General features: G+C 51.8%; 1 protein-coding gene across 4 annotated transcripts; it reads left to right on the forward strand.

Annotated features, from left to right (window-relative positions):
• The first annotated feature begins 37948 nt into the window (after positions 1–37948).
• On the forward strand, positions 37949–173198 carry FRMD6 (FERM domain containing 6). 4 transcript variants are annotated; one of them, XM_090034365.1, is made up of 15 exons: positions 37949–38084; positions 38391–38463; positions 133767–134008; positions 138718–138808; positions 142856–142935; positions 144192–144268; positions 145847–146033; positions 152511–152666; positions 156616–156681; positions 158313–158381; positions 161108–161282; positions 163493–163828; positions 164780–164911; positions 168228–168319; positions 169403–173198. In XM_090034365.1, exons 3-15 carry the CDS (start codon positions 133910–133912, stop codon positions 169685–169687), a joined length of 1845 nt encoding a protein of 614 aa, XP_089890491.1. In that variant the 5' UTR covers positions 37949–38084; positions 38391–38463; positions 133767–133909; the 3' UTR covers positions 169688–173198. The 4 variants fall into 4 exon arrangements, with proteins under 4 accessions (XP_089890491.1, XP_089890490.1, XP_089890489.1 ...); XM_090034364.1 differs by lacking the exon at positions 37949–38084 and having other exon boundaries at positions 38221–38463; XM_090034363.1 differs by lacking the exons at positions 37949–38084; positions 38391–38463 and adding an exon at positions 103880–104016.
• Positions 173199–202306: the final 29108 nt, after the last annotated feature.

Consider the following 202306-nt stretch of genomic DNA (forward strand, 5'->3'; position numbering starts at 1 on the left):
AGAAATCACCTCTCCCCCCATACACACACACACACACACACACACACACACACACTTTGTTCTTTGAGACAATGCTCCCAGTCCGCGCAGATGGAATTTATTTTGCATTCAGTAATTGGATCCATTTGGTCTCAGGATGTGGCCAAGGAGACCGAGCCAAAAAATGCAAGTTTAAAGCAACTAAATGTTATGCTGAGTCTATAGTTAAGTTTTGGTTTGGCTGAGAGCAGCAGTTTCCATGGTTTCTCAAATTTTGTTGTAGCAACAAGCTCCTTATGCAATGGCCTCTAAAATACACGGTCTTCTTGCGAGATGTGCTGGGCGAGTAGAGCGTGAGCAGCTAAGATGGTGCGTTGAACCCGGCGGGGGCCAAGTTCAAGGTGGTTTAAGAGGCAGAGGAATGGGAGATGGTACGAGCCGTACTCACGCGGGCGAGAACTTCGGCCGACCCGCTCGCTGAAGACGAGGGGTCCTCTTGAACGAGCAAAGGCTTAGCAGCAGGAGTGTTGGCTGTAGTGATAAAAGCTGTAATTTAGAGATGCTCCCTAACAGGAGACTGGGAATTGGAAGATGGTTCTGCCAACAGGGAGCAGCTAGCTAGGAGTTAGACAAAGAGTCTGCAGAGGCTGCCTACAGCTCCGCTGCTCAAGTTGGTTGGCTAGGTCTTCCCATCCACATATCCTGGGTTTATCGAACCCAGCGATCACTACAAGAGCGTCACAGTCTGAGCCAATGTGCATTTGGGGTCTGTTGCCTGCACGCCCACCACGTGCCAAACCACGTGCTTCTCAGTCGTTCCTTAGCCGAGTGACGCTGCTACGCCCCGCGCATCCCGGGGCCTGATGGGGATGTGCTGGCTGAAGGCTTCGAGCTGCCCTCGTGGGACTGGGTCTGGCTCGTGGGGTCAGGGCGTCCATCTCATTCTCACCAGCGTCTTTCAAGCCCGCTTGGGTTTTCACAGGGAAATGACAAGAAACATTAAATCAAACCGTGCTCGAGCAGCTGGGCAGCAGATGTGCGAAGAATGCGGCTGAGCGTCGGTGTAGCCGAACAGGATCGTTTCACCAGCCTCTCCCCCGGCCCCTCCCATGCGTTACCTCTGCTTCACTCCTCTCATCACTTGCTTAGCTGCTAAATGCTTTCGGGCAGCGCCTTTCTTCTGCATATTTGCTCATACCGCCCCTTGCACCGTGGGCAGCAGCCCCTTATTCGGACCACGAGCTGCTCTTGCAGGGCCGCTCAGTGATGAAAGCTATAGCAACAGGCTGAGTTTTTTTCACAATGCTCTGCCTGTCCCTGTTTGAAGACCTCAGTCCCTCCGGATGGGCCTGGGGTGTCCGTGACAGGTATAATGTCACCATTTCTTTCCCAGCAGGAAAGACCAGTTTGCTTGCACCGAGCTCAGCTCTCCCGCCACAGCTGTACTAAACCCCCGGATCCCGCTGCATCAATAGGAGCTTTGTGCTCTGGCCAGACGGTGATATGCAGCCCGCGCACGGCGCAGAGGAAGTCCCGCTCGGCGCAGGAACGCCTGAGCACAGCTCAGGAATGCAGTGATTGTTTTTAAGGGAAGGTTTTCTTGTTAAGGAGAAAAATGTCTTGTGTCTGCCATCTCTTCTTGCAACACACCCAGCCTCCCGAGGCAGTGCCTAACGAGGTGGTTAAATCACAAGCGCCCTTCATCTCCAGCACCGCGTGCCCGATCCTTCTCTCCTGGACGCCGGCGGTGATTGCCGCCGGGTTAGCAAATGACACCGTTTCCAAACCTCTTCCGCACATCGCGGCTTTCCTTGTCCCCAGTGCTTCCCTGGCACGGGGCTCTTTTCCATGATGGGCTTACAGCTTGCATTGCAGGAGGCAGCGGGTGTTACATGAACTTCTCCCAACAAGGCTTGTAGGGAGAACAGCCCCCCTCCAAACACCTCCCGACAAGCAAAGCTGCCGCCGATGGGGATTCGCTTGACTTTGCAGACGGCTCTCGGTGCTCCCCTCTCCTCCCCTGTGGTTTCATGTCGGAACAGCGAGCCGGGACGGAGGGGAGCCATTTAACGTGCCCTAATGTCATCCTCCTGATTTATTTCCAGTACGAGCTGAGGCTGGGCGGGATGGCCCTCGGTTATGAAAGGCGTCTTGTTTATTATTACTCCTGGGGCCAGATTTTAGAAAGCCGGGAACGCCACCAAATGGGCCTTTCCCGGCACATGTCTGCAAGCAATCCGCAGCCAGAAACCGTCTCCTCTCCTGGGCTTTGTGGTTCGCAGCGAGCCATATTGATGGGATCTTGTGAGCTCTGCTTCCTCCCTTCTTGCTCTGCAGGCCGGAGCAGGGTGGAGCGTTCCCGTACTTGCAAATACCGGATTTCGGCTGTCACAGATGCGGCCTCCTCCGCCTACTCGGTGCCCAGGCCTTTTCCACTGAAGCCAAGAGGAGTTTGACTTCAGCTGGGCCTGTAGCCCGAGGAGTGTGAAACGGAGAGATGAAGGACAAACTCGCCTCTGGGGATTAAGAAGGAGGAGAAGTTAAAGGGGGAATCCTCATTCATGGTTTCTCATTAAATCATATCCCCTTTCCCCACGTGAAATTCAATGCATTCGGCTATTGCATATAGGGATTTCTTTGGTGAATCACTACTGCAGCCTCGCGTCCCAAAGGGATCCCTGGCAAATACGGTGCAGTGCAACTCTGCTGAGTTGCATCTGCTAATATTGCCCGAGTGAACAGGCCAGTAGGGATGTGATAATGAAAGCATCTTCCTCCACCTGAAGACCTACAACCCAGACAGCGGCACAGCCCACAGCCAGACAGTGCCAGGAGCGGAGCAGAAAATAATAGAGCCCCAGAAACGCACTCATAATTCTTAAGCCTGTGTCATTAATGATGGGAAAATCAATTAATGTTAATTCAAGGAACATTTTCACCATCTGGGTCCTGGACGTGAATGCATCCATTAAAAAGAAGAAAAAAAAGTAGTATTGCTAAGCTGTGCAGCTGTGTTATTTATCCACCAAAGCTCACCAGAGGCTTTGTACACAGGGTAATTGCATAATTAAAAAAACAAGTCCCGGGAGCGAGGTTGTGCTTAGGTGATTGGGGAGGAGGAAAGGAATGGTAGTTTCCTGTGGGTAGTCTCCGAACTAAGAATAAAACAACAGAGCCGCACCCCTCTTGTCTGGGTTCAGTGCTCTATCAATCCTTCCTCGACTTACGCTTTCATCCGTGCGGCGAGCACTAGATGCAGCTTTGAGTTACAAGGAAAACACGCGGCGCCTTGGAGAGGGAGGTGGGGCTTTGCCTGTGAAACCATGAAGAGCAGCTTCAAGCGGTGGCTCCAGTCGTCGTTACCAGGGGATGCAACTTGATCCCCATTCCTCGGCTGAGCGGAAGTTGCACTGATTTGCATCGGATATGGATTTGGCCCTTAGGATTTGACCCTTAGACACAGAATGGTGGCACTTGAGGGATTAGTGGTGTCTTTATAGTTTACCTGTTTTTATCAGGTGGGCAAAATGTGGCCCGGGGGCCAGATGCAACCTGCCAGGCCATTCTCTCCGGCCCGCAGGGCCCCTAAAAAATTTAGAAAATTAATACTGATCTGCCCCTGGCTGCCTGTCACGTGGCCCTCAATGGCTTGCCAAAACTCAGTAAGCAGCCCTCCGCCCGAAATAATTGCCCACCCCTGAGCTATCAGACCCAAAGCAGTCCCAAGTGTGCTGACACCCGCCTGGATTCTCCCGGGTACCCAGCGGCACGCATCACGATTGCAAAGGCGTTGACAGCATCAGCCCCTGTTTGGGCTACAAGTCATTGCCGTGTCTTTGCAGAGATGCACTAAAGAAATAGGCTTGATAGTTAACGTCCTTGGTGTCACAGCCATGGTAAAGCCACCCCACCGAGACGATTCAAGGAACCTCTCACGCAGATAAGGCCTCTGCACTCGCAGGAGAGCATGTGAAGTTTCCTGCAGCTTTTGAGACAAAATGATAGTGGGGCGCTCACTAACACAGCAAGAGCTTGGGGGGATGGAGCGTGTTAAGGCCCCCTTGGACGGTTTGGGCAGGGGTTTCTGCACATTGGGTGCACAAATGCAGGGTAGGGGCCACTCTGAAGACAGCTGAGGCTGTTGCGTTCAGTGCCGGGCCCTACCTCTGTGGGCAGAAGTCCGTGGGCACCGCGCCATCCTCATACCTGGGGTTTTCCGGCAGGTTGAAAAGGAGACGACGGGAAGGGCAGTGTAGAAAACCAAAGCCTCTGGCTTCTTTATTAATGTTTAAACCATCGCAAACTTGGAAAACATCGAATCAGCAGCAAACACGCATGGCTCTGTGTGTGTGTGTGTGTGTGCGCGCGCGTGTGCATGTGTGTGCGTGTGTGTGTGTGTGGCGGAGGGTGGGGGGCATTCAAAGGTGAGAAGTTTGGCTTCTTTTCTCCAAAATGCCCTCCAATGTTTTCACTCAGTGACCCATTTCAGGACCGCAAATCATCCGGTGCAGATAACCTTTTGCTCTCTGTTCTGTGACATAGTTTTGATTTATCTGGAGTTTAACTGGATTAGGTCAAGCAGAGATCAGGCTCAAGGTCATCTCACCCAGCCTTACGAACAGGTGAAGAAATTAATTGAAAGTGGGTAGAATCATAACAGCTGGGTTTTATGGCTTTTTTTTTTTTTGCTCGGCTATTGCCAGGGAAAGACCACACATAGCCGTGTAGACACGTATCTGCTGCTAGCCCCAGAGAGTCTAAGGGCTGAGCAGGCTTCATGGGTCACCAGCTGCCGTTGATAAGGAGGTCAAGGCTGCGTGATGCTACAGGTGCTTACCTGCCAAAATATGGCATGGGACGAGAAGAGTGCTCACGCCAGGTCCCCACAGTTACTCAGGGCGTTTGTGCACGTGACGACTGGACCTTGTACACGTGACTAAGAGTGATGAAAAATCACCATTTGTCTAGCATAACGGCATCACCATGTACACGTGCACGTTTTTTTCATGGCAGATTTTGTTTGATCGTGGCAACTTAGATGTATTTTAGTTTGATCGTTGCAAATTGTTGCAGGAAGCTTAATCTGATTGTGGCAATTCTGTCACACGTACATGTCTCAATCGCGTTCATCAAGGTGGAGGCTGGGCTGAGAAAAAGCTGATGACTCTGTTCCAGGGAAAAATGGGGGCAAGAACCGCCAAACAGTAAACAGGGACCCCCTGGGGTGGGGAGCACACGACAGAAGGGAAAAAGATATAAAAATAACTCAAAGGGATCACTTACCAGCGGCAACACGTCCCACGACGCAGCTGGAGGGAGAGAGGAAACCCGCACGGATCGTAAGCCACGCTTGTATCCAGGGCAGAGGGCTGCCTCTGAGCAGGAAGGGGCAGGGTGGCGGGGTTTTCCCTGCTTTAGGGACTTCAGGTGGAGGGGTGCAGTGGTGCAGTCGCTCCCCCTTTAATTCCTCTCCACCCAAACTTTAAAACCAACTGTCCAGGAGGAGCAGCGGCATTTCCATTCAGGTAGGGCTGAGGGAGTCAGTTGACTTCATGGCTCATTATCACCTCCCTGATTCCTCCTAATCTCTCTCCACTCCATAGGTGTTAGCAGCCCTCTCTCCTTTTTAATGGTCTTGATGTTCCACTACTCAAACTATCCTTTTTTCTGCAATGTTGCTGTCTGGTTGCTTTTCCTGGAAATGTCTCTCTTTGGTTTCACAGCCCTGCTGACAGTTTTTCAAATCCGGCTCAAAACCTTAATGCAGGTGTAGTAATACTGTTTCAGGTGCAGAAGTAACTAACATTGAAGTACTGGAAGTACTGTCAAGATGCTTAGAAAAGCCAGATTTTGTTTTATGCATCTGAATGAAAGAGGTATATTTAACTATACGGGCTGCAGGACTGATGCCATGAAAGCCTTTGACTATTTTGACTGTTTTTTGCCTGGTGTGTTGTGTTTTTTTTAAATTTAATATATAATCTAGCAAATGAGTGCACATTCCAATAGCCATATTGGTTTCTACTTTGATCTTAAATGGAATAATAGACTGCTAGGCCACAAGCATATTAGCAACTTCTCGTTTCTCTTTAACTTGAGAAAAATATGTGAAATACATGTGATGATGCACCACATCATCTGCACCCTGCTTTTCAAAATCCTAGACACACCCATTCATAGCATGATCGGTTCACGCTGCTGGGGGTGAAGAAGGCTGGGCACAGGGGTGAAGCTATCCCTGAGTGTAGGTTGTGGCTCCTGCATCCTCTTTGGTAAATCCTGGATCTTTCCCTGGCTGGGTCCAACTCCTATGGAAAGGAGCAGGGGCATCTGTGGTCCTGGACCCTCTGGGCCTGCCTCAGCTGGGTGCTGCTGTCACTGCAGCAAACAATGCGGTTGCCTGTGGTTTTATGAACTGCCATGGCAGTGGCACAGATGCAGCTTTCCTAATGAATGCTGCCCAGATACCATGTTCCTGGGTGTGTCCCTTCCTTGGTGATGTCCTCACCTCCCTCCTTGGCATGGGAAGCTCCTTTCTGCAATGGGGCCCTGGAGGTGCAGGGAGGGTGACCTCAGCAGGCTGCAGATCTCCTGGCCTGACTGTCCCTGGGAGGACACATAGTTCAGATGATGCAAGATGCTCTTCTATGGTATCAGCGAGCCCCACACCATGGGGGTCAGTGACCCACAAGTCCTGTCAGTGCCCCCAGGGACTCCTCAGCTCCCATGGGCCACTGCTGCTTGCTGTGCTTGCTTTGTAAGTCAGACCAGGGGTCTGGTCCAGGCTGCTATGGATGCTAATCCTTCCTGTCCTCCTCTCCTCTGTCACTCTTGGACCAGAGAGCTCTGCTTCATTCCACGCCCCCGCCCCCCGCACACACCCACCCACACGCACCCTCCTCTAGTGTCCTGCACTGATTGCCAGCAGCCGTGGCCACTCTGGAGACAGAAGGCAAAAGCATTTCCTGCCAGTCCAGCACCTGCACAGCTTGTTCCCAGCTCGTGGAAACAGCTTCCCACCTCTCTACCAGGCCTCTGAGGGCCGTGCAGGACACTGGCTGAGTGGATGTGGAAAATGAGGCTGTGGAGGATGAGGCTGGAGTTTTGTGTCCAGGTCAGGCAGGGAGACCTGTTCCCAGGTGCTTGGAGATGCTGCGCAGGTTGCGACGAGCTGTGCCCTCCCCCAGGTATTGTCGTATGCCTTTCTGATCCCAGCCTGAAGCCTTGCTCGGGGCAAGCAGTCTGTCATCTCCACCCAGGTCTCCCCACCCATGTAGGAGCTTGGCCCACAGCCCTTTGGGAGTCCTTGGGAGCCTTTCCATGGACTGCAGTCAGCTCTGTTTGAGGCCAGGAGTGGGGATTTAACTGGTTGGTTCCAGCTGTGCTTTAGTGGTGTGGAGAACCCTGGGCTTAAAGTGGGAGACAAGATAGGAAGAGCTAAGGATGAACAAAATCCCTCTGCTTTCAGCTACACAGGCCCCATGCCTGGTCTGCCATCATCCTGATCTGCAAGAAGATGGGACAGGCCAAAGGTAGTGTTTCCTTTCTCCATGTGGATCTATTCACATATATTGAGTCAGGTCACAGTAGACAGTAAAACCTGTACCTGGTAACACCGAGTATGGGTGATGGTTAAATAACTTTGCAGCCCCTATGTGCTTTGGGCAGAGGAGCACCTTAGAGACAGGTACTAGTCTTTCCCTGGCAGAGGAAATGCCATCAAAAGGTTGTGAAATTGAGGTCCGCTCCATGCTAGGGTGGACTGGGCTCTTCAGCGCTGGTTGGCAGCCAGCCAAGACTGAGTCCCATTCGGATGGGAGACAGATGATCTCCTTTGCTCCGGCAGCTCCTGCAGCCAATTTGGTTTGGCACCAGCACGCACCTTTCCTTTGCATTAAACCAGCAAAGCTGAGAAGTAGACGCTGGCACGTGGGCAACCCAGAATCTTCCTGCACACTTCCCTGACTTCTGCAGGAGAGATATGAAGACAATGAACATTGGGCCTCCCAATGAATGACTGGGGGAAGATAGCTGAGGATCAAAATGCTTGGTGACAGTCTGCAAAGGGTGGAAGGGAGGCCTTTGGGGCAAGAAGAGCCTGTCATGCAGAAGAAGGAAGAAGCCCGTACCACATCCAGGATGGTCACTCAGGAACTGGGCTCTGCAGATGTTCAATCAGCTGATGCTTCACTTGGTGCAAACCTACTGTCTTGCAACACAGACAGATGCCTACAGGGAGAGATCCAGGGTTTCCCAAAGGGGGTACAGGAGCAGCAACCTGCACTGCAGGGGCAGCTGTGCCCCTGCCCCCAGTGTCCTCTTCTCCTACCAATGTAGGCAGACTGCACTGCAGGAGACTCTGGGGAAGTTTTAAAGTCCCTAAAGCAGGTGAAAATCCCCCCACCTTCTCCTTCCTACTCAAAGAAAGCCCCCCTTCCCTCCTCTTCCCCCTGCCCCAACTCCCTTGCCTGCCGCGGCTGCTTTCTCTGCTGTTCCAGGGGTGCAGGGAAGGGGAACCTCTCTGCATCCCATGTCCCGATCCCAAGCTCATCCCAGCCCCCACACATCAGGAAGGAAGGGTCCTGATGGTTCCCCAGCCTGGGGGACAGTGAGGAAAGTCAGCTGGGGGGTGAAGGGCAAGGGGTGAAGCAGAGGTGGGTGCTCCATGCTCTCCTCCTTGCCCACATGTGACCAGCCCCAGTAGTCAGCCCCAGCGGCTCTCTTCCAGCTCCCTCGGCAGAACAGCTGCCTCTCTAGGGTGAGCCCTGGGCCATGTCTCTGAGGTGGGTCAAGTGCTGGCTCTTGTTGAGCAGGTCGATTCCTGGTAGCATCTGCAGTGATGTACCTTCTGCAGTCCTGCTTTGCCCCACTGCCACCCTCACCTACAGGGAGGCTTTAATTGCAGTACGATGGCACCTAGATGCCCAACGCAGCCCAGCTGTGCTGGGTGCTGCTTAGACACAGAAAGAGACTGTTTCTCACCCCATTCTCACAAAAAAACTAGGCAACTGCAGCACTGATGTCTACACAGTCAGATAGGTGGCAAATTGGCTCGATGGTCGTACCCAGAGAGTGGTGGTGGATGGGTCGTTTTTGACCTGGAGGGATGTAGGCAGTGGAGTGCCCCAGGGCTCGGTCCTTGGGCCTGCACTGTTCAACATCTTCATCAGCGACTTGGAGGTGGGCATGGAAAGCACGCTGTCCAAATTCACTGATGACACAAAGAAGTGGGGAGAAAGGGCACACTGGAGGGGAGGGACAGAATCCAGCTAGATCCAGCCAGGTTACAGAGTTGGGCAGATGAGGATAGGATGGAGTTCAACACAGAAAAGCGCAAGGTGCTGCATCTAGGGAGAAGGAACCAGCAACACACCTGTAGGCTGGGGAACTCCCTTCTCAACAACACAGTGACTGAAAGGGATCTTGGAGTCATTGCTGACTCCAGGATGGACATTAGCCGCCAATGCGAGGAAGCGGTCAGGATTCATAGAATCATAGAAGTAGGGTCGGAAGGGACCTTGTAGATCTTCAAGGAAGGCCAGCCACACCTTGTCCTGCATCCACAGATGCATCTTGAGCAGGTCCAGGGAGGTGATCCTCCCCCTCTAAGTGGCTCTGGTCAGGCCGCAGTGGGAGTACTGCGTCCAGTTCTGGGCGCCGCACTTCAGGAGGGATGTGGACAACATGGAGAGGGTCCAGAGGAGGCCACTCGCATGGTCAGGGGGCAGCAGGACAGGCCCTATGAAGATAGACTAAAGGGCCTGAATCTATCCAGCCTCCACAAGAGAAGACTGAGAGGGGATCTGGTGGCTGTCTATAAACTCACCGGGGGACCAGCGGAAAATAGGTGAGGCTCTGTTCTCCCGAGCACCACCTGGGATAACAAGGAATAACAGCCACAAATTGATTGAGAGCAGGTTCAGGCTTGATATCAGGAGGCATTACTTTATGGGTAGGGCTGCCAGGCTCTGGAACGGGCTCCCAAGGGAGGTGGTGCTCTTCCCTACCTTGGGGGTCTTCAAGAGAGGTTGGATAGATATCTGGCTGGGGTATTATGGTACCAGCACTCGTTCCTGCCCAGACTTGATGATCTGTTCAGGTCCCTTCTGACCCTAGAAATGACGACTCTGTGAAACTATGAGACAGCCCCTACCCCTGGACCAGCAGGTGCAGCACAAGAGGGCTCAGGGGCTTTAGGAATCTGCTCTTGAAAATGTCCAGGTGTGGAGAGACCACAGCTTGTCTGGGCAGCCTGCTTCAGTGCTTGACCACCCTTCGGGTCAGAAAGTTCCTCCTCATCTCCAACCTCAATTTTCCTTGCTGCAGCCCGAGGCCATTGCTGCTTTTCCTGTCTCCCTAAGATCACAGAGAAAAGCCCATCTCCTTCCTCTCTGTCATTGCCCTTCAGGTATGTGAAGACGGTGATCAAATCCCCCCTTGGCCTTCCATTTTCCACCCTAAATAACCTGAGCTCTTCCTGTAAGTCTTGCTTTCCAGGTCTCCAGCCATTGCTGTTGCCTTGCGCTGGACTCTTTCCTATCTGTCCATCCATAGCCACTCTGCTTGACAGCACTGCTTCTCCAAATGCCTCCTATCGCTTTGCCTCTGAACCCAAGCCCTTGACCCTGAGGGAGCCTAAGCTGGTAGAGCTTATCCTGGGGGGATCAGAGACATGCAGCACAAAAACCCTGTGTGTGCACGCGGCTGTGTGTAATTCATAGCAAACCACCCTCCCTTTCTCCTGCAAATGTTCCAGCCCGGCTTTGTCTCCTCTGTGCACACGTTATAGGTGCTTAGCTCCCCTTGCACTAATGCACACATCAGGCTGACTGTAACAGGGCCAGTTTTACCTCCCATTATATTTCCCCACCGAGGGTATTGTTACTCCATGGAAAACCCTGCCTGTGTCCACTGAAATGAACAGGCCTTTTGCCACCGCCTTTGCTGAGAACGAACTGGACCCTCAGTCTCCGGGAGCATTAGGAGTTGGATGAATGCGCATCTTTACTTGGGAAGCACAGAAATGCCTCGTGCTGATCGTGCCCTAATGCTGCCCTGGAGTTTGCCAAAGCATTGGCCTGGCCCTCAGGCTCAGTCTCAGTTCAGGGCCAAGATGATGAAGAGCAGAGGCCTTTTTCATTTTCTGAACTCAGAATCTGGTTGCTAGAGGGGTTAGGGGGCACGTTCGGGCTGGGAGGAGGTGGAGCAGGTGTTTTGTAGATGCTTGTGGACCCACAGTTACTTGTGACTACATGGGATTGCCCTCAATGACCCAGTTGTCCCCAAGCCCTGGGCTAGAAAGCACCACCCTGGGGGACACTCTTGTCCCGTACTGACCCCTCAGGCTCGCCCCTCGTTCTGTACTGACCCCTCAAACTTCACAGCACCATCGTTTGTGGAGCCAGGCCTCCTCAGGTCACACATAATGCAGCGCTCAATGGAGGGAAGGGGTCAGGCTGGTGTTGAATGAAATCAGAAGCAAATGTCCAATTCACCTGTATCTGGACCCAGCCTTGCCGAGACAGCTCGGGCTCATTGGCAAATCGTCCTTCTCTCAGCCCTGGAGCGATCTTTTAAATTGAAGTAGCTCTTTAGGAAACAGCCAAGGAGATGCCCAGCATTAGCACAGGCACTACAGGGAAAGGAAACGTGGATACAGGCCTCTTGACCTGATGATCTCAGGGTCCAGGTTATGGTGAGAAGCACTGGGACGAGACAGGTGAGGGCCAGGTAATGATAAAGTGTCAACGTATTATCAGCTGTGCCAAAGCAGGACTGGCACAGCAAATGCTGCAGCCAGGCACAAAAACTAGCAGCGTAAGTGAAGATCCCGGCTCTCTCCAATGGGTTGTTGCATCCTGTCCTCATTTTGGTGCTGTGCTTTAACTGGCAGGGATGTTCCCTTGCTTTCTGGAACATGTCTGCAGACAAATATGTGGATGCTTCGTGGTGAAGCCTTCTTCTCTTGTCTGTCTGAGTCTGCTCTTGTGCTTCTGCACTTGTTTGGAGCCACTGATTTCAGCTAGTTGCCATATCCGGACCCAGCAGCAGCTCAGGGATGCAGCCGACCCTGCCTGGGTGCTGCGTGCTCATGACTGCACTCCTGATGTGCTGGGATTCCTTGTCCTCCTGGTAGCGAACAGGTCCCGATGGTGCCAGCAGCTCAGGCAAGGTGAAAATTCACCTCCCCCAAATGGTAGGAAGAATCAATAATCTCTCTGGCCCTGATGCATCCAGTGCTGAGCATTTCCACTGTGCCGGTTCCCACTAGTTGCTCACAAAGCCCCCATAAAGTTTTGCAAAGGCCTCTCCCTGCCCACATCCAGAAGGGAATGGTAGCCTAAATGGACTCACAGCATCTGTCTGGAGGCTGCTTTTATCTGCCAGCAAGAGAGCATGCTCTCGCCAAATCCAGAGGAGACCACCCAACAAACGCGTCCTGTATCCTGTAACAAGCAAGTGCTTTTCTCCATGGCCGTAGGGGGCAGGAGTAGGAGCAATGGCCTCAAGAGGGGAAACTGAGGGTGGAGATGAGGAGGAACTTTCTGAGTAGGAGGAAGAGGCTGCCTGGAGAAATTGTGGGCTCTCCAACCCTGGAAGTTTTCAAGAGCAGGTTGGACAGACACCAGGCTGGGATGGTTTAGTCAGGGATGATCCTGCCTTGAGCAGGGGGCAGCCCTGTTTTCCTATGATCCTACGATTCCTATGATTCTGGAAGTCCAACTCTTCAGCTTCCACGTTGTGTCCGGAGAGGGTCAAATCTGGCAACTTGTTTGCTCTGAAATGTTGACAGAACATGGAATAAAACTCACAAAAATGTGCCGTGAAATCTTTGGCCGGTTTTCACTGCACCGGATGTCTCCGTTCTGTGCCCGTCTTGCTTTCATGGACTTTATATTCTGTGGGGAGTGCATTGCATCTTCCTCCGCAGTCTTTCCTGCCCAGAGCAGGGGGGCTGGACCAGATGAGCTCACGAGGTCTCTTCCAGGCCTAAACTTCTGTGAATCTGTGAAAGGACCTAGAACCGGTGGGTTAAATCCGTCTTTTAAATGCAGTCTGTGAATGATTTGCCTTCCCAAAGAGGGAGCCAGTGTCCTAACAAGCCTTGTTTGTGATCAACACTTAGCCCATCCTATTCCTCTGCCCTCCTGTAGGACAAAATTTACAAGATGCCTTTAAATGAAAAGTGAGTTTGCATATCCAGGGGTGTATCCGGGGGGCGGGGGTACACTGGTGCATTTGCACCCCCCTCTGATTCCTGCTAGCAGTGGCAGCGGCATTTCTATTTAGGCAGCGGTGAAGGGGGTCACTTGACTCCATGGCTCATTATCATCTACCTGATTCCTTCTAAACTCTTCATTCCAGAGGTGTTAATCACCCTCTCTCCTTTTCAAATGGTCTTTATGTTACACTAATCAAGCTGTTCTTCCTTCCGCAGTTCCGCTGTCTGGTAGCTGCTCCTGCTAATTAGCTCCTGTTTCACAGTCCTGCAAACTGTTTTTAACTCTAGCTAAAAACACAACCTCAGGTGTGGAAATAGCTTTCAGTGAAGCACTGGATGCACAGTGACGAAGCTCGAGAAGGCTGGGTTTTGTTTTATGAAGCTGAAAAAAAACGCACGTTGAATTCTAATAGCAGCAGGATTAAGGAAACAACAGCGTTTGATTATTTTTGCCTGGTTTGTTGCCTTTTTAATACATTATTATATATGATATAGCCAAGTAATGTAGATTCCAATAAAGTTATATTGGTTTCTTAAACTGCGTAACACAGCCTTAACCCTAGTATTATTAGCATATTAGTAAAGCTTCTAGTTTCTTTTTTACCTGGAGAAAAGATGCGTCGTGTGCTGTTGCATCACACAAGCTGCACCCCACTTTTCAAAATCCTAGGTCTGCCCATGGCTTCAGGTATAATTAAGAATAGGTTCTGCAGAACAGAGAGGAGTGGACGTGCAGACTATCCCAACTCCATTTCTAATGATGTTCATGGCCACACAGGGACCCTGGAACAAGGGCGGGCAATTATTTTGGGTGGAGGGTCCACTTACTGAGTTTTGGCAAGCCATCGAGGGACACAAGACAGGCCACCAGGGGTAGATAAATATTAATTTTCTAAATTTTTTTAGGGATCCCGCAGGCTGGATAGATTGGAAGTAGAAAGCCAGTGGCCCATCACTGCCGCTGGTATAATAATGGGCCGCTAAATTGCCATAGCTCTCTCCATTTTAGTGGGTGGCTGAAGGACCTGATCCGGCCCATGCAATGAGGGTTTTCATCGCGGTCTGCTCTGCTGCAGGCTGTAGGCTAGCGGAGCTGTCTGGGCCCTGTGGGTCTTCGAAGAGACATTCACTTTGCACGTACAGAACTGGAAGGGGCATTCAATTCGCTTTGCCTGCGCTGTGTGAGCAAGTAAATGGTGGCACAGAGATTTATCCAGGTTCACTGTGGGAATTGTTATCTGGAGGGAGGTGCCTTTCACCTTTCATTTGAATCTCCTTGCTGCCCCCAGCATGGTTTCATGTCATGCAGTGCTGCTGTCACGAGGAATACACGTGTGCAAACCTGGAGGGACAGCAAAGGCTGGGGAGGACAGAGAAGCTGCAGACACTGCCTTTCCCTGGCATTTGGGGAAAAGGGGCGCATTTCCTTCTCTGTGATGAGAATGACAGCTGAGAACGACTGTGTCCCTGCTGCTGGGAGAAGGGCTCATTCGCAGAACAGCTCGTGGGTTTTCTCCCATCCCTGCCTCCGTCTGCAAAGCCTCATAGCTAAGGCTCATCGTGCTCAAGGCGCCCGGGAAGCAGGTATAGAGACGGGCAAGGATGATGAGCGGTATGGAGGGCCTTCCATGTGAGCAGAGACTAAAGAGGCCTGGCCTGTCCGGTTTAGAAAAGAGATGCTTGAGGGGCGACATGAGAAGGATTTAGAAAATACTAAATGGCAAAGAGAAAATCAATAGGGATTTATTGTTTGCTGTCTTTCTCAAGACCAGAGCCAGGGGTCACAGCATGAAATAAGGACACAGGAAGTTTAAAACTAGCAAAGGCAGCCCGTTTTCACCCACGTGTCATTAAGGTGTCAGGTATCCAGGTCGTCGCCGTATTGGTCTAGAGGAAAAGGCAGTCGGGACTCGTAGTAGAGGTGATCTCTTTTATTAGACCGACAAGATTTTTGCAAATAAAAAATTCTTTCATTGCAAGCTTTGGGGCACAAACGACCTTCATCAAGCATCGGAGAACAGATTGTAAAAGTTCTCCTGGGTAGAAAGTTCGTATTTCATAGGATTTCACAGAGGAGTCAATAAACGGAAAACTCTGGGCAGTCAGTTCATAGCTGGTACGAAGCCTCTCGCCTCCTGTGAGGATCTGTGATGATGCAGATCACCTTGAAACAAAGGCAGGATCCCAGGTTTCAGGCGGTCACCGTTGCTTCCTGCTTGGGAAAGTACAAAGATTTCCTTTTAAAAAATCAGCTAAAATTCAGTATCTTCCATGTGTCAGGTGTCCAGGCTGTAGCTGTACCGGTCTAGAGGAAACGGCAATCAGGACTTGTAGTAGAGATGATCTCTTTTATTAGACCAACGAGATTTTTGCAAGGTGTGGAGGTGCATTAAGGTGTGGAAGTCGCGGCCACCAGACGCTGCGACAGCCGGCAGGTTCGAGAAGGGACGGCACATGTCGGAGGAAAGGAGCAGCAGTCACGCCAGCGTGAAGGGCACGGGCTCTGAATCGGACGTCTTAAGCCTTAAGCGCTGGAGGCTGCAAGGGAGAGAGGAACAGTGGAAAGCCCCTGCTCAGACCCAGGTCACTCTCCCTTTCAGCATCTGCCCTCTGCCCCTGCGTGACCCAGGCGACGGGGCAAGACGGACCTCGGTCTGACCCACTGAATGGCAGCTCTTGTGTCCTAGTGACCCCGGCAATGATCTCCAGGCCTTTCAGCCCGGACAAAATGAGGCTGCAGGCCAGGACCTCCTTTTTAAGTCAGCTGAAGATAAATCCCCGGGTTGCTGCAACGCTCCGGGCTCTGCCGGGCTTTGATCACGCGGCTTGCTTGACGAGCTGTTTATTCTACCTGGTGTTTCATGTGCGTCAGCGGGCAGGGCGCTGCTGCCTCCAGCCCTGCCATCAAAGCTCCAGGCTAATCTCCTCGGGGGTCTGCTTCTGGTCGGGCTGTCACGCCAGCCAGGGAAGGGGTGGGATGCCCCTGCCCTTTCCGCGGGGACGCACGGGCTCCAGGCTTGTCATGGACACCAGGGCTGGAAGGGGCCTTGTGAGATCATCGGGCCTGGCCCCCCCAACCCTCTCTTCAGATGAATCATAAGGGGTTAACTCGGACCCCCGGGTCCCATCGCTCTCCTGCTGCCCCAGCCTGGGGCAGTGCAACGTGGCCCATGTGGTCCCAGGAGCCAGGCTGGGACGGGTCTGGGTGGGCTCAGACCACGTTGGAGGTGCGCTAGCCGTGCGGGAGAGGAGGGGTCTGGACTGTGTGCTGTGGGGCCCAGGGGCCACATATCTCACACCACATGTGTCCATCAGGGCACGGCTCCCCGCCAGCCTCCCAGAAGCTGCACAGCCGTGGCTCGGAGGGCACCGTCATGGAAGAAGAAAACACATCGGAGTGAGGCATTCCCTGCCCCTGTGCAACGGTCCTTTCAGGAGGGGCTTTCTTCTTAATTATCACCATCACAGGTGGAACAACGTGTCTCAGACCACCCAGGACAAGAGCATCTCTGGGTTTCTTTGTCTTCTTAATTGTGTTTTTGCGGGAGGTTTGCAAATGCCTCGTTCCCTCCCTGCGTGGGGGTGGGAGAGGGTCACCCCCGTTGGAAACCAGGCTTCCCAGCCAACACCAAACGACACCTCCAGCTACCCATTGCTGAGCTCTCTTAAGCTGGGGGAAGTCAATGAAACAGTATGGCCCGTGAGCTCAGTTTGGCCCATGTGGGTCCTGGCAAGCCTGGGGATTTGGGGGCAGAGCTAGCAGGGGACAGAGCCAGCACGGCATCAATCCCTGCAGTGTGGCCGGCAGTGGCAGGGGGTGAGCAGGGTCTGTGCCGACACAGCCCCCTTCACTCCAGAGCCACCGTGTCTTACTGTTTGCACCACCGCCGGCCCCTCTGCAGCTGCGCGGTGTATTAACAACTTGTATAGAAGCAGGACACCGGGTGCCGTGGCCCCCTGGCTTTACCCGCGCCAGGCTCGGGCGCGATGTCGTGTGTCATGCCGGGGTTGATGGTAGTTTTCCTAAGAGTCTAGATGATAGATTTGTATGGGATGGTTTGGATAGGGATGATAGACAGGGGCTGCACTAGATGACCTCTGGATGTGCCTCCCAGCCTGATTTCTCTGGATTTCTATCATTCCTCTGAATTGTGCGGACATTCGTGGCTACTTCCAGTAACAACCTCTGTGCCTCTCTGTATCCGCTGTGCTTTATGCTTCCTGAAGAGTCATGCACGTGTTCATGGACAGAGCCAGTTCAGTGCAGTCTCACAGAGTGTCATAATAACCAACACCTTTGCATAACATTAGGACTTTGGATCTGTATTCGGGCGTCTCCGGTCAGGCTTGTAAGGGCGGTCACCAGTGACAGCCCCCCACAACACGGCACTTTGCTGTAGGGGCCAAGTTGAAGCACACTTGGCTTTGCAGTGGGTGCTATCTTCATCTCCCCAGGCCTGCACCCCCCAGTAACGCTACTGAAACCAGTGCGCTTGCTCACATGGTAAGATGCTGCACAGCCTCTCGCAGAGTCCGGCCCAATGCCACGACGGCGAGTGTTTGGGAGTGCACGTTGCCACTCTGAGGCCTCTTCAGCCAGGCTTTCTGCTCCCTGGAGTCCTTTAAACAGGCTGCCTTTCGCTTCCTAAAGTATCTCTCAGCACACAGCAGGCATATGCAGTGTCTGTTAACAAATGAACCAAGTAAATCAAATAACCCTTGTTATCCAGGACACTGGGAGGAGTCCCCCGTGGCTCCAGCCTTCCCACAGCAGGCATGCCCCCCTCGTAGCCCAGCAGTGTCCTCCGCACCCCTCTCCGGGTTTCTTCACTGGGGTTTTTTTACTTCTAACCAGCCATGTCCTCATTAGCCTTCTCACAGCTGCAGCTCCTCAGCCGGCTGGCTGTCTGCTTTCAGGGGACAGGCCACCCCATTGCAGCATCTCTGCTGGGGTCTGCAGCATTGCAACACCCCATTGCAGCATCGCTTCTGGGGTCTGCAGCATTGCAACACCCCATTGCAGCATCTCTGCTGGGGTCTGCAGCATTGCAACACCCCATTGCAGCATCGCTTCTGGGGTCTGCAGCATTGCAGCACCCCATTGCAGCATCCCTGCTGGGGTCTGCAGCATTGCAGCACCCCATTGCAGCATCCCTGCTGGGGTCTGTCGCTGTGAGTCCTCTTGGCACCCACTGCTCCCATCAGGGTGGCATAGTCGGCCCTTGTGCTGAGCAGGACATGGACTTCCCAGCCTGGGAAAGTGCAAAATTTCAGAAATGTTTCTTGACTGATTTCACACTGAAAAGTCCAGAAGCTTGGAGACATCCACTGATGTTTTGACACCATCCTCAACTTTTGAGGTATTTGGACTCTGTGTCACTCACATTTTGAAACAAGAAGTTGCTTCAACTCAAAGAAATGAGCAAATTTATTCGGAAAAACCCACCCAAATCGGATGTGCCAACATGTTCGAAACGTTTGTCTGGACGTGCTTTGAATGTGGAATTCAGCCAAACCAAACCCACTTCACGCACTGTACTGGTTTGGGATTCGCCAGCATTTTTTTCAGTAGAAAGACTGAAAAATTCCTGGCCAGCTCCACCCGGCTCCTCCCCGCTCAGGGTCCTTTGTCCTGCCAGCCTCACATGGTTGCACGCCGGTCGTCCTTTTCCAAAGCCTTTCCTGGATCTCAGGATATCGCCTGCTCTGTCCTGGTGGGTCTACTTTTGCACTGTAGTTTGGCCCTCTCCGTGGCTGGTTTCAGCAGGGTTGGAGGAGCCTTAAAAACTCAGCTCCCTAAGCCTGATCCATGAGAGCTGGGCGACCAGGAGCCAAGGAGTTGGCGTGGGAGTGCAAGTCAACAACGGGAAAGCTCTTGGGGATGATTTGCACAGTTGCTCCCTCCCTCCTACCTTTCACCCACCTTCCCCTCCAGCACCTGGACTCTCCTCTGTTCTTGGGATTTGAGAATTGCTCCACTTTGGCCTAATGCTGACCCCTGGTTAAACGCTAGCGCTGCTGACTCTGAGCATACGGGAATCCCTTGGTAGCTACACTGGGACAGCTGTTGTGAAGGGCCCAAAGGAGGCCTGTGGGGAAGGGAAGTCCAAGACCCCTCTGGAGACTGTTTGAATCCATGCTTGACTTTCCAAGGACCCGGCTGCCAATGCGAAGGAATGAGCCAGTCGTCAGGACTGAGTGTCTCTACCGACGTGTGTGAGTGCTTTGAAGTGCTGCTGAGCTCCTGGGCTCTGACATCCTGTGATAATGGGTAACATGGGCTTACATGTGTGTGTTGTGTGGGGCAAAATCATTGGATCCAATCCTAATTGGAGCTAGCTGGGGTTAATGCAGGGCCCTTGGCACGGCTTTACGAGCGCTCGTGGTGCTCGGGCCAGGTGCCGGATGACTGGAAGATCGCTAACGTGGTCCCCATCTTCAAAAAAGGGAAGAGAGGGGACCCGGGCAACTATAGGCCCGTCAGTCTTACCTCTATCCTCGGGAAACTCTTTGAGAAGATCCTCAAGGAGCACATCTGTGATGGGCCGGCTTCAAGGATGGTGCTCAAGGGCAACCAGCACGGTTTCATTAGGGACAGGTCATGTCAGACCAACCTGATTGCCTTTTATGATCAGGTCACAAAGGCAATGGATGCAGGTGTCATTGTGGACGTAGTCTTTCTGGACTTCAGCAAGGCCTTTGACACCATCTCCCACCCCATCCTCATTAAAAAATTGGGTGACTGTGGCATTGCTGCCTACACAGCCAGATGGATTGCAGATTGGCTCACGGGTCGCACTCAGAGGGTGGTGGTGGATGGGTCATATTCGGCCTGGGGGAAGTGGGCAGCGGAGTCCCCCAGGGCTCGGTCCTTGGGCCTGCGCTGTTCAATTTCTTCATCAGCGATTTGGATGATGGGGTGAAAAGTAACCTGTTTAAATTCGCTGATGATACCAAAATTTGGGGTGAGGTGAGCACGCTAGTAGGGAGGGAAAGACTGCAGCAAGACCTGGATGGGTTACAGGGGTGGGCTAGCAAAAACAGGATGCGCTTCAATACTGACAAGTGCAGGGTGCTGCACGTGGGCGGTAGTGACCAGCAGCACACTTGTAAGATGGGAAACTCCCTTCTTGAGAGCACGGAGGCAGAAAGGGATCTTGGAGTCATTACTGACCCCAAGATGAACATGGGCCGACAATGCGAGGTCACGGTTGGCAGGACTAACCGGACCTTGTCGTGAATCCACAGGTGCATCTCGAGCAGGGACAAGGAGGTGATCCTCCCCCTCTACGCAATGCTGGTCAGGCCGCAGCTGGAGTACTGCGTCCAGGTCTGGGCGCTGCACTTCAGGAGGGATGTGGACAGCATGGAGAGGGGCCAGAGGAGGCCACCCGCATGATCCGGGGGCAGCAGGACAGACCCTACAATGAGAGACTGCGGGACCTGAACCTGTTCAGCCTCCACAAGAGCAGGCTGAGGGGGACCTGGTGACTGTCTATAAACTCACTAGTGGGGACCAGAAAGGTTTGGGTGAAACCTTGTTTCCCCTCGCGCCCCCCGGCATGACAAGGAATAACGGCCATGAGTTGTTGGAGAGGAGGTTTAGATTAGACATCCGCAAGAATGACTTCACGGTCAGGGCGGCTGGGAGCTGGAGCCAACGTCCAAGGGAAGTGGTGCGGCTCCTACCCTGGGGGTCTTTAAGAAGAGGCTTGATGCCTACCTGGCTGGACTCACTTGAATCCAGTTTTTTCTCCTGCCCAGGCGGGGGGTCGGACTTGAAGATCTACAAGGTCCCTTCGACCCGACTTCTATGAACCTGTGATTCGGTGATAATTTGCTGCCTTGGCATAATATTGACTGTCCCCTGGTCCCTGAGAGGAGAAGGGAAGTTTGGGACTCACTTTCCTATTGCTCCTCCTCGCTGATTTGGTTCGCTTGTCTCTGAACCTACTCAAACATGGCTCTGCAAGTGTTTCATCCTAAAACCGAGTGGCAAGACCATCCCCTAAACCATAAGATCTTTCTTAGGGCTGAAATGTTCCCAGTTGTATCCCTATCGCCCCTGCCACATGTTACATATATAACTGGTGAACTGCACAATACATTTAGAGCAGCCACGTGTGCAAAGTAATTGTCACGCCATAAAAACGTCCATTCAGCTATGAAAAGAGCCAACCAGCTCCGAAGTGAATGCTTGAAAAGGTGTAACAACTCCAGAGCTGGTTTCATTTGAATGCATCGTGGGGCCCTACGAAGCAAAGACGTGCAGCGCTTCCTCTCTTCCACCAGCTTCTGCACCAAGACTGTCAAGGCAGGCGTGAGTCAAGCTTTTTACCTCTGCTGTCCTCAGTTCAACTCTGTGATCAGTAAAAAGATGCTATTCCCCTTTTGCCAGCAGCCCATTTATTTTTCAGCTAATTGGCTGCCATAATTATTCGCCGCTCCTGCTTTCACACATGAACGGCGGGCACATCTGCAGCCTGCTTTGCATCCTGGACAGCCTGCCCCTCTCGCATGCGACAGGTTTAGGAGACAGAGCGAGAGCCAGGCAGGCAGACTGAAAAAACACCACCCTTCACTTGATGGCTCCTTTTCTTCTTTGTGTCAGCTGCGAGCCACCAGATGCTCGTTTTCTCAGACACGTCTGTTATCAGAAAGGTTGTGCTAGGCACTTTCCATTCAGAAGCAGTTGGTTTGGGATTCATCGACGACCGCAGATCAAAGGTGCTTGGTTCAGGTATGCCCAATTCTTTGAAAGCAATGAATGGCTTTAGGTGGCCCAAATTGAGGGCTAGAAGTCCTAGGTTACCCATCCTATGAAGACCAGACCCCCACAAGCTGTCTTGGGATGAGGTCCCAAAAATGGAGACACTGAAAATTGCTGGGGATCTCTGAAAATGTAGGTTGTGGGATGCTTCAGTTCCCTGATGAGATGGAAAACACTTGCAAACTTCATCTGTGGAGCATGCGTGGGTCTATGTTGGACTTTGGGCATGTGGCTCTGCCTACTGATACCAGGAGGCTGATGCGATTTTCCTGGTACAACACGTGCAGGGTGCTGGAGGTGGGCTGGAGCAGACAGGCTTGCCAGGGTTTTATTTAGGATGAACAGTTTCATTCAAGGTTAATTAAAATACGAATGTGAATCACAGAAATCCTTATGACTCTAAGAGGAGGTTATAAAAGCGTTTATAAGAAGCATGTAGTTATTTAAGGCGTGACAGAGAGCGGACGAGCCCATGGCATATAAATGTCTTTTGCCCTGTGCATGAACAGGGTGTGAGGGGAGGGACGCACAGGGTCAGCCACGAATTCAGTGGTTCGGTGCCCAAACTAAAAAAACACGTGAGCATGGTTCAGGTTGATCTGAGAGCAAGACAGAGATACTGAAAAAGTTCATTTTGAGTCACTGACACCAAGCAAAACATCGTTCTTGCATTCTGGGGCGATTTAAATATTTTGTTTAACCTTTTTTTTTTCATCGAGAGCGTTTGGATCAAAACAGGCCCTTACAAGAGTCAAAACGGAACAGCTGACGTTTTTGCAAAGTCCGTCCACTGTTTGGGGCTGAAACACCGTTTTTGCACGAATGTACCGACATTCTGCAATGTGCTGAGTTGACTGAAATTTGATGAATTTACTGAAATGTACTGGGTCTTGCAGCGGGATCCTTCTCGTGCCCGTCACGCCAGACCTGCCGGCTGCCCTCAGAAGTCCGACTTCGCTAGACGGGAGAGAGGTTTCGTGCTGGACGCAGCAAGGACGCGGCTCAGCTGGCAGAAGGTATTTTTTCTTCTGACTAGTGTCAGGTTAAAGCCCAGGCTCCTGATCCTACTTGTACCCCGTGTCTTCTCTGACAATCGAGGAGTGTTGAATCGGTTGAGAGGTTGTGCAAGCATCCGCGGAGGTTTTTAAGCCCTGGGTAGACAATGCCTTGGCTGGGATGATGTACTCGGGGCTGGTCCTGCTTGTTGGACTCGACGTGACCCCCTGAGGTCCCTTCCAGCCCTCCTGCTCTCTGATTCTACAATCCTATGATACTCAACCTCGCGCGCTGCCTGGATACAGCCCTTATGCGATCCCTCACTTGTTGCCCACCGGCATCGCTCCTCCACGATCAGCGCCCTTCCACCCGTGTCCCGCAGCGATATTTGCGCTGGGCTCTGTCACCAATGGCATTAGCCAGGCAAAAGCACGAACGCGGGGGGTAGCGGTGAGAAAGCGAGCAAACACATATGGCCCAGGGGGCTGGATCGCAGCGTATCCTGTAACACTAGCCAGAAATCCAGCGTCTCCACAGATGTCACGGAGGGCAAGCGACTCCCAGCCCATCTGTTAGCTGGAATGAGATAAGAGCGCTGGGAGGTACATCGGGGGATCAGCTGGCCTGGCGGGCTAATGGCAGCACGCGATGTTATCGGGAAGGGAGTCCTTATCTGGGAATTCAGCTCTGCAGGAGCTGGGGACATCTCGGAGGGGGGTCTAAGGCCAGGTGCACGCTGCAAACTTTTGCTGGTAGCAATATAGGGTGGGTGGAGAGAAAGATCTCTGCGCTGCTGACAGCCGCAGCGGGCCTGGCCTTCGTCCCGGGTGCACGGCTAACGTGCCGAGGGGGATCCCCTTTTTTAGTCCTCCTCAGGCAACTGGGGGGTGGCCCAGGTAGACGGAGCGCCACTGCCCTGCAGGTCTTCCCAAAGGTCTGAGATGATCACAAGGGAGTTAGGAGCGTTGCGCTGGTTATTTTGCAGTCCCTAGGCTCCCAACGCTGCTGTCCGCGTGCAGGGTCGCGGAGTGACCTGCTGGATTGTGTGCTCGCCTGGGACTCGGGAGGCCAAGACAGTTGGTTGTGTGACAACAGCCAAGCGGGGACCATAACCCTGGCCTCCTTCCTGAAGCAGCCTGAGGTCTCCCGTTGCACGGTATCATATAAGCCGGTGTTTGTAGCAAGACTTGGACCCTTCGTGTTGTGTCAAGGGGTGGGAGCAATCCCCCCTGCCCTCCAACATGCCCCCCGTGAAGGAGGCCTTAATGACACCAGCGTTGCTTACCTCCCCTGGAAATTAGGCAGTGGAGCGAGAGGCACGCTTCTTCGGCTGCTGCCTAATTGCCTCGGCTCTGAAGCCACGGGGGTCAGGGGCTGCCATAGGAGGCCATGCAGGGACCTGTGTGCTGAGGCGTGGTGGCACGTGTGTGGCCACAGATCACGCGGACGGGGATCGAGCTGCATGCCTGAGCGTCGGTGGGCCCCAGAGACCCGCGTGCTCGTTGCAGGCAGCGCCCGGGAGCAGCTCCTCCGCTAGCCAGGAGCCGCGTGCTGGAAGAGCTGCAGCTCGCGGGCCCTGGAGCTCAGGGTCTGGTGGGCAAACGCAGTGACAGCTCCTGTGCCAGGCTGTGTGCCCCTTTCCCCCCCCCAGCCCAGTGAAACCAGTCTGAAGTCTCCCCGTGCCGCCTCCGGGCTCTGGGCTGGAACCACCAGCGGGGATGGGGAAAGTGCTGCTCCGCTCCCCCCGCCCCGAGCTCTTCTAGCAATGGCTTTTCAAGTACATCTCTGCTTTGGGCTGGGATGTGCCAGCAGCAGGGGGATGGAAGAAGGCGCCCCAGGAGAGACTGAGGAAGGGGTGCCGTCAGGTCTCGACGCAGGGAGAAGCATCGTGCGCCACGTGCCACAGGCAGCACCGAACGCAAGAAGTCTGCCCAGCTCTTCCCACCCCAGGAGCCTGCTTTTGGTTGCTGAGAGCTTGCCCAGGCTGTTTAGGCTGCGATCCTCTTTGCCCAGTGGCCTCACACTGATACCTTCATCTCCAAGGGGTCAATGGTTGCTCCGAGCAAGGGCAAAGGAAAACGTGGCAACTGGGTCAGAAAATCCTTCCACGCGTGTTGCTGAGATGTGAGAGCCAGTCCCAGCTTTAAAGCAGAGACCTGAAAGGTGGCAGGGGGAGGCCGGGCATCGGGCACAGGAAACGTATTCAAATCCCAGACCCCTGGGAAACACCTCGGTTCACTCCGGCTCAGTGGAGACTTATTAGGGCTCGGGACCTGACACGGCCACAGGTTCCCTGGGCATCAGGCACGTTCCAGCTGGGGCTGCGCAGGACTTCGTAGCAATGGCTGCTTCCATTGTGTAGGTCCCTTTGGGCACCAGAATGGCTGGGTGTCATCCTGCTGGCACCCAGGCACGGCGGGGGAGGAGGAAGGAGTCCCGTGGAAAAATGTGAGCGTGCAATGAAATACAGAAAATGCAGGTTGCACAGGCGCTTGGCAGTGTTTTGGCTGTTCTGTGCATTTAACTGAGGTGCCGACAGCTTTCTCAGTCCCCCAGCCGGCACCACGCAAACCCGAACCCGCTGAGTCGGAAGCTTTTGCGGCCTGCTCTGGGGAGCGGCGTTACACCTCGGGGGAGCCTCCCTGCTTCACGCTGTCCGAGGATTGGGGCTGGGGTGGCCAGGCCGCTGAGAGACACCCTGTGCTGCGGGGGGGGTTCGGCCTTTTTAGACTCTAGGTGCCCCTTGGAAAATGCCAGCTCTTAGCCGCCACTCGGCTTCTGACTTCAGAAAACTGAGAGCGCAATTGTTGCAAAGAGCTCAGAGAGGCCACAACACGCAGCGTGTTTTGGACACTGTGGATTCCCACTGGAAACCTCTGGGTTTGTCTCATGCGTCAGGTGAAGGTGTTCGCCCACCTCGCCGTGCCGGCGCTATGCCGCACGCTGCGGCACCCTTAACTGATGTCCCAACGCCGCATGGGGCCGTGGCACCCCGACGAGAATCGCCAGCCTCTGGCACACCCCCCGAGCCTCTCTCCCTTGCATGGCAACACGCAGTGATTAGAGCTAAGGTATGCCTGCCGCGTGACGCTGGAGATAAGCAAGGAGGCAGAAGCTTAAACAACAAGCTGATTATCAGCACGGCCGCCTGGATAAGTTGTGCACGTGGTTACTTCTGGACTCAGTCAACTTTTACCTGTGGCACCCTCCTGTCTCCAGGGATGCCGGGTCCACGGCCCGTAGCAAACCTCTGATACAAGCGCCTTCCTCCCTCCACCCATCACCTCCTTTCCTCCAGATAATCCCACCTGCATCCTTTCCGCTCAGCGCAACCGTCTTCTCCCTTCGAAGCGGGGCGCTTTGTCCTGTCTTGCATCTCTCAGCCTCCCTCTCATTCAGACAGGACATCTCTGGTGCCTTGCTGATGGGGAGAGGGCTGCCAAAACTCGAGGACTTTGTCATTTCTCTTAATTATTAAGAAAACAGCATTGTCAATGGTAGTTCCCAAACCATCACCCCTCCCTTGGCCTCGTGGTCATGATCACCTCCCCTTCCATTTCTGCTTCACCCATGACTTGCTCTTTCTAGCCAACAAAACAACAAGCCTTTTTTCATTTGTTTCTCCCCGTTGGGAAACGAGCAGACGCAGCCCATCACCTCCCAGTGAAGGTGGCTGCATGTTGTATCAGTGCCAGGTATCAGTATGGAGACTCGATCGACCAGTTTAGATCAAGTAAGTACAGCCCCTCGCTTTCTGCCAGAGCCCAAGGTGAACTCAGAAGAAGGTCCTTGGAAGCACCGAACATGTTGAGTTAACTTTAAACAACTTACCCCGTTTCTTTCCGAGCAGCTGGCAATGGGAGACAACGTAGAAAAATCCCATGGAAAATGCTCTTTTCGAACTAGGTCAGCCTGGAAATCGTGTGAGAAAACATAGACGTGCCGGGTTTTTGGTTCTGGCATGAAACGTGGGGCACCGCAGTGCCAATGCTCCCATGCAGTCAGAGAGATCAGACCTCGGTGGGCCTGATGGTCTCTGCCTAGCGCTCCTAAATCCGTGGGTGAAGTCCTGCCAGGACAGATGTGCTTCCTCTTGCCCAGCTGGCAGCATTGCCTCAGCAAACCCCTTAAAGGCCATGAAGAGAAGATGTAAATTGGATGCTTATCTTGCTGGGATCCTATGACCCCTGCTGACTTCCTGCCCTTTGGGCAGGGGGCTGGACTCGATGATCTCCCGAGGTCCCTTCCAGCCCTGATGTCTATGAAATCTATGAAATGTACTTGACTGCCTGGCTGAATCAGGCCTGTACTGTTGGCTGCACCTTGGAGACCGAGAGCTAGAACTACAGGCAGGGAAGGAGATGGGATGAAAGCAAAGCAACAAGCTGAAAGGGAAATGTTTCCTGCTTGATCTGTCAACTCTCTCCAACATGGAGCATTGGGCCGTAACAGCATCCAGATGCAGCCACAGCTGGCTCAGCCCTTGGACACCAGTGCATGGGTGTCCGGGGCTGTTGCTCGCCAGCCAGATTTTGGGACAATTGCTCAGGACTGGAGCACGCAGAAAGTGAGAGGCGTTCAGGTCACGGGCCCTAGCAAACGTCCCCTGCCATCGCTGCCCCGTACAGAGCCTGCCCTGCCATGCCCTGCCCCTTCCCCCAGCCCTGCAACCGCTCCAGCTCAGTAATTACAGTGGTAGCCTCAGGCCTTGTGTGATTTCAAGCATTGCCTGGCAATCTAAAAGTCACCCGGGGCTGGATCCTGCTCCAATCAATCCCGTGAATTGTACAGGGTTCAGCAAAAGCAGGCCTGTGTCCACAGAGCGGTAAGGGCGCCAGGCTGCGTGTCGGCATCTAATGCGCTGATGATAAAGCTGATGGCTACCCCCAAAAACTTCACATCTTTGCTTTCATGAGAAGCTGCATGTGGGATGAAGCAGGCGGCGCATGGACGGTGGGGCCGAGCGCGTACACTGCAGCCTTCACTGCAATGAAAGATGCCGTGCCCTCAAAAAGGGTCTTTAATGCTGTGCTCTTCTGGCGGCGAGGACACAACCACGCTGGTAAGGGGGGCCCTTTGCTGCCAGGAATGTGCTGATGATCACAGAGGCTGTTTGGAAATGCAGCCACAGCCCCAGCTTACAGCAAAGACCCAAAGGTTCATTGAAAGCAGAGAGAAGTCGGGCCAGAAGGGACCTCCAGAGGACACATCTAGTCCGACCCCTGCCTGGGGCAGGGTCATCCCTGTCCAAACCATCCCAGACAATCATAATATAAACTCTTAGTAAAATTACCACCAACCCTGATGCAGCACGAGGCGAACACCTCCCACAGGTAAAGCAGAGGAGCCACGACAGCCAACGTCCTGCTGCTGTGAAAGGATGACAATATACTCTCAAAGGATCCCCAGTTGAGGGCCATGCCGCCGGCTATGGAGGAAGGCAGCCCCCCCTGCCCCCCAGTCCATACCAGTCTGACCATGGGGTAAAGTTCCTTCCTGACCCCAAATACGGCACCTGTCTGACCCTGAGCAGAGGGACAAGACCCTCTAGCTGGGAGCCTCTGGCTTTGGTCCCAGCAGGAGCATCAGCACAGCCCAGTCACGTCCCCGGCCTGGGCTGCAGACGTCACCCAATGCCTCTGGGAGACATGTAGCAGACACACATAGCAGAAAAGGGCTGAGGTGCAACCAGCACAGCCCAGAAGCGCAGAAAAGCCCCATCGTAGGGCACAGGCATCGCTACACCTAGACCATCCCCGACCACTGGCTGTCCCACCTCTTCTTGAATACCGCCAGCAATGGCAAGTCCCCAGCTCCTCTAGGCATCTATCCCACTGCCTCGCTGCTGTAACATCTGAGGGGGTGAGGTCTGTGTTGTGTCATCTTGCATCGAGTTTAGATCATGGATTTGTATGGGATGACCCGGACTAGATGACCTCTGACGGTCCCTACCAGCCTGACTTCCCTGTGACTCTACAGTTCAGGGGTACATGAGAGCTAAGAAGCAGTTCAGGATTCACTGAGTCACCCTGAGCACTTTGAGGACCTTCCCTTGCGGTGCCTGCCGTGCAGCATGGCGCGACCGGGGGGAAGCCACTTGGGTTATTCAACCAGCCTTAAAAACAAAGGAGAGCTTCTTTGCAGTGAGCAGCACCCTTGTTTGGTCAGCAAGAGGAGGAAAGCCCAGCGCCCCTTCTTCCCACCACCAAACAGTGTCCCTGCGCCTTATGCACTCTTCCCCTTGGCCATCCGGTCACTCCATCCCGGCCCCAGGTGGCCATTTGTACAAGCAGGTGGCATTGGCTTTATGCCCTAGACTTGGGATCCAGTGCTCTTTACAGGTACTTCCTTGTTTGGTTCCCACTCATCGCATGTGTTTTACTTCCTGTGTACCTTGAACTCAGCTCCTTCCACTCTTGAGAGCTTGTAAAGTCTTTTATATATATATATTTATATATATATATATATATATATATATATATATATATTCCAGCATGCGTTTCTCAGATTGGCTTTCCCAAGATGCCCTCTCTCTCCAGAGCCCAGTGCCAATAGCTGGTCCCAGGTCTGGTAGCAACAGAAGCTAAATCGAACAGACTGAATACTAAAGAGTCATCAGAATATGAGTAACTGGATTATTTCCTTGCTAGCTTGGCTACAGGGAAGCTACATTTCAATAGCAAAGTCAAAATAACAAAACAAGGTATGGGCTCAGAAGATGGATATGATGATCAAGAAGATACTGCAGAAGCACTGCAGGGTAGCAGATGGTTTCTGTTGCACATCCCCCAGGTGTGCTATGGAAGAGCTTTACCCTGCCTCTACCTGTCGCTCCCTTACAAGGAATGGGGCCAGGGATGTTGCTGGCATTGAGATTAGTCATATCAGCAGCCACCAACCTGCAGTACGTGTGTCACAAGTAGCACGGGGAGCCTCCGTGTGTGGCAAACTAGGGAGCGGACAGGCAGCATAGCAGCAGATAGGGCAGGGAGCAGAAAGCAGAGCAGCAGATTAGGCAGTGAGCATGAGGCAGGAAGCTGGAAGCAGTGCAATAGATGGGGCAGGAAGCACAGGAGAAGAAGCAGAAAGCAGAGCAGCAGATGGGGCAGGAAGCAGAATGCAGAGCAGTAGATCAGGCAGGGGGAAAGGAGCATGGTGGCTCCTTGGAGAGGGTGAAGGACCAATTTGTGATGCACCTGCCAGAAAGAGTGGCCCCATAATGAATTACAGTGCAAGCAGCCCGCCCTGGGTTTGCAACTGTGCCGGCTTCTCGTTGATTAACTTGTGCCTCCAGAGCAGTCGTTAGGCGGGCAGCGGTGGAGCCTGTACGTGCTACGACAGGAGCTGAGGGCCCGAGGGCGTTTTAGGGGCTGGGAAAACTGCGATACCTGATGAGCTAAGTGCCAGTTTGGTGAATGCCAGTGGCAGGCCCCTGTTGGGCTCAGGCCCCTGAAAGGTAGCGAGTACTCCTCCTTCTGTATCTTTGAACTGAAGATATTGCTCTTTTTAAGGTCCTTGGGGGTTTGTTCTTGGATGTCATTTCAGAATAAAAGAACGTCACACAAACGCCCTTTGGGGCTGCAGAAGGCAGCAAGAAAATGCAAAACATCTCAAAAGTACCAGTCAACTGTCTTAGTTTATTTTTAATAGTCACTTAATTGTCTTCCAGGTCGGTGATGAGAAATGTCAAGAGAGAGCTGGGCCAGCCAGGCGCGAGGCAGGGATGGGGACTGTTCGGTCGGGAAAAGTTCCCCCTGATGTGAATGATCAGTGGTTGCCGTTGTGTTTCCAGGCTTCAACAACCTGCTAAGGCCATTGTGGTGGGATGGAGCCCTCTCCACGCACGAGGGACTTAATTAAACATGTGCGTGCCAATTGCCCGTTCACCCAGGAGGAAGGCCTGCTCTGAGCTGCAGGCATGGCTGTGTCGAAGGACGGGGTGTGTTTGTAGACTGCTGGGGAGAAGGATCCACACTTGTCATAGCGCCAGGTGAAGGTGAAGTCTCCTGGTGAGACAGGACCCATCTGTCTTTCAACCTGTAAACTATGTAGGCACCAGGCACCATGCTCTGCTGGAGGAGGACCCAGCCTCAACGATTTGGAATAGCTGATGGTGCCATATATAAATGTAGGACACAGTGACCCACACATGATGGGTCAATTAAGACCGACCACCCAATTATCCCTGTATCAAACCTGAAAACTTGTGTTGGAGTAAAACATCACATTCAAACGGACATCCGGTCTTGTGCCGAGAGATGGAAAAGCCACCCTTCCCTCGGTAGCTCGTTGCTGTGGTTAAACATCCTCCCCGCCAAGTCTCCGAGTGCAATGCACTGTTTGAATTTCTCTGGCCTTTACTTCCAGACCCTGGGTCTTATTATACCTGTCTGTGCTAGATTAAAGAGACTGTTGGGGCTGGCTTGGTATTTTATCTCCATGAAGGTACTGGTACGCTGTAATCAAGCCACCCCTCAGCCCTGTTGATAAGGTAAACAGCTTGAGGTCTTTAAGCCTCTAACTAGGGAGGTGTCTGCTCCGCTGAGGCTGCAGTTGGGCTCGACATACCAATGCTAGCGTTAGAGACCAGTTGGCTTGGGGATTGCAAGCAGAGGAGTGGCAGAAGCACAGACCCTAGTGTGGGCTGACTGCCCGGGATTTACCAGCGTTCCCAGGTGGGTTTTATAGCCTGCTTGAGCTTCTGGCTCATGGGGCTGCTCTGCTAGTGGTACCTGAGCTGGCCTGGGGAAAGCAATTCAGGTGTGTGCACAAGTGACAGTCCTGGCAGCAATGGCAATGTTCATATGTCCGATGAAGCATTTTCTCTCCTTCTCAACTCATTTGCAGCAGCTCTTCCCTGCACTCTCTCCAGGTTTTCCACCAAAATGTGGGCACCAGAATGGGGCACGGTATTTTACTATTCACCTTAGCAATGTGGTAGGCAATGGCAAAGCTGCCCCTGTCCCTCATCCCTGTTCCCATCTGAGGACTGTGGGGAGCTTGTACTAAGTTCCTTCCCTACCAACCCCCAGATCCTTCCCAGACTCACTGCTTGCTGGGCTTCAGTCCTGTAGGCATGGTCTGCATTTGCCGTTCCTTGCATTTGGCCCATTTCATGGGTGGAGGCAGAGTTTTGAACAAGCGGGTGCAGACAGTTTGGTGTCTCATCATATATAACACAACTCATATTTTTCTCCACTTAAATATGGACTAGAAGCTTTAATAATACGCCAGGGGACTAGAGCTGTATTATGTGGGTTCTTCTTCAGCAATCCCCCGCAGTCAAGGATGATTGTCTTCCACGATTGTCTTACCTGTGGGTCCAAAGATGGCTGACAAGGCAGATCCAGGATCGACAGACTCTGTTGCAACTTGGGCATGTGTTTCCATGCGGTCTTGATTTGGTCCATGACATGCTGTTTCTGCCACAGCGACTCCTGCGTTTGTCGCCCATTGTTGTGAGGTTTCAAAGTGCTGAGATCCTTACAGCAAATTCTTCCTCCATTTGGGGCAGTCCTGGGCGACGGTCTCCCATGAGTTGATATCAATGTTGCATTTTTTCAACTTGGCCTTGGGGACTTCTTTCAAGTACTTTCTCTGTCCTCTTCTTGAGCGTCCACCTTGACTGAGCTGGGAGAACAAACCTTTCTTTTGGAGTCTGGAGTCGAACATCCGGGTGAAGTGGCCAGGCCAGCGAAGCTGATGTCAGATGATCATTGCCTCGATGCTTGTGGCATTTGCTTGTAAGAGGGTGCTAATGTTGGTGCATCTGTCTGCCCACTGGATTCAGAGAACAATTTGCAGGCCTGTGATATTGGAGCTGCATTGCCAGGAGCAGCAAGCAGACAGCCGAATGGCAGAACAAAGGTTAACTCGGCTGGTGGAGCATCAAGACCATTAAAAAGAAGAGAGGGTCATTAACACCTGTGGAGTGAAGAGTTCAGCAGGAATCAGGTAGATGATAATGAGCCATGAAGTCCAGTGACTCCCTCAGCACTGCCTGAATAGAAATGCCCTCAGCACTGCCTGAATAGAAATGCTGCTGCCGCTGCCACTGCCAGGCAGTTCGCTTTAACTATGGGTGGAGCAGGAATCAAAGCAGGGTGCAACTGCACCAGTGCCCCCCTCCTGCATCCACCCCTAGCCATATTAAGATGCATTTGGCAAAACCAGTCTTGTCTGACTGTCCCGTCTTCACCATCATTTGCATTCAACTGATCTCCGTGTCATCGGCAAATGATATCAGTGATGATTTCCTGTTCATTTCCAGATCCCCCGTGAAAACACTCGATAGCTCTGGGCCTGTTGCCATTCCACAGAGATTCACCCCCCATTCACTGCTGATTCAGTTGTTAATCCACTTAGCAGCTGCTTTATTGACACTTTGCACTGGTTACTTCTTTGAGGTGGAGTCAGGAACATACGCGCAGGTGCAGATGTTGCCTTTACTCCTTGCAGAGGGCTGCACAGGTAAGCCACCACAATGATGGCCACTGCCTTGAGGTGGTACTGGGGATGTAGCAGTACACTCCCTGGTACTCGGCTGTACCAGTAAACTGCTGAGGGCCAAAGCCCAGTGGGAGGTGGGCAATATTGCATTAACATGGCTTGGCTGCTCCTGCGTCAGGGTGGGCATGGTGTCTCAGTCCACAACTGCTGCACCAGGCTGGTTACTCAGTGGGGAAACGTGTTTTTGCCTTTCTGCAATGAAACATTTTCAGCCAGGCCGCAGTCATGAACTGACAAGGGCCTTTCTGAAGGTCTCACAGAGGGAAGGCTTGGAGGCAAGGTTTGGGGAAAAAGAGGCGGGGAAAGGGCAGGTTTTTTGAGGGTGGGGGGGCTGGGTTAGCTCCTGCACCATCCAAGCCCAGAAGAAGCTGGATTACATGAGGACTAGTTAGGTGATTAGTCTAGATGACCTCTGGAGGTCTCTTCCAACCCATCTTCTCTTTGACTAGCGTGAAACTGGGGCCGGGGAAGTGTGTCGGGCTTGTTATCTGTCTATCTAGGTCTGTGGATGTCACATGCTGCCTAGGAATGAGCAACGGTGTTTTAGAGCCCCGTGCAAAATCTCTGCAGGCTGTGTGCTGCACCAAACGTGCCCTGAATGACTTAAGCTGTAGTCCTAGAGCATGCATGCTGCAAGAGAGGGCATGGTTTGGGTCCGGGAGGTGCCTGGGCAGGTCAGCCCTGTTCATGGCAGTTGGGCTACAGAGCTTCTTCTTGATGCAAGGTAAGAGGCAGAGCAAGGAAACATGGCAGAGAAGCCAAGAGAAGAGAGTTGCATGGTCTCCTGAGATCAGGGGAACTTGGGGTGCAAGGACCCACTCCACTTTGGGACTGGTTCCCCTTGGGCATTAAACTGAACATGTGGCTTATAGGGCCTGTTCAGCACGTGGCTGGAGGGAGGTCTTCCATACAGGTGTTTCATCACATCCCCTACCCCGTCTACATGCTTACATTAATCTGTTAATATTGACTCCTGACAGTAACTGTGTTTTGGGGGTGAATCAGCCCCTTGGCTCTGAACCCCACCAGCTCCCTGGAGAGGCAGGACAGAGCTCTTGACGTGAGCAGGCTCCACCACTTCTGTGTGCCAGAGACGGCCATAGAGACTGTACCAGCCACCATCCTTCTGGAGTCATATTTGGGGTCAGGAAGGAATTACACCCCATGGTCAGATCGGTACCAACTGTGGGGGTTTTGCGTTCCTCTGCAGTGGGGGGCATGGCCCTTTGCCCAGGACCCCTTGGGCATACATTGGCATCATTTTAGAGAAGGGTTTTCTAGAAGCAGGACATTAGCTGCCGCAATCCTCCAGGTTTGCCTTTGACAGGTTAGGGTCTGCGCTGTGGCAGGGTGGAAGGTCATCTTACGTAGAGTTTAGGTGATAGATTTGTCTGGGATGGTTTGGATAGGGCTGATCCTGCCTCAGGCACTAGGTTGGACTAGATGACCTCTGGAGGTCCCTTCCAGCCCGACTTCTTTATGACTGAGCCCCCCATTTATCCCTGGAGGAGCCTAACAAGCCATGCGATGGCCTGCCTCTGATTTCAAAGCAGCTCAGTGCTTGCTGCCTCAGCCCAGCTGAGAGCCAGACACGAGGCAATGCCCCACTCACATCCCCTAAGAGAGCCTGTGGTGTGAGGTGTGACCCCGCAGGTCCCCCCTGGGCATGCATTGACAGGACCAACTCTTCGCCGGGTGCAGGATGGCCACTGCTGCCTTGTGAAAGATGGCACTGCCACCGCACCACGGCCCCATGCATTCAGCAGCAAAGTGGTTGCAGTGCTTGCCTGAGAAGCAAAAGCCAGCCCAGAGAAAGACTAACTGGCCCTCAGCATGCACCTCTAGGATTAAACAGCTGCATCTCATGCCTCAGGGGTGCTCCAGAGTTATGAGACTGCCAGCAAGCATGCATCCTCCATGGGACAAGCACTTCTGGACAGGGACCCTATCCTCCTCTGCGTGCAGCGCCCTGCACAGCCAAGCTGGAGACTCGGGGCATCAAGTGTCATAGAAACCAGTGCTCCCACAACCCTGGGGATTCAACCCCTCTCCTGGGGGATCTTTGATCTAGCCCCACAAGAACATCCCAGTCTGGGATCGTCGGAAGCAGTGGAGGGCAATATTTTGGGCAGGCATGCAGCAAATTAGCCCTGCACCTTTCCTGAGCGCCCTTCCCCGGCCTGATCTGCTCCTCTGCTTTCTGGTCCCCTACCTGGTGCTCCCTGTCCACTCCTCTGCTCAGCTTTCTGCTTCATGCCCTCTCTACTGCTGTGATGCCTGTCTCTTCCCTGGCCCGCTGCGTGCCACATGCAGATGCTGCCCGTGCCACTTGTGGCATGCACACCGCAGGTTGGCCACCCCAGTCTGAAGCATTGTACTGTAGGGACTGCTTCCAGCATGGAGACTGGCCCTTTTAAATGTAAGGGGCGGGCAGTCACAGTGTTGAGGAGGCCGATTTTTGCCCAGTTGCACTTCTATCCCTAAGCGTGCACGGCTGCTGCCCCATTCTCTGGAGGAGGAGATGGTGCCTTGCAAGGAGTCTGGCTGGAAAGGGAATCCAGCAGCCGTCCACGGGGAGGTTTGCTGGAGTGGCCCCGGCTCTGCTCAGCCACACACTCCCCCACAAACTGGAGTCAAACGCACTGCTTGATGCGTGCTCTGCCCTGCTTCCAGGGCACAGGTGCATGCCACCCCCCGGGTTGCGACAGCTTCTCTGTTGCTGCCTTCTGTGCCTGCAGGGGACTGGCTTGGAGGCCCTTGACTTCCCAGGTGGTCTCTTCTAATAGCAGAGGGGCATAACAGTAGCAAATAGGCCTTATGGCCTGCTGTCCCAAGGAGCAGCTGCTGGTCTCATCCTGCCCCATTCTGTACCCCGAGCACTGGTCCTGCATCCCTTGGCTCAGAAGGAGAGCCAGCCCCTGCTGATTCCCATGACTCAAGTTAGGTGTGAGCTGAAGCGGTTGCAAGGTCAGAGCCCCAGGGAACACATCTGGCTCCAGCTGGAGAGCCCGGGCCACAGGAGGGTGAGAAATCACGTGCTTCCAGAGTCGGCAGCAAAGCAGATCCTGGCCGCTTTCCTACTGCCGGTAGAGGAACGGAGGGTGTCCGGTCTTTCCGGGTAAGAATTGCCTATCTGCTTGGGCGCTTGTACACGACGCGCGTTGCCAGGACCAAAGCTCTTCCCATTAGCAGAGTGGGCTGAGGGTCTAGGGCCAGGCGAGACCCCCCAGAGGAAGCGCTGGGGTCCCAGTGAGCAGAGGCAGTTTCCTCTTGGCCCAGAGGAGTCTGTTCAGCTCAAGCAAAGCAGCAGTTGAAAAGGATTATGCGAGCACCCCTTTAAATAGTCTGCAAACCACTGGGCCTCTGCTTTACAAGCTAGGAACCCGCACCCAGGAGAGCGAGACAGGCCTTGCATGTTGTACGTGGTCAGCGGGAGGCCTGTCCTAGCCCCTCCGGGGCTGCCCGCCAAATGCTGTCACGTGGGCTCAGCCTTCAGACCGGCTGGGGAATGGCAGAAAACGGCCCTGCTCCTCTGGCCACCCCAGAGAGCTTAGCTCAGCGATTCCTAACTATGGTTCTGCAACGTCCTAGTAGGGCCGCCACGCCATATTGGCACGGTGAGGTGCACCAACACCTACGTACAACTCACAAGACAAACCCAAAACTTTCAAATAGGAATCCGCGGTCTCCAGCCCGTCCTGCTCTGTCGTGGTCTTCCTGTGCTGTTTGCAACGGGAGAATTGCTCTAGTGTTTTTCCGTAGCCAAAAACCGAGCGAGAGTTAAAAGCTGGCGTTTCTGTGAGGCCCTTGAGCCTGATGAGCGGGGTCTGGAGTCTCGCACGGTTGAGGACCACTGCATTCGCTGAACCAGGATGCTAATTTCTGGCACAGTTTCTCTCTTGAGCGTGCGACGGGCACCTTGCATGTCACAATGAATTCAAAGTAGGAGCGTAGGTGGCATTCAGAGCCCTCGGATCCTGTTAGCAGAGCTGTTTGCTTTCAAAAGCACCCTCCCTTCCCCAAAACACGCCTTCAGATCCCACGCGAGGAGGAATCCGCCCCACCGCACGCTTGAGCCAGGCATGTTCAGAGGCTCTGGAGAGGGATTGCTTAATGCCAGAGAAATTAGCATCCCAATTAGTTCTTAGCAAGGCTGCTCCTCTCCTTGATCTCAAGGGAAGGGAAAAAAAAGTTGCATTTCAATCCTCTGTCTGGTGGTATTAGACTTAAAGGAAACGCGACGATGCATCTGTCATCATTCGGCTCCTTCGTGTTGACTGCCCGTGTTAAGCAAGCCACATTCCTTCGCTGCTTAGTAATCTCTGATGTTCCCTTCCTCCTTGGGGAGACAAGTCCTAGCTTGACATAGATGTACCTGTTGATCTACATGGGAGAAGCCAAGCTGCAAAGCAGCTGACAGCACCTGTTTAGGTGCTGAAGCGGTGGCGCGTTTCGCATGGTGTTTCTTCTCCCGAGGTTTCGTGCCGGTGTGATCTTCCCATCCACCGTGCTGGGTTGTGCGGCAAGGCGGCCCAATGAGAGGGACCCTTGCCATTGACCTTGGTTTCCAAAGGGTTGTTGAGCCCGCCCGTGTCTTCCTGCGAGCAGGTAAGCACACGCAGGGGAGAAGTTGGAAGCCAGTCAAGAAAGGGCAGGTCTCTTCCCAGCAGGGCCGTCCTTCCCGGTGAGTAATGCAGTGTCTGCTGCTTCGCCGGAGAGCAGGGAGGAAAATGAGCCCTTTACCCTTCTCCCGGGAAAAGGCGCCGTGAGGAGGAGCCCTCACATCCCTCCCCTCTTGGGCTGCCCCCGACTCCTGGAGACATGAGCCTTCTCGGACAGCCACGGAGGATCGTGTCCTGAAGTACTGAGCGCTCGCAAAGACTGAGGTTTTCTCTTGACGGTTTTATCTTCCAGCTCCATCGCATTGTCCTGGAGTTTACCATGGATCAGCTGCAAGAGCCCAGCTCATTGGCGTCCCCGGCACCAGGTAAGGAAAGGATCCCGCAGCTGGGGAAGAACTTGTGTTTAGAAGGAAAATGAAAGGCAACAAGGGGGTTTCTACTCCCAGCAGGTGACGGTGATTTGAGCGGGGTCGCATGATTCTTTCAGTGCTCCCTAAGGCATCCGCTCATGGGGGATAACCCCTTATACTGCTTTGTTCTTGGGTCTGGACCCTCACAGAGGGTCCAGCCAGCACTGGAAGCACGGCATGGGTGTGTTGGGGGATCCTGTATGCTCCTAGCTTGTTCCTAAGGAAAGGTGTTAAATGCTTTTAAACACCTAGGGGTGTAGGCTGCTCCAAGCATAGACCAGGGAGTCTTATCAGGCTTTTTCTGCGTGCTTCAGTGAGACACTGTAGACAAAGTATAGGCACAGTCTGCAAGAGCCAACTCCCTGCGGCGTGCATCAGAGCTAGCGATCTGGACCGGGAAAGTGTTTCACGACATTTTGGGGGAGACATTGGCCTCCTTAGCATCGGGACGTGTTGGCTCAGAGCATGTGCTGTGCACATTTCTCTGGAGGGGCCCATCAGCTGTGACTCACAAGTGTGCTGTTGGAGGAGCGCGCTGACACTCGAGACAGGGTTTTCTTGTGCAACCTCATTTGGCTGAGCTGGAGTCTGTGGGGGAGACAAGTGCGAACATCTCCAGCAGGAACTTATCAGCAATCTCCACAACGCGGTCACTTAGTCTGATAAATGCGGTGCTGCTGGGAAATTTGGGCTCAGCTCCAGGGTGGGTGAATCCACTGAGAGGAAGGATCAGACTGTCTCGCGCGCTGCTCTGTGGGATTTTCGTGCGGTTTGTGTCTGGTATCGATGGGCAAATAAATTAATCAAACTTCAAGGCAACTAAGGGCAAAAACCTTTATCACGAGAAGTGGACGTTGATGTGGAAAGGACGCAGCGTGGAAGAGGGTCCTGTTGATACTCCCCTCGCTTCCTGGGAGTTTCACCGGGGGAGAGGTGAGGATCTGGCTCGCCGCCCTGCTTTCAGACAGGTAGGGCCAGGCTGTGATCGCTCAGGGTCAGAAGAGTTTAGACCATGATCTCAAGTCTTTCCTAAACCAGCTAAAAGCCAAGGGGCCAAACTTTGCTTCGGGCCACGGTCTCAAAGACCTCCTTGGCTTTTAGCACTCGCACTTCCCCTGTTCTCGGTGAGCTGGTCGAGTCTCTCCCCGCTGCAGCCACGTCTCTTCTGAGCTGGCCTGGTCCTCTTTCTATGGCTGGCCGCTGGCTGCTTCTTCCTAGCCCCATGGCTAAGGTCCCTTTTGCTTTTCAATCGCTAATTAGGGCTGAGGAAAACTCTTTTCCGAGGGATGTGACATTTTCTGCTAAAAGCTGCAGATTTGGGTTGAGCAAAACATTTTGCAAATTCAGGATGAATTTTGCTAAACTGTTTCAGATGATAACATAATGCATGTAAAAAAAGATCTGGAAAAAGTCCAAGCGCAGCATCTTGACACATCGAAGCTGCATGCTGTGGTCTGAAGCAGTGCTTCAATTCTAAATCTGCCTGTGTTTGGTTCCGGAAAAACACATTTTAATTCCCCCTCCTACATGCAACAAGCCGTCTTTCAAGCTGAAACACTGACGATCTGCTTTCCCAGCAAACTGAAAAGAAAAGTCACTTATTTGCCCAGCCACATAGCAAACTGCCATGAAAAATCTGCTTTACTCTTTGATCTGCAGCCGGTGACATGTGCAAACTTTGAGGTTTTCAAAGCTGTCGAGAGGCCGTCCCTGCATAATTCCCTTTTGTTCCATTTGCTAAATGTCCCAAAAGCTTTGAAAATCTTGGCCTTGATCTGCGCGAAGAAGCCCCTGCGGTTGCATCATGACCAACGAAGCAGCCTATCTATCACCTTAGCACCCCTGTATCCGCTGCAGGCAATGAACCGCAGGAAAAAGCCAATTCTGAGGACAGCACGCATGACAAAATGCAGGTCTTATTGCTGCCTTGGCTTGATGGAAGTGGAAAGCCAGAAAACCGGTTTTCCCAGCTCTACCCAGGGAATGCAAGAGTCAAACTTGAAGGAAGCACTGAACGTGTCCCCGACTCCTCCTAGATTAGTCAAGTTGGGCAGAAGTCGGCATTTCTGGACAGGAAGGCCTCTGCCACGTGCATCAGCTGCATCTGTCGGTGTATCACAGACTCTCGTCCTTCCCAAAGCACAATCCACTGGAGTCTGGTGGCTTCTTCAGCTATAGCATAGATAAAGGAAAGAGCTCACGGGGGGCTTGGCAACCGTTGTGCATTTTGTGGCTCGTGGGAAATAGCCTCAGGGCACAGGAGCTCCTTGGAAAGTCCAGCATGCTGCTGTCCTTCATAGCTCCTGCAGGACCTGCTCTTCGAAACAAGTGTGTGAGATCGGTGCTACAAGCGCTCCGGCACTCCACCGGAGACGAATGGTTAGCATCTCCGCTCCTTTCCTGCAGGCCTCCAAGGCGGACCTCAAGGACCCAGCTGCACGCGCAACACAGCCCTGAAGCCGCGGCTGTGAAGTGTGCAAATAGTTTTCCTTAATTCCCAGTGCTTCCTGCTGACATCTGCCATTCGTTTGCACCTTTGGATGGAGCAGTGTTTGCTGCTGAACCTTCTTATGGTCCTGATCTGAAGCCACTGGTCACTTGATTGAACCAGTCTGAGCTACATTGCACCCAGGTGAATCAGCCTTAAGATGCTGAAGTGGTCTAGAGCCCACCACGCCATGCTCGTATAAAAGCTGCCGTCTCAGGGAAACTGGTCTAGAGACCGCTTGCGACAGACTAGAAGGCAGGAGACTTTTGCACAGAAAGGTCTCTCTGATGTGAGGCAGTTGCACCTGCAAAAAGGTCTGAGTTGCCCAGATCCAGCCAGGACCCCTGTTGACACATCCCTAGGGGCTGGACTAGATGACCTCCTGAGGTCCCTTCCAACCCTAACTTTCTATGATCCAGTAACCCTTGACTCTGCTAATGCACGTGGCCCTTCCATTAGGAACGGCACCAATGGTCGGCCACCAAGCCTGTTAATGCATTAGGGATGCCACCAAATCTCTATCCTCAGTCTAGCGTGCTGCTGCGGTTAGGATTGGTCCAGGAACTCATTGCAGACCCAACCTTGCTTCTGCCGAAAAGCGGGTCATGCCCGTGGCTTCGGGACAGGTAAGGCCCTGTCTGACGCAATGCGTGTGTCTGAGCAGCAGCCCCCTCCAAACTGGTGCTGGGTTTCGGGATGGACCTGGCGTGCCGTCTCCGCAGGCGTCCACCGAGAGTAAGGTGGCACGGATGGGTTGTGAAGGCACGTTTCCATAAATCAGTAAGGCGAACTCTGCAAATGGTACGTGCATAAGCGGGCCCTCTTTGCCTGAATGGTCTAGTAAGGCTAATGGTGCTCACTCATTGCACTCACCCTACTCACCTGGGCAAGGGTTACTTGGTCAGGAAGGCTTCAAAGATCAGGTCCTAAGATGGCACCAAATGGCCCTTAAAAAAGGATACGTGATTAACTCCTGGAGGCTGGGCTCTGTCTGGGTAGTACCTGAGTCTGCACTGAAGCTGATGGGTTTGATTATGAAGTGGGGGGAAGGCGCCTGGCTCTGGCTCCCAGCACAGAGATGTAGAGAGCCGTGCTAGTCTGAAGTCAAGCAGAAGGCAGGGTAGACGTGCACCTTAGAGACTAACCAAAGTAGATCACGGTATGTCCCCACCCCAGGTCACCTGACAGGACATGCATTCAACTGATGGCATGATAGAAACCAGCCACCAATTATTATTCATTTCTCGTGGAATAATTTAGTGGCTTATTCCACCTTTTACCACACCATAAACCGATTTAATGTGTGGCTGGGTCACGGCTTAAGACATAATTAACTGGTTAATCACATCTTAAGTATCGCAAATGGCAGAGGCGGTAGGCGCACATCCACCCTACCTTCTCTCGGGATAGAGTCGTGGCTCTCATTGCCGGTTGGACCTCTCTGGCCCCGTTCCCTTCACTGTTACCCCAGCGTGGTGATGGCGGTGCACCGTCATACAGACCATGGGAGGCTTCCGGTCCAGTTCAAGAGAAATGAAACATCGTATCTGAAACCGATGAAAGTGTGTGTGGGGGTGGGTGGGTGGGTGTGTGAAATTTGCAGTAAACATTACTGAAATACTATTTTGGATTAGAAAAAAATATTTTTTTTTAATTCCAAAGAGGAACATTTTGACTTGGAATATTTCAGGGTTTCATTTCATTTTATTTTTGTCTGAGTCAATTTGGCCATGTTGGTTAAAGACCAGAAAAAGCGCAATGTTTATCTTCAGATAGGGCAAAATATTTTGGTCATTAAACAAAATAATAATAATCACTCAGCTTATAGTCCTTTCTGATGTTGGAGTCCTCGCTCCACTTCTGTGTTAAACACAGCGACTGTCATTCGGGCCGGTGCACTGGAAGTAGGATCAGTTAGGATCTGTATGGCTGAGGTTCTCCTGTGGCCAGCAGTGATTTCACTTTTCCAAGCCCATGGGCGAGGTAGAAGTGGTTGCAGATTTTGCAAACGCCCACAGGAGCAGGAATGCGGGTCATGTTGGGCCTTTTCCTTTTCAGTGCTGCAAAGCCTTCAGTACTGGTTTCTTACAGAATTAAAAGTTGCCTCTGCATCCTCATTTCTTTGTGCATCCTAGCAAAGGAAATCGATTTAATTGGGAAATTTAGTGAACAATTAATTTTCTTAATTTGTTTCATTTGAAAGCAGAAGGGCAGGAAAAGGCCTCGGAGAAGTAGCTGCAAGAGGGGAAGTGTTTTGCTTCTGCTGGTGGGCTGTCCTGGTGCCTCCATTGTGATGGCACGTCGCAGGGGCATCATAAGACACCCCCACTTTAGAGCAGTATCAGGCCTTGAGCCGTGGCCCCTATGAGAGGCATGGTGCAGAGGGCATGCGTGTTGGTGAACTGCCCCACAGTCCTACTACTCTAGGTCTGCGGAGGGACCACAGATCTCAGAAACCCCTTACACCGTCCTACCGCTGTCTCCCCTTCCGGGCTGGCCTGGCTGCATGGGCCAATGCAGTGAAGTATAGCAAGCCAGGGCATCACCCTTGCCCTGTGCCTTCTCCATCTGGCACCGCTCCTGCTCCCAACTCCATCCTCAGATGCTGGGCATACAAGACTAGGAGTATGCCCGTGCCCTGCCCAGCTTTAGGGAGGAGTAGAAGGAGCCTGTGCCACACGGTGACAAATGTGCCGCAACCCCTTGCCCCCGCTCCACACCCACCATCGGTCTTGCAGTCCTTTGAGCAGGGGGCTCTTGGCTTGGGTGGGTACAGTTTGCTTCCAAGGGACGGTCTCTTAGTCGCCTGTGGGAAATTGGTTTCCTGCTAAGTGAAAGGCTTATCTCACACGCTGGCTTTTGACCTTCGGGGATGCGGATCGGGGGGTAACCATGCAGGACAAGGAGTCAGAAGGCCTGAGCTGTACTCCTGGCCTCCCGCGGCCAAATCTGTATGACCGTGGGCGCGTTCGGGCTTGCCTCGCTTTCCCCATCTCTCAAGCAGAGGAGGAGATGCTTTACCTGCCATGCAGACTCGTCCTGAGGCTTTAATTAGTGCTTGGTTTCCTCCTCTCACCCGGGGATCTCAAACCACTTCACAAGCCACATTCCCGCTCCGAGCCTCTGACCTGCCACTTTGCTGTCTTGCAACCATTGCTTTGCTCCTGCACGGGAAGGGTCTGTTGCAATAGTCTGAGGCTGGCCCTGGGCTAGCAGCCTACCCAGCCCAGGCTTTCAGCCTTTTCTGCCTGGCTCACGTGCTACCGAGCTGTGCTTGGCTTGGCCCCCACACGTGCTACCACCCTCCCCAGAAGTCCCGAGCTCCCTGCAGCACTGTAGCCTCGGGGACAACGGTTGCTGTCTTTCCCAGCCAGGCCAGGCCATTTTGGCAGGACCCGCAGCATAAGGATGGAGAGTCAGTAGATTCATGTGGGCCTGTTTCAGGCTCCACATTTCTCCTTCTAGGGGTGGAAAACAAAACCAGGCATAGCTGGCACAGAAGACTATGGGCTGAGGCATCCCTGTGCCTCCTACTGCCCGTTTTTTACTGTATAGGAGGGCCTGATCCTGGGAGGCTGAGTGCTTTGGAGTCTCAGTGCTTCCTTGCTCAGCACCCCCAGGCAGCATCTTCCCAGATCCTCTGCAGCAGGAGGAGGGTGGCCCACAGCCTGTTTCCCTAAAGCGGTGACTTCCAGTGCTGTGACAAGGGCTGCCCATTGTTCTGTCTCCCAGTCAGTTTGGTTTTCCCGGGGCATGGACATCTGCTGGCATATCAGATGCCGCTGGGTATACTGTGGCTGCATCTCTTCCCTCTCCCCTCTCTGAGCAGTGAGGATGAGGCGTCATTCAGATGAGCTTGGGGGACTGCCCTTGGGACGTGTCATCTCCTCCCCTGTCATAGGGCACGGGCTGAATTGTTGTGTCACTGCTACAAGCTGCTGTGTCCATCACTGCTCAGGAGAGTCTGTCCATCCATCCATCCATGTGTCCATCCATGAATCTATGCATCTATCCATACATCCATGTACCCTTCCATGCATCTACGCATCCATCCATGCATGCATCCATCCATCCATGTATCCTTCCATGCATCTATGCATCCATCCATGCATGCATCCATCCATGTATCCTTCCATGCATCTATGCATCCATCCATGCATGCATCCATCCATGTATCCTTCCATGCATCTATGCATCCATCCATGCATGCATCCATCCATCCATCAGTTACTTTGCCCACATAGATGTTGATGCCTCAGCTGTTCTGCAAATGTAAACCTGACCCAAGAGACAGGAAGCCATCATCTCTCAGGCGGCATATGGGCATTTCTTTGGTGCTCAGACTCCTTAAGTGCCTCCTTCCAGGCTTCTCAGTCCCACACAGCCAGTGTTGGGTGCCATCCCAAGCGATCAGATCCTGAAGACTACACAGCATGAGGGTCAATTAATATCCGTGCCTTTGTTTTAGCAGCTGCCCAAATTCTGCTGCTCCCATTGAAGACATTTGGAGCCGTTGGCAGTCAGTACCTCAGAAAATCTAACCCACGCCGACTGTTTTGGGGGTGACTGCCAACTGAGGGGAAGGCAAGGCAGATTCCAGCTTGCATATCTGGAAAAGTAGTGATAGTTGTTTGTTATCTTTATTGCAGGATGGTGGCGTCTTTAAAAAGAGGGGCAAGGTTTGTTAGGTTATGAAATCGGAGATGCTCATATCAAAGACCCCAGGTGCCTTGAAAACTGGGACTCTGCCTGGTCCCTGGAAGGATGTCCTGTCCCTCCTGGCCGTGACCATCTTTCCAGTCTGCTAGTCTCGGATATCCATGGCCATAGAGTAGCCAGCTGGGTCCCTGCAGGACTTTCTGACCCTCCCTTCCAAACCGCCACCACGTGGCACTTCTGGGGTGGGTAAAACCACTTGGTCATTGGCCTTCCTTCTTTCTACCACTGCTCAGGGGGCTCGTGGCCTTATGGACCATATTGCAGTGAAACGGTCAGTCACTCGGACATTGGTCATCCACACTAGTCTGTTGACTGGCAGGCTGGCGCCGGTGTCAGTCGGTGGAACAGCAGCTCCAAAGCCGTCTGACTGATGGTACCTCCAGCTACCAGCACGCAGGAGCTGAGCAGGAGCTACAGAAGAGCTGGGGGAGGCATTGTGGCAGGAAGCCTTTGTGCAGAAAGATGTGAATAGGGAGAACACGCTGCTCAGAGGAGCTAACGGGCACGGTCTTTCAAGCAGGTTGGTGCTAGATGAGATGAGCCAGGCCAGCGTGCTTGGCTTTGCCCCCTCTCGAGTTTTGGGAAGCGTCTGGGTTTCAGGAGTATCTGCTCCCCACTCCCATGCCAAGGGAATGCCTGTTGGGATGGGCAGATTTTGGTACCAGCCATCTCTTTGGCACCCGTGGGAGTGCTACTACTAATTTCCTACGCTGAAAAAGCTGCTCTGCCTGCTAAAGCTTCAGTCAAGCCGCGGTTGCAGACGACCGGGTTTCTAGGAAGTGGGGAATAAGGCAGATGTCCTATTTAACAGCACGGAGAGAAACGAACACAAAATCTGTATCATGCAAGATCTCCCGGTGCCAAGGGATGTTGCAAGGGAGAGCTCAGGCGAGACCAGAGGCGCAAAACACGACGTGCTTAACCCGATTTCCAAGTGGATTCCTGTTCCCATGCCACGCGGGACAGCAGTTCAGACAGAGACCACTGCTGCTCCAGGCAGGGAGCGTTCAAAAGCGAGGCCCGACTGTCAGTCGCGCCGTGGAGCTGCTTTCCTGCCTGCTTCCGACCTGCCCGGAGGGAGGGAGCAAGCCCGTTCCCGGGTCTGTTGGTTTTCTTTTCCTCCGGAGGGTCTTGTGTTGTCAAGCCTGCGTGATGAGCTTTCACGGAGGCTTTGGTTATGGCTTCAATTATGAAAAACATGTCAAACTGGAGTGGGGGAAATAAGCAGGGTTATGAAAGCAAAAAAGCAACTGTAATTGATGCTCCCCTCCCTCCCAATCGCATTTTCCCCCCATCTGTTTGTAAAGGGCTGGCCAATCCTGCTCCATCCGTGTGATGCAATATCTCTCCCTGGGGGAACCCACTGGCAGGGAGATCTGTGTCGGACTAATGAGTTTTCCAATCTGAACCAACCAGAGTTTCAGCTTTCCTCGTTCCAGATACGACGATTGCCATAAAACCAGAAACGCAACGTTAATAAAGGGCAGTATCTTGCTTCCCACCGTGTTCGTGCTTCATGTAGCCATTACTGGACTCGGCAAATGCAAAATGCTGCACCGGGTATGGCTCTAACTGGGTTTTGGTTGCACTGCGTCTCGTTTGGTAGGATAGCATTGTCAGCCGTGGGTATAATGCTGAATAAGCCAGGCTCCTCTACTGAGAGCGTTCACTAAATACCTGCTTCGTCATGACCTGCAGTTCTTGGGACAGTTTCTCCTCCTGGAACTATATTCTGAAACAGGGCCTGCAAGGGAGAGTATAATGGCCGGACCAGGCTTTGTTTTAAAGCAGCAGTTAGGAGGTGGCAAAAGACTCTCATGTCCCTGTTGCAATGACATGAAGGGGGCTCGGGCTGAAGATGTAATACAATGAAACGGCCCCTGAGTGCAGCTAGAAAGTGCTTTGGCTCCATCCTGACTTAGCCTCTGCTGTCCAGTCATTAAATGTGTGTGTGCAGGTCGGGGGGGGGGGGTGTCAAAATGCTGGGAAAGAAAAGTGGGGTTCTTTGGGTAAAACTGGCTGGGTTTTTTTTTACTTCAGTGAATATTTTCATAATAAATTAAAACTGTGCGTGTGTAATATACATAGTATAAATAGTACATAATATAGACTAGTACTATATATACTACTGATATATATACATTGATATATATACACACACACACACACACACATACACATTAATTGAACCCAGCTTCACTGCGGAAGATTAATTTGATTTTTTTGATTTTTTTTATAACCTTTTGTCATAATCATCATCATCTTCACTTTATGGGTTATGCATCATTGCCTGTTCCAACTTCAAAAGCTTTGAGACTATCATTTCCATCTGCTTTCTTCTCTTGTCGACTGTAATTGAAATTTTTGACATGGGTGAGCTACCAATGCCCACAATCTGGCCTCTGGATCTGACCTCCGGAATAGAAGATTTAATTTTTTTATATATATATATATATAGAGAGAGAGAGAGAGAGAGAAAGATACACACACACACACACACACATAAAAATTAAGTTACATATTAAGAATTTAAAATTATACATATGGCCATATATGTGTGTGCATATAACTGAAATATTTAATATACCATATAATATATATATACACACCATATATAATATATATATGGTAAATATATATCTATATATTTTATATATATAGATATATATTTACCATATATATGGTAAATTAAATATTTCAGTTATGTTTTTTATTACATTTCCCCCCCAGGTTTTTTAAATGAATATTAGCAAAAAAATGAGTCTGTTCCAACTCCAAATCCCCACTTGGACATTTCAGGTTTTGGGGCTAAAACAGGTTTCCACCTGGGAGCCAGCACCCGGTGTGTCTCAGCTGCAGGGCCCAGTCCTGGGAGGGGCTGAACCTCAGCATTGCCCTTTGACTCTGCTGGGGGTTGTGGTGGCTTGTAAAGCTTTGCTTCTGCAGTCTCTATATGACCGGGGGCGTTGATGAAGCCAGGAGCTCTCTCGTCTCCTGTCGGGTCCTGACCCGAATGGTAGCTGTCCTAAAGAGCAGAGACCTCCCTTACAGTCACCCTTCCTGGCAAATCCCTGCTGTCCAGTCCTTCCCACCTCTGCGCTTCTGTACTGGCCGTGCCCAGCTTTCACAGAAGGTCGTGTGCTCTGGGGTGGGCTGTGCTGCATAATAGGATTGCGATGGTCTAGTTTATCCATTTTTCATCCTCCCCTCCACTTGACTTAAAGAGCCGGGGGGACAGAGCTGGCGGAAGGCAATTGCCTTTACAATGGCCCTGCTAATAGGCTTGCAGTGTGGGAGGGGAGGGTTTAAAGATTTAGCTAACCCCAGGGAGAAGGGCCCTTTGCTGCCCACTCTGCATCAGCATCTCGGGCTGGCCTTGGCCCAGCTGTACACATGCGTTTATGGGAGCACACTGCCCTCCCCACCACGGCAGTAGCTGCCGAGCAAATCGCTCCTCAGCTTTCCCAAGGATGGCACAAGGTTGCACAACAGCACGACGTTGCGTTGAGCAAGGAAACCACGATGCCCACGACTGCAGGGACTTCCAGTGGCTTTTCCCACGGCCTCTTCTCCCAAGACCAAAGCAGGTGGTTGAACCACCCCAAGTCCTAGCTTCTCTCATTCTCTTCCAGAGCTGAGGCTACAGCATTTCCTATGAAACCAGTAACACCTTAATGAAACATTAAGAAAGGGAAATATTAGCTTTGGTTGTCATTAGCAATCCCTCAGCTGGAGGATGATTTCCACCTTGGCTCATAGATGGGTCCTGAGATGACTTAGGAGACTTGAGGTCTGCCTTCGGCGCGTCCTTGTAGCGTTTCCTCTGCCCACGGTGAGATCTCAGGCTGTCACTAAGCTGGGAGTAGAGCGCTCGTTTTGGGAGCCGGGCACACACATACAATGTCCAGCCTTGCAAAGTTGGTGCTTGAGGATCACCAGTTCAGTGCTGGTAACATTGGCTGCAGCTGGCATTGGTGCAGTGATCTTCCCGTGTGATGCAATGGGTTTTCCAGGGGCTTCGATGGTGATACCTTCCCAGCCGATCTACCGTGGCGGTGCTCTGCAATGCCTTCCAAGAAACTCGGTGGGAGGGAATATCACCAGCCTGGCAATATTCTTGCCCAGTGCTGCTCAAGGCTGTGAATCCCCTGTAGGAAGTGAGCAGATCCCCGTCCCCATAGGGGGTCGAAGTGATGGTGCTCAGCCAGCCCCAGACCCCTCTGTCAGCCGGAGCACACACAGCTCTTGGCCAGGTCCTGTCTTGAGGATGCGCTACCGCGAGGAGAAGGACACCTTGATGTGCAGCAGAGAGCAGCCCCCTCCTGCAGCCCACCCTGCCTAGCTGGGACCTGTGGGACCAGCCAGAGTTGCATGGTGGGCCTGATACGCTGCCCAAGCCCAGCTGGTGTGCCCTGACCTCACACTGCCCGTGCCACCCTTGCCCTGGCAGACCTCAGTCCCTCAAGGGACTAAGCCAAGCTGAGAGCGCAGCCTCCTGCTGCTTCGCTTCCCATCCCAGAGCAGCGATTATGTTACAGCTGGTAAAGGACCGTAGACTCCTGCTCCCGAAGCCCAAGACCCACCTCTTACAAAGTGCGTTTGCCCTGGCAGCACTGCAGGCTGAGCAGCAGCAGCGCCAGCCCGCAGCCTGCCCTTGGGACACACCTAGCCAGGTGAGCCCGACGGAGACCCCTCCATCCCGGGCTTCTGTTAGCCCTGTGCTGGGAGATCCTGATTTACTTTCCAGCTCTGCCACAGACTCTCTTGGACAAACTTATGTAATGCCCCAGGCCTCAGTTTCCCCTGTATGACACTAGCATGTTGCTTCCTTTGCCGGGCTGCTCTATTTAGATTGTAAGGTCCGTGGATATGTACAGCACCTAGCACAGTTGGGCTGTAGTCTTAACTGGAGACTGTTGGGGTGGCTGTGATGGAGGGAATTACCCCAGGAATGGGTAACCACTACCTAACTAACGACAGTGCTGTCTGACGTATATAAAACCCCGGTGCCCCCATCAAAGCCAGGGGGGTCGTTCTGCATTTACGCAGCTGGAACAGAAAGAAACACTTGGCCCAAGCCTTGTAAACCCCTTTGTAGCACGTTCAGGCATGTGTCAGCCTTTGAAACCAAATCCCATTGCAGGATCACTGATGCGTTCCTCTGTCTGGGTGCTGAAAGCGCCAGCCGTGGCCAACGGGCCTGTTCAGCATGCAAAGGCTCCTGCTGCCACTTGTATTAATTGTGGTTAATTGTAGGCATGCCAGGAAATACCAGGGTAGAGCTATGCCAGGCCTCAACACCAGCTGAGCCAGGAGAGTCAAGGGTGAGCCCTGGGGAAAGGACAAGGTTGGGCTTGGGATCGGGCAAGTGCAAAGGATGGCAAAGGAGTAGCCCTGGAAAGTGCACGGAGGCATATCACGAGGGCACAGGAATGGAGGAAAGAGAAAGAAACACCATCTTAGTTCATTGCGCTTCAGCAAAGTGAGGGCAGTTGAGTTTTGCAAAAGTCTAGCTTGCTAGGAAGCCTTGGAGCCGGGCTGCGCACCTCTGAGCTACAGGAGCCGCTCGGTCAGACAAGCATCTCGTGACCCCGAATACCAGATCCCCGGGTGTTCTGCAAAGCCCTGCCCAAAATCCCTGTGGGTGCAATGCACCTAGGTCCCTAAGGAGTGCTCTGACATGTCCTATGACTGGGACCGAGCGGGCAGCAAAAGCCACTGCCCTTCCCAGCCTGCTAAAGGGGGAAGTTGGCTGCATATGATGGGGCTGACTACAATGCCTAGCCTTGCCTTGAGGGGGGCTCCATGCAGTGCTAGGTGATTGCTTGTGACGGTCCCTCCTGCTCTGCAAGCCCTTGGGGAAAGATGTTACAGGTCCTCACAACCCAGGGAACAGGGCGGCAATTTTCTTTGCCCAAAGGATTGGGCTATTTGGCCAGAGCTGTAAATAGGGATGCCTTTGGACAGCTGAAATTATGTCTTCAGTGATCATCAGGACCCAAACCAAACTCCTTATCTACCAGGCTGTTGACCTCTCTGTCCCGTTGCATGGGTGTGAAACTTGGATGACATATCAGAAATACCTGAAAGCTTGGAGCGATAGCACCAGTGATGTCTTTGGAAAATCCTCCACATCAGCTGGAAGGACAGAAGCATGAAAGCCAGCGTTTTGACTCAAACAAATGCCACCAGCTTCGGAGCCAGATTTATATGGCACCAGCTACAAGACATAGCATCAGGATGCCTGACAACTGGCTCCCAAAACAGGTCCTGTCCTCCCCACTTACCACTGGTCACTGCTTTAGAGGTGGGAAAAGAGGAGAGGCAAGGACGCCTCGAAGGCCCATCTGAAGAGCGACAATATTAACATTGGCACCCAGGAGACTCGAGCACTGAGCGGTGCCCAGCAGCGCCATGATGTACAACAAGGCATCGATCATTTTGAGCCCATTCACCTCATCTGAGACCTTAGTCCCCAGGCTATGCAGGAAAGCCAAAAAAAAAGCCACTTTTCCTAAAAAGTCAAACATAGGTGATGATACTTGACACACCATCAAATCTACCGGGGCTGCCTTTGGATACCTCTGAAATCGCGTCTTCAACGATCATGACATCGAAGTTCTCACCGACCAGAGCAGTGATGGCCCTGTCTTGTGGTCTGGGATTGCCCCGCTGATCTGCCCGAGGGGGGATTCCTGCCTGACCCCAACTCTAGCTTCGCTCAAGGTGATGAAGGTTATCTCGTCGTGGGGGGGCTGCACCCAGCGCAGATGTCGGGAGGCTCCATCAGGTCAAGGTCCAGCTGGGTGGGGATGGGGTGTAAAATCTGCCCTCGAGATGGGGTCAGGAAGGACATTTGACCCCAGGGTCATTTTTGTATGGACTGGGAGGGATGGTGACGGGGGCACGGCCTTTACCTGGGTTCTCTTGGGCATATATTGACAGCCTTTTACAGCTACCATGGTCCCCCTGCTTTACCTATGGCAGGTTCAGTGCTATGTCTTGCGCGGTGTCCGCACTGAGTGTGCAGGTTTGCTACGAGGTTAGGCTGATCTGTATAGGACGTTTGGATAGGGCGGATCCTGCCGCAGGTAGGGGCTTGGACCGGATGACCTCTGGAGGTCCCTTCCAGCCTGACTGCTCCAGGATTCGACGCCTCTCGGTGAATCGGGCCATCTTGCCTCCGGGATTCAGCCCTCCCCGTGTGCCCGCAGCCTGAGCGGGCTGGGGAGAGCTTTGCCCCGTGGCCACAGTCTCAACATGGCTCTTGGGTGAAGCAATCGAAGCAACTCACCGTGCAGGAATGAGACGGCCCTGTGCAAGCTGCGGGGCGGGGAGGCTCCGTGCACAGCAGCCGAGCCTGCCAGGACTCGCCTGCCCGCTCAGGTTCCTGCCCCCTGGCCCCTTGCTCGAGCCCTGGGTAGAGATCCTGCCCTGCTGCGTGAGACTTGGGGACTGGTTTTCACCGTGGGCATCACCACAGTTGTGTTTCCCAGCTGGGGGGAGACGCAGGGTTTCCCTGCCTTGCTCTGGCTGCAGGAGGGCTTGTGACAAGCGACTGAGCTACTCCGCAGTTGCATCCTCAGGGAAGGAGGTGATGCACGGCTGCCCTTGCAGCGAGCGGGGCGCGAGGCCACCAGGCTGATGCATGGGGGGAGTAGCTAAAGGGTCGCATCCTAGCCAGAAATGGGGTCTTGTGCTTGCAATTCCAGCAGGCACTCGCCCCATGATGGGCCCACTGAAAAGCCCTGCAGCTGCCAGTTTTCAGACACCCCTAGCGCAGAGGACCAGGTCCCCTCTGAGCCCGACGAGGAGGAGGCTTGTCACTGACTTTGGCCCTCCGTTGCTGCGAAGTTGGCCGGCTGGTACTTTCCTGGGCTGCCTATTCTCGGCGTTTTGAGGGGATGGTGCATCATCTGAGAGGGAGATTGCCGCTCTCCGGAGGAAGAACCAGCTTTCCTCCTTCCCGCGCTTGCAGAGCTGGAGGAAGGTCGTCCTGCTGTGTGACGTACCACCTGTAGAGATCAAGCACGGCCGGAGTGAGATGTTCTTAGGCCAAAAGGAGCGGCTCAGCCCTTCCAGCAAATATTCCCCTAACAGCTAAGCTGGGAAGCAGACCCATCACCCTCCTCCTGGGTGTGGGCCCAACCTGCGAGCTCTTCTGCAGCCTCCCCAGAGCAGGCAATACAGTGAATACTTGTGAAATACAGGATTTCCTGAGCTCCAGGGCTTACACCGGCTTCTAACGCAGCATGAGCACCATTGCCTCCCCGCGTGCTCCCTTTGCACGGGGTCTGGAGCAGCCGGGCTCCCAACCCTACCCCGACAGGGTCGGTGTCCCTCCGGCTGTGGAGATGAGCTGGATCCCAGCGGACACTAAGCCAAACAGAAGTAGGGGTTGGCATTTGGGGTCCCATCTTTGCCGGCGGTGTTGCCTGGAGTTTTTCAGGCCACTTTGTGCTGGGGGGGGGTGGGGGACGCTTGCTCTGGTTTTCTCATTCAGCAAGGCCACTTCTTCATGCTACTTGCATTGCCTGTTCCCGGCTGCATTCGCCTTGCTTCCCATTGGAAATGCTCGGCCACCCCGACGGGGAGTTCCCCCCGGTACGTGCAGTCAAGCAGCTTTAAGGTGAAAGTATGTACTTGCTTTTCACCTTGAGTCAACAGCAGCACGATTAGAGGAGGGGGGTCACTGAGTCAAAAGCAAACCGAGGCGGGTGAACTGTATTACAAGCCCGGTCCCGGCGGCGCTGTGTCGGGGGCGCTCAGCTCCGGGCCCTGGGGGAAAGCACCTGCGTGCTCACAGCTTCCTCCCCGAGGGGACGGCACTGCTCCCAGGAGGGGGCTGGGATTGTCTTCCTCTGATCTGTCTTGCAGGCTTCCCAATGTTAAAAAAAAATGTATTAGGTTGCCGAAGCACAGCCTGTATGGTCAAGGGTATGTAGGACTGGAAGGGGCCACGGGGGACAGCAAGGCCAGGCCCCCGTGATCTCAGGTCGAGTTGAGGCTTAGCCCAGAAAGCATCTAGGAGAGCATCTGCTCCGGCTCCACCTCCCAGCCCCAAATCATTCCTCCGGCCTCTGGCTTTTTGCTCAGCCCTGATCACTTTGGATGAAGCTTAACGCATCTCAGGCACCCGGTTTGTTTCCCCCAGCGCCTCCGGGTCTCATTGCACCGGAGAGGAGAAATGGCCCAGGCCCCTGCACCGAGTCAGCCGTTGTTTCTGCTGCCTGGGAGCAGGGCAGCAAGGAGTCTCCTACCCGGCGCTGGGGTCAGGGCAGCGCGGCGCGGCGCGGCGCTGGGGACATGCTCTGCCTCTGCAGGCACGAGGTCAGGCTTGCTTTGGGATCGCCCTCACCGGTACCTCCTCACACAGGCCGAGAAGTCGGAGGCAGGTCAAGGCGCTCCTGGCCACGTCCCTCCCTTGTGCGCTGCAGGTTTCGGTGGGTTTACCACGGAGAGGCTGAGAAGCAATTTGGTGCCCCTGGAGATGGCTGGTGCCTCCGTTGCATTGGTGGGTGCAGCGGAGAGGCAGTGACCCCTCAGAGGCGGAGGGCCGTGGTCGTGGCTCTCCACTCCCACCCCTACACCCAGAACACTGGCCCTGTCCCCTGCTCCCAACTCTCCCCTGCCACTGCCACGGAGGAGGGAGCTGTTGTGGCCCTGCGCTCTCGGGGCTGGGGGTGGGGAGGAGGTGCCATTTTGCTCATCCCTTGGTAGCATGAGCAGAAGGGACCTGGGGAGGATGCTCAAATCTCCATTGAAAACCCCAAACAACCCGTCGAGCTGAGGCTAGGGCACGCCAGTGGCATGCAAGGGAGGGACGTGGCCCGCAGCACGCCTCAGCCGGGTCATAGGCAGGGCACACCACTGCACCACCCTGTCCTGCCCTGGGGCAAGGCTGGCGGAGGGGCGCCCCGGCAGAGCTCGGCGCTCCCCTGGGAGCTGTGGGGAGCGCGCCTTTCTGCTTCTCACGCTCGCGCTCAGCGCTGTCCCCCAGGTCGCCGGGGGCTGGTCAGGGCTGGCTGCCGTGCAGAGGTCACAGGCTCCTTGTCCACTTCTCTCCCACTAAGACCTGCCTTTGGCACCGTGGGTTTTCACCAGGTTTTCAGTGCCGCTTCTTTCCAGGGCCGACGGCACTGTGGCTTGTGGGTGTCGAGTCAAGGCAGTGGCCTAAGCCGCGGTGCCACTGTGTCCTTCAGCCACGGAGGGGGCACCTGGCACAGTGACGAGAGAGATGGAGAAGTTACAGACTTTCCAGGAGCTGCTCAAAGGTGGGTTTTATTCAGCCCCATGTATGTCCTTGCTTGCTTTCCGCCAAAGTTTGTGTGAATCTTCACGCGCCTACCCAAGGAAAGCCTGTTCCCCGAGCATTTCCGTCACACCCTTCAGGTTATTTGGGGCAGAAGTGGGTGAACATTTTATAGTGGGTGCATCGTAGAGAAGTCAAGCTGGAAGGGACCTCCAGAGTTCACATCTAGTTGGATCAGCCCTCCCCTACCCAAACCTCTTCATAAAACTACCATCAACCCCGAAACAACAAAAGACACCCCCCGGACCGACGAGGGGACCAGTAGGCTCTCCACATAGTGCAGATGTTGGCTACTCCCAATTCTTGAGGTTTGCTCACAACAGACTGCTCCCAGGATCATTCAAGACGAGCTCTGATTTTTGCTAAGGTTGGGTAGAAATCCTGCTCTTGGGAAAGCCACCGGCCAAACTCTCGTCTTCAACAGGGAAAAGCTCTCACCCCTTGAATTCAAAGCTCTGCTTGACTTCCACGGAGCGAGTTTGCAAATGTGGCTGTCTATTTGCAGGTGGTTTGCTAATGGGAAACTGGGTGACATTCCCCAAAAGAAATGCTTCTCCCAGCTCTGCTACCTCACCCCGGAGGCGTACAGTCTGCAGCACACAGGACGGATTAGCAAGGGGAACTGGAGCACGCCTGTCAAAACCAGATTCTCCAGACCAAATGTGAATGGGTGGCAACCTTCCCACCCAGCGTGTGTGGGCTGTGTGAGCAATCATGTGTGCTCAGTCATCCTGTGCATCTAATAAGTAGGTTGGCTGGAGTCGGGGCCTAGCCACTTGGGTGGAGAATATTTTCACAGGAGCAAGAGCTTAATAAATGTGACCGAGAAGACAGATAATTGGGAAGGCAGGTTCCCTGGCTGGCTTATCAGCTTCATGGTTTTGGAGTCATTTCTAACTGATTGAGCAAATTGTGGAGATCTCCAAGGCTGCTTGCTCTCCTCATAGCCACCACCACCTTCACGCCCCTCTGCCTTTTCATGGAAACGGAGGCTGCCTCCTTTCCCCCTTTCTGCTCTGTAATGCTCCTGTCCTAAAAGAGGTGCATGCCCTGCCGCTGGGCTGGGACGTTCTAGTATGCCGTAGCATTCATCCAAGGGGGGAATGAATCTGGCCTGGTGTTTTGCGGTAGGTAGCCATGCTGCACTTGTTTGGCAGAGATTAGCCAGGCTTCTTCGTCCCTGCTTTGCCAAGCTGGGGAAACGTAAGCCGGCCGGTGCCCACGAGGCAGAGCCTCCACGCTCTGGTTTTGTGACTGTCCACGTTCCTGCATAAAAGCCTCCGTGTGTTTATACAGCTGCTGGGAAAGTAGCCACCATTTCAGGGCAGGGGCTGTGCTGGCAAACAGATGGTGCTGCCGCTGTCCCAGCCATCCATGCCAGTGACACACACGAGAAACCCCCAAATGGTGCCTAAAATGGTGACGTGGTCCCTGCCGGTTGGCAGTCTAGCAAGGTGTCAGCAGACAGTGCTTAGTGATCACTGGGTCCGACCAAAGCAGGCATGCGTGAACGAAGAGAGCAAAATACTTTACTGTGGAACAGCAGGCAACCTCTGGAGGCCCTTTGTCTGTCTCGCTCACCCGCTAGCTACTTAACTGAGGGACCATCTCCCCGTTATCAGCTTTCTAACTAAGGGAGCATCTTTAAATTACAGTTCCGTCTCTACACATAGTACGTAACCAGTCTCGGTTGTGCGGGGACGTTGCCTGGACCGTGGCTGAAGGACAGGCTACTGCTCCAGCTAAACTGACTTGGAGGCAAGTGGTCTCATGCCCGAGAGACCACAGCATGTCCGAGCACAGCCCACAGAGCCCCCGAGGCTGGGTGATAGCACAGTGGGGCACACCTGTCCCATGGGCGGACGGGGTTGGATGAGCTGCTTCTGCTGCTTTCCCTTCCCACTCGCACGTGCCCCTGGCTGTCCTAAAACCTACCTAAATATTAACTGTGAGACAGGGAGGGGGTGGTTTCTCTTGATTATGCCTAATTTTGGCCTCATCCACTTCCTTGGAGCAAGGTGTGGATGAAGAGGTGTCGCCGTCCTCACCTCCATCCAGTTGCGTCCTATGTCTATGCTAGTGGGGCGGGGGCAGTGTGATAGCTCTGCTACTTCTGGGTATATACCCCATCTCTTTCTGCTAAGCTGTACCATTTGCCCCTAGCATGTGCAGGAATGAGGAGCTATTCAGACTGCACCCACTTAAAAGCAGGATCTGCCTGACAGACCGGCTGTCTCTGATGGGACGGGAGGTAAAGGAAGAGGAGGAGATTGCTATAGGATCTGGCCATGCAATACTCTGGATTTGCAGTCATGTTGCAATGCGTTCACGGCCATTCGGGTCTCTGAATTGGACTCGAAACAGGTCAGAGATGTAAAGCAATGATCTAGATGCAAAGCTTGCTAGGAATTACACTGCAATAGAAGAGCTTCTTCTATGAGGCTGTACTACAAAGCAGCGACGGCAAGAGACACTGTGACCTGAAGATGCTACTAAGGGGGAAGCGGTCAGTTTTCTTGGTTGATGGTCAGGGTCTTGGTCCTGTGCTTGATGAATCAAAAGAGTCTTTTGTCTACAAGAAACACCTACTCATGGTACCTGGAAGAGATGGGGGAATGGGGAGTGCTTCATTCAGTAAAACTTTCAGATTCCAATTCTTCTTGAATGACTTTGTGTCTCGGGGCCCTTCATTTCCATAGCTGAGCCCTGTGATCATTTCCTCACCCATCCTACGAGCTGGTCAGTGGGCACACGACACCCAGGTCACCATCCAGGGCCCGGCTTCACTTGCCCCCGTTCTTTGGCTGGGACTTGTGTCTGGCAAGAGGCGAGAGAAGCTTTTTCAAGGAAATCTGATTGGCAGAAAAGACTCAGGGGAACCACGAGGCCGTTGTTTTAATGGAAACTTGGAAGCAATTTTTTCTTTAAAATGGATTTGATTTTGAGTTTGCTTGTCTAAAGCACTGATTCTCAACCAGGGTGCTGGGGGATCCTTTTAAGGATGTTGCAGGGTACTTTGCAATATTCGTGCCGTTAGGTGTGAAAATACCGACACAAAATAAGCCCAGAGATTTCAAGTAGGAATCCATCGTGTCACAAGCATCCTGCCCTGCTGAGGGTGTTCTGGGGTCGATGCAGCAGAAGAATTGCTCTAGTATGTTTGGTAGTCAAAAAACAAGTGAAAGCGAAGAGGTGGCATTTTCTAAGAGGTGCCCTGAACAGAAAGGGTGGTCTAGATCATGGGCAACTGGTGCCTCCCGAGTCTGGGGGTCCCCCAGCAGCCGATCGCCAACCAGGGGGTGCATGGCCAATCTCGGGGTGCGCGTGCACCCCCTGTGCATCACTGATGGTCTAGGTTTACAGAGCTAGCGGCCTTTCCTCTTCATACTGAGCCAGCTTTGTCATGTTGCAATAGGAATTACTGGCAGTGGCGACAAAACGCCTCTCCTAAAAACCAAGTATAACACGGAAGGGAGAGAGAGAGCAAGGGCCTGATTTTCATCTGGAGTCGGTCAGCGGAGCTCTGCTGCTCGGCCCCGCTCCTGTGGAGCTACCTCGGGCCCATGGCTTTAAAGCAGCCAAAAGTCTGAAAATTACAGGCTGCCCTTCATCACCCCTCGGGATTTCTCCCACACGCCTGGGCTGCTTCCCGAGGTCATGTTGCAGGCGGGACGGCTAGAAACAGCAGCCTAAATTGATCCCAGTGTTCACGTACCCAACAGGGGATGATAGAGAGATGGGCTTTCCTCCGGGGCTGTAGCGGACAGGCCTAGGAGCGATGGCCTCAAGCTGCAGCGGGGGAATTGAGGCTGGAGATGAGGAGGATCTTTGTGATTGTGAGGATGGGCAAACATTAGGCCAGGCTGTCCGGAGGAGATGTGGAGCCTCCTCCCTGGGGAGTTTTCCAGAGTCGGTGGGCCAGACGCTTGGCTGGAAAGGTTTAGTCAGGGACGGTCCTGCCTCGAACAAGGGGACGGACTCGATGTAACCTCGTGAGATCCCTTCCTGCCCTTTAGTAAGTATGTACGGTGCCTGGCACAAGCCCATGTCTCTGGGCTTTGCTGGTTGCCCCCTCCCACCCTCCTGCTGCACGCGCGGCTCTACGATGCCTGCTGTTCGCTGCAGGCAGAGCTGGCTTGTCCCTGCTGCACTGCCAGGCATCGTAAAAGGGCTGTGCTAGAGCTGCTGAGTTTGCTCCAACCAAGCCCAGAGCTCTGGAAATCACTCTGGCAGCCAGGGGTCAAGACCGCCTGGGTCCGTGCCGCTTGGGCCCCTAGCACGCAGCACTTTGCTGCTGCCCCTCGGACCAGATGCGCTTCGTGGGGCCCAGGGGGTGGGTGCTCCATCATTTATGGCATGCATCTTCTACAAGGCTTTTGCAAGCTCGGCTCACCTAGGCCGACAGGATCTGCTGGAGGGTTTCTGCCAGGGAACAGTGCCTTTCTCCCCTGCTTCCGGATGCATTACAGCAGGCTCCTCCGCGCAGCGTGCAGCCGAGCTGCGCCGGCGTCTCCGCGCTCGTCCCCTGGGCTGTGGTTTATAACCCAGCCGGAAAACATCGCTCTGGGCTGCTGCTTTTTCTACACCGGCATCTCAGAAATGGCTTTGCTTTATTTCAAGCCTTCACGGGCAACACTGTGCAAGTCCGCAGTGGGCACCTCGTGACGTGAGGTCATTTGTTTAGCAAAGCCACTTCCAGAGAGGCAGAACCAGAATGACGGTGGTATAAAACCCTGGCTGGATACAGGGCTGTGGGCACACGGTCCAGTTTACAGACACCGCGTACAGAGCGAGTTATCGGGCATTGCTTTGCAAGAGGCCTTAAGCATCCACTGATGGGCTGAGCTGCTGGGGGCTCCTGGGGTCGGGTGTGGGCCGTGGTATCCAGAAGACCTCACATGTTTTAAGCAGCCCGTTGCTCAGGGTAGCCCGGATCCCTCCTTTACCCGTCCGTTCTCTTCCCGATCTGTTTGTTGCATTGGGGTAATCAAATGCCTGAAAGCAACGGCAAAAACCAAGAGCATCAGCCAGCCAGAAGCATCTCGGCCTTCCTGATGCTGATGCTGAGGGATCCCAATCCCAGGTGAGGGGTGGTTTCCTCTCTGCAAAGCGGTTTGCTTTAGGGGGCATGCGCTGCTACGGTGGACACAGGTGGGCAGGGAGAATGATTGCAGAGCTGGCCTCGACCCCAGCTGCCACTAGCGTGCTGTGGGGCTTTGGTCAAATCCCTTAGCCCCCCCTCCATAAGGAAAGCAGGGAGCGTGGGTTGGGTTGCTCTCACCGGCTGGGACAGACGGCCTAGGGTCACTTGGCTCGTGTGTGCCCACGTTCACTGCAGCTCCTGGGCTCCAGCGGTCCTGGAACGGGCCGGCGGGTGCCAGCCGCAGAAGGGAAAGCAACCATGGGAAGACTCCCACTGGTGCCCAGAGCTGGGCGCTGGCCTGGGGAAGAAGCAAGGTGGCATCGAGCTGCCTTTGTTTCCCACTGCACCCGCCGGTGGCTGCACCCAGTGCTGCCGGACCAGAGCCGGACGTTTGGAGACAGCGGGATTCAGCTCCCTTTGATGTGGTGCACGGGTGACAAGGTCAGCTCCAGGGAGCTGCGATTGATTATGCATCAGGTGATACAATCGCCCATTAATCCCCAGTGGCCAGTGATCCAGAAACGGCGCTTTAGGAGCCTGACCGCAATGTGTAAATCACACGAGCAGCTGCCGGTGGGAACGGATCCGCGCCCTGCCACCGCGGGCCGGCTTGCGAGCCCTGCTGCCTGCGTCCACTGGAGTTTGATATCCGAGCTGGCAGGGCTGGGCCTAAACCCCTGCGCCTCCCCAGAGAAATGAATCCCAGCCTCTCTCCACCTCCTCCGTCTACTCAGTTTAGGGTGCGTGCTGTTGCCCGCATCCTGATTTGGCCCCACATCCAAAACCAGCAGTGACCCAGCAGTGCAAGAAACCCCGTGGGTGCTCCACACCGCAGCCAGGATGCAACACAATGGCCAGTTGCTCACAAGCTGATATCGTACCTAAGCTGGCCCAGAGATAGGCTTCCTGTCTGGAAACGATTTCAGACAGAGGTTCAGGCCAGTTGACGAGTTACTCATCCAGGGTGTTTGGTTGGGAAGCCGAGACCAGAGACGGGTGAGCAGGGGGCTGGCGAGGATCTATAGACACAGCTGATGTTTAAAATGGGAAGGGACTTAGGTGCCAGAGGCGAGCGAGTGCCTCACCTCCCTCGTCACCGTGGAGCTCCCAGTCTCGTGCGCTCACCCGGTGTCCCCTGAAATTGCTGGCAGTGCTCTCAGTGACTTGAATAGGTGCAAACCCTGAAACACGGCAGTCCTGAGATAGCATCTCCATGGCCATGGCTTGGTACCCCTCCCACGTGGGCGGTGGGTAAGCCCTGGGGTATGTCCGACCTCATCCAGTTCTCTCCCTGGATCCCGGTGCAATTAGACAGAAGCCCCCAGAGACTTCAGCAGGTAGCTGGCGGGGACGTGAGCGGCCCAGACGCTGCCAGACGAGTCTCTCAAAGTCTTTTTGAGTGCACCTCTGCTCACCCCCTTGCCAGCCCTTTCCCCACGCCTTGGCTGCCTTTCTCTGGCTCACCCAGCAGGCAGCAGCAGGCATTGCCACCCGCCCCAGTAGAGATGAGCAAGGCGTGGAAGATGACAGGCCTCCTGACTCACCCGCTGTTGCTTTTCTCTTCCACAGCTGCTGAAGTCAAAGCCAGGATTTACGTGCTCCCTGGGGGAACGCATTATCCCGTGAATAACACCCTCTCGGCAGCTGTGAAGGCATAGCCTGGCAAAGGGAGGCAGTAAAAGGGGCTATCCTTCATGGCATTCCTTATGGAGGGATAAGAGTAGTCATTTGTGATATAAAGAGAGAAACTGAGGCACGGGAAGGCTAGGGGGCACGACTGCGGTCGCACAGTGAGATGGGCACAAGGCCAGGACTATCTGGTATCTGCTCACCCTGCTGTAGGTTTAACCCAGGGGTGTCACATGCCCCACTGCCGACCCCAGAAGATGGGTGTGTGTTACAGTCCTGGCTTTGCAAGTTAGTTTTTTAGCTCAAGCTGTGAAGCTGCTCTTACAGCTCCGCGTGCGTCAGCCGCGGTGGTCCGGAGACGTTGGCCACGGTGGTCTGGGTGTGTCAGCTACGGTGGTCTGCAGATGCTGGCTGTGATGGGCATCGTGCCCTGGCACAAGTCAGGAGGCCCTGCCTCTGATGGGCGCGTGCAGCCCCCGGCGCCACGTGCTGCCAGGACGCAGCGCAGCCGCTTCCCCTCCCTGGGTGGTGCATTGCCCCGATAGCTCCAGCTCAGCCAAAAGTCCTCCAGGACGCAGAGCAAAGCTCTGTGCTGCGAGTTGCCAAGAGCAGCTGCGAAGGAGGGGGAAAAAAAAAAGAAACCCTACTGGCTTTTTCCACTGGTGTCAGGCTGGGGCGGGAAGGCCGTGCCAGGGACGCCAGCTGTTGCGTGTTGTTTTTGCGAGGCTAGCACCACGGCGCAGACCCCACCCAGCCGTGTCCCCCGCCGGCTCTTCGCTCCCTGTATCCCTGCCAGCCTCTCCCTGCTCAGCCGCAGCCTCCGGGCCTCTTTTCTTCCCGGCTCTGCGTCTGGAAGAAACCGCCCAGGAAGAAGTGGGGGTGCCGTGGGGCTGAGCGGCCTGCCCGCAGCTCGCCCGGGCGGGGGGACCAGGAGCGTTGATGTCTCTAACGAGCACTGACGTCTAAATTGAGAGCGATGGTGCTCAGCCTCTGGCTCGCAGGCCAAATTCAGCCATGTCAACAGAAAGTTGGTGGCAGGGAGCGGTGACAGCATTCGTTGCCAAATTTGTGAAGCTGGATGACGTGGGTCTGTGCATTCGACTGTGCCAGTGGGCAGGGGTAGAAGGCACCCAGTCCCGCACGGAGTCAGGATTTGCTGATCTTAAGGGCCATATTTTGTGTCTATTTAATCCTAAAGGTCCATTTTGCCTCCTTGCTGAGCCCAGGACTCACTGAGAACAAGCCCTGCCTCCCAGCTGCTGCTTCACCCACCCGCTGCTTGCAGCTAAGGCAGCATTTGCTCCAGGGTGCTGTCTACATTACGGCCCCTCTGCAGCTGGGCATGGGCCAGAGCCCCCGACTGGAGATGCATCCTGTGCTGCCAACAGGGGGTTTCTGTCCTCTGAGCCATAGACACTGGGCGCTGGGAGGTCCCTATCTCTCCTGCTTGCACCTCTGGCTGGTGAGAGCATGTAGGTGTTTGGGTCCCTGTGCCTTGTAGCTGCATGTAAGGGTTGACGTGGCAATTTGGAGGATGCACCAGGCCAAGGGTGGCATGAGGACTTGACCTGCTGGCCTTCCAGCAGCGCTGTGCCATTGAAGGAAGTGGAAAGCGGAAGAAGGAGCATCGCTGGCCTTGAAGAGTGCCCTCCCTCCCCCCAGCTCCCAGAGCACCGTGTTGGGTCCAGGGAAGTGATGCGCTGGCCCTGCCCATGCCCAGAGAGCAAGGCTGCGGGCACAGGAGGAATTTCTGCCGGCTCTGCCAAGAGAAGCAGCAGACATCCCTTTGGTGAGCGCAAGCCCGGCCCCCCTCTTGCCAGTCCACCTCCCCTGGCTGCACCCGCCAAGGCCGAGGCTGCCACAGGGACTCTCTCAGCCCTTGAACTTCGGCCTTGACTCAACCCGGGGCAGCTCTACAAGCCGCTCTCTTCCCAGACTTGCTGCCTCCATTGCTCAGGTCTCCGCCACTGGAAGCCGAGCCCCAGTGGGACATTTCTTCCACAGGTAACACCGGTGCCTGCGGCGCTGCGCCGCAAGATGATTCAGGGGGAGCGCGAATGTGCGCTCACCCAGGGAGCGAGGAGCGGAGCAGGGAGCTGAATGTGCCTCAGTCACAAGACCTCTATGGACAAACCGGGGCGCAGGAGAGTACCTTGGTTTCCGGCTCTGGCACAGATGGCGCCTGTGGCCTTGGTTGTATCCCTTAGCTGTCCTTCCTTGCTGATATAACACAACGCTCCCCAACCTCATGGTGAGAGTGGCCAGGTAAAGATGCTCAAGGTATGGGAAACCATACCTATATCATAGACAGAATATCAAAGCCTGGCTTCCTCAGTGGGATTTCCCGGGGGTGGTATGATTTGGTCCCGTCACAACCCTTGACAGACCAGAAGTTGGTGCCCTCCACTGGCTGAAACCCCCCTGGATATCCAACCAGATAGGGTCTTCTGGGCCACAGGTCCTGCGTTGCGTTTCCATCGATCGCTGCTCTGAACTGCAGAGGTGGCTGCATTTCCTCGGCAGCCCCCGCCTGCTGCGCTTGCAGGACATGCCGCCGGGGGAGAGCTGGGGGCACGGGGTGAAAAGTGTAGGGTCCAAGTGCTGAGGAAGTTACTCATTACTGTTAATAGAGAGCAAACGTGAGGAAATAGAGAGCTTTTCCACCCTACGCTCCACCTCAGGCTTTCCTTCTGCAGCAGATGCAAGCTGAATTTGCCTGGAGTCGGGTTCATGTTTGCTTTGGGGAGACGCTATCAGAGTGCGAAGGTTGTTGAAGGGAAAAATTAGAAACACCTGGATTTTTTTCGGGGCTTTCTGGCCCCCATCCCAGTCTCAGTGCTCTTTGCTCTGTGGATTTCTTTGTAAAACTCACTGGAAATAAACACTCGCAGCAGCCTGCCTTGGTTTGTGATCAGACCCCAGCTCGGAGGGCCTCGAAAGGTGCCTGGGCCTGAAAACAGGCACTTCTGATCAGCCATGTATTGCTTCAGCCACCGCAGCCAGCTGCTATATTATTCATCTTAAAAGTACAGCCAAAACAAATATAACTTTACTGAAATGTGCACTGATTTGCTAGACGGTGTATTAGGTTTAAAAAACACAAACGAGGCAACAAATATTCAAACGATATGGTTTCATCAGCCCTGCAGCTCTCCTAGTTTAATGAACATCTCTTATTCAGATGCAGAAAGCAAAATATAGTCTTCTCGGCTGTCTTAGTGCCTCCAATACTTCACTACCCGTCATTTCTACACCTGAGTGAATATCCTCACACCTGAGTTAAAGTTTGTGGTGAGAGCTACAAATAGACTGCAGGGCCATGAAGCAGAAGAAAGACATGACCAGGATGGGCTAACAGACAGCAATGCTGCAGGAAAAAAAGATAGTTGAATAGTGGAAAAGGAAGAACATTAAAAGGGAGGGAGGGTCATTAACACCTGTGAAAGGACGAGAGATTAGCAGGAATCAGCTGGATTACAATGAGCCATGAAGTCAATGGACTCCGTCACTGCTGCCTGAATAGAAATGCCACTGCCTCTCCTAGACACTTGGTTTGAAAGTTTGGATGGAGCCAGATTCAGATGGAGCATGGGGGTGACTGCACCGCTGCACTCCCTCCCCCTGGATCCGCACTGGATGCTGGCTATGTCCTTACTTCATAACCGGAGATGAGACTCTGGGCTGGGATTTGGCTCAGGATGTTTGCCTCCCTGGATTAGAAGGAAGTTCATCTTGGTTGTACTGTTGCCGATTCCCCAGCTTCATGGCACAAGGAGGTTTCTGGATACACTGTCCATTTTCTCTCTTATGGTATCAGGTGTATCACTACCAGCTAGCATTAGCGTGGGACTGGTGTTAATATGAGTGGAGAACAGAATAGTTAGGCAGGGAAATGCAGGTCTTCTGCAATGAATGTCCCCATCACTCTTGCTTTTTGTGCAAGGCAACCCTGAAGTGACTCTACAAGCTCATGGCAGTGCTAGGCAGATCTGCCCACGCGGAAGCAGAATAGTTGCATTCGTGCAATGCTGTAGGGTGGTTAATTAGCTCTGCTGAGAAGCAGAGTGCAGCGCTATGCTAACACATCGACACGGCACCCCGGGCAGGGAGAGCGCATGTGGGGATCTCTGCAAGGTGCTGTCTTGTACCATGTTGCGACAGCCTGAAGTGCCCGTTATGGAGAGGCCCAGCAGAATTTAATAAGGATGAAACCAATTAGGAGCTACGTAAATATTCGCAGATGGCCTGGAACATCACTCCAACACTACTGCTATCCTGGCATGGACTTTAATAGAGAAAAGGAGTCTTTCCACAGAATTTAGGAAATGCCAGGGAGCAGCCAGAGACTTCGCCCTGCTCTTAGCAGCAAACCTGCATACATGGACATACACACACACAGGCACAACCACTGCACATTTCATCCCCTCCCTGGGGTTTGTCTTTATTGGGGGAATTACATAAGAGCTCAGGCTGAGATTTCTCTGGGTCTTTGGCCCATTTCTCCCAAGACTACATTGCTTTGCTCCTGCCCTCGGCAGCCTTAGCTTTCTGGATGGGCACTCCCTGCCACCAAATTTTTGTTGACATGGCTGAATTGGGCCTGTGAGCCAGAGGTTGAGCACCATCGCTCTAGCGTTCTAGATTTAGATGTCGGTGCTCATCTAGCCCCGAAACCCACTGTCTTTAATCTCTGAGTTGGCGATCCTAGGGCTCACATGGTCTGTGGCATCACCAGAAAGAGCTCTGCATCTCCAGGAAGAATGATGGAAATCGGGTCTCTATCAAACCAGCACAGGGGACTGAACTGTGGATCCCCGGATGGCTTTAATCTGTCACCAGCTTCTATTGAATTTGGTAGGATTTTTCTATAACGACGTGATCTAATGAGCAGCAAAACATTAAACTAACCCAACTCACCAACCCAGCCCCCACAACGGAGGTATTTCCTCTATTGTCTTAATTCCTTTCTAACTTTCGTTGACTAGCATTTACCCACTAAATCATTTCAAGGGGTGCCTCTCAGCATCAGACTTCCTGCCTGAGAGTTTTATGTGACAGTCTGTTCCACAGTAAGGAATATATGTGTGTGTGTGTGTGTGTGTGGGGGTGTGTGTGTGTATGTATTTATGTATGTATGTATATATATGTATGTATGTATATATATAGATATAGATATACACACCTACATACATACATACATATATGTGTGTGTGTGTGTATTCCTTACTGTGGATATATATACTGTGGGTATGTGTATATTCCCATAGTAAAATTGTAAAGGCATTTTGCTTTAAATTTCTTTCTTGGCTTTGATGGGAGCGGTACAGACCCAACTTTTCCCGATGACCTCATAAAACGGCTCGGTTGCTGAAGCCACACAGAGAGAATAAGAGGCCCAGACAGTGAAACGATGACGGATGCTGCCTTTCTGTGTGGCACAGATCCCGTTTCATCCTTGCTTGGCCTGAGACAGCACGGCTGAGAGCTTGCTCCTCGCCAGCCTTTTTGAGACCTAATTAACTCTGTCATGGAGCGCGTTTCAGTGCATGCCAGCTTAATTTGGGATGGAGACGGATGCCTCCCAGCGATTTACAGGTGGGTTTACCTGGATACTCAATTAGCGTCAACTAAGAATAGAAAACAGGGCTCTGGAAAGGAACGATGGCACCTAGTTTGCCAAATAGGCCTGGGCAGTGCCAGGCCCCCTAAAGCAAATAACAAACAAGCAATTAAAAACTGTTGTTCCATCAGGCCAGATTGTGCTACACCACTTTGCTCTGCTTGCAGGAAGTATTTGATGCAACTGTTGCATGAAACAAAACCAAGACCACCCCAGGACTGTCCTGCATGTCAAAGGACTCAAAGTCATTACCGCATTCAGGCAGTGCTTCATGGACACACGGTTTTTTGGGCAGGGAGTGTGGTGGCTGTGTGGTTAAGGCATTTCTCCCTGGCTCCAGAGGCAGAAGTCAAAGGCAGCTGGAGAAGACACTGGCTACATCACTACCTTGCAGGCCGTTTGCTATAAACACTGATATACCTTAATCGCGCTAGCCCAAACGGCTGGTCACGCTAAGGCTGTATAACCAATATGAAGGGTGGACCTTTCCCGCTGCTAGTACTTCCCATTCACAACTCTTTGGTCTCACTCAATATTATGTCTTCTCCTCGGCTTGCTGTAAAAACCTAGAGAAAGACCCGCCACGAGATGCTTAAAGGGGCTGTTTTCCAGGGATGTAGCAACTTGGTCTGCTCACTGAAATCACTGGGATTTCATTGACAATCCCTGGTAGATCTTCCCCATGCAGTCTTCTCCCAGACTGGCCCAAAAGGGGTCTCAGCATTTTATTTGCAAATGTATTTAGCTGTCTTTCTGCATTCTTAGCACATACTCAGGTCTCCCATCCTTTGGCCTGTCTCAGTAGTTGTTTGGAGCTGAAACTTCTCCGCCGAGAGGAGTCATGGGACATCCTGTAACAGACCCTGGGCTTAGGTCCCCTCTCCCCAAATTGGGCTTGGGAATGTGAAATGGAGGTGAACAGTGGAATCAGACCGCCCCCAGGCATTTCTCAGCAGCTGTTCTCCTGGTTGCAGTTCCTACCGCGGTTTTGTACGGCACAAGGTAGCCTTTGAATGGAGGTTAGTTATTAAAAGGTGATGGGGAACCTTGGCCCATGGTTTGCAAAGGAGAAATCCAGAGTGCTGTGCTTGCTTCCTGTCTGGCGCGGACCCAGAGGGGAGTGGAGTAAAGGAAACGGAGGTCCCAGATGTTTGCCCTTGGTACGTTTGCCAGGACTCGTTGTGCCGAGCTGGGGTCCTCATGGTAACCTACTACATGGTGGAGTGCCGTCAGGCCTTCCCAGCTTCCGCGCTTTGCAGTTGTTATTTCCCCTGCTTCACCACCACGACATCTCTGAGGATAAACTGCCCCGACAGGAGACGAGCTAGCAGATGGTCTGTGCATCGCTTTCCTAGGCTTCCTAGCAGGATGAGACCTAGAGGGAGCATGGACCAACAAGCTCTCATAGGGTGATAAAAGGTGGGGGGGGTCCTTTGCATCAGCTGCTCTACTGCCGCTCTCCATGCGTACCTCTCACCCCACGGCAAGTGGAAGTTACAGTGCAGAAATGTACCCCTTTTCCATGGAGGGGTAGGGCATTATCGTGCAATAGCTGACAAGCAGTAAAGCTCTGCCTCATCTCTCTCCCTGGTAAATACCACATTTCTTCATGTACAACATGCTTTTTTCCAAAAGTCAGCTCCTGGAAACTGTGCATTATACTCAGGGAAATACGGTAACAGCTGTTTCTGCCATCTCCAAGTGAAAGAAAATCTGCACAAAGGGCTTCCTACCTGCTGGCTTCAGAGACTGTCCTTGTTCTCCACGAGGAGAGGCTCTCAGGGGAAGAGGGTTGTGTGTATATATATATATATATATATATATATATATATATATATATATTCTGCCTTTCAAAAACAAGGTGCGTGTTTTTTTGGGGGCTTGTTGTTTATGAGAAAATACGGTAGTTCATATGTCCATGCACAAAGTGTTGCTGTGGGCTTGCACACGGCGGGTGTGTGAGGGTGGCTCTCACCTTTGCTTGTCTGGCCCAGTATCGACAAGCTCCAGCAACAGGCGGGCACCGAGGAGTGAAGAGCTGCCAGAGCTGATGGCCTAGAAACTCTGTCACCGTTAAGCAGGTACTCAGCCATGGAGAAAAACAGCTGCTTCCATCAGCTCCCATTGATTTCATCAGTTCATCTTGTGCGAATTAGAGGGATGGTGTCTGTACGTTGCATTAAACATATGAGGGCGAGGGGTGATTTTCAGCTGAGCCTAGAGGAATTAGGAGCCTCCTAACAGACCTGCAGGAGCACCATCCTGCTTAGCTTCTGCCTAAAATGTCCACACTAATAATACAGCCAAAATGCTCAGAGGATTTAGCTCTGAATTGCTGGTTCCTAATGGCATTTGTGCTCATAAGACCCTCAGATACCTTTTGCAAATTTTGCTATTGATATTCCATTTAAAACCCCAGACAGTATAGGGCTAGGCCCCCAACCCCCTGATGTTAGCAGGTCTCTTTCCAGTGGCTTCGGGGTACCTTACTCGAGGTTGCATCAGTTAGCTTTTCCTCTTTAAAATGGCCAAATTTTTAGAAGGATTTCCCCACCCCCACCCTCCCCCCAAAAAAAGAAATCATTCCAAGGCAGCTGCTCAGCCTGGAAAATTTCAGCCTGAACAGTGAAAATATGGCAGATCTGTAAGTAACAGAAGACGGCCTTTTTAACTTAAAGTATTGGGAAGACTTCACGGGAGGCTGTACCACCGGCTTCACCTAATAATCCATATGCACACGGAGACACGCATCCTGCTGTTATTCTTCACTTATATTTAAGTCTCCTATTAGAGTGGAGAATCAGAGCCGTATATTTTATCCCGTTATGTTCGCTGGTGTCAGTGCTTCTGTTCGAAATCTTTATTTCCCAGAGCTTTATATCTGGATCATAAAAATTCAGAAGAGAGAAGGAGCACATAAAAGGAATGAGTGTCTGCAGCTGCTTTTGCTTTATTGTGCACCTATAGCTCATGAACAGCTTGGTTTATCTGCAGAAAAAGATCCAGGGCAGTGCTACAGACTAGGGGATCACTGGGCATTCACCTTAGAAAAGCAGCTACCACCTTTTTTGCAAGGATGACTGTCCAAAAACAGCAGCTCTATCCCTTTAGCACACACAAAAATGGCTGTCCGTCCATACCTGTCTGCACTAAGGCAGAGGCACTTGCAGCATAGCGGCTTGGTTAAAGCATTGCCATGATAGACTATTATGGACCAGAAGCGGCCATTATTCTGTTCCAGACTAGTCTATTCAATGCATTATATTGCGCCTGTCACCTGCCTACCTTGGACCCAGCTCCTCAAAGATACTTAGGCACCTACCTCCTTTTGACATGGGTGTAAGTCAGGCACTAAGATACCTTTGAGAATCAGGACCTGCATGTGCCTTCCAGCAGTTTAAGTGACACGATGAGCAACTGCCTTTTTTCTTCCTTCCTTCTGGAAAAACAGGATTTAAAGACAGCTGTATTGGGAAGTGTGCTTTGCTATGCAGTGCTCTGCATTTCCAGGAGGGAAGACCAAAGGCGTTCTCCTGGCTCTGGGAGAAGGAGGCTTGCGACGGCTCTTGCTTCCTGCAAGAATCCGTTCCCCCATCTCAGACCAGCTCCTGGCCAGCGTGATTTCCCACCTGGGGGACTTTACCCTGCTGTATCTTATCCCCACCACCCCGCTTTCAGCTCTCCTGGGCCCAGACGATGACATGCCTGGAAGAGAAGGGGCGCTTGTACACGTTACGCGTTGCTTAGGAGGGCAGGGGGATTCCTGACCCGGGTAAAATTGATGGCCAAATTCCCGTTGGCGTCACCAGCCAAGGATTTCACAGAGCTGGGGTGCGTATCGCATTTAGATGGGCAGCTGGCACTGGGAGCGGAGGCCAGGCCTGGGGGGCTTCTGCTCTGTGCTGGTTGGAGTTGCCCCGAACGGATGCGGTTTCTGTACTGCAGTCATTGGGGTACCCAGAAACAAAAGGCAGTTCTTTGTATCTCTCTGCTCATCCTGCACAGGTGACTGACTCTTCCCATTCCCTTCCCTGCTTGTAAGGAGCCTCTCCCAGAGCCTGGCAGGGCATCCCCAGGGAAATCACAGCCACTTTTGCCTCTCCTGTCTGGATGCTCTTCCCAGGAGGAGCCTGGGGACAAAGCACTTGAGAATGAGTTGCTTTGGCCTGTTCGACAGGCACATGAATATGCCATGGTGGGAGCAGATGGGAGCAGGGCCAATATTTGGCGCAGGTAGGGAGGAATACCCAGGCAGAGAGAGAGGCCCACAGCACATGACAGAGAGAAGATGGACACAGGGGATGAAGCATGGCAGAAGGAGAGAGGCAACACGACAGGGACAAGTGGGAATGGGCTGATTCCCACCGACCAAGAGCTTCCAGCTGGGTCTCTGCCCCCGGCAGGGAAGGTCACTGTGCCCGAGGCTGTGACCCTCACGTTTGCAATCCTGCTTTTTCTGGCTTCCTGCTGCCCTCTGTGCCCCCCAAGGCTCCCCACTTTACCCCTCTACCTGCCCTCCCAGCTCCTGCCACCCCCATCCTCTTTCCAACGCTTCCAGCATTGTCCCTTCTTTGGTGGGGAGCTGTGTGCCAGGCCTCAGTGCCACCCACACACTCCCGAGCCTGCAATCCCCTGGGCAAAGGGTCAGGTAGTCCAGGGGGTCGCATCTGCCCAGACAGAGCTGCCAAGCACTTGACTGAGCTTTTCACCGGCCAGAACACCCCTGCGGACGCACCACGCTGGCTGCTCCGTCTCCTTGGCTTGAGCTGGGACACGCTTCTCTGCCTTGGGGTGTGCTGCAGGCCCTGGGGGAATGGGCAGCTTCGGCCTGGGGTCCTCACTGCCCCCCACTGCTCTGCCCCGGGTAGGGGGCTGCCTGCTTCTCCCCCCACTTCACTGAAATGCTGCCCAAGCCACGTGCTCTTGTGTCTGCCAGTGCCTTGCAACCCCCCATTGCCCCTCCTGAGCTGAACGGGGGGAACAAAGCCCCCGGGTAAGACAGGTCCAGTGGGGTCCGGCTGGAGATCCCTCCCCTGTTCTGCTTCCTGGGCCTCAGTCGGAGCTACTGGCTTCTGCTGAGATTATTAGCAGTTCAGGGCAGGGGTGTGTGTGCATGTGTGTGGGGGGGGGTGAGTGTGCATGCATGTGGGTTGGTTGGGTGTGGGTGTGTATGTGTGCGTGGGTAGTGTGTGGGGTATGTGGGTGGCTCTGTCAGGTGTGTGTGGGTGGATGCATGGGTATGGGTTTGTGTGGGAGTGTGTGTGAGTAGATGGGTGTGCATGCGTGCACAGCTGCCAGTGCAGCAGAGCCCCCTCTCTGACAGGGGCTGTGGCGTGTGCCCACAATCCCAGCATGCACTGTCAAGGATGATTAGCCATGGGGACAGGTCTGCCCACTTCCCAGCACCTCTGCCCTAGCAGGGTCTTGTCCCCCCAGCGTCAGCCAGCAGGCTCCCTGGGGCAGGGACCTCATCCCACCGGTGGCCATGAGCACCCAAAGCACTACAGACAGAGAAGCTGCAGTAACTGCTATGATCCACTTCCTTCCCCTTCCCAGCATGGCTCAAGCTCCTCCTCAGGCAGGGAAATAAGCACAAGGGGGAATGAAACATGGCTGCTGTCCCCCAGGCACGGGTTCGTGTCTGGTCGCTGGCTTGATGGATCAGCAGAGATTGGGTCTGTCTTGTCTTGCTCCCACTGTGCCGTACGTACCTGACCTCGATCTCTGTGGGCCCAGCTTCATTGCAATGGGAACCAGAGCAAGTCCCACAAGAGTTAGCGACCCAGCAGAGAAGCCGGCTGATACGTTTTGCAGGCAGAGTGGGCATGTAAATGCTGTGTATTAAGCCATACCAAGTAAAAAATCCTATTCTTCTGGGAGACTGACAGCTGGGAGAGCCTCCTCCCCTAGATCAGCCAGCAACCACTGCTACTACTGAATACAGCTACCAACTTTTTTTTTCATACACAACACACCTTTTCCTTAGAAAGCAGCTGCTGGAAACTGGAGTGCGTTACATACAAAGAAATCTGGTAAGAGCAGCTTCTGCTAATTAGGCTTTGGCCAAGTGAAAACAAAAGTAAAGTCTGCACACGATCCACGGAGAGCAGAACAAGAGGTCCCTGGCTGCTGCTACTTCCTACAAGGAAAGACCTTTTCTTCTTCATTCTGCCTTTCAAAAAGGAGGTGGGTACCTTATTTGGGGGCACCTTGTATGCAAAAAAAATGCATTATTCCCTTACCTCAGGGAATAAGCATTCTGGAGCCTGTGCAGCGACAAGGCAACGCCTGGTTCAGACCCTGATACTAACTGATCAAGGTGATCGAGATGCTCACACACCAGCAAATTTTCTGTGCCATCACACTTCAGGGGTGTGCAAGGAAAACAGGCCACAGCCGGGCGAACTGTACACAAGCTGTTCCCTTAGGCATGAGACTACAAGAGTGGAGGCAGGATGGAAACTATCTGATGCCATCCATCATCCAAAGTTTACCCTCTCATTGATAGCTGTTTGCAAGAGCTCGAGATAAGATCGACACAGGATATTTTATTGATGTCTCTTAGGTCTGCCTGGAAAAAAACATTTTTATCAGTGAAAAATGAAAAGGTTCCCTGAATTTGGTTTTGGTCCAACGAGGAACAAAACCAAGAGTTTCTGAAAGTCACCGTTAAAAAAAAAAAGGTAAGCCATCTCCCCCCATTATCACCCCCCATTAGCTGAAAGCCGGGTGGGTCGGATGCTCCGTCCCCAGACTTCAAGGCTCTCAACTTCTGGAGAAACGGGTGGGCACAGAAGAGGGTTCAGGCCACGGGTTCGCACTGCTCAAAACAGTGCTTTGCTTTGATTTTCCCCCAAAAAGGCAGGCAAACATCTAGTTATTCCACCCTTCCTGAAGCCAGCTTCCTCTTGGTAAGGCAGGAGAAATTTTGACTTCCCATGACGCGGCACACTTCGCAGGTGGCCAGACCCCAGTCTACACTCTCATTTGACCGCTCTCCATCTGGCCGCATCTTCATTTCATCAGTAATTCCCACCAGACCTGCTCTCAGGACGGGGAGCACTCATTTCCTCGGTGCCGTCCACCTAGAACCAACCTAAGCTTGCCAGGATGGGGGTCAGATACTCCAAAAAAAGGGAAAGGATGTTGCGTTTAAAGCGGGGTTTCACGCTAGGTTCAGGGCCAGATTTTCTAGCGAGGCCGGGTGCTTTGGTAGGCAGGGAGCTCCCGTTCCTCCCGTGAAGGTGGACATTCATCTACGGCGCGTGCATGTGCAAAAACGCTTCTCACCTGACGCCCATCTGTGTCTGGCGGGGGGGCTGGCTTTTCTAGACTTTGCTCCTGGAAAAGTCCCCATAACGAGGCTGGTCGTTTCAGTCCTGAATGTTCTTTCCCTGCCTGTCTGAGTCATAAATTAAACATGCTTGTTTTGTAATATTAATTGGGAGCCTGTGTGAGAGCTGGCAAGTGGAGTGCGGCGCTTGCAGGAGGCTTCGCAGCTGCCCGTTCCATAGGAAGTGACATTTGTGGGAACTGTTTTCAGTGAAAATTGCCCTTTAAAAAAACACATAAGCTGTGTGGTTCCCTGTTGCCAGATCCTGCATTAGGGAGAGGGATAAAATTCCTCGCCTTGTTGGAAATGAGGGAGACTGAAGTGCTGCTCTGCATTTGGGCGTGTCTTCATTTTCTCACGTTCGTGAGCTATTGGCGGTGCGGCCCTTAGACCGACGGATTTGTGCGCCGGTAGTTGAAAGATAACCATAGCATTTCCCCATCTGCATGGAGTGGGGGGGCTCACATTGCAAAACCTTTCCTGATATCCAGTCTTGCAAACATGTGCCAGTGTGGTTGGTGGGGTGGAGGCAGCTGATTTTGAAAGCTAAATCCTCACAGCCACAATGTCAACTGGTTAAATCCACCTGTCCCAAATAACTGGAGCAAGCATGTGTACAGTTGCCCGCTTTGCATGGACAAGCGTCGATTTGCATTTGCAAATCAGGTTGTTGGGAGTCTCTCTCCTGAACTAAGACCAACAAATGCTACGGGGTTTGTTGTGGAGGCCAAGTTTTTTCCTTTGCACCTTTTCATGGGCTGAAGCTATTCCAATGGATACATGGCTTCGAATCACTTTTGCCTAGGATGACTCAAGTGGGACGGTGCCCGTGTGTGTCGGCAGTGAGGGATTCTGGACTGAAACAGATTTAGAAGGGCAGACAGGGGCAGGGCTCTCATATGAAAATCTTGCTCACCCAAAGCAGAAACAAAGCCAGCAAATGGGAAAAACTATTGCGTTTGCTCTATGATTATAGCGAATCACTCCCTAATAATGCACTGTAGCTTTGCAGGGCTTCAAATGCATGTGATTAATCGCTTCATGCAGGTTTATTGGGAGCGCGCTTGTGTTCCACATCGATTTTCCGAGGTTTGAGCATGCAGGCTTCAATAACACAGAGATACAGGGAGCTGCCTGGCAGAACCTGAGACGCAGGACATTCAACCCAGCTGTCCTTATTCAACATGAGCTGGTGTCATTGCCTTCAGAGGCATTTTCCAGGGGTTCAAGTATGCCCAGGACTTGCTTCTTCCTATTCAACCTCCGTGTGTTTTGGATAATCAGCTAAAAGGTCATCAAAAATCGGTTGTCTGATTAGGACTGAACAGTAAGCCTAGGACAGTGGTACCAATGTCAGTGGGGTGCAGGTTTCTATGACTCTGCCGACAAAGCCCTGGCTGGGATGATGCAGTTGGGGCTGGTCCTGCTTGGAGCAGGGGGTTGAACTCGCTGCGACCTCCCTCATTTTCTGTGATTCTCTGTGCAGCTTCCCACTGACCTCCAGGTGTGATTGGGTGACTCAGTCCCATCCTAAACCCACTGCAGCTGACGGAAAGACCAAACAGGCTTTGCATCAGATCCAGAGAGTACATGATGCCTCCCAAGTGGCTGTCAAGATGCCGGATAGAGCAGGATGGTTCTCCGTGGTAGAAACTGGCACTGGAGCTGCATGCATGCAGAAGCAGCCAGCCTGCTCCACGGAGCGAGTAGTCAGTCCGGAGGGGGGCTCCTAATTGGGCGACTTAGCGACTAATTAAATACCAGTGGATTATTCAGCTATTTTCAGAAGCCTAATATTTGTTTAATAACCTAAATATGGATCCTTGTAGATAGCTGGTAAATGTCGGCTCTTTTTTTTTTAAATAATAAGCTGTTTGCATCTCATTTGCATTCTGCAGCTGCCTGATTAAATCTCTGCGCGGTCCTTATTGGAGACGTGCTGCTGAGAGCAGGGGCGAAGCAAAGCACATCCATTCTTGCTGCCTGCCGTAGCAGTTATTGCCAGGAGGCAGAGGGCAGCTTCCAACGCTGGGTGGGGTGGACCAGGTGACCTCTTGAGGTCACTTCCGCCTTACAGTCCTAGGAGTTAGGGGTGTGGTGAAATATTCGTGGTGCACACACTTGCTGGCATTTTCTCCCCTCCCAGCAAGTGACATGGGCACTGGGGATTTCTAGTGCCACTCACACTTTGCCCTACAGAGCTGGAAGAAGAGGGAGAAGGCCAGGCTGCCCACACAGAGCTAGATGCCCCATGTCTGTAGTGCTAATTCACCGTGCCAGGTGGCCCTATGAAACATACTGCACTGCCACAGATGCTACCTCCCAAGCTGGAAGGCATATTCTTCTGGCTGTGCATCCAGACTAATTAGCTTTGCAACGCCCAACTGAAACAGCTGCCCTGCTCCTGGGGCAGAAGGTAGCATGTTTTAGCCTGGCAACCCTTGGCACAGCAAATGATGGGAGAGATGGGCCTACCACGGCTTGATCCTCACCTGTGCATGAGGGAATACACTTGCAGAGGCAGGTTCTGTTTGGATCTGGGGTCTGAGCATGTAGAAGAGGATAGTCCAGGACTGTGACTTCTCTCTGCAGCAGGTAGGAGCTCTTTACCTGTGCTAAGCTCCTTATCAGTATAGCTAAGCTAAAGCAAGAGGTGTGGGGGATAGCCACCAACTCCTGACTGCCTGAGAATTACTCTCCTTTCTCCACAGAAGTGGAAAGGAAACAGAAGAGGACTCATGACTGGGAGGGGTATCTCAGAATGAGGACTGGGGGCTGTGCACATGCAACTCCTTGTCCTGCTGTTGAACTCTGCTGGTTTTTATGGTCTTCCCTTCTGTTGCTTTCAGCCCCTCTCCCCTAGTCTCATGATGTGCTTATATGGTTTTATGTGGCTTCTGAACAGGGACATAAATTCCTACTTGCTACTTCCAAGCCATGGAGATTTACTGTCTGTGCTATTTATTAGCTGGACCTGGCTGGCTAAGATTGATGCTGCCTATAGTTAAGATCTCCAAAAATTATCTTCTTGATGGGAGCAGGTAGAAGACTGCAGGTCAGGGGCAGCAGCCCAGCTTCCGGTGGTAAGGAAGTGATTAAAGTCCTGCCTAGGAGGACTGGGCCACCTGATGAAGATAATTGGCTGGCCCAGAGGAAGTTAAAAGCTCCCAGGGAAGACAGCTAGGGGCTGTGAGGCTCGGGGCTGCATCAGTGAACTAGCATACTCTCTCCAGGTCTGGGAAAAGACCACAGGGTTTGTTTTTACTCCTTTATTGTTTGTACCTGATGTTTGCAGACTTATGGTTTCTGCTGTGTTCTGTGGGTGAGTCCACCCAAGGAAATAAAAGACTATGAGGTGCAACCACACAATCTGCTACAGAGGATATAAGGAAGGGGTTGTGCCTAATTAACATCCTTTTCACTTGCAGCAAATGTTCGGCCCTGGAGAGTCTGCATGGATAGGGCTTCAACAGGGATGCTTCCACCAGCTCAGGGAAGCGAGTAGAGTGCAGAATGAGATAGGAATGGGAATAGTCCTACTTTTCCAATGTATAAGGTTGCAAGCCAAGCTAAGGGCAGCTGCCAGAATCATTTCTCTGATTATACATCTAGATGCCCTGCCAGGTTTTGAGCTTGGTCATATCACTCTAAGTCCATTGAAATCAGTGCAGTGCCCAGATTCTGGATTTACCGCCCATGTCAGCGACTAGAGCAGTTAGGAGTTGCTCCAGTGAGTTTCAAGTCCTCCACCTGTTGTGGGGATGGTGCAGGAAGATGCTGCTCATGGATTCTTTGGAATTATTTCTAGCATACCTGGAAGTGCTGAGCAACACCTTGACCATAACATCAATAAAACAAACCTTTCCCCTGGTGCCATTTCCCCATGGCTCATGACTAGCTGTTGGGGCACAGAGGGATCATTGCTCAAACCCCTTCTTGTTGTTACCATCCTTATCCATGTGATCCACGGATGTCCTCTAAGTAAGACACGTCCCAGCTGCATTAGTTAAATTCCTGGTGCTGTTTCAGCTCAGAGTCTTAAGTAACAGGACTTCCTCTAGCCACAGTCTTCATAATGCCATGATACGTGCCTTATACAGGCAAGGTATTAATGCATGGATACTCTACGTCAGCATGAATGCATGTATGTTGTGTGTCAACCAGGCCACATAGGACCCAATTCTTAGGGGTCAGATCCAAAGTCCCATTGATTTCAAGCGGTCGTCTGGTACAGCCCCATGTTGACCCGTCTGTTCTTTCATATATGCAACTACTCTCCGGACTGACAAGGGCCTGGCAATGTGTAATCCCCCAAAGCTGGGCAATGTGAGCAAAAGGTCCTTGCTTGATCTTCCTTGCTCTGTGCCCAGCCAGCCCACCACAGGACCCCACAGTGTCACAAACATCACACATTGTCACCAACGTCCAGTTCTGCAGGGATGCACAGCTGTTGAACCGAATAGCCATGGCAATCACTGGTGGAGCATCTAAAGAGCCAGCAGATGCTGAGCAGGTAGAGACGCACGCCATGCTTCTCCAAAGGCATGTAAGAAAATGTGAATTTGGGCAGACGGTAAGAACTTAATTGTACCCTATTGAAGTTAATGGGAGTTTCCGTCCTAAAAAGACATCAGCCAGTGTTAGTCAGTGTAGCCTGGTGGGCCAAGGGTCTGGCTTTTCACTGTGAGTCTAGCATTTGGTTACCACCAAGTCCCACTGGAACACACCATATTCCCAGAGAGCTCCCGGGGTACTAGCGAGCAAGCCGTCAGGACCGCACGGACTCTGCAGCGTGTGTGGGCTTTCCTGGATGATAGCAGGACTCTCATTGCTGTGTCAGTGACCCAGTCGGGAGCTGGTTGAGACACGCACCGTGAGTCATTGTCTTGGCCGAATTCCCCACTCTCCAAACACATTTTTTACCTACCTTTGGAATGTGAGATTGCCAAACTTGTGAACAATAACTCCGGCAGGAGACAGGGGTTTCCTACCCACGTGACTAACCCTGGGGAAGCAGAGCAGAGGAAAAGGAGAACTTTTTTTTTCCATGCACAAAGTGACCAAATGATGGAAGTGTGAGACCAGCGGCTGTTGCAACCTGCTGTTGTACCTGCCATGTTTCTACCTGATTTACGAACGCACGCTCGGCATGCATGTTAATAGGCAATAATCCAAATGCTGTCTTCCTGCTTATTTGAGGACCTGGCAGCAGCATTTGGCCTTGCCATTGCGTGTCTCCACACATCTCAGTTTTGATTTGACTCTCCCCAGCTCCTGAGCAGCACCAGAGATTAAAGGCAGCTGCATGTCAACACCAATCCATAACCCCTGACGAGTATGTGATGCTGCTGCTGCCACTGTTACCAGTACTTTTAGCTGCTTATAAAGGGCATTATATACTTATGGGTGATCAGGATAATATATGAGCAGGGCCTTGTTTTACAGATGGTACAGTTGGTTTGTGGTTCCTGAGCTGAGAAATGAAGCGTTATACTTAGAGGTGTTCACAAAAACCCCCCCAACAACTCTGGCTTTCCCTCGTACTCATTTCAAAGTTGTGTTACAATAAGAACAACTCTGTGAATGCATGGTGGACCTAAATAGCTTTGCAGCTGGATACAAAAGCTACCTCCCAGATAGATCAAGGTGACGTCTTGAGTTGGAGAGGTGACCAGCCAAGGGGCGCTGGCTGTGTTCATCCTTGCTTTCACTGCGTGGTTGAATCCGGCCCTGGGGACAGCAAGGTCAGGGAGCCCAGGGGCTGGTAAGGATGCTTTGTTGCCACTGATCACCCGCTCGGGTCACTTCTGCTCAAGCGATGGGAGTTTTTCAGGACAACTGTGACAGGACCCTGAGTCAACCAAAGCCATGAGGGTACGACTAGCTTGTCACCTTCCTGAGCTAGGCTTGCTCATCGGCAGGTGTAACTTGTGCGGCTTGACGTCTGCATCGGCCAGCAGAGCTGAGAGACAGTCTGCCTCGACGGGACAACCTGAACAGTGCATTTTGTTCCCCAAGGCATAGAGTGATGCCAACAAGCAAGGAAGTGGGTGCTCATCTCTTGGGGCAGTCAAAGGCTAGCAGTTATAGTCTCATAGATTCAGCTGGAAGGGACCTTACAGATCATCGGGTCCAGCCCCCCTGCACTTAGATAGGAAAAACTGCTGGGGTCAGATGACCCCAGCAAGGTGGGCGTCAGGATGCTGTGAGGGTGGAGGCTGTATGTTTGCAGGCCAGTCATCGTAGCGGTGTAGCTGCAAAGTGGAGCACGAGCTTCCTTGCTCACTCAGGAGTGTCTCAGCACTGCACCATCCAACCCTCCCGCAATGCATCTGCTTCGTGCTGTGAAACCAGCCTCCTGCTCACAGTGGGGTGTGCTTTCATCCCTCCCATGGATCCGCACTGAGGCAAAGGCCATGTTACCTAATGGGGGGAAGATGATGCACTTTTGGCACCGATCACCTGTGCAGGTCACTTCTTCTGGCCAAGAAATGGGTGTTTTTCAAGGCAGGTCTGTGCAAAATGTCCTGAAATGCCATTTCTAAGTCAGTCCCCAGACACTGGGCCAGGCCTGAGCACCCCCAGCTGAGCATATTCTCCTGGCTGTGCACCCAGCCAGGCTGCAATGAGGTTGCGCGGCTGGGGCCTGACGTGTAGGACTTCTGATGTGGACTGTGGTCTTTATGGCCGAGAGGTATCAGGGCCTTGCTGTATTGCTTGCATTCACTGGAGACAGTGGTAATCCCAGGCAGGCCTGGCTTTGGTGGGATCCCATGTATGTGGACCATGCCCAGTCTTCTGTTACCTTGCAGAAAGCAGCACCAAGCAATGGGAGATTGTTTCCTTGCTCAACAGCCCCTCGCCTGCCTTCTCAGCCAGCACTCTGCTCAAAAGGAGCTCTCTCTCTCTCTCTCTCTCGGCTGGGGCCTGACATGTAGGACTTCTCACCCCATCGGCTCCCATTCGAGTTGCTTTGATGCCATGTGGGACAAACAGACAGAGTCCAGTGTTGCAGCCCTTGTGTTTATTGACAGCCTACCAGGAAATCCCTCAACCACATGGCTTTGCTTCTGCTCCGACCTTGCTGTTTTGCTCTGTGCTTTGGTTGCTGGCTGTGGTTGATTCAGCTATCACCAGATAAAGGGATGGAAAATTGTTCCCTTACTTAGCTTGGATCAAAGGTGAGAAGCACAGCAGCCAGCTTCGGGGAGGTCTGCCAGGGACTGGGGAGCCCTGGAAAGGAGGCCGTGGGGTCTAATGGGAAACCCCCAGGGCAGGATGTACAGGTTCTGTTCCTGGGTCTCGTGCCGGCCTGCTGAGTAACCTGAGGCAAGTCACTGCCCCTCTTCGTGCCTCTGTTCCCCTGTCTGTACAATGGGGGTAATGATACTGCCTTCCCCAGCAAAGCATTTGGGGATCTGCTGCTGGAAAGTACTGCCTCCTAGCTAGGCATTGCTATTTAGACTACTACATTATTTAATTTATACTAACCCAATAAAAGGCTTAGTCTGTGTGCCTGTCTGTCAGTCCATGACACTTTTGCCCAACTGTGCGTGCACCGAGTGGCTGCACTAGCCCGGCGGTCGGGGACGGGCCCAGCTGAGTTAAAATGGGAGCCCCTTCACCGCGCCACCTCCTCCTGCAACCTCCAGTGCGGTGGCTCCCTCCATGCCACCTCCAGAGAAGCAAAAAACGAAAAAAATGTTGAGACGAACACTTTACAAGCAGTAGGGCCAGCTGGGGAAAGGTGGGAGCTCCTCCATCGCAGTGGAGTTGGACCCGAACCGAGGGAGCGAGCAGGGTAAAGTAGGGTTGGACCCAAAGGTGCAGAGTGGGTTCGAACTGGGAAGTGGGGAGGGGAGTGGGGTTGGACCCGAACCAGGGGCAGGGTAGAGTGGGGTCGGACCCAGAGGTGGGGAGTGGGGTCGGACCCGAAGCAGCGGCGGGGACACATGGGGCTCCAGTCCCACCAGCCCCACTTGACAGGCAATTTGCTACTTTATTATGTCATGTCATTAATTACATTATTATTATTTAATGCATATTAGTATTTAATGCATCCTAGCTAGGCACTACTATTTTGACTGTCACGCATCACTTGGAAAGGGGGCTGAGGTTCCAAAGTCACCATAGCTGATACTGAAGATCATCTGGGCATTTTTTAATGAAAGGCTTTCAGATTTAAAAATGGAGAGGTAGGGGGAAAAGAGAAAGAAAAAAGAAGGAAAAAGTTGCCTGTGGTTTTAGGTGTGGGAGGCTCGGGTTTTAGTGCTACTTTGAACCTGCAGGCTCCATATCCCAGGTGAGAGCATCCTAATGGTGGGGAGGGGGTCACTTTTTTTTCTAGTGGCAACCTTCAGAAGCTTTTTTCTTCGTTGGACCAAAACCAAATTCAGGAGCCTTTTCATTTTTTACTGATAAAAATGTTCTTTTCCAGGCAGTCCTAAGAGACATGAGTAAAATATCCTGTGTTAATCTTAGCCTGTGCTCTTGAAAACAGCTAGCGATGAGAAGGTAAATTTTGCAGCCAGCTGAAGCTGCATTGTCACAACGACAAAACTCTTCAAGCAAATTGCTCTTCATAGAGTAATGGGATTCTCGGTGCTGGCAAGCAGTGACGGAGAAATCCCTGCTGGCGTTAATAACAAAGAGGTATAGGATCCTGGAGTCCATAGCCGATGGCCCAGTCAGCATAAATTTCAACTTCCCCTTGCTGCAAACATGTTTGAGACCTTATCATTTGTGCATTAATCAAGCCTGTGGCCTGAACCAAGGTCTCTGATGTACTGAAGAGATACCTGAGCCAAGTTGCTGGGGAATTCATAAAACAGAAATCAATCGCATTTCTGAGCGGATCCAAAGTAAATCAACCTGCCAAGCAAACAAGCACGAGGTTTCCTCGTTGATTTTCTCATCTGCGTATGCTCTGTCATCTCCTAGTACTTGTGTGTGGGTCATTTCACATACAAATGACAAGAGTCTCATCATCACAATCACACCAGGGTAGAAGTGGGAGCCAGGGGAGCAGTGTGCAATGACCCAATTACAGTGGTGAACATCTGGCACTGGACTATGACGATTGGTGCCAGATTCGTGCCTCTGCTAAGGCGAATGGAACCAGTGCATGTATGCCAGGGATGGCCTAATTTGGTCTCCGTCCAGCCTAACTTCATGTACATCCCTGCAGCTTCATGGGACTAGTATAGCTGGCCAGTAAAGATCAGAGGCATGGGATCGATCCAGTCCTGACAACCAAATGTAGGTGCTGATGCTGCTACCTGTTCTGCTCCAGCAGCTAGAACGTGCAGAGTCCTGCTGGCGTGAATATGGCGGCATGTGATGGCACACCTGGACATGATGCTAAATGAGCTATATGCATGTTAGCTGCATCCACATCTTGCTGCTGCCTGTACCCTCTTTTATCCATCACAATGATCCTGAAGACTGGAATCAAAGAGGATGGAGCTGGACTGATCTTAGTGGTGGCAAATGACAGGACAAGGAGCAATGGGCTCAAGTTGCAGCACGGGAAGTTTCAGTTGGATATTAGGAAACACTTTCTCAAGAGAAGAGTAGTGAAGCATCAGGACAGGCTACCCTGAGAGGTTGTGGACTCTCCATCCTTGGAGGTTTTTAAGACCCAGCCTTGGCTGGGATGATCTGGTTGGAGTTATTTCTGCTTGGAACAGGGGGTTGGATTAGATGAGACCTCCTGAGGTCACTTCCAGCCCTAATTGTCTATGGTCCTATGACCCCACAACCATGCATATCCAGGAACATCCGGCACCTCACACAGATCAGCTGCAACAGCTTGGGCAATAGGTTGTGTTACCTTTGAAGCAGCCCTCGAATGGCCCATGACTGTGGATTTTATGGCTTCCATTTGACTCTGGTCTGTTGAAAATAAGTATGGCCATAAAGGAGAGCACAAAGGAACAGCAGAAGAATAAGTGCCAGAAATAAATGCCTTAACCAGGGGGTCGGTGGGGGTGGTTGTCACTCCGAAGATAGCATAAAGCAGCTGATGCAGGGGGTCCATGCTTCCTACTGCGGTTAGTCGGGGCAAAGGATAAATCCTGGCACAAAAGCCAAGCCAAGCACTTTCCGTGTGGGACCTTTGGTTGGTCCCAAACAGCAAGAAGTCACCTGGAGTTGTTTGGGGCTAGAGAGAGCTGGCCAAGAGCACACAGGGGTGAGCTGGGCAAAGCCTTTTGATTGATCTCCCGCTGTGCTGTTGGCCTGAGTGAATAAACCTGTGGTTATGAATACCGGGCTCCCACCCTGGTGAACACAACCAGGGCAGAAAGGGCCATCAACTCTTCTTCACAGCAAGGGCCCTGCTCCCCGGTGGCCATATGGCCTCCAGAGCTAGTCCAGAATAGCTCAATTTAGAAGCATTCGCCTCCAAGAAGCTCTCCCTTGGGTTTCTCCTGGTGTCCCAGTGATGCTGAGTGTGACGTGGTGTGTTACCAGGAAGACACACGTCACAGGGACAGATGCAGCATGGCAAGTCACATCATACCGCTGGGTGAACTCCTGAGCAAGTCCCCCAGAAGCCACCTTTTCTTCCGCTCGGGTTTAAAGCCCCCTGGTCGTCACCGCAAATGCCACGGCAGGAGAAAGGGTTGGAAGAGAGGGAGTGGATCCACAGAGCTCTTGTGTCTTCACGAGGCAAAAACCTCAACGGTGCCCTTTGTGCATATATGCATGCGGTTAGGGCTGCAGCATATATGGGACTCCAACTATCTCCAAGTTACTGTATTTTTCCCTGGTCGACTTGAGGGGAATGGAAGTGGTCCCTGCCTGGCGTCACCCATATTGTCCTTCTCGGGGGATACTTGGCCTAGTAAGGGGAGTGGTGTCCAGAGGACAGTCCTTTTGCCTCTCCCAGTGAGCTGTCACAGGGAGCATCCCAAGCAGCGGCAGCTCCTCCGTGCCGGCTGGAGAGCGCAGGGAGCACTCTGAGCAAATCGCTTGTGACAAACACTTGATCTGATGGATTTTGTTCTTTTTCCTGCTCGCTGAGTCTCCGGGAGCTGCTGGCCGCGTGGGTTTGCTTTCATCAGCCAAGGTCAGTGGCCAAAAGTAAACACGCAGCATAGCTGTGCCGCCCAGGTCACCGGCTCGCATCAATCACGGGAGCGTGGCTGATCTCAGTGCGGCAGGTTCAGGTTATGTCTGACCAGGGCCTGGCCACAGATTTTAAAGAGCATGTGTGCGAATGGCCTCTAATTAGCTTATTAGCATGGACAGCCAGGTTCCTCCAATAGCATATTGTATTGTGGTTTGAAAATACAAGGCCAGATAATTATCTGGAGTAAATCGAGGGAGCTTTGATCTGGCTTGTGATTCTGAGCCTGCTCCTGCTGCTTTTGGGCTTTCGGGTCCTGAAAACTTGTCCCTCTTCCTCCCATACCAGTGCTCAGCCAGGCTGGTGTCACATGCAGTTCACACCACCAATTTGCTGTTTAGATCAGAGATCAGGAGGCAGAAATCATCCTTTTCTGGCAGGCTGGCTGCTCCAGGGCAGCTACCCATGGACAGCAGGAGGTGGCAGCTACACCACAGTAGCATAGCCCTTGGGGGAAGGAGAGAGGTTGAAGTCGCATCTAAAATGCCAGACAGCTGCAAACACCGATGGCTGGGCAGCACAACACGCCGTGGCTATGTGCCAACCCTCTTTCCACCTTCAGTCAGGTGCACTGGAAATACTCTCCTACCAAGAGGAATTAAGAATTCATGTTTAAAAAATCCCTGGGTGTTTCTAGCAATCAGGGCTTGTGGTAGAGGTGATATCTTTTATTAGATCAACCAGATTTTCGCAAAAAAGAAATTCTATTTTTTTTTTTTTTTTTTGCAAAAATCTGGTTGAGCTAATAAAAGGTATTACCTCTACCACAAGCCCTGGTTGCTTTTTCCTCTAGACCAATACAGCCACAGCCTGGATACCTGACACATGGGTGTTTCTCCCCTTTCTATTGAGCCCAGCCTGGATCTTGGTTCCTCTCCTCTCCTACCAGTTTAACATCATGCTGCAAATCCATTTGGAGCTCTTTAATGCATTTGGCTAGTCTCTGCCTACTGGTACATACTGGCCTCCCAGGCTGATAGGGTCGGGGTCAGATCGACTGCCACATCAGGGTTAGGAAGGAATTTTAGCCCCCGGTCAGATTGATACGGACGGTGGGGTTTGTGCCTTCCTCTGCAATGTTGCTGACTTCAGGATGTTGCTGGCTTCAAGATACTGCTTTCCTCTCTGACATTGCCCTCTTCCTTGGATCTCTCAAGTATATTAAAAGCACCTTGCAGTGGTGGGACATGGGTAGCCACCTTGTCCCCCTGCAGTACCTGTGACAGGTTAGGGTGCCCTTGGTGGCTTTAGGCAACGTGCTTTGTGGTTGTGTAGCTGGATAAGGAGTTATGTAGTAGGAATAGGTATGACATGGTTCGGACAGGGATGATCCTGCCTTGAGCGGGCGGTTTGGACTAGATGTGACCTCCGGCGGTCCCTTCCAGCCTGACTTCTCAATGAGTCTATGAGCCTCTCCGAATGGAGTTGAATGTGCCGACCTATTTGAGCCAATGCCCAACCCTGACTCTCCCCGTGGTTCATAGCAGCGCGTCGCAGCTTTCCAGCTGTGCCCTACGTGGAGCAGAACAGGCCTGGATAATGTGACCCGTGCTCCACGCTGCCAAGAGGCAGAGGACAGGAGCCTGTTTCCAGCTCCCCCTGAGACCCGGATCCTGGATCTGTGGGTGGTTCTGCATTGCTGACATTCCTGCCCAGGCTGGGGTGGCCGCCTGCCATCGGCCTGGCAGCCGCAGCTGACACGCTCGGCTCTCATCTCACCCCCAGCCCGAGTTAACAAGTTAGCTCGAAGTCAACAACACCGGCCCCTTCAAACACAGCTGAATGGGTGACTCAAAGTTTCGGTGACGGGGTCAGTTTCCCCTGTAATCTGAAGCAGGCGCCTGTTCAAGGCTGGGCTGGGCTTTCCAGCGCCTGTGCCCAGCCGGGGGGGTTGCATCCAGGGCAGAGGCAATGGGGGTGTGAAAGGAAGGCTGCCCTGTGCTTCCTCTTGCTCCCCCACAAAATCACAGAAAATGAGGGCTGGAAGGCTCCTGCTAATATTATGAATCATAGAAAATGAGGGCTGGAAGGGACCCCGGGAGGTCACATCTAGTCCAACTCCCTGCTCCAAGCAGGACCAGCCCCAACGACATCATCCCAGCCAGGGCTTTGTCTAGCCGGGTCTCAAAAACCTCCAAGGATGGAGATTGCACCACTTCTTTGGGCAACCTGGTCCAGCGCTTTAATACCCGCCTAGTGAGAGAGTTTTTCCTAATATCTAACCTCAACTTCCTTTGCTGCAACATGAGCCCGTTGCTCCTTGTTCTGCCATCTGCCACCACGGAGAACAGCCCCAGCTCCATCCCCTTTGGAAACCCCTGCAGGGAGTTGAAGGCTGTTAAATCCCCCCTCGTCTTCTCTTCTCCACACTAAATAAGCCCAGTTCCCTCAGCCTCTCCCCATCAGTCGTGTGCCCGAACCCCCTCACCATTTTCAATGCCTTCCACTGGACTCTGTCCAATAAAGTGATGTTGGCCAGCTCGGATGAGCTGGTCGTAGACAGTTTTGCCTGCATCAAGTGACCTCCGCATAACTGGGTGGGACTGAGAACTTGTATAAGACACCTGGCTCGGGGCTTGAGACCACAACATGGCTAACATTTATTTTCTTTAACAATTAGTTTTTTCTGTATCATGCAGGAGCTCTGCCCACAGACTACAACCTCACGGTGCTAGGTGCTGTACAAACCTGGAACAAAAAAGCCAGTCCCAGCCTGAAACATAAGTATGCACGACAGATGGTTACTGGCAGAGGAGTGCAAGGAAGCAATGAGACACTATTGCAGTGTAGGCGGCCGTCTTGGCACACAGGTGGCCTAACCGTTGTCAAGTGTATTGTAGGTATATTTTGCAAAAAAAATTAAAGATTTTTTTTTTTGCAAAAATCTAGTCGGTCTAATAAAAGATGTCACCTCTACCACAAGTCCCGATTCCTGTTGTAGGTATCACTGGAGAGGAGAGTTTAAAAGCAGGGGATGAATCCCTCCCAAATGCAGGGGGCAGCCTGGGAGAAGAAACCTGGGCGTTCATTGAAAAGAAGCCAACCTGTGAGAGTTTAGCAGGATGGGGGCATGAGATAATGTTTTGATACTGAGTGAGAAACGATGATGAGAAAGGGGACAGGCCAGGGAGGGCCTTGGAAGTGAAAACAAGCAGCTCGGTGCGATGTGACAGGGAGTGACATGGTCAAAGTGACAGGCTGGGAGGACGATGGCTGCAGCAGCCTTTGGGGCACATCCGAGCGAGGCTTCCCTGCATTTGTCCCAGAGGAAAGGCTGTTGCAGCCGCTGAGACGCAGGCTGACGACAGCCTGTCTGACGAGTGCTAGCTGCGAGGGTGGACAGGAAAAGCTGCCTATTTTAGATGCTTTGCAGGAACTAAGAACCGACAACAGCCTTATCTGCAAGGGCAAATTGCACCAATGCGCATTAAATTGGTTCTTAAAAGAAACAATCGACATGTATATAAACAGCTGGGTGGACACTCTTGTTCCAGTTTAGCTCAAATTTATTCCCAGTGGATCTAATACCAAAATAAACCTCCCTGAATGCAAGATCAGGCTTGCAGGGATGTATACCATATTTCTTTACATACAACACAGCCCCGAATATAACATGCACCTTGCTTTTGAAAAGCAGAATGAAGGAAAAAAGATCTTTCCTTGTAGTAACTGAGTCCTTGTTCTGCTCCCGGTGGGCAGCTGCAGATTTTACTTTCCCTCTTGCCCAGCAAGGGGCAGAAATGGCTTTTACTGTATTTCTCACATATAATGCACACACTGATTTCCAGCAGCTGTTTTATGGGGAAAAGGTGTGGGTGGTTTGCAAGAAAAATATGGTAGTGTGGCCAACCTCAGAATTGCACCTTTAGCTGGAAGCGTGCAACCCTTCTGCATGGCAAAGCTAGTCTGCCCGGTTCAATCAGCCTCATTTTTTAATGGCCAATACAATCCACAAACTGCCTTCCAGAGAGAAGTGGACTGATTGTGAAATCACAGTTAGCTTCAGGAAAGCTGAAGTGTGACTGACTGGTTGCAATAGGAGATGGGGACACGGGGCACCATGACAATGGAAGGCAGATGTCCCGGCGTGGTGCCAGCTTCTGCCAGCGGAGTATGTAACCCTATTACCCTAGAGAGATGAGAGTGGAGCAGGGGAGCCTTTAGGGCTTAACCAGCTGTAGCCTAAAGAGGCAAAACTTCAGGTTAGCCACAAGAGCAGAAGGTCAGAAGGCCACAGGGGGATATATAGAAGAACAAGCTAATTGCCTAAGTAGAAAGCCCTGTGCCTGGTCAACAGGATTGGAGGCAGGTGGCTGCAAGGAGGTGGAGTGAGAGTAATAGGCGAGCCCAGTACTGGGGCCAGAGTCAGCTGTCTGGCCTGGGTGGGTGCAGAGAGAGGAGCTCCTTCCAGGCAAAGCTGTGAGAAAGCAGATACAGGGGGTACCCTAAGGGCTGGGAGGGCACCAGCAGAGGTGGGGTAGGGGGGTGTTTTGCAAGGGGGCAGGACTAAATCAGCCTCCCAGTAGTGCTATGCTGCCTGGGAGCAGGTCCTGTGCCAGAGACAAGATGGACATGAGTTGTCCCAGGACTTGACTGATGCAAAAAGAGGCCAGAAGCAGTAGCTGGATCTGAGCAGGGCCCCATTAGTAACCCCTTGCTCTGTTTTTTTGCTAGGATCTGTTTGGGACTCAAAGCAAAACTTCAGGATAAGAGAACAGCCTGGTGAAGCAGAAAAGAGCTTGATAAAGTTATCAAGGAGGAGCTGGCTGTGGGGTCCATACAGTTGTTGGGAATAAACCAGTTGCAGCCTAGCATGCATCATTGTGGAGCCCTGCAGCAGGGAGGAGGGATTTGATGGGCTGGCTTTAACAAGTGCCTTGAAGATGCGCAGAGGCTTCTGACTGGAGTCTGCTCCATGGGCTTCCCCTCTATAGACATCCTTCCTCAATAAGTACATATCCAGAGAGGCTGTTCTCCATTTGGCCAAGTAAATGGGTAGATTCTGTGCCCGAGTAAAGGGTAGGTCTGGCAGCGGGTGAGATTTGGAATAATGTTCCTGCAAGAATATTTTGGGATGTATATGAGGCAAGGGGCATATATCGGTTGCTTTCTTAAAACGTATCTGCTGTCCTGGGGGGGCTTAGTGATGCACTCTGTGCTTTGAATGGTAAAAGGAGCCTGCAGTTGGGGGGTGGGGAGGGGTTGTTTTTTGGAGGTGGGTGTCATGGCAAGGCATCCAGCATCCCTCCTCTGTGGAGGCACCTGAGTGCCTCAATCCTGAGTGCTTTGCTTGGGCACTAACGGCAGTGGGAAGTTTCCCTAATGGATGAAGAGGGGTGTACGTATGAGACAGCACATGCATATCTCCACATTGCACCATGTGCACACTATTGATTAAGTCAAAGGCTTAGTTATGTCTTCAGAAAATGGATAGCTGATCTGTCTAGGGACAGAATATAATGATGCTGGCCAGAGGGGACCAAGCAATGCCAAAATTTTCTCTTTAGCAAATGCCTTCCACTGTGACCCAATGCATATGCTAGCTCTTGCATAGTCCAAAGGGCTTCTTAAAAATATTAAGCAGAGAATGACTCCCTCCCCATCTGGGCCTGTAAAGACTTTAACCCCTGCATCAGCAGACTGTAAATCTCTTATTAGCCCTTAGGGCTGTGATGGTTGGTTGTAGACAGTGCCTTCTTCCACGCTGAGCAGGACAGTAGTTGACAATAGCATTTCTTCCTCTCCTTGCTACGCTTTCTCACGAACTATAATGTGTCTGTGTGTGGATGGCCTCCTCCATCCTCTACTTGCTGTGAGATCTTTGTCCTCACAGGAACTTGGGGGAGTCCTTCCCCAAATATACCCGTGTCTAGCACCAGCACAGCACTGGTCTCAATAGAAGCTGCTATCTTAAGGGCTGATTTTTGTCTCTGAGGCTGCACACATTGTACCGAGATGTCACTTCTTTTGCTCAGAAGAACTCAATCAGAATCCCTAGGGAAAAAAATGCCCCTTGCTCATCATTAAACTTGGTAGCAACCATGTCTGGTTGTAGGTTTTCTTCCTTCCTTTGGTGAGCTAAGAAAGCTGTTGCTTTGTGTCGAGGTTTGGATAGAGGGCAACTGTTCATTTCCCCCAAACCAATAGTGCTCCTCTTTTATTGTATGGTCCATGCAAGGCTTTTTCAGTAAGGTTTAATGGCATCAGAAACCAAGACGTTTGTCTCTGCTGCCAAGACCAATAAACAGTCATAGTTTCATAGTAGCTAGAGTCGGAAGGGACCTAGGTAGATCATCTAGTCCGACCCCCTGCCTTGGCAGGAAAGAGCACTGGGGTCAGATGACCCCGGCAAGGTGCTCATCTAACTTCCTTTTAAAAATCCCCAGGCTAGGAGCCTGCACCACTTCCCCTGGAAGCTGGTTCCAGGCCCTAGCTGCCCTGACTGTGAAGTAGCGCCTCCTAATATCTAATCTAAACTTACCCTCCGCCAGCTTGTGACCGTTATTCCTGGTCACTCCTGGCAGCGCACGGGGGAACAGGGACTCCCCCAATACCTGCTGATCCCCCCTGACCAGTTTGTAGCAGGCCACAAGGTCCCCCCTTAACCTTCTCTTGTGGAGGCTAAACACGTTAGCCTTGCTGCCAATCCTGCCCCCGCTGACATTAGGAGCAGGTCTGCAAAAACCAACGGAGTTATGCGGGTGCGAGAAGAGAGTCTGACCCCTGGCTATGACTCGGCTGTTGTTCAGAGAGGCTCTGCTAATACATCCTCGGTGCAAATAAAGCTTGCAAAAATCATGTTTTATTCCTTTTTATTTGTAGCATACCCATTTATGGGAGGCCATTTATAATGGGTACCAGCCAGGCTAGAGATTTATAATGATGAAACCTCATTAAGACGGTGCTTAGGTGTGTGTTCATAAACCCAGCTGCATTCAATTGTATTAAACATGCTCCTGGCTCAGCCCAGGCCCACGAAAATGGTGTATATCAACTGACTACGCCACGCAGCCCCATCCTGCTTGCACTGATGTTGGAACCAGTCTCTTGTTGTCTCTAGTGTTGAGGCAGTATGTCTTACTGGATTGGGACCCAGGAGACCTATGTTCTGGGTCTGGCACCAAATGCCCTTAGTCAAGTTGCTTTTCCTCTATGTGACTCGGTTTCCCCATCTCTAAAGGGGCCTAGTAGTGGAAGGTATTCAATAGTGATTTATTCAGTGCAAACAAGATTGGACCTAGGTTAGCTCTTGCAGCAAGTCCTACCCTCCTCGTACAGCTCGCCCCCAGAGTGGTCACTAGGCGTGCCCCCTCAGCAGGTGAAGGAGGCTACACTTGGACTGCATTTCTTTTTTTTTTTTTTATTTTCTAGCAGAGTTATGATTCTTGCATGCCTATTCCTGCCGTGCGATATCGGGCTCTCTTGCTGCATACGTGGCATGGCACAAGGCTGTCTTCCCCCATCATCACTCCCCATGGTACAGACTCGGTTTCTAATCGCAGTCCCCAGCAATCATGATTACAAAGGGCTCTTGGTCTCGCCAGCGCAGCTGCCCCAAATACTAACCCAGGGGCTGGGTGGATGTTAATGAACTTCTGATGGTTCACATTTACTTCCTTAAATCTGGCATTTCTCCCTTGTTGGCTCTCTGCGTCTGACATAACACTGTAAAAGACTGGAGATTGGGAAAGGCTGGCCCACCAGACCCAGCACTTGCTGGAGGTCACAGCAGAGAGGCCAATAGGTAAATGAACACTGGCTGTATTTTTCTGTGAGACATGTATGGGTATATCTATGCCATGCCACAGACCCCATGTATATCAGATGTAGGATAGAAGAGGCCCCTTGCTACTGCTGCAAATAATTATCCATAAACTCCTCATTTCCCCCTCCCCAAAACCAGTTTCCCTACTCCTGGATGAAGGCTGTTCCAGAGCCTCACTCCTCTCTGGTCCCAAATCTTCTTCCAATTTCCTGCCTAAATGTGTAGTCATTAGTCTTTGTGCCAAAACAGTCCTCTTGCTTAAATAGCTCTTGTCCTTCACTGGTGTCTCTTCCCCCAGGTATATTTATAGAGAGCAGTTTATGTGAAGAGATATGCTGCTGTAGTGTGAACTGGCACATGCTATGCTATCTAGGGATATATTCAGGGATATATATGACCAGTATGGGCAGGTCCATTGGCAGTTGGTGGGCGCATATACAGCTTGGGGCAGATCATGCTGGAGTCTCACGCTCCTGGGTGCTGAGACTACACGTGTGCCCAGGACGGCGGCACAGCCCTGGCTGGCAGGGATCCCAGGGGGTCAATCTGCCAGGCTGGGACTACTCCAACCTGGCTCAACATGCTGCGGAGGGGCTGGCTGGGGCACGAGGGTGCTCCAGTGTGGGGCTACCCAGCAGGCAGCTCCTGTACTGAAGCACCCACGTGCCCCATCCAGGCTCCTGAGCGTTTCCATATGTTGCAGTGCACTAAATAACGCCGCTGCAGGATAGTACTTGTGTTTTACAAGTGCTAATCTACAGTGGCACTTATGAGTTTACTGCAGCCTAATAGGGCCAAATACGTAGACACTGAGACTTTATTGTGAAGCTAATTTGGCAACCCCACAGTAAACGTCTCGTGTAGATGCACCCAGCATCTTGAAGCTCCTTCAAAGGACTGGTGTGGGGAATCGCATTGCTGCAGCTGTTTCTCTAACCATGGTGCTTTGCTGACTAGGGCCGATGTGCATGCTCCAGGGAAGCCACTGATGTCGCCTGAGCCCCTTTTCCAGGAGGAGGTGTTGAACACTTCTGGTTAGTTTTAAGACCATACGTGCCCCTGGCGAAGGAGGTATGGGGAGCTTAAGAACAGCAGGATGAGCACTTCAGTGTTCGACTACAACCGGGAACATACGTATTCCACCCCCTCTGATGCGTCACCTGGATTATTGCTAAGAAAAGAGCATGTTATAATTTAGGTACAAATAAAAGTGGATTAATTGCTACAAGGTGATAATTCAGCTTCTTGGCACGCTACATGCTGCGCTCCTGTATTGTCAAGTGCGCTGATCTACCGAGTGTGGCCGTTTGCTGGCTTTTAGACTAAAAATATGTCATTACTTAATTAGTCCTCTGAGGCAGGCAGAGTCATGGTGGGCAAAGCACTGCACATGCCTCCAAAGTGTTGATTTAAAGGTCTCCCTAAGACCAGGATACAAATATTAAATTGTAATGATAGAAGAGGCAAAACTCAGGCAGTTGTTCCTGTGCAAGGAAATAAACCCCAGGAGTTCATTGCTGTAGTATTCTGCAGAAGGCTGGGTAGATTTGTACCTTGTAGACTGACTAAATTGGAGATGCACTAGCTTTTGTAAGCAGCAGCTTGCTTTATTGCATGTATGGAAAGCAGTGGCTGGAATAAAGGGGAGGAAATAAGGGGGTAATCCTGGGAGAGGCAGGGTAGATGGGAGGGAAACAAACCAGTTAACCCACTGAGGAACAGAGGGGTGATAACAGCTGGTCTAGGGAGTGGGATAAAAATCTGTGGTCCCGGTTTAGACCACACATACCACGGTCCAGTCTGTGCAGGATCTACACCAGGTGATGGGGTATGGCGAATAGACTACCCAGCTCCTAGTCTCACCAGACCAGGTTTTGGACCCAGATGCTAGCCGTGCCCCCTCATCCACGCAGACTGCACCATCACTGGACCAAACTGCGTGGAGGATGACGCACCACATTCATTTGCTTGCTCCTCTGGCAATGCCACTCGCTAGCAGTGCCCCACTGTTATCTACGGTGGACAGATGGGCTGATCCCTACATGAACGGGTGAATGAACACTGGTATGACAGTCACGCCAAAAGACAGACACGCTTGTGGCAGGACACTTGCACGATCGCTGACATCAAAACTTTAGAAACCAACTTGAGTGGGAAAGTGTGGTCCAAGGAATCCTTCCCAGACTGGATTGTGTTAAGCGTGGTCTAAAGCAGAGGCATCAAATTCATCCAGCCCCACAGGCCAAATGTGGGTCTGCGGGCCAGGTCTGGCTGCACAAGCTCTAGGACTGCAGAAAGGGAGTGGATAAGTAGAAAGCAGTGGCCTAGGATACAAAGGGCAGGAAAAGAAATGAGGGGGCAGTGCTGGGAGAGGCAGGGTGGGTAGGAGAGCGGAAAATAAAGCAGTTAACCCCTCTGTCCTGCAGTGGATTAATATCAACTAGTCTAGGAAACGGGATAAGAAAATGGGTGGTCTTGGTTTGGACCCAGAGTGTCAGACATACAGCTCACGTACTGGATGGGGCTGCTCATGGCATGGAGCAGTGCTCCATCAGGCAGCCCTGGAGGCTGGCACCAGCAGGCAGGGATGGCCTGGGACCTAATTTTGACCGGCCCAGGAGCCAGTGGGCAGAGCTGATGCTGCGGCATGCCTCGTGAAGTGCATGCCCCATGCCAGCTCCCTGGGGCATAGGCAGTGCTCACGGCACTGGGTCTAGCCTGTGCACTGCCTACAGCTCGAGCCCCGGAGGTGCCAACACTTGGCGCACAGGGCGTGTGGCCTGGACCTAGCGCTGCAGGCACTGCCTGGGGCACAAGAACTGGCACAGGGCAGGTACTACCTGCTGCACTGTGCGGACAGCCTTGTGTGCTGGCTCTGGTATGGCCTGAGCTGGATTGGCCCCAAAGCCCGTGTGCAGGGTCCAGCCTGGCTCTGCAGGCAGCTGGGGAGGGGGCTGGATGAGATCCAGTGCATGAGCTATATGTCTGACACTCTGGATCCAAAACAAGACTACTGACTCTCTTATTTATTTTGATTTTATTTTTACTTATCCCATTCACTAGACTAGCTGTTATAACCCCTCTGTCCATCAGTTGGTTAGCAACCCCTCATTTTTCCTGCCCTTGATATCCTAACCACCGCTTTCTGCTCGACTGCTGGAAGCAGAGCGGCCCTTTGTAGCATCTGAAGTGAGCTGCTGCTTCCAAAAGCTTATGCATATCTAATTTAGTTAGTCCACAAGGTGCAAATCTACCCTGCCTTCTGTCGACTAAAATAACTAATGACTCTGTAGTATCATGCCTGTTGAGTAAAACTTTGCTATGGAAAAAAAAAAATCTTAAAAGCCAAGTACTTCAGAAGTGAAGGTTTGGAGGGGGCTTTGCGATACTACTAAAACTATTCCATATTAATGAATCATGATCTGACCCATCACAAATTTAAAATACACCTTGGTTCATCCTGGGTTTCCAGTGACATTCATGTTGGTGCACTCTTTTCTAACTTGCCACTCGTAGGAAGATGAATTCAGTTCCTATTCTTACACTGTTTACAATGTTATTCTTTTAGACAAAATTACAGGGAATATTACATAGAAGATGAGCTGGCTTATGCATCCATACACACTTTCCTGCCCTCAAAAATGTTATTACTGAATGGTTCTTATAAAAGAAACTTGATTGACAATAATGCAGAATAACAGCTGCTACGTCCTATTTTTGTTAATGTAAATATAGCCTCGTTTGAAAATATTTCTGTGTATTTTAAGTAAATGATGTATTCAGCCGTATTAATGGCTGCCTTTTCAAAGTTTGCCTAGAAGAGCTATTAACTCTGATCAGTCTTGTCCACAGAGTTAAGTTGACTGCATTTTCCCCTCTGTTCCTGTTCCTTGTTTCTAATGAGATTTGTTCCGGAATTATTGAAGGGATATGCTATTTGAGTGTTGCTTTTTTTTATTTATTTTTTTAAACTAAAAAAAACCCAGATAAGCCAACTAACGTTTTTCTTTCTGCCTACGTAAAGGGAGGTATTTAGCAGCCGGGACTAATTGTAACTCTGTTGGCCTCGGAGCTGTGCCGACACGCTGAGAATCTGGCCCACAAACTGCCACACGTGTATGTAAAAATAAGTGTTTATATTTACCTCCCACGCTGTGTAAGCGGAGATAAGAAAAAAAACCCAGAAAATTATCCATCCTATCGAGTGATCTTTCATTTGCTTTATCTCATCTCTGGGGGGTTTTTTTTTAGCTCTGTAGCACAACTTCCTAACCTCAGAAAAGGCAATATTTAATAATGTGTAAAATGTGCAAGTGCAAAGGAGGTAAATGCTCTGGAAAAGGCAGGCTTAGAAACCATGTTTATGTTCCAAGATATTAAGCAGAGCTCATTTACCTTTTCATATGAAATATAACCTTTCTATTAGGCATCACACTCTTTTTTCCAAAGGTAGCAATTTAGTGATGATGAGGCACTAGTCCCGGGCAGCACAGAAAAATCCAGACTGCGCCTTCTTCCAGATGTCTGACTGGCAACAACTAATTGTTCATTTTAAGCGCAAGCCCTAAAACAGTCTGTAAATGGAGCTAAAATAAATGATCGCTCTCAGTAGGGCCACAAGACAGAGACAGTATTTGTACTCGCCACGTGCGTGGGGGAATCGTTTTGCAAAAAAATGCGTCCTGTGTTCGCAATGCACGATTAAATTGTCATTTTGTTAACGATGCCCCTTTGAAGCTGAGTATGATGAGGGGCAGTTGCTTCCCTTACAACTTCATACAGTGTGAAGATTAGTTGAATAAACTTCTGTCTCAATCTGTTCACATTGTTCAGCACCTCGATAGTGCAAGTAGCTTCCTTGAAAAGTAATGGGATTGCTTCTAAAATGAGGCCCCGAGTCAAGAAATGCATCCTTATGCCACCCAGCATTGGAGCGCATGCTTAAATCCCCTGGATTTAATTTGCTGAGCATACTTAAGGATAGGCGGAGCAGCAATGCTTTCCCATGGCACACTGCCTGGATCAAGGTGGGAGAAGGGGGTAGAAAGGATGATGGTTTCTTCCCTGATGAGACGGCAGCATCTTTGATTTCTGCTTTGAGCACTGTTCACTTGTGCACAAATTACCCAGCTGGGGAACAGATTTAAGAGCTGAGCAGAAATGCATTCTCAGTGGAGCTGCTCTTCACTTTGGCTTGCAAACAAACGACTGCTTTCTCATCAAAACCCAATAGATTGACAGTTTTTGTCACCTCGGCTGCTTAAAACAATTATTTTGGAAACCCCAGGTGAGGCATGAGTAGCCTTTTGTTTGAGGCCATCCTTGCGCACGTTCCTGCAGAGCAGTATGCTCCTCATGGGTCTGCCAGGCTGCTTTTTTGCCAAGTTACAGCATTATTGCTGTTCCAGGCCTGGGTCACCTATAAAAAGAGACTGACGCCTGTGTTTCTTTAGCTCTGTATACAGACCCGTAAATTAATGAGGCTGAGCATAGGTGGTACTTGATCTAATGCTTGTGTTGCAAGAGAGAGTCTCGTCCCCCCCCAGCTCTAATGGGAGCAGGTGGAGATTTGCCCCGTCCTAAACACACTGACCGTCTGCAGAAGAAGGCAGTCGGAGCTCTTTGACCACATGGGGCTGCCTGGATTTGTACATTTCCTGGAAGCATAATGAAAAGAGGAAATGCAGCTTACACCTAAATTGCTCCTGCTCTTCAAAGGGACATAGCGTTTCTCTTCCCACCAAGGCCTGCGCTCTCGGCCGTGCTGCCTGCTGCACGCTGTTTAAGTCACTTTATGTGCTTTTTCCCCTCGCGGTAGCCACAATTTTAGTGGAGGGGATATTCTTCTTGGATTACGGCCGAGCATTAGTCTCAACCCTCGCTCCGAGTCCTGACCCCCCGTCTCCACATGAAAGCCAGACCTATCACTCCAGCTGCACAGAGGCTTTTTCAGAGAGCGGCCAGAGACGTTAAACCTAATCCAAGCCTGCATCGGTGACAAGACTCGCACTGACTCTGCTGGGCTTTGGATTAGACCTTCCAGAACGATTTGCTATTTGTACGATGGTTGTGGATAGAGGCCCCGGAGAGCTGCCGTGGGGAACCCATCCGTCGAGGACGTTGGTGCCGTGGCAGGGTGGGGGGACGAGTTGCAGGGGGTGCAGATGACTGGGCAGGTCTGCCTGTCCTCTTGTCCTGAGAATTGCAGACATGAGAGCTGAGCTGTTCGTGCTGCAGTTGACACATCCTTTGCCCTGTGATCTTTTCCAACCTATGGGCATGCTGATCCAGAGACCCACACCTGCCTCCACCTTGCTGCCTCTGAACAGCTGAGAGCTCAAACAAGCCAGCTGGGAGGTTGCCCCTGAACCTGTACCATGTCTAATGAAGCACCTCCCTGGGTAATCCCATCTCCTCTCTTCCTGCTCCAGCTCCCCACAAGGAGCTGGTTTGGTATCAGTGTGCTTTGTCCATCCAAACTACCTCTCCAGCCCTTCCCTCTTAGTGCCTCGGGCATGCAGTTATAGGATCCTAGAAAAGTTGGCTAGGAGGGCCTTCAGGAGGTCACCTAGTCCAACCCCCTGCTCAAAGCAGAGCCATCCCCAACGGCAGGCTGCAAGGTGATGCTAGGCACTCCATGAACACAGTGAGGAACAGCCCATGCCCTTAAAGCATCGCTGCCTGGCAAGATGGACAAAGAGGCGGAAGAGCGGCAAAGTGATGTGCCCATGGCACCACCAAGTGAGTCAGTGCCAGGCTAGGGCCTCGGGCCCAGCTTGCCCAAGGGTATTGCTGTAGGCCTTCTAGCTGGCTGCTGGGGGCGGGTCTCCAGAAGGGTGATGTTGCTGAGCCTCTGGAAAGACCATCTCCAGATGGGTCGTGACTGGGAAGTGCTGGGGTCTGGATGACTTTTTGGGGAAGGGGTTGAGTGGTGACTGTTGGGGCTAAGGGACACCTCTCCTCTCCTCCCCCGGCTGCAGCTGGGAGAGGCAGTGACATTTCTATTCCGGCAGTGCTGAGGGGATCAGCTGACTTCATGGCTTATCTCCCTGATCTCTGCTAATCTTTCTCTACTCCACCCATGTGAACACCCCTCTCCTTCTTAATGGGCCTGGAGTTTCACTATTCAAACTATCTTTCTTTCTCCCCCTGCAATGTTGCTGTGTCAGGGGAGAGGTTTTCAGGAAAGGCTATTTCACAGCCCTGAAGACTTTGTAACTCTAACTCCAGTGTGGTACTATTAACTGGAGTGTAGAAATGACTGACAGGAAGGTATTGGAGGTACTATGGAGTCACTCAAGAAGACTAGATTTTGCCTTATGGTTCTGAATGAGATGTACACTTAACTAATGACTACAGGACTAACGACCCAATTTTTTTTTGACTATTTTTTTTGCCTGGTACGTTGTATTGTGTGTGTTTTGGGTTTTTTTTAAATTGATATACAAATTTTGTGCACATTCCAGTGGTTGTTTCTATCTGCATTGAGCTTAAACTGACTCCTACATGATAATGAGGCAGGAAGTTGTAGACCAAGGGTGGGCATAACGCAGCCCAGGGGCCGGATGTGGCCTGCCAGGCCATTCCATCTGGCCCGCGAGGTCCCTAAAAAAAAATATATATATATATCTGCCCCTGACTGCCTGTCATGCAGCCCTCAATGGCTTGCCAAAACTCAGTAAGCGGCCCTCCGCCCGAAATAATTGCCTGCCCCTGTCATAGACTAATAGAGCAGTAGGGCTGGAAGGGGCCTCCTGAGGTTGCTGGGTCTAGCTCAAGGCAGGCTCATCCCCATCCGAACCATCCTGTACAAACCCATGATCAGAATGCTTCGTGAGACCACCATCAGCCCTGACACAGCACGGACTTCGCACCCGAACCTGCCACCCTGAAAGCAGGGAGCCGCAGCAGCCAACATCCCGCTGCTATAAACGGTTGTCGATACGCGCTCAAGAGATGCCAGGCAGAGGCCATGCCCCTAGCACACAAGCCAAAACTCCCCAGTGGGTGCATCTACACAAGATGCTTACTGCACAGTGGTGTAATAACCCTGCGCTGTCGCATGTCCTGGCAAAAGCTGTGCTCGTAGCCTACTGCACAGTGCTATTAAGTTAATGCACTGCAAGCGTCACTAAATAACCATGCCAGCACTACTGTGCAGTAACTTTAGGTCCTGTGTGTGCATTTAGAGTTTTACTAAAGAAGTAAACTAAACGTGCAGTGTCCTAAGAGTCTGTGTAATGAAAGAGATCCGATTTACCCAAAGACCCTTGTCTGCCGGTGTCTGAGACTCATTAATAAGTGCGTAGATGCACCCAGCTTGTACCAATCTGACCATGGGGTAAAATTGCTTCCTGACCCTAAAGTCCTGCCCAAAAGCTTGCAATTAAAGATCTTTTTTTTTTTTTATCGTGCAAAGATCTAGTTGGTCTAATGAAAGAGATCACTGTGCGTTCTGATTCCTTTTGACCTCAAATTTGCCCTGGGTCTGCCCCTGAGCAGAGGGGCACAACCATGCACCCAGAAACCCGGGGTTTGAAGTCCGCCTCGGTCCTTAGACCGACACGGCTACAGCCTACCCCCCAGCATCAGATGCACGTTTGTACCAGCCTGCCCAGGGGGTAAAATTCCTTCGAGACCCTAAACTTGCCGCGGGTCCGCGCTGAGCGGTGGGCACCCCCTCGCCAGGAGCCTGTCGGGGTGCAGCCTGTCCACAAGCTAGCATCAGACGCATCAACGCAGGTGTAGATGCCCCCCCAAGACCGTAAGGTAAAATTCCTCCCTGACCCTAAATTCCTGCCCAAAAGCTCGCAAGCGGAGATTTCTTTACGTTTGACTTTTTTTTTTCAAAAATCGAGTTGCCCTCATGAACAACATCCCCGCGAGCTGGGATTCCTCTCGGACCCTGAATGTGGCCCGGGCCCGGCCCTGAGCGGCGGGGCATGACCCCGTAGCTAGGAACCGGCGAGGGCGAAGCCTGCCTGGGCCTACAGCCTCCCCCAGGCCACGGGGCAACAGCCCTGCCTGCCCCTCACTTCTTGCCCCGAAGCTTGGCGTTAAAGATGGTTTTTCCTCACAAAAACCTAGCTGCTCGGTATCGCCATGAATTTTTACGTTGGATTTTGGCACGGGGGCTGTGCTGAGGAGAGGGGCACCCCGCCCCACTCCAGCCTGAGGGGTGAAGCCCGCCCCCGTCCTCGTCCAGGCCGCGGGCCGGGCGCTCCTGGGGGCGGGGCGGGCGGGAGGCGCCTGCTCCGCCCCCGGCTCCAGCTCCTCGCCGCCGCCGCCGCCGCCGCCTGGGCTCCGCGTCCGTGTCCGTGCGGGTGCGGGTGCGGGTGTGGGGCCGTGCAGCGCCGAGCACCGCGCAGGTGAGCACACCCTTGGGGCCAGGGAGGATCCCCCGCCCCCGGGTCCCACTGGTACCCATGGGCAGGGCGTCGCCTTCCTCCGGACCTGGCTGTCCCGGGCACCAGGCGGGATGCCCCCTCAGGGGCGAGGCGCGCTGGGTGCTGGCCTCGAGCTGGGAGGCCGGAGGTCCCGTCCAGCTCTCGCCGCGCTGCCCCCGGGCCCGCCGGCGCGCCCGGGCATGGACTCGAGGGGTGCAGAGCGGGTCCGCTTGGGCGCAACGGCCTGCAAGAGTTGCCCGTCGCAAGAGAGACCCGGCGGGCAGGGTCCGTCCGGCGCGGCGGTGGTCCAGGCGGTTGGGGGGCCGCTGGGTTTTGCTCCTCGTTGTCACTTGTCAACCTCAGAGGCGTTGGGAAAGCCGGGCGATCGCCCTCGCCGCTCTAGAAACCCGGGCCTCGATTCTGGGGGGGTCGGGTTGCGTGTGCCCCCCGGGATTTCCCTGCCTGAGCTCCTCCGGAGTGCCACGGGGTGCAGTTTTCGGGATTAGTCGGTGGTGCTGGAGAAACTGCGAGTGGCTTCATTTTCCAAGAATGTTAGTCATTTCCTCTGCGCGATTTCAGGGAGTTGAAATTTAACAGCATCGGTGCCGCCGGGAGGAAAACTTTTCTCCAGGCTGAGCTGTCGCGGAGGCTTGTCTGCGGTACCTGTCCAGACCCTCGTGGGCAAACAGCCCTGCTGGCATCAGCACGAGAGCTCGCTGCTTGGAGCAGGATTTGAGCCAAACATCGCTGTCGGTTCATGGTGCTGCCATTTTAATCGATAGCTGTCCGGCTAGCTGTAAGCGGGGGGGAAGGGAAGGGGCTTTGAACTGGATGGTGAAGCTCAGTTTCATGATGTGCTTTGAAACAATCGAGATGTTTGCGGGAAAGCGCTCTGTAAGAGGGCGAAGAAGAGAGGCCTTTTGAAATCCGCTCCTGCATAATAGATCAAAGCGTGAAAACCGCTGAAGCTGGTATGGGTGCTGGAAGTCTGGTAGATGAGCTGCTTTAACCGCGGCGTTGCTCTTTAAATGTCGCTGAGTTTATAGCAAGCTGGAGATTTTCACATCCCGTCTTGCAAATGTGTGCTCTTACTCCCAAAAGCAGTCCCGCAGGGAGCCAGAACGCATCGATCCAAGGTTTCCAAGAACGGATTCGGGGTGCAACCTTGCTTTAGCAGGTTCATTTGGGGAACTTCATCCCTGTATGTGCCCAAGTCTTTCCAGATTCGGGGCCTTTTAGTATTTTTTTTGCTATCATATGGAAATAAAGGAGCAGGGGTTATTTTTAAATGTCTAATGAATGCAGTGATATAACCAAATTGATTTTTTTTTAAATACTTCTGCTCTCCTTGGATTAACATATTGTGTTTACAGCATCCTCTGAGTAAGGTTAGTGGCGTGAAAGGCTCCAGCTCCATGGGGGAGAGCTAACATACATCTCGTTAGCACTTGGATCAGATCAGTATCCTAGTGAGATGCCAAGATGCCCTCCTGTTAAGGTCAGAGTCTTTAATTGGCTGGCAAGTTATCTTTAATACCTGACTACTCTGTTACACCAGCAATTGGCACGTCTGTCGCTTTTTGATAGTCGCAAAAATAGAAAGGAAAGAAGTGTGTGCGTGTACGTGTGTGTGTCACGCCAGCAATCGGCACGTCTGTCATTTTCCATAGATGCAAAAATAGGAAGGAAGTGTGTGAAGTAAGTGTGTATAAGTGTGTGTGGTTTTATGTTGACTACACGGGTGTATGCTGTCAAAGATGTATAACCCCGTTTAAAGTCACCGTGTGGTTCAGCAGCTCTCCTGCTAACTACATGCTGTTAGATGCGTGTTATTACACTTACAAGTGCGCTGTAGTTTGCAGATGCCAGGATTAAGGTCGCCCAGAGAAGCTTGACTTTAGCCTTGTTGTGCTTGTGCGTTTTTAATCGTGTCCCAGGCTTATAGCAGCCCTGGGTTGCAGCTGCAGGGAAAGCCACTGCTCTGCTCCGGGATGGGGCATGCCCGTGTTGGGCAGAATCTCAGGAGCGTTTCAGCATTTCAGATGGAAAAAGTCTCCCTGGAGCATGAGGGAGCTGCAAAGTTTAAAAAAGTCCTGGGAAGATCTTAGGGATGTCGGAGGAATATCCCTGTGATGCACAAGCCACCTCTGCCAGATTCATGGTCCCGCATGGTCCCGATTTACAGCATAGAGATGTGGGAGCTTTTATGAAAAAGCAAGCCAGACTCATCGTAATACAGGCCAAGCGGTGCACTTGATTCCTAACCCCATTCTTAGGATGAGCAGAACCATTGCAATTTTCCCTGGAAAAATTCAGCCTGAGATGCTTTAAACAGTTAAGAGAGCAGCCTGCTGGTGTCTAAAAGTGGGAACACTTTTGGCAACTTTAATCAGTTTTCTGTCTCTTCTAAAAAAAATATGAGGCAATGGTCCGAGTGAGGAGTACAGCTGTTGCAATAAAAATATTTGAGGAGGCTGCGTTGTCATACTGTGTTGTGAGTCAGCTTTATAGTGGCCGAGGCGTTGTACCCTCATTGGGATGTATCCACCCCAAGCTACAGCCTTGCATGATTTTCTAAAAGCATTATAAATGTGTGCTGATGGAAAGGCTGGTCCTACAGGACTTTCCTCTTTTATTTAGCTCCTGAGCTCATTTTGCAATATTTTTTGTCAAATCTCTGCCTCTTAAATGGTGGATACAGTGGGTTTATTTGGCCTCTTTTTTTGGTAAAAACCCTTTAATCTGAAACGGTTTTGTTTCCAACGACTACTTTTGCTGGGTGCATGTGCTGTGGTTCCAATTTCATTTTGTAAGAGCATTCTTGGGTGCTTTTTTTTATATATCTCACTTGAGAGCTTATTCAAACTCTGTCTTGCAAATCGAAGTCTGTAAGCAATTACTCCTTGACATGAAAGCCAGAACTCTGAAAAGATTAATTCAGAGCAGATGTAAAAATATATGTGAATTTCAAATTAAGATGATCTCAATTCCCTCTCCTCCCTCCTCCTGCTTTCATAAATGCTCTGGACCCCAGATGCAATAGGCAAGCTAGGGTTGTGGTTCAAATATCTGCCCAGTTGTTCATTTACTTTTACGTGTTTTCTGGAAAAGCAAGTACTGGAATAATATAGATAGATACTTTTTAAGCAAAAAAAAAAAAAAGCATTTTCCTCTTTCTGCTGAAGAAGTTTAAGTTCATTCACATTGTCGAGTGAAACAAAGCGTTTAACCTCAGCTGTGCCGGAGCGGCAGTTTCCAACTAAAAACCGAGAAGTAAGCAATGAGCAATGCAGCTTGCAGTGTGTGTGTGCACGCATTGGGAGGACACTGAATAATTCACAGCGAGTTATTTATGAACGGCAGCATTGAGCTGCTTTTAGCTATGAACGCAAGGCCCTTCTGTTTACGACCCCCCGGTTCCTCGCTTGCAGGCCTGCAGAGAAAGAAGGGCCTGTAGTTTTTAAGGATCAAAAAGCAATGTCGTGTGGCTTAGCCCAGTTGAAGTTAGCAGCGAAGTTGTCATCGACTTAAATGGGAAAAAATAGCCCTTGTTTGTTTTTGTTTGTTCTTGTTATTATTAATATGATTATTATTATTAATATGATTGTCTTTTGGATGAGCAAGTTGGATATGCATTTCAGAACAAAAGATGTTCACTGTACTAGCATCTCTCCTAAGCCCGTTGAGGTTTCTCTCTTGTCCTCTCTGAGCTTGGGAGCAGGCCCAGACGGTGGGGGCTTTTGGCTGCCTTGCTTTGTGCATCTCCGATGGGGTGTCGGGGATGGAGAGCATCACTCTGTGGCAGAGCCCTGCTTCTCCTCATGCAGTTTGGACTTAAGGAGATACAGCTAACGAACTGCTGAGAAAAGTGCAGCTGAAACCCATCCCGCTGCAATCTAAACAAGGGGAAGGTCAGCGTGGGCAGTGTGGTTTAGAAGGGCTATGAAGAGCCGTGGAAGCAATATGCAGAAAACTTCCGCCCATGTAAACATCCGAGCAGGAAGGAGGCCTGGGGAGGAAAACAGATGCAAATTAAAAGCATTTCTTGGACCAAAAAGGAAATGCTGGGGCTTGAATTGCAAAGACGACTTCCATTCCCCCAGCCAGGATCCTTAACCATTGAGCAGGAGCTGAAGAGAGCCGAATCTCGGGACCTGATCAGGAAGGAGACGTGGGTGAAACAACAGCATGGGCAAAATCCTGGTAGAGTCCATCCAAGGCTTCCTGCGGATGCTGCTGCCCATCTAATCCCATTGAAAGGACCGGGTTGATGCATGCACCTGACCCCGTTACAAACCGAGCCTGCTGAGAGAGCTAGAAGACATGTTTCACCAGGAAACTTCGGGGGAAACCTTTTTTTGGCTGACTGACAAGCAGCAACAGTTGTGTTTGCAGGGAGGGATGAGACCTTTGGGATGGCAGTCAGTGTGTCGCAGTGCTCTTGTCCCTGGGACAACTGGATGAAAACCTTTTATCCTTCCAGGGAAGGGCGAATTCCCTGGCTTCAGTTTTGATTGTCCTCAAGAATTCCCAGGATAGTTTTGTCCTGATGGCAGTGGTGCAATCTGCCCCATTTATCCCATGGCTGATGGCAGTGGTGCAGTCTGCCCCCATTTATCCCATAGCTCTGGGAGGAAAGCACTCACCCGGGGTGCAGGTTACCAGGGCTTTGTCCTGTCCTCCACCTGGAGGGCATTGAACTCCCTGGCTCTCCCCTCCCTGGAGAGAATGCCCACCCACCAGGCCTGGGAGGACCCTCGGTCCCTCCTGTTGATCCAGTGCAAACGCTGGATCAGGATCGCAACCCAGGTGTTTCAGCTGCCCCAACTGTGTGCTGGCAACGGGGCTGAATCTGTGTCTTGCCCAAACTTTTCTGTACAAGGTGGAACAGCTCCAACCAGAGGGATCTTTAAACCCTGTGCTTGGCATGGGGGATCAGAGGTTCCTGGCAGGATTAAGTCCTCTGCGGCGGAAGCCCTTCAGCTCTACCTGTCCCCCCTCCCTGGGAGCCCCTGATCTGCTGCACCTGGCAGAGCTGCGGGGCAGGGGGTTTTGACGATCAGCTGTTTGTCAGCCCAGCCCTGGTCTGAAACCAGACCCAGGACTGTCCCAGCCAGGGCCAGAAATCAGCTGCTTATCAGCGGCAGGCCCTGGCCAGCCCTGGGGCCTCCAGTTGATCCCCAAGCAGTTGACTGTCAGCCCCAGCCCACGCTAGAGCCAGTTCAAGTCCTGGTAGAGTTTGAGGGGCCAGCTGACAATCAGGCACTCTTCTTTTGGACCGGCGGGCACTCCTCTTTCAACTTACCAGTGTAGGGGGCCCAGGACTACGACCCCAGGCATCCCCTCCACTGGCAAGGAGTAACAGCATGATTGGGGTCTGCTCCCTGGCCCCAACACTTGCACCTCCTGCTATGCAGATATGGCATGGCGGGAGGTGCAATTGTTGGGATCAGGGATCGGATCCCAATGTGCCATGAAATGAGAGGCCTTAGCCAGTAACAAACTTGCTTGACTTGAGTATTTGGAGCCACTGGAGTGACCTTGGTTGCAGGTTTCCATGGCCATTCAGGTGCTATGAGTGCAGCCTCCCTTGCATATAACTTTCCCTGATGCTTTTAATACGAGGGCAGGCCTGGCTTCCTGTGGGCTCTCACTTTGATCAGTGGTACCCATCTGAAGTGATAGGAGATGTTCCTGCGCCTTTTCTAGGTAGCGTGAGAGTGATGTAGCAGCTGTGATGGTCCAGAAATTATTCGAGAGACCGGGATTTTTTGGGGGTTGGTGATATCTTTGATTGGACCGACGCTGTGGTTGGAATCAGGTTAGACAGGCTTTCGAATGCAAGGCATCCTTCATCAGGTCAAAGGAGGGAGGCAGGCGAGCACAGGAAATGTAAAGAGTGGAGCTGTGAAAAAGGAAGGAGGGAGGGAAACTCCTAAGGGCAGCAGACAAACCATTAGAGGAAGAAAAGCCTCATTACTGGGAGATCAAGACCCATCCAAAGGGAGGGGGGGTCATTATACCGAGGAAGAAATTCAGCATTTTTTTTCATACATGACAGGTCTTAATATTGTTTCTGTTAGGTGCCCGGCATTTATTTTGCGTGTATTGAGATAGTAGTGATACCGCCCAGTTGGAATCTACCACCACCATCATTTGAGAACGAACTCCCTTTTTAATCATGCACCAATTCGGTGCACCAGCTCTGCCTGTTGAGCTGATGTGTGCGTGTGGCTGTATTGCAGGGGTGGGCAAAATGTGGCCCGCAGGGCCCCTGAAAAATTTAGAAAATTAATATTTATCTGCCCTGGGCTGCCTGTCATGCAGCCCTCAATGGCTTGCCAAAACTCAGTAAGCGGCCCTCTGCCGAAAATAATTGCTCGCCCCTGCGAGTCTATTGTAACCCTTGGAACTTTTGCGTCATTTTTTGGTTTTGTTTCGTTTTAAATGCTGGGCTCGGCTCAGGCTGCACTTTCTTTATCTTTAGTTCAGCTGCTGAACTGAAAAAAATCAATTCTTCACACAGTCCTGGTCCCCGTGTGCTTGTCTGGATAGGATTTACGTGGGCGGACCTGAAGGGATGGACCAGGTGCGCAGCATCTGGTACGGACCAGGAAAGAGGATGGGAGTTTCTGGCAGCCATCACGGACGTGCCGAATTCCAGCTGGGAAGTCCATTCAAAGCAATGACTTAGTCGTTATCCCAGCCACGATGACAGCCAGTCTTGGATCCTGGGCATCATTTTTCGAGGAGATGTAATGCAAAACACTGAAGAGGGCTCCTGGTTTTAGAGGGACTTCATGGCTTGAAATGCTTAGATATGCATTCCCCATAACCATGCAATCCTATCTGGGTTCTGCTCGAGCCCGCAGCCAAGTCACAGTGCTGAATCTGTCACGGCTTGGACACTTGCATGGCATTAGCTGTAGGCTTGGTAAGAAAAGCCAGGGCAGGAGGCGTCTTTAATTCGGAGGCCGCTTTTTCAGAGTGCTTGGCGTGCTCCTTTAAAGGCACCGGCTCCATAGCTTTCCCTCGCACAGGCCTGGTCCCTGTCTCCTTGAGTCATGGGAGTTGCTCAGGAAATCTCTGTTGTGCTTACATGTTCTCCCTTTCCTGTTTGACTCGATGCAAAAGACTCGGAGGCAGAAGAGACTGCGAGAGAAGCCAGGGCCTTGTATGTATTTCTCTTCCCTGCTAGGTGTCAGATGATGCAGGAGGGCGGGCAACACCACATTGACTTGCGGGGCTGGAAGGGACCTCAGGAGGTCATTGCGCCCAGCCCCCTGCTCAAGGTAGGATTGTTCCTGCCTAAACCATCCCAGCTCAAGTATCTGTCTAATTTGATGTTGAAAACTTCCAGGAATGGAGATTCCACGGCTCAGAATCAGCAAGTTCCTCCTAATCTCCCACCTACACTTCTGCTGCAGTTTGAGGCCATTGCTCCTGGTCCCATGCCCTACAGCCGCAGTGAATAATCTGACTCCATCCTCTCTATCCTCATCCTTCAGGTATTCGAAGACTGTTAGCAAATCCCCCCCACCGCTAGTCTTCTCTTCTCCAAACTGAGTAACCCTCCCAGGGGTAGACTCGCAGTGCAAGTCACTGAGAGTAGAAGTATCCCTGTCTGGCCCAAAGTGCCCATTTGGCTCCTAGGAAGATAATGATAATGGACCGTGATTTTTTTTTCAGCAGTGCTTGTGGATCGGGGCATCTCACTCCCTTTGGGAATTGGGTACCCAGATGCCTTAGACAGTTCTTCAAATCCTGCCTAAAGTCCCTGGCACTGTGCTGACTCTCTCAGAAAGAAGAGCTGGCTTCCAGGGACATCGGTACGGCTTTGGATAAACCGGCATGAGACAAATGCTTTTCCTTGCTTGTGAAATAGAAAATGGCCAAAAGAGCAGGCTCTCCAGATAGAGAGAGTGAGTGCTGGAGAAATGGCCACGGGGCAAAGATGAACGACTGATCTCTTCTTGATCAAGCGCCCCCTTCTTGTCCAGCAGCTCCTCCCTTCGGCAGTACCATCAATGCATCTCGGGTCTTTTGGACGAGGGGTCCAGGTAGGTCATGCCAGCTAGCCAGGGTGTGCGTTACCCTGTCTCTCCTTTGCAATGCTAATTGATCCAGTTAGCATCCCTCATTCTCTCCTAATAGCCAACAGCCTCTGTTTTTAAACAACATTATGTCTCTTCTTGAAAGCTCCTGCCTGGCTGGGTAATTGTTTCCATCCATATGCCAACAAGCCATCCATGAACTGGGCTGTAATTGTGCTCAACATTTCCTTCCCATTGATCAGGACGACGGGAGACTGTAAGGGTGGCGGGGAAAGGAGGAGAAATACAAATTCCCAAGTGTCTTGCTCATACTGCACAGCCATGGGGTTGGTATCGCACCGCCTAATTGTCAGCAGAATAGGATTTTTTAGACTCATATTCGTGGGTCAGGCTCGGGTGAAAGCAGCTTTTATTATGGATTGCAGCCAAAGGAGGACAGAGATTGTATTTCCCAGCCATCGTGGGTCAAACTCCTTCCCTGGAGATTGAACCCATAGGAATGAAGCATGGCGTTGACCTCCCTGATTTCCTTTGCTGGATTTATAGGGTGGGGAGGTGCCATGTGTTGCTGCTTCTGGACAGGTTTGCTAAGTACGATGATAAAGCAAAGCAACAGGTAGGAGCTGCTGGATTCTGGTCTGTAAGGATCCATTTTGGGCAAACAGGAGCCAGAAGTGTGCCAGGTTTTTTGGGGCATAGGGCCGTGATTGATAAACTGTCAGTCCTGAGCACCCTCCCTGGTTGATGACATGCAGAGCTCTTGGGAACCTTTTCAGGAGCCGGGGCAGAGAGGCAAAGTGAACTCGTGCATGTCCAGAGAGCTACCAGGTTCGGTCAGAGTGAATACAGAAGGTCTCGGCCCATGGTCCTGCTCCTGCAAGACTCCCCTTGCTTCCCCCAGAGATGGAGCCACAAACACGTAGCTGGTTCTGCATGCTCAGCTCAGATGTCTCCAGGTCCTGATGCTCAGAGCATCTGCCCTTCTGCTGTGCCCTTTGTAGCGGCCGGTGCTCATCTTGTCAATCAGCCTCATTGCTTCTGAGCTGGGTCCTTGCAATTAGCAGCCATTTCTGCAAACTCAGGCTGTGGGGTGCCTGCTGCAAAGCCACGAACACCCATCCATCCATGCCCTTGGAGGTACAGGGTCCAGAGTTGGAGATGGTCATCTCCGGGTGCCAGGATCTACCTTGTTCTGGGTAATCCCCCCAGGACAGTGATTCTCAGCCAGGGAGATGCAACAGCCTGGGGTGCCTCAAGATCCTTTCAGGGGTGCCTTACAGTCTTAGCATGGTTAGTTGTGCAAACCTAATTCACAAGATGACCTCGGAGATTTCAAACAGGAACCCACAGTTGGCTCTTTCTGGGTTTTTGCAGCAGAAGGAATTGCTCTAGTCTTTTCTGTAGTTGAGGAATGAATGAAAACTAAGAGCTGCCATTTTCTGAGAAGGGGTTGGCTTGAGCCTACGGCAGGGTGCCTTGAGCTGGAAACCACTGTCATCAGACTTGAAGGCCTCCAGGGGAGGGGGCCATTGTGCTGAACACCACAGGGACCCAAATGGGAAGCTGAGACCTCTCCCAAAGCACCTACCCTCTAAACAGGCACGAAAGAGCAAGCAGGAGAGGCAGGAAATTCTGCGATTCCCATCGTGGAGGCAGAGAGCGGACGCGGGAAGAGATCTTTCCGCTGTCTTGTGGGCAACGCACGGCAGAGCAGGAATCAAATACAGAGCACCCTCATCACCCTCATGTCATGGGCCCCGGGCCACTCAACCAGCCACCGCCGTACACTTAAACAAAGAAGGGCTACTGCAGTAAAATGTACTCCGTGCTGCTATCTCTCAGGCCCAGGATATTCCTTGCGCTTGGCACAATTGAAATGCAGAATACATGCCGCGCAGGGCTGGCTTGGCGAATGCACGGGCCAGGGGCGTTGCTGGTGCTGTTTGCAATCTTGTCTCTGTTCAGGGCCGTACCAGTACAGTGCAATATCGCGTGTGCAAACGGGAGGACTAATATCGTGGAGCCAAGCATTCGCAAGCAGAGACATTACGAACCTATTTGTTAGGATAATTTGGGGGAGTGTGGAAACCAAGAGGAGTTCGAGCAGTTCTGGAGCCCATTGAACAAGCCGTTCTTTTTTCCCCCCCGGGGATGATCGCTCAGCCCAGCCAAAATGCCTCGGTTATGCAATTGTCAAAGGGTGTTTTTATGTTTGCAAGGCAGCCGGGGTCGGAGCTGGATGACTGAGCGGTTCACCCCCAGGAAACAGGCTCTAGGGGAAGGGCGGTTCCTCAGCAGGTGTTAATGAGCCCGTGGTTGTTGCCAGCCCCGAGGCACAGTCCTCAAGCGTGTAGGCTTCAGAGCCCAGGCAATGCACCTACTTCGGTGTTCATCGAGTGCTGCGGCAGAGCTGAGCGTTTGGCCTAGTCTCCAGGAGCTCAGCTCTCCGGTCTTGTTTGGATGCTTTTGCTTTAGACGAAACTTATTTTTTTATAGATCCAGCCGCCTTGATTATCCACCGTGCACAGGAAAACATGGTGTCAGTTCCCAGCGGAGATGTAATGCTTCCAGGCTTTGAAATATGCCCCAGTATCCTGACTGTCTCCGGGCCATCCTGCAGCTGGCGGGAAAGCCCCGACCTGAAACGCTCGGTGTGCCAGCCTCTGATCTGACCCATGCTGATGTGCATTGGGATCAGCCAGGGCAGAAACCACCAGCAAGTTTTGGCACGAGACTTCCCGGTCTCAATGCGGCTGAAAGCTCTCGCCAGATAGGGCTGGGCCGACATTTCCATGAAGAGAGTAACATTTACCTGGTGCATAATAATGGACGACCCGATCCAAAAAAAAAAATAGTAGCTGAACAGCTTTTGCCTTGGTGGAGCTGGGTCAAATCGGCTTCCTACAGGCATCCTTTGCAGCAGTCTGGGTGCTCGCTCTTTTTTTTTTTATTGCCCTAAAATGACTGCACCTCCATAAGGGTACTTTATGCACCCGTCTGAAGCTGACGGAAAAGGCATCACGTGAAGGCCAGAGACTGTTTTGGCGCTGTGTGCATCGCTGCACAACTCTCTCCCCTGATCAGGTTGCTGTCGTCTTTTCACTAGGGACCCACTTCTGGTGCAGAAGGAGCAGCGTGACTTCTGTTTTAGGAGAAATTCAGCATGCGTGTGACAGGCACAAATTCGAGCAGGCTTAAGGTGTCTGCTTTGGGGGCTGAATCCCATCCCAGCGTGTCTCAGGACGATGGGACCCCTGCACTGAACACCCGAGGGCTGGGCCCTGTGCCGTGACTTGTTTTCGAGTGGGTGGGAAAGAAATGCAGTGACAAAACCCTGCTGGGAGCGATGATCTCTCGGAAAGGAAAATGACTGCTTGTGGGGAGGAATTGCTAAGTGGTGAGTGTCCTGACTGGTAGCTAATGGAAATTCACATTTCCTTGGGCTCTCAGTGTCCTTTTCGGGCAGGGCAGTCCCTGTCTAGTACCATTATCCATAGTGGCAGCCACTCTTCTTGCCACCTGTGTCTGACCACTATGAATGAACCACCCAGCCGGCTGCGTGGCTCTGATTTCCAGATCTCTGTATCACTATCGATGATCTTTGACGTCAGCTGTTTGCACTCATCCCACACGAGCTTTTTTTAAGCTGCTGTGGTCTCCACACCTTCTTCCCTTCCAGCACCGTCTGCCAGTTGGGTTTGGGTTTCTTCCTTCTCAGCCCCTCGACTGCCTCCACCATCTGCTCTTCTATGACAGAAACGCAGTGAGTCAACTTTCTGCGGTTCGTGCGCTGGCAGAAGTCCTGTTGGCTTCAGCAGGAGCCTTGTGGGCAAATCGGGCTGTGGGATGCGGGCCTCGCAAGCTAGCATCATTACTGGGGGCATGGGTGACTGGTGCCTCCTGAGTCGGGGGGAACCAGATCACCAAGCGAGGGCAGGGGGGTCTCCCAGCTGCCAATTGCCAAGCCAGCGGTGAAACCGGAAGTGCATTTCCGGTTTCACGGCTGGCACATCCGGGGGCGCACGGCCGATCTCAGGGGGTGCACGTGCACCCCCATGCACCTTCTACCTGTCGCCAGGGGCTGGGGGCATAGTGCTCAGGTGCAGATGGCCATAGCTAATGACCATGGCTCTGCTGCTGTAACTGCATAGTAGTTCTTTGGGTTGTTGCTTGTAGCTGCGCTGGTCTAAGCCAGGCGAGGTTGTTTGGGTAGATGTGATCTCTTTTATTAGAGCAGTTGGAAAAACGTTCTTTGCAGTCTAGCAGTTCTTTGGACTTCCTCGGTGTCGCTCCAGGTTGCACTAGTGTGGCTGTGACCTGTTTATGCCAGCGAGGAAGAAGTCGTTCCCCCATAGAGCACATTGCCGAGTTGTCTGTGGCGTGCTGTTCTCGTCCTCCCTCCAGCCCATCGACTCTTGGCAGCGACCAGGTGCGGGACATGGGAGCCAGTAGACTGATCCGCCGTTCTAGTACAGCAAATCCCAGGTTTCTCTTGTCCTACGGCGGTTTCTCAATGCTGAGACTCTTGCGGCGGTCGACGTAATCCGACAGGTAGAACTGAGATTCCCAGATCCAGCAAAAGCCTCTTTCATCCCCCTTCATTCAGTGCATGGAAACCCTTTAATTCAGGCAGACCTGGAGATGATTTTAATTATGTGGCAACCACAGACATGAACTTAATCCAGCTTTTGGTTAGCAGAAGCTGTGTTAAACAGAGGGTTTATAACTTGTAAAACAGCTGCATGCCTACCTCCAAAGCCAGGTAAGGTAAAGCAGATGCTTTAAATTTCCAAACTAAAAATAATCCCTGCCTTGTGATCCAGAGTTTGGTAAATTTAAGCTTTCTCCCCTCTTAATAATCCACTTGGCTCTGACTATTGCTTCCCTTACCTAAAAACATTATCGTGTGCGCCACTCCTCTCATCAAATTGGAGTTCTTTGAGAATGACATGCTAAGACAGCAGCTGATGATTAGCAAGTTGGATGTGGATATAAAGGGATTGGAAATTTTGGCGGTGACGGTGAATGTTTGAAAAAGGAATAGGCAGGGACTTATTTGGGAGTCTGATGCCCATCCATAATGAACCTTGATTCTCTCCGTGTTTGACAGTGGATGCTCTTATAAAGTATTGAAAGCGCATAATCGCATCCTAGCAGAAGAGGATTTACGCTGCTGCTTTAAGATGTGCTGTCAAAATTTGGAATAATCCCTAAATTTGTTCCCCCCACCCCCCTTTCTTCGTGAACGACAGACATCACCACTGCGATTCAAGATCGCTCCTGCCAGCCCGTCGAAGCCGTGTCTGTAATCCCTCCAGAGAAAGCACAAAGCGCGTGTGCGCAGTGGGGGAAATGCAGACTGCAGCGAAGGGAAAAATGCCATTCTCGCTCGCCCGAGAAGCCATTAGGAGCAACCAAAAGACAGAAAGCACGGGATGATAAACGACCGCGTCTCAAATCGAATTGGTGGTGGCGGCATCGCAAGCAGGAGGCAGGTTTTGCTTTATCGGGTTCTTGATGGTCTTTTGCCCTTCGAACCCGAAAGGCCCACATTTAAATGTTACTCTGAGCTACATGAGTTCTGAGCCCTTTCCAATCCTGCAGGAGTGTCTGGTTCCCGCAAGGAGCGTCTCTTCCACCTCTTTAAACGAGACTCGGTCTACACTTGCCCTGGAACTGCACTGGTAGGAGCTGGGCTCGATTTAAATAGCGTTACCCTGGCTAGTGTCAGCTTAGATGACGTGAATTTTTCTTCCAATCTGGGCTTCAGCTTTGAGAGGTTTGTAGCACAATCCTCTCCTTATAGCAGCGATTCTCAACCAGGGTGCCTCGAGATCCTTTTAAAGGTGCCGTGCAATATTAGCATGGTTACATATGCCAGGCCCAATGCATGGTTCATAAGATAAGCCCAGAGATTTCAAATATCCAGAGGGTCAAAACCATCCTGCCCTGCTGTGTGTGGGCTTTCTGAGTCCTTTGAATTGCTGTGGCGTTTTTTTCCATAGTCAAGACGGAGGGATAGGTAAGAACCAGCGCTTTCCGAAGGGGCCCATGAGTCTAACGAGCTTGAGAACCGCTGCTTTAGGGTATGGCTTTGTAGGATGATTTGAAAAATGATTTCGGGGCAGTGGAAAACCAGTGATCGGTGGTCTGCTACTAGCCCTGTGTTTTGAAAGATGGTGGCTGGAGAGAGAATAGTGTAAGTATGGCAGCGAGTCTCCATCGGGTGCCAGCACACGTGGGGTGCGGCGAGATCCTTTGAAGGGTGCCACGGGTAGCAGGTGCAGATGAACAGGCTCAGGCTGTCCCTGGCTCATTCCTCCGCTGCCAGGGAGAAAAGCACCGTAATAAGAGAAGTGAGTTTTTTAAATAGCATGCCTCGATTCAAAAAAGCCAGGGAGGGATCTGGACTCTGAGAGGGGGACCTGGAGCCTAAAAAGGCTGAGATCACTGAAGTGTGGTGTGCAAGACGCAAGTGGGAATGGAGCAAACAGGTTGGAGTTGTGCCACCTTCCTGGTCCCTGGTGGGGACACCCCTGTCTCTTCCTCCTGCCTGCAGCAGATCAGCAAGGCCATGTTTAACCCCACTTGTGCCTGAGAAATGACGGGCCTCTTGCTCAGCAGGTGCTGATGAGCTTGTAGCTACAGTTTTAGTGTCTGGCTCGACCGCAGACTTCCCGGGCGATCTTGGGCAAGTCGCTTCATCTCCCATCTGCAGGAGCGGGACGGTGACAATGCTTCTCCTTGTCTCGTCCAGCCCCAAGCTCCTCGAGGCAGGAAATGTTCTCTCGTGGCGTGCGTGGAGCCACTGCTGCCGGCCCCGCTGGCTGTCCCGGGCCCTGGGCATGCCTGAGATGACAAATCGCCCCATTCTTCCCGTGAAACAGATACCAGCGCTCGACAAGAAAGGGATTGTCCCTGCTCTAGTTCTGAGGATGCTTCTGTGTCAAGCTGCCTTTCCTGATCGAATTGCAGCATTGAGAGGAGATGGAAACGCTGCGCTCCCTCCCCCCAGCCCCGGGCAAGCTGTTGCATCCTGTTCTGGTCCAGAAAAGATCTCTCTACACTCGCTCTCTTTGTTTAGTTGGCATTTAAAAAAGCTCTCTACTGCAAATGCACTAGGTAGACAATCTGCTGTAACGCCCCAGAGAGGAACACGTGCGCGTCGCTCCAACAGCAACAGACTCGCCGGTGCTGGCGTTGGCGTGGGGACCTGCTGGCTGTTCAGGACTGGCCTTTCCTCCTGGCTTTTAATGGCTACCATAGAAAATTGTCTCCAATACCACCCTGTTCGTGCTGGGGCTTGAGTGCGTGCCTGCGCAGGAAGCCGTCTGTGTGACAAAAAAGGGACGCCGGAAGAAGCGTAGGAAAACAGCCTTCCAGAGGCCATCGAGTCCAGCCCCTGCTTCAGGTATAACCAACCTAGCCGGTGCTTGTCTGAGCTCGGGATGTGAGAGCTGCCCAGTTCTCGCTGCTGCAGGAGTGAAGGATCAATCTCCCCTGATCCTAAAGTGGTGGTACGTTTATCCCCCAGGGCAAGCTGCGGTCCACCCCCACCTCCGCAGCAAGGGATCACCATGCTCCCACCACCCAAATTCCCAGCCAGGCCCACGGGGCAGGGCACCAACTTGGCATCCCCAAGCAAGGAGCAACGCATCCTGAAGTAAATGCCACCCCCACGGATCCACCAGAGCCTGTTACCGGACCAGAGAAAGCACCTTTTGTGTTCTGATTATCAGTAAATTAAGCATCCGTTTGGGTCATAATTTAAGTCGGCAGGCACTGGTGCGTGCATCCCACCTCTGGGGACCAAGCCCGAACTTTTGAGCCATCCTTTGAGCAAGTCCCTAGCAAAAATTCACCCCGGGACTTCCCAGTGGAACAGGGGGCGGATTTGCTGGGGAAGGGGTAACTTGGATTAAAATGTGCAGATTCCTTTCCTAACGACCAGATAATAGGAATTTCATAGTAGAGCTGCTCGCTGGTAAATAGCACAGTGTGTATGCCAGAGGGAGCTGTGTGGCAGCTCCGAGCATGAAGGAATCAAAGATTACATTGTAGAAATGAGAAGCAGATGCTTGAAAAGAATTTTTCCTGAGTCCAGTACTTTTTTTTTTCTTTTTGTTAGGCTGCTAGAAACGCATCGCAATTGAAAGGCATTTTTGTGCCGGGTTGCTAAATCTGCCGTGGCTTTGTATTGCAGATGGCTGTCCAAAACAAAATAAAAGCCCCAAAGCAAAAGGAGCACCCAGGACTTTAAATGCGCAAAGTGGATGTGCCCGACCCTGCAGCCTGCTGCTCTTTGAAGCTGGAGCCGCCCCCCGAATTCCTGCCTGTGTCTCCTTCAGGAAGGAAGCGGGGATCTCTGCACGGTGACCGTTCACCTCCTCGCCGTTCGACTGGGAAGCCTGGGTGTGCAGGGAGCTGGTAGAAATGAGCCATGACCTTGGGCCCAGGCTGTGCAATGAGGTTGCAAGGTGGTTTCTAGCACAAACCATTCGCCGGTTAGGTTCATCCTGAGGTTTGAGAGGGAAAGAGAAGAGAGAATTGATCCCGACAAAGTTACTCCTAAACTAGCCGTGACTTTTAGCTGGCTCTTACCCTAGGCTGCTTTGCTGATGCTGGACCATCTAATGAACTGTTCCTGCCTAACGAGCAGTTTCAGTTCAAAGAAATTGTTTGGGAGCCATGTTACTCCAGCAAGTCCTTCCCGAATTTGCCCGCTAGTTGCCTCGTGCAGCCACCCCCATGCTCAGCTTAGCCTGACCAGGGCACTTCCACAAGTTCAGCATATCTCTGGCTCTTCAAAGGGCGTTCTGTCATTCCTGGCAATCACAGTTGCTGGGACACGGGCTGCTGAATAAATGTGAGCTGATGGCTGATCGCCCCAGGTTGCCTCCATGAGTATCCTATGGCATGTGTGGAGAGATGGGCCGACCCCTTGCTCATAGGGTGCTTTTTTGGCTGCAGTTTTGGTGCTCCAGTTCTGCCAGTGTTACCGCAGTGCTTGTAGAGGAGGGGTTGGCCTAAGGAAAGCACAGCCGGCTGCTGGAAGACGGCATGCTGGGATAGCCAAGACCAGCCCTCCCCATGCTCTTGTTTCTTGGTCCCTGCGGGCGATGCCAGCACCCTGCCTCCCACTTAGTCCTCTCTGCCCCCAACCTCTCTCCAGCCCAGGTCCAGGTAAGCGTTGCAGATCCTTTCTGCATTGCATTGCTAGGACACAGCCTGTCCTTTCCACCCACTCCTGTCCAAGCCCTCATTTGGTGTCTCCATTCCCATGCCATCCTCTTTTTCTGGCCTTGCTCACAGGTATCCCTTCGCACTTTCCTTTCCTTACCAGTATCCGCCTTGGAGTCACCAGCAGGATGGCACAGGAACCAGCCCTGGGTAGGACCGGCGGCACTGCCGTGCTCAGCTTTCCCCCCCAGCTCAGGGCTCCAGGAGCGGGGAAGCCTCTAATCTTTTGCTGCCACTTCATGATAGGCCAGGCATTGTGTTTAATGCATGGTCTTTTGGAAAGAGTTGACCTGGCTGGATGGTTTCAGCTGCACAACAGTGTTTCTGGTCAGAGCAGGCTCCTTCCCTGTGTCCTGAGCCTCTGCAGCCTCTCTCCTGCACCCTCCTATCCCCTGGCACCACTTATTGCCACAGCAGCAACCCTGAAAACTCCGTTGCCAGCAAAGGGACTTGTGCCTCTCATCAGGAGGGCATTGCAAGAGGGCTATGTCACCGAGCTCTGCGGGGGCCTCACAAAATTAGCATTCCCCATTTTGCCAGGGCCGGTGGAAACATTTGCTTGTGCTATGCCTGCAAGTGCATAACGTAACCGAGCTGGTAAGCCTGTAGAAAGCAGTAATGGCTAATGTTGACTTGCGCGGTCTTACATTGCAGAAGTTCTTAAGTTCCTTCATTGCTGGCTAAATTAGTAGTTGTGTATTAAGGTAAGGTTGCCTGTAAAGGGCTAAGTCCACCTCCCGGCAGGTCAGACTGGGAATCCGTCATTCCCCAGTAGCCTCGTTGTTGCGGTATAAGGTTTAGTCAGTGAGGAGTGTCGAGGTACATCAGATTTTGTCATTTGGCCCGGCCGGGCAATTTATGTCCTGCTGGCTTTCGGGTACACTGTAATCTCTCTCCCTTTAGGTGTTAGAGGGACTTGAAGCCAAAAGCTCCAGATCTTCAGGTTTTTTTGCTTTCCCTTGTAGCCATGCTCTTCAGTGCCATGGTGCCAGTTAGAGGCAGAAAAATCAGCTGCTAGGCAAAAAATACTCCAGGGTTTGTAGCAGCTAAAAGGCTGCTGTACCACAAAGCTGGAGATCCCCCAAAACATGAGCCTCGTGCTTTAATGTTGGCAAGAGAGGCCCTTTCTGTTTCCATTCATTTGCTTTCACATGGGTGCCAAGCCCCTTCTCTGGAAGGCAGCCCGGGGCAGGTTTTCCAGAGGGGATGATGATCTCTGGGGTTTTTGTTCCTGGGTTTCTCCGAGCAGGTGGCGGAAAAAAACCTGAGTCCTGCTTTCTAAAAAACTGGGTCCCCTTAAGGTACATTTAGCTGGGCACCCAGAACGAAAGCAGATCAACCTGCTAGTCGGGACTGAGCTTCTTTAAATGTTGGTCTTCAGCACGGGAAATGTTTCTCCCAAATCTCATTAGTCCTCACTCAGGTATCCCTGCGCCTCTCCTAAATTCAGCCTGTGTGCAGCGCTCCGCACACCTCCTTTGCTTTAAGTAATGTAGAAGGCTCCTAAATCATCCTCTGTAAAGATTTTTTGGGGGGGGGGGTGTTTTAGTTAATATATTTCGTGTTCCAGCTCAGATCACCCAAATCCATTCCAAATCCTATCGATCGAGCAGAACTCATTTGTTCCAAAAACCGTATCGACTGAGCGGGCAAAACTCAATCATTTGAAACCTTGTTGTATGGCGCTACAATTGGCGAGCATCCTCCATCCCACCCTGGGACTTGGGATACTCCCAAATCTATTGGCAGGCGTCCTACATGCAGGCCCGAGGCTGGAGGTCTTGGGTTTGAGATGCCTGCAAGAGGCTTAATCTGAGCCAAGCTCATCCTCTCTTGTGAAGGATGGACAGCAGAGAGGTCAGGAGGGGGATGGTGGAGAGGGAAATGGTGGCCCTGAACCCTGGGCTGCTGGCCAGACCTTTCACACCTCTCCTTGCCCCCCTCCCCAGCCCGGCAGGGAGCCTGTGCTGACAAACGGAGACCAAAAGGGAAGGGATGGCCTGAGTGATGGGGCTCCTTGCTGCTCTGCAAGAGGTGTTGGCCGAACATCTCAGGTTAGCTCTTCCCTCCATGTCCCAAGATCTCTTTCCTGTTCTGCTCTGCCGTTGCCAGCTATATTCAGCAGTTATTCTGGGTTGTTTTGTTTGTTTTTTTTGAAAGACCATTTCAGTCTCCAGTAGGAATCATGCGTGCCCTGCCTCGCTGCAGGGGGGCAACCTTAGGACCCCAAGAACCGTCTTATCTGCTCCTTGAACCACAAAAGACCTTAAATTCCCCAGGGGTTGGGTGCTTCTCAGCAGAGACTCCCGCTCTTGAGGCCCATGAGCGGAGGAGACGGTTACGTTGGCCCTGCTGCGGCTCTGAGCGGTTTCCCACCCCCCCGCGGCCAGATTTAGGTTTTGTTTGTTTTCCTTGAGTGCAGGTCTTTCTTACACCTTTTGAAAGAGGCTTTTTTTTTGTCTGGGAGCCAGCTGCAAACAAGAGGCCAATTCTAGTCTGACTGGGAAGGCCTGACTTGAATAAGGATCAAATCCCTCCCAGCCCACCTGTGCTGGATCCTGCCCTGCAGTTCATAACCTGCCCCGTGTCATATTTAAATGATGAGCATGGTAATACCTGCACTAGCACGCTACGGTTGTTTTAGTGGTAGGATCCTGCGGATGGTGTGAAAACCCAAAATCTCATTGCTGTCTGACCTAGAAGTCAACCAGGTTGGTGTGAGACAGGCCACATTCAACTTTGGGCCATGTCCAAGTGATTCAGGCACTTCTGAGTGTTTTTATTCCAAGTGCCATCCCCAATCGGGATTAAAGAGTCCGAGACCCAACTTTCATCACGGGCTTCACTTAGACATGAAAGAGGTTTTTTTGCATCACTTTTGAAATGCAACTGAGACTCCTAAAAGACTGCGATGGCTTTTTGCAAATGTATCTACCATAAATGAAGTTACCTTCTCCAAAGAGTTTAAGCAACTTAACATTTTGGTTAATTTGCAACGGTTGCAGGAAGCATTATGAAAAATGTAAAATAAGCGTTTGTATTTCAAATTATTATATGCAGAGGATTTCTCTTCTCCAAGGAAGGCCTTTGTTTTAAGTAACACAATAGTAACACTATATGGGCAAGAACAGTATAAAAGAGTCTCTGTGGAAAGAAGGCTCTGGCTCTCTGTCTGCAAACCGTCGGAAGCCAAAAGACGTTTTTTCCTTCTTGCCATCTCATGGCCGAGACTTTGAAAGCTCCCTTAAAGAAATCAAAACCCCTTAGATGGCTTCGCTCCGATCTGCCTGCCCAAAATAACCTACCTGACCTTTTTTTATCCTGCTGGATTGCATCCCAGGATGAGGTGGGTTTTTTTTTTAATTTTATTTATTTGGGGGGTGGAGTGTGAGGTGAGCTTGAATGAAAGGCAGTGTGTTTTCCTTCTTTAGACCCCTCCTGTTGCCTTTTATTTCGGCTGTCATCATAAAAAGGCTCAGCCTAGAAACCCCAGGTCCCAGGAAGTGGAGGAGTCCCCGGGGCTGGCCAGGAGAATAAGGACTTGGCTGCAGGGCTGGAGTTGCCACCTTCGCAATTTGAAAACCAGGATTCGGCTGCCAAAATCAAAAGGCTAGGGTGAAAAGCAAGAGAGGATCCGAAGAAACGTCTCGTTCCTCTTCTCTGGGCTCCGGTGTCTAAGCTGCCTGGGGGCACTCGGATTCGATTTTCAAACCTCGGGGTTTCCCAGCTTCCTCTGCAGGATCGTGTGAGCTAAAATCGCTTTGGCCCCAGGAAACAGATCATCGAGGGGAGCACCGAAGGGCAAGAGGTGCGGAGCAGGAGTGCGAGGGTCGGCAGCCGCGGTTTCTATTCTGTATGGCCCACGCATAATGCAGCACACTGCTGGCCCTTGGGCCACAGCACAGGTTGGGAAGCCAGCCTGGGCCTCTCCCGCCTTGCATATAATGCTGTTTCAGAGCTGCTGCGGAGGAAGGATTTAGGAGCTGTGTCTCAGTCAGGAGGACTGAGGACAAGCAAAAGGGGTGAAGCGTAGGAGGGGTGTGGAGTGCTTGGCGCACAAGAAAGACCTGGGGGCACATGCGCAGCCACCCCACAGCTTGGGGGCTGCAAAGCCCAGACTGGAGAGAGGCAGGAGGTTCGGAGTTGTGCCCAGGGGAAGAGCGGTGCTGCTACGGGGAAGAGCATCCGCACCCCATGGCAGCAGGCTCTTGCAGGGAACAGGAGGTCGATGCTGTGAAACGCGGGAGCTACGGTAGCAGGTGACTCGACCGAATTCCTGCAGCCGAGGAAACCCGCAGGCCGCAATCCTTGAACAAGCCGTGTTGCTCTGCTAGCACCGTGGGGGGGGGAAATGGCAGATTTCAAGTGCTTTGGTCCCGCTCCCTGCATTCAAACCTTGAACCACTGACTTGAGTGAGGAAAACACGTGCAAAGCCTTTGACCCCTCATCTGTCCTGCAGCGGGGAGAAAGCGGGGTGGGGTTTGTACCCCATGGTGCACAACAGCCTTAAGTGTTGGTGAGCCGTACCTGGAGTCATTCGGCTACCCCAGCCCACAGCTGGAAGCCCGTGGGTGCTGGGGGCTTTCACGACTCGCAGTGATGGAGAGCTCTATGCAGGACGCCTTGCCCGTGTGCTTGGCCCTCACCGGGAACTCCCGACCTCTCCTGTCCGGTGCGCCGAGCCCGTTCCATAGTGAGTCATCAAAGCGCCGCCAGGGGTACAGAGTAAAGAAGCTGAGGCAGCAAAGCTCTAATCTCCTTTAATAATATTAATTGGAGAGACTGCTATGAGAGTGTGCGAGAAGGAAATGCAGAGAGAATCATTTTATATATATAATTTCCTCCCCCTAGTTGACAAGGTCCCTCGTGAATGCCAGTTAATGAAGGCTTTGCCTTGGAATAATTTGTCTGTCGCCTTCAGCACCCCCAAGGGCTTTCCAGATGTGCGCATAGGAACCCCAAAGCTCCCCTTGGGGATCATCCGTATTGACGTTCTGCATCTTGCCCTGTATTTGTTTTTATAGGTGAGGGATAAAAAACAAAATAACCCCTCCACCCCCCACCAGCTGCCCGGATTGAAGTCACAGAGGAAAATATTCTGAGCAAAACATGCAATGGCCGTGCCATTTGTTGGTTATTCGAACCAAGGTATTCATCCACGTAGACTCTTCTCCCTGCTGGGCATGGCTGGGCGACATATTCCATCCCTTCCTCCCTACCTACATGCAGTTTGGGCAGAATCCTGTTGATTTTGGTGAAAATTAGGAAAACCTCTTTGGGGGGGCAGGGTTGGGCATAGGGAAAAAGAAGGGGGTGGCTCTGGCCCTTCTTCCGCAAGCCCCTGTGTGGTCCCTGTCTCAACCTTGAATGGGCAAAGGAGTATTTTAAGTGGAAATGGGGCTTTCCTGATGTTCATCTAGATCCATAGGGCTAAGACCATTGATGCTTAGACCACAAAACCCCGGCTGGCCTGTTGCTGACAGAGATGCCATTGCTGTCCAGCTATGGCCCAAACTGGAATTGAGCCATTGCATTAACCAGCCCTTCTTGAACCCCCACTCCAGCCATAGCAACCTCCGGTCTGTACATCGCCCACGTCTCAGCGAGTCGGCAGCGCGGTGCTCTTTGGCGTCCCGCTGAACCTGGCAGAAGGGCACTGGCTGCCATCATTGCTTGCTCGGCTTCCTACAGCCATCGTGGCATCGATGTCCCAGCTCGATCGGGAAGCCTGGCCAGCCGGGTCTTGGCAAGCTCTGCTTTGCTCCCCCTATAACTTTTAATGAGCCTTGAAATCCATGTGGCTGCTTTGTTGTGACCCGGTGCTGATTGTGTCAGGTCAGCTTGGGGAGCTTTGTCCACAGGTCTCAGGTCAGGCTTGGCCCTGACCTGCTCCCAGTCGGAGATGCAGAGTGCTGCGCACGGGCTATAGGCAGAGAGGCGTTTAAATATAGAAATGTAGGTCATTGTGCTCTTTGCACAGACTTGCAGTAGGCATATGGCTCCCTTCCAGCATGGTTTTTTTTTTTTCTGGCAAAGACTGTGTCAGGTAATCGTATGGGCCCAAACCTGAGACCCGTGCTGCCCCAAATAGATGGGCTAAGAGCTAGGCAAGTGTGGGCCAATCTCTGTTGGTCAGACATCCTGCAAATTGGCCCCACACCCTCCCCAAGTCCCACTACAGTCCCCTTCCTCTGCCCGATCTGCTGCTCTGCTTTCTGTTCCTTGTCCTGTGCTCCCTGCCTGATTTGCTGCTATCCGCCCCGTGCTCCCTGTTCCCTCCCCAGTCTCCAGCATGCCCCCCACACACAAGCTGCCCATGCCACTTGTGATATCTTTTATAAGACCAACTAAATAGCTGGAAAAAAGGTTCCTTGCAAGCTTTCGGGCACCATCACCCCTTTTCAGGCATAAGGAGGCTGCTTGCAAAGAACATTTTTTCCAGCTATTTAGTTGGGCTAATAAAAGAGATCACATCTACCCAAAGGACCTTGCCTGCCTATGTCATTAGACCAACACGCTACAACCAACAACCCTGCCACTTGTGGCACTTATCCTGCAGGTTGTCCACACCGAGCTAGGCAATTGCATGGAGAGGATCCCATCAGTCCCATGGGACGCCCATGCCTGCTATGGGACAGGGAGATCTGGGTGATGGGGATCCCCTACCCTCCATCAATGCTGACCTCGTGAAGGAACACCTTGAGAAGCTGGATACCTTCAAGTCAGCCGGCCCTGACAACCTGCACCCCAGGGTACTCAAGGAGCTGGCGAGCGTCATAGCCCAGCCCCTGGCACGGGTCTTGAAAACTCCTGGCGCTCTGGTGTAGTGCCCGAAGACTGGAAGAAGGCCAATGTGGTGCCGATCTTCAAGAAAGGGAGGAGAGTGGATCCGGCTAACTACAGGCCCATTAGCCTGACTTCTATCCTGGGGAAGATCTTAGAAAAGTTTATTAAGGAGGCCATCCTTGATGGACTGGCCCAGGCTAACATCCTAAGGGACAGCCAGCACGGGTTTGTTGCGGGTAGGTCTTGTTTGACCAATCTCATTTCCTTCTATGACCAGGTGACCTATCACCTGGACAAGGGAGAAGAGGTTGATGTCATATATCTTGACTTCAAAAAAGCTTTTGATCTGGTATCCCATGATCACCTCTTGGCCAAACTGCCCAGTTGTGGCCTTGGCTGCACCGTGATCCGCTGGCTGGGAAACTGGCTTCGTGGTCGGACCCAGAGGGTTGTAATTGATGGCAGTCACTCATCGTGGTGCCCTGTGACCAGTGGGGTCCCTCAAGGCTCTGTCCTGGGACCCAGCCTGTTCAACATCTTCATTAACGATGTGGACACTGGAGTCAGGAGTGGACTGGCAAAGTTCGCCGATGACACCAAACTTTGGGGCAAAGCATCCACGCCAGAGGACAGGCGGGTGATCCAGGCTGACCTGGACAAGCTCAGCAAATGGGCAGACGAGAACCTGATGGTGTTTAACACCGATAAATGCAAGGTTCTCCAGCTTGGGAGGAAAAACCTGCAGCACCCTTATAGGCTCGGCAGTGCTACGTTGGATAGCACTACAGAAGAAAGAGACTTGGGGGTCATCATTGACCACAAGATGAACATGAGCCTCCAATGCGATGCTGCGGCTAGTAAAGCGACCAAAACGCTGGCTTGCATCCATAGATGCTTCTCGAGCAAATCCCGGGACGTCATTCTCCCCTGGTACTCGGCCTTGGTGAGGCCGCAGCTGGAGTACTGCGTCCAGTTTTGGGCTCCACAATTCAAAAGGGATGTGGAGAAGCTTGAGAGAGTCCAGAGGAGAGCCACGCGCATGATCAGAGGTCAGGAAAGCAGATCTTACGATGACAAGCTGAGAGCCACGGGACTCTTTAGCCTGGAAAAGCGCAGGCTCAGGGGTGATCTGGTGGCCACCTATAAGTTTATCGGGGTGACCCCCAGGATCTGGGGGAACATCTGTTCACCAGAGCGCCCCAAGGGATGACGAGGTCGAACGGTCACAAACTCCTGCAAGACCGTTTCAGGCTGGACATAAGGAAGAATTTCTTTACTGTCCGAGCCCCCGAGGTCTGGAACAGTCTGCCAGCGGAGGTGGTTCAAGCACCTACACTGAACACCTTCAAGAGTAAATTGGATGCTTATCTTGCTGGGATCCTATGACCCCAGCTGACTTCCTGCCCTTTGGGCAGGGGGCTGGACTCGATGATCTCCCGAGGTCCCTTCCAGCCCGAATGTCTATGAAAATCTATGAAAAAAATCCCGTCCCCTTCTGTCTTTGCCTAGTGATGGAGCCAGTCCATGGAGCCTATTCCAGCCCCCAGGTACGCACGTACACACCCACACATAGCTGGAGGCAGCTGTGCCAGGAGACCCTCCCGAGCTAGGGTGCACTCCCATGGCACAGCTCGCACCCTCACTTACGCCCCCACTGTGCACAGCAGTCAGAGATATTCAGTGGCTCGTCTGAGGTGGCACCGACATTCAGCAGCAGAGTGAAGAGCAGATATTAATAGATGTGTGTGCCCATGGGGCTGTTGTAATGATCCAGCCTGACCTCCTGGCTAGCAGAGCCCACCCCACTCCCCAGTTCCCTTCATCTGCCCAGCAACTTCTAGCGTCACTGGAAAGCATCTGATGCAGAAGCCCCACTGATTGAGAAACACCAGCTAGTCCATCCTCCATGTTCCCATGCAGGCTGTTCCTGAGTGGCCCTCGTTGCTAACTTGCATTTTATTTCCAGCTTTCCAGCCTGAGCTTTGGTCTGGGGGGGTTTGTCTGCACAGAAGTTGCCCCCTCGTGACTGTAGCCAAGCTGGAGTTAAACTCTCTGGCTTGGATGCCAGCTGTAGTGTGGCCACAACTCGCCCTGGAAGGTCTTCAGGCTTGCACTGAAGTCCGTGGCCAGGCTGCTATTATTGCCTGGCTAACGCAAAGAAAGCTGCAGTGCCCCTCCATCACACAGCTCCCTCAGCCTGAGCTTGCATCTCCCGTGTCCCAGTCCAATGCTCAATCCAGTGGCTTTGGATGAATGTTAAATGTTAGTAACATTGTCCAGTGCATGACTGCTCAGGCACCACAGGGATGCACATGACCTGAGAGCAGAAGAGATGCAGCCGGCTGCATTGTCCAGCTGTAGCATTTGAGACCCTGAACAAGCTAGTTAATGCACGGGAGTAACCTCTGCTCTATTTGCCTGTAGAGCCTTTGGGGAATTAAAAGCGGGGCATAGCAGAGGTTTACTGGTGTCCTGCTGCAAAAGGGACCAGACTGGCAAAAATGCAGCAGTCAGAACCGCAGCACCTAGGATGTCCCCTGGCAGCACCCCAAATCGACTCTCTGCATTGCCCTTCCCTCTTGAAAATGGGAAGATAGCAATGCCCTTGCCAGCGGGGAGGACTGCTGCTGTAAGAGCTCCCTCCTGGCTCTCCTTGTCCCCAACCAGAGATTGAAGCATCTCAGGCTGTCCCTGGGCTTGGGTGCCTGGAGTGCAGTCGCCTGCTGCTGTCCTGGCTGGAGACTGCCCGCCTGTACTGTTTAGGTGTAGTGATGCCTGTGCCCTACCATGGGTATTTCTCATGCTTCTGGGCTTTGCTAGTTGCCGCATGCGATTGGGAGTGAACCTTTTCCCACCCTGCTGCTGCATGGATCGGGATTTTTTTTTAAGCCTTCCTCAGAAGCATTGGGTCTTGGCTACAGCCCTGGCTGGGCTGTGCCCAGGCTCCTGCTGGGACTCGAACCTGGAGGTTCCTGGCAAAAGGGTCTTGCCCCTCCACCTGGAGTCAGACCGACACTGTGTTTGGGGTCAAGCAGGAATTTCCCTCCGGTCAGACTGGTATGGATTGGGGATGGTTTTGCCTTTTCCTGTAGCAGCCTCTACCTGGGATCTCTTGAGCCTATATTAGCAACCTTTACAGCAACCTTCCCCGGGCAGGCAGGTCCAGGGGTTGCATCTTGCGTTGTGCCAGAGTTGCCTGAGTAGTTGTGCTCAGAATGTGGACAGTGGATTTGTCTGGGCTGATTTGGAGGGGGGATGATCCAGCCTCAGGCGGGGGGTTGGACTAGGTGACCCCTTCCAGCCCCGCTTCTCTGTGATGACCACATCAAAGCAGGCCCAAATGCAGTTGGGCAGGTGCAGCGGGTGCAGTCGTGCCTGCCCCAGGCTTTCCCAGGGGTTCATTGCAAAATGTGGTGCCTGGTGAAAGCAGATTGTGTCTTGGACCTTTTCCTAGCCTGGCAGCCTAGTCACTGCAGCTTCCAAGCACCTTCTGATCAGCAGACTTTAGATGGACGACCATAAATAAGACCTTCATGTCCTTAAGCATAGCCGTGTGGGGCGGATGTGATGGGGCTTCTGGAGCAAGAAGCATTTCTGTGAATGGTGCAGAGCTGTGTAAATTTGAGTGTGGGGGGGGGGTGCACACACCTACATCATGCTTCTAAGAGAGAGGTTGGCAACTTTCAGCCCATAGGCTGCATCTAGCCTATGGAAACTGTCCCTGTGCTGCTGGGGAGACAGGCGGCAGTAATGGGGCCCTAGCACCCGGCCATGCACCTCCGACCTGGGAAAGGTTGCAGAAGAGGTTGCCTACCCCTGCTCCAAGGTGTTTGAAAGGAGCAAGCTCCACCTATTCATACCCAAACACCCCTCCTTTTCCCTCCAGAAGAGCTCTCTGTTTTGTTCCCAGCGTGTATACATTTCCCCCACATTTTTCATATGACAGTAAAGCCTTTTAAAGGTTTTTCTGAACCTGAGCTGTAAGAATAAAACTGCCAATTCAAGCCTTTTGAGGATCAGCTGGAGTTTATGGCACTGTAGCTAATGTCTCTCTGCACACAGAGGTTTCCTAGTAAGCCGGTCTTTTGTTCTCGCAGGTCAAACAGTATGCGGTGTCCTCTTTGAACCCCCCTCCTTGGAGCGGGGACGTTTGAGTGGTGTTAAAGTGTCATAATGGGAAGTTTTGGGTGGGGGGGTTGGAAGGCAATTAAGGCCCCACATCTGCAAGGCATTTTATACCCCGGCTAGTCCAAGTCAGCATGGTGCTGTTTAATGCTGTCCCAGTACGAGAGCTCTTTGCTGCATGGGGCTTTTAGTACCATTTGGAGCCGAAGTACTCTCCGAAGAGCTTTTTGTGAGTTTACCCGATGCTGAGGACTCTGGCTTTAGCATTCAACAGATCCGCGATGGGGAAAACCTACCTAAAATAAAGCAGGGTTTGTGGTGTGTTTTACGCGATACCTGAATCTCAGCAACTCAGCTGGCGGGCCCCTGCCCTGCCACTCTCATGAGTTGCTTTGAGTCCGTGCACAGCCGTGGGATATCCGCATGTGCCGGGAAAGGCCAGGGCACCAATGCTGAGCGCTCCCGGGTATTTCCACGTCGGCTTCTCCACGGAGCTCACGGACATATGGGTAGATGCATGTGTTGGCAGGCTTGGGCAGCTGGTGACCAGCTACCAAGCCAGCATGGAAAAGGAGGCTGTCAGCGTGTGCGTGTTGGTGGGATCTTGGGCCCAGCAGGAAAAAAGGGGCCTGAAAAATGGAAGTGGAGTGGATCTCTGCTTGCCCTACTCACAATTGCCAGACAGCATGAGGTTTGCTGTCGTTTTTCAAATCCCTGGAAAGCACCAATCTGTACCAGTGATGTAATGCTGAGCAGTCCCCTTACAGGTGATGGCATTTGATACCCGTAGTGGCATCTTTCTTCATGAGCCAGCGGGGTCGGCCCAGGCCTGCAGCAGCAGAGGTAGTGAAATCTCAGCGTTCTTCGCAGTACTTGATAGGAGCAAGCTATTCCCTGGGTAGCTGTCACCTGGCGCTGTGTCATGAAAGCCAAGCAGGAGCGCATGCATTTTTTAAAAGAAGAATAAATCCCATGCTGACTCTCAGAGAGTCACCAGGCCAGAGCCTGCCTGGATAATGCGTTGCGGACGTTTGAGGAGTAGCACGGTGACCCTTGCCTGAGCCCCTGAATAAAATGCATTGCACGTCTTCATTGGAGTGTGCTTAAATAAGTCTGCTGGATTGTTGCTTGTAGCCGTGTTGGTCTGAGGACATAGGCAGGCAAGGGTCTTTGGAGTGGATGTGAGCTCTTTTATTAGACCAACTCATCTTTTATTGGTCTGATAAAAGATATCGCTTCTACTCAAAGAACCTTGCCTTCAAATATGTCCGGATACTTCTTTGTGTGGGCACTGGCAGCTTTTCGCACCAGCGCAGGCAGGAAGTACGTAGCAGTGCTGAGAATCCATGCAAATAGAGCTGTGCACAGGTCTTTGGGTTGAAATCATGGCTATGGGAGACGGGAACCTTTGTTTTCTGGACACGTGTAGAACCAAGACCACCAATTCCAGGTTTTTGCACCCCGGTGCACATAGCCCAACTGACCCCCTTTACTGACCTGGCCCTGTTCTCTCTTTCTTTCCCCAGCTATGGCGTGCCAGGCCGGCATGTCCCCCCTGTAAGCCACACGGGGTGATGAGGAGGTTTGCCGGCTGCTGAGTGCTGCGACCCGGCCATTTCTCCCAGGCCCAGGAGCGCCCCTCGATCCACTAGAGAGAGCCCAGAACACGATGAACAAATTGAACTTCCATAATAACAGAGTCATGCAGGACCGCCGCAGCGTTTGCATCTTCCTCCCCAATGACGACTCCCTCAACATCATTATACACGTATGTATGTGCAGGGGACATGAGGCGCTGGCCCCCGGCCTTTCTCCTTTGCCACAGTGCCTCTCAACCAGCATGTACCCTGCTTAGCCTTCATTTTCCTGGCCCACGTGGGAGTCTCCAACGAAGCTCTGTCTTGGCTGCGTAGTGCGATTGCCATGACGCAGGTGATGCCCACGGGGCCAGATGATTGACAGCCGAGCAGAGTCTCTGCCCAAGGCAACTCTCTTGCAGCAGGTTATCAGAATTAAGGGCAGAGCAGGATTTATTATCAAGGCCACTTGACAAGCACTATCACCTTGCTTTTCCATGGCCCCGCACGTCAAAACACGGGATGGGAACACGACCTGACAGCTTACCCAGTGGTGCTTGCAAGCCCTCTTCTAGATTACTTTGAGACTTTGGGGGGTTTTTTTTAGTAACCTTCCCTTTGTGTTTTGGAAAACACACTTTGATTTGAGGCACAGGAAATGCACGGATATTTTTAACAAGTGTGTTTCCAAAGCAGGTCAGATTGCTTTTATTTTTATCCTCCTGTTTGCAAAAGCAGCATAACTTTCCAAAAAAAGGTATTCCTGTTGGAAAGTGCCTAAGGATTTCGTTCCTGCCTTGTCCTCTTTTGGCATTGCACACTGCTCCGAGTGACAGTTTTGAGTGTGCTCCATGCTGTCTTCATGAGGACGTGGCCTGCCGAAGGGCTGGGTATAATCAAGGTTGCAGGTCCTGTTCTGGCTTTTCATATTCATGCAGAACTCCCACTGATTTCTAGGGGATGAGGGCAAAACCTGGTCTTTTGAAAAGTAGAGTGGGTTCGAAGAACAGTTGTGCATGAGGTCTAGGTTGGAGGAGGAAACCAAGGATTTTGCACCCTGTAGATTCAGAGCAGAGGGTATGGGGCTTGAGTCCTGTTTCCCAAGCACTGTGTGCAGCTACATACAACAGTCTGACACGGGTCTAAAATAAGCTGAAATCAGTCTTATACCCACACTGTTTGCACTTTACATGGGTGCAAGCTGTTGTGCAAGAGAATGGAGAATTGGGATCACTCCGCTGGGAAGGAAAGCGTACCGTGCAATGAAGGAGCCCGCAGCATTGCTGGCCCTTGCAATTCCTTCTCATTTTTAAACCATAGCAAACCCATAATCTTATAGTTTTAGTTGCGCCATTAATGGGCATGAAGAAACCACGGAGTTTATTGCTCCACAGTGTATTGCTCCTGGGAAGCTCCCAGGCATGCAGTTTGCATGTGCACCCGGGACCACTGCATGTCAAGTGGGGTCAGAGCAGCCCTGTCTGGCAGAGGGGTTGTCACGGAGTCACATGGGTGCCCCGTGAGTGTGAGGGTGATTGGCAGTGCTGTCAATCACCCAGGCAGCTCAGGTGCCTGGTTGCCAGGGCAACCAGGTGGGTCACATGGCCAGAAGGGGGCGGGGCCCGGCCTTTATAAACAGCTTAGGCCGGAGCCTGACTCACAGTTCCCTTCACAGGGGGCTGCTGCAGGAGCAGGAGCTCTGCGGCTGAGCTGAGTGGCCCGAGTTAGTGGTCGCAGCCTTACCACCCTAACCGGCCGCGATGATGCGGGAACAAGAGCACCCTGACGGTAGGTAGGGTTGAGAGCCCTGGCGGGGCTTGGAGTTATTGTTAGGCGTGTGGAGCCTCTGTTTATGTTACAGCCAGATGGCGGGAGTTTGAGTTACAGTTTACACCGGAGGACCGGGTGAGGCTGTAGGGGAGCGAGGAGGCCTCACGGGAGCTCCCCAACAGCTTGGGGGTTCCCAGTGCCCAGTAGGGGCACAGTGCCAGAGGCACTATTGTCGGTGCCAGGGAGGCACCGTATTGCGCCAGGGAGGCGCGGTGTGCGGGGTAACAGACCCCGGCCCATCAGGGCGGTGTTTGGCCTAGCGGGGCAGAGCCAGGGCGCGAGGCGCGCGGTGTCAGCCCCAGAGAGGGCAAGGCCCCAGAGCGGGACAGAGCCAGAGCGCGAGGCGCGCGAGCCCTAGAGAGGGCAAGGCCCCAGAGGGGGCAAGGCCCAGAAGGGCGAAGTAGCTAGGGATAGCGAGCCGGCCCACGGGCGCCGAGGCTAGGGCGGCGAGCCGAGCCGGCCCACGGGCGCCGAGGCTAGGGCGGCGAGAGCGAGCGAGCCGGCCCACGGGCGCCGAGGCTAGAGAGGGCAAGGCCCCCCAGAGGGGGCAAGGCCCAGAAGGGCGAAGTAGCTAGGGCGGCGATAGCGAGCGAGCCGGCCCAAGGGGGCGCCGAGGCTAGGGCGGCGAGAGCGAGCGAGCCGGCCCAAGGGGGCGCCGAGGCTAGGGCGGCGAGAGCGAGCGAGCCGGCCCAAGGGGGCGCCGAGGCTAGGGCGGCGAGAGCGAGCGAGCCGGCCCAAGGGGGCGCCGAGGCTAGGGCGGCGAGAGCGAGCGAGCCGGCCCAAGGGGGCGCCGAGGCTAGGGCGGCGAGAGCGAGATAGGCCCAGGGCGCTGGGAAGGGGAGCCGGCCCAAGGGGGCGCCGAGGCTAGGGCGGCGAGAGCGAGCGAGCCGGCCCAAGGGGGCGCCGAGGCTAGGGCGGCGAGAGCGAGCGAGCCGGCCCACGGGCGCCGAGGCTAGGGCGGCGAGAGCGAGCGAGCCGGCCCACGGGCGCCGAGGCTAGGGCGGCGAGAGCGAGCGAGCCGGCCCACGGGGGCGCCGAGGCTAGGGCGGCGCTAGGGAGCTAGCGAGATAGGCCCAGGGCGCTGGGAAGGGGCTAGAGATTGGAGCCCGACCCAAGGAGGCGCCAGGTGGGCGAGGAGCCCCGGGGCCCAAGAGAGAGAACAAGGGCACCCGAGGGGCGAGGGACCATCCAAACGTCCCCAGAACAGCTGCGAGGCTTGGGGCGTGTTAAGGGGGAGGTTTGGAGGCACGCATTGCCCTTAAGGCGGGACGCATATCAAAACCCCATTCTGGACTAGGGACAGGACACCAATACCGTCCATTAGGGAACAGGCAGCCTCCACAATATATATATGTCATCAAAGTCGTGGCGGGTGAGCTTCTGAGGGTGCTACGTCACCCTAACGTGACGGTAGGGGGCGCTGGGGGTTCACGGCCGCCCCTAGCGCGCGCTCCCTCACAGGGGTCATGGGGTCAGCCTGCCAGCCCGGGTATGCTCCAACCGGCCTCAGTGTGCTGCGGAGGGGCTGGCTCGGGCACAAGGGTGCTCCAAGGCGGGGTTAACCACCCGGTTCAGCGCCTGCACATGCAGTGCTGCGCATGAAAAAACTTATGCAGTTTTTTTAGTTTTGTGTGCCCTAATACGGGCACATGTGTAGTAAATGCCCCAGTATCTACACAGTAAATATCTCATGCAGGACAAACGGGGTGCATCTGACTTAAGTCCTGGTATTGCTGCAGCAAAAAAATATTCTCCTAACAAAAGGTACCTATGTCACTGGGGTGAATTTCAGACCTGCCCAGAGACCGTGGGACCTGTGAAATCCCTGAGCATATCGCAGAGGTTGCTGGCTGCCTGGAATGGTTTGTGTATAGCAGGCTTCGAATTGCAACATGGAGGAGGGCTTGTTAGGCTAGAAGTAGACATAGCCAAGTGTCCTGGCATATGTCTGGGATGTGTCCTGACCAGGGATCCTCGTTTTCTCTGATTAAAAAAAATCCTAATGTTCAGATTAAAAAATGTAACCCAAAATCTACATGTTTCCATGATTAAAAAGGAGTGCCTCTAATACACAAATGTGTGTATGTAGTGGCGTTTCATTTTGATCATGGAAACTTGTGGATTTTGGGTTACTTTTTTAACCTGAACATTGGGGATTTTTTTTAATCAGAGAAAACCAGGATCCCTACTCCTGACACAGCTGGTCCACCTCAGTGGGTGAAACATGTCACCTGTTATCCCACTCATTGATGCTGTGGGACAATGGACAGCATGCTCTCCTGGGTCTTGCGGGGTCCTGTCCTGTGCAGGATTGGGCCCCACAAGCCCTGGGAGCACCTGCCCAGCTTCCCCCTCTTACAGAGATATGTCCCCAGGAGTCTCCAGCGTGCATCTCCCTGAGCAGGGCAAGTCGGGATTCCCTGCTTCTAGAGATGCACCCCCTAGGATTTCCGTGTCTCTCTCTGCAGGAAAATCCTGTTTTTTCCCTGCTTATGGAGACATGCCCTGAAATCCCAGGGCTGCATCTCTGTATGTGAGAAACCCCGGCTTTTCCTGATTACAGAGATGTGCCCCCAAATACCCTGAGGCATGGCTCTGTAAGAAGAGAGAGCCGGGCAGGTGCTCCTGGGACTTGAGGGGCCTGATTCTGTGTGGGAATTCTCACAGTGCCCCAGATTGGGCCACTTTAACCCCCACAGCATCTGCATGGGGTGGCAGGAGAGCGTGGGCAGCTCTGGGCTGCCCAGGCTCTCCTGCCACAAAACAAATAGCAGCCTGCTGCTAAATAGCAGCACAAATTAATCCCACCTTTGTCGCAGCTGCAAATTTCGGGGATTTGTGGCATGATGACAAGGGGCATAGGCGTCTGTTTGCTTGGCCTTGACATTTTTTATAGCTGTACAAAGCTGTTTCCACGGTCATGCTTGCAAAGCTTGCATTGACTTTCTGTGGAAGCTGTGTCTGTGCAGAGGCTTCAGGATCGAACCCGCTGCTCCTACGTGCTCGCCCAGCGTGCGCAGAATGTGTTGCCGATTCTCACTGATGTCTTGCATCCTCTGTTTTATTGCAGGTTAAAATATTATGTCATGAGTTATTTGTCCAGGTGTGTGACATTCTGAGGTTGAAGGACTGCCATCTCTTCGGACTCAGCGTCATACAGAGTAAGTCTGGGGGAAAATTTCCAGCTCCGTATGCCAGATAGCCTAGTAAACTAGGGCTGGAGGGGCCCTTGTCTGATCACTTTGCCCAGCCCCTGCTCAGGGCAGGAACAGCCCTTTCTAAACCATCCCAGCAAAGTGCTTGTCTAATCTGCTGTTTAAAACTTCCAGGAATGGAAATTACTCATCCTCTCTAGGTAATTTGTTCTAGGGCTTAACTATCCTCATAGTAAGAAAGTTCTTCCTTATCTCCCACCTAAATTTCCCCTTGTTGCAATGTAAGACTGCTGTTTTTTGTCCTGTCCTCTGCAGCCATAAAGGAGCTTCTGGTATTTTTTGACTGTGGATCTTTCTTTCTATCCGTGCAATCTAGTTGTGTCGGTTGTGGTATGCAAGAGAAGTGTCTGGGTTGCCAGAATAGGAATTTACTTGCCAGTCTGTGAGTTAAATGGTAATAAATAATTTTTGCATTATACCAGAAAGCAGTGATAGACGTGAATTATTGGCCGTTGCAAAAGTGTCTCGCTTCCCGGAGAAATTTCATTTGAGATCAATAGACAGGTCTGTACGAAGGTGGATACCAGGATAAAACTGTGGGGCTAGGATCGTCTCACATCTAGTTCTTGTAATTTCTCTCTACCTCCTGTGTTTAAACAAATGGCTGTGCATGTTGTTATATTTTCTAATCTCCAGGGGCCAGCTGCAGCACTCTGAGGTCAGTGAGATGTGGTTCATGCCCCTGCTGAGCACAGCTGTTGTTAAATGAGCATTCACATACTCTTCATATTTTCCCCAAAATGTTGTTTAATTGCCACTTCAGTAAATAAATAAGAGCTCCTTTGCAGGCTAGACTAAAAAAATATGTTCTGATTTCCTTCAAAGCCCGCCCTAGCTTTTACGTGACCCAATTGACTTTCTTGTCTGCTCACCAGCCGCATCTCTTGGAGTCATGTATGATCGAGAGATGATTGCTACCAGACGGCAGACTAGCCAAAGGGGTACGTTGCATGGGAAGGGAGGGCAAGTCTCAATGGCTGGGCTGCACTGAGGCCTCAGATCAGCAAAGCTATTCAACAACACGCATCGGCACATGGCTGTGTCTCGCTGGTGTCCCTGGGCCTTGAGCGCATGCTCCAGTAATTACTGAACTGGGGTCCCAGCATCTCCTGCTGTCTCCCAGTCAGCAACGAGTGGGATGGTCTGGCTTAGCGGTTGGGCAGCCCTCCTCCATGCAACGTAGAAATTGTTAAATCCAACTGTGGACCCGGACTCGGGGCTGAGGCTTTATCATTGACTTGGAGCTTGCTGTCTTGTCCGACTCCCAGCAGCGTGTGCTGTATTCCCTATGCCTGCATGCAGTGGGCGGCAGCAAGGGTGTAGGGGAGCCTCGAAAAGGCTTTGTAGGCAGGAAGCTGCCCCCATGTGATGTGTGCTTTTGTACTAGTCTTCACATTGACTCCCTCTCCCCAAAACATCAGACTTTTACCTTGTTTCAAATGTCTCGGGAATCCCAGGCTGGGACCTTAATAAATACATACAAGCTCGGACCCTTCCCAAATGCTACAGGCAGGACCAGAGCAACAGCTGTTCTCTGCTGTGTAGCCTGTTCAAGGAGGGACCTGACAGAAAAGGCCAGATCCTTTCCCACCTGTTGGGCACCTGAGTTGTAGTTGGGTGTGTAGGAACCATCCTTGTTCCTTGGCTCAAATCCATGGAAAAAAACCAGTAACACATAAATTCAGCAGAGAGGGGATAGGGAGGAAGTCTTCCACCTCCTCAATAGCTGGGTTGGAGGAGGTTTGCTTGGCTCTTGGGGAAATCCAGGTGCAAGGATGGTTGGAGTTCAGCATGCAGAACATCTCTCTGAATGGAAAGCCTCTCGATCTCTTAACTCCGGCTCTGCCGGCTCCTCAGCCCATATCCAGCAAGAAGAGTATGGATGGCAAATACTCGGGGGCCTTGACCTTGCCTAGAGCGAAGTGTCTTGCAGTGGGTTTGGTCATTGTCCCACTGGGTACATTGTATCCCCAGGGAAGTGGTGTTTAAGTAGCTGTGATTAGACCCTTAGACCCTCCAGCATTGCAGTTCTGCCCTTCCAGCATTAATTAATTGACTTGCATTGTGGAAAGCATACTCCAGAGACCTAATACTGGCACCTGCAATCTTAGCACGAGAAAGAGCTGATGGGGAGACTGGAGTAACGAGCAGGACACAGACAAAGGAGAGACCTACCCTTTCCATGCGCGGTTATGTGGAAGAGCTGTTTTCTTTCTCGGTGCTTTGGGAGCACTGTAGAGCCATTGCTTCTGCTCAGGCAAAATCAACTGGTTTCAATTTTAAAAAGCCCAGCTGTGTCCACAACTGACCATTTCCATTATTAAACATCTAACACTTTTAATCCCTATAATAGCAGCACTATTACAACCAGGCAGCTGCTGCAGTCTTCCCCCCAAACACTTGACAATTCAATAAATCCAGTTTGATATGTTGTATATCTCACTGTTACATGGCAGGGCCTGAATCTGTGTTGAGGGCAGATGACCTCTAGATGAGTGGTTTTCGATCTGTGGTCTGCCAGCCCCTGGGTGTCAGCAGCCTATGTCAAAAGGGGTCTGCAAAAGATGACTGTGATCAATCAAAAGTATGTGAATACCCACACTTACAATTCAAAGGGGGCTGTGCCTCCATTTGAAATTTTTTAGGGATCCTCAAATTAAAAAAAAGGTTGAAAAACTGGTCTACATGTATCCTTAGAGCATCTGAGTTCATTCTCAAAGGAGACCTACCTCTGGCCCGTTTAGTCCTGGAACTAGATTTTAACCTGGGCATTAAAATTCGCCCCCTTTGGCACCATACATAAATAAGGAAATGTTTAAAAACTCAGGTGTGTCAATACTAGGACTGGGGTGCAAAAGTGTTGTCTGGAGAAAGGACGAACCATGAAGTGGTGACAGCCGTTCTTGATACAAAACTACTTGTTATGGCCAGAGCAAGAGAGGATGGGGAGGAACCTCTGAGAGGCCGTCTGATGTGGATAGTCACAAGAGGCAGGAGAAACTCACTGTGCACAAATGCGAAGTCCTATATGTAGGCTGGCAAGATGTGATCTCCTCGGATCCCATGCACTTTTTCTAAACCCACCGTAGTCACCGAGGGAGAAGCCTGGGGCACCTTCGAGGAACCGTCAGTGCAAGGCAGTGCCCAAGTAGCAGAGGTCTTATGGGGACTCGGTAGGAAGCGTGGTGTTTCAGGTGGGTGCAGGGCTGGGGCATTATTTTTTCCCTTTGTACTCACTGGAGCAAGAATGACTTCCCTATTCTGGAGTTGCAAGTCAGGCTCTACCCGCTGCTGTCCAGTTTTCGGCTGGGTGATACCGTCCTGCTGTGAATCCTGCTATCTGAGTAACAGCTTGGACAATCCCGTCCGAAGCCTGATTGTTGTCCCTTTGCTCTTGCCATCTCAATGTTGACCAGCACCTTTAATAATGTCAGAAAAAAGGGTCTTGGAAAAATACGCTGACAGGGAAAATATTAACTCTCCCTCTTCAATCCTCTGCCTGTCCCACGCCTCGCACAGTAGAGCCCTGAGCCAGGTTAGGCCCTTTGGGAAATAAAGTAATAACATTAACGACCCGTAAATCACAGCGGGATCTGGCCTCAGTTGATTTATGAAGCGGGAGGGAGGCTGCTACTCCCTAACTGCTGTCACTAATGAGTGGCATTTAGCATGACGAATGGAGCCAACTGTGGCCAAGAGATGGAGCTAAGATGAGTCACATTCTCAGTGAAACCAATACTTCCCCTACTGACCGACTGGGCAATGGGAGCTTGGCTTATAAAGGCACGAAGTGCCGGAGGGTGAAGGTATGATTGCTTCTTGTTCACGCCACAGCCCAGTTGATTCATGTGTTCTCATCATAAGGTTGATTCCTGTGGTCTCAGCATCTTTAATGGTGGGAGTGAGATGGTCACTCTCAAAAAAATCTAGGGAAAGCTTTTGCATCCTTCCACCTTGCATTCTTCCATCTTACCTCTTCTCTTTCCAACACAGACAATGAGCACGTCTATATGGACTTGACCCAGAAACTCTACAAGTACTGCCCAAAGGAATGGAAAAAAGAAGCCAGCAAGGTACAGTAGTAGTAGGACGTGGCTGGGGGGATAGCCCGGGAATGACAGCTGGTCGTATCCTGCCTCCGGGTCATGTTCTCTGCAGAGTCAGTATTTCGGGTAGGCTTGGCCATTACCCACCAGGGAAAGGTTTGCAAGTTGTGAGGGGAAGAAGAAGCTTTGAAGCATGGAAAAGTAATTGAACCTGATGAAGACAGGAGCACAGAGGGCTTGAGATTGCTTTTGAATTTGCGTTCCCTTCTGGCCTCCTAACAAGAGGGCAGCCGAAGCTTTTCCAGGCAAAGCGCCTAACGAGGAGAACCAGGAGATTCATCGTGTGTCGAAATAATGCGGGTTCCTAGGCTTGCGCAGAGGATCTGTTGCAAACTATTTAGGGAAAGCTGGGCAATGCCTTGTTATAAAAGGCAGAGCTATTAAAAGCAGTTAGCCCAGAAACCCAGGCATCGCCTGGGGGTAGGGGCTACCTGATAAAAGTGAGTAACAAGGGGTCGCTACAGGAGCCCAAACTAAAGCTCTGCAAAGTGGTGTTCACAGCATCCCTTGCTGGAGGCTTGAGATAACGGGGGAAATGCACTAAGATAACAAACGCAGACCATGGCAATAGCATGCCTTTCCCTCAGAGCTGGGAGAAATGCATTTTTAAAAACTCACAAGTTCTGTAAAGTCTCTCAGACATCCTCTAGCCATATTTTGGAAGCCGCCTTCATTTTTCTTCCACCTTTTCTCTGACCTTTCTGTTGAATTTCTTTGTCACTTTGGAAATCTAACCCTTTTTTTTAATATAATTCTTACTTGAAATGGAAAGTGAGCATTTTTTTGTGTCAAGAAATATCTTGCCCTATGGCTAACTTGACTTTTGGTGAGAGAGGAAGATGAGAAAACAATGGGTGGAGGGTAGCCAAGATGAGCCAGCAGGCTACTGGGCTGTTTTGTTTTTTTTTTTTCTTTCAGTTTTTTTCTCTTGAAAGTTTTCAGGACACGGCAAATTCTGAAAACATGCATGAAACATTTTATTAAAATAAAAATCCAGTTTAGAGAAACATCCCGGTTTGGGTCAACATTCTTCAAGTTGTTTGGTCTCCTCTGGCCTTTTAGGGGAGGGGGCTGTGGTAATGAATTTTGTCCTGAAGCATCCAGGACTGCATGATCTTCCCAACATTTCAGAGACCAGCGTAAACACTGATCTTCCCATTGAGTTATTTGCCCCTTTGTACCCTCTGTAGAGAGAATGCTAAACATTTCTGTGTTTCACGCAGGGCATTGACCAATTCGGTCCACCAATGATTATCCACTTTCGAGTGCAATATTACGTGGAAAACGGCAGATTGATAAGGTAGGGGACAAAAGTGTCAACAGATGCATTTTTATAACAGCAAAAAAACCCCTTAATAATCAATGGGATAGCATGGAAAACATCCGGGGTGTTTCTAGCTGGTTAGAGTTTGAACAGGGTTTTGCAGGATGAATATGTATTTGTTCCTAGCCTCTGTTAATGTAAAAGGAAAGAAATGTAAAATTGATAGTGTGTTACTGTGCAGCTGTTTTAAAGAGGGAGATATTAAGGGTGGTTTTCTTTAATTAAGCAAGATTCAGCAAGTCTCTTCGGGAAGTTGCAGGTTGGCTGGGGGCAGGGGATTGCAGCTTTTCTTTTCCCATTGTAAAGCCAAAAGCACACAGGATGCAGCTTCTGGCTAATTAGCTGTGTATGGCAGGGAGCCCACACTTCAAAAAGTGCTCGCACACAGGAAGCCTGCTGACACGCTCCTGTAACAGGGCAGGCGTTTCCTGATTGAAACACCCAGCTCCCGGCTTGCAAGAGGTATAGCTTCATGTTTCCCTTGGGCCAGTGCAAGCCTGCGGGTGCGAGTGCCTATTTGCCCCTGCCTCTTGCATATAGTTGCCCCAGTGCAAGCCCCGGCTGCCTGGGACCTCCTTGAAATACACAGCCAAGCTCATTTGCAAAGTCTGCGACTTGGAGAAATCCAAATGAGACTCAGGAATGCCGGGATCGGGCACGCGGATACTTCTGCCAGCATGTTAAACCAGGCGTCGCCTAGACATTTGGTGGAGTCCTTCGGCAGAACGCAGGGCGGCACGTTTTTCACGTGCTTAATTTGCCAGCCGTAAGAGGTATTGGCTGGGGACATCTCGCCCTAAGGTGCTGCAGGAGGGAGTGAACTGCTGAGATTGTGCTCAGGGTTTGCAGACGAGGGGGAATAGCTGCTTTCATAACCGGCGGGAATTGTTCACTGCAGAAAAGAGAGAAGCAAGATGAAGTGCCTGAGTCAGGTCTAATTGTTGATGCTCGCCTGCATTTTTGCACTGTGGATTTAACTGTATTTAAGCCAGTTATCCTGTGTGGCCAGCCGTTATACCACAGGGCTTGTGAATGGCTAACCCCGCCAGGCCCTGCTCGTCCCCATGTCTGACCAAGTCAGGGCATGCAGGATCCCGCCTTAAAGGGCACGTGGGGGGGTCTTGAAAGCCAAGAGGGAGGAAAAATACAACAGCACTGGCCTAATACTGACTGACATGCAGCTCGGTTCCCATTTGTGCTCGTGTAACTCCCCGTGTAAGGGGCCCAGTGCTGCGACGTGCTTGCTGATCCCATTGGGAGCTGCAGGCGCTTTGCATCTCATAAGAAAGCTCTTGTTTGCTGGGACCTTTGTTACTGTGCAAATGGGAGAATGTTTGGGGCAAACCTTGGCCCTCTGGAAATCCTAACAGAGCTTGCACTGACTCCTGACGACTGGTTGCTTTAGCCCCTGGGCTCCCTTTTGAGGATGGAAGTGGTGGGTGGGCGGTCTCGGTGAGCAGCCCCCAGCTGGGCATTGCCCTGCTCCATGCCAGGGCCCAGTGCTCCGAGATTTGCGGGGTCCTCACCAGCCCTCTTCTCTTTCTCCCCATGCAGCGACAGAACGGCGCGCTACTACTATTACTGGCACCTGAGGAAGCAAGTGCTGCATTCCCAGTGCGTGCTGCGCGAGGAGGCTTACTTCCTTCTGGCGGCATTTGCGCTGCAAGCCGACTTGGGCAACTTCAAGCGGAACAAGCACTTTGGAAAATACTTCGAGCCAGAAGCCTACTTCCCCGCCTGGGTAGGTGCTTCCTCGTGCTTTCCCTGGCACAGGCCCCCGTGGCATCTACTTCATCCTTCCCACTGTGCAGAGAGCAGGAAGCAGTGGGGATAGGATGTGGATGTGGGAAGAAATAGCCTCAAAAGGGGATGAATAGGCAAGAAGAAGCCCCAGCTGTCTTAGCTGTGCTTTACTGGGTGCAAAGCAGCAGAGCGGCAAGGGAAGGGCAGATGTAGGAAGGGCGTATGGGGGTGACTGCAAGGCTGGTGTGTGGCACCCATGCTGCTTGCACTCTTTTCGGTGGCCTTCCTCCTATCACACCTGCTGCAGCCAGGCTGCCAGAGAGCAACAAGGGGCTTTGCAGCCCAGGGTGGAAAAAGACATGAAGATTAGATGCGCCCACTGTGGAAACCACCTCTGCAGCCCTCAACTAGTCCAGGTGAAGCTGTGCAGCACCCTCCCACCCCCCATGACCCCTGGACCTGGGTGGCAGTGGTGCCCAAGGGTGATGGCACGAATGCAGGGACGTTGCCACACGGCTTGACGTGCAAGGGGCAGTGCTGTGCCCGAGGGCCCTGCGTGCCTGCACATGCTGTGTTTAGGCATGCCCTGCCCAAGCGGAGCTGGGTCTAACCCTTCAGCCAGGCATTGTGGAGCTCCCACCTGGCGCCCCTGCCTCGCCCTCCCTCTGCACAGCTGCTGCTGCAAAGGGGGAGGGGAGCAGCCCATTTTGCTGAGCTGGTGCTTTCAGTGGCACCCTGGGACCTGGCAAGGAGCAGGAGGGGAGGTTGGGTTGCTCTTTCCCTCCCAGCCCGTCACTATCTGCACAGGTAGCCGCAGGGGTTGGGCAGCCCATCCCCCTCCCTACCCCCTTCCTAAAGGTCAGGGAAGGGAGCTCTGGTGGGGGCACAGGCAGCCGGCAGCACTCCCTCCCCCACAGACCCTCCAGCTCCTCTGAGTTGGAGGGCCGTGCGCGAGAGATGCCGGCAATGCTTCAGTCTGGATTATTAATAGCCTGTGACAGCTGCGGGGCTGTGAATAGCTGCAGCCTGCAAAGCATGATGTCATGCCCATTACATAAGAGCCCTTCGTGCTTCTGGCATGACAGGATGAGCTCATGCCCAGGCCCAGGGAGAGGAGTGGGCTGTGCTACCCCAGCACACTCCCCTGGGGCAAGAGGAGCCCCACGGGACCCTGTGCTTGCTGACGGGCCCTTGCGAGCAGCTGGCAGTCCCGCAAGGTCTCCCATGAAGTCCCAGGTTCCTGCCGCCCCGGGAGGTCCTGGGTGGTTTGCCACCTAGATGGCAGCTGTTGCATTCACTATGGGGCACCCTAAGAGGGAGACAGCCCCTACCCCGGCCCAAGCCGGCCCATGCCTGTCATTCTGGGGTGCTCTGGCCTTTCAGCGAGGTTTCCTCGGCTCTCAGCAACATTCATCCCCCTAGGGCAGGAAAAGACACATCCAGCACTTGTTTCCATCCCCCTTGGCATGCTCCCAGGGACATGCCCCGTTCCCATCTGGCTGCCCCCATCCGAGAGCCCCTTCATGCCCTGCCCTGGATCCTGCACGGTACATTCGGTTCTCACCCCAGCCAGGTGCACACAAATCTCCAAAATCCCACAGATGCAATATGACACGGGGGCTGTTTTACACTGTGTTTCAGCCCAGGGGTGCCCTTGGGCCAGCACCTGCTGCCGTCACCTCGGCATAGGCGCCAAGACGCTGGGGAGGAGAAGCCACTCCTCTCCGTGTCTTTGGTGCCTGTTCTCTGTGCCTTTGATTGCACTTTGCACAGGATTTATTGGCCTGCCACAGCTCCAGCCACGCTCTGAAGTTTTAAGCATGCATGCAGTCCATCTGGACTGCTCATGGGCTTAAGTTAAGCCCGTGCTTAATTGCTTTGCTGGGTTGGGCCCCGGGTCGGTGTCCGCTTTGCTGACAAGACCCTTCTAAACCTTGGCAGAGGCGCAGCAGTGCCGTTTATAAAACACTTGGCTTATTTTTAGACACCAAGCTATTCTGGGGAGAGGGGGTTTCTACCAGCCGCTGGAATCTGACACGTTCAGGCACCCCGTGCAGAGGCACGTCAAGGTAACGAGGCCTTTTTAAGCAGCTCTATGGGGCGGCTCATTTGTCTTCAGCTCCGTGAAGCCTGCCTGTGTCACGGGCTCCGAGCCTGCAAAGGCTCCCGCGCGTGCCAGGCTTTGTACGCCCGGACAGAGGCACAGCAAGCTTGCTGCTCGGGCTGCCAGTGGCTGGCGAGAGCAGGAGGGGAGCGGGTCCTGGTTTGGCTCGAGGCTGAGCGTCATCACAAGCGAGCGCCTCTCTCCCCGTCTGGCTCGGCCGGGCTGCTGGCTGGAAATAAATGAGGATGAGTCTCAGCCTTTGTCATGCTGGAAACACCTCACACCCTGCCACCTTTAAACCCATCCTCTCGAATCCTCTAAGAGCACTATTCCCATTTAACAGGCAGGAAAACTGAGGCAGAGAAGCGAGGTGACTTTAAAAAATGCCTCCCAGGGTGGGGAAGGCAGAGCTGGGATTCAAACCTGCGAACCTCATCTCAATGTAGTCCCTCGCCATGTAGGATGTGAGCACCTCGTGGCACCCCAGAGATGAAAGGGCCATTAGGCCACAGCCTGTTCCCTCTACTAGGTCCCCACGTGTGATCCTGTTCTGCCCAGTTTGAGTCCCTGAAAACCAGTAAGGCAGAAAGGCCCCCTGCTTTTCATGAAGTAGGCAAAGATGGACAATATTAGATGTGTCAGGGTTTTTGCAGCGACTTGAGTAGGGTGGAATAAGGTGCCATTTGGAGGATCTAAGAGGTAGACACGGCTCTGGCCCTGAGAGTGAGTGACATGTCCCTGCTCACAGCATTACGGCTTGAAGCTCCATCCTCTAAGCCCCCATTCAGTGTCCCTCTTGCCAGCTCTGATACCCTGCAAAGTGCCCGATGCAGGTAAAAAACATGAGACTTAAAAGCCTGGGTGCCAGCACCCTCCATGGACCACGTACATGCAGGCCGGAGCACTGGATACCTGGTGTACCCCTGCCTGGAGGCAGAAAGCAGAGCAGCTCAAAATGCCACGCTCCCATTTCAGTGGCGCTATAACTGCATGCTGGATGCTTTTCAGCTGTGGCCACAAGTCATTCCCATGGCTCTTCCGCTGAGCTGTTTCCACTCTGTCAGCATCCTTTCAGCCGCACAGTCACTTGAGCTGGCCCCAGAGTTGCAGCAAGGATCTCGCCAATGCCACGTGCCAGGGTAACACCACCTCCCTCTTCAGACTCGATATTCTGCTTATGCCACCACGGCCTGCGCTCACTTTGCAAAGGTATGGGCATACAGGCAATTTAATGTGGGATAAAAGGCAAGGCGGGGCTTTAGCACAAGCGGTAAAGGCCCGTGTGCACACTCTTAGCCATGGCTAGCAGAAACTTAGACCACAATAGCTCATCCCTCACTAAAAGGGGTAAGTTATATCAGTTCAGCGTCCGCTTCCTGCAGGGTAAGAGCACATGCACAGAGGCACTTAGCATAGAGCAACTGGTGCACAGTCATCCCCCTTTACATCCCAATTTCATATGTCCATCCTTGAGCTACCGCATCATACCGGCACCGCACATTCAGTTGCCTCCTAGCCTTGCCCAGACATCCTTCCTGCAATCACTACTTCCTCAAACAATGTTAGAGAAAAGGCGAACAGTTTCCAGGTAGGGCAGAGCAGACGCCATCAGTATTAGTTGAGCGAAGGAGCAACTACAGAGCCTGCCCCACAATATCCTGGTGTGTATTTGAAGGCCAGATACCAACGTACCCATGATTTCTTGGTGCCGGAGGCAATTGGGGCTCATAGTAGCAATGATATCTTTTATTAAACCCACGAGATTTTTGCAAAAAACCCCCCAAAATTCTTTAATTGCAAAATGTCTTTCATATTTTTTGCAAAAATTTTGTGGGTCTAATAAAAGGTATCTCTACTACGAGTCCTGATTGCCTTTTCTTGTAGACCAGTATGGCTACAACCTTGAATACCTTCGTGTTTTTCACAGTAGCCACTGCCAGGCCTGGCTGTGCCACATAACAAGGTCAATAAAGATGTAGGCCCAATTGTTCCCTTTGATTTATGCACTTCCTGAAGTCGGCCAACTCCTTTTTCATCTTTTTTCAACCCGAGTGTAATTACCCCTTTTTTCCCTTTTCTGCTGAGCCCAGGGTCACTGCATGTCATACAAAGCAGCTTTGGCAGGTTGCTCTAATACACTGCGCAGTACTCACACAGGCATCCTTTTGCCTGCTGATCTGATAACCGGCAGTGGGGACATTTAAAAATCCCCTTTTGAGCATTTCAAAGGAGCCTAGGGGAGTTAGGCACTCAGCGATGTTATGAATTTCAAATAGGATTGACGTATTTATTTAACTCCTTTAGGCTCCTTTGAAAGCAGCAGCCTAAAATGGAAGTAAAAATACGCTTTTTGGGATTGTGTTTTATTTCTTAAACAGCTGGAATAATTCTGCTGAAGCTCCGTGGGCGTTCACAGGCTTTGTTACGTTCACAGCTGGCGCTCAGACGTACGAGCTGGATCTCTCTCCTGGTTACGAAAGGAGTGGGGGAAGCTATTTGATTAACTGTTGTGCCCACCTCTGCCTGCGGTTCACCGCATCTGTCTTCATAAACGCGAAGGCGTTGCCCAAAACAGGCAGCATTTGCTGCTAGAGCTCTGCTGGGAAACCCTCCAGCTTATACTGGAGAAAGTGGGGCTGGTTGCTTGTTTTGTTTTTGGTTTTTAATCAGGATCATTTTCTGAACAAAATAAGCTAATGCAAGGAGAGGACTTGGCTGCTGAAATAACTGCTTCGGTTCAGTTTTGCTGCAGTAGCGATGTTGGCTAAAAGAGTGATTTCTTCCCCTCCCACACCCTGCTACTTTTAGCTATGCCAGCAAAGTGAGGGGCATAGGTTTTAACTTCAGATCTGTAAATGCTTCTCCCTGGAAAGGGTCCTTAGTGAGAACTGTGACAGGCTGGACATGCTCAAATGAGGTTGCCTAAACTCTTCCAAATCCTCGAGCAGCTTTTGCTCGAGAGCCGCGCAGTAGGCTCTGGAGCCAGCTGAAGGCAGGGACCAGCTGGACAAAGTGCAATGTGACCATATTGCTGCCCCCTGCTCTGGATCCACCCCTGCCCTGGGGTCATTTCCACTGATGTCAAATACCAATATACATCTGTTCCTCTGTTCGGGGCCCAATCCCTTGCTTCTTCACCTCTCTGTTCCTGCTTCAACACTTGCAAAACAAGGAGACTCATTTATTCTGCTGCAGCTCTTGCAAGGGGGCTGGCGGGACGGGATGTCTGCAGGGGGAAGTGCAGGCAGGGCAGCTTCCAGCAAGCGCGTTTGGGCACAGCCGCGCAGACCGCAGCTGGGTCTGATTTACCCTGCTTCCAATGGCGCCGTCGCCTGCTGCTCTGCTGTACAGCTCTCCATCCCCTTCCTCCAGCCAGGGCCCGTGCTGAGATCATGCGACTGCGATCGGGAGGAATGTCAGCCCTGTTTATAAACCCCTCTGCTCTGCGATCGTGCTCCATATATAGGCGAATGCACTGCCTGAGCCCCAGATCCGCCCCAACTCGTGAATCCCGTTGTGCAGCCCTGTGATGCAGAAAAATCAGGCCCCAACTGTGGGTTTCCTGGGCCTCTTTAGGGCCTGATCCAAAAGCCCAGTGAAAACGGGGGTGGAGGGGGAGGAATTATTCCCCTGGCTTCCTTTGGCTCAGGCTCTCCATGCATCTGCCGTGGGTGTTAGCAGCTTCAGAGTGTTTTTGGAAAGCTTCCCGGGTGAAGGAAAGATGGATGCTTTCACTCGGGAGGTGAGGGGCTTGCCTGACTCATGTCCAGCCTAGCCCCACGGGGAGAGGAGAGATGGCACTGAGCAGGATCCCATCCCATCCATGCTCTGGTCTGGGGTTCAGGTCCCTCCTCAGCTGCACACGTCTGATGTGACCCCAGCCCAGTCACTCAGCACTGGGGCAGGTCCCAGCACCGGCAGCCTGAGCCTACCCCCATCCTCAGGCAAGCTGCAAACAAGGCTCCTTCCTCTGGGTTTGATCTTGACCCTTCAGTCGCCTGCAGACCTGAGGGCGAGAGCTGGGTCAAGCGCCCCCCGTTTTCCACCCCAACAAGTCGGGATCCACTGCTGCAATGCAATAGAGAAGCGTTCAGCATCTCCGTGCCTCAGTTTACCCATTGGAAACAGCAATGATAGCACCTCCCTACCAGATGGGTGGTGGCAAGAATGGGGCTGATGCATTACAGACTGTGAGGCCCAAGGGCATGGACTATGTTTGAAGCAGACAGGCTAACAAGGGGTTGGAGGGTGATGGCCTAACCCTTTTTTTAGCACTTGCCAAGCATTTAAGGGCACAGCGGCTAGTTGCACACCGCTCTTCCCCTCCCCGCTGCGGGCACTGAACAGCATCCCTTGCTTGTCTCCTCCCAGGTGGTGACCAAGCGCGGGAAAGACTACATCCTAAAGCACATCCCGAACATGCACAAAGATCAGTTTGAGCTGACGGCCTCGGAAGCCCATCTCAAATACATTAAGGAGGCCGTACGGCTGGATGACGTGGCTGTTCATTACTACAGGCTGTACAAGGTAAGGGAGGGCTGCCGCCCTGCCACCCAAGCAATGCGCTTGGGATCTGGGGGCTTTGGAGCTGCTGAATCATTTCCAGCGTGCAATGGGAAGAGTCGCCTTCGAAATGTCACTTGATCATTATAGTGGCTCAGTCTGCGCTGCAGATGGGGGGGTACTTAGCTCCGCGAGGCAGAGTACTGCCACTTCTCGTAGGACTTTGATTCGTAGAAGTTAACAAGAGCCGAGAGAGAAAACAGCCCTGATTTGAAAGCCGGGATGGGCTGGATTCAATGCAGCCTCTGAGATTTCCAGGGAAATTCTTCATTGCCCGCGACACATTTACATTTGCTGTCTCCTGGGAACAAAGCAATTTGTTTGATGTTTTGCGAGCCGTTTTGTAATGTTCTTCAAATTAAAGAGACATTTGTCTTCTGGAAAACAAAGCAACAGTGAGCTGCAAATACAAATCACGATAATCCTTACAAAGGAATGAATTATTAAAAAGAGCCAGAGAGCTGGAGGCTGTGAAGATGGCAACAGGCTGGAAATATCGGCCAGATTTATTCTCTGTGTTGTTTTCTTGGCTTTTAATCATTGAAATGACCCTTTATTGCTCACTTTTGCTCCATCTAGATGTCTGAAGGGCTCTAACAACATGTACTTCCCCTCCATCTCGCTCTCTCTCGTTCCCGGTTCATTAATTAACAACGTCCAGTTCACTGTTCAGAAGAGGCAGATGATCTGAGTGGAAGAACCAGAGTAAAGGCATAAGCCTTGATTTTTCTCTTCGCGCTCTGAAGTGGGGTAAAATTGAAACGGACTCCGTCCTTGGTGCCGGCAGTCTGATATGATGATCGCTCAGGCCTTCATTCAGCCAGGCATCTCCTCCCATCTTAACACCTATTCTTAACTTCGAGCAAGTGCATTAGTGAACTGAGACCTGAGTGAGTCCGGAGTACCTTGGTTGAAGCCAGAGGGCCTGATATAGCAAAGTAAATCAGTGCATTTTCCCCTCACAATGGGCATTTATACACGTGCTCCTGGAGTTGGGAGGAAGCTGCTCTAATGAAAGCACCCGGAGCATCTCGTGTGTCGGCGTCCCTGCATTTAAAAATGGTGGCAAGGGTGCTTTATCTAAAGCTCATCGAATGAGATGCTGGAGTGCAGCAGTTACTACACTCCAGCAGACTCGATTAATCAAGACTGCTCCAACACACTGTAACACTGTAAGGCATTGGAGCAGCCTCACTGGTCATGTATAGGCACCCATCAAGTTTAAGTCTTGGCCCTGATCTTGGTCCTGTCAAAGACAGTGAACCAACCTCCCCCCTCTTCTCCTTCCCCCCAACAACTTTATTGCATTAGTGGATCAGTCATTCACGTGCCACTGGCTTCAGTAGACCAACTTCCACTCGCTGAAGACCTGGCTCTTGTAATTTTAGAAGAGGGTTTTTATGAAGACATTCTGCTTTCAGCAGTTCTTGTGCTGTCAGTATTCCCCTGCCACCAGGCTCACCCAACACCTCTCTATTATGTATCTAGGAGCTCTTTAAATAATGCCTCCTATTATGTACGTATTTTTATGTGATCAAATGTGGCTTTTTCGGGTGTCGTATAGAGTTTGGCATGGACATATTCCAAATGTATCTCATAAATGAATCAGAATGGCATGGGCCAACTCTCTCCTTAACATATCATGCATTGGGGTGCACTCAGATCTGACAATGTGGTTTTAGACTAGAAACAGATGTTGCATTTGTCCTGGAACAAGCTCTGCCTGTGTTTGTCCCAGAGCAAAAAAGTCCCAGGGTTGGTGGGTACATGGATTGCCCTTCCAGTTAGGGGTTAGCAATCCCAGGACAGTGGTTTACAATGTCCTGACACAAACTGTTGGCATTTCTTATCCAACGAAGCCTTTTTAGGGTTTGTCCTGGGACAATCGATATGGACATCTAAATGATCGCACTTTGTCCCAGGAGAAAATATTTTCTCCTGCAACATAAGCACTGTCTGTTTGTAGCCTGACTTTCAGACAGATTAGTCCTGAGCCTAGGACTCAGTTGCTTGTTGGTCACTGCCCTTACTGGGGTCTGTAGCAAGCGCGTTCCCATACACTGCTCAGACTTCTGGCTAGGATGGGAGAGTAAGAGTTGCATGGTACTCCCCTGTACATGCAAGTAAAGGGACCCCCAACCCATCTCTTTCCACCCCACTGGCTAGGATAACCCACTGCCCACTAGGTCATAAATCACTTTTTGCTTCTTTGTCTTCTTTCCATAACAAAGAAGCAAAACTTGGAGTCAGGACACACGACATGCACTTGCCCCGCTCCTGGACCTAATCTAGGAAAACTGGCAGTCCTTAGGATCTGTCATTAGGGTAATGTCACAGTTGAGAGCCCCTTGTGGTTGCACCGGCAATGGTGTTTAAGCTTTCATGGATGTGAAACCCTTCCTAATAGCCCACGTTCATCTGGAAGGCTGTGTCCCCATCCTGTCTCTGACGTCCTCCGAAGATGACTCCAGACTGGAACAGGTGCAGAGGAAGGTGGTGAGGATGATCAGGCTGGCAGGACCAGAAGAGCTAAGCAAAGGCTGAGAAGGGGATGTCCACAAACATACTGCGAGCATAAGTGGGGAAGAGCTGCTTAACTGGTAGGGCAATGCTGGAAAAAGAACAAGTGGGTCTAACGTGCCATGAATACGTCTTGAGTCGGCAGAGCAGCGAGGTGCTGTTTTTTTCCTCTGGGAGCAGCAGTGGGGTCAAACCACACTAACAAGTTGTAAGCTGTAGTCCAGTACATGTAGGGTAGGGATTTTAGCACGGGGTGCCTGAGATTGCAGAGGTCTGAGCTTGACCATCCAGGCAGTCCCTTCCAGTCCCATATTCCTACAATATATATATGATACTGGGTCACACATGGCTGTATAACTCCTAAGTAATCAGAGCAAACCTCCTCTTGCAGCAGAGACTTCTGACCCTGCCAGGGTGTGCTCTTACCCCTCTCCTTTTTTTTTAAGCGTGAGTTTATTTTAAATGAAGACCAGTTGAACTTCCTTCTTCAAACATTGTCTTTGGAAATCCTAAAGCTTTATATGAGTTCTTTTATGGCCCGTATCCAGGGATTGTCCTTAACGTTGCTCGCTTTTCTCTGATTTGTGTCTTTTTTGGGTGTCTTGAGAGGAGACGTTCGTTCAGGTTTGTTAAGATTAAATACACCAATATAAACCTGGCAAATTTATGCGCATTTTTAATGGCACAGATGCTAGACTTTTAACATTGGAGATTTGAGTGGTGTTACTGTACAACACATGGAAGTGATTAGAAGAATATACCTAGCCAGTAGGAGTAGATTTATTTGCTGTAGATGTTTCTTGATAACGGATCCAGCACTTGGAATAGATGCGGTAGGCTTAAGTGATACAGGAAATCGTGTAGTCTTTGTCTCCAGGCTTCAAAATCTCTCCCAGTCACAAATGAAATATAAGAGCGGGCGAAATGCAGAGGCGATAGGTTTATACGCCTCATTGTCATGTAAATCTGAAGCAGAAAACTGTTTCTGGGAGATGTGGAAAGGGGAGCATGATGGGACTCTTGCTGAGGTTGCGTTTGTACCTAGATTTAAGAATGGCAGTGCTCTCCAACAAATTGCATCTAACTACATAAAAGCAATCTGCAGGAGCTAAATTTACAGAAGTACCAAACTCTCGCGCCCCTTTTTTTGCAGACCGTGAGAGCTGCAGTGGCTCCGCACCTCTGAACGTCAGGGCCAAAACGCTTGTGGAGACCACGGATGAGGAAAATGAGCCAGCACAGAGCAGCAACTGAATAGGATAATATTACAATCGTTGCCCACTAAATGACCTTGTTGGCTGTTGCCTTTTCTCTTGTGGCAGTCTTCCACTGGATATTACCGGATACTGAATTTATGGACTAAAAGCACTGCTTTTGTTTGGTTTTGTTTTAGGATAAAAGGGAAGTTGAAGCCTCCTTGACCCTTGGGTTGACAACACGGGGCATCCAGATCTTCCAGGTAAGCGTCTAAATAAATATATGGGGCCAGGTTTGTTGTCACGTGCCCAGATGCCGCCTTAGGGGAAGTCACGCTGCCTGACCTGAAAGGCACCGTATCTGTTTTCCTTACCTGATGTCAAGTTTGCTCCCTGAGTGGAACTTATCCAGGCTGTGATCATGTTTCTTAATTTAAAAAACAAAATTAGAAGTTCGCCAACTATTTTTGAGGTCTGGGAAGCGGTCTCTTCGGGTCAGTCCTCTTGCTGGAAGTTAGTTGTGCTAAATTTTAGCAAGGGGTTAAGTGTGGGAGAAACGGGCCAGTTGCAAAGGCAGCTTCCAGAGCTAGATACGAGTTAGATTTGTGCGGGTGGACTTCTTGCTGGGGACATTGCAGGCAAATATTATTTGTTGCCTTTTCTCTGTGTGATAAGAGCCACTGGCCCCAGTAAAAGTGGTCAGTGGGATCTCTCCTCTACCCTGCTCTTAGACCCCGCTGGGTGCACTGTATTGTTCGAGTGGCAGTGCTCCCACTGAAGTCAGGTAAAGAATAAAGGCAGAGTGATTGGCACGCATTTAGAAAAGTGTTACCCTTTGACTGGCTTTGGAAAACTTAGAAATCAGCTAGACTTTCTCTAAAAACACAGTCCCCTGCTGTTTGGTTGGCAGAAATGTCTCACCTTTGGATCGGCAAATGGTATTGCTACAGGAGCCAGCTATGGATTCAGGCCTGAAGTCAGCAGAGTAATTAAGCATTAAAAGTCCCTCCTCCCGTTCCATTTGCAGTGAATGCCAGTGTTTCCATTAACCTCTGTTTTGGGCGGGGGCGGGTTCAGATCATGCTCTAAACATTTAAATCTAATCCTGTTCAGCAAAGCATTTAAGTCAGTCGTTGTCAGCTGGGGGAATGCATACCACTAGGGGTACTTACATGGGTCGTAGCGGGTACGCAGAACTCTGCATGCATGCACGCGGCCACCATGCAGCATGCAGGCGGCCAAGAGCGCAGCCCGGTCACGTGGAGAGCAGCTGGGTCCGGCTGGTAATTTTGTTGTGGGGGAAGGGAGTGGGGCTGGGACTGAGGCTGGAGGCAGGAGCAGGTACTGTGCAGCTGGGGTGGAGCACAGGATAGAGCCATGACCTGTTCATCTTGGGCTTGTGGGGGTGGTGACTCCCACCCCTGCATGCACCCCATCCCGCACCCCGCCCCACCTGAGCAACGCTTGCCCCTGCCCTTGCCCCACTCCCTCCCTCACCATGGGGCCTCAACCTGCCCCCACCCTTAAAATAAGAAAAAAATACAAAGGAGTACATACATGAGCTGAAACTTCGAGACAGAAGGGATACACTCGTTTAAAAAAGGTTGAAAACAGCTGACTTAAGCGAATGCTTAAGCACTTTGCTGAACTGCTGCATACAAGAATGACATGCTTTTGCTGTCCAGAGCCATGAATGTGATTTATTACATCACAAAACAGTTCCTTAAGGACGCGTCTTTAAGGCAGCATTTCATGTATTGGAGCATGCAGGGGCAGGAAGTTTATGGACTGGTTTTGCAACCTGTTACGAAGTCAATGGCAATAATGCACCGCTTGCCTAAATACCATTCTAGATGTGTAATGGGTTGTTTTGGGTTTTTTTGCCCCCCTCCAGAATTTGGATGAAGAAAAGCAGTTGCTTTTTGACTTCCCCTGGACAAACGTGGGGAAACTGGTGTTTGTGGTGAGTATAACATTGCAAAGGGTGCTTGGAGAATGCAAAATCCTGCTCCTCCTCAGCTTCCTCTACTCGCCTGCATCCAGTCCAGCATGTGTTTTACATGTCAGTTGTAGTGTTGGGGTGGTGTTTTAGTCAAGATGGTCTAATATGCAAGAGGCAAGGATTTCTGCGGGAGGTATCTTTCATTGGACCAACTGCATCAGCTGGTCCCTATCAGTGCATATTCTGTTCCTGCTAGTTGCACACCCGGATGCTGATCTGCATTGCGCTCGTGGAAATAAGGAGCAACTCCTCCAAATACTGCCTGGCTGAAAGCAGCAGAACCAGTGGAACAGATTGAAACCAAGGCCGGAAACAGGGAAACATTGGGCGCATCTACACTTTGTGCTACGGAGACGGAGCAATACGCTACGTCACCGTACGACATGCTACAGCAGTGCAGCGATCGTGCAAGTCTGCACGTGATCACCATCCAATGGTGATCTACCAGCCAGCAGGTCTACTGGCGCGCTCCTGTTATAGCACGCCGCTACAGCAACACAGCAGTGAAATTTATCCATGCACCACGCCCACAGTGTAGTAACCACCCGTACTATGGGTGCGAAAGGACTAAAGTACAGCGCCATAGCAATGTTACCATATGGCGATGTGTCGACGCACCCATTATGCAGTCATTAGAGCAGGGACCTGTGGCTACAAGCCGGCTGGGGATGCTGGGAAAGTTTCCAACCCAGTGGAAGATCAGCCAAGCTGGAGAAGGCATGTGCATATTTCAGGCTTGCTATTGCATCAATCTGTGTTAACAAAAGCCCCCTTTCTAGGAGCCCAGTACTTCCCAAACTCAGGGTGCTGCAAGCTGGGCCTCCGTAAACTTGCTAGCGACTCTGGAAAGGTTAGGCTGGATCTCCTCTAAGGCATGCTGCAAATAGTCTCAGATATGTTAATGGCTCCTGTAGTTCAGGAGCTCAGAGCTGCAGTGTGCACTGGATGTGCAGGCTCCATTCCCATTTGCTCTTTCAATCTCAGAAAGGATACAGAAGAACTAGAGGTGGTCCAGACAAGAGCAGCAGGGGTGATCTGTTGTATGGAAGGCCTTTTGGATGAGGAGACACTAAAGAGGCCAGACCTGCTCAGTTGAGAAACAAGACATTTAAGAGGGAACATGAGAAGGGTTTACAAAATAGTAAATGGCAAGAGAAAGTCAATGGGAATTTCTCATTTACTGTCTATCTCAAGACAAGAACTGGGGGCTAAGACAAAAACTAGCATGTAGTAAGTTTAACACTAACAAAGGTTTTCACACAGTGTGTCACTGAAGTCATTTCCAACAGATATGGTGTAAGCTGACAGCTTAACCAGATGCACCAAGGGACTGGATAATTTTTTGGAGGAAAGGAGCATCAGTAGCAGTAGTTATTGAGCATGGGAGTTAAGGATACAGCCTCTGAATCAGATCTTCCTAACCTTTAAATGCTGGAGGCTGCAAGTGGGAGAGAGACAGGGAGAAAACTGGTCATACCCTGTTCACTCTCCCTTTCTGCATCTGCTTTCTGCTGCAGTGAGATACAGGATCCTGGGCAAGATGAACCTATGGTCCAACCCAGTAAATGGCAGATCTTATGTGCTGGGGCTCTGGGTTTTTCATAGTGCCTGGCTCTGCCCTGTAAATGGAGCGGCAGCAAGAAGCAGCATCTCAAGCATGAGCTTATTGTAATGATTACTAGCTAGATCAAGAATATAGATGCAAACACGGCCAGTCCCAGTTTGAGGCTTTTCCCCATAATAGCGCAGGTAGGAAAAGGGTTGTAGAATTCCTGTTGAAAAATGTGCGTGGAGCACTCCCAGGTCAAAAAGTCACCAGTTTGCTGAATATTTCACTAGATGCCTCACAAAGCTGTGGAGGGAAATCGTCCATCTGGAGGGAGCTCCTCTCTCGGTTCCTTTAGCCCAGCGGTTCTCAATCAGGGCGCTGCTGTGCCCCGGGATGCTGTGAGATCCTTTCAGGGGTCCCACAGCACACCGCGCAATGTTAGTTAGCACCGTTTGGGGGGGGACATAGGCTTCACAAGGTAAACCCAGGGATTTCAACTAGTAATCCAGAGTGTTAAAACCATTCTGCCCTGCTGTGGGCTTTCTGAGTTCATTGCAACAGGAAAAAAAATGCATATTCTTCTGTAGGCAACACATTAATGAAAACTAGGAGCTGGCATTTTCCCAGGGGTGCTTTGAGTCTAAAAAAGTTGGGCACCACTGCTTTAGACCATGTAGCTCAGACCCCAAATGGAGTTTGTTAAACACCCCATTCCTGTTGAATGCCCCCCCCACATGCATGCACACTCCATCAGCAGCAGGGCGGGTGTTGTGGGGATCCAGAGGTGTGTAAGCCCAGATGAGGTTGTCCTCATCAGCCCAGCAGATCTCCCTAGCACAGGCTGCTGGGCAGAACAGGCCGATGGGAAGGCAGCTGCAGGCGCTCCTGCTGAAGGGTCCCACGCGCTGGGATTTCATTCTGGTGCAGCTGAATTCTGCACGAAAGCCGCCTTGAGTAATTTTTGGTGAACCCTGTCTGCTCCCTGCATGGTGTAGGCGGGACGACATGCCTGGGGAGGGGGTGTTCTGCCTTTCCAATGCAATCAGCATGGCCTGGGTGAGGGATCCCCTGCTCCAGACTCTCCTGGGCACCCCAGCAGCACAGCTGGAGGCTGATGGTTCCTTCTGGTTCTCCATAGGGTAAGAAATTTGAGATCCTGCCAGATGGGCTGCCTTCAGCCCGGAAACTCATCTACTACACGGGCTGCCCCATGCGCTCCAGGCACCTCCTGGAGCTCCTCAGCAGCAGTCACCGCCTCTACATGAACCTGCAGCCCATCCTGCGCCAGGTCCGGAGGCTGGAGGAGAATGAAGGTACTGGGCTGGGCTGGGCTGGGCTGGGCTGGGCCGGGCCGGCTGCTTCGTGACTGTGAAAGGGCCTGTGCCGCAGTGAGCCGTTGCAGTTGTTGAGAGCCTGGGGGGAGAATTAACCCTAGGGAAGGATGGGCACAATTGAGGGGCCACTTGCTCCAGTTTCTTCTACTCTCATAACACACAGGGCTAGGCCCTATTAGGTTCCCGGGTGCAGTCTTATTCCACCCTGCCTGAGCCCCTGAAATGCTGAAACCTCCCAGCACATTATACTTGAGACCTGGTTAGCCAGTTAATCACGTCTAAGTTGTAATGCAGCCATGCTTTAAAGCAATGAATTGGATCATAAGGCAAGGAATAAGCTGTGGAGATATCTGACAAGTTGTTGTTGCACAATTAATTGAATGGGCAGGCAGGTGCACCCCTGCCTAGGAGCCCCCAGCTGCAGGACCTTGCTCCTTGTGATCCCGGGCTCCCCCTGCAGCAGCAATAAGGTGTGGCCGGATCTGATGCATGATCCCACAATTGCATCTCCTGCCAGGCGTGTGTGACGTGGCAGGAGGTAGAGTTGTGTGGATCCCACGTCGGATCCCATTGTGCCTTGACCTGAACATCTGGAGGAGCCCTGGAAACACGTCTACTTTTGTAGTGCAGTCATCTCAGCCGCAAGCCTAAATCACCTACATACAGTCTTTCCTCGTCAGCCAGGCTTCTTCTGAGGCTGGAGCGGTCCTGTAGAGAGGTAGGCCTGCCTGGCTGGAAAACCCAAAGCCGCTCGCAAAGGTTTCACTGAAACCAGGTGTACTCTGTATCCGGGAAAACAAAATCCATGGGACCTGAGCCACCAGCAGGTGCAGCCCTGGTGCCCGCAGCCCCCTGTGCTCCATCCTAGCATGCATAGGACTGCAAGGGTGCAGTGGGGGACTGTCCTGAAAGCCATGTGTTTGGACCATACAGGGCCATAGAGATGCAAGGCAGTCAGGCAGGGAGTGGGACTCAGCCCCCAAATGAAAGCTGCCCAAAGGATCCCACCGCCTGCAGAATCCTCCACTCAGGTTTCCAGTTCATGCAGGCATGTGCACAGCAGCTCTCCCATCAGGGGTGGGAGGAGAGGCTCTTGCTGGACCCCAAGGGACTGGCCACAGCACTGCATGGTGGTTTAGCTCCTGGCAGGCCCTGCTGGTCTCTGGGAGGGGGCCAGTTTGCCTGCGGGAACAGACTCGCCGTCTGTGTGGGCCCTCAGCATAGCAGGCGGTGCAGTAAACACACTGCTGGGAAGTGCTGGCCTCCTGATAAGGGCCCCAGCCATCAAAGGAGCATGGAGGGAGTGATAAATGCAGGCCTTATTAGCTAGTGGCCTGCTTTGGCAGGGCCTGGTTGAGCCAAGGATCGGGGCCGGGGGTGCTGAGGCTTTTTGCACACAGCTTTGTTGCTGTGCTACCCATTTCCCATGCCTGTACGCTGGGGGCTGGGGCCGGCTCTGCCTCTGTCTCATAAGGACACAACAATGCCTGGGTCAGACCAGGGTCCTGCTAACAAGCAAGTAGTGATTGCTTTAGAGGAAGAGAGACCTGTCCCCTGCCGGTCCATGCAGTACCCCGAGCCTAAGGCCACTTCCCTGGTTGGGGTGTGCAACAGCCCCAATGGACGGATACCCCACCTGCTTGTCTCTACCCTTATTGAACCCAGCTGTCCCAGTGCCCTCGCAACACCCCAAGCAGGGGTGCGAGTTGCACCAGCTAGTGATGCCTTCACCTGCCCCCAGCCTACCACCTGTTCGCACATCCCTCGATCTGCTTCCCTTCCAGCCCTGCTTTCCTGGGATTCCCCGCCTTGCTGCGGGGTCTGCCCCTTGTATAGCAGGGAGCAGCGGGGGTCCAGGCTTCTTGCAGCTCCTCTCTCTGCAGGCCCTGACTCGACTTGGACCCAGCACAGTCAGACGTTTAGTAGTCAAAGGCCCTTTTCCAGCAGCCACAACCAGTGGGTGTCTCCCAGTTGCCCCACTGGGCAGTACTGGGAAGCTGTGGGCCAGCCTCCCCCTGATGCCCTTTGCTCACTGGTGGATGCTAGGGTGGTGCTCTCCCCCCGCATGGGGCTTGAAGGGTGCCCAGCCAGGGGCAGGAAGCGAGGCAGGGGGGCAGGAGAGAGGAGGATGGAGCTGGGATTTCCCTGGAAAGGGGGTTGAATGATGATGGGGCTGCCTTGCCTTGCAGAGAAGAAGCAGTACCGCGAGTCGTACATCAGCGACACCCTGGACCTGGACATGGATCAGCTGGAGAAGCGGTCGCGGGCCAGCGGCAGCAGCGCGGGCAGCATCAAGCATAAGCGCCTCTCCCGGCACTCCACCGCCAGCCACAGCAGTTCCCACACCTCCGGCATTGAAACTGACCCCAAGCCCCGTGAGCCGGGCCCCGAGGATGGCTTCTCGGGCGCCAGCGTCCACCGCAAGCTGAAGACCTGCAGCTCCATGACCAGTCATGGCAGCTCCCACACCTCCGGGGTGGAGAGCGGGGGCAAGGACCGGCTGGAGGATGACTCCCAGGATGATGGTAAGCACTCCAAGGGAGTCCTGCAGGGCCGGTCATCTTCCCAAAGCCGTCTGCCTTTGTATCCCAGGCCATCGGGCTTCCCACTTGTCAGCTTCCTGGCCCTGGAGACACGCGGCACACAGCAAAGCAGGCTTATATCAAGTCTGCATTACTGCAAGGAAGGGGCTCCGGGTGTCCTCCCTATCCCAGGAGGCTTGTCTTCACCAGGCTGATCTCTGGGGAGGCTGAGACAGACACCAGCAGTGCTGCTAGCTCAGGGCTGTGCACTGAGAAACCCAGCACAGCCTGGCAGCATCCTGGTACAAGAGGTTTGCCATAGAAGCCAGAGGCAGAACTGGCAATGGATCTGCTGTGCCCGCAGTCCCCAGAGCCCACCCTTGCCCTGCCTCGTTTCACGGGGGTCCTGAGGCCCACTGAGGTCCCACCTTCCTTCAAATTTAAGATCCCTGAACACTTAAGATGCTGCCAGATTTTTCAGACTTTCAATTCAGTGACGAGGGAGAGAGAGGGGAATCATCCATTCAAGACCCATTTACCAACACTCATACAGACCCATTTACCAAGACCAATAAAGACCCATTTTCTCATTTAGTCCCATTTAAGTGGCAGGCTGGGGTTTTTTATAAGATATTTCTGGGGGGTTTTTCAAAGTGTCTCCTGTTTGATGGAGGCAGGGCCAGGTAGGGTCCTCTTTGCTGGATGCTTGTCAGTGCTACAGTATTGCACACAATAGCTGATGCTCCTTTGCTCTAGCTTTCTCTGTGCCCACATGACTTGAAATCCTCATTGCTTTTTCAGGGCCAGGACTGCTATAAACCTCCAGAGAATTTTGTTCCTGCTGGGCCTTAGAGACCTGATCTCTGCTAGGAAGCATCTGGATTTTTTTTTCTTTCTTTTCCTATCTGCTCTTCCCCTATCAGTGACTTTCTCCCTTCTCCTCTTCCCATTCAGAGATAGAAATGCTGGTCGATGACCCCCGGGACCTTGAGCAGTTGAGCGAGTCGTCCCTGGAGGTCACTCCAGACATGTGCATTTACATCACAGAGGACATGCTGATGTCACGGCAGTTTAATGGACACTCAGGTACAGCACCGGGGGGGAAGACACCGGTGGGCATGTTTTACAGGACTGCTTTTGGCATGAGGTGGTAATGGATAGCACGATTTTCGGCTCTCCTCATTGCTTTTTTTTTTCCCTAAGGGAAAGCTATTGGGTTCAGTTTTGCAAAATGACATTTAATATCAAGCTGAGTGAAACCTGCCTCCGGCAGCTGGTCAGGGAACCAACACAACCAGCTTGCAGAATAGCAGAGAGTCAGACTGAAGATCAAATGCACTTACCCGGGGTTCGCTGTCCTAGTCTGAAGTCACTCGGGAGGCAGAATAGGGAGGCACTGTGGAGGCTAGCTGCTTCAGAGGGGCATGAGGCTTTCATAGGCAACAACCTACTTCACCTGACAGCGTAGCTTCTTGCCTATGAAATCTCCTGCCTCTGAATTAACGTAGACTGATGAGACTTTAAGACAACAGGGTGCCCAGCAGAAGCCAGGTCTCATGGCAGCTTGCCCCCCCAGCATCTTGCGTTATACATGGGCTTGGTATCCAAAGACAGAGGATAGTGTTCCCCCCCTGTGCAAAGAGCTACCCCCGGGCCTACGAACCACTGAATCCCTCCCAAATGAGAGGTGGTGTACAGAGATGACTGCATAGAGAGCGGGAAGAGACACAGAAAACCAAATCTGACAGGTGAGGTTACCCCACTTCTGTTGGTAGGGCTTGGCCCAACAGGTCTTCACCAAAGGAAAATATTCAGAAGGACACAAATGTTCTCCTTGCATCCTGAGGTCAGGGGCAGAGCTGGTTAGGACGGTGCCATTCGTGCCCATTTGCACGTGCGTTTTTCAGGCACACCGACCCCGCTTGCACGCACGGTTACAAAAATGACTGCCAGTGGCTGGTGGCAGCTCAGTCAGGCCAAGTGTGCAAATGTGTCACAAGGGGATTGTCCAGACACACGCAAGAGGATTGTACAGCAAGGCCATGGGAGCATGGGTATGGGCGGTGTAACTGCTGGAGCCCCAGGCTCCTTGTCGGCAAATGCTGCTTTGTCTAGGAAGCACAGACATTTTCAAAGTGAAATCTAGTCCATTTGCAAATGGAGGACTCTTGCAGGAGACTTAGGGCCTGCACCTGCCTGCATCTCTCTCTCAGCAATTCCTTTTGTCATCTTATCTTCATAGTTTCCTTTTATTGACTGCTTTTTTAAAGCCATCTTAGTTTCTGGGCAAAAAGTCCACACTTAAACTATCTGCCCAGACAAGGGAAATGATCAAACTGGCTGTACACAAAAAGCTGCTGAAGGTATCCCTGGGAAAAAAAACAAAAAACAGGCAGCAGTAGTATCTTTTGTAGCCTCTTCTGGCAGCCTCAGTGGGGTTGCAACGGTAGCTGGTCCAGCCGCCGAGAGGGATGAGTGGCAACGGCCTCCTGCCTCTCTTGTTTGCGGGATGTCGGATGTTTCCAACAACACTCGCCATTCCTAGCACCTGCTCTAGGGATCTTTGCTGTCCTCCCTAAGTTCCCGTCTTCCACACCATACGTAAGACGTCCTTTGTGAACGGCACTTTACAACGCAGGGGCTCTGCCAGGTTAGAGTAGCTTTAGTGGAAGTGAGATCTGCAATGGTCTTTCTCCAGGTTGTTTTTTTTTCCCCTCAATCCCCTCTTGCTACTCATCTGTGCTTGGAGCAGCCTGTACCAGGGCCATGCAACAGCCTCAGCCCTTCCCTTTCTTGTTCAGATGTCCATTGTTTCAGCAGGCTTTTCAAAGGCAAGGTCACTGCACCATCCCAGTGGCAATGAGCTGCTCCAGGCGTCATGGCCCTGACCCCCCTACGCTTGTCTACACACCTTGGCCTTTAAAGGGGCACCTGAGAGGGTCTCCCTCTGCTTCATCTGGGGGAGCCAGGAGGTGGGGGAGCAATCAGGAGTGCTTGCAGCTGCTACAAAATATGTAGCTCTTAGGATCAGAGCATCGCCTGATGCGTGCTGGAGACAACGGGGTAATGCTTTCCAGCTCTGACACAGCAGCAGTGCAGGCATTGAAGCTTTCCTCCCATCTGCACACTAACGTTCAGAGCTGCAGCTGGGGTAAATCAGAGGCGCTGTAACAGAGTCTCCTCTCATCATCCCCCCATCTCCAACAAGGAGATAACCCACGGGTGGCTATCCTGACACCACTCACCTCCATATATGCCTATTGTCTTAATGGTACCCTAGGTCTCACCCAGCACTGGCTGGGAGGATTATTGCAATGCCAGCAGTACAGAGGGTGGTTCTCGTTCTCCGGGGATGCAGCAGATATCACTGCCCCTTGACTTCCCTGGGGCCAGATCATCCAATAGTCAGTTCTCCCTTGTGAGCTGCTCTGACGGTCACCCACCTCACTTCACTGGGTTGCTTCAATTTAGTGCCAAAGATCAAGTTTGGGGCTCTTTGTCAGAGACTCAGCCAGGTGGAGGGGACCTGCAGTGGACCCCGGCTTGAAATTTTGAGAGGGGGTTGATTAGAAAATTCCCTGTTCCATTTATTGGATCTCTCTGTATCCGTGTGTGTGGCCAGAGCAAATTCAGAGCGGAATGCAGTGGCAAAGGGCATGTTGGAGTCCTTTCAAGTAGCCTCTCCAGGGTTTGGACGTCCCAGCGGTTTTCTGAGAGGTAAAAAGCAGCGGGTTTTTGCTGCACATCAGCTGCTCGACGCCTGTGTACATGCTGTTACCACACAGGAGATGAAAACTGAACTGTGATAACTTGCTCCTCTTTTGCCGGGGGCTGAGCTACTACGGTTTAGTTTCCATTTGCCACCGGGTACGTCCGTGCACCACAGCGCATCTAACAAGTGGCAAAGTCCCCCACCTTGTACGCCGTCATAATTTCTTCTTACGTCCATACCCATGGCTCTGTCTGCCCCACTGGGGAAGCCTCCCTGCTGAGGTGATGGAAGAAGGGACTGGTTATAACCATCACTCACTCCTTCTCATGGCCTTCCCCCAACTTGGTCTTATGTGAACAGGGACGGAGTGGGTGCGAGTACATCGAAAGGGATCTCACAGGCAGAGGACATCTAATTAGACCTGCAAGCCTGACGGGGACTAGGTTGGCACAACAGATGCACTGAAGAGACCCCTCCGTGAGACTCATTTGAGCCTGACTCATCCTGCACATTTGGCCTGTAGTCCCTAGACAAGATACTTCATGATGAGCGTTTTCATCTGGTGCCCCTGCAGTTTTAACCAGGGCTCCCTTTGACCAGGCAACAAAACACTATAGTGTCTCCCAAATTGCTCAGCAGACTCTGTATGACAGCAGACTTTATATCTTTTCCTTTCTTTCCCTTCTTCAGGGTTAATCGTAAAGGAAGTAAGCTCATCTACATCCAGCTCTTCGGAAACAGTGGTCAAACTTCGTGGCCAGAGCACCGACTCGCTACCGCAGGTATTTTGCACTTGGAGGGTGAAGCCCTTAATAGGTCTCCCTTTGACAAGGGCGAGGCATCCAGCACTTGGGGTGCGGGCAGGGGCAGGGAGGGCCCATCCAGTGCTCTGCTCTGACTTCCAGTATCACAGCTTTGAGTTTTGGCAAATTTAAGTTTTTGGGTGAAAAAACAAACAAAAAAACCTATTGGCTTTTCTGGGGGAGCTGGGAAACATTGGCAGCACTCTGTTTCCCATCAGTCAGAAAGCCGTCACACTGGAAAGCTTACCCCTGTTGTGGCTAGGCTGAGCAAAGTTCACTGGGTGGAGGGAAAAAACCTGCCAGGCCTTGATTTGTAGATATTTGTCCAAAGCATCCCTCCCACGGGCAGCCACACTGGTAGTTACTATGCCCACGAACGGGTTTTTTTCTCCAGTGATCTGCAGCAGCCTGGGCTACGGTCATTACCCCAAGTGCCCCCTCCCGTGTCATCGCCCCGACCCTGCTTTCCCCTACAGGGAAGATTCCCCCTGCAGTAACTTTCCAAGTAACGCGATGAGCCAAGTAGCATGACAGCATTAAGACTTTTGTCTCACCAACTCGCCACGCCTGGTCTGACTTGTTTGCTGTGCCGAGCAATTTTGCCAGATATCCTCACAGATATCCCATCGCTAGAGATGTCCCAAAGCCAAAGTGCAAGTGCCAAAGTCCCAAGTGCAAACACCCCCAAATCGGCGGTTCTGTGAAATGCAAACCCAGCCGTGCATTTGAATTTGGCGGGTGGGTCCTGTCACTACCATGGGGCTGAACAACGGGGAACGTGCGACTCCGCTGAAGTCAGAGGGAGTTTGGCCATTGACTTGACCACAGCCACTGACTTTCAGTAGGAGTTAGGCACTGAGATGCCCTTTTTCCTTGCTCTCCTGCTCTGTCTCAGGCTGGGTTCACCCTATCTCAGAACATACGGATAACCGGAGAAATCCTTTGTAGGCTGTCATGTGGAAAAGCTTCCCCCTGCTGCTCGTAGCAAATGCTCTGTCTCTATTGCATGTGGCTTCACAGCTAACCCCTGCCACCACTCGTGTGCCCCTGTCTTTTCTCCAGACCGTGTGTAGAAAGCCAAAGACTTCCACCGACCGACACAGCCTGAGCCTAGACGACATTCGGCTGTACCAAAAAGACTTCTTGCAGCTGGCGAACCTGTGCCAGGACACTGCTCAGAGCTACACCTTCGGGTGCAGCCACGGACTGGAGGAAGAGGGTCTTTACTGCAATGGCTGCTTGGCTCAGCAGTGCCTCAACATCCAAGAAACCTTCCCGGTCAAGAGAGCAAGCAAATACTTCTCCCTGGATCTCTCCCATGACGAAGTTCCTGAATTCGTTGTCTAAGCGCCATAGCTCTGTCAGGGCGGGACTGGCTGCCTGTGCTATCAGAAAGACTGGAAATCTATGGCTATTTCCTTCAAATATATCTGGTGCCATATTCGTTTTGTTTTTCTCCTCCCTTCCCACTCCCCTAAACACCTCTCTCTGCAAATCAAGGCCTTGGAAACCATTGCACTTTGAGTATAACCCATAGAGTGGTAGGGTAGGGACAGAGGTAGGGTGTCCTGGCAGAGCCCCATCTGGGTTTAAGCGGTCTCTCTTCCCTGTTTTTTCTTTGGAAATAGTTTGTGCGAAACACTGATTGTCTTACGCCAGAGAAGCACAACGTAGTTCAGTTGTTGAATGAAGTCTGAGACAACCTTTACATTTTTTATTACTGTCTCGTGAATGCTTTAATTTTTTTGGTGGGTTTTTTTTCCCTCCACGAAAGCTGCCATTGACGTTTGCAAAAAGCCATTGCAGCCTCTTCATGGCTTCGGCAACCTTGAGTTTAGAAGCTGAAAAGAAAAAGACTCTGTGTTGTGTTCTGTCAAGCCAAAGAATTGCAAAGACCCTAAATGCCAGTATCGAGACGGCAAGAATTAAGCAATAACTAGACAGGAAACTCTATGCACATTTCTGATTTCTTTGGAAATGACAAGTAGAGTTGCAGCTGACCTTGTGCGATCTCAGTTCTTCCAGAGACTTACTGTGGCATCTAGTCCAAACAGAGCCTTTGCGCAACGTCTTCTAAAGTTTACAAAAATCAGATGGATGTTATCTGGGAACTCTGAAAGCTTTCCTAAGCTGCTTGTGTTTCAAAGGAAAATGAAAAATAACTGAGGATTTCTAATGATGTAGCAATAATGTTCGCTGACCAAAGTACCTTAAATATATATATATAATATACATATATAATATACATATATATATATCTGTATATAATATACATATATATATCTGTATATAATATACATATATATATCTGTATATAATATACATATATATATATCTGTATATATAAATATAAAAAAGTGTATGTTTATATATGTTTGGATCTTATAGACCCATTTTGGTTGTGTTTCTGTTCTTAAACACCTTTTATGCAACGAGTATACCTTCTTGCTTTAACGATACATATAGACAATCATTTTTTTTTTTTTTATTCCCTAAACGCTATAATTTTGGAAGGTGAAAAAGTAGGCTTTCCCGTTGAGAATAATATATAAGCAACTGCATCGTAAGCATGACTGTTTGCGGTTAGTGTCGCTTCAGCATTATTTTAAACAAGGCTTTTCATGCATCTTTCAGTATTTTACAGTTGGAATCGCTCTGGTTCGTGGACGCTAATGATGTTCTCAGAGCAATGCCATAGGGACAGCTTTTGAGCTGGAGCGTCTGAAGGAAACTAAAGTGTAACTAAATATGTACAGTGATCTATTATCATCAGCAACGACAGCGTAAAGCATTACAGCTGCTAATGTTCACAGCACAATGCCTTTTTTTTGTTTGTTAAAAAAAAAAAGAACCAACTATTTTTAACGAGGAGGTTAGTATTTTACAGCTATAGTCTACCATATTTTGATATACCATCTTTTTTTAACTGGAAGCTTTTTCTACAAAAAACCCAACAAAGCTATTTTATAAAGAAGCGCGCTGATATTTTTGTAAGAAACACAGGTGGGTTTTTGGTAATGAACGGGACTTTAGATTTTAGTTACAGGGCGGCATAATCAGCGTTACTGCTGCGTGGGAGGCAGTATGACAGAGAGCGAAGGGGGAACCCTGCAATATTTCCAGCAGCCTTGCAGCTGCTTATATCAGAGGTAAAGGGCTAGTTTTACTAGGCCCCAGTGACTTTGCATCACTGACTTGCATTGCTAAAGCACTATAAAGAATCCACTATATAATAGTGAGTCTTACCCATTATGTCTGTGATACCACTGGGCTTTGGGTTAGCCAGATGCTGCCATCGTACCAGCTTGCTAGAGCAGGGAGGCATGTTAAATCACTACTCAGAAAACCTACCCCTTGCTGGTAGATGTTGACTTCTCCAGGGTGGCCCAAAGCCCATTGCACTGTGCAGTGTGTTCCCCTGCTATCCTCTGGCTAAAATTTGGCAGGGTAAGCCCTGATTAGCTGTGGAGCGCGGCTGCCCTCCTGACCCTCCTCAGAAAGCATCTTGCCTAGCCTGAACAGCTTGCAATGGAAAGAGCTGCACCGCAGCAGCAAGCGGGGCTCCCTTCAGTGCTTGTGCATAGAGCCTTAAAAATCCACTGTCTCAGCAGGGCAGTTCCCCCAGTGCAATGAGGACCACCGAGGTCCTACTATGCCTCCCACAGAAGAGATGGCATTGTCCGGTTCCAGGATTGCACCTCGAGAGACGCCCAGAAATATATACACGGAGGTGTATGATAGATACACGATATTTATATGTATAATATATAGAGATGCAGCGTGCGTCCGTACATCTGTAATATATGTCATGCACTCATTGCGGTTGTTGGGACGAACTGGGCAGCGATGGACAGGGAAGGTGAAACGGTTCTGAATTTGCGGGGTCAGGCTGGTTGTTTCAATTTTTTCTTGCCAGGGGAGTCGAGGCGCCAACGTCCCTGTGGTTGAAAGGATTGCACGGCCTCCTGCTGCCGGGGTCGCTGTGTTCCTCTTTGCGGGCACGCGGCCTCAAAGCTTCCCACTTCTGCTCACATTTCGGGCTCAGCAAACCAGTCACTCTTCGGATGGCATGTGCTAGATGTTGCTATAACCATGGCCAAAGGAAAACTTGTGCGGTGCCTGTATGATTTGAAAGACTCCCGTTCTGTTCTTGTTATTTATTGTGTTAAGATACCAGGGGAAGGGTGTAATTAAGGGGTGTATCGTGTCTCTAATGCTTTCTGTTGCTGAGAAGCAGGCTCCTTGGGGTTTTAATTGTGCAGCCCAGCCCATGGGAGACGGACCTAAAGAATGGCCTGTGGTTCAGCCCAGGGCCTCTTCTCCTATCTGAAATGACTCATAATTTCAGGGAGAGGGCGGTGATTTTGCCCAAGCCATGTTCTAATTGGATTGACAAGTAACGAGATGACGTTAATAAAATGACCCGAACCAGGACACATCCTTGCCCTTTTTGATGACGCACATTGCTGCAAGTACCGATCTCTGCAACTGGCATGACGTCAGATGAAAAGGCAACGTCCTGCTTTCTCCACGTTGTACCAGAAAGCTGTAAGATGTAAAGCTCTTATTTATTCCACATCTGTTTGGAAATCCTGAGCTGGCCAGCGTTTGGGTTCGGTGTTTTCTGTCTGGTGACTTCTTTATGTTGATATGTTTGCAATAATCAGCTATAAGCCTGCACAAACTGAATAATCCTTTCTGTGAAAGGATCTTCCTATCAGGATGGTATGAGAGAAAGTGTAAAAAAAAAAGAAATGAAACAAGAAAAGAGAAAGCAGAATTATTTTGTAATGATGAAGTTTGTTGAGTGCCGTTCACGGCAGAGGTAAAAATGACAATAAAGTTACAGTTGTTTGCATTGCTGTGAGTCTTGGCAATTAAAAAAAAAACCCGAACCCTTTGGCTAGGGACAGGCATTACACATAAACCGGTTGAAGTGATCAGAAACTGGTTTAAACCTGTAACAGAACAGATGTTTAGTGCACAGAAACCAGTTTGAAAATGGCTGAAACCAGTTTGAGATAAACCTGGTTGAATGTCGTATCAGACTTAACTGATTTGGGTCAGACTGGTTGATGCAATGTCTGTCCCAGACCTAAATGCTTAACTCCATCTGTTCAATTTGATGCAAGAGATGACTTTGATGGCAGGTAGCTTCGAGGGACGACTATGCAAGGTACTACAGGGCTTCTTAATCTCGTAGAGAGAGTCCGAAGAAGAGCCAGCGGCTGGAGTCCAAAGCCAGATAAGTTCCCATTTAAGAATAAAACGTGTTTTTTTTTTTAAATAGTAAAAACAGCTTCTTATCACTGGAACAAACTACCCTGAGAGGGGTATGATCTTCACCCCCCTCCCCCCATGGTTTCCATAGCAAGAAAAGAAGCCGTCTTGGAAGAGATGCTTCCGTGCAATGCCAATCACTGGGTTTGATAGGGTGGTGCCTGGGTGACACGCCAGGCCTGTGCCATAGAGGAGGTTGGCTGGGATGCTGCCAGGATCCCTTCTGACCTTCATACCCGACCTCTGTATACCTGGACGGTTACAACCTTGCATGACATTGAGCTTCCAAGAGCAGATGTTTCTTCATTCCTTCGGTACCAGGCTGTCTGCTCTGACGCCCGCAAGGACAACCCCAGCACGGGAGCAGGGTCCGTCAGGATGGCTGAACCATCCGGTTGGGTTCCCTCAAATGACAGAAGCCAGTGCCGAGGTCTCCGGCGTTTGCTTTATTTAAGGAGCTCTGGCACCACGAATGATAGCTGGGAGGCGAAAAGGATTGCAGGTGAAATACACGGCGTGGTTTGGGACCAGGAGAGAAGTCTCCAAAGCAAAGACGTCCTGGTGAAACGGCAGCCAAGAAGGCGCAGAGGCGGTTTGGGAGTGTGCCGGGGACCTTTGCTCCCCTAAGCAAAGGTGGATGGTAACGGCTGGACCTGCGTTTGCCCATGGGATGTGCATTACATCTGAGCATGGGATCCTTGTCTGCAAACTGAGAACCGAGGCACCTTCATGCCTTTGTGAGCCTGGCGCTGTTTATCCGAGTCCTGTTTCATTGGACACCTGCACACCTTTGGGGGGTCTGGGGCCAAGTGACTTGCCCCAAGTCACACAAGGGGTGTCAGTGGCAGAGCAAAAACCTGCACTCTGGTCTTCGAAGACCCAGGTAAGACTCACCACTGGGCGACCCTTTCTCCTGCTCCCCGGCACATACTTCCTCCTGCCAAAAATTTCCCCTGGGGACAAGATTTAGTACGCAGGGCCGCCCAGCAGGCTGACCACAATGAAGGCGCTGATAACCGGTGGCCAGCGCAGGTGCAAAGATACAGCGGGGATCAAAATCCAAGCGAGCCAAGGGGGTCAGAACAGCAACCAAGGGCATCACTGTGCCTTTCATCTCCCCATGACCGGGTGGGACTTTTCTTCCCAGCAATAACCCACAGGCTCTTCCCTGAATACCAGAGCACCAGGATTCATAGATGGTGAGGGCTGGAAGGGACCTCGGGAGGTCGCGTCGAGTCCAGCCCCCTGCTCCAGGCAGGACCAGCCCCAACTAGGTCATCCCAGCCAAGACTTTGTGGAGCCAGATTTTAAACACCTCCGAGGATGGAGAGTCCACCACCTCTCTGGGTAACCTGCTCCAGTGTTTCACTACCTTCCTCATGAGAGGGTTTTTCCTTCTATCTAACCTCAACTTTCCTTGCTGCACTGTGTGCCCATTGCTCCTTGTCCTGCCACCACTGAGAGCAGTCCAGCTCCATGGAGGACTCGGGTTTCTGGGCCTGCTCTGGTATCCTCACCCTGCCCGATGCTTGAGACAACGCCAGTGGAGCTGTGCCATCCAGTCCAACCTGGCTGGGTCTGTGTCCTATGTCCTCTCTGCATCGTGCCTCCTGCCCCTGGCTCCGCAGCCAGCTGGCCATGCAGCCATCGCAGTTGGGTCAACTGGAGATGGCCAAGCCCAGAGCAAGGCTTTGCTTCTTCCCCTGGCTCTGCAGCAAAGCACATGAATCCTTTGCCAGTGCATCCCTCAAGGAAAAGGGGGCAGGGAGGAGCCCAGAGCAGCCAGTACAGTCCTGCATCCTGGCCTGTTTGTCCACTCCGGACCTCTCCCCCCACCATGCGGGCTGCAATCAGCCTCGTACTGCTGAGCTCCCGGTGCTCGGCGCCGTGTCCCGTGTCCCGGGCTCAGCAGCGAGGGGCTGGTTTTAACAGGTTGTCTTGTTCCTTTGTTTCAAGAAACGGTGCTCAGCTGTGTCTGTCTGGCTGTTTTCCCGAAGCGAGCAGCGGGGCCCGCCAACCCACCCCGCAGCTGGAGGTGCATGCTCCCTCCAGGAGGGCTTGGCTCCGTGCTCGGCTCCGGCTTGTGGCACTCGGCAGAGAAAGCTCCCCCGGGTGTTGTGCACTGACACCAAAACAACAGGCTGAGGATGCTGTGGGCAGAGCTGTGCTCCCGGCTGCACTCCCTGCACCTGATGGAGAAGCTTTCCAGCTGTGGAGATGAATAAACCTCTTCTTCTCCCTGGACTGGAATTGAGCCAGGTGTTAGGAGGCATGGCCTCCGCTCAGCCTAGTGCCAGGGGTGCTCCCAGAGACAAATGGGCCCTGTGACCTAAGGCAAAGTCATCGTCCAAGCCTTTATGCTTCAAGTGCAGTCAAATCAGTCCTGAGGCTGCTGCAGCCATTAGGGCACCTTAGATGCTGTGCATCATTGCTGAGTCTCTGGGCACAGTGACCTGGCAGCGCCCGTGTCCTCTCCGGGTATGCATGGCTGTTGGCTCGCAGGGAGTTCATCCATCCTTTGAAAGGTCTTGTTTTTAGTCCTGCTGGGTGCCCACACACCCCCCTCTTCCAGGCTAGCCCAGGTGGGCGGCGCTGGTTTAGTCACCAACAACCCGGCCGTGGAGGCTGGTCAACAACGCATAACGTGTACAAGCGCCCGCACTTGCTGATCCAGGCAAGGAGAAGCTCCTGTTCAAGTTGAAGTGGTGCTGTAGGTACGATGGATGAGAGGTGAGGGGTTGGGGTGATAGCTTTTATTGGACCAACTGTATGGGTGGGAGAGCTCTTGGACGAGCTCTCGGGAGCACCATTGGCAAAGCCATCACCAAAACCCTCTTGCCTCTAGTCATCGCTCACCCTACAATTGACCACTAGGATTCCTTGTATCTTCTTTTGGAGCAGCTGGCGGTAGGCTGCATGAGCTAAGGGCCTGGGAAAGATGGACTGTGGGAGCTGTGGTAGTGTTACTATACCCTCTAACACGCATTCATTTAATGGTGCAATGGGATCAGACCCCTGTCCCAATAAACACACTTCCTGTTGGGCTCAAGTGCGTGGCAGGAGGCACGGATTTGGGACCAGAGATCAGATCCCAGTCATGCCCTACTACTTGCAAGTGCAAGGGAGCCCGGGATCATAATCCCCCAGCCTGGCACATTCACGGCTGGGTGCTGCAGCCCCATGCGGAGTCAGCTGGACAGGCCTGGCTCTGGTTCTAGGCCCAGGGCTGTCTGGGACTCCCCTGCACCCCACAGCCCAGCCAGAGCTGCTGGACATGGGGTTTAAAGTCCTCTGGGGGGAAGCCCTTTGGCTCCCTCCCCCACTGCTAGAGCAGCTGATTGTCAGCGCCAGGCACACGTTACATTTAAGGCACCATCTAAACCAGCCACAAAAGCGTTCTACAGTATAGTCTTTTTATGGCTTGCTTCCCGTTGTATGACACCTTAAATGGAGTGCCCATGCAGCACCCTCCCCCTAGTAAGTGTGCTAACTGTGGCATAAACATAATGCATGGAGGATCTACTTTTTGAATTAAAGCTATGGGCCTTCCTTAACTCCCTGACCTCTAAAGGCCTAAGGATTGCTTTGCTTTCTGCTGTGGTCCTCTACTGCTCCATATCGCCTGTATATTTTTCTTACCCTCTCCTACACTGTCTTAGTTTGCAGTACAGGTAGCACCTTTGAAGCCTGCTGGATTTGCTGCTGCCAGACTGTGCTCTCTGTCCTCTGTCCCAGGAAGACGACGTCACATAAGCAATGATCACAGTGATAAGGCTCTTTGACATGGCTCTTCTTTGACATTGGTGCCGTGCGATGGAGTTTGGATTTTGCTTTGTTTTTGACATTTACTGAAAATGAGGAGGCTCATGGGACCGTGGTCTGGAGCACATGGGAAGTCTATGCCTCCCCAGGCTGTTTCTGGCTTTAATCCTGTATGTGCATGAAGTGGGGCCACGTAAAGGCAGCAGGGGGTGGGAGGTTTCCTACCACTGAAACCCTGGACTGGTGCATGGGAAAGCTCTGATCTAGAAAAGCAGAATGTGGATGGAGACGCTGGTATGTCCGGCTGCTGTGGGAGGGCCACTTAGGAGAGAGATTGAAGAGGCAAGGGATGGATGAACCAGTCCGCTTCTTTGCAGGGACTATTAGGAAAAACTTTCCACCTACAAGCAGTGTCACGTTGCTGGAGGATTTTAAGAACAGGCTAGCAGACAATGTCTGGGTCGGTTTGGGTGCACTAAGCCCTGTCTTAGAGAGGGGAACTGGCCAGCTGACTGCTTGATGGCCCTTCCAGCTGGGCATGTCACCTCTGGCATGAACCTGCACTCTGCCCCCTGACCTGTCCCCCTTGGACTGATGCTAACCATCCCAAACCCCCGCCAGCCAACTTCCAGGGCCACGCTGACTTTGATTCCTGCTGAGCCACCCAAAAAGTGAAGCCCCTGGTTAAACAACAGCCCGGTCTGTCCTGCCTTTTTGTTTGTGCACCAACTGGAACTGATCCACAGGCCGAAGTCCGGAGTGAACGTGAGCGGTGCCCCGCACCAGCTGGGGCAGGGGTCCAGTGGGATGGGAGACGCGGAGTGGAGATGAGTCACGAAAGAAAGGAGGGGAGGAAAACAAAAGGGGGGAGGAGTAAGGGCAAGAGCTGGGCACGGTTTGGAGAGGGAGGGGAGGTGCCCTCTGTCCTTGGGCATGGAGGGACAGCTGCTCCGCACGGATTAGGCACCAGGTACCCAAAGGTGTTGTCTTTGCCCCTCCCCTGTCAATGCACTGCACCTGGCCCAGTGCGGGGAGTCCGCTGCAAGCCAGTCTGACGTAGGACAGCTTCTGGGGCCCTGTCCTCCCCTGGTCTCTAGTGGGACATCCATGCGGTGATGCTGATTTACGCCAGACAAGGCTCCATCCCCTTTGTCTTTCATCATCCTTTGGTTGCACAAACCCGTCGCAGGCATGCAAGCAGCTCTGGGGATGCCCCGCTTGGAGCAAGGGTGTGGAGGGAGCGCTGCAGATACATCTCCATCCTCAGTGCCTGGTTTCAGCACCAGACCCCTCCAGCTGCTGCTGGGACTCGGGGGTCAGGGACTGATTTACACCCTGGCAGGTGTAAATCACCCCAGCGGCTTCCCTGATTGACACCCCAACAGCTTCCTTTACAAGGCTCTAGTCGAGGAGGAAGCTGCACCGATGGTGCAAACAGGGGTGGTGAGCTGCCTCTGCTCCAGCCCCTTCTGGCAAGGCAGGGCCAATTGCAGAGAGCTCAGGAGTGCATCTCCTGGGCCAGGCATGAATCCTCAGCTGGGAGCGTACCCGGAGCAGGGAGGGGTGCAAAGAGCAGGGAGGTGGGCAGCAGAAGGAGATGCCGCAGCCTCGTGAGATCCCAGCACGACCTTGGGAAGAGCTTGGAACCGTCCCACTTGTGTTCAGCAACAGATATGGTCACGCTAGATTATTGCTCCATTTTTTGCCCTGTTCACGAGCCTTTTGGCTGTCTTGACAAATGATTTGGCCTTCTCATGGCTCTGTGGGCACCCTGGGGAAGAAGCCTTGTGCCCGGACTCCAGTCTTGTGCTAAATCTTTGTAATCCCTCTGCTATATGTGATGGTCCACTGTCTGAAAACAAGGTGTTGAGCACACTGGCAAGCGGTTTGTTCTGCTGCTTCTGTTCCCAGGTGTGAAGCCTGGATCCTTTTCATGACACCTGGTCTCAAACTGGCAGGGATTACAGCTCTGCCACCTTCCAGCAAGATCCCAACTTGTGCACGTAGCTCAGCCCTCCCCTGCCAGGAGGGAATGACTTCCTGGGGCCCTCGTTCCTTTGCAGTCTGGCCACCCCTGGAGCAGGAGTCGTATCACGGTCTGGAGTTGTGCATCCAACACTGTGCTCTTCTGCATCGTCCGGAGACTCCCTGCGGAGCTGCAGACATGTTGTAGTGCATGGATGGATTCAATCTCCTGCCCCACGGAGATGCACGTGATGCACCCTGGAAGGCAGGCCCTCCTGAGATTATCTGCCCCTAGCAGCGATTTACCTGGCTGAGGGCTCCTTGCTTTACAAGAACCCATCCACAGGCACCTGGGGCTTAACTGGTCATCTCCATCCTTAATCCCCCTTGGTCCATAGGCAACTGCTCTGCCCTGTACAGGGCTTGCAGAGAAGCAGCAGCCGTCTACTCCGCAGAGCAACATGACAGTGCCCTCCTCCCCCTCTATCCCCTCCTAATATTTTCATTCCTTCCCTTTATTTGCTTTTGTCCTTCCCATCCTCATACCCTGCCAGTTCATTGTCCTGTTTGGGTAGTGTCAGGGGTTAGTCCTTGGCTTTGCTGCTTTGTTGTCCATTGGTGCCCTATTGATTCATTACAGTGTATACTCCAGAGATCAGTATTTGGCTAAAAGTTGAAAAGTGCCAGCACTGGGGAAAGGGTGGGTACTTAGCAAGCAGGAGAAGCCCAGAGAAGCTTGGTGGATAGAGAAATGCAAAACTCTAATGCTCTTGGTTTGGAGGTGAGACCTTTTATTAGACCAACTAAGACATTGCAAAAAATATATATCTTTTTCTGTGAGCTTTCAGGCGCACACATCCTTCCTCAGGCTCAGGGAAAATTTCAGGAAAAAGTCCCCAGAGATAGAAAATAAACTTCATTTTTGCACAGAGGAAGCTGAAGGTAGAAGTCTGTTCCCCTGGGTCCGTGAGAGTGGCTAGAGAGTGGTGTATAGAGAGAAATTTGATCATCTGAGCTGGATGGAGGTCACTGGATGCAGAATAGGGAATCAAGATGAATAGATAAATGTGAATTAATATGCATTTCCTTATATTACAAAAAAATAAAAAGATGTACATATTTATATATACCAGGCATATTGATTCAAGGAAATCAGCAGCAGCTGCTCAGTACCTATTATGCCTTCAGTGACCTCCATCCAGCATAGATGGTCATATAAAAATATGTACATGCATGGTTTAAAGCATCTGTGTCCCTGCCTGTGTAGGTGCAGGGTGATGCTGGTGCCAGGAGTAAGGTTTGCAGGTTCCAGGGCTCTGCTGATGGAAGTTGCCACTGGTGACATCAAGTAGATGCCCTGCACCTGATCACACTCACACTTACACTCAGAGACCTGTGACAGCACAGAGTGCCTATGGGTCTGCCCTGGAGCATGGCTGGGATGGACCTGACCTTTGGTGGCCACTCATAGGGAATGTGAGGTGTGGTTTTGGCTTCTTTGCTCCATTGAGAGCTGAAGATCTCATCCCTGGGAGGTGGGGGTAGGTAAGCAGATGACTCCTACAGACCAGCTCGCCTTGGGGGATGAAAGCACTATTCCAGCAACCTGACCATGTAAAAGGATTATTTTAGAGAGCTGGGTTGTGCTATTACGTCAAGTGTATTCAAATGCATAAAACAGCTCTTGCCTGCACCTTTTTGTAGAGGATGCAGGCAAGAAGGCCAATGTGGTGCCTATCTTCAAGAAAGGGAGGAAAGTGAATCTGGCAAACTACAGGCCCATCAGCCTGACCTCTATCCCAAGGAAGGTCTTAGAAAAAATCAAAGAGGCCATCCTCAACGGACTGGCCGACGCCAACATCCCAAGGGACAGCCAGCACGGGTTTGTTGCAGGTAGGTCTTGCTTGACCAATCTCTTCTCCTTCTACGACTAGGTGACCTATCGCCTGGACGAGGGACAAGAGATTGATGCCACGTATCTTGACCCCAGCTGACTTCCTGCCCCTGGCAGTATTTCTTAACGTGACAACCATTAGCTCCAGTATTTGCCTGTGCCAGTGATTCCCAGCCAGGATGCTGTGATCCCCTGAGGTGCCTTTCAGCAGTGCCGTGGGGCACCACGCACTGTTCACACAGGCAGGTGTGCAAACAGGATTCACAAGACAAACCCAGAGATTACACACGGGAATCCAGAGTGTTACAACTATTCAGCCCTGCTGTGGCCTTTCTGAGTTTGCAACAGAAGAATTTCTCTAGTGTTTTTCCATAGTCAAGAAATGAGTGAAAACTAAGAGCTGGCATTTTTCCGAGGGGGCCTTGGATGTAATGAGGGGTCCTTGAGTCTAACAAGGTTAAGAACCACCACCGCTTTCACTGGGGTACAGTTAAGGTTGCAAATAAACTTGATTTAAGACAAGTAACTTCACAGTTAAGCAGGGCCAGAATTAAGGTTGTCCATGCAACCTTCACTGGATACTCTTCTTCATAGGCATGATGGCACCATCTTTAATTGCAGAAGCCCCATTCAGTACGCAATGCTTGCTGGACCGGCACTTATTCAGGTTTCTTCCTCTGTCTTCAGTGATAAGGATCAGATGTATCTGCCAATTTTGGGGATGCAGTTCAGGACACATAGGACCTGGTTTCTCAGTACCAGAAAGCCTCGTGCTTGGTCCCATTCCTTCAGGCTGGAAATCAGCATCTAGGCAGCCACCGGTGTGACCCCCAGCTAAAATGCTAGCATGGGACTACAGGGGGATCCCGCGAGCTCCGGCGGACCGGGTCTCCTATCCGAGCCCTGCCTTCAAGCACCAGCTGTGTTTGCAGTCCGTCTACTTGCAACGAGAGAGATTTGATGCCATCTTGTGGTACCAGAGGATTTCAGCAAGCCCTGCCACTGGGATCTCTGCTAGTCTCGCAAGAAGTAGTTCCCTGCGTTAGGCTGAAGCTAAGCAGGAGCAGGGCAGGGTGGCACCTTTGAGGCTAACTCGTCCGGGTAGGCACGAGGCTTCGCAGGGGGCAGGCTGGCAAGGGACTGGCGGAAAGCAAAGCTCTTCTGGTGGGGGAAAGAGATAGGGGAGAGGCTAGTGCTGAGAGATGCAGAGGTGTTAACTTGCCTCATTTATCCTTATGGATTGACTCTACCTGCTTTTTACCTCTCAGCTGTGTCCCCTCCCCACTGCCCCTTTCCTTCCTATTTCTGCAAGGCTGGAAGTTGGCCCCGGACGTGGTGGGCCTGGCTGACAGTGGTGCTGAGGAGTCACGGGCTGGATGCCGTGTGCTCGGCCCCCCGGACCGCACGGCCCTGTCTGCCCTCCCGGCTTCACAGTGGCAGGCGGTCCCGGGGAGCCAGGGCACCGCTCTGGGCTACAGCCACAGCCCATTGCCGTGCGACTGAGTGTGTAACGCGCCGCTGGGTTTTGGCTGCAGCCCAGGCTGGGGATGGGCACTGCGCCATGCCAGTGCTGCTGCCGGGACTTAAACCCAGAGGTCCCTGGCTAGGGGGTCTTGCCCCTCCGCTCAGGGTCAGACTGATGCCCTGGTTGGGGTCAGGAAGAAATGTTATCCCATAGTCAGATTGGTATGGGGGGCTGTGAGGGTTGTCTTCCTTTGTAGCAGGATCTACCTGGGATCTCTTGAGCATATATTAACAACCTTTACAGAAGCAGGACGTTGGCCACCCCGGTCCCGCTGCTTTATCTGTAGCAGATTTGGGTGTTAGGTCTTAGGTCGTGCCAGGGTTGATAGTAGTTTTACTAAGAGGTCAACTCCTGAATTGTCTGAGGTGGTTTGGACAGGGCTGATCCTGCCTCGGGCAGGGGTTGGACTGGAAGTGGTCTCTGGAGGTCCCACTTTTCTCTGAGTCTCCATAACTTGGTGACTGCTCAGGCGAGGGTTGCAGGTCCCTCATTACACTCCAGCCGCACGCCTGGAGGGAAGGCGTCACAGGCGGTGGTCGATGCAGAAGGGTGGAAGACGGTCACCTCCAGATCCAGACATCGCAGACCTAGACATTGCACTACTGGAACAAGTCCCCCAGTGCAGCTGGGAAACGGGTATGATGCCCTAGCATCGCTGGGAGACAGTACAGCAACGGAGGCCACGTCCACAGCTACCAGCAGACGGGCTGAGAGGCAACCGGGCAGCCAGAGGAGAAGGCGTCGGGTCATCGTGGTGGGCAACTCCTTCCCGAGAGGAACGGAGGGAGCCATCTGCCACCCGGATCCCATGGTACGGGAGGTATGCCGCCTGCCCGGAGCTCGGATTCGGGATGTCATAGCAAGGCTTCCAGACCTGATCAGGCCCACGGACTACTACCCCACGGTCCTCATCCACATTGGAACGAATGATGTGGCCCAGAGTAGTCTGGGACGGGTCAAGGCTGACTATGTGGCTCTGAAAGACATGCTTAGAGGCTCGGGGGCACAAGTAGTCTTCTCATCGGTCCTCCTGGTCAGCGGTCGTGGCCAGCACCACAGCAACTGCATTGAGGAGGTCGATTCACGGCTTCAGAGCTGGTGCCACCGTGCAGGGTTCAGCTTTGTAGACCACAATCTGTACTTCCAGGATAAAACCTTGCTGGGACGGGATGGCCTACATCTTTCTCCAAAAGGTAAGAGCCTGTTCTCTTACAGGTCGGCAGACCTCCTATGTAGAGCTTTAAACTAGCTTTGTCGGGGGACGGGGATGCCGAGGTTGGGTAGGGCAAGCCATGAACCACACGCTGGAAAGGTTCGGGTAAATACTAAGGGCCCACTAGGAACCAGGATAGGGGAATGCTAAGGGTGCTTATCGGGGGGCTTGGGTGTCTCTGTACCAATGCTAGAAGTATGGGTAACAAGCAGGAGGAGCTTGCACTCCTGCTTGCAGACAAAGATCTCGACCTGGTCGGTCTAACGGAAACCTGGTGGGACCCTGCCCATGACTGGGCAGTGGGCATTGAGGGCTGTAGGCTATACAGGCACAATAGATTGGGGGGGGGAAAGTTGGGGGGCATTGCTCTATACGTTAGGGAACATTATACATCTTCTGTAATAAAAATGGGGACAGACGAAGGACAAATCGAAGTCCTATGGGTCCGATTACAAGGGAGTAGGGGTGAAAGGGGGGAAGAGTTAGACCTTGAATTCTCGAAACAGCTCTCAAAGACAGCTTGCTCAAAAGACCTGGTTGTCATGGGTGACCTAAATCACCCGGACACGTGCTGGGAGGAGCAGTCGGCCAGGTCCGCCCGCTCCTAACCTGCATACAGGACCCGCACCTAGCACAGGAGGTATGCAGGGGAGATGCCTTACTTGCCTTGGTGCTGGACTCAGGGGAGGACTAGGGGAGAGTGACCACCAGTTGATAGGATTCACTGTCCAGAGTAAGGTGGGAAAAACAACTAGTAGGGCAGTAGTGCTAGACTTCTGGAAAGCCAACTTCAACAAGCCCAGGAGATTAGTTAGGGTGGGTCTGAGGGGTAATCACATCTGTGAGACCGGGACCTACAGGCACAGAGGGGCACCATCCCAGCACATGCAAAGGGAGGCAAAAGAGTCAAAAAAGCTTCTTGGCTGATCAGGGAAATCCAGGAGAGCCTTCAGAGGAAAAAAGCGGCCTACAGGCTGTGGAAGCAGGGGGCAGCCACCAAGGAGGAGTACGCCTGCTTGGCTCAAGCTTGCAGGGAAGCAGTGAGAAAGGCCAAAGCAGATACAGTACTCAAGTTGGCAACAAAGATTAAGGACAACAAAAAGTCCTTCTTTAAGTACCTAGGGAGCAGGAAGAAGGCACCGGGTAACATAGGGCCACTACAAAATGGACTAGGGCAACTCATCATGGATGGGGATGGAAAAAGCAGAGCTCTTTAATAATTTCTTTCCTTCTGTTTTCCTGGACACAGATACAATTGCACCTCCCAATGAGGCCTCTGCCCTGAGCATCCAGAAGACTCCTTCTGGTCTCACCTCTGCCACTGCCCCGCTATGAGACCTTGGTCATGTCACCTCTCTGAGCCTCTTGGTCCCTTGTCTACACAGACTGAGAGCTGTCTGCACTGTGCAGGATGCTGATCTCAGGGGGGTTTATGGCTACCGTTGTCATATGTTGATGCCAAGGGTGAGTACTGACGTCAATTGGAGCGCACCCACAAAAACCTCTCTTGTTTTGGACTGCAAGCAAGGGGGCTTTTTCTCTCTTATCTTCTGTGCATAAAGTAAAAACACAGTAGAGAGAACCTGGATGGGACTGGAAAGGAAAAGCGAGAGGGCAAGGATAAAGCTGGCAAGAGGGGCTGCCGTGTTATGAGAAAAGATGGTTTTTGCAACATGCCCTCTTGCAACATGCCATTTTTGGGCAACAGCCATGCAGTTGATGGTACAACTGAGATAGATCTCTTGTTTGATGCCATGAGGGAAAATAGTTGAAATAAATTGTCTCCATCTTGCCAAGCCTGGTAAGAAGGAGATGAAAGGGGTTAAGATGGGATGGGATATCTCCCTATCAAAGTCGATGCTTGTTGCCTCTGCTGAGGGATATCTCATTGGCAAAATAGCATTTCTTTCCTCAATGTTGTATAATAAATGCATTGAGAAGGAGGAGTTTTCTCATCCCAGGCATAGCACAGCTCACTGAAGGCTGAGGCAAAAGGATGCTCTCTGGGCCTACAGGTATGAGCCACGGGACTAAGAAAGACGTGGACACATTGGAAAGAATCCAGCAAAGGACAGTAAAAAGTCCTTTTTCAGATATGAGGGGAGCTGGAGGAAAAGCAAGGGCAACACTGGACCCCTGCTGAACCAGATGGGACAACTGACACCCAGGAAAAAGCCAACCTATGAAATGGGTACTTTGTGTTGGTCTTTCATCAGTCACATGGGACGCCCATGCCCGCTATGGGACAGGGAGATCCGGGTGATGGGGATCCCCTACCCTCTGTCAATGCTGACCTCATGAAGGAACACCTTGAGAAGCTGGATACCTTCAGGTCAGCCGGCCCTGACAACCTGCACCCCAGGGTACTCAAGGAGCTGGCGAGCGTCATAGCCCAGCCCCTGGCACGGGTCTTCGAGTCCTCCTGGCGCTCTGGTGTAGTGCCCGAAGACCAGAAGAAGGCCAATGTGGTGCCAATCTTCAAGAAAGGGAGGAAAGTGGATCCAGCTAACTACAGGCCCATCAGTCTGACTTCTGTCCCAGGGAAGGTCTTAGAAAAGTTTATCAGAGAGGTCATCCTTAATGGACTGGCCAACGCCAACATCCTGAGGGATTTGTTGCGGGTAGGTCTTGCTTGGCCAATCTCATTTCCTTCTACAACCAGGTGACCTATCACCTGGACAAGGGAGAAGAGATTGATGTCATATATCTTGACTTCAAAAAAGCCTTTGATCTGGTATCCCATGATCACCTCTTGGCCAAACTGGCCGGTTGTGGCCTTGGCTCCACCACGATCTGCTGGCTGGGAAACTGGCTCCGTGGTCGGACCCAGAGGGTTGTGATTGATGGCAGTCACTCATCGTGGTGCCCTGTGACCAGTGGGGTCCCTCAAGGCTCTGTCCTGGGACCCATATTGTTCATCATCTTCATTAATGATGTGGACATTGGAGTCAGGAGTGGACTGGCCAAGTTCGCCGATGAAACCAAACTTTGGGGCAAAGCATCCACGCCAGAAGATAGGCGGGTGATCCAGGCTGACCTGGACAAGCTCAGCAAATGGGTGGACGAGAACCTGATGATGTTTAACACCGAAAAATGCAAGGTTCCCCACCTTGGGAGGAAAAACCTGCAGCATCCTTATAGGCTTGGCAGTGCTACGCTGGCTAGCACTACAGAAGAAAGAGACTTGGAGGTCATCATTGACCGCAAGATGAACATGAGCCTGCAGTGCGATGCTGCGGCTAGTAAAGCGACCAAAACACTGGCTTGCATCCATAGATGTTTCTCGAGCAAATCCCGGGACGTCATTCTCCCCTTGTACTCGGCCTTGGTGAGGCCGCAGCTGGAGTACTGCGTCCAGTTTTGGGCTCCACAATTCAGAAAGGATGTGGAGAAGCTTGAGAGAGTCCAGAGGAGAGCCACGCGCATGATCAGAGGTCAGGAAAGCAGACCTTACGATGACAGGCTGAGAGCCATGGGGGTCTTTAGCCTGGAAAAGCACAGGCTCAGGGGTGATCTGATGGCCACCTATAAGTTTATCGGGGTGACCCCCAGGATCTGGGGGAACATCTGTTCGCCAGAGCGCCCCATGGGATGACGAGGTCGAACGGTCACAAACTCCTGCAAGACCGTTTCAGGCTGGACATAAGGAAGAATTTCTTTCCTGTCCGAGCCCCCAAGGTCTGGACCAGTCTGCCATCGGAGGTGGTTCAAGCACCTACATTGAACACCTTCAAGAGTAAATTGGATGCTTATCTTGCTGGGATCCTGTGACCCCAGCTGACTTCCTGCCCTTCGGGTGGGGGGCTGGACTCGATGATCTTCCAAGGTCCCTTCCAGCCCTGATGTCTATGAAATCTATGAAAGAGCAACAAAAATGATCAGAGGTCCAGAAAACATGAATCACGAAAATGGGCTGAAAGAACTGGGATTAGTTAGTCTGGAGAAGAGAAGATGGGGGTGGGGGGGAAGTTGATAACAGTCTTCAATACCTGAAGATCAGTTTATAAAGAGGATGGCGACAGACTATTCTCAGTGACTGAAGAGGACAGGATAGGAAATAACAGGCCTGTGTTGCAACAAGGGACATTAAGGTTAGAAATTAGGAAGAACTTTCTCCCTGCGAGGGTGGCTCAGCAGTGGAGCAGATTACCTGGAGAGGATGTGGAAACTTCTCAGCTTTTAAGAGCAGATTAGACAAGCCCTTGGCTGAAGCAATTTGCAAAGGGCTAATCCTGCCTTGAGCATGGGGCTGGACAAGAGTGCTATGCCAGCCCTCTTTCAATACAATTCTATAACTAAAGAGCACAGGGAGAAAATGGATAAACGGCCTTAGTTTGGGTAGAAGAGCAATGGAGCACATGGCAAAAAGAGGGAGAACACTGAAAGAAAAGACACACTGCACTTTTTTGTCTTTATCAAGGCCAAATCAGTTCCCAATTCACGTAAGTAAAGCTCAATGGTCAAGTTCCAAAATTCGACTGAGGATAGTCTGCATGGTTCTACCACCGACAAGTCTCCCCCCTTTCAGTCTGGGGCTACGGATACTCCCTAAATCCAGGCAGGCATCCTACATGTAAGCAAGCCCAAGACCAGAGGTCTTTGGAGTTCAGATGCCCTCTGCCTCGCTTGATCTTAACCAAAAGGCCAAGAAGGAATCAGAGCTGCACTTATTACAGTCCTTGGTTTGGTAAAAGGCACAAGAGAAAAGCTAGCTGAGGAAGACAAGGCCATTCCCACGTTCCTTAGGTCCCGGCTGTGCCATGCGCTACGAGAGCTACAGACAGCAACACGATGGATTGCAACAGCAGGATCGAACCCCACACATGAAGGTGTGCATTTGGGCTGTACTGTGCATGTGTGTGCGTGCATGTACGTGCATGTTTGTGTGTGTGTTACAGGGTGGGAGCCCCATATGAATTTGTGGGGACCTGTAAAGTCACCATAATGGCAAAGGCTCCATTTCCAATTCCTAAATCGTTAGCCTTTTTTGCAAAACAAGCAGGAGGCGAGCCACACTTGTCCCAAACTGTCCGGCAGGTGGCACTGGAGCCAGGCTCAAACGAGTTCCTCCCTGGACACACCTAAGGGGCTATTTAGGTATAAAAGATCTCTCCCTAGGATGCAGCCAGTGAATCTGCTGTCTCTCACCCGAGGATGCACTGAGTTCTGCAAGGGGTAGACGACGCTGTCTTCTGGTGTGGATGACTCAGTATTAGGGGGAGAAATCCAGGTGTGCAGTTGCAGCATCTACAGGATGTCCCAGAGGGGCACACACTGATCATTACTAATCCATCTGATGTCTGTCCTCGAAGTGGGTTTGGGCAGAAAGGGAAAATCGAGCTTTGGAGGAGAGGTAACAATTGAGGGCATTGATTGTTGGCACATTTAGATCTAGAGCTGCCCCAAACACCAGCCCATGACACCTTGCTGCCATTTCACACTTGCTATAAAAACAGGAAGAGGAAAACTCGGAGCATCTGGAATATGGCCCATGGGGCCAGGAGGAGATAGCTGGGTCTGCAAGTCCAGTATTCTGCAGTCACAAGCAAACATTTAACCAAAAATTCCCCTGAATCGTCACTGCAAATCCTCACGCCCCACTTCTCTGTCCCCAGTCATAGCTAACCAGCCACAGCTGGGGCCGTTGTCTCGGTGTTTCAGATGAAGAGGCTCTCCCATCCCAGAAACTGGTAGCATTCACTGGGGGGGCGGTGAGGGGATGAGTGAGGGATCCTTCACGGGTGCTTCAGGCAACCAACAAAACCCTAAGGCACAGGTTATCAGACATCCCCGCAGAGCGGTACTGACAGCTGAAGAGCCACAGGTCCTAAATAAAAGCTAGGGGCTTTCAACAGCATCCCCACTAGTCATTCCACAAAGAAAAATACCACTGGCTTCAAAGATCAGAAGACCTTGGCCGAAAACCCTGGAGCTAAAGGTGGGCATTTCCCCTACTGGCACCATTCGGGTGTCCATCAGACAATGGCTCAGGATAGTGACAGGACCTGCCTCTGGCAATTAATAAAAATTGTCACCGAAGTAAAGCCAAGAAACAGGGTTGGATGGACTCCTACCCCTGGCAATGAAGAACAAGGTAAAAATTGGGTATTGATTGCTGATCCTGCTTTGCTGGGGGTTATAGAGAATGCAGACTTCCTGCAAAGCTAAACTCATGAGCTGGGCATTTCTAATATGGGGGATGTCATTTAAGAGGATTTCCAGGGTGGGGGTGTTGAGAAACTGTGCTCTGACTTCAAAATGTAAGGAGCTGCCGGCTTGCAGGGAGCTCTCAGACAGTGCGTGACTGGGTCTTTGTTCTTGGTTTCAGTTTTGATTTAGGCGTCTTGCCCAAAGGTGGGTGAAGGTAACTTTCTATTCGAGGATGCGCATTTGTAGACGTTGGGAGTCATTCTGGGCTTTGAGAAAAGCCAGAACAGTTTCTGCAACTGCATCTTCAGGAAGGGCTTGAAAGCAGGGCGGGAGGCGCAGCCAGGACCCAGCGTTGAATCTCTCCCACAGATCAGTGCAGGATTTCAGGCTTGAGCTTTTCGGGCCACCTGAGGGAATTAAGCCCCTCAGGCCCTCTTGAATTAGGGCCTTGATTCTGGTTGGCTTTGACCAACCCAGTCTCCTGCTGCGAAAGCTGAGCCGGATCTTTGTAGGGGGTTGGGCCGCACCATAGGCAGAGCTGCAAGAGGCTGAGGATGGTGGGGAGAGCCACCTCAGCGTCTCCCGTGCCCAGGAAGAGAGGCTGAGGCTGTTAGCCCCCCTTGGCAGCTGTGCCACGGAGGGGCTACGTGACTTGCCCAACGCCCTCCAGAAAGCCTGTGGTGTAGCAGGGAACCAAACTGCAGGCTCCTGAGCCCAGCCACGTGTGTGACCCTGCCTGGGCCGCCCTTGTAGGTCACACCTGTATGTCCTGAGCACGCAGGATGAAACTCAGCTGCTTGAGCTGCAGGACGTGAGTCCTGATTCAGAGAAGTGTTTACACACAGGCTTACATCTCAGGGGCTGAACTGGTGCTCGCACACTGCCTCGAACTGGGGCAGGTCCCTCGAGCAAGACCTGAAGCTGGTAGCTGTGAAGCGGGGCAGGGGCTATGCCCTGTGGGTCTCACACACAGGATGCTCGGTTCCCTCAAGGGCAGATCCAGGATTTCCCAAAGGGAAATTTCACTGCAGGGATGGCTCTTCTCTGCTTCCAGCCCCCTCTGCTCCCACCAGTGAGGACAAGCCACCCTCTGGAGTCTCCAGGGACTTTTTTAGTCCATTAAAGGGCTAAAAAAGTCCCAGGAGGCTCCCACAATGTGGTCAAATCCAAAAGCAGGGATGCAGCTGCACCACTGCACCCCGTCTGCATCCATCCCTGGCTTTCCTAATCCCTGGCTGGTGCACGTAAGCACAAACCAGACCCAGCGGCCATGAGCAAATCCTGCACCTTTGCTTGTTTCGTGGTGAGACAGAAACCAGGGCACGTGGCCGTTGGCTACAGCATGATATCGGAGCGGAAATCAGCTGTTTTGGCCTGACAACCTTTGCAGTAGCAGAGTAGTTGGCTATCGTGTTGCTTTACCTGTGGCAGGTTCAGATGCTGTGTCTTGTATTGTGCCAGGGTTGATCATGTCATTTTGCCAAGAGGTTAGGCAATGGATTTGTCTGAGATGGTTTGGATCGGGATGAACCTGCCTCAGGCAGGAGTTGGACTGGATGTGACCTCTGGAGGTCCTTTCCAGCCCCACTTCTCTGTGTCCCAGCCATAGCTAACCAGCCATAGCTGAGGCCGTTGTCTCAGTGTTTCAGATGACCCAATGACCCAATTTGAAGGTGATTCCTGATCCAATAGCTGGCATGAAGGGTGAGGAGCCTGTAACGGAGCCCTCTGCTGAGGTTTTTGTAACTGCAAATTAATACATCCAGTGAAAGGAATAGAAAAGGAAGGTTTCTTACAGGTACATGCCTAAAAACCAGACCCATCCAAGGGTTTGGGAGTTGCCATCCTGCCTAACAGCCTCGCTCTTCTGTCCAAGATGAGCTGAGCCTTTAAAGGAGTTTGGGCCAAGTTATGCTGGGGCTTGATTTCCTGCCGGAGCTGGAAAACCGGGGCGTTCCCAAAGACGAAAAAGCACAGGTGGGAGGTGTCATGTGCCCAGGAGCTGATGGCCGCGAGCTGGAAGCCATACCTTGGGGGCCACTGTCTCCTGTTAGTGGGAGATGAGCAAGGTGTGAATGAAGACAAGACATCAGGAGAAAAGCAGCAGGCGTATGCAGCTCATCGTACAGGGGAGCTGGGCCAGGACTGAGGTTAGCGGGTAGCCCAGCTGGTGAAGCTGGGATACAAGGATGGCTGGGAAGCCTGAGTAAAGGGGCCAGAGAAGACCCAGAAAGCCCTGTTGCAAGAGGGCTGGGTTACTTGTGTGCGAATGCCCTTGAACTGGATGCTGCAGGTGGATGATCTGCTGGAAACGAGAGTGGAGAAGTGTTGAGCAGCAGCACGAGGCCGAACGACATCCAGCTGAGTGGTGATGCTCCCACTCTGTGGGGTAGGACCTTTCATCCAAAATGCAAGTGTATATTCCTAGCAAAGTAGTATTTTGTTTGAGCAGAAGCATCGTTTCAGTGGGCAATCCCCAGGCAGGAAGTCCTGGCCAACTTCAGGGGCCCCTCTGGGCACCCAAACCACTAAAGGGAGACGAAGGGCTCCAGTAAGGACATGGGAAGGCTTTTCCCACAGCCCCATGCTCCCTGTTGGTTTTGAGCTGTTGGCCACAGTGGCTACCCACTTGACTTTGTAGTGTAGGTGCATTTAAGTTTTGCATTTCCAAAGCATGAGTGCAATTTCCCTCCGGTCTTTTGGTCAGTCCAGTAGCCACTGTGTGTAGGATGCAAATTACTTGGCCAGAAGCTCAGAGCAGAGATCTGCTGTGCAGGAATGGGGTCGTTGTCCTTATTCAGACGTACAGGAGGCCTTGTCACACCAAAGGGTGGTGGCTGAGGCCCCCCCCCCCCCGGGATGGGTCTAATTTAATTCACTTTTAAACTCTAGACAGCTGGTCCTTTTTGCCCTGGGCGCTCCACTGGCCCATCTCTCTGCATGGGTTACAGTGATGCACATGCACATGCGCACAGGTGCTCCCATGGCGATGTCTTCCTCCTCCAAACAATCAGGGATCTATTACCATTTGCCAGCTTTGGGCTTTCCACCCTTCTGTTTCCCTGTTTTGGCCCTCTCCAGGCTGCTTTCCATGCAGCTGCCACTGCAGTGGGGCCTATTGCTTGACTACAGCCTCCTGCTAGCCAGCAGGATGACGTTTGCCAAGTGCTGTCTAAAGGTGGCAGATCAAAGGAAGAGGAGGCTGGAAATCATATTCACTGCAGGGTAAAACATGACTCAGAGCCAGGGAAATCTCCTTTCATGGGCAAGGCTCTGAGTGCCGGGTGGATTGCAAATAGCGATTGTGGCAAGCTTCAGGAAGGAAGATCCCCTATTAGCCTGGCAGTGGCTGATGATATGTGAGAGGATGTGATGTTACCTTGCCCCACCTGAGAGTCGTGCCTTAGAGACATTTTTAGCTTCTCCAGCCAGCTGCTGGTTTTAAGACTAGGAAACTGATCCATTGTTACGAGCCAGACCCTCAATGAAAGAGCCAAAGATTTTCAGGGATGTCCCAGGCCAGCGCTTGGCTTTAAAGCCACATCTTCTTGTCACTTCTGTTCAACATCCTTCTCCCCGTTGTGCTTCTTGACCACTGTAATTTCTTCCTTTCTGGGCTTGACACCAGCCCCAGGGTTTTCCCTTACGTCCACTCCATATGCTGCACATAGGACTTAATTTTTTTCTCCACCTGCTGCCAGTACCACAGCCCTGCATGTCCCGCAATGGTGCAGCTGTAGCAAGGAGCCCAAACAGAGCCTCCTGGTCTTCATTTTAGGTCCCTGGTCATTCTGCTCTACTTCATCCATACAATTGACGGGATCCGAGGTGTCAAAGATATGACTGGATCCAACCCATGGAGTGGACTGGCTGTTGCATGCACTGCAGTTGTGGACCAGCCAGAGCAAGCACCACGTTCACTGGATCCAGTGCAGAGGGCACAGCTCCGTTGGCCTGATCCAGCCCATGGGTAGCCAGTCATGGGATCCAGCCCATGGCTAGGCCATTCATCTGGCCTATGGACCAGCTGCACCCCACTCAGTCTGCTGGGCCAGGTGTGTTTGATACCACTGGACTAGATGACTGCTTGCTCTTGCCTCGGCCTTGCCAAAGAAGGTGGTAGCCTGAATTGCCTTCCTGTCTGCTTCTCCTGAACCACATCCATGATCAAGCAGGGCTTTTTTACTGTGAGACAAGGGAAAAAACACCCCATCAAAACACAAGCAGTTGCCACCCCCTTCCCCCAACTTACTTCTGCCAGGAAGACCATGAACCACTGCTGGTTGCAGCTGGTTTGGGGGGAGGTAAGTTGTGACTTCCACTTTATTGTTGAACTGTCTGTTTAATCTGTGTTTGTTCCTTCTTCCCAGCCTCATCTGCCCTGGAGACTGCCAGTTCTCTGAGTTGGGGTAATTCTCGTTGTTAATCTGTACAGCACCAAGCACAAAGGGACCATAACCCTCGAGTGGTACCATATCAAGAATAACATGGTAGCAGCACAGTCCAATGTCCTGTCTGGAAGGGATAGCAACTTAGCTTCCAGGGTGCAAATACTGCAGTAATTAACTTTCCTACATAGGTTGTTAATGGTCTGGAGTCCAGCCAAGCACTCTCCATAACCATGGGTAGGATGGAGTTTGATCACATGTGCATTGTTTGAGCATATGTGCATCATTTGATCACGTGTGCATCGTTGGATCACATGTGCATCATTTACTTTTTTTTAGCGCAGTTTTAAGAAGCCAAGCAATCCCTGCTCTTCAGTACAGAAGATGGCCTGGAAGGTCTCTCCTTTACCATGCAATCAGCTCCTTGGGGTAGTCCGTGGTGCATTAGTGTTATAGGAGATCTCCCCTCGGTGCGATATCACTGCTGAGGTCTCCTGAATCCATCACGTCTGACCAGCTTCCCTTCTGTCCTCTCAAAATAGCGCTCAGAAGAGATGGAAGCAAAGAAGGACAATCTGAGGCACTAATCAGTACAGAGAGCCTCAGAGTCTTACTTAAAGGTTCACAGTAGTTCCTGTTTGTGGTCAATTATGAAGGAAATATTCAGGATAGCTAATTGCATCACTAATGGAGCAAGGGCAAGGAGAAGAGAAAGAGAGAGCACAGCTGAGTGGTGTGTGTGTGTGTGTTTGTTACTAAGTATATCCTCCAGATTTCATTAGTGTCAGATAAAAACTCATTTTATTTTCTAAATTAAGATCTAATAGTGTCCTGAGTAGACCGATTTCAGCCACTTCTGCAGCCTGGAGGTACAGAAATATCAAGGAGCTGTCCAAAGAGCATGTAGCATTTGCCTAATTCTGCTCCCAGGGGAACAGAGGCCTGTTGTTTGTCACTAGCAACCACATCATCCTGCAAGTCTTGAATGGATTGAGCTCCATCTTAACCATGGTGAAGCTGGCTTTTCCCCCACTGTTTCTCCTGGGAATGCTATAAAAAGCTTCTCATTCCCGACCTAATCTTGTTCATACCCATTTGTTCTTGGGTAAACAGGATCTTTTTAGCTTTAATAGCTCTTCTCCCATCCCAGGGCGTTTTCCTCTAGTACACTTGTAGACATCCACCCTGTTCCCTTTCAGCCTGCATATTGCAGGGTTAAATGAGTCAAGCTTTTCTAGTCGCCTCTCAGAAGATCAGTTCTCCAGATCCTGGATCATCCTGGTAGCCTCTTCTTCGTACCTGTTGCAGCATGAGCTCACCCATCTTGAACACAAGCCACTGAAGCTACCTCAGGTGAAACTAAGCACTTAGGGTTTGATCCAAGGAAGGATGGATGTGGCACGAGGCCCCTGCGCCTGGGTGCAGATCACCCTAAAGCCATGCTGTGTGCTCACTGACAGCATCACTGTTGGCCACAGCAGGGCACACAGCATTTACAGACCTGATGCAAAAGCAAAGGGGGGTCAGCCTGAACCTGCTTCATCTTAGGCAAGCTACAGGTGGGACAGGGAGTGCCCTGGTGCAGGAGAAAGGGGGCTTGACAGTACCCCAACTCCAGACCTCAATCTTCCTTTGTGGCTCTCCAAGCCATCCCTGCTTTTTCCCCACCACCTCTGTAGCCTCCCAACTAGTCAGTGCTCATATTGGGTTGCTTATCTTACTGTGCAGGTCAGAATTAATTCACTGCATTGCAAATAGCCCAGCAAGCACTGGTGAATGATAGGACCTGTATCAGTCACCTCGGATACCATGAGAACCTCTTTCTAGGTTCTGCAGCCCACCACTAGGCCAGTCCTCAAATCCACAGGCACATGCTGCTGTTCGAACTCATGTTTGGTTCCCTCCAGGCCTTTTGAGCAAGCTAAAGAGAAGAAGTATCTCTGAATTTTCTAGACTACAGCATGTGTCTTCCTTTGATGCTCTTGCCATGCCCATGGCATTATGGCAAAGGACATGTCTTCTGCAGTCTATCAGTACAGATAGGACAAGTGACTTCATGCCTATAAAACAAGCAAGGAAAACATTACCCCCTGCCTTGGTTATGGACAAGAGTTCCCTAAAAGTAGCTGCTCCACGGCTCAGTTTAGGAGGAAATCACAAAGTGGCTGCTGAAGACTTAACACCACAAGAGAATATAAGAATTGCCATCTACTGGGTCCATTTACCATATGTCCATCTTGCCTGTGACACAGGAACAGAAAGGAAGAGCAGACTGGGTCAACCAGGGTTTTTCTCCCTGTTCCTCTCTCACTTGCAGCCTCCAGCATTTGTGGTCTAGGAAGATCTACTTCAGAGGCTGTATCCCTAACTCCCATGCTCAATAGCTGCTAATTCTCCTTTCCTCCAAAAACGTGTCCAGTCCCTTTTTGAACCTGATTAAGCTGCCGGCTTCCACTGCATCTGGTGGCCGTGAGTCCCACCCTGGGTGAAAAAGGGCTTCCTTTTGTAAGCTTAAACTTACAACCTACTCATTTCATTTTGTGACCCCTAGTTCTTGTAGGAAATAGCAAATAATAAATTCCTATTGATTTATTTTCCCCACTTAGTATTTTGCAGACCCTTATCATGTCCCCAACCTCAAGCATCTCTTCTTTAAACTGAATAGGCCTGGCCTCTCTCCTCATATGGAAGTCTGTCCATGCCACTCACCATCCTTGTTGCCCTTCTTCTGTATGCTTTTTGAGGGGTGGGCACAGTAGTCAAGGTGTGGATGCACCCTGGATTTATAAAAGGGGCACGATGATACTACCACATAGCTCACTGTTGGAAATATTACTGCTTCACCAGGAAAGCAGAGGGGAAGGGGTGGTATTTCTACTGGATTTTTGTTTTGGCCGATTCATGATTTTATGAAGAGATCCTGCAAAGTGTTTTATTCCTTCAATATAAGGGGATTATCCAGTCCTGGGAACAGAGGAGATGGGACTAGAGGGAGCACTTGGGGCACTAGCTCCCGTCCTTACTATGGCATGCATACACGTCCCATCACCCTGATAAATGTATCACGCTTTGTTTTTAACTTGTCTCAATCTTTTTTTTTTATTAGAGAGCCCTAGGCTCTTTCCAGCCTTTACCTGTGTTCAACTATTTACCAAAAGAATGCTTTCCTCCCAAGAGGCAGTCGGGAGTTTGAATGAAACAGTTATTTAACAAATAACCAGAACAGCAAAAAAGCATGTCTACTCTGCTAATCAAACAGCCAGGCTCTTGAATTGGACATCATCGTTCCATAGAAAAATTCACAAAATTAGGCGACCCTGGACTTGATTATTCTAATGCAAAAACAAGCAAACCCCTCACTCTGTTTAATGGGGGGAAAAAACCTTGATCTGTATATATACCCTAAAAAAACCAACAAATAGTTTCTAATTTCTAGGGTCAGAAGGGACCTGAACAGATCATCAAGTCCGACCCCCAAATAGCTCAAAAGAAAATGAGTAAAATTAAGAGGCAGCTACTGGGAATCCTGGGAATGCTATTTCTCCTTTTTCTTTTCAAAATGAAAACAGGAACAACTTCAGTTAGCTGGAGAGCAGATTTAAAAAATGTCTCAAAGTCTTTTCTTTTTAAGTTGACATTTCAGTGATGTTTGAAAAATTTCAGCCAACTCTTTCAAACACTATTTTTTTCCCACCTCAGCTAGTGCCTTTAGGAGCATCTGCATTTATTTTAATTTTTTTTTTAGCTATTTGACAATAAGCACGTGAAGAACACACGTCTGTCACCGTTACATATTACTGAAAGCAACCAAAAAGGATCAGCTGTTAGCCTCTCGAAAGCGAGATGACTGAACCAGAAGCACATATGATCTTGGGCCAGGGCAAAAACTTTTATTTGCATGTTAGAAGAAGAAAAATTACATAAATCCTATGTCACGCACTCTTCTTGCTTCCTGCAGGTTTGTTTGTGAGTGGGGGTTTTTTTTCTCTCTCTCAGCACATTGGGTTATAAAGAAGGAAAGGAAATGGGAAGTGGCAAAAGAAAAAAACAAGTTTAAATTATTTGTGAATTCACAGCTTGAGGTTTTTTTTCTAATGGCTTGGGTGACCCATTGATGAGACTCTAATAACTCCCTTGGTTTTCAGTTAGGGTGTTGGCGTGCCGTAATTCTGATTGCAGCTCTGAGAAAGTAGATGTGAAAGTCTCACACCCGGCAATTTCAAACCAGCCCTCCTATGATATTATGATCATGAGCCCTTTCTGCCTTGATGTTGGCCCCTGGCTGTCTTGCTTTACCTATGAAATGGGGTAGCAAATCCAGGGCTTTGCACAGTACAGCGACCGTGGGAATAGGATACTGATCCTCTTTTGGACTGTTTAATACAGGTGCCTCTTCAGCTGAAGTTAGCCATTACTAGCATAGGTCTTCAGGCTAACAGATGAGCCCCAGGTGGATGTGCGAGATGCCAGACAGCAATATGCAGGCACGCAGAATGAAGACTTGTGAATCTTTTTGGCTGTAATTAAAATGAAACCCGGCACGATCGGATGAAAGTGAAAATTGCCAGAGAGGCGGTGTTGCTATAAATAAAATGGATGCTCAGAGCTCGCAGCCTGCTGGAATCGCAGTCACCACAGGGAATGACATCTGTGTAATTGCCCTGTCATTTTTTTTTCCAGCGCGCTTGGCAAAGGGGATGTGCTGCCTGATCCCTCTCTTCACATTCAGCACTGCCGAAAAAGGAGGCCCGCTGCCTGGGATGGGGACGGATTTACCATGAGAACGTATGGGTCTAAGGAAAGAAGTTTTAGGTTTCTCTCTCTCTCGTTCAATTGCTGACTGTTTTGTCTTGTGCAAAGGCCGAGATCACACACCACATTCGCATGGCAACATAGGAAATCAGTCACTGGGCGTTGCCATGGCAACTGGAGGGGAAATCCATCTTATCACAGTCCGTCGCATCCTTTCCAGGAAATGCACAGAAAGTCTAGAAGAATGCAACAGCACAAAATGATACTCGTATTTAAAAGTGCGAGCTTTGTGGACCATGCGTGTGGGCAATCAGCTGTTTTGCAGGGAATAAGGTCCGTCCTGGGGAGCAGAAGACTTTGTTCCCATGATGGCATCATTGGTACCCTTACAGCATCTCTGACTGCATTGAAACCTGTGTTTCCATGCCAGGCTCAGGAAAAGTTGCAGCCGTACAGAAATCCTAGCAAGTCCCAGGCAGGGCAACAGATTCAGACTGAAAGGTTCAAGCCAGACCTCCCCTTGGTGCAAATGACTGTAGTTTTGTTGGCACTCTGATGATTTATACTGCAGGTGGATGATCCGGCCCTTGGAGCGATTTAAAAGTCCAGCATTACATACTGAGTTGGTCAAAATAATCATTTACAACGTGGCTCCATGCTCCGTAGTCCCACATGGACTGGGAGCCCTTGCACTGATGCTCAAGGCAAGAGAAGGGCTTGTGGTGAAAAGGCAGGAAGTAGAGTGCTTGGTCTCCAGTTCTGCATTTGTCTCTGCTCTGCTTTGCTTCAGTGCCGGGCGCTTACCCGCTCTGCTTCTGTTTCCTCACTGTGCTAACCAGAATGGTGGCCTGCCTCCTAGGTTTAATGAGCCTTGTTGCATTTGGCCTGCAAAATGCTTTGAGACCTCTGCATCTCTCATTGGGTTTTTTCACCCAATGTGCTGCTGCTATATCGTTGCATAGGTCTAGCAGGTATATAAATGAAGCCTTACATTTCTAGGGCATAGGTCAGAGAACTGTTGCTAATGAGATGGTGGCAAGTGTTAATCGCTCAAGCAATTACTAGGTCACACGTGCTTATCAAAATGCAAATAGAAGATGCCACGTGGGAATGGCACCTGTGGTTCAGGGGCTGAGCCTTCGCAGCAAGTTGTGGCTGTGCTCATGTGTCTGTACAACAAGGATGTTGATGAGGACCAAATCTGGTAGCTGTCTACCCCTCTCAATCCGTGGTGTGGGTACCACCAGTGGTACGCAGACAACCTGTCGGTGGTATGCGTGAACAGATTTATTATAATTATTTTAGATGACAAAAATTTGCTGGTGGTACTGAAGTTTGAACTGAAACATTTACTGGTGGGACTTAAGGTTGTATTGGTTAAATTGGTGGTGCACAATCCGAGTTTGGGAACCACTGACCTAGCCAAAACCTCAATCCCCAGCTAGTGGCAGGAAAGGAGAAAGAATTCGTTCTAAGTAGAAGGCTGTTATAGCCCAAGAAGACAGCCGCTAGATGGACACATCATCATATGTGCTGGGCTATTATGGCTGCCACTAAATGGATGCCGTTGGTTTGAAAACCATTAGTCTGGACGCGTCACCTCCATCCAGAAAACGATGAGCTCAAACCAAGAATCAGCTTGTTTCATAGAGAAGTCAGGCTGGAAGCAACCTCTGGAGGCCATCTAATCCAACACCCTGCAGTCTGACCATGGGGGAAATTCCTTCCTGACCCCAAATGTGATGATGAGTCTGACCCTGATTGCAGAGACAAGACCCCCCACCCAGGAACCTCTGGGCTTTAGTCCCAGCAGGAGCATTGGCACAGCCCAAGCTGCAGCCAGCACCCCTGAGAAAGGCAAAATGTGTTTATTCTTTGAAGACTGAAGGCTGAGAAGGGATAGAGGGGCTGTCTATGAACACATTCACAGGATAAACAGCAGGGAGTGAGGAATTCAGCCAAAAAGGCAGCCCTGGTGCAAGAACAGATGGGCATGAACTGGCCCTGATGAAGTTGAGGAAGGGAGCGGAAAGTGGTTGGGTGCTCTCGGAGATGGTGAGGGTCCGGAGCAGCCTGCCAACAGTAGCAGTCAGGGAGGGCACCTGATTATTTCTAAAATGAGTTTGGATCATCTTGAGAATGAAGTTATGGGACGTGTGAGAGATTAGACCAGGTCACACAGGTGGTCCCTTTCCACACTGGTGTGTCACCAGTTACAGGCCTGGCTACATGTCAGTGGTTACACACCTGAGATCAGAAAGTGGCTGAGACCATTTGGGGACACAGGCCAAGGCTTATGATGTATGAGGACTGGACTGTGAGACCACTTGAGCCCCTAAGCATATAACGGTCCCTCTATTTAGTGACCCTCTAAGCTTAATGGGTCTTTTGGGGCACAAAGCACTGCTCAAAATTGAGCTCCAGAAACCTCAGGGAAGGCATATGTCTTACCTGTTTACACATGCGCGTGCACATGCACCCACAGAGCCTGGAAATGCAGAGGCGAGCCTGCTCCGAAGGTGCCCTCTGAAGCTACCCCTGAACCTCCAGTCTCGGGCATGCCTGAGTCTCCACCCTTGGAGCGACTTGGCTGTATGTCTAGGATTAGCATGGATGACTGAGAGTGCATGAGCAGAGCCCAGGTGGGAGCCTTGGCCTGGAGACATGGTGTAGACACCCAAACCAAAAGCCCGTTCTGAAACCGCCAGTGTTAGCAGAGCACTTCCCTTGTAAAGCCTTCGTGATTGCGATGCATCGGTAGCCGCAGAGCAGTAAGAGGTCCCAGTTGGCGCCCCTGGAGCTGGGCATCTGACAGGCAGGTAAATGGGCAGTTTGGGACTCAGAGACATGATGCTGGCAAAAATATCTGTGCTTCCCTGCATTCCTGGCAGCCTGTCTCCCCGCTGCAGAGTGGGGGCGATGCCTTCTAGCAAGGCATCACCACACCCCACCTTGTTCCTTCTCTCTACCGCCTTTATTGTTAATCAGATTCCCAACCAGCTCTGTATATTGCCTGAGCCAAGCTCATTAACATAGA

The sequence above is a fragment of the Crocodylus siamensis genome, chromosome 2, assembly GCF_052110815.1.
Source record: "Crocodylus siamensis isolate JL-2025a chromosome 2, ASM5211081v1, whole genome shotgun sequence".
Classification (NCBI taxonomy): Eukaryota; Metazoa; Chordata; order Crocodylia; family Crocodylidae; genus Crocodylus; species Crocodylus siamensis.

Coding starts and splice junctions, on each gene's coding strand:
- FRMD6 (XM_090034365.1), top strand. CDS start 133,910: ATGAACAAATTGAACTTCCATAATAACAGAGTCATGCAGGACCGCCGC. Junction 161,283..163,492: donor GAGGCTGGAGGAGAATGAAG/GTACTGGGCTGG, acceptor CTTGCCTTGCAG/AGAAGAAGCAGTACCGCGAG. Junction 164,912..168,227: donor GCAGTTTAATGGACACTCAG/GTACAGCACCGG, acceptor TCCCTTCTTCAG/GGTTAATCGTAAAGGAAGTA.